Source organism: Pogona vitticeps, chromosome 6 (genome assembly GCF_051106095.1).
Source record: "Pogona vitticeps strain Pit_001003342236 chromosome 6, PviZW2.1, whole genome shotgun sequence".
Classification (NCBI taxonomy): Eukaryota; Metazoa; Chordata; class Lepidosauria; order Squamata; family Agamidae; genus Pogona; species Pogona vitticeps.
The window spans coordinates 33,614,563-33,902,920 of NC_135788.1; the positions used below are offsets into that span (position 1 = coordinate 33,614,563).

Genomic DNA, 288,358 nt, shown 5'->3' on the forward strand with positions numbered 1-288,358 from the left:
AATATTGGATAAAATTTGGTGGCAGCAACTGAAGAAGAAGAGTGAGCACTCCTGGAGGCCTGAGTTAATAGAGGCTTCAGCGTGCTCGCTACACACCAGCACTGGACAAAACAAAAGCTTGTTCAGTTCTTCAAACCAAAAGCTATAGTATCAATTTTCTTGCTAGCATTTAAACATAATCTAACTGCAATGAAAAAAGAATGTAATTGAACAGCTTTTGAATGTGTTTCCTAGTTTTTCATTGTGGTTGTATTAGCTGAAATGCAGGCTCTGTCCTTAGCTCTTTCTAAACTGAAAAGTTGTCATTGGTGTAGAAACCTGACAATGGAGGCCATGAAACCAGTCACTAATTGCAAAGTAGGGAGGATGATAAATCTTAAATGCAATTGAATATATTTGAGTTTCAGTGAAAAAGAACTTCTAACTTCTGTTTTAAAGTGTTACAAATTTTTTTCACTACAAAGAAGGTAAAGTGAAAGCACTTCATTTACAAATGTTACAGAAATGGAAATACTACACTTATTTTTTAATTTTTTTGTTGTGCCATGTATAAAGAGACACCAAGGGGGAAAAACTCTAGAACCTGACTCCTTTTATGATCAGTTAACCTCACCCAAACACAAAGCGACTGACAGGACTATTTTTTTCAACAAGTTATCTAGGTATCTGCTTGGAGCTACGAAGTAATCTAATTGCCTAGGAGAAACAGTAGTGACCACAAGAGTGTATCCCACAGACCCTAGGGTTCTTAACCTGTAGTCTGTGGAGCACTGGGGATAGGGCACAATGTCCGCAAAGGCTTGAAGAAATGTTATGATCTTTTGCAGTTAAAACTGGATGTACGAAAGCAAGAAAGAAACAGAAACAGAACAAAAAATCCTAATTTCCCTTGTTTGTTGACAACTTGGCTTTTCTAATCTAACACCTCTATTCCAAAAAAAAGTAAAAATTGGTGTGATGATTGCCCCACTTCACTCCTGTCAATCATATTCAGGATCTCATTTGCATGAGCCTATGAAAGGAGTGGAGGGGCAGAGTCACCAGATATAAGAAGGTTTGGCAGGAGAGAGGAGAGAGAGATATAGAAGTTGCAGAGAGAGAGATAGTGAGGGATATAGTGAGAACAGATACTAAGAGATAAACTGGTCGAGATTAATAGATAGAGCAGGTGGTGATTAGTTATGTGGCAAGATGTATGACATTTTAATGATCTGATTGTATGCCTTGAATAAAGAACATCTGTGATTCTGATTAAATTTAATACACTTTAGTAAATAAATTCTGTTGGCGGTAACTAGACAAGTGTATGACTAAAGTTCTTTATATATTGTGGATGAATGAAATCCACTGGTGGCAGTGAGGAAAAGAGAGGACATCATAATTGGTATCTGCTGGTGGGATGACATAGCATGAGCGCTTTGTTTGGGGAAACAAGCAGGGGCCATGTAGTAAACGTCACAATTGGTTATGAAAATAACAGTTTGATAGCAAATAACTAATATTTTTGCACATGGTGAGAACATGCCAAGTCAATGACGCTGACTGGATGAGAAACAGCACATGACATTTCTTGCTGTTGTGCAGACAGAAGCCATAGAAAGAGATTGTCAAAGTCAGTGTCAGTGTGTGTGATCGGGTTCGTTTGAAGTCTGGAGCAGTTCCTCACTTTTGGCGGGAAATAAAGACAGAGGTTTTATTTGAACATTAATACAGTGGTGCCCCGCATAGCGACGTTAATCCATTCCGGATTAATCGTCGCTATGAGGAAACATCACTAAACAGAACGGAAAAAGCCATAGGAACGCATTAAACTTTGTTTAATGCGTTCCTATGGGGCCCAAACTCACAGTTGAGCGAAGTTCCTCCATAGCGCCGCCATTTTTGCACCCTCGGTAAGCGAGGGCAGGGCACAAAACTGGTTGTGGTGGCCATTTTGGGCACTCGGCGGCCATTTTGGAACCGCCGATCAGCTGTTCAAAAAACATCGCAATGCGAAGATCGGTAAGCGAAACGCTTACTGATCATCGCAATGCGATGTTTTACCCATTAAAACATCACAATGTAATCGCATTAGCGATCTAAAAAAATAGATCGCTATGCGGATTCGTCGTTAACGGTGCGCTCGTTATGCGAGGCACCACTGTAACTTTATTTATACTAACATTTGGTGATTCCGCTGTCACCTTAATTGGATCAAAACAACTTAAATTAGGTAATTGTTCATAATGTGATGACGTGAACCCAGGATGAGTATGTGGGAAACTCACGGGGGGGGGCTGAACCAAACCGTTCCCGGTCCATAGGATTTCTCAATGGGGCACTCCACCGCACATATGGTTCCACACCATGGGTGCCGAGCCCAGTCCCCTCCTTCGGCGGTCAGTTGAAGGTCTGGTCTGATTACTTTCTTCCCGTTTCCTTGTCCTTGTGGATAAACTACTACTGTCCATTCTAGTGCTTCAGTAGTGGACCCTCTTTCTTTCTCTAATTCTGGGTTGGGTAACAATCCACCTACTTTCAAGTTTGGAAAGTCCTTTAACAGTCCACAGGTTTTCTCATATGTAGCCTCATCCTCATTCCTCTCTTTCATCTCCTCCTTCCCTCTTGTTATCTTTCCTCTCGACATACTGAAAACCCTCTTTTCCCCTTGATCTTTTATATCTTCTTCCCACACTGATACATTTAACTTATCCTTTTTTCTTTTGTCTCCCTCCTCCACTAGACAGACTTCCACATTTCCTTCTCTTTCTTTCAATTCTATTCCACTCCCTTTTCCTATCATCACTTCTTCCTGTTCAGTTATTTCACCCTCTCTTATGGCTAGAGACATATATCACCCTAATACTGAAAGAAGATATGGACTCTATGCATATAAAATTTTTAAACCAATATCATTATTGAATGTGGACTATAAAATCTGCAGTAATTATAGTGGAAGGATTGAAAAAAAAATAATGGAATTCATCCATTCAGACCAAAATGGATTTTTGCCAAAAAGACAACTAAAGTACAACCTAAGGATAATCTTAGACATATTAGAATATTATGAGGTGCATACAGAGAAACAAATGGCATTAATCTTTCTGGATGCCCAAAAAGCATTTCATAATATGAATTGGCAATTTATCATACAGCAAATCAAAGCTATGGACTTTGGAAAAAACTTCATAAATGTAATTGAGAAAATCTATAATGAACAAATAACTAAAGTAATTGTAAATGGTGAATTGACAGATAATATTAATATTAAAAAAGGCACCAGACAGGGATGTCCACTCTCTCCATTGCTATTCATATTGACTTTGGAAGTATTAAATAGGAATGTGAGGAATGATCCAGAAATCAAGTCACCAAAATAAAGGACGAGAGTTACAAATTACAAGCATTTGCAGATGACTTGGTGTTTATTTTGGAAGATCTGTTGGAAACAACATTAATACTACTGGAGAAAATTGATGAACTCAGAGAAGTAGCAGGATTGAAGATAAACAAAGAAAAAAAGTTATAGTGAAAAATTTAACAGACAAAGAAAAAAATCAACTCTCAGAGATGTCAGATCTACAAATAGTTAAAAAAGTTAAATACCTCAGAATATATCTAACTTCCAGATTCTAACTATAAAATTAGATAATTATATAAAACTACTTAACCAAATAAAAATGGACCTAGAAAAATGGAAAAATCTACAACTTCCACTACTAGGAAGAATTGCAACAATCAAAATGAGCATCTTGCCAAAACTACTATTTCTGTTTCAAACAGTGCCAGTGAAAATAGAGAAGAAATACTTTGATGATCTAAACAAGGCGATATTAAAATTTATTTGGCAAGGGATGAAAGCCAGAATCAAATTGAAAATGCTTCAAGAATCCAAGGAAAAAGTTACCAATCATCTGTCCTAATGTGGCTGAAAGAATGGATTTGTCTGAAAAACAAAAGACTTTTGTATTTAGAGGGGCATGATTTACAGTTAGGTTGGCATGCCTTTTTATGGTATCAGAAAGCTAAAACCCACAGATATTTCCAAAACCACTATATTAGAAACTCCTTGTATATAATATGGGAAAAAATAAAAATGAAAAAGTACACAAAAATACCAGGATGGGTTTCACCTATCGATGTATTTGTCCATCCCAATCTTCTGAACTTTAAATTTTTTTTGACTTATATAGATATCTTGGATAGAGACAGGAAATTAAAACCAAAACAAGACCTTATAGACCAGGGACTAGATGCATCGTGGTGGCCCATAATGCAAATGCAATCTAGATATGAAAGGGATTCAAAAATGTATGATTTTTATAAAGAACAGACAACATTTGGCCAAATAATGTTAACATCAGATGATAAACTAATTAGGAAAATATATAAATTTCTTTTACATTGGAAAATGGAGGATGAACAGGTCAAAGAAACAATGGTTAAATGGGCAAAAAAATTGGGTATAATATTGATTTTGAAAAATGGCAAAAACTGTGGTCTAGAAACTATAAAATGACAATGGCAACACCTTATAAAGAGAATTTATATAAAATATTTTATAGATGGCATTTACCATCCAATAGATTAGCTAAAATGTATTCTAAAAGGTCAAGTAAATGCTGGAAATGTCATTAAAAACTGGAACTTATATCATCTTTGGTGGACATGTGATAAAGCAAAAAAAAATTTTTGGAAAAAAATACATACTGTGTATGGCTTGTTAAAATTTTTAAAATGTAGATTTTAAGCCAGAACTCTATTAGGTATAATACCAGAAAGTGTTGATAAACAAAATGTATATTTAATACTGCATATTTTAACAGCTGCAAGGATTATATTTATGCAATACTGGAAAAATGAAGAAACACAGATCAAGAAATTATTTAAAAGATATTGGACTGCGCTGAAATGGATAGACTGACACTAAAAATCAAAGGAAAGGAAGATACAGAATATTATTAAACATGGAACTTGTTTTATCAGTGGTTAGAAGCATGTTGTATAGATTAAGAGCTTGATACAGTATATATTGTAGTTGTATTAACAAATAATTAAAAGCTGAACCCAGGTGACACGATGTTAAATAAGCACAGATGGATTTTATAAATAATAATAAAAAGAAAAGAAAAAATAAAAACTGACTGGTATTATATAACAGATATAAGTTTTAACTGAACACCTAAGTATCTGCTGTTCCTAATATTGGTGTTTTTTGTAGCTCTGATGTTTTTGTTTCTGAGATCTGCAACTGCTTATAATACTCTGAAACTTCTTGATATTGTTCCCAGAGCCCCAATGACATGGGGACCACTGAAGTATGTTTCATCCACAAGTAAGATATTTTGATTGTCAGATCTATGTATTCTGTCAGTTTTTCCAGTTCTTTATTTTCAACTCTGGCATCCCCTGGAATTGCAAAGTCAATGATCCCAGACTCTTTGTTCTGTTACTATGTCTGGTGTGTAATGTTCAAGGCATCTTTCAATTTCGACCTGGAAATCCCAAAAGATATTGACTTCATCATTTTCTGACACTTTTCTACCTGATGTTCTGTGAAGGAGCAGAGTGTATAAGTGAGCCGTCTGTAGTGATAGAGGCCATAGAAGGAGGAGAAGAACAGTGTGGATCAAAGGAATGAAGGGGTGACAGTTGCGACAAAGATGGGAGAAGTTGAATCTAAGGAAAAGGCGGGAAAGACAGAGGTTTGTCTAGCAGAGGAGGCGAAAGGGACGAAGTGGCCAGAGCAAGAAGTGACAGTTTGGGAAGAAGATATAAAAGAGGAAGGGACATGCTGGTTCAGGTCAGTAGTCACAGATTATGAGAGAAAGCATGATGGAAGGAGGTTGACAGAATAAGGACCCAAGGACTGATAAGAGACTTCCCAGACCTAAAAGTGGGAGGACTGCTGCCGGAGCCTACTCCAGGAGAGATGAGACCGATGCGATATCTAACAAAAGAATGGACAGTGATCATAGCGCCGTGTGAGGTGGAGCTGCAGAGGGTAGCTGAGATAACTCACAACCAGTTTTATGACAAGCCAGATGAAAGAGGGTGGATCAGGCACGCATGTTATGGGACGATCTGTGCCCTGAGAAGTTCTCCTACCCTTAAGACTGGACTTTAAGGAATGGCGTGGGGGGCATCCCCACTGAGTCCATGGGAGTATGGCAAAAGCTTTAGCTCTGTTAGTTGTGGCCTGTTGCCAATGTTAAGAGTTTTCGACCCAATGAGTAACATGCTGGAGGAGATAAGTATAAATAAAGAAGAAAGTTTAAAAGTTATAAAAACGTCTCTGTTGTTATTTCCTGCCAAAGATGAGGGGTTGTCCAAAGAAGGAGAAGACCCCAATCACATGTTCCCATGGTTTTGGATGCTGGCAAGTTATATTTTTGGCATAATGACAAGTACTCTAATTTTGCCACTTGATCATATTTAATTTTGTGGTCTGTGCAGTCTTTGGACATTCACAGATGGGGTGTGACACTGTTTCACCTTTTTCCTGGCAGAGTCAATATTTGCTGTTAGCATTAATTCATTGAATCTTAGCTTTCATCACATTCGTTTGGAGTGGTTATTCTTGTGCAGCAAAATTTAAGCCTTTGGTTTCTTTCTTAAGGGTCCCCAGTTTTAGCTATGCTGGTGTTGAATTATTGTCATGCTTTCCATCAATATTACTCAGGTGTTGTCCATGTAATGGTTTATTTTTCTAGCTGATGATCATTAAAATTTGCACGGAATCATTCCAGTATAGTGGACCCTCAACTTACGGAATTAATCATTTGCAAGCTTCTCGTTACTTTTCGGGAGAAAGTACTGAAGCAAACGAGTCACGTTGCACGTGTGAAGGGCTCCCCGCTGCTTGTGCGGGGCTGCTTGTGCAGGGAGGGGGGACGGTGTGAGAGGCCTGGAGGCAGCACTCCTGAGACGGTGCCCTCCTTCATAGTTTTCTGCCCAGCCTCAGCTAGTCCCACTGAACTCAGAGACTCGTTACCTCGACGGTGAGTTGTTGTTGTTGTTTTATTTTTACCCGCATGCTCGCCAGCCTGCAGGGCCAGGGACTCCTCCGTCTCCTCCACCCGCAGGAGCGTGTGGGACTCGCCTCCGAAGGCGTGGGCCGAAGGGGCGAATGGCGTGATTTGTTTTCCTCGAGAGGCGGCGGCGGGAGGCTTTAGCGCGTCCCCTGGGCAACGGGACGCTGCTGCCGCCGCCGCGCTTTCGTGGGTGGCACCTGACGGGAGTCGCCGGCCACCGAAGTTGTCGCCTTGGGTAAGCAACTTGGGGGCCGCCGGCGAGGCTGGGGGTCCCCGGGCGGGGAGGCGAGGCGGTCGGTCGGGTGCGCGGGCGGGCTCGAGGCAAAGAGTCAGGGAGGGGCGCCCAGAAGGGGACGTCAATTCTTTCTCTCGTCGTTAAAGGGGGGACCCCTCGGGCCGAGAGGAGAGGCTGCGGAGACAACCCGGGTCCCTGAGGAGCCCCCCGCGGCGGGGCCCTCGGCCGCTTCGCCTTGCGCCCCGCAGACGCAACTCTGGGAGGCTGGGAGATGGACGACGAGGACGACGACGAGACGGTGGAGGAGAAAAGTTTCGCCCAGGATGAGCGGGTCCAGTTTGTGGGCCGCCGCTTGGCGCCCTTGCTGAGGCTGAAAGCAGACCAGTGGGAGGCGTTCGTGGAAGACGAAGGCCCCCAGAAGCTCCTGGCGGACTTTCTGGAGGCCAGCCAGCCCTCTTTCCTGGCTTTCTTCCTCCCTCCGGCCGGAGGATTGGTAGCTGAGGTGAAGGTAAAGAGCTGGGGCGAACGGGGTGTGCCTGTTATATTTCAGTTACAGTAAATCACTTTCTGTAAGCATGCAATCTCCTACTGTACCTAGTTTGTTTTTTTCAGTCTCTGGGTTTATCAAAAGTATCAAGTGCACACACACATATCCATCCATCCATGTACAGAGGCAGAGAACTAATCCTGGTAGTGGCAGTGACTGGACTTGCAACATTGTAGACCTCTTTGGGCCAGATTGTTCCAAAACTCAGAGCTGGGGGAAGTTACTTTTTGTGGACCGCAGCCATATTCAAGAAAGAGTAACTTTTATAAGCTCTGCCAAAAAAATTACTCCATGGGTAAGAAACTGTGACAAATTTCATCTTCCCATAGGCTGGAAACATACCTGATGTTCACCTGTGATATCTGCTCATACGTACATGACAGCCGCTTATTTTTTTTTCATGTGGTCCTGCTGGTATGCAGAGCTGCTTGAAGAGACTTTGTTGTGAATTGCAGGATGTGGTTTCCCTGCAGTTTTCATAACTCTGATGGCTGTGTTGTACCCATCTGCCTTAGGAACAAAAACCTGTGGTTGCTTCCAGTGGGCTGTATCCATTTGCTGTCTGTTTATTCATGCACATGATGGATTAAATCAGTGGTTCTTAACCTTGGGTTAGTCAGGTGTTTTTGAACTGCAACTCCCAGAAACTCAAGTCAGCACAGCTGGTGGTGAAGGCTTCTGGGAGTTGCAGTCCAAAAACATCTGAGTAACTCAAGGTTAAGAACCACTGGATTAAATGAAGAAAGTCAGGGCCTGGTTCTTTTGTTAAGATTTCATTTCCTTATTGCAGCATGAACACAAAGCATGAGTTTGCTTTAGCACCAATTTCTATACAGTAGTTTGGATTTTTAAAAAACTTAAGGTTAATTTCTTGGTGCTCAATTCCCATCTCCCACGTCTTAGTTGAGATACATCCCATGTATACTTTGACTGTCTCAAATGGTGAAACACTTTCCCCATGAGATGTGTGAAAAGCTCAGCACCACATGTCTTTGGAAAGCATTACAAGGTTTTGGTTAAACAAATTCAGTCTGGCATATATGCTTATCTTGGTTTTGGATTACCATTTGATTGTGTTGTCTTGTCATACACCCCAAAGCCTGAGCACTGTTGTAGGCCACAACACCAAACAATTGTGGAAAAGTATGGCTGATATTTCTGTATCACAAATGGAAGGTAAGTGCATCTCCTATGTGCCACGTGTTTAATGTTTACTTACTTAAAGCATATTTGCTGTGCTTGTAAAAATGCAAATATGTTTTATGCTAATATTAAAATTATTTTGCTCTCAAACTAAATTTCAGAAAAATTTATAGTGCTGGCACTGGAGTGCAGTTGACTGCTGTCAAAAGCTTGTGTACTCAAGAAGTTGTAGTTTATTGCAAGCTGTTCACTTGATGGTATTGTGCCAAATCATCTTGGCTTTGTGTTTACATTCAGCTAGATTTCTAACTTAGATTGTAACATATTGACACCAGTTGATAAGGAAAAGTGTATCCTGTTTTTCTTGTACTTCCATCCTTGTGATGATAAAGTTTATGGTCAGACATTCTTCCTGGTCAGGTTAAAGTGAAGTGGCACGGAGAATTAGTATCCACGCAGCATCCTTTTCCTTGGTCTCCTTGCTTCAGTTTTAGCTCTAGCCTTATGAATAATGTATTCATTTTATAAATACAGATCATGAAGGTCTTCCCTGCCATGTCATGGTAGAGGCTGAGTTATATTTTATCAGTCTGTGTGATCATTGCAGCAACATTCTTTGGCTGTAAGAAGGGCATGTCTAGATTAGTGTCAGTCCTACAGTAATACATTAGAAGTAGAACTGAAATATTGGCCCAAACTCTCTTACCTAGTTATGCTGATAAAGCACAAAATGACATAATTTTGGACATAAATTGCCCCAAGTTAAGAAATCACCATAGACATTATTTGCCTCTGAAAGTTACACTATTTGCGTTGCTACTCTAGGATTTGAGCCATTAAATTTTGTGGGTTTCACTTTATAATAACATATCACAAAGTAGTTTAACAAGAATAACTTAATAGAGCAACTCCATCACTAAAATGATTTAGAACTGGTTTGATATCATTTTTCCTGAATATCATGTCAGTATTTATCAAACATAAATCAGTCCTGATGAAATAATCTTTGATTCAGATTAAAAACGAGGAGATATTTGAATTTTAAACTTAGTAATGTAATAATTTAATAACATTGAGTCCTTTGGTGGTGGAAACTGCCTCTGTATTGCTAGAAAGTGCAAGGAAAAATAAGCTTAAGTCTGTCAGCGAATCCTGTCCAAGATACAAATGGTGAGTAATAAAATCTAAAACTTAATGCCTGAGATCCTGTTGCCCAGTGACTCAAATGATGTCATGTTTGGAAATGAATTGACATAAATTAAAAAATCTTTGTATACATTATCCGTTTCATAATGAGCCATAGAAGTGATCATAGAACAGATAATGCCTACAGAGGTTTTGTGTATAAAAGTGAGACAGTCTGCATAGCTGTGTAATAGCATTTCAGCCGGTATTTAATTCAAAACGCCCTTTATTATGGAAGCTCCTGTCTGGAGCGCTTATAAGCAGGAGGATCTACAACCATGAATGCACTTACTAAGTCCTCCTCATTCTGTGTATGTTTGTTTCACACTTCTACTTGTATGTTTTCTTAGAAAATGGGCTCCGTGAATAGTGCTGTCTAAGGGATACTGTATTTGGTCTTGGGAAATAGTAGCTCTTAGAGCTGTTTCCATGGTAGGAAACATAGTTTCCACAGTAGATTGTTTGACAAACAAAAGAATTTACAATTGGAAGTTACTGGAGCAAACCTATATGGTTGGCAGTTTTGATCCATTTTTATATATATATTTAAAATATTTTGGCTAATTTACAGTCACAGCTTTTTCAAACATTACTTTCATGTTTCTTGTTTAGATACCTGGAAGTGTGAAACACAAAACAGTTTGCATTATGAAGACCACAGACCATATTCGGATTGAAAACTGCAAGGAAAATCTCAAATTTGCTGAATTATCTGGAACACCCATGGAACATGTAATTATCTTCTTAGAAGAGGTGCTTTTGTTTTATATATTTCTTTATTAAGTTTTGGAATTTAAAATGTGTTTTACATCAGTAAATAGTTTTTAATAAAATTTATTTCAAGAAATAGCAAAATTAAAATGCTAATGTATTATTAATGTTTCTAATGTCCCTCCCCCTTCACCCCAAGAACCCTCCTGATTCAGAATGAATAATTTGACAGAGAGGTTAGTTACATAGGTCTGTGAAATTGTCATGAGATTGAAAAGCTAGCAATGGGACCAAGGTACAAGGGATCCTGGGTGATATGTACAGTATTCTTATGTAAATATATGTAATTTGTCAGTTGGACCCCTTTCCCTAAATGGTTTAGCTTCCATTTAATAGCATGTAAGAAATAACAGCATCAAGAAATTAATCTCTTTCTGCCAGTCTATAATCCAATGTGTGCAAAAGTGCTAAATGAAAATGACATCATTTCACAGGGAATTATGCTTTCATTTGGATGGGGGGGGGGCAGAGAGTGGGGCAAGAAGCCTGCTTCTCCCAGCCTGTTTCTAGTCTCCTAAATCTGAATCTGACCTGGAGTCTGAATCAGACATTACAATCCAGAAGACACTACATTTTTCAGAAGTACAATTTACAAGGCTTGGTAGGTAAAGAGAGGATCACTATGAAGAGTGTTTCGAAACTATCTCTGAAGAGTATTTAGAAACCTTAGCTGGTCCAAAATCTTTGATATACAAATTATTGATATACTGAGTGTACGTACGTACGTACGTACAGTACATACATACATACATACGTACATACATACATACATACATATTTTACCACAGTCCTTAGAACAATTAAAAAAAAACAATTACAATTTTAACCTTTCCAACATAAAAACATAACAGAATTACCACTTAGTTTAAAATCCATTTAAAATCTTACAATTTAAGCCATTTAAAATCTCGTCGTCGTCGTCGTCGTTTAGTCGTTTAGTCGTGTCCGACTCTTCATGACCCCATGGACCAGAGCACGCCAGGCCCTACTATCTTCTACTGGTTCCTGGAGTTGTGTCAAATTCATGTTGGTTGCTTCGCAGACACTGTCCAGCCATCTCATCCTCGGTCGTCCCCTTCTCCTCTTGCCATCACGCTTTCCCAACATCAGGGTCTTTTCCAGGGAGTCTTTTCTTCTCATTAGATGGCCAAAGTACTGGAGCCTCAGCTTCAGGATCTGTCCTTCCAGTGAGCACTCAGGGTTGATTTCCTTTAGAATTGATAGGTTTGTTCTCCTTGCAGTCCAGGGAACTCTCAAGAGCCTCCTCCAGCACCACAATTCAAAGGCATCAATTCTTCGGCGATCTGCTTTCTTTATGGTCCAGCTCTCACTTCCATACATCATTACAGGAAAAACCATAGCTTTGACTATTTGGACTTTTGTTGGCAAGGTGATGTCTCTGCTTTTTAAGATGCAGTCAAGATTTGTCATCGCCTTCCTCCCAAGAAGCAGGCGTCTTTTAATTTCATGGCTGTTGTCTCCATCTGCAGTGATCATGGAGCCCAGGAAAATAAAATCTGTCACTGCCTCCATATCTTCCCCTTCTATTTCCCAGGAGGTGATGGGACCAGTGGCCATGATCTTAGTTTTTTTGATGTTGAGTTTCAGACCATTTTTTGCACTCTCCTCTTTCACCCTCATTACAAGGTTCTTTAATTCCTCCTCACTTTCTGCCATCAAAGTGGTGTCATATTCATATCGGAAGTTGTTGATATTTCTTCCGGCAATCTTAATTCCGGCTTGGGATTCCTCCAGTCCAGCCTTCCGCATGATGTATTCTGCATATAAATTGAATAAACTGGGGGACAATATACAGCCTTGCCGTACTCCTTTCCCAATTTTGAAAAAATCAGTTGTTCTATATCCAGTTCTAACTGTTGCTTCCTGTCCCACATATAGGTTTCTCAGTAGATAGATAAGGTGGTCAGGCACTCCCATTTCTTTAAGAACTTGCCATAGTTTGTTGTGGTCCACACAGTCAAAGGCTTTTGCATAGTCAATGAAGCAGAAGTAGATATTTTTCTGGAACTCTCTGGCTTTCTCCATAATCCAGCGCAAGTTAGCAATTTGGTCTTGAGTGCCTCTGCCTCTTTGGAATCCAGCTTGTACTTCTGGGAGTTCTCGGTCCACATACTGCTGAAGCCTACCTTGGAGGATTTTGAGCATAACCTTGCTAGCGTGTGAAATGAGTGCAATTGTGCGGTAGTTGGAGCATTCTTTGGCACTGCCTTTCTTTGGGATTGGGATGTAGACTGATCTTTTCCAATCCTCTGGCCACTGTTGGGTTTTCCAAACTTGCTGGCATATTGAATGTAGCACCTTAACAGCATCATCTTTCAATATTTTAAATAGTTCAACTGGAATGTCATCACCTCCACTGGCCTTGTTGTTAGCCAGGCTTTCTAAGGCCCACTTGACTTCACTCTCCAGGATGTATGGCTCAAGGTCAGCAACTACATTGTCTGGGTTGTCCGGGATATCCACATCTTTCTGATATAATTCCTCTGTGTATTCTTGCCACCTCTTCTTGATGTCTTCTGCTTATGTTAGGTCCCTCCCATTTTTGTCCTTTATCATGTCCATCTTTGGACAAAATGTTCCTCTAATATCTCCAATTTTCCTGAACAGATCTCTGGTTTTTCCTTTTCTGTTATTTTCCTCTATTTCTTTGCATTGTTCATTTAAGAAGGCCCTCTTGTCTCTCCTTGCTATTCTTTGGAAGTCTGCGTTCAACTTTCTGTAACTTTCCCTATCTCCCTTGCATTTTGCTTCGCTTCTCCTCTCTGCTATTTCTAAGGCCTCGTTGGACAGCCACTTTGCTTTCTTGCATTTCCTTTTCTTTGGGATGGTTTTTGTTGCTGCCTCCTGGACAATGTTACGAGCCTCTATCCAAAGTTCTTCAGGCACTCTGTCCACCAAATCTAGTTCCTTAAATCTGTTCTTTACTTCCACTGTGTACTCATAGGGGATTTGGTTTAGATTATACCTGAGTGGCCCAGTGGTTTTTCTTACTCTCTTCAGTCTAAGCTTGAATTTTGCTATGAGAAGCTGATGATCAGAGCCACAGTCAGCTCCAGGTCTTGTTTTTGCTGACTGTATAGAGCTTCTCCATCTTTGGCTGCAGAGAATATAATCAATCTGATTTCGATATTGCCCATCTGGTGATTTCCATGTATAGAGTCGCCTCTTGTGTTGTTGGAAAAGAGTGTTTGTCCTGCTTCGTTCTGAACTCCAAGGCCAAACTTCCCTGTTGTTCCTTTTATCTCTTGGCTCCCTACTTTAGCATTCCAGTCCCCTAGAATGAGAAGAACAATTTTCTTTGGTGTCAGTTGTAGAAGGTGTTGTAAATCTTCATAAAATTGTTCAATTTCAGTCTCCTCAGCAGTGGTGGTTGGTGCATAAACTTGGATTATTGTGATGTTGAAAGGTCTGCCTTGGATTCGTATTGACATCATTCTATCATTTTTGAGATTGTATCCCATTACAGCTTTTCCCACTCTTTTGTTGACTATGAGGGCCACTCCATTCCTTCTACGGGATTCTTGCCCACAATAGTAGATATGGTAATCATCTGAGCTGAATTCGCCCATTCCTGTCCATTTTAGTTCACTGATGCCCAGGATGTCGATGTTTATTCTTGCTATCTCCTGTTTGACCACCTCCAGCTTACCAAGGTTCATAGATCTTACATTCCAGGTTCCTATGCCAGTTCCTACTCCAGGTGGATTGCGTTTAGTCGGAACTCTCCAACATGTCCTGTCCGTCTTGGGTGTCCCTGCACGGCATAGCCCATAGCTTTTCTGAGTTACTCAAGCCCCTTCGCCACGACACAGCAGCAATCCATGAAGGGGATTTAAAATCTACACATCTAAAATTTACCTACACTTTGATTTCTGGAATCTAACTATTACCATGCCGAAACTTGCAATGTGATAGGTAATCTTAGGGTCTTTATCTGAGAGAAGAAAATGGAGTATACTTTCATCTGTACAACCTGGGATTTTTTCAATCAGTGGAAAAATAATCAGGTTACATGCAATCTCATAGTGGGGACAGGTAAAAAAACATGTGTTGCATAGTTTCTACCACCCCTAGTGAACAGGAGCAAAGCCTTTCTGCATGAGGCACGTTCCTAGATTTTCCTTTGAGGATGACAGGCAGAAGGGGAGAGCATCTTGCTAGTGTAAAAGCTCTTCTAAATCCTCTCATTTCTAAGAGTGATAGATAGTCTGCTGGTTCCATGGGGCTCTTAATGTAGGCCCTTAGCAGCAGATTCTGTACGTTAGCAAAATCAGTGTTGTGTTCTATATCCTTAATTCTTTGTCTAAGCAAAATCAGCTTGGTGTTCTATATCCTCAATTCTTTGCCTCGTTTATTTGGTATGACAGCAGCACTTGTGGATATAGACCAATTTTTCATCAAATGGCTCTGGACAGCCTTTACCTGGTTGGATTGCAAATTATTATAGTAATCCAAGGGCAGAAGGCCTTGGGAGTTTTTATGTCCCTTTAGTCATGTATATATAGACAGCATACAAACCCAGGGCTCAACTCTTAGGAGACCTGTAGCCAATCGTATGCTTGCATTTGAGACACATCTGGGAACCTGAAGGATGATTGTTAAAAATTTAGATTGTACACTTTCTTGGGGAACAAAATGTGAACTAGGTGGCCCCAAAAATGAATCATAGCAGTTGTGCAAGCGGCTTAGCCTTATAGAGTTTAAGAACTGCAGGAACAAAGAATCCACCCTGAGAGCAGTGAAATGTTGCTATACTAATTGCGGTCCTTTCTCCTTGATAAGCCGTATGCTTACTATGTTGATCCCTTGAGTCTGTGGCTTGTAGAATTAACCCAAAGTATTTGAACTTACTAACTTGCTCAATACGGTGACCCTTAATTGACCAAACCCTTGTCTTCGGTTTGCACCCAAAGGCAACTACCTTGGTTTTCTGATAGTTTATTGTTAGAAACTCAGTTTCACAGTATAAGGAGAGTTTCTGCAAAGCCTTCCTTAGACCAACAGGTGTTCTACAGAGGATCACTGTATCATCTGTGTACAGTAATGTTGATATAAATCTATTAGCAAGTCTGGGAGGGTGGCGGTCGGGGTTATTGAGCCCGCCTATAGTAAGTTATTTATATAAAAAATAAATAAAGCTGGGGCTAGTAAACAGCCTTGCCTGACTTCTCTATAAGTTTGGATGGGTTCTGTAAAATGTCCTTGTCTACTGCATCTAACTCTTAAGTATGTTTCTTTGAATAAGGGTCTTATAAGACACAGAAGTCTTCTATCTGTACAGGACTTCATCAGTTTAGCCCAGAGTCGCATTTTAGATATGGAGTCAAATGCCGATTTAAAATTAACGAGTGCTGCATAAAGGGAGGTTGTGCCCTTAGAGGAATATTTCTCAGTGAGATGTTGAATAACTAGGTGTTGATCTATTGTAGATCTCCCTGGCCTAAAACCTGCTTGTTCTGTTACTATGACATTTTCTTGTTCAAGCCAAACCAAAAATTTATCCAGAAGGTGCCTTGCATAGAGTTTGTTTATGATGTTTAGCAAACTAATTGGCTTGTAGTTGGACAAGTCCTCCATGTTGCCCTTCTTATACAATAGGTCTACAATGGCTGTTTTCCAGGATTTGGGTATATAGCCTGTAGTATCAATGTGCATAAAAAGTGGGGCCAGAAAAGCAGCAAACCACTCCTTATTTTCTTATAAGAATTCTAGTGGAATGCCATCTGGCCCAGGGGCTTTGGTATGTATAGACTTTTTTTACAATAGCACCACTGACTGTTGCTCCATTTCTCAGTACAATTCAAATTATGATTAAGACCTATCAAGACTACAAAGCCAAGGTTTAACCAGGTATTTGAAGGATTACATCTCTCCATACGAACCTCCTCTGGTTGTAAAATCTTCAGAAGAGGCCATCTTCTCATTCCCGCCACCGTCAGATTAACGTTGGGTTTTAGGAGAAGACTCTCCAATGGTTGCTCACAGGCTATGGAGCTCTCTTCTATGGGAGGCCAGAGCACGCCAGGCCCTCCTATCTTCCACTGCCTCCCATAGTTGTGTCAAATTCATGTTGGTTGCTTCGCAGACACTGTCCAGCCATCTCATCCTCTGTCGTCCCCTTCTCCTCTTGCTTTCACACTTTCCTAACATCAAGGTCTTTTTCAAGGAGTCTTCTCTTCTCATGAGATGGCCAAAGTACTGGAGCCTCAGCTTCAGGATCTGTCCTTCCAGTGAACACTCAGTGTTGATTTCCTTTAGAATTGATAGGTTTGTTCTCCTTGCAGTCCAGGGGACTCTCAAGAGCCTCCTCCAGCACCACAATTCAAAGGCATCAATTCTTCGGTGGTCTGCTTTCTTTATGGTCCAGCTCTCACTTCCATACATCACGATAGGAAAAACCATAGCTTTGACTATTCAGACTTTTGTTGGCAAGGTGATGTCTCTGCTTTTTAAGATGCTGTCAAGATTTGTCATTGCTCTCCTCCCGAGAAGCAGGCGTCTTTTAATTTCGTGGCTGCTGTCTCTTTTTGCAGTGATCATAGAACCCAAGAAAATAAAATCTGTCACTGCCTCCATATCTTCCCCTTCTATTTCCCAGGAGGTGATGGGACCAGTGGCCATGATCTTAGTTTTTTTGATGTTGAGTTTCAGGCCATTTTTTTTACTCTCCTCTTTCACCCTCATTACAAGGTACTTTAATTCCTCCTCACTTTCTACCATCAGAGTGGTATCATCTGCATATCGGAGGTTGTTGATATTTCTTCCGGCAATCTTAATTCCATCTTGGGATTCCTCCAGTTCTGCATGATGTATTCTGCATATAATTCACCCATTCCTGTCCATTTTAGTTCACTGATGCCCAGGATGTAAATGTTTTTTCTTGCCATCTCCTGTTTGACCACCTCCAGCTTACCAAGGTTCATAGATCTTACATTCCAGATTCCTATGCAGTATTTGTCTTTGTAGCATTGGACTTTCCTTTCATTTCCAGGCATGTCCACAGCTGAGCGTCCTTTCGGCTTTGGCACAACCACTTCATTAGCTCTGGAGCTACTAGTCCTTGTCCTCCGCTCTTCCTCAGTAGCATGTTGGACGCCTTTCAACCTGAGGGGCCCATTTTTCAGCGTCATATCTTTTAGCCTTTTGTTTCTGATCATGGGGTGTTCTTGGCAAAGATATTGGAGTGGCATTGCCATTTCCTACTCCAGGTGGATTGTGTTTAGTCGGAACTCTCCACTATGTCCTGTCCGTCTTGGGTGTCCCTGCACGGCATAGCCCATAGCTTCTCTGAGTTACTCAAGCCCCTTCCGCACGGCAAGGCAGCAATCTGTGAAGGGGTAGCAGGCACAGAGTCAGAGACTGGGAGTTTAATTTCCCACTGTGCCTCCTGTGATTAGAGCCAACCTGTGTGGCCTTGGGCAAACTGCTCTACCCCAGGGCACCCCAGAAGAAAGATATGGTAAACCACTTATAAGTATTATCTACCTGGAAAACCTTGAAAAGGGTCACCATAAATTGACTTGATGACACATTTTTAAAAAGTGTAGACTATTGCACAACTGCTGTTTGTGCTTTAAATAGTGCTGTGTTAAACTTGAATGGGACATTGTACATTTTCTACCTGGAACTTCCCCTGTGTCATTGTATACCTTCTTTCTCAACCCGAAACTAACCTTAGAGTCTGCTTCCTCTTGTAAGAACTAATGAGATTGTTTTAGCATTTCTTCTAAAAATACATTTGTATTTAACTAATATTATCACTAAGGGAGATATATAGCAACAAACAAGCTTCTGGAACATAGTGGTTACAAATCGTGTTCATAGTGCTACTGTGGCTATTTACTTGCCTAATGTATTGCACAGAGATGAACTGAACATTTCACAACAGCAGAAGTGCCTGGTCAAATATTTAATTTTAAGTTGCTACATTGGTAAACATGCCTATGACTAATCTGTATTAGAGAACAATCTAAAGCATTCAGGCTGCACTGAAAAACCATTTTAAAAAAACCTTTAAAACTTTTTAATAGATCTCAGAGTGAGTAGATAAGAAAAAGAAAAGCTAGCCATTTTGTAATCAATACTTTAAAGAATGCTTAGCAGCTGAAAAAAGAAATTGATGTTGCCCTATTATGTTCATGGAAAATACTTGTGCTTCTTAGATGTTGACATTTCCTAGAATATTCACTTGTAACTTTGTCCCTTCCACGGAAGAAAAATGTAAGACAATCAAAATAGCAAAATGAGATGTGAGGACTTGACTGAAGTCTAGACAGAAATTCACTCTCTTAAATTCCCCCCCCCCAATTCTTCCTGTATTTAATTTTTTCGTCATCTACTGAATAATGTTTCAATAGTTGTCTCTGAAATCAGACTCAGATTGTCAATGATTTGGGTCTTGAATTGCTCTTCCATAAACAGGACCTCTTATCCAACCTTGAGTCTAAAGGAGGAGATTTTGCTCTGTAAAAGTCCCCACTGATATAAACATGTTAGTCTTTTAAATGCTACAGTATTTTACATTCTCCCACTTCCCCCCTTTAATTTGCCCAACAGAAGCCACTGATGATGAAAACAAAATCAAAACAGAATGTTGGCATAACGTGTAAGGTCTCAGAGGTGAATTCCATTCGTGGGATAGGGAGTAAAGGAAGTGATTTTCCCTGTTTCCATCTTCACATTGCAACCACTGGTGCTGTCTCCTATGCTGCTCTAGTGGTTCGTACAATCCTCCTGAGCAGATTATTGGAGGTTACAGATCCGTAGGGGGAAACAGAACAGTCCCAAGTAAAATTCAGTTCTGGGAACGTATGCTCCAAAACAACACACTTATTTGCTTCTACTAATAGAGCAAAATGAAAAATCTAAGTTACTATCAATAGGTAAAGGTTCCCCTTGACATTTAGTCCAGTCATGTCCAGCTCTAGGGCATGGTGCTCATCCCTGTCTCCAAGCCATACAGCCAGCATTTGTCCGTAGACAGTTTCTGTGGTCACGTGGCCAGTGTGACTAGACACGGAACGCCATCACCTTCCCACCGTGGTGGTCCCTATTTATCTACTCACATTTACATGCTTTCGAACTGCTAGGTTGGCAGGAGCTGGGACAAGTGATGGAAGCTCACCCCGTCACATGGATTCGATCTTACGACTGCTGGTCTTCTGACTTTGCAGCACAGAGGCTTCTGCGGTTTAATCCTCAGTGCCACCACATCCCCTTCCTATCAATGCATGTGCAAAATGCATATGCAAAATGTGGCACAGCTACTACTTTAAAGGGTTTCTTTTAAGATCTCATTCTGGAAATGACTCTTTCTGGTGCAATCCTTCATGATCTTTATGTTATAATCTGATTGATCATCATTTGCAGAACAATTGCTTAGTTTGGAGAGTCCTAAATATGCTTCTGTGGTGTTTATTTGAATGGCACTTCCTTATTTCTAAGGGTTGCACTGGAAAAACTGATGTGTGTACAAAGTCTAGAGCATTCTGCCCTCCAGTTAAGAACATTAAACAAGGAAGCATTAATTTGTCTCACTGCAAACAGCAATACTGTCCAAGAAAGAGTTGGATAAGGCTTTAAGAAATTAGCTAGGGTATGATACTGAAACAGGAAGCACTACTAGGTCTTTCAGCTCCACTGTTATGTTGTCCTCTCATCCAACTGCCTTCCCTATTCTCTCAATTCTGTTTCCAGGTTGTGGTACCCATTCTTTCTAATAAAACAAATGATGGATCCTGGCCACAATTTATCTCTCAGGACATGGAACGGCATGTGGAATTAATGAAAAATAAGACCTACATTATGACTGGGGTTATGTCGGGCAGAACTCTTCTTCCCATTCCAGCAGTAGCTGGAATTGAATTGCATGAGATGTGTACTGAAAATAAGTAAGTGTGAGAGGAAAGGAGGAAAAAATTGCCAGAGGAGATATATGGGTCATATTTGTTGCATCAGAATGCACTGATTTAATGCATCCCTAAAAATGCGAATAAATCTGACCATTGCCAGTTGTATGGCAATGTGATCAATGCATAGCTACTTGAATGTTTGTATTGACAGAGCAGTCTAACCCTTGAGAACAGGATTATTCTGGAATGGAGCAGCTGCCTTATATATAGCCCTGCTAACTAAGCTATGGGATGACAGGAGAAAGACAGCTTAATAGTAGGGAAATAATTGCATCAGCCTTTCGGGCTGGGAAAGTTTCAGGCCAGTTTGAGAGATTTGTTAGGGCAAGTGGTGTATAGTGAATTTCTGGCTATATCCATTGATGGAAAAGGCTTCAGGTGTATAGTGAATTTCTGGCTATATCCACTGATGGAAAAGGCTTCAGGTGTATAGTGAATTTCTGGCTATATCCACTGATGGAAAAGGCTTCAGGAGTCAACCTCGAGGCAAAATCCGGAGCCAGAGTCCCGGAGGCAGTTCATGTCATTCTGGCAACTCCTGCGACATTGCTGGAACCAGTTGTATTGGCTCTTGGCTTTCCATTCAACTATTTCAGTGACGTGGAGAAGGGTGATTTGTTGCTTGGGTAACAGCCTATCCTCCATATTATTTTACCCAGGCTTTGTGTCCTGGAGAGGACGCTCCAGCTTCACGTACAGCGTCAAAACACTAGACGCAGTTCCAAGTCCTCCATACAGAGCACGTTACCATAGTCTCTCGAGACTGAAGGATGCCTATGATGATGATCCACCACACCCTCAGGATACCACCACAGTATTCATTCATCTGTATCAGTTGTGGATAACATGTTCCGTGGACAGCAGGTCCCCCATTACCCCGAGACATCTTAATACACCTAGAAAATATATTTTTAAAAATATTAGCTCAAAAAGCCACCCTTAAGCTTTCTAGGCAGTGCTTGACCCCATTTCTACCCACTATTTTTCCACTTCAAATTACTCTTTCCTTATAGTCCATTCTTTAGGCTTTTATAATGGTATATTGGGAGGTATTTTAGCTTGACCTTCCGATAGTAAAGTGTTTTCACTTGTAAAACATATGTAGTATCTGAGCTTCTCTCTTTCTGTATATGTTAATTATACCTATGTATGCAACAAGTAAGGCAGAAGTAATGTAATGTGCATTAGTATTCTGACTGATTAAGGTTTTAAATTCACATTATACAGAGAACTGAATCAAAAGCCAAGGGCAGGTGTATGTGTGAAAATATCCTTGGACTTACTTTCATTAGTCATCTAATGATAATATCATTCAAACACATCCTCTATACTTCCAGTTGATAAGGGACATTAGTAGTACTGTGTACAGTATTTTTGAAATAAAGCTAGGACATGTAAGGCTGATGATGACATTAGCCACAGCATTTTTGGGGAATAAAACATCCCTAATTTCTCCCCTGAAAGTCTTAAGGCTCCAGTGGAATTTATTGTTAGGAACCTTTTAGAGGCCATGAGGCAGGAGGGGGAAAATCTTAAAATATGAAAAATTACCACCTCCTGCATGATTTTGCCAGTATTGGCAATTTTTGGAAATTAAAGGCTGCCCTATCGCATAGTCTGCAGTGGCTTCCTCATAATGAAATGGATCCCAAGAGACCCTCCAGACTTTCAAGAAGGGAGGATTTTTAATTTCTGAAAAAGACCCATGGCTGATTATGTCATCAGCCTTACGCTGAGTTAAATTATGCTGCCAGATTTCAGCCATTGAGTGAAAAGGGGAATGTGTAGACCTCCAGATATTGTTGGAGTAGAACGTCCATGATCCCTCACCAGTGATTATGCTGGCTAGAGTTTGCAGAAATTACAGTACCACAACACCCAGAGAGTCACATGTTCCTTGCTCCTGATAGACAAAACTTGGTACAGAATATACGCATAATGGGACATACTATAATGTGAAGCAGTTAGTTCTCACAGTGCTGCCATATAGAGGAATAAAAACAGAACAGAATGTAGAGGAATTACATTCAGTGTAATTTTGCACTGTGTGTACATGAGTGAGAACTCTTCCATTTCCCCCCTGACCTACAGCCAGGATTCCTATACAAGATCAGTACTACATGCAATAGAATCCATGGTCATTAGGTGGTCACATCAAATACGAGACATTCTGGAAAAGAATTCACCTCAGATGCTTCTTCATGACTGTCAGCCAGTTCCTCAGAATGAACTCACATTTTGGATGGAAAGAAAAGATAACCTCCTGTCCATATATGACCAGGTAAGCATTTCTCAGCATGCTTGTGTACTTGTATTTCTGTGAGTTCAGGTTGAATGTTGAAATATTAACTCAGAAATTACCAAGTGAATTCTTGTTTTAGGGACATGACACGGGGCTCTTGTGTAAGTAAGTGTGCAGTGAGGGTGAAAGAGCATATTCACTCTCTGCAAATTTATATCCATAGTGCCATTTAGTCTTATGCTAAAAAAGCACACTTAAAATTTCCAGACAGTTTCTAATTTAGTTCTGTCACCTTTTAAATTTACCAATATCTTTGTTCTGGTTTGCTCTGTACTAACGAGAGATCACTATAATCTCCCCCTTCCTTAAATGCATTGGTTTGGTCACTGGCTACCAATATGGTTAGCTTGTAGTCTATAGCATTCATCAAAGGAAATCTTCCCTGCATGTCAGACTGAAATATTCTACAACCTGTTCCTTCTTAAGCACTTGGTGTCAGCACTATGTTTGGCAGAAACAGAGGAAGGGCCTACTGGTTGGGATGTTGGACTGGGACTTGAGAAGCTCACTAGATTGCTCTTGAGCCTTGGTCATTCTAGCTGAGCCAGATCTGCTTTGTAGGGTTATTGTGAGGATTAAGTGATACCAGCCTATGGAAGCTGAACATTACTTAGTGTTATTCTGACTCTGGTCTTTATATTAATTAGCAAAGTGGGCTGAAAAGGGTTTGGGTATGGCCTGACTCAACTGCTCCCTCCCTCTTTTGGCCCTTCTGCTGATAGATATCAGCCAGAACAGTAATTGTGCTGGCAGATTCAGTTGTGTTAGCAGATCAGGGCTCAACCAGCACAAGAGCTGTGGTGCTGACACTACCTGCACAAAAAGGTTCTGCCCATTCCAAACATACTATGGGTGGTACATCTTGGATGGAGAACTTGGAGTGAGAACTACAATGTAACACAAATAAGGTAAAGTCTGAGGACCTGGGAATGTCCTCCTTTGAAATGAATGCTTTTGTTTTGATGTATTGTTTGGCATGCTGTGTCAACCATGTGCCGACATAACAAGATGAAATGAAGAGAACTACGTTTGCTTCTAGAACTGCTTCATGCCCTCCTTTCACACTTTTTCACAAACAAAAAAAGTTTTGATCAAAAGGCTTTTTAAGTAATGGTGTAGATCCCAAAATAACTTAAGAAAAATTCATGGTAGGAAAGTTTCCCATTTGGTCTTTCTGTCTCCGGTGGATGCCTGAGGTCCCACTCCCTCAAGCTTCTCAGAAGGATCAAATGATGTTGAATGATGCCCCAGAAATGCAATTGTCTGTAGACAAGAGAAAGATGATTTCCTCCTACAAATTAACCTGGGTTAATCTTAAGCAGTGTGAGCAAACTGCTGTAAAGGCAAACGTGATTGCATAAGAAGAAGTTGCTTTAACAGGAGCAAGTTTGCTTCAAGTGACATTTCAATCCCTTAGGAAGTTGCTTCAATCTGGCCTCAGAAAGTAGAATCCCTACAGATGGACTAAAAAGGTCCAGCTTGGGCATGGATCAGGGTTAGGCTGGAGCACATTTCTGCACATTTCATGTAGTTGCTGGGAAACAGATTGCGCCAGACTACTCCATGAGTGGTCTTCCCCCCCCCCCCATATAATCACACCCTTAGCCACCTAAATAGATTAAAAACCTGGCCAACAGCAACTGCAAAAACAACATAAAGCAGTAACACAAAAGGTGATCAGCTCTGTGGAAAATTGATAACATGGGGGGAGCCCAGTAAGAGAACTGAAGAATAAAATTGGTTTCACTTGATGTTTAGAAGCTAATAAAGCAGATACAGAAGTTAGCATTCCATAGACAAAGGCACTGGGAATAAACCTCCATGGATGGCACCACAAACGTGGCATCTGGGCTCTAAAGCTGAGCTAGGTTCATATGAAAGGAGATAATCCTTCAGAGGTTCTTGATGAAAGTGACATAGGCCTTGAACTGTAGTTATCAACAAACTGGATATCAGTGACTAAAAAAACAACAATGGTGAGATACGTTCCACTTCGCCAATTCTATACAATACGTAGTACATATTCTGGGCCAACCACTTTTGTTCTGTTTTTCAAGGGTGGTTCCAGGCACAACAGAACACACTGCAGTAACCGATTCTGGTTCTTACCAAACTGTAGCCATCTCCATTAACTAGGAATTAATATGTAACATCTGTGATAACTGAGACTTAGTACAAGAAATTTTAAACTCTGATTCAACTTAGGACGTCTGGGAGTGGAGTGTTTCTGGCTGCCGTCTATCCTTCAAAGTGACCGACATGTTCAGCATGACTTGTTTTTGTTTTGACTTTATTTTTGAGTTTGTGTCCAACTACTTATGAAAGCAGATTACATGGCCCTTTCAAAATGCTTCTTTTATTCAAACACTGTCTGTTGTATTTTGTGGTTAAATGAGTTCTTAAAATATATTTGATCTTTACTGAAGATCAATTGTACTGTTATAATTCCAGCTTAAGAGGCCTGTTATTCAGAAAATGATTAGGATCTTAAAAGCCAAGATGAGCAGTTATTATCCTACTTTTCAAGACATTTACAAGGAAGTGGAAAATGGTAAGGATTTTTTAAATGAAATGTATAAATTCTGTCTACATTTATGTGTGCATGTTATAGAATAATCCATAATATGTTTGACATATCACTGTAATATGGCATTAATAAACTGTTTGGGCAGTTGGGACGTACCTTAAACCAAGTAATCTTGGTTGTTCTCATAACTATGTGTATAGAGTTTGTCTAGATATTTTTCCATCCATGGGGAAAAAAAAGGATACACGTGTAATTAAATTAACATATTGTCTATCTTGTAAACATTATTTTGAGATTATTGTATACAGTAAATTTTTTCTTCTAACATAAAAATGTTACCTGGATACCCATGTTTTACTGTTTTGTTTACATGTTTATGAGATGAAATATCAATGAAATGTAAGTATTGTGCTTGTTATTTTATAGGCACTTTATCCCAAATGCACAAAAGAATTCAGGAAATAATTAAACTTTATATGGTCCTTGCTCATAAGGTGAACAATATATCCAGTTTGATAGAAAGGCTTCCCACTTATAAGTTGCACAGAATACGAAAGTTACCTGTATCGGTTAAAACAAAAGTTCCAAAATCTGTATTAGTACAATATCTTACTAGGTCAAGCAGAAGATCTTACATTCATCTGGACTCATCTTCCTCTGGCTAGTTGCTAAGTAAAGCAAGTGTATGAGTCTGGTGAATGCTGGCTGACTCTGAAATAGTGGTTTCTGTGTTCACATACCACAGTCTTAAGGTGGAATGAGGAGGAAGGGAAGGTTCATAGACATTCAACTCTGGCTGTCCAGCAGGGGCTGGGATAGTGTCTTGTTGCATTTAAGACTGCCCCAAGGTATTTGGATGAGGAAACAATTTGAAAACATCAAAAACATTAACAAGGATATAAAAGCAGCAACTCTAGGGTACCTAATTTATGTTAATATCAGATATTAAAACCTTTTGGACATGAAATCCTTCCATATGAACCTACCCGGCAATTAAGATCTAGCCAGGGGGGCCTTTTGAAAGAGCCATCCCTCAAGGAGGTAAGAGGAATGGTTGTAGACAAAGGGCCTTTTTGGCAGCTGTCCCTGGACTATGGAACGCCATCCTGAGTCAGAGTCATCTGGCACCGACAATGACATTTAGGCACCAAGTCAAAACCTTCCTGTTCCAGAAGATTTTTAATTGAAATAATATCAACTGTGGGTCCTGATGGCAATTTTTAGAGCAATGAATTTGTAATTGTATTTTAATTGTTTTATCTTTTTATCTTTTTATTGTATTCAAATTGTTGTAAGCCGCCCAGAGACCTTTGGCATATAAGTTAAACCAATAAAATAAAATAAAATAATAAAATAATAAATAAAAAAATAGGAGAGGGGTGGCAGCCTAGCCTTATGTGAGATAATATTCCATCACCTGGGAGCAAGCACCAAAAAGGCTGGTCCCCCATCAAATGTATCTGTAAGGGTGACATTTGAGAAGAGGGTCTCCTTGGAAGATCTTAAGACCCTAGGATAATTATATGAAGAGATATGATCTGTCAGCTATCCTGGACCCAATCCATAATAAGGTTTTGTAAAACATAACTGGCATTTGAATTGGGCTTGGAAAAGACTATGGCTCCTTTTGAATCAGTTGGCGTTTTTAGTGGCCATAGAAATGGGGCTTGCATTTGTTTCTGTGCACTAACTCTCTCAAAGTCTGTCAGACTCACATCATCTAATAGATATGCCCCCCTCTCTTTTGCCTTCCTTCCTTCCTTCCTTTATAGCACTTGTTGAAGCCCAGGATATTGATCTGCACCTGAGAACTTTGCAAAGACATATTCAGTATCTTCAAGAAACAGAATTTCCAGATATACATATTTTAATCCCTCCTTTGTTCCACACCATCTGTCTGATCTGGAGTCACTCTAAATTTTACAACATGCCAGCACGAATCATAATTCTACTCCAGGAATTCTGTAATCTGTTCATCGACCAGGTAATACAAATGATAAATCAAAAGCTAGATTAGTATGCAAAGTACAATTCTGTGCACGTCTACTCAGAAACAAGTTATTTTGAATTCAGTAAGGCTTACTTTTCTGCTCTGTAAGTATGGCATTGTAGCTTTCATCAATAAAACACAGTCAATACAGAAGAATGTTAAAAGGCAAGAGAGTATAAATTTGTCTGGTGTTAATTAATTTTTAGCTTCCATTTTATAGAGTATGTATCATGAGTTCATCAACATCCTAGGGAATGCTTTCTACAATTAAAGCTATATAACAACAAAATAATTAGAGCAATAAATTCTGCTATTTTATGTGCATTATACTAAAAATACAATATGCAATCCATGTGAAGAAGAGGTGAAATTCTTTGAAGACCATACAGCCTATTATGGACTGTTTTTCATGTAGTCATGTAAATGCAGCATCTACTTTTAGTTGTTGAAATGATTACTTATCAGATAGCAAAACTGCGATAGCGATATTTCAAGACCATGGGTGATTTATTGGTCAACCAGTTGCTGACATCAATAAAACTGCCCTATTTGTAAAGAGGCAATCCCAATAATTTACTAGAACTCTTACCTCTGTCTGTAAAAAGACTCCCTTTACAGGATTTGTGATCAACAGAAAAATCTTTATAGGAAGGAAATGCATGCAGTTTTGTGTTAGAAAACTTAGTGACTTTTCACCTGTGCCACTGGTAAGAAGATTTTGCTCCCATATAGTTACCTATCCATAGCTCTAAGGCAGGTGTGGGCAAATTTGTTGGGCATAGGAGACATGTTTTTGCCCCCAGCAGCTGCCACCAACTGCAATAGGCCTGGAAATGATGAGAAATATCTGGGAAGTGGCAAGATTATAAACCAGAACCCCTGGGCTTGGGGAGAGGGTTTCTCTTCCTGACCTACCTTCAGCTGTCACTAAGAGTGGGAAAACACATTTTGCATCAAGATTTTTTAAAACCCAGAAAGACATGGGGGATCTGGAGTCCCTTTAAGATGCCTCTGATGGGTCATGTGTGGTCCACGGGATGCCCCTTTCTCATTTCTGCTATTGGAGATTAAATTAACAATTTTTTCTCAGAAATTATGTAAGAAAAGGGTGAGCAAGGTGTGGATTCCAAACTGCATGCAAGCCCCAGGACCATTTGTGCAGTCCTGAGGGTGTTTCAAAGAAATATTTCTCTTCCTATGTATATGTGTACACATTATAAAGCACATTTCTGGAACATCAATTTTTACATCACTCTGCAAAATGAAAACCAGTTATGTCCATCCTGGTATTTCCTGTTAATATTTCTTTAATAATTGTCACTTTGAGGTTCCCTGCTGGCCATGGAGAGGACTGGGGCCACAGATTGGGTGTCTGAACCCTCAGAGTTTATTCACCTTGATGTAGGAATTGGTGACAAAACATGTCATACCTAATTTAGGTATGTGAATCCTTGCTTGTCTCAGCCTTATAGGCAAGAACTGAGAATTGCCATTCTTTCTCTCATGGATTTTAAAAAATCTGGATGGGGGGGGAGAAAAAAGAAAAGGAGAGAAAGAAAGGCAAAATATTGTGGTACTTTAAAGTCAAACATATTTATTTCAATATGAGCTTTCAGGGACCACAATCTACTTCTTCAGATACAAGGAATGCAAATTCATGTTCTCTGTATTTATCCGTATCATGAAAATCATGATGAGTTGAGGATCACGTGAGGCTAGAGTTAATAGACAAAGTGACAATAGTTGATTAGAACTGGAATGGATTTATCAAAAATTTAATGATTTGAGACAGCAAATCATTGCCCCTGGCAAAAAATTCATGGGTTCCAGCCTGGTTTGATCATTCACAGCAGTTTTTACTAAAGGCATAGAGTCAGCCACCACTGCTCCTTCCCCTGCGTTCCTTGGGGTTTGAGCTTCCGGCACTAACCACTTGGTCATGGTCAGTCAGGCTGGGTCCCTAGTGGACTTCACTGTATGAGTCCCAATCTGGGGTGCAGTCTTTTTAGGGGACGTTGGTAAGGATGGTTGATTTGAACTAGGCTCTGAAATGCTGCCCTTCCTAGAGCCCTTAATAAATCTGCAGCCAATCCCACATCTCCTTTTTTAGGGTTGATAGCCAAACTTGCATTTGCATGCTTGAGTACAGATTTAATCTATTCCATTTTGTTAGCAGCCAAATAAGACCATATTCTTAAGCCATTTTATTTACAGTTTGGTCTTTTGGATTCATTAATTTCCCTCCATTCATTGTTAGTACGCTGTTACGTTAACTTATTTTTCTCCTTAGGCAATGTCATACCTTTCTCCAGAAGATATTATGAAAAGAGAAACCGAAGAAGCGTTGGAACAAGTGCAGAAGGCTCTTAATACGTTAAGGAGATTTAAGGACGCATTTTTTAGACAAAGAAAAAAAATGGCACCTTATTTCATCAATAGTCAGGATGTTAAACCGTGGGATTTTCAGCCGCAGCTGGTATTTTCCAGATTTGATCAGTTTTTAAATCGCTTGGAAAAAATAGAGGTATTTTTAAAAACCAGATTACCTGTTATTATGTCTACCAATGTTATGGTCAAAGGGAGTGTGACATGGCAGGCCACTCTGATGTCACTGCCAACTCAGGCCTCTCAGAATGCCCACCACACCACTTCACACTCACTGCCACCAATTGTAATGACTATTTAAGAAGGACAAAGGTTTCCTTCAAAACAAAACAGGTTTATTGATAACAAAATAAAATATGAAAATCACAAGTAGCTAATCACGATGTCAATCACTGTATCTTTTTTAATCAATCACAGACTTCCCTCACTGAACACTTAGGCACGCAGGCCTCTAAACAAGCTCTTTCTCTCTCACACTCCAGAACTCAACTCCCACACACCCTTCACACCCCTTTTTCTTCCAGCTCCTCCCTCTTTAGCCCCACCCTCCGTCACCCCATTGGCTGATGATTCACTCCCCAGCTGTGACGGACAGGTGAGGTCAGGGCTGCCTGTTACAGGGAGCATGACTTTTGAGCTTCTTATGGGTTCCTTCAGTCTCTCTTCCTGTTCACCCTCAACCCTCTGAGAGAACCTGCCTACACTGCTTCCTTAAGCATGCTTACAAAGCAATGCTATGTGCTGATTTATGGTGAAAGTTAAAAGTAGCATTATATTGAAAGAAGAGGTGTTGTCTCCTATATGTCTTTAGCCTAGGAGAATAGGGAAAAATACACAACGAAGAAAAGGCGGGAACACTAAATAAATAAAATAGTAGGCATGCCTCTGGTGTTCACCATTAGGATAACATTTGCAATGACAGGTCACACATACAGTGAGAAAATGCCTTTCACATACATTGTTTTCCACGGGATATATATTAAAAATGCAAGAACACTTGCTGTATATCCAGTCCACCAGGCTCAGTTGCATAGCCAAGAACATCCAGGCTACCGCCAACCCCCTGGAATGAATATACAGGCGTACCTCGGTTTACAAACGCCTTGGTTAATGTCATTTTTGGTTTCTGAAGGAAAATCCATTGATAATAGTGCCTTGGTTTACGTTTCTTTTTCGCAGTACGAAGCAAGTTTCCCCAGGATGCATTGTGCCTGGAGGTTTATAGCGCCACCCCCGTTCCTATGGTCGTCTTCATTTCGGATTACGAATTTTACGCATTATGTAACATCCCAGAGAACGTATTACATTTGTAAACTGAGATAGGCCTGTAAATGGAAAGCGTGGTGTGATCAGGATCAAGAAAGTTCAGCCCTCCAAATATTTTCAGTTTGCAACCCCAGTAGCCTTAGCTAGTTTAATCAATGTCAGGGAATATTGGTAGTTGCAGTCCCAGTCTTTAAAGTGCTTTATTTTGTCCATCATCATTATATCCAGTGTTAGTTCTAAGTAAAATAGAACTATTGAAATCACTGGGACCAACATCATGGGTGACTAACAAGTCCCATTCACTTTAACATACCCTAAACAAAATACTTCCCCCATTCCTAATTCAGTGATGCAAATGTATGGGTCAAAAGGAAGAAATATACTAGGATCTTAGAATCAGTGTTATTGTTCTTTGTTTTCGTTTATGGGTTTTATTTTTTATTTTGTGTGTGTGTTTGTGTGTGTGTGTTTCGGTACAGTAGTATTAGTTTTGTTGTTGTTGTTGTTGTTGTTGTTGTTGTTGTTGTTGTTGTTGATTTTCAGGGTTTAGCTTCTCTCCCCCTGGCTTTCCATAAGAATGATTGTGTATATGATTTAACTGGATGATTCAGGTTTCAATATTTATAATTTTTAAATTGTCTTTGTTTTTAAATTGTTTTTTAAGATGCCTTGCATTCCAGTTTCTGTGGTGAGAGAAATCAACCAACTGCTCAATCAATAATGAATATGTTCCTTATTTAACTGGTTAATTCATGTATATATGAATATACTTTTATTAAATGATATTGTAAGCCACCTAGCATCCCAGGTTCTGAGGCAGGATAAAAATCAATCAATCAATCAATCAATCAATCAATCAATCAATCAATCAATCAATCAATCAAAACAATCAGTCAGTCAATCAATCAAATACATAAATGTACTATGCAACCAGTTTTAAATTACCTAGTAGCATTCAAAATTGAGCATGATTTTAGAATAGTGTAAGGATATATTTTACTCATGGTAATTGTTTATGTCTTCAGGGAACAAAGTTAATGATTATTTTACTTTATTTAGGATATTTTTCTTACCATGCTTGACTTTGAAAAGCTGGAGAAACTGGAGTTTGGTGGTATCAAGGGGAAAACTTTGAATGACAAAATAAGCAAGTTGAATGAAGAATTTATTGAGTCTTCTACCATCTTTAAAGAAAAGACCTATGATCCCTTAGATTACAACAATCTGGTAATGGTTTTTGCTTATTTGTATTGATCTATTTGTAATCCTTAAACATGAAAGTAAACACAGTGACTGTGACTAGGAGGGAGGTGCAATACAGAAAACAATTTAATCCCTGATCCAAATACAGTTACAACAATTTGATGCTTTATGTATAGGTTAATTTTTTAAAAGAAAAAAAAAAGCTCACTGTTCCAGTTTCTCATTGAAAAGTAGGTTTCTTAGATAGCAGTTTCTCTTGATAATTGCAAATTGAGTTTATGGATAGAGAACCAGTGGCAAACTCTTTGTATCCTTATCCATATTTTATTTTCTGAATTTTCACTTTACCATTTATTAATTACATTTGAAGTACTGTTATCTGTATTTTACTTAATTGGGTATTATGAATCAATTTTATTTAATTAAAATGCTGTTAAAATTATAGTACCTCAGAAAACATGAACATGGATTAACATTTTATTTTGTTCAGTCATTCAAGACATGCCTTTAATACAGAAAATGTTCTGGTACATTTCAGAACTATAATTCAGTTCTTGTTTGAAGCCTGTTGACTTTTGAGCTTAATTGCAGCTTAAGAATATTATACTGCTAGCTTTCTTACTTTGCACTTAGCAGCCTTATGGATATATTTAGCTGAAGTATTGACTGATGAAATGAAACAATAAAATGAGAAACTAATTAGTTGTCCTTTATTTCATGTCATGAGAATAACCTTCAGGAGCTATTTGTCTTTGGATTTTGGAATGTTAACTAAAAGCTTTTCTAAGTAGTGGCTATTAAGGGAAAAGCTAATTATGTCAGAAATCTAATGATCAATGAGCTGGTTAATAGCAAAATAAGAGAACTTCATTATTATATTTACAATTCCTGCAAAAATATTTTTACATGTATCTGTGTAGCATCGTGCATTCAGGAATAAAAGTATAAAAATAATTTGTGATAGGAGTTGCAGACTAGTGGAATACAGTGTTCTGTGGACACAGTAACGTGTCTGCAGCCTGCACAAATGTTCAAAATACACAAATGGAGATCTTTTTTGCAAATGGCTATTGGATTTCTTCAAGGAAGCCTGGATACCTACTTGTGCAAATGCTTTGGAAGTCAGACTGTTTACCATCCTGTCCGTCTGTCTCTCTGTTTATTATGCAGTCTTATGGACATACATTCAGACGTACAACAATGTGATGTTATTACAAATACGCATGCATAGCATTCTGTCCCTACTCAAATAGCACACCGAACCACACTACTTATGTATTACTCTTCTGTTGGCTGATGAAACTGTGGTCCACGAATGCTTATACTATAATACAGTGAACCCTAGCTAGTGATATGTGTCACCAGTGCAGTGCAGCAGTATACAGAGTATTAATAACAGTGTTTTAATGGAAAAGTGCTAATGGAATGACTATTTTTGATCATGTTTGCTCCTAATAATAATGAATAACAATGACCTGCCATCAAGTCAATTCTGACACTTTCTGGGTTTTTCTAGGGGCATAGAGTTATCAAACATGTATTTATTCAATGTTAGCTAGCCCAAAACCACACAGATTGGCTTTTCTTCTACAGAAATGGCTTCGTTATTTCTGCTATGTTGATATCTATATTCTTTAATAGAGTGAAGCAACCCAAAATAGGAAAAATTGGGAATGTCAGCTTTAATGCATGGTTTTCTCTTTAGGGTCCCTCAATTTTTTGCTTCCAGTTTAGGTACAGGGAGAGGGATACAGAGTTTACTCTAAGTGAGCAAATGTAAGGCATCAAGTAAAAACATTCTACCTAAGAGACAAATGCCCATTCCGCAAATTAAGAAAAATTAGATGGTATAATCAGCTTTTTTGCACAAAAGCTGCTGAGATTGGTCTGTAGTCACACACTGTTTGTTGTTTCAATAATAAATTTTCAGAGAGCTCATTATTAGACTTGGACAGTTAGATTCTCAGTACACTCAGAATGCAAAATCAAGGTAACTGAACACAATTATTCAATAAAGTCAATTAATACGAGGCCAGAAACTAATTTTTTTCACTTTATTAGGTTATAATGCCAAAAAAGGTTCCCATCCCTGGCTTATCTCACAATGTATTTTAGATAATGCAACTTTATTCTTTGTTTTTATTCTAAGTTAAAGGGCCACCCTTCCTATTTAGTTTATTTTAAACAAAAGAGGGTGGTTAAGTGTGCCCCTTATGTCTAGTAACATGTCCTCTGACATTTTAAAAAATTGGCTGTTAGATTGATTCACAACAGTACCTCATCCTATTTTCATAGCTTTAGTGCCTTTCTCTTACCAAATATGTAATATCTCTCCAGCTCCCGCCCTCCCCTTGCAACGGCTGCTTCCTGTACCCAGTAGTTTTCTCCATTGCTCCAAACAGAGTACTGAATTAAATGAAATATGGTCTCCAGAGACACTGGCTTGCTTGGATTCATATCTGCTTATAAAGTTTAATTTACCTGGATGAAAGTTGAAACAAAATATTCTCCCTTTTATATTCAATAGATAAATAACAATAATTCTTCATCAAGAATTATTCTTTTATAACATTTATATATGCACAGAACATTAGAAGTTTTTTTAAAGTTACTGATTACTTGGTGAAGTCCATAAATGACGTAGCTCAGTTTAACAGTATCTTTACGTTCATTGCTTACTCTGTGGGCATAAAGGCAAGAATATTTGCACAGCATTCTCACGATACCAGACTGTAGGAGCAACAGCTAGGAGAGTTGTAAGGCTTGTTGAGACTTGTTGGAAAACTCACTTGATGTAGAAAAGGGCAGTGATGACCATTTCTCAGATGATGTTTATCTGTTTGGAGTGGACACTTAACAGTTGCAGTTAAGTGAGTAAGCCAAATGGGATAGCGCAATATTACAAAGTATTGGAAATGTCTGTGCTTTTGATGTACTTTCTTTAAGGTCCAGAAGGCACTTAACATGAAAATGTCCACTTTATCTTGCTTTTATCTGACATTCATTTCTCCAGACTGGGTGCACTTTTATGGCCTACTGTATTTAGTGGGATTAGTATTGGAATGGGTGTTTTATCGCCTATTCTAAGTACCTTGAGGTAGTGACATTAAATGAATTGTAAGTGTGATATAGTGGATACAATAACAGATTAGGACTCAGGAGACCTGGATCTGAATCCCTGCTTGGCCATGGAAACCTGCTGGGGGTGGGGATGGATGTAAAACCACTTATCTTGAAAACTCTGTTGGGATTTCTGTAAGTCAGTTCTAACTAGATGACACATAAAACAGACATGCACAAAATAAATATACTCTGTTTCAGCTTGCAGAGATGCCCATTTACAAAAAGCTTTATTTTCTATGTAATTTTAATATGATAAGATGTGTTTCTTAAAAAATATGCTAGCTGCAAATTTGTGTTCCACAGGAATTTGAAGAAGACTACATTGATTTTAAACACAAAGTTCTGGAGTTTGAAAGACGTCTTGGATCAATTTTCTGTGTAGCATTCCTTGATTGTTCGGGTTTGGAGTCAGCCTTTAAGGTCAGTTGCTAAGCGCATAGCTATGAAATAATGTAATTGGTTGTTCTAACTACAAAAGTCAATGCATTTACCTGTCTATTATAGAATTTAAATTAGAGAGCAGGAGAGCTGTTACAGTAAGTAAAAATAAATATGTGTTTTATTGGCTTTTACTCTCAAGTTGCACATTAAGTCCATGATAATATTTGTTGACTGGACACTTAGCTATCATTTTGGGGTGTGATCATGGAAGTTGAAAGACTTGGAAGTTACTTATTACAAAGGATGCTAAAAGTCAATGAAAAATGATCATTGGCAGAGGCAAAATGGTGGTGTAAACGCCAAACCTCCATGTGCATAGCTCTGCTGAATAGTAGCTGAGTCAAACAAGATGGCACCCTCCTCAGTACCTGGAAACAGAAAACTAGTTAAAGGTCACAGCTCAGGCCACTTGACACACACATCCCTCAGATGGGGAGATTTGTTTCTTCCTTACTCCCTCCAGCAGCTGCTTCATTTGGCCTAGTGGTAGGATCAGCCCTGAAAATCGCCCATTCTCTGTCCTGCTGAAATGAATGGAAATAGCTTAAGAACATTGTTCATAACAGTTCTCCCTATAGTGACAGCTTCCCAGGAATTTGCTATATTTTAAAGCCGTTCATTTAATAAAATTACAGTAGTATTTATTGTAGTAATACTAGTAATAGTACAGAGTCTAGGCTATGGTCCTGTTGGTCTCTAGGCTGTGGTCCTATTGGCCATCCAAGAGGTTACGGGATACTATGAACTCTGTAGCTGAATCTCTATGGAGATTCTTTTGTGTATAGCAGTAAGTTCTGACACCATGGCTAGTCTGGTGATGGTGGTGACTGTAGAGGGGAGGCATTCCAGAATGTATCAGGAATGGATTTAGAGGAGGCTTTGGATCTTTTGGAACTAAATCCTCTTTTCCCCCGGGGACCCCTCCACACACAGACAAAGGTACACAATGGGCAGAAGCAGACAAGAGAGCAGCTTCTCAGTTATAAGGTAATACAAATATGACAACCTTCAGGGGAAAAAATTATATTCTTAGCTTCTGTGATTGTATAATCAAATTAAAGATAAACCCCCAAGGCCTCCTGTTCTTTACTTCCCAGTGACCAAATAAAAACAAGCCAATTTGTGGAATGGTGAAACTGAAATGGAATATAATCAGAAGTCCTTTAATTCTTAAGGCAGTTTAGAGTATTTCTGCTCTACGTCATCCTGAAGATAGTGTGGAAAAGTAATTTTTTAAAAAAAGATAAAAGCTGGCACAAATCCAGCCAGGAGCAGGAAGTGGTGGTCCTTTTGCAATGGATTATTCCTCCCTGCATCCATATTATTACTCTCATTAGCATGTGAGGTTGTAGTATAGATTTACATTCATTAAATTGTGGTCGACTTTGTTCATAGATAGGGCCGTGGATGTGCTTAATTTCTGTTGTGATCCAGAGTTACTTTAAGTAAATATCCCAAATGATTTTTAAAATTTTGAAAAGCAGAAAAATATTTTTTTAAAAAAAATATTAAATTGTCCATGCTATCACAGTTATGACAATTGCAGGGGTTTGGAGACCCTCTATTTAAGAAACACAAATCCAAAGCTGCTCTGGCCCATTCACACTGTTCTCCACAGCAGTGCATCCATAATAATACATTGGAATCCCAAGAGTGGAAAGAAAACTCTGATCATTTAGGAGTTCCTGTTTGATATTTGGCACTTGCATAATTTGGTCATCATACACTGACAGCAACTTCATATTCTTCAAAATAAAAGTAACCTTTTCTGATATCGATTTGATATGTGAGAATTTTTAAAAGCAAGTACACACTATATTTAGCTTATTTAGTCCACTGCTGTGAGGAGAATGATATCTGCAAACATTTTCAGTGCTAGCTTTAAGCAAATCATTAGCTAAGGAACAGTCAGAATATAAATATGTTTCCTGTCCTTAAATTGAACATATGAAAGGAAAGTTTGATTCATTTTTCTTTTCTCCAATATATGTGTCTTATACTCCTAGAAGAATAATTGTGTACTTTTTTTCTTTGTAAATCTCCTGTTGCTTAGTGTAGTGAATCACATCAGAGTAGACCCATTAAATCAGTGGGAATTTGATGTATCAACTCTCCCCTAATAGGCCTATTTGAATCAATGGCCTTTGATTCAATGGGCCTGTTCTCGCTGCAACTTAATTTAGCATATTAAGAAGCCGTTAGAGTAGGTCCATTTGAATCAATGGAACTTCTGGAGGGGTTGACTCTAAATCCTCATTGGTTCAATGGGCATATTCTACTGCAATTTATTATGCTAAGTAACAGGATTTTGGTCATTATTTATTAAACATGTGTTGAGCTTTCATATCTTTCTATTTGTGTGTGCACGTGTTGTAGTCAGAATTTATCAGTTTTTCATCAGTGTTGACTTAAGAAAACCTATTATCCATTTGTTTTACTGTAGCTAGGACTAACAATTGGAGTTAAGCTTCAGTTTTAGCTGAAATAGGAAACTGTGGTTTAATTTCAGTTTAATAGTCAAGAATTATACTATAGTCAAAACAACATTAAATCACAGTTGCTTCAGAGTTTTATCACAGGAAACTGTGGTACAAGATTCAAGTGCCAAAGTTGGTGCAGAAAGGATGTGTAGAGGAGTGCACAGGTTCAAGGCCCATTCCTGGCTTAAGCTGGTCAAGGTCTGTCTAAACAATCCTATTCTGTCTAAACTATTCCACTTTTTCCTGTTTTATGTTTTGTGGTTTGTTTGGGCATTGGATTGGTGTTATTTATATATACCTTTTTTAAAAAAAAAACAGTCAAAGTTTTTCCAGGAAGATAAATGGAAATCTGCGATCTGTACCTATTAATCGGATTTTTCTGGAAGGTGAGTCATGGCAACTGGACTTTTCTCTTAATTAGGTTTAAACTTTTCACTACTCATCCAAGTAGCTTTTTCAGTCTTAGGAGAGTTCGTAGGAGACTCCTGATTTATCCCCCACCTTGGTTTCACTCCCCCCCATCTGAATAGGCTCATTAGATGGACAAAGGAGGGGGTGAACGAAAATCTCACCTCTGTAGGCCTTCTCCATCCAATGTCATGGGTTGTTAAAAGTCATTAACAGTGGTCTTTCTGGTGGTGTGGTCCTGTTCTTCCTGGGGATGGATGAAAGGGCAGCATGATAAATAGGAGACAGATTGTCTCTAAGACCTCCACCTCTCGAGTGAGGGATTTTCTACATGGACATGATTGGCCTCCCTTACCCCTCTTTCAAGCCACCTGTCTTCTCAGATATATCAGGGATTTCCTACCAACTCTCCTCAGACTGAAGAAGCTACTTGGATGAATAGTGAAATGTTTCAGCCTAATGAGAAAGAAGTCCAGTTGCCATGACTCATTTCCCAGATAACCTCACCTGGATGACTGAGAATCTTCACAGATTAATCAGATTTGTTTTTCTTGCATAATATTTGATTCTCATTGCCTAGAATATATACAGCCATTGTCTCTGAGAAGAAAGTAGTGAAAGAGGGAGTATAGTTTTGTTACTGTAACTATTTGATTTTGCTTCTTATGTATTTTACTAGAGAATTTTCATTCCAGCAATATATTGTCTTTCAAGTGATTGTTCTAACTCTTTGAAAAATAAAAATAAACCAAACCCCTACTGTGTTCTAAAATGGGCATTTTCTATTATCTCTGTGTTTAGTTTGGAAAAAAGAAATGGGCTCATAATGAACAGATATGCCATTATATTTTATTTTTATAGGTTTTAGCCATTCTTGGATTTTTTCTGGAGAAACCTACTATTGCAGACATCTTTAGCCCAAATTACAAGATTTTGCTACAGTTGTTTGATGATGAACTGAATAATTGTAAACACTTGTATGATGAGCACATTAAACAGGTATATTGCAAACTAAATGAAAGGTCCTATATATAAATATCATATCATATAAGTATCATTTTTCATTCCATGTAACTCATACATTCCTTAACTGTTGCAGCTTGAAAACGGAAATGAAATAATAAATAAAAATATGCCATTTACTTCAGGAAACCTTAAATGGTCCCAAGAAATTAAAGCCCGTATACAATCATTCTGGTCAAACTTCTCTTTTGTTTCCTATCCGTAAGTATGTCTCTTTAGGCTTCAGAATTATTCATCAAAATAGTGACTTTAGTTCATAGCTGTATGTTTTGTGTCCTTGAAAGGTGAAGAAGAGGGGATAAAGATATTTCTCCTGTGCTTTAGTGAAATGTATAACTGTTTGTGAATGTGGTTGCAAGATATTTCATTTTAAAAAAACATAAAATCAAAGATTCTGTAATGAAATCCTTTCCCTTTTTTGGGTGCATGTGTGTTATTCTTTTTTTTAAATCCAAGTAAAGCTGTAAAGGATCATAATGAGCTACTCTGTAAGTCCTATTGAGGTTAATGAAGCTTATTCTCAAATCCATTTGTATCAGATTGAAGTCTAAATCCACTGCTTTAAGAATTAGCCCTAGTGATCTTAATGGGACTTACTTCTCAGTAGACATATATAAGATTGTACTGCCAGTGAACTTTAAAAGGTGTTTATTCCCTATGTCTTAATGAATGTGACTTTGTGCTTTGCATTGCCAGGGTGAAATCCTGAATTTCCTTTTGAGCTGTGCCAAGTGTAAGCACAGATTCACAATGGCTGGAAACATGACACAAGGAGAAGGCTATAAAATATATATTTTATTGTCTCTCCTTGCTGCTGTTTAAAGTTTGCCCATGCTTGTTGATATCCATAATAAATATTTGCGGAAGATGTCAGCATTTTAACCATGTTAAGAGAAACTTAAATTTTATATCTGAGCTTGTTTCTAAGGGATTTTATATCCTCTGTAATACTGTTCCAGATGTCTACAGTTATAAATCTGTCACTCTTTTTATTTTTTACAATTTGCATCCCACACTGCCTCCAAAACCTTTGGCACAATACATAGTCCTCCCCTGCACCACCGCCCACTTTATGTTCTCAGGAACTCTGTGCGATTGATTTGGCTGAGAGACAGTTGCTGGCTCTAGTTCAACCAGTGAGTCTTGTGACGTAATGGGGATTCAAACCTAGGATTCCCTATCTAAGTCTAAAATGCTAGTCTCTGCATCTCACTGTAATTTTTCCCCCCCTGGGAGAAAACCCCCCTCTTGCAAAATGAAGGAACAGACTTTCCTGCAGCAAAATTAAGGGCAATTAATTTATCTGCTTCCTACACTCTTGTTTTGTATGACCAAAGTTTCCCAGTGCCACCAGCAGGTCAAATGGCTTATTACTGGTCAACCCCTCTTTTAAAATGTGGACCATCTAGAAAGGAAAGGGGTACAATTCTACAGAAAGGCTAAGGGAAAGAAAGATGAAAGAGATCCAGCTGAGTCACAGCCCATCTTCATGGTGATATTTCAACCTGTGTTTTAAGTGTTAGTAGCCAGATAGATGATATTTGTGAACTTGGTCACAAGGAAGAACCATAGCAAATTGGTATGACATTGAGTCCTGAAAATATTATGCAGTTAAGGCAGTATGGAAGAAGCAATAAAATGAAAAGGGAACAGAAAGTGTAAATAAAGCTGGGCTAGTAGATTGTTGAGAAAGTCAAGTAGAGACTGGAAGCCAAAGTGTAGAAGAATTAATTTTTCCAGCAGTTCCTAGAATGCTGCAGACACAATGGCCAACATCCATGTTGTCTGTGAGATTCTAGGTCTCTTCCTCCACCAAAAACTTTTCCAGTTAGGTTTTGGGAGAACGCCTAGTCCTGTGTAGGTGATATAGCCTGACCTGCATCCCCTAAAAGGGTGTGCTTGGAGAATACTATTCCATCACTGAGGTTGAAGACCTGCAACTACCTTCTAAAGGTTAGACAGGGTTCAAGAGATCATACCCGTAAAGTACAATTTCAAAATTGTGGGCTTATTTCTATTTGTATTTGCACCATTTGTATTTACATCTCACTGATGTAAAATTTCTTTCTTTTCAGAGTCTTTGAAAGTTCTGAAGCGGCTTTAATTTATCAAAAATATATAGAGATGTTGACCTTACTGGATCAATATGAAGATCAGATCTATTATACATGGAAATCTCAAGTGGACAATGTCTGTCAGTTTAATTTGGATCAACCCCTTATTAAGCGCAACAATAAGGATGGCCTTCTTAGTGTGAATTTTGATCCCAAGGTACAGTTCAGAACAGTAGTCTAGACTGGAATGGGTGATGTCAGCAGGTCCAAAAGCTATATTACAGATTTGCTGGCAGCCCCAGAGTCACACTCCCAAGGTACAAGGGGATGACCAATGAGGCTAATTTGGATATTTTTAAAAAAATATAGTAAGAAGATATTGAAAAGGTTGCTGCCATGAGTTTTGAATTGAAAAGGCCCCCTTGTGCCCTCTTGTGGCCAAATATATATTTATAAATGTTTATTGTGGCTGTGCCTGAAAACATGGCAGAATTGTTCCCTAGGGCCCACAGAAGGTACAAGAAGACTTCTGAGGCAAAAGAAAAATAAACACTTTTTGTCTGGATATGTCATTTTTAAAAAACATAATAAAGAAGGGGGAAATCTGAGGAAGGCTTTATGTGAATACAGTCAGATGACTATCTGCTCAGAATTAAATCCCATGGAATCCAAAGGCATGTGTTTCCATGTGAGTGCAACCATAGTTGTTGATGATAATGGCATTTTTAATGTTAAGAAAATGTCATAGATTTTGAGTATCTGTTTTAGCTTTGTGTCTTATTTTAATTAACTTGTGCTGTCACTAATATTTAAAACCACCTTAGTTTTCTTTACAGTAATATTGCCTATAAAAGAAGAGTAATTATTTTATTCTAGAAATAGGCAAGTGCTGTTGCTATTATTACTCACAACTGCAGGGGTGGCTGGCAGCCCCAGACAGTGAGATTATGATAAATCTCATACTGTCTCACTAAGATCTGTTTTACACCTTTCTACTACTAAAGCTCCTCTAATCATGCCAACCCCATTTCTACTCACTGAAACTTCTCTTTTCATGACAGCTAAAGAAAATTTCTGGGTTTTTTCTAGGAATTTCAGATACTAACTACAAATGAAAACTCTCACTTCAATGTCTGGTCTTATACAAATCTTTTTAAAGTTATTCCACTTTAAATTTTTAAAGTTATTCCACTTTATATTTCTTTCACCACTGTCAATGGTGGGAACACATGAAGAATGCAATTGGATAAGACTAATATATTTCAGTATTCTATTTTCCTTTCTTGCTTTGTTTCCCAGCAAGTGGTATTCAAACCAATATTGCTTTGGATTCTTAGAGCAACAAATAGTAATTGTGGCATGATGCCACTAGTATCCATAATCTGCCCTACTTGTCTGATCCGCTTATAAAGGTGGCAAAGTTGGTAGCCTTCATTTCTCATAGTAATGTATTCCATAGTTTAAGCAGCTGCTCTATGAAGAAAACCTTCTTTCAGTAGAATAAGCTATTATTAAAATTGGCATGATATGTACAGTAAAGTTTGCTTGTGAAAAATGGCATGCAATTTTGTTTTGTGCAGTTGGTGGCTGTTCTAAAAGATGTAAAATACCTCTTGCGTTTGGATCAACCTGATATCCCAAGTTTGGCACTTGAATTATATAAGAAGAGGGACATGCTTGATAAGGTAACCCTATTTATTTTGATCTGAGACTCTGATTGTGCTTATTCCCCTTAGACCAATTCACATTCTGTTTTCCTGATGGCTATTTGTAGCCTTAATTATTATGTTATGGTTCTTAATGATACAACATGTTTCAGTATTTGAAATATTGGATATTGTGGGTGTAGCTCTATGTGTCTTTAAATGCACTAGCCTCTTTTTTTTTTACTTGGGGCCCAGTGTTACCAATAAATTTAGTGAGAGGTGCAGTTGATCTTGAGAAATTATAGGCATATTGCCAAAGTGGAAATGGTACTTCCTCAACTTCCTTAATGCTTCCATTAAAAGTTTCCAGGCATCAGACTGTAATTTGTTAAGTTTTCTGACAGTGATCTCAGCCTTTTGTTGCTGTTCCTCTTCCTTATGTTAACAGTATATCGGAAATCTAGAACTTATTGTCCAGTGGTATAACAAGGTTAAACAGACTGTTTTGGAAGTGGAGTATCCTCTAATTGAAAAAGAGCTGAGTGCAGTTGATGCTGAGCTGATGGAAGCAGAAGAAACACTCACATGGCAGGAAGAGGACTGCTGGGAGTATATTGAGTTTCTAAAAGCTAAGGTTCATGACTTGGAGCAGAGACTTCAGAGATCAAAGGACAATATTAAGGCCATTCAGCAAATTATGAAGGATTGGATGGAACATACTCTCTTTTCTAGAAAAGACAACAAAAAAGAAGCTTTGTTGAACCTGGAGGATAAAGATGACCGACTTGCAAAAAAATATGCATCCTTTAAAGAAGATGGATACAAGATCCATAGTCTTGTAAAGGTAATGACCAGAATGAGTGGGCGTGATAATGATAAGAGAATTTGGTGTTTTTTTGTGAAACAAATTTATGTGCTCCATTCACTTCAAAATGTCATTTCATTACAAGTGGCAGTTTAATCATGGCAATTAGTATGGGAATTCTTATCAGTCAGATTCATTTATTTTGCCAGTACTATTTGTAGAAATGAAACTATCTGCAATTTCCCATGTGGAGATAGGGTGCCAGTACCCAGTTTACTTTTTTTAAAATGAAAGTTGTCATAACAGTAAAATTAATGCCCCTGTATGTGTGTTGTTTGTCTTTTTTTATATTTTTAAAGGAAAACTTCAACTTCTTCAAAGCAGACCCAGCTTCAGATTCTTGGAAGATTTACTTGGAATACATTGATGACCTCATAATTGATGGGTTTTTTAATGCCATAATGTATAATTTAAAGTTCTTCCTAGAAAATACGGAAACGGGCTCAAAGCCATCTCCCTTCTTTCAAGTTCAAATGCTCCTGAGTGCCCTAGAAATTGAATTCAGACCTTCATTGGACAAGGAAGCAGGAGATGGGTTTTATGATCTAATAGATGAACATTTGAGCAATATTTTCACAATATCTGCTCAGGTGGAAAGAGTGGCACCACATCTGGAAATACCACACTACCAGGTAATTTACTGCAAAAAACTGAAACAAGCCTAAATTAGAAGAAAAAATAATATGCATAGAGCAGCCTATTTTTTTTTAATGCTTGCAATATATATTTATACAATGAAAATAAGGAGCAACAGTATTACATTATAGAAATAATTGTTCTCACTTTATTTTATTTTGTTGTATTTAGAATGAGATGGATAGCATATCAGAACTATCTGAGACCAGGGAAAAGATTATGGAAAGAGTGGCAGATGTTATCACTAAAGCTGTGGACTTCAAAAACTCACTTGACTCTTACGCTTATCTGTGGATAGATGACAGATCAGAATTTATGAAACAATTTCTATTCTATGGTTCTGTGTCATCTTCTGAAGAAACAGAGATATATGCTGAGGTTGCTGCCACTGATCAACACCCAATGACTGAGCAATTTAAAGAGCAGGCAAGAAAGCAGTTGCTTTAGCTTGTATTATATTCAACTTCACTTTCTCTCCCATAAAATCAATTAGATTGTAACATATAGTTGTCTGTTGTAGATTGACACCTATGAAAATCTTTACATCAAAATGAGTAAATTTGACGACACCAGAATTTTTGAAGGCTGGTTTAAGGTGGACATGAAACCTTTCAAAATTAATTTGCTAAATGTTATTAAAAAATGGAGCTGGATGTTCAAAGAATATCTCCTGAAATTTGTCATTGACAGGTAAAATCATGTTTTTATGAAAGCATTGATGTGATTTTTCTTTTTCTAGGTTAGCTTTTTCTGATGTGTTCCTTTTTCTAAGTGGCATGTTGAGGACTGAGAAAATTCTCTGTGAGAGTAGGGTAAAAACAGGTTGAAAGCTCCAGGATTCTTCATAGAACCAACACCCCCTCCCAACAGTCCTTCACAGTGAAGGATGGGCAAAGCTTCTGAGGTTCAGAGACCAATCTTCCCCACTTAGGACAGACTTTAGGCTATGCCACCCCCAAAAATAAAACTGGAAGTAGGTGGAAATCCACTTCTGGTTTTGTTAAAACAGCTGTGAAACAGCCAAGGAATCTTGGATTATGTCTTGTTTTAATGGGGAATATGCACTTCTGAAGGCTTTCAGGAGTAGCAATTCTCATATTTTGTCATTTTGTTTCAGTCGAGATTGTGTGTCACAATGGATCCTTTTGGGATATGGAATTGGTACCAGAGAGCATATGTCAGTGCATAAATGAAAACAAACAAACAGTCATGTGATCTGTTTATAGAAACAGAACTACCTATATTGGAGTCATTGCTGAACCCAATGGACCTTTGTTTGTTTGTTTGTTTGTTTGTTTGTTTGTCTTAACCAAAACCAATGGGGTCTAAGTGCATCACCAGCACAACAGAGGGATCCTCATGCTGTTTAGATAGGCTTTGGTTTACAGGTGGGGAGTTGGTTTCCTAACTCAACTTCTTTTGGTTCTGGAACAGCAATCTACAGATTGCTATTCCCATAGTCTGCTTTCAAGTATAATCACTATTACATCTAACAAAATTTTGGGACTTCTTGCTTGTTTCCTACTCCTTGATTCTTTTCCTACTTGTAATATATGTATGTGATGAAAAATTTGAGAGGAATTAAAAGTTCACCTTCATGATAACTTTTCAGTGGCCCTATAAATGTATTACCCAGCCCAGATAATGAATGAAGGAAAAGATACTGAGAAATAGCTAAAAAGAAACAGAAGAGCAATGAGTTATTCTGTTTTATTCCTCCTCTCCTTTATCACATAAGTGTAGGATATCCATACTGTTAGCAAGCAAATTTAAAATGACAGTGTAAATAAGGCACAATGAAATCAAGTTCTCAAAGCATATTAAATGTTGACATATATCTAAAAAGATTCCAGCATTTAAACACACTCTCTCTCTCTCTCTCTCTCTCTCTCTCTCTCTCTCTCTCTCTCTCTCATACACAGCTTAGCTAACCTAGAAGAATTCATTAAAATGACTGATGCTGGGCTCCAAAAAGAGTTAAAGGAAGGAAATTATAATGGACTCATTGATGTTATGATTCACATTAGGGCTGTGAGAAACAGGCAAGCTTCTACTGATGAGCTTTTTGAGCCTCTGAAAGATACAATTGCACTCCTAGAAAACTATGGACAGAAGATACCAGATCATGTTTATGTTCAAGTTGAGGTACTGACATTAAGGAAAAACACTTGAAACCTCCACGTGTCCCTCAAGATCATTATTAACCAACCATCTATTATTATCAGAAAAGAAATAATGATGAAACTTGCTTTTCTCTGCTCAAACAAGTATTGATAAATCGTTTGTGTGTGTGTGTGTGTGTGTGGTTTAACTAGACATTTTTCATTGGTTGTATCATCATTAATTTGATGAGTATAAAAACATCACCGAAAGCATGAGATGCCAAGTAACAAGCATCTTAATTGCATGAGAAGAAACCCCCAACTCTATCTGTTTATTACAAGTAAAACTCAGTTGTAACTATTCTGTGCAGGGCCAGCTAAAATGACTTGGAGACATACAAGAGCTCTGCTCTGTTGGGCTTGGTTTGAAGACTTTCGTAGTAGATTGTCACATTTGCTCCTGTAGTTTTGTTGTTGTTGCATTGTGTTAATGAATTGTAGTTTTGAAAACTGGTGCAAAAGTGAAGCAAGGACTCCTGACATTCATTTAAGCTGTTGTGTGATCATGTGAACCTAGATGTATTCTTACAAGCTTTCATTTTCTTCGCATGTACATTTTGGTCCCACTGCTCCATAGTGAACTGGTGGCAAAAAAAAATTTAAAAAAAAATTGGAAAAAAAGGTAGGGGGGCAGGAAAATGTGACTCATTAAACAAATGGGAAGTAGAAAATTACTTCTATGTTTTTGTGTGTAGAGTATATAAAAAATAAAATACTGGTCAACACCCAGTGAACTACATAACTGGCTCTTTGTGACCATTGTTACTCTTGACCTTTCTCAAAGGCTATCTCTAGGAGTTTACATTGGCGATTAATAAGAGACCATGCAAGGGCAAAATAAAGCATTATAGATAGCCTGTAATTGGAGCTGTAAGTGTGTTATTGTTGGAGAGTTGGGATGGAGGATCAAATCTGATGTTAAGACAAATGTATATTTCCTCTTTTTACAATGTTAAAAGTATGCAGACGTTTCAGGGATACATGCCTAAGACATCAGAGATGCAAACATGTTGCCTCCTAGTTGACCACTGAAAAACAAATACAGCTAATCTTCTGAATGTATATAGATGCAAGTTAGTATTTAAGTAATCTTTTCCTCTCAGGCAATTCTGTTTCTAATGTCAAGTCAGGTGTGTTGGCAGTTTTGGTCCTCTGGCAGTTTTTTAACTTTAAGAAACTGGGCTTCAAAAAACTCCATGGCTGAAATACAACTGCTTAGTGTGGTAAGTCACAGCTAGAATAGGCCCATTGAATCAGTGGGGATTTGGTGAATCAACTCCTTTATAAGTTCCATTGATTCAACTCTAGTTGAGATTTATCACACTAAAGTTGCAACTAGACTAAGCCTGTTTGAATCAATGGAAATAACAGAGGAGTTAACTCATCAAATCTCCAAGGATTCATATTCTAGCGTGAATTGAATTGCTAATCCCATGAAGAGCAATTGCACCAAATCAACAATATTTACACAAGTGTTGAGTTACCAAGTTAGCATTGATTCTAATATTTTGTAGCTGGGACTAACAAATCAGTACAGTATTTTGATATTGTATCTGGGACTAACAACTGGATTTATACCTCTGCTTTTATCTCTTCTCACACATACAGAGAGGTGTCATTGTTTGTTTTTAAATGAGTTAGCAACCTAAGTGTTAATTGTAGTTGCCTTTGAGCCAGTCAGTTTTATATGCATTACATAAAGTATCCCACTACATGGGAAGGACTCAGGGACAAGCAACTCATATGCATTTGGCAGAGTGTAAAAGGGAGGCTGACTAAGCTGTGGTTCACAGGGGAGGATTAACAAACTTTTTGTATGCTATTTGTCTTTGCTCTACAGGAATTGCCAGAAAGATGGAATGCCACCAAAAAACTTGCTGTATCTGTAAAGCATGAAGTGACTCCTCTTCTGACATCTGAGGTCACCCTTCTCAGAAAAAAATGTTCAGCTTTTGATGTAAGCCAATGTGATTTTATTGCATTTTTTTTAAAAAAAAGCACACCCACACACATGCTTTTATGAGGACAAGATTGCTGACAAAAATTTATTGCCTACATTTCTTTCATCAGGGGAAGCAGATACGATTCAGAGAAAGATTTAGAATGGAGGCTCCCTTTCACTTTGATGCCAAAAACCCATATGCGCTTCTCGATAAGGTAATGGAGAAATCTCAGAGGTGCATGTTAGGCTGGTAATCTCTCAACACAAAAACAGAGATCTCTGTTTGTGTGTTGTACAATTTGTATTTAACATTAAACTGTTTGGTAGAGCTTGATATTTAAGTGGCATATTATGTGCCAGTGCAGTTTTAAAGGTGTGTGTTTTCTTTTAGACCATCTCATTGTTTCAGAGAAACAATACATTGACTTTTTTAAAAAAAAAATGCTCATGATTTTTGAAAAACAGAGTTTGAACATTTTGAACAGAACAAATGGCACGTTTGCACTCTTTACATATTATTCAGATGTTAGCTGCAGTCCCAATCTGTTAAGGCAAACATGATATTAAAGCAACCTTAAGGTAAGATTGTTGCACTGTTTTGAAGATTCCTATAAATCTGAGTGGACAAAGTGTAGCCCTGGAATTGCATGTGACCCTGGAAGTTCTAGCTTTGCATTTGCTGTCGATGCCGTTTTGGCAGTCTGGGTATCCCCTAGACCAGTGGTCCCCAACCTTGGGCCTCCAGATGTTCTTAAACTACAACCCCCAGAAGCCTTCACCACCACTTCTGCTGGCCAGGATTTCTGGGAGTTGAAATCCAAGAACATCTGGAAGCCCAAGGTTGGGGACCACTGCCCTAGACTTTCCCAGTCATCTGTGCCTGCCAGTGATGTCTGTCTCACAGGTCTTAGGGCCTGTCCAGAGAAGTGAATTTGGAGCTGTCTGGTTCAGGTTTAAAAGTCTCTTATCTTCAATGTAGTCTGTCTTATCTTGCACTTGAGCGATCCTTCTATTTGCACTGTGAAGGGTCCACACAGGTCTTTGGATTTTGAGTTTACTCATGGGTAACATTCACCTTGCCCCCTTGCATCTTTTCAAGGAGAAAAGGGGGGGATTTTTTTAAAATAAATGTAAATAAATTATAAATATCTGTTTTACTTGTGAATAAGTTTACCAGGTTAACTCACAAGTAAGAAGACAGCAGCAATAGCAGTAGAGGGCAATGGCAGCATGGCAAGCTAACCATGGTCATAATAGTGCAGGGGGAAATTTTGGGGGTGAAGGTTGGGGAGACAGAAGGAGGTAGTTCCTCACTTTCCCCCTGCTGTCTACTCTGCTGGGGCTGCAATGCCTTGTGGGCGCAGCACCCATGGAATCAATATAGCCTTCTTCCCCTCTTTTTCCCACAGCTATCATTCATGTGGTGCTTCCCTTTTCCTTTTTTTGTGAAATAAAGTAAGTTTCGTAGCAAAACAGCAATGTATCAACCTAGTGTGGTATACCAAGCACCTCCATTGTATTAGAATTGTGTTGTATCAGTTAGGGAAATATTTTTTTTAAAAAAGGAAAGAAGACAAAAATAGAGGAGGGAGTTTCTTCATCCTCTGTTTTAATATCACAGTCCACCAAATACGTCACAAGGTTGTCACCTTAGATAATGCCACTCACAGTTGGGTATATACTAACCATCCATACAGGCTAACCAATGGAAGCATGCTGAATTATGCCAAAAGAAAACCCCATAAACCATACCACTGTGCCATAAAAGAATGAAGTGGCTCTAAAAATGGGTGGGATGAAGTCCTGTAAGTCAAAACACATGTGGGCACCATAATTTGGTTTGAACTGGACAGCACCAAAACAATCAAAATAGCAATCTATATATCCACCTGGACAGGTTCTAAAATAGTGATTGGGTTGTGCTTACTGTCTTTGTTCTAAAAGAAAAAAAGAGTAGCAGCTAAAATCATGGTGCTATTTAGCGCTGGTAGATCATAGAGGCATTTGTTTAGCAAAGTGCAGGAGTCACTACTGGGTAGCATTTTTCCGCACTGGGATTGTAGCTCCATCTGAGGTAAATAGCAACAAGGTTCTAGTTTTAACATCAATTTGTATTTAAGTGGAAAACTTAATGGAAATGAACTGGGTATTTCCTGCCAGAATACAGGTACACTTTTTAATTGCATATAGCGTGAATCCCTAGAGTTCCTTTGCATCTGTATATGAAGATGCATATCTATAAATCTAAAGAGGCACAGGTTTAGCTGATGTAAATCAGAGCTACTGCACTGAATGTGATTTATGCTAGCAGAGGAATTGGCCTATAAATGAACCTTCTATGTCTTTTGGAACACCTGACAGGAACATGAAGCATGCACTGCTCCTATAGTAATTCCTGTAAAATATCTTTCCGTTAAGTAGTTTATCTGTCTTAGTATATGCTGATTGGGATTTTAACTAAACATGTTGGTTTGTTTTGCTTCTTCAAGGCAAATCAGGAGTTAGAGGCATTGGAAGAGGAAATGTTGCATATACAGGGATCAGCCAGTCTTTTTGAAGTGGTCATTCCAGATTACAAACAACTGAAACAGTGTCGCAAGGAAATAAAGTTGCTGAAGGGAATGTGGGACATAAATATTTATGCAACGGTAAGAGTTCTGTTTGTTTTTCAGAAGAACATTGTATAGCTGGCAAGTTGTGCTGTTTGTTAAGTCTTAGAAGACTGGGATTTTAGCAGCTCTTGAACTTTAATACAAAAAAGAAATTGCAAATATTTTTAAACAACTGAATTTTGTGTATCTATTTGTTTTAGACATTAATATACTGCATTCTGTTTCCAAAATCCCATTGAAGTTTATAGCATTGCAGCATCAAAATCAATGAAATATGTTAAATGAAGTAATAAAATCAGAAAGCAATAAAACATTTCTTTTAGATAACTAAATTCGCTAGCGGATTACTGATCAGGGAAATGACCGGATAAACAACTTTTTGGTTGGTAATAGCAAAACTATTCATTGAGAGCCTACTTGATCTCAGGGGGGAGATAGTTCCACATGGTAAGTGTGGCCAAAAAGAAGGGTTTTCTGTGCATCACATATCACCAGACTTCCCAACAGCCTGCAGTCTACCAAGTGTCATTACATTTCTCTTTGTTCCTCCTGTTCTAGAGCAACATCAATGATTGGATTAAAAGCCGTTGGAAAGAGATTAGCATGGAGCAGATGGATACAGAGCTCAGAAGATTTGTTAAGGCAAGTCCCCAAGCAGTTTCTACACAGTTTGGGACCACATTTAATTGTGCTATGAGTAGAACCATCACATTCAATAGGTTTATCTTGGCTATAGAATGCTGAATCTAGATCCAGCTCTCTGCTTCCTCTCTTTTGCTGCTTTGGTTTTCTTCCCCCAGCTCAATGTTTCTTCCACCTTTACTTTTTATTAATACTCATTTTTAGTTACAAATACAAACTCATGCTGCAGACATTTTTCCAGAATGGAATATAAAACAAAGTTAAAGCTAAATAGCTAATGGGCACATTGTTTCTGTTGCAGAATTTCTCCTCAGTCTGATGCCCTCCAGGTGTATTGACTACATCTTGCAGCACATGATATACTTCTGGTTACAAAAAAGTTGTTTTGATTATTTTTAAAGAGTAAAATAAAGTGTGTGGGACTCTGTGCTTTGGTTTGAAGAGGATCACACTTTCTGGAGTATCATTATTTTAACCAATTGTTTTCTGAGGAAAATCTAGGGTCCACCAAAATATGTGGGTGCTATATATGGCTCTTTGCGATCTCACATCTACCCTCTGATTTAGAACTTTAAAGATAGGTATTGTACTGGATGCAATTTATCAGGCAGTTGGGCTTGTATACTCCTGAGATCCTTTATGAGTCTCTATGTAATCTTTTTGAAATACACAGGACCATCTGCTTAGCAAGCACACATATAAACAACGCTGGCCCTAGCATCTCATGATTCCATTGCTGCCTTGCAATACTGAAAGCTAATGGCCTTATTCAGACATTCTACAGCCTGGTGTTATGAAGAGGCTTAGAGGGGAACCCTTCACTCCCCTCCGCCAGTCATTGCATACATCATGCTTTCAGCACCAGGTCTGAAAAGGAGAGATTCCTCCTCTTGGGTAAGCTCTACACATGAACAAGAACTCTGGAAAACACTGGATTCTTGCTCATATGTAGAACCTGCACACAAACTGGCACTGACACTAGGATGAACTCAGTAACCAAAGAGTGTGGGGTTAGTTCTCAGTGTCTAAATGAAGCTAATGGTGAGATTCCTGCCCTACACTTTAAAGAAGAATGAATGGCCTCAGAACAATTCCTGGTGTCCAGCAAGTGTTTGTTCTAGATAAAATAAACCAAAATAAATATGGGTTAATCAGTTGGTATGACAGAAGGGATATTTTATCCTTCTGTCTCAGAGAGCATTATTCATTTCTGCACACACTTCTTAGCTATTGTATTTGAATCATCTAGTATTTCCTGGAAAGGATAACCTGTTACGTTTTTCTGTAAAAATGCTAAGTTGCACAGAGATTATGATGATGATTACAATTTCTGTGCAATGTGGCACCTATCCAGTATGAGATTCCCATTGAGCTGTAAAAAAGTTGCATTTTCTTGCAGAAAAGAAGTGAAAATGAAAACAAATAAATAGGAATAACAAGATTCACCATTTTGTTCTTGCAGGAAGATAGGAAATCTTTCTGGTTTACCAAGGAGTCTTGCTATGGAAAGATTCAGGAAATCTCTGAAAACAAGAATGTTTTCATCTACTCACCACATCCTTGTTCTTATCTTTGTTGTGATGCTTTTCTTCAGGAGATGTGGGCACTGGATAAAGAGGTTCGCTCCTGGAATGTTTATACAAATCTGGAATTAGCAATAAAAAACTTGTTGACATCACTGAAGGTTGTTACTGAGTTGCAGAATCCAGCCATGAGAGAGAGGCACTGGTATCAGCTGATGGGTGCAATAGGTGTAAGTATCTTTGTGATGCATTTTGGATGGATGCAGGTTTAAACATTAAATTTGCCCTTCTTTGCTGCAACAGCTCCCTCTCACTCCCAGAAAAAAGCACAACGGGCGTAAAAGGTCTCCTCCTATGGCATGGTCCATAGTGTGGTATATGCACAAAAGGGGGGAGGCCGAAATTGGCAACTGGCATTTTCATTGGGTGGACTTCAGCTTGCAGAAATTGTTCTCCCCTCCTGGTGCCATAGGTAAAGGTTCCCCTTGACATTTAGTCCAGTCATGTCTGACTCTAGGGGGCCGTGCTCATCCCCCGTCTCCAAGCCATAGAGCCAGAGTTTTTCTGTAGACAGTTTCCGTGGTCATGTGGCCAGCACGAGTAGACATGGAACGCCGTTACCTTCCCACCGAGGTGGTACCTATTTATCTACTCACATTTACATACTTTCGAACTGCTAGGTTGGCGGGAGCTGGGACAAGCGACAGGAGCTCACGTTGTCGTGTGAATTCGATCTTATGACCTTGCAGCACAGAGGCTTCTGCAGTTTAACCCGCAGCGCCACCACATCCCTATTGGTGCCATAGCTTGCCCCATTTAACAAGAAATTTCCCATTTAACAGCCTAGTTGTAGGTGCATAAAATGTAATCCAATGCATTGTGAAGAACCTTCTTCACCTCTTTCATGATATACTGCAGCACTGATCTTTTTACCTCCTTTGCAACAAATGGAAAGAAGCCAGCCCATCATATTTTGATTCTTTATTAAAGTCAGTTACAGAAACTTTACAACTTATGCTCATGATTTTCAGAAACATTTCTGAAAAGCACAGTGCAGCTTTTGGGAATCTGCCCTCTTTATAAATGTTAGTGAATATATCCCAATGTGGAATGAAATCTATCAGTCTCTTTCCTTCATATGGTCTGTGGGATATATTCAGACATGAGCAAGAGCATGCCAAGGATAAAATGCCAATGATTTCCATACTTTAAATTTTTTTCTCCATGGAAATACTGCATGAGTGTTATTTCACATGCAGATACTTCAGACTATGTAGTTTTTGAGTCTGTTCAACACTGGTATGGATTGATAGAAAATACTTTGTAAATAATTCATTTTCATTCTGGAAAATATTAACCATGTCAACTGCAAAGCCAACTGGAGGAATGTCTTCCATAGGAAATAGAAAATGATACCAAGCCAATAATATTTTTGACCAAATGGGTATTTTGCCCATTTTGATAGATTATCCACAATGCAATCACAGGGGCCCCCTTCTTCCAATCAGTCATTAAAATACAGAAAGCCAAAGTTGCCTCTTTCTTGTTTTTACTGGAACATGCATGGATTTTGACCACTGATTGCTGTTGGCTTCAGAAATCCTTTAGGTATAATTTTTATTTGGCTTTTCTCATCACAATTTTAAGGTACAGAACTGCTTCTTCACAGTACTAATCAAAGGCAGCTTGAGTATCTATCCTTTTGTATAAAAGATCCTCTTCTAGTGCTACTTTCCATTACTGCCACTGCCCAGCAGCCACCTTTCAACAATTCCTCACCCTCATCACCACTTGAAGTATCAATTCTCTTCTTCTAATGTTTCCACTAATTCCTGAAAAGGATGGATGCATCTTAGTCAGTTTTGACCATTTCTCCCTGGGTGACCCGAATAGGAATCTAAGCCTGTAACAGAGTGTAGCCTCCTGATGGTATTACTCTCAACATCCAGACACACTCAGACCTCCTCACTACATTATGAGGTGCATCCAAGATGATCTGATGATCTGTCTGTCTGTCCATCCTGCATGTAGTACATATAATATGAAAATCTGGATTAGATTCAAATGGAGGAGTGAAAATTGGAGGAAAAATCAGGAATCTGAAGCCACCATGTTACAGGCAGAAAGCAGCTGTACATTAAGACAAAAATAATGACTGCAGAAAATTACATAACTTTAATGTTGACCATAATAAAATCAAAATGAAGTTTTTTTTTATCCCTTGGTTGAATTTTCTTTCAATTGAAAGAGAAAGTACAGCCAAGAACACAGAAGACAACTATGATTTGGAAGAATAGCTATGAAGGAGCTAGAAAAAGTTCTTAAGAGTAAGAATTTGTCACCGGAGACTAAAACCAATATCATCTATACTATTGTATTCCCAGTTACTATGTATGGATATGAAAGCTAGACAGGAAATATTGATTCATCTGAACTGTGGTGTTAGGAGAGAGCTTTGCTGATACCAAGGATTGTCAGAAAGACAGGTCAGACCAAGGCAAAATTCCTTCCAAATGTGATAATGACTAAATTGAAGCTCTCATGCTCTGGGCATATCATGAGAAGATAAGGCTCATTGGAAAGATAATGATACTAGAGAAGAAAGGAGGCAGTAGGGAAAAAGAAGATTGAACATAGATTTCATTGACCCAATAAAGGGAGCAATGGCCTTTAATTTGCAAATCCTGAGCAGGGCTGTCAAGGACAGGGCCTTTTTGAAGTCACTAGTTCGTGGAACAGACACAGATCAGAATCCACTAGATGGCATATAATAATATCATCATCATTGTTATTTATTTGTTGACAGATACATATTTATCCTGCCTTTTAAAGATGTTCATCTTTCTAATGCAGCTTACAAAGCTACATAGGAAATTACTTATCTAGATCATAAAGTATATAAAACATCAACATTGCAAGCAGCAACATCTAGCAGTTCTCTGTTTGCACTTAAGTTTTGAATACATGACGTATTCAAAGCCCTGTTAGGACCCTGCCTATGGAACAAAACTGAAGTAGAGTGCCATTCTTCCAATTTGGTATGTATCCATGTTTTAAAACTATGCATATGGGACTGGGTTTAGATTCCATCCCAAATAGGTTAGGGGTTTAAAGACTAATAGCTGTGCTTTAAATTTGATTCATTAAGAAACATAGAGGTGGGGAAATTGAAATACAGAAGCACAAATGTATTGTTTCTTTGGTATTGTTCCTTTGCAGATTCAGTTTTCAATAAGTGAAGATACAACACTAGCAGACCTGTTGGAACTGAAGCTGCACAAAATGGAAGATGATGTCAGGAGCATTGTTGACAAAGCCGTGAAAGAACTTGGAATTGAAAAGGTTAATCTTATCTTTTGTTGGAAATTATCTCAATCCAAATTTATTCCTGGATTGTATGATCCTTCCTAAAGTTTTTCAGCTTTCGTAGTGTATGATGCACTGGAATTCCATCTGTTCCTGCTTTTGTCGGATTTAATACACACCATGGAAAAATTATTTTGTCTTCTAGTTCTTTCTTTTGTGAGAGAGTGCAAGTATATATGAACTCTCAATTGTAGGTATTAGTAAAATAGTTCAAGAAAAACAACAATATGATTTTAGATATGATTGTGGGCAAGAGTCTTTTTGTACTAGCATGCATGCACACACCATTGAAACACCCATTCAGAAACAAACATATTGATGATTATGATCAAAAGTAGGTAAGACTCCTTTTTTGCAGTTTCGTACAAGTAGACATGTGCACGTAGGAACCTAGTCATGATGGTAAAGATGGCAATTGTAAGTGGAAGCAAAATGCTTATTCCTTAAATCCAGAATTTTATAAACACTTCTTATAAAGCTAAATCTAGAAGAAGTGGAATAAAGAGGAGAAGGAAAATCAAAGGCTTTTCTCTTTGGTCTGTATTTCAGAAGTCTGTAGATTTCTGTCAGGATTTCATGTCTGCTGTCCTTGGCCTAAGGATCACATGAAAATGGCTCCTTTTAAAATACATAATGACAACGAATCTTTCCAGGACATTCTATTGATTATAGAATCATAGAAAAAAAAATATTTGGACTGGGCTTATAAGGCCATGGAGTCCAACCACCTGCTTAGTGCAAGACTCTAACTCAAAGTAGATGTGATAGAGGGTTGTCCAATTTTCTCTTGAGTGACTCAAGAGCTGGAGCACTCGGCATCTGTGGAGGTAATTGGGTCCATTGCCATACTGCTCCAAAAGATGTTTTTCCTGATATTCAGCTGAAATGTAACTTCCTGTAACTTGAGCCGATTATTACATGTCCTTTACTCTGGGGTGATAGAGAACAGGTCCTGCCCCTCCTCTGTATGTAATGATATTTCAAGCATTTGAAAGGAATGATGTTGATCCAGAAGAAATATTTCTAACCAATATTCTGATGTGTTAACCAGATTCTCATAGAAATCAGCCAAACATGGGCTACCATGGAGTTTTGTTATGAAGAGCATTACAGGACCAGTGTTCCTTTGTTGAAAATGGATGAGCAGCTTTTTGAGACTTTAGACAACAACCAAGTAAGAAGTTGCTTCCTTACTTATATAGTAAATGTGCTCATTGCTTACTAATTGTTTTTATAATTGAACAAAACTTGTGACCCTGTTTCCAGAATTTGTATTTACAGTGGATCTTAACTGTCCCAGATGTTAGTCTGTAAATTATATGTGTTCTTGACTGTATATGTTTTAACAAAAAATTCTGTCTGTGTAGGAGTTAGCAAAATTACAGGTCCTTGGGCTCTCTCTTTTTTCTCCATAGATAGTATGGAATCATTTAATAACATGCTGTCCGTTTGCAAGGTTTGAAAATGTCTTTTGCTGTGATTTACTGTAATAATAGCCTGCAGAAGATTTTTTTTTTTTTGGTAGGACTTTTGTAGCTGTGACTGCTGTGATGGCACAAGTAATTTTATTTATCCTTTCATTTTATTTCCCTTTGTTTTTCAAGGTTCAGCTGCAAACCGTTCTGCAAAGTAAATACATTGAGTATTTCATTGAGCAAGTTTTAAACTTGCAAAAAAGGCTAAATGTTGCAGACTCTGTCATTTTTCTTTGGATGGAGGTTCAGCGAACATGGTCTCACCTTGAAAGCATTTTCATTGGCTCCAATGATATCAGAGACCAGCTTGCTGAAGATTCGAAGAGATTTGATGGCATTGATGCTGATTTTAAGGTTACAATTAAATCATTCTAATCACTAGACTATCCTGTCTCTTCTTCACTTCTTCCTTTTACTTAGAAAACAATATAATTAATAATAAGCATGTGTTGTCAGGTCAATTCCAACTTATGGTGACTAGAGATGGGCACATACTGCTGGTTTGGCAGTTCATGCCAGTTTGGTGCCTTGGGTGCACAGCTGTTCTGAGAGCACCCTGGCTTCCCAGCCCTGCCTCCTCTGGTGGGCGTCATTTCAAAGGCAGAACTGTGGCTTCTCAGCCCTGGCTCCTCCAGTGGGTGCCCCCTTATAGGCAGCAGCACCGGCAGAACAGCTGTGCACCTGAAGCACCAAACCAGCAGTTGATGCCAATCTCTAATAGCAACCTTTTCCAGGGTTTTCCAGCCACAGAGTACACAGAAGTAGTTTACAGTTTCCCTTTTCTGGGATTATCCTGGGACTATACAGCTTGCCCAAGGCTACATAGGCTAACACTTTTCCTGGGACACATCGCGTGGGATTGAATTTCAAACCTCCATAGTTAAATACATTGCTCAGTGAGTGATGCAGCCAGCTGGAATAAATACTGGACCTCCTGTTTTTATGACGCCGGCAAGTCCTCCTATTCAGTTCTTACTGTTCTATACCTAGAAAACCCTGGAAAGGGTGACTATCAGTCAGAACTGAATTGATGGATAATTATTAACTGACTGGATAGTTCAGTGAGTTAGCCATCTGACTGTGTAGCCAGAAGTTGGGAATTTAATTCCCTGCTATATGTCCCAGGAATAGAGCCAGCTTGTGTAGCCGTAGGCAAACTACACAATCCCAGTGTGCCTCCAGAAGAAGAGAATATTAAACTACTTCTAAGTACTCTGCACCTAGAAAACTCTGGAAAGAGTCATCATACTTCAGAATTGACTTGATGGCATGTTGTTGTTGTTGTTGTTGTTGTTAAAGCAGTAATACTCCACTCAGTACTCAGGATATGTTCCAAGAAAATGAAGCACTACCTGAATCAGGGCAGCTAAACATTACGCCTCTCCACCAACTGTTGTTCTGTTACCCTGTGAAATCCTCTGCCTTCATCATGATCAACACACAATTGAGTTTTTTGTATAGTAACCAATGAAGAGGACCAGGCTCAATTTCTGTTCTTGTTACAAAGAGTACCAAAGCAGTATAGAAATATTATTAAAACAATAAGGTATTATTAATTTTAAAAATAAGAACATTAATATACATCATCAAAATAAATAAGGAATAAAACAATCCTTTCCAACCTCTGCCATGAACGGACTAGATGATTACAGGCAAGCTACTGATCATGACTCCCTCTACCATTTGTGGTGTGAACTTAATACTATTCAGCTGCCATACAGAGCTGGATGTGATCCACTTGAGGGAATACAAGTCCTTGGCTTTCTCTCTCTGCCTAGCTGATCACTAGCAGAGATAAGTACTGTGAAGCACCACCAAATGGACATCTGAGCATCCATGCTATAGCAAATCAGTGCTGTACAACACAGTGTTATATGGGGTACTAGTGTATTGCATGAGACTTAGGATATGGTGAACTAGTTGAAAGATTATATCATAATATATTTATGACAGAAGCAAAACATAATGCTGTAGTACCTCTAAGATCTGCAGATTTATTTCAGTAGTATACACACTGAAGCAGACTAACATGGCTGCCTCTTTGACTGTAATAGTTGTCTTTAGGATGATATGAAACTGTGTTTTTGCTAGGATTATATATTAAATAACCCACATTGAATAAGCCATTAAAAATTAAAGAAAACTATATTTTACATAAAACAAGGGAAATGCTATCATTAAAACAAGTTTTGTCACTGTGTTTTTCCTTTTTAAACTATTATGCATTAGCATTTCAAAGCACATAAATCTGAAGAACTATACATTTATTTGGATAATGATACTTTGTAGCTCCAGATTTTTCTTCAAATTCTTTACAAATCATGAAGTTTTTACTTGCTGAGTTTTCAGTTGTATATTTGAGGACAACTACATGTGATGGTTTGTAAACTGATAGATGTGTATGTGCATAACCTATATACTTCAGATAATCAGTTGTCTGATAATACAGCTATCAGTTATCTACCAAACTGAAATTGTTTCCCCCTAATAGAGAAATATCTTGTTCCTATTCTTTATTTTTTTAAAAAAAGTTTGACAAGAAACATCTTTTGGGCATTGAATATGGAAGCTAATATTTCTTCTTCTGTATCCAGGAATTAATGAATGATTCGGCAGCTACAAAAAATGTTTTAGAAGCAACAACTAAACCCAAATTGTATGAAAAGCTTGAAGATTTGCAACACAGGTAACAGTGAGCTTTAATGTTTCATATAACACATCCCAGTAAACTGTAATTATCAGCAAAATGATTGCTAGTGTGGTGGGCTGTATATTTTGCTTTGAGATTTCTCACGGTTTATGTGCTTTCTTAGAATATTTTGCTGAATTTTTAAATAGACACCTACAGTTTTTGATAAGAGTGTTAAGCAATGCATCCTAAACAAAGTGCAGCAGTTATCTAGGCAATACTAGCATGCTCACTTGTACTTTTAAAAAATAGTCACCCATCGCTGCATCCATCAAGACAGAAAGAGGCAGTATGAGAAAGAGAGAGTGATAGCGCACCCACCTTCATATGTGAATTGCATGAATGGTAAACATGATGTGACTGGGAGCAGAGCCACACTGCAATTCAGCCTCTGGTGTCAGGCACATTTTCCCCATGAATCTGCACTGAAGTGTCCTCCCCACAAACAGCTGCTTTTGTACAGCCTTCTTCAGCAGACTTTTTGAGTGTATACATGAGCCTGGCTACTGTGTTATGAAAACATGTAGTTCTTTTCATAAAGCTAAGACTGCAAAGAGGTACCCAGTGTAGTGTAGTGGATAAAGTACCGGACTAGGACTCTGGAGATCTGGGTTTAAACACCCAGTCAGCCATGGAAACTCACTGGGGGAGCAGAACCGGTAAAAACACTCCTTAAATATCTCATTTACTTTGATAGCCCAATTAGGGTCACTGTAGGTTGGCTCCAATATGATGGCACATACTAACAAGATTGCAAATCATATTCAATATTACTTTTTTCCATTTTCCTTCCCCCATATAAAGTGCTATTTTAGTGATCAGTACAGTTGTCCATTATTTACTCAGTTATTGTGAGTGATCACAGAACAAAGGAAGGCTAATTGACTTAGAACAAAGGAGTTGACAGCATGGATGTCCGAACCAGCGGAGCCTACTGGCAACGCCCTGAGAGCTCTTTTATTTACTTAGCATGATTACATAGTATGTTGTTAGAATTCAGATAGGATACTAGTTACCTAATCGCAACTAGGATTGGCTGAAATAACCCTTTGATCTTATGGTCTACCTCTAAGCGAAAGAGCAGAATAAGGGGTTACCCCGTCTGCTGGCAGCTGCCACTTCCTGCCAGGAGTGTATGCACATCACTGGAATGCAGCTACAACCTTTAAGCAGAGGTTTCCCACAACTAATTATTCTAGCTTTTATCTTTATTTTAAGGGCAATTCCTTATGTATTCTTGAAGGCTTTCATGCCGGGATCCGATGGTTGTTGTAGCCTGGTTCCCAGCACTGAAAAATACAACCTGCAGAAGGTCAATGAACTCTACACAGCCACAAGGACCAGGGATTGCACACAAAAGACTATTTAATGACACCCATCAATCACAGTGACAGACCATCTCCCCCATTATCACAACAAGACACCCATAACAAAAAAACACCCTGATCACCATAATCACCCAATCTCCTGAAAAGGACAATAAGATGATCTCACAGTTACAAATACTCAACTATCTCACACACACACCAGAACACAGACAGAGTTCTAATTCCTGTCCTCTGAAGATGCCTGCCACAGAGACTGGCAAAACATTAGGAAGAAAACCCTTTGGAACATGGCCAAACAGCCTGAAAAACCTACAACAACCACAATTCCTTATGTCTTCTGAAATTTCTGAAGCAACATTGTAAAGAAAAGTGAACCAAATTTTCTCCACAATGATGTGAGAGACTGATGAAGCCATACAAAAAAGTCTGATGACTTCGAGTTATTGCTGCTAAATGTGGTAATACAAGCTGATCCATTTTGGCTTTATTTTTATAAAATAAATCATGACACAGTGAGATATGTTAATTGTTGTTGTTCATCTGAGGTTGTGTTTCACTAATATTCAGACCTGCTTAGGACCCAATGATTTTTTTATTATGTCCTGATTCGTAAAACCATAGAATTCAAAGAGGATGTACTTTCTTTTTCACATGCCTGTACATTCTTCTGCCTCTTATTAGTTTATTCATGAATTTCTGGTTAGGAACACTGAAAGCAAAGCCAATATGGTTCCTTTAATTAATGGAATATTGTTCTTGATTCTTCCAAACAAGTGAATTACGATAATCTAAACCAGCCATTCTCAACAGGGGCCATATGACCCCTGTAGGGCCCTGGCGCATTTGAAGGGGGCCACAGATGAGGAACAATTCTTCACATACTTGTTTTTATGGCCAACAATGGCTGATCTAAACTAGATTGAGAATGGCTGATCTAAACTGACCAGCTAGCAGATCAGCTCTAGATCTTTAATGGTGAAGTTTTAAATCAGGGCAAGATCTGCTATTGTGAGCCATGTGATGTAGTAGATAGAATGTTGGACTAGAACTCAGGGGACCTGGGTTCTAATCCTTCGGCCATCAAATTTGTTTCATGAATGGCCATGGTAAGCCACTCCTTGAATGTATCACATATCTCAAAAATCCTATTGGGAGCAGCATAATTTGGAAGTGATTTGATAGCTTGCATATAAGAAAAAATGCAATTAGACAGAGGGAGGCAGCTGCTTTAGGAAATTGCTCTTAGGTGCATGAAGGGGGTACAATGTTTAATTGTTTGATTTATTAGTGTTGCATTTATATTGACAGGTGTGCAGCAAGGATTTTTTTAATTAAAGATGCCAAAATAGAATTGGATTGTGTACTCTGACTTGGGAGGAAGGCGCTACTGGCTTCTCTGACTTAGGCACCAAAATCCCAATCACCCAAATTTAATGTTTGGAAAGTTTTTTGTTTGTTCTCTTTGTGCTTCCATATTATTTAAATTTTAGTCTGTAAACCTGTACGCATCTACCTGTGATTAATTCTTTTGTTAGTCATTCTTCCTTCAAGAAACAGTTGAATCCACAAGATTAACATTTATACAACTTTGCTAGAGAATTGAAGCTGTATTTTTATAAACTCTTACTTAGGTTAATGTTCCAAAGACTGAAGTGGAACTACCTCTGAGCAGACTGGTATAGGATTATGCTGTTAAGGAAGGAATTTGAAACATTACTGCAGTTTTAGAACAGGTAGCCATGTTCCACAAAAGGACACACCAAATTATAGCAGTTAGTCTTTAAGGTGCCACAACATTTTTCTCTTCTTTACTTTTTTTTTTAATTTGAAATATTACTGTATTTGATAGCTAACTACTAAATACTTAGCATGATGCAAAATGAGCTGTATCCACTTAAATGCAAATGCCCTAAATGTTCCTTCTTAATTTTCAGGCTTTCCCTTTGTGAAAAGGCTCTTGCTGAATACTTAGAAACGAAGCGCTTAGCTTTTCCCCGGTTTTATTTTGTTTCATCCGCTGATCTGCTTGACATTCTCTCAAAAGGATCACAGCCCAGACAGGTAAAATTTCTTGCAATCATTTTAAAAACATTAGCTGTAGAGAAACATGATAGTAGAAAGTGAAAAAAAGGATTAAAATCTAAAGTAAAGCTGCAGTGCCAGAGTTCCTTTATTGTATGCTGTTCTTTGAATGCAGGTGACTTGCCATCTTATTAAACTTTTTGACAACACTGCTGATCTCAGATTTCAAGATGACAAAGAGCTATCCAGGAATATCGTGTTAGGGATGTACAGCAAAGAAAAGGAATATGTCCCATTCAGTGCAGAATTTGAATGTCGTGGTCAGGTATGCTGGTTCTTTAATTTCCAAAATGAAAGTAGGCAGTTCTTTTACCTGCTGAAATTAGAAGAAAGTGAGTATATAAATTGGTGCAAGTTTAACAAGGCGTAAGTGTGCATGATGGAAAGTTGCCCACATGTATTATGCATAATCTTTTACTAATATATATTCTGAAAACAATATCACACAGCTTTAAAATGAGTACTTTAAAATACATCACTAAAAGAGCTTTTAAAAACATCATCCTTAGACCAAGCTGGATTTTTAGCAACCAAGCAAATCTCTAGCATAATTTGGACCACCCATAGAAATTTCAGAATTATCCTCTCAATCTCTTGTTGTAATTTTGTATTTTAACTCTTCTTTCTTAAAGTGTGCATGGAATGTTCATATAACCAAATAAATTTAATGATAGGGCAGATAAAATATATGCTGTATTTAAACAAAGAGGTATGTGTCTGAAGAGTCAGAGGCTGGGACTTGAATTCTCTTCTGTGCATCCCATAAGAATCAGTCTGTGTGGCCTCTGGCAAGCTGCATACCAAGATGCCCCCAAAGGTAGGAAATGGTAAACCACTTCCAAGTACTCTCTAGAAATCCCTGAAAAGAATTGGCTTGATGACACTCAATTATTAACATTTAAACAGTCTTGGGAATAGATAAGACTAATTGGGTTGCACTGGCTGACAAATTAAATACCACAATATGGACCATTAAAATAGGCATTTCATAAATTTTGCTTCCAGTGCTTTTCAGATAAAAGTGGTCATGGTAACTAGCAGAGTCATAGTGATAGCAATTTAAATTGCAAGAAGGTTGGAGGTGATAATAATGGTGATGAAGATGATGATAGAGTGGGGAGTATGTGACTTCCTGCAGAGGAGCAGAGGAAGTGTTTGTCGATATCCTAAAATGGCTCATTTAGCCGCTTCACAATACTGGAAGTAAGATCTCTTGAGGTCGGTATGCCATTTGGACTCAAATGCACCAAATGGCATATTGCTCCTCCCCCTGACTTCAAGTGACCCTATTTAGACCACACCAGTGTACACCAAAAAGGTTAGTGTTGTTGCACTGTTTGTTGCCTTTCAGCCTCAGTGAATCAACTCCAGTGAACTAACTCAGTCCAAATCCGAACACAATGTAATGTTTTACTATCTCCAAAGGTGGAAACCTGGTTGAAACTTCTAGAGGAAGTCATGCGTGAAACGGTGAGGCGCCACATTGCGGAAGCTATAGCGGCCTATGAGGAAAAACCCAGAGAACAGTGGCTCTTCGACTATCCTGCTCAAGTTGCTCTCACTGGCTCTCAAATTTGGTGGACTACAGATGTGGGAATAGCATTCAACAGACTGGAAGAAGGGTTTGAAACTGCCTTGAAGGATTATCATAAGAAACAGGTACTGGTGTTTTCTATATCTGTGTGCTCTGAAAACAAAGAGGCAGATAATTATTTCTGCTGACTGTATGCAATAACCCCGTTTTATATGTGATTGAAGTGTGGGTATGTGTGTATGTATGCATGGATGTACATATACACATTAACACAGACATACACATTAAATCAAACTACATGTAAAATAATCTAATATACACAACGAGCAGAGCCAACTATTATTATTATTATTTATTGTATTTATACCCCGCCTATCTAGTCATTTCGACCACTCTAGTTACTTATACATCTTCAGAATCAGTTCCAGCTACTAGTATGGGCTTATAAAGTCCTAAATAGGCTAAGGCATACTTCCTGAAGGTCATGCCTACAACTGAATGATCCTGTCCTATCATTAAGATAAGCTTTGGAGACTTTACTATCTTGACCATCAGTGAAAGCCATTGGGATGGCAGGTGCTAGAGATGGGCCCCACACCTTCTGGAGCTTCTTCCCTTGGGGATGCAACAGTCCTTATTGTCAAGATCTAATGTATGACACTCAAACAAAGTCCTCAAGAGCACTATAAGATATATAACATTTCTAGATAGTTTGAGTCTATGGGGGTTTGTCACAGCTGATGTTTTTCCTGATATAGAGTTAATTTCAGTGTGAAATCAAATAACCATGTCCATCATATCCAAGTTCATATGGGTTAATACCAGGTATAAACTATTTAAATCACCTCTCTTCAGAGGATGAGATAAGCCATTGTTTCACTCATGTCTCTAGACATTCATATCCATTACATCAGCTTTTCTAATTCACAAGCTTTATTCATTGAATTGCTTGTATGTTCCACATGCATGAATATGAGACCTACAGTTATTGAAAACATACAACTTGGAAGTTACAGGTATGGTGCGTCATCTTACAAATTAAGTCTCACAGGTAGGAAAATAAACCTGTAGGTACAAATGCTAAAAAATGAAAAAGTCATTAAGAATTATTACAAATAAGGAAATTTGCAAACAAAATATGTAATTTTGTGGTGTGGTGACGAAGCTTGTTGCTCAAAATTTTGAAATATATAAAATATCATACTTTGACATTATTACTGCAAGCTTGGATAAAAAGCTAAATTAATTTGGCATTTCTTTTTTTAAAAAAACATTTCAGCACCTAGTGATGTGAGCTTCAATTCTGTTTTCATGTGATTTGTAAATTACCTTTTAGAGGCAGTTCCTCTGAGACACTTTTAAAATGTCTTTATAATAAATACGTCAGTGTTAAAGTTTCATCTGAACTTTGCTTCTACAAGTTGCATGTGTGCAAAAATTCTCACAGCCACTTCCTGCACATGGAAAAATGATATGCCAAAGAAAGGCTAAAATCTTTGTTTTTGTCATGTTATTTTTCTATGTGAACAGACTTTTTCCTAAAGAAATATTTCTAAATTCATTTCCCATTGGCTGTGGCACTTGGTAGAAAATGCATTGGCACTAATTTTTTGCTAGTTATGTAAACTGATCTAACACAAAGCAAATATCTGTCAAAATCATTAGCTGGCACATTAGCTCAGCTGTACATATTAGCTATAGGGACGTAGTGGTGCTGCAGGTTAAACCACAGAAGCCTCTGTGCTGCAAGGTCATAAGATCAAATCCACACAATGGAGTGAGCTCCTGTTGCTTGTCCCAGCTCCTGCCAACCTAGCAGTTCGAAAGCATGTAAAAATGCAAGTAGATAAATAGGTACCACCTCGGTGGGAAGGTAATGACGTTCCATGTCTAGTTGCGCTGACCACATGGAAACTGTCTTCGGACAAACGCTGTCTCTATGGCTTAGAAATGGGGATGAGCACCGCGCCTTAGAGTCGGACACGACTGGACTAAATGTCAAGGGGAACCTTTACATATTGGCTGCTTGTTTTATAACAGAAGTGTTCCCATTTCATTTAGCTTTTCCTGGATGCAGTGTTTTTGCATTGATAAAATCCCAACCATAGATTTTTGCTAGAGCAGAAACAAGTATGAAAGAACTTACTCCAGAGCAGAAGTATTTCTTTGATTACAGTACCAAGTATTAACATTGTCTAGGCAGGCAGACAGACAAAATCTTTACTGCAAAATCAGCAGGTCATTGCAATATTAAAATAAGATTAATACAGCGGCTTAATATGTCAATAATGTTATACCATAACTATTCATCAATAAATATACCGCAAGGTAGAATAATACTGATATTATACATAAAATTAAACTACAAAATATGGTAATTATTTGATTATTTGAACCAGTCTAGGCAAGTACATGAACTACCTGTTTCACATAGAAGAGAAAAACTGAGAGCTAGTTGTCATACAATGAAACTGGGAGAGCAATTCATTCACTGAATGGTGTAGAACAAACTGTCAGTGGTTTATTGATGGTGTTTGGGGTATAAAATTACATTCCTTGTGCCTTTTTCCAGATTGCTCAGCTAAATGCTCTTATCTCTCTACTGCTGGGAGAGCTGACATCAAGTGACAGACAAAAGATCATGACTATTTGCACAATAGATGTTCATGCAAGAGATGTGGTGGCGAAGCTTGTTGCTCAAAAGGTAACCATAAAATACTACCTCAGCCTTCATACTGCCTCATGTTTATATGTTTATTTTATTCTTCAGAGTAAGTGCAGTTTTTGATATATCCTTGGAAGTAAACATCTCGGAAATAAGTTAGACTTTTATCTGAGTAAATGATACCAGGAACAAGTTACTACCTGTAATATGTGCAGTGTGATCTTAAGCATGTAGACTGAGATTAACCCCTCAACACGGTGGTTCTTCGCATGAGTTACCAGGCTTTTTCAGAGCTTGTGCAAGTTGATATTGATTACTTTTTTGTGCATGCAGAAGTCCTGTTACTTAAAACAGGGCAATCTTGGCTTGCTCTATAGCAAGTTGGAGGTCATGTGACAACATCATGGCTGATACATTACACTATGTGTGGTCCCAGGAGGATATTGGTCAGTGCTTTTGAAAAAACGTACATGCCTCTTTTGCACAAAATGTAGACCATAGTTAGTGCTATATGCCTAAGTACTATTGAGACTTGGGTTAGCCTGTTCCCCTGTTTCTCTGCAGTAAGGCTATAAGGAGATGATTGAAGGCATCCACTATATCTTATATACTAGAATTCCCTGTTATTTCTGAACTGAGCAAATAAACTTAAATGATGGTTTGTTAACAAGCTGAGATACTACAGCTTGATCCCAGCTTGATGTTGTGTGCAGATAATTAAAAAGACATAGTGCCAGGGATTTAAAAGATAAGAATCAATTTTCCAGATTATGTGCTGAGCTGGAATGGCTGCCCTGTCTTGAACCTTTACATATATAGGTGGAAAATACGTCTCATTAAGAAGTTCCCAGTTCAAGCAGGATCTTGTAAACTGTAGGGAATTATGGTCCCACCACTTAATAAACTGAGTAGAAATGATGTTTCTCTTCCCACCCACATCCCATGATGTACGAGTAGCCCTTAAGATAATGAACATTGAAGAACATGTAAACAGCCAGTGTATGTAAAGTTAGCCATAAATGATATAATGTCCTTCAACCAAAAAACAATTCTGCATTGTAACAGAAGGAAAATTTTAAGAATGGGGAATTCTAGTTTAGTGGCTTGTTGAATGGAGCGAGACTTGACTAGTGTAGCATCACTCTTTGCTCATGCATTTATTACATAAAGGGAGTAGAACTTTTGTAGGCAGGACTGATTCTACCATTAGATATTGTGAGATAGATGCCTCCAGCAGAAGCTACTAGGATGAGGGTAGTACTTTTAGCTTCCTCTCTGTTCCTCCTGAATTTCCTGGCTGATCTCTGCTCTTGGAGTTTAGGACTGCATGTATCATATGAGCTCCCTAAAACTAACCAGATGTTGTGAAAAATACAACTCCATTGCAAATGTTGAGATGAATTTGAACATCCAGGGCAAGTGGCTTCAGTGTGCGGTATAAGGAGGAGCAGGGCATCTTGTCCTTCTCCTCTAACATCAAAATATCTTGAGGCAACCTTGTTTGAAAGTCTAGTTATTCAGACAGGCCCTTTATGCTTTGCTTTTTTGATAAAGCTATGGTAGGTAGCTGTCGAGGTATAAAGAGGGAGAAAACCTTGAATAGGTGTTGTTGATGATAATTGAGGCTATTTCTCATCAGCTGAATATAGACAAGAAGCCTATACCACCAGCCCGTGATGTAAAAGGCATGGTTTCATTAGTATCAGAGATATTTTATAGGCAGTCCAAGCATTACATGATATTCAAATGACAGGAAAGAAACAAGTGAGACATCAAAGATTGTAATTGTTTTGTGGTGCTTAGGGATTCTTATTAAAAGAGAAATCAGATCTGAGGGAAAAAGTGAACAACGCTGGAAGGCAAACATAAAACTGAGTCATATCATATCTATGGAGTTTATTTCTTGTAAAGGAGAAAGAAAAATCTTGGCAGAAGAACTTGTAAAGTCTTTTGCAACAAAAGCCTCTATTTAAAAAAAGGAGATCTGACATTACATTTGCTCCTGTATAGAGCAGAGATGCCCAGGAGTGAATCTAATCCTTTATAATTGGCAGTGTGGGGCTTATTAATTGTGAAAGACTGGGAATGAGGTGTAAAAGGTTGTGATGACAGTTTGAAGCATTTTGGCATGTCTGGATGCTTTCATCTCTAACAGCATCTGCTGAAATAACAGTTGTGCAACTGTGGTGAGGTTTTGTTGTTTTTCAGGTCACCAGTTCGCAAGCTTTTGCTTGGCTGTCACAGCTACGCCACAGTTGGGATTGGGACCAGAAGCATTGTTTTGCCAACATATGTGATGCTCAGTTCCAGTACTTCTATGAATACTTGGGAAATACCCCTCGGCTAGTTATTACGCCTTTGACTGACAGGTAACATCTGTCCAATTAATCATGCTCTATCTCTGCTTGAACTGTCTTGAACAAAGTTAGTTAAATGTAACATCTCTGGGAGCAATTCTTAATATTCCAGATTAGACCATTTTCCTGAGAAGTAGTACTATCATGAGTAAAACAATTCCATTAGGATGTAAAATTTTCCTATATTATCTGGAGAGATGTGTAGTTTCTTGCCTGGTAGTATTGGCTAGTTGAGCTTGCCATAATATATTCCAGTTAAAACACAGGGTTTGCATAAAATTAATCGGCAATTGCAAGTTCTTTGTATTACAGTTTGGCTGAATAAATATTTAAGTACTGAAATAAAATGAAGATAGCTAAACATAAACATTCTAATCCGGCAAGAAAAACTTATGATGCAATCCTTAACAATTTACTCAAAAATACATGCCATTGTGTTCAAAGGAGCTTGCTTTCAGGAAACTGAATATGCATAAGCTTGAGAGTAATCCTATAAGAATGCAGTATGAATGATTTCTTAGTAAACATGCATATATATGTGTGCTAGATGGGTAGCCATATGGCTGTAGGTAGTATATAAATTTAATAAATGAAATGAAAGAAGAAGTGAATGAATACATTTCCAGGAAATGGTGAATCACCACCTATGCATGCTGGTACCATTCATCATAGTGTAGTATGCTCATTCTCTTCTTCTGTATCTTGCCTGCAGTGCATCAGTTTGCAGGACTTTATGATCATTAAATAGCAGAGTTGTGTTTTCTTTTTAAAGCGTAGCCACAGTGGATATTTGGTAGCAGACGAAGAGCATGTAAATATACTAAATAATAATGATATAATAAAAGTACATCTTAGTGCAAGTCTGAACTATAAAGCTGTGGTTTACTTTTGTGGTTTTGGAATGTCAACTAATAAAGAGCCATTGTGATTATGCAATAATAACTGTATTTTTTGTTGCTTAAAGGTGTTACATTACACTCACCCAGTCTCTTCACCTAATTATGAGTGGAGCTCCTGCAGGTCCAGCTGGGACAGGCAAAACAGAGACCACCAAGGATCTGGGCCATGCACTTGGGATGATGGTCTATGTTTTCAATTGTTCTGAGCAGATGGATTACAAGGTATTATACTTATATTTAACAAAGGCTGTCCATAGAGGGAAGACTCTATACAGTAAGAGCCACAAGTTCTTTTCTGTTATAAGCAGTTACACATTGGCTGAAATCCTGTTTGTAGCATAAGTAGTAACTTTTATTTCATTCTTCCCTAGTAAACAGAGTGCCCCTGCCACGATTCTCAGGGGAATGAAGCGTGTGCGCATACACTAGTGCATACATGTCCTGAGAATCATGGGAGAGACACTTGGTTTATTCAGGGGCAGATCTACTGTGAAAGTAACACATGTTAAGCTTCAGGGCCCTTAATCCCAGAGGGGTCCCAGAAGCAAATTTAGTCCACATTTTTTTTTAAAAAAAAATTGTGCTGATCTGCCATGGAACAACTCCACTGAAGAAGATAATGGTGGTTACCCAGATTCCGTTGCTGGTTGCGAAGGAGCCCCATAACAATTCAAGCTTCAGAGCCCAAAAAAGTAAGTCCTCCCCTCGGTTTATCAGGAAGGAATGGACAGAAAGTCCCAATTTGGCTTTTGCAGTCCTGCAAACAGGATTTCAGTTTGGTTTATGCTGCAAAAAGGATATCATTTTCCAGTCACTGTTCATGAAGGCTGGGACACCCAATAGCAGAACTGGAAGATTTTGTCCCCATTGCAGCGTTGTACCAAGATGTCCTGGCTTGCCTGTGCTGGGTACTTGTTGCCTCCTCACTCAAGTTCAAAGGCTGGATGCTCACTTTACGATTTGGAATGCCATTACTTGTCGGAGAGTCGTTTCCCAAAGTCATCCTCCCACAAAATCAGGTCCTTCCAGACTATGCTCCTCTGGCTGGCCGCTCTGAAAGAGTATGGAAAATCATCAACAAGAAGTTGGGTCTTCTCAGCAATGGCACTAACTCTCCAAGTCAAGCTGCACCTGGACTCTTCCTCCCCATTTCTAAGAGGCTGCTGAAGACTTTTGAGAGGCCTTTGAAGGCAGCCTCACTTTGATTTTGGCCTCCTGCTCTGCTGCCTTATTGGAAACACTGCATTGTCAGCGTTTATTTTTCATTTTATTTTGCTAGTTTGTTTATATCATGTGTATTGCTGTACTATTTTATTGGCTGCTATTCCTTGTTTGATTTTATATATAAACTACCCAGGATAGTGCTTTGCACTAATGGAATAGTTAGTTAGTTAGTTAGTTAGTTAGTTAGTTAGTTAGTTAGTTAGTTAGTAAGTAAGTAAGTAAGTAAGTAAGTAAGTAAGTAAGTAAGTAAGTAAGTAAGTAAGTAAGTAAGTAAGTAAGTAAGTAAGTAAGTAAGTAAGTAAGTAAGTAAAATGGAGCTTTTCTCCTTCAGAATGAAATCACTTATCAGAGTGGAGGTAAATGTATCCATTTTCCCTTTAATATGGTCTCTTCTTGCTTAGACGTCTATTTTATTAGAAAATAAAAATTAGCTTTTTAAAAACAATAAATAAGCCAACTGTTCATCTGTATACAAGAAAATAAACATAACAATGTGTGCCTTCTTGAATTCTACCCCAAATCACAACCTGGGATACTTTTTTACAGAATTCTGTAAAAAAACAAAGGACAAATGAAAATAGTGGCTCAGTGGCTTTGTTTGCACAGCTCCACATTTTCTTTCTGAATGCACTGAGTTCCAATACATGGTATAGATATATAGTCATATGGATTTTTGTGTCACCTGATATATATTTTCTGAGAACACAGTTTATAGTCTCTAAATTCTAATTTTATTTATTTCTTATAGTCCATAGGAAATATTTATAAAGGCTTGGTCCAGACAGGAGCCTGGGGGTGCTTTGATGAATTCAACCGAATTTCAGTAGAAGTTCTTTCAGTTGTGGCTGTACAAGTAAAAACAATCCATGATGCCATAAGAAATAAGAAAAAGCAGTGAGTATTGTTGGCTTATGACTAACATTCAAGGGACTAAATATAACTCAAACACCTGCTGGGGCTAGCTTTCAGGTCCTCTTTGAAAAAAGCATTTGCATTTGTGCAATGTGTGACTGTATTCCTCCAATTAGAGTCATTTGCTACTACTTTCATTTTAATCTGGATATACTGCTGGACCAGCCCTAGACATTATCCTTACCTGAGGCCAAAGGAGCTCTCACTCCCATTGAGGTTGGATTTCTTTTTAGAGTGTTCTTAAAATATATGGGCTAAAATCCTGTTGCTTAGCGTTGTGATTTGCAGCTAGATTAAACCCATTGAATCAGTAGGAATTTGTTGAGTCAACTCCACTATAAGTTCCAGCAGTTCAGCTGACCCACCATATTGTGAGCCACTCTCAGAGAACTTCAGTAAAGTCTCAGAAGGTCTTCATTTTATATAGTATGGATACCATATCATAGACATATTGTTTATCACTGTAAAATAACATATTCCACACTTCATATTTTTTTTCATTTTTTCTGAAAATAAATAAATAACAGTTTTGGGGAAAAAAACAGGAAAAAAATCAGCTTTTTTCCCATGGGCCAACCATTATGTTCTTTATTTCTTTTGATTTCCTTTTGGAAGGAAAACTGAAATATAAATAAACTAGAGTAGAACTACTTTCAGCAAGTTGTAAGAGTTGAATCTCTCCAGTATTATTTTAGATTTAATTTCCCACTTTGAACATCAGACTGTCTGTGACTTTGCCTTGAAGGCGGAAGAAGGGTTAGTAGACTGCTGTTTGGGAAATGCAAGCTCCCAGCTACCTCAGCTGTACAGAACTATCTTTGGGATTTATGGGGCCCCAGCTATGGGCCTGTATTCTTAATATTGCTTTTGAAAAGAACGTTTGAATCAAATACAATAAAGTATATTTATGTGCTAATTTGTTTTGATGTTGGGTTATTATTTTTTTGGTTTTGTCTCTGTGTGTGTTTGATTGTTTTATTTGTTTGTTGTGTTGCATCATTAATACAGGTTTATATTCCTTGGAGAAAACATTACATTGAAGGCGTCGGTTGGAATATTTATTACTATGAACCCAGGCTATGCGGGTCGAACGGAGTTACCTGAAAATCTTAAGGCTCTTTTCAGGCAAGTATGGAATCTGTGAGTACTCAGAACACTTATGCCACCTAATGTTAGTTATCTGGTTTGCAGCAGTTTGTGATTTCGATTCATAGATACAAATTCTTTGAGAGTGCTCACCATAGCTAACATTTTGATAACCATCGGAAAGACATGGGAGCTTAATGTTCTTCTTAAATACATGGAAGGGAGCTCAATATGTGTGAAAACCTGAACAAGACATGTTGCTCAAAGTCTCAAATTACTTATCTGCATTTTTAAAAAAGCAATGAATAGCGTTCCTCTATTCATTTCTGTAAACAAAATTAGACTTGAGCCAATCTGTCATGTTTTAAGGAAAATGAATGTTGGTGCAGTTAACTGCAGGAAAGTCATTAAAGAAAAGAAAATAATTGCTAAGAGGCATACTATTCTCATGCCTTGGAGAAATATTTTATGAGTTTACAGATACAAAAATCACGTCAAGTGATATAGTACTCTGTTTCTCACTGGAACTTAATTCTTCTTGTGTACCTATGTTACACTTACAGCTTTTTTGCTTATCTGGGTAAAGGTGAACCTGTTATATAAACTATAGAACATGGTCTATATTTCCTTGGCATTAATTATACTGTAGTCCACCTGTCCTTTTTTGGTCCATATATGCTTCTTAGCCAAGAATGATAAAGGATTTATGTTTAATTCCCATGCTATCTGTCAAATAAAGAGAGAGGGTGAGAGAGGGAAGATACAAAATTACTTGTGTACATAGTGAATAAAGAGATATCCAATGTGGTGTAGTAGATATAGTAACATACTAAGAGGAAGCTTGGGTTCCAATCCCCACCCAGCCATAGAAGCTCACTGGAAGTGACAAAACCTCACCTCACACATCTCACCTTGAAAGCCTTATTAGTGTTGCTATAAGTTGGTTCTGACTTGATAGCACATAACAGCATAGTTAATCTGCAATTTAAAAAGTGACATCGAGAGAAAACTGCAGATGCTCAATAATTTTAGGATGTTCAGAAACTGAAATCAGAATAATGATACAGTAGTCAGCTGGCCCAAGGGTGACGTATTGTTTCCAGGCCAAGAAAATTTGGTGAGCTTGATTTCAGAAGCATCCCCTGATTGTTGGAAATGTCAAATCCACAGTCACTTAGGCCTAACCACTTGTGGCCTATGCCAAGTACTCGTTAAGTGTCTTTACATTCAGGTAGACAAGTGGAGAAGAGCTTAACTTTGACGTAAGTGGGAACCGTAAGTGCACAGCCCAAATTTGCTAGCATGTGACATAGCATTAATACTACAAAATATTACGGGGATAGATTTTTTTTTTTTAGCAGATGGTGTTAACAATAAAACCTAGATGCCACACTGTCTTTATTTTAAAATTCTTCACACTGAATTCACATACTCATATTTAAAATTTTCTGATTTCTGTAATAAGGGACAATTTTCATGAGTGAATGAGTCATCACTGATATTGAAACATTGGTCATATCATTTCACCTCATGTGCATCTGTATTTGTAGGCTAATGGCTGGTAGATTTCTACCATTGTTCTCTTTTTCCTCTGTGTCCTTCTGCTTCACTGACTGTGCTTTCCTTCTAAAGTCATACTGTTTTGTTAGAGGGGCTGCAACACAATTTCTTCTCACTTTTTTTTTTACAGAGCCAACCCAGCAAGGAGCATTATTCAAAAGGATTAGTTACATTCATGCACTTTGGGGAAAAAAGACTGTGGGAATTGTATAATTTTCTCAGAATTTTATTTGGAAAGCAAACAAATTCAGAGTGTTGATTTGATTAGCCTTACATAAGGAGTCACCTGGAGGCCTGCCTGTTCAGTGATAGTCGCCTGTATTTATCAGCATGGCTTGTCTGTGAGGAAGCTGCGGAATCAGTCTTGAAAAGTTTGAACTCTTCAGCTGTTTTCTTTGAGATAACACTAGTAGGATATGTAATAATTGGCAATGATTAATTGAACATTTTTACTGTGAAAGAAATTCCTTGTTAGCACTGAGTGACACGTCTAATTGCGATTCTCTTGAGTCTGCAAAAATACTTGAAGTCATTGCTGTTTTGAATCTGTTGGGGGTTAAATATCTTTTTCTCATTATGCTTAGATTGTAACTTCTGTCTCTGTTTTTTGTCTCATTCTTTTTAGACCCTGTGCTATGGTTGTCCCTGACATTGAACTAATCTGTGAAATTATGCTGATTGCTGAGGGATTTGTGGATGCACGCTTGTTAGCCAGGAAGTTTATTACCTTGTATACTCTCTGTAGAGAACTTCTCTCTAAACAGGTTAGGGACTTCCTTTGGACCTTGGGGCTTCACAAGTGCTAATGAAATAGTGTTGCATGGCAATGTCAATTTGAGTAATAAAATTGAGAATGGTTTTTAGGGTGCCTTTGAAAATAAATAATTGCTCAAGCTTGTTCATGATATCTGGAAAAGCAGGTACTATTTGCAGTGTAACATATTTACAAGTGCTGGGGGCCCATAAATTTGCTAAGGTATGTCTGCCTAAAGACATGACCCAGCTGATTCCTTTCTATAAGGTTTTTGCCCCTTCTTCTAAAGCTCAATATGCTTTTCGAGCTGTCACTGATTTAGTGCTAATTTCAATATCAATAAGGGCATTAGCTTTGTGACAGAATTGCTTGACTTCCAGGGATCTGCATCCCCAGAATTTTGGAGGCCCTGACATCCCTCAATATATTGGCATCCACAGGGCAAAACCACACACTCCCAAATTGCACTGTTCCCCACCAGACTCTATCTAAGCCTAGTGGCCTTTTTTTTAATGGAAAGTGGTCAGCCATCTTATGATCTGAAGGTAGAAGTTTGGCTTTTAAATGTGCTCCTATATCCAGTTAGTTGATCATACTTAAGGTTGACAGATACATGGGTACCAAAAGGAGGACATAGAAAGACAAAAAAGAGGACAGAGGAGGATGTACCATAACTCCTGCTTTCCTCCACCCTCAGCCACAAACACACAACTCTCTCTGATGTTTTTCAAAACAAAACAAAACCCTCCACTGGCTGCAGCTGTACAAAGGCAGGAGCACTGCAATGCTTTCCAAGCTCCCTGGAAGAAACCTCAAGACAAGGAAGGAGAGTGCAGGGAAAAAGCAATGGGGGCATCCTGTGGAGGCGGTGGTTTTGTGGAGGGCTTAGCCACCCTAAGACGAACCAGCAGGGAAAGCGGGAGAGCTCAGGGAGCGGCCGGGCTTCCCTCCGAGCTGCCGCTGAGCCGGGTTTTTCAGCTGTGCTCCTCCCGCAGCACAAAGAGGAGAAGTTGAGCAAATAGGAAGCATGGAGGCTGCACACACAGCAGCAGCAGCTGCCACCGCCACCACTCTGATTCATTGGGCCTTGAAGCTGTCTCAAAGGGGCAGGAGAGGAGGAGGAGTTGCTGCTGCAACTGTGGGAAGGAAAGCGCCTTGGTGCGTGTCACCGAAAGTCTCTCACTTGCCAGCGAGAAGCGGCCCCAGTCGGTCAGAGAAGTGGCCCCAGGAGATGTGTGGCTTCTGGCTCTTGCTTGCCCACCCACCTGCCCGCACCATGTGATCTAAGACACGCCCCCACAAGCACAACACACCCCAAAGCCGGACATTTTAAAGGTTTTTAGCTTTGGCTGCCGGACAGAGGACATTAGGATGTCTGGCAACCCTAATCATACTAGCAAACATAAGTGATATCAACATCTGATTGAATACGGTTTTGAAGACTTGCATGGCTGAATGGTCTCCCCTTTAGGATCTCTTATTTCCCCATCCAGGGTCTTTAGTCATAACAAGATTCTTGTCTATGGTATGAAAATTAAATGAGAAATGAATTCAACTGTTTTCCAATTTATGAAAATGTAATAGCTTGCACAATTTTTCATGAGTGATTTTTAACATTTTTCTATATAACTGCATCACAGGATCATTATGATTGGGGCCTTCGTGCCGTGAAATCTGTCTTGGTAGTAGCAGGTTCCCTGAAACGAGGAGACAAGACCAGACCTGAGGATCAGGTACATCTTGAATAGGGACCTGTGATTTGTAAGAAAAACAGCTGGGAGCAGCATATCCCCAGTTTGATTTAAATAGGAAACAGATATCTTTTCAAATGAATTGATATTTTTGCTCTTTCTTAATAGAAATAAATGCTTCTACTCTGTTAGTAACAAAACAAAAATAATGCTCCTATCTTGTTCAATAGCCATTTACTGAAAGCTCTCGTAGGTACAATATGAGATGTTACTGTCCTTTTTCAGGTACTTATGCGAGCCTTAAGGGACTTCAACTTGCCTAAGATAGTGACAGATGATATTCCCATTTTCATGGGCCTGATCAGTGACCTGTTTCCAGCTCTGGATGTTCCAAGAAAGAGGGACTTGCAATTTGAACAGATGGTTAAACAATCTACCCTGGAGCTTCACTTGCAGCCTGAGGAGAGCTTTATTCTCAAAGTAAAATAATCCATTGCCTTTAATTATACCCCTTAAGAATTTCAATCAAAATAATTGCAGACAGGTTGTACTGGATGTGAAGGTTACCCTTACATGCATTTACAGTGTTCATATTGTATTCTGAAAGTGCAGGTAATTCACTAACACTGGCCTTCTATAAATGTGCTGGGCAAAGTTTGTAAGTAAAGATGTGTACTTTGATTAAAATGCACAAGAAACCTTGCTCTTATCTGGTCAAGGAGATGCTGCTTCCCTAAAGTATCCTTCAATAGCACATTCTTAATTGAATGCTTAAGGACAAATAGTTATTAACTACTTATATTAAATTTTCTCATAATACAGAATAAACAACAATGGGCCGACAACAGGCATAGTCTATTTGCTGTGTCGCCAGAACGGAATGAAAATATGGAATAACACTTGTGGTACAATCGTGGCTGCTGGTGGGGCATTTTTCCTGTTGGCATTCAGATTGTGCCTCCCAAGATTCAGTCACTGAAGTCATACTTGGTAGTAATGTCGATGCAAGAGCACTAATTTGAGACTTGGTGCAAAGTGCAGAATCATACTGACCATCAAAGCCCATCTGATATGGTTCTGTTTATCAGATCTGCAGAATAGCCAATAAAAGACCACACTGAGCTTTAGAAGTCAAACACTGCACCCGGTTTTTGATTTTCTGTGTGATTCAGATCTGCACATGGGAGGACAGGCTATGGTTAAATAGAAATTCATACTGTTCATTACGTCTTCAGATGTAATGAGTGATAAGCACCAACTTAATCAGCTTTAAAAGGTGTTCAGAAAGGTCAGTTGAAGTGTTTTGATAGTTAAGAATCATGATAGCTATGTATTTTTATTTATCAATATTTTTCTGGTTTTTTTCACTTTAATAATGCTTTGAATGCAGCAAACATCTCTTTCTTATAAAGTCTTTACAATAAGACATAAAAACAATTGAAAAACCCAGGTTGAAGAGATGGATCTTCAACTTTTTCCCAAAAGGAGTGGAGGTGAAATTGACAGTAGTTCTGAAAGGAGTGTATTCCACAGGAAAAAGCCTTTTCCTAAGTGTAACTATCAGTGGGCTGCCTCAAGGTACTAGCTCCAGAGGCAAACTGAGAGTACCAGATTCTGGGAAACACAAGGATGCTATGGTGTGCTATCTTCTTTGTGGGCTTCCCATAGGCATCTGGATGATATTGGTGAGGACAGAATACTGGACTAGATAACTTTTTATTTGGTCCAGCACAGAGCCCAACAGAACTGTTATCACCCTTACTTAAAGTAAAGCAGATTATGGTGCTACAGTTTTGGGGTTTTTTCTTTCCTGGGAGAACATGCTTGGTCCCATGCATCTGGGAGCTTCCGTGGCCACACATATCTTACAAAATACTTGGCAAGCTAATTCAGATATACAGTATCTATGAAATCCATCCCTGTTGAGCCTCACTGCCCCTTTCACAATAAAGGGACCTTTACTACTACCAGGTTCTCTTTGGTATCACATTTTGTGGACTATATAGCCCACTCTGTCAGTTACCCTTTTAGATTTTCTGTGGTAGGCTCCTGGAAAAGATTTTTATCTTTAGATGTTACTTTTTGAAAAGATTGAGATTTTTCACCTCCACGTGAACGTCATTTGATCAGCACTGATGTGAGTACTTAGTCTGTCTATGGGTGCTATTTTTCTATTATTAACAGAAGATTGTGGGGATATTTGTTTTTTGTTCCTTGAGGTGCATTCATTGAATCCAAGCCTGGGTCTAGGGGCTGTGACAGCCTCTGCACCTTCTTCAGGTTACTCAGTTTGGAGCTATTTGAGGAAAGCAGTTGTTTTAATTTCCTGACTAAAGTAAAGGGAGGTGAGAAGCTGCTTTGTTAGAAGTAATTAGTGGCTTAGTGGCAATGGGAGGACATGGAAACAAAACCACTAGCTGTATATTAATTATCTTTGGCAGGTTGTTCAGCTCGAGGAGCTTTTGGCGGTCCGTCACTCTGTCTTTATAGTGGGAAATGCAGGCACAGGGAAAAGCAAGGTATGACAACAACATGGATCCATGCTAGTCTTAATATTTCATGGCATATTTTGCCATGGAAAAAAATTATCTTCCATACAAAGTAGTGTAACACCATATGCTTCATTGCAACTAATCCATAACCTCTGGTATAAAGTGGAATGCTCAACTGTACCACATTTTTGTGACTAAATTAATTATGGAATAATATCTGATAACAATGTAATTGGAAAAGGAACCCTCCCAACTCATTTTGTCTGACTGCTCACATAAAAAGAACAGGAAATAAAATGCAAACATGACTTGTGGGGGAAATGTTAAGCATTTGGAATAGCTTCCTTTTTTAATTGGCAGTCTCAGACTGTCAGATTCTGAGAATAGCCTGGTATATTTTAATTACGGAGCCCTCAATGATTCTCTGTTATGAATAATACCCTGTGTAGATCTCACTACATATTATGTTAATCCAGAGCATAGAAAATTGGTATCAGACTAAAGCTTCCAAGTGTCCCTTAATCAGTGGTGTCCATGTTGACTGGGAGATACTGGGAGTTATAATAAAACAACAACAACCAGGCTTTCAAAGCTTTAATTTCATATAAAAATTTCTGAGCGAACCTGGTCTTGCAGGTTTTTGAAGCATTATAACACATTTGGCAATTAGGATTGTGAGATTACACATGGAAAGGAGCAAGCCTACAAAAATATGGATTTAGATATACTGTATGAGTGAGGTTGTAGACTTTTGAGGAAAAAGCACTTTGTTCCACAGAAAGCTTGCAGTAGTTAATGTTCTTTGGCACCCTCCAAAGCGGCACTCCATATCAAGACTCAATAAATACAACAGATGTACATAATTTTGGAAAATGGTGCGCACAGGTGTGTACAGCATTTAGCTAAAACAGTCACTATTTCCAAGAGCCTAAGGTAAAAGTATGACCCAAATAAGGGAGTCTTTTTTTTCCTTTCCCTCCCCCCCTCTCCCCCCCCCCCGGCTGTTCATCAGATTCTGAAAACACTGAATAGGACTTATATAAACATGAAGCAGAAACCTGTGTGGAATGACTTGAATCCCAAAGCTGTGACTACTGATGAGCTCTTTGGCTTTATACATCATGCTACTCGAGAATGGAAAGATGGCAAGTGGAGGATATATTTCTATTTATTAATGTAATGTTTTACACCATCTTCATCTTTCCCTGCAATATCTGAAATTATGCCTAAAGCAGATGCTTACTCTATTAGAATACATATGACCAATCTACATATGCAGAGAAACCACATGTGTAGACTTCTGGGGCTGCATTATTTCAGAAGGAAAGAGATCTTTATGCTCGAATAGTTGGCATGTAAGAAACCTAACAATACATTTAAATTTAGCATATTAAAGGGTTGTGCTTACTGTTTTTCATTGCATGAACATTTTCTTTGTCCAGGATTTTTGTCTTTACACGGAGAAGTATTCAGAAACTAATTGTTCTCTCATACAGTGGGGTCTCTACTTAAGAACTTAATCCGTATTGGAAGGTGGTTCTCAAGTGGAAAAGTTCTTATGTAGAATCTGCATTTCCCATAGGAATGCATTGAAAACCATTTAATCCGTATCTGCTCTTTTCCGTCCATAGAAACTAATGGGAAGCTGCTATTCTTCCTTCTACCACTAGAGGGGGAAATATTTTCCTTTTTTTCCCCCTTAGGTCAGGGAACAGTGTTAAAAGGACTTCTGACGAAGCTAATTTTGAAGCAATGGACTGAAAACCAATTAATCCGTTCTGGCTGTTTTTTTGTTATGTAGAGGTGTGTTTGTACATTGAAGCATTAGTTCCCATAGGAACTAATGCAAAGCTGGTTAATACGTACTCTACCACTAGGGGGAGAATTTTTTTAACCTAAGATGACCTAAGGTTAAAAAAAGAGCAAGAAAGGTTTTTTTCCTGTTCTTATCTTGGATCTTTGTTCTCAAGTAGAAGCAAAATTTAGCAAACGGAGCTGTTCTTAAGTGGAATTGTTCTTAAGTAGGGACGTTCTTAAGTAGAGACCCCACTGTACTTACAATTCAAAGTGGCACATCTATGGCAGTGTAGCCTGCCTGCCTGCCTGCCTGCGTTTGTTTGTTTGTTTGTTTGTTTGTTTGTTTGTTTGAAACAAATGTGGCCATCACATAGTCTCCAGTCTGCACTTGTCACTCCTAGGCTACTTCTATGTTCCCCCAGATTCCTCCATCACAGAAATATTCATAAAAAGAGTTAGAAACAAATAAGTTCTGTAGCCCTGTCTTGTGTGTTTACCAGTCTAAGCCTCCCTTGGTTGTGGGACATATAACAGGGCCTCTAATAAAGATTACAAGATATTGGCAGGCTCACACTAGAGGAAGTAACCTTATCTAGATAATGCAGCCATACTTTTACACATTCAGATCATTGTTAAAGTACCACGTTGCTCCCACCTATTGTCTGATTTCCAAATTGTCTCTTATGCACACAGTTTCCTCGCTGCCAGATCTTTCTTGATTGTATCTGCTTGGTAATATCATGCATGTTTGCTTTCAGTAAATGGGTGCACAATTCTAACTGGATTCTTTAGAAATCAGATATAGTTTTTTCCCAAGCTAGATCAGATTGCTGGAATGTAAAGAGATGCAATCTTAGGATCCTGTTCTCAAAGTTTACTTATAATAATAATAATAATATAATTTATTGTCATTGTAAGTAGATACACAGTATACCCATACAACGAAATTCACAGACACCCAGAGACCAGACACACGCACACACATAACATTCCCCAAACACTCCCCACCCACTAGAAGTCCCCCACTAAAAATACAAACATCTACACCTCAGGCCAAGTAACACAGTCCAACTAATTATTCACTACTGGTGGTCTTTAAGCTCATTATTAATTGCAATTATAGCTCTAGGATAAAAACTATTTAGAAAACGTGTGGTCCGAATCTTAATTGTTCTATATCTTCTGCCAGACGGTAACAGTTCAAAAAAGTTATAAGCAGGATGGGAAGAGTCTCTCAGGATGCTGTGTGACTTCCTCAGACAGCGGGATGTGAAGATGTCATCCAGGGTTGGTAGCTGGAGCCCGATGATATTCTGGGCAATTTTAATGGTTCTCTGTAGAGCTTTTTTGTCCGCTACAGAGCTACTTACTTCAGTTGGAGCAGGATGTTGTGGAAATGTTGGTGCATGCCTGAAAGGTGTTGTGGTGCACAATGGAGTATAATTTCTTTATATTCCAACTGGGAAATTATGTTCATCATTTTGAAATTCATTTCTTCAGTGCTTAATTTCATGCATTTTCCCCTCCTAGGGCTGTTCTCATCTCTTTTGAGAGAACAAGCTAATATTACTCACAGTTGGCCCAAATGGATTGTCTTAGATGGGGACATCGATCCTATGTGGATTGAATCACTCAACACTGTTATGGATGATAACAAGGTGCATAACAAAAAGAAAAAAAACATTTGACACCTTTTGATGTAACAAGTCAGTCTGTTTTTTATGTTCATATATACTTTTTTGTTTTCTAGAGTTATTTCTCTCTCTCTCTCTCTCTCTGATTAGTGGAATGTATATCTAGCCTAGTATCTATTGTCCACATACTAGCTTCAGAATGAAATTGAGTATGTATGATGTAACTTTTCCAATAGTTGCTAATGTAGGCTTTAATAGGGTATGGCAACTTTTATTATATAGTATTTAAGCTACATGTCAGTGAAAGATTGTCCAAATAAAGTATCTCAGTTGTGTTCACCCAAATTAGTCAAAAGGTTTTGTACCTTTCTGAAAGTTGAAGTAAGCAGGGGTAAATGAATTAATTGCCAGCAATTTTTAACTTATTATACATGTTAATTTATTATAGCAATGGCAGTAAGTTTGAAAATGTGGACAATTACAGACATGGGTACATAGAAAATATCAACTGCACACCCATATGTGTTAAATGTGAAGATATCTTCTAAAGCAATAGTTCCCAACATTGGGTCCCCAGATGTTCTTGGACTAAATCTCATAAAAGCCTTCACCACTACCTGTGCTGGCCAAAACTTCAGGGAGTTGTATTCAAAGAATAACTGGAGACCCAAGGTTAGGAAGCACTGTAGGCAGCAGTTTTCTGAATCATTATCGGAATATTTTAACTATATTTTGTCAGAATAATATGATTCTGTACTATTGATGCTTAGGTGCTGACTCTCGCCAGCAATGAACGGGTTTCTTTGACTCCATCAATGAGACTGGTTTTTGAGATACACCATTTAAAAACAGCCACTCCTGCTACAGTCTCTAGAGCAGGTATTTTGTATGTAAACCAACAGGACCTCGGCTGGAATCCGTAAGTACTTTCTCTTTTAAAAACCATAATAGGAAATAAAGTAGCAACTTTCTTCCATAAACTTTAACTTTCTTCCATAAACTTTAACTTTAATAAGTCTGCCTATTATTAATGTAGAAAATAATTGGAATGTTCAGTATTCAAGCTTGACTGTCATTGTAAGCATAGACGTATTATCTATTAACCTAGGCCCAGCCACTCCACCTTATGAGTGCTTTTGGATGGCATGATGCAGCCTTGCAGCTGATACTGATCTGCAGTTGCTTTCATCTTGTGCAGCATTGTAATTCCTGTGATGTGAATGATGCTTTATTGAAATGGAAACAAGCCTAGTGTCCATACAGGCTCAAGGAGTTAGCTTCCCTTCTCTTCCTCCAGCACAGCCAAGAAATGGCAAAATCTTTCACTTCATATTAACTCACCATTTGAGTCATAAAAATAGATAATTTTGTTGAGATAATAGCAAAATAACCCTAACCCTAACCCTGGTTATCAGTGGGAGGGGGACTTTTAAGAACCAAAGGAATTCTTCATCCCCGTTAACCTATTGGTAGAGTTCTTCTTCCCCCATCTTTGGCTTGCCCCTCCCTCCTTCTTGTTTGTTTGTTTGTTCGCTTCTCTTCTTTTGTTTGTTAATCTTTGTCTCCTTTCCTGACCTTTGAACATGCAGGAAGAATGGAATGGTCTCTCCCTTATACAGAGACTCATTTTTTCCTATTTTTCTGCTGGCTGTAACTATAGACAGCAACTGTAAGTAAAGATAGCCCTAGAATGCTTCCAGAGTTATTTTTAACCTATAGAGTGCTAGTCACTGTGCACAGGGGTTGGCTACTGAGACTTAAGCTGTTATCTCATGCTTTCTCTGTGCAGAAGTTTTTATACCCGATTCTCTGTTAACTATAAAATCCTCCAATAAATTTTACAGTGGCCAGTATCCTGTTCAATATTTACATATGCAGAGCTTCAACTCTGTATATGGCAATCCATTGAAGTCATATGATCAGGCACAGAGTTGTGCATGATTAGCACCTTGTCAGATTGCCATGACAACTTCTACATGTAAATATTGGTCAGGACACTGACAGGCATGTTGAAACAAACTGACTTTCTAAACCATGGTGTGAAGTTGACTTGTTTCAAACAATCTATAATTAATGTTAACCCAACTATAAGATTTTAGCAGCATCAGCATGCAACATTTACTTTAAAAAGCAATCTGCATTTCCCACCCCCACTGTCATCATAGAGGGTCTAGGAAGAGACTAAGTCAATTTTTGTGAAGATAAATTATGTTTTTTGTGATGTCCAAAACTAGTCTAGTTAGTCATATTTAGACTCCTGTGTGCTGTTGTTGTTTGCCCAAGCAAATCCAATTTGATAATTGTTTCCAACTAGCTTTCACTCATCTTTGTTCAACATGGATTGCCTGTTATAGTTGACCTCTGGTTTGACTGATAATAAAAGATGACCTTAATTATATATGTTTCTAGTCTATTCTGAAACCACTGGGTTTTTCCCCTTTTCTTTTTTAGATATGTTGCAAGCTGGATAGAACAGAGGAGTAACCAAGCTGAAAAAGCAAATCTGACTATTCTTTTTGAGAAATACGTTCCTCTGTGCTTGGACCAGCTGAGGACAAACTTTAAAATGATCACTCCCATCCCTGAGAACAGCATGGTGCAAGTATGACTTTAACTGTGCAGATGGCATTATTTTTTTGCTTATTTCATTTATAACATTTCTGCAATCTCTCGTATGCCAAGTGAGATACACAAAGCAATATTTTGTTACAAATAGTATCTACCTGTCTGCATGGTATTGCAAACTAAATAAGAATTTTGCTATTTAACTGAAATTATATAAACATGTTGTTAAGATCTAATCTATTCTAATGACAAAGGAAAGCTTGCACCAGAAAAACAGTAGTAGTAGTAGTAGTGGGGTGTTGATATGTTCAGCCACAGAAAGTTGTATGGGAAACAGATTATTCTAGTAATCCATCTTGTAAAGCTGCACCCATATGCTGTTGTACTTTTATTTCATGATGTCCAGAAAAACTCTTAGGATGGTGTATACTAGTATAAGAATCAGGCTGATTAATATAATTGGAGAGATGTGGCTATTCAGAGCTTTGCATGAAAAAGTTCCCAGGTAAGGCATGAAAAACATTCTGTGTAAAATTCTAGTTCTAATTCTAGTAATCAAACTGATGTGGAACACCAATGAAGATGTGGGAAAATGTTTTTCTATTGAGACTTCATTCCCTTAGTGTTGATCTGTGGAAGTCTATGCTGCTACACTTTTGGTGACAGAGCCAAAACTGGATGGAGCCATACCTTTTCTCTCTCTCTCTCTCTCACACACACACACACACACACACACACACTACTCTCTTCTATCTCTTTCTATGGGACTTTCCCCACCACCACCTTTCCCCTCTTTCTTTGCACTCAGTTGGTTCTGTGAAAGGGGCAAGTAATTCTTGTAATAAAGCTCTAAACTGATTGTTTGTAGAAGGCTTTATAAAATTAAGTTAGGTACTGGAACTGGCAAATTATATTTTGCTGCTTGAGGTGACACAAAAATGGTGTTAAAAAAACACAAAAACCAAAACAACATAAATATTGTGGAATGATTTATTGTGGAAAACATTTATTTCACTGAGAGCTTTCATGAATTGCAATCAACTTATCAGACGGAAATTCACAAAATCTCACACAGAAGTAGAAATTGTAGCTGACAAGAAGCAATAATACTTTTCTTTTTCTTTTCTTTTGCTTTTTGTATACATTCTGAAAAAGAAAGAGGCAATGGTTCTTTTCTTTTTCTTTCTCTGTTATGTACATGGTGAAAAAGACTAGTACAGCTATCTCTTTGAAAATTCAGATGGGTTAGACCACTGAGGCAGAACATTTCACAAGTACCTCACCTCTTTCCTAGCAATAAAGATAGAAAAATAGCAACAGTGTGATGTCCTTTCATTTACAGCTAAAGTTTGATGCCTGAGCCAGTTGTTTCACTGTGGGCGATGGAAAGGCCCTGACCAAGTACTACATGACCTATGACAAAACTGAGTTAGATGCAGTAGTGATTTATCCTGTGCAGAAAAGGGAAATAACTCCCTTTTTTTCCTGTGATCAGCAGAACAATCCACATATATTTCATCTTTGTTTTAAATGTTTTTCCCTTTCTCTGTAGACTCTGTGTTCTCTCCTCGACTGCTTACTCATCCCTGAAAACGTGCCTCCTGACGGTTCGAGAGAACTGTATGAGATATATTTTGCCTTTGCCTGTGTGTGGTCATTTGGGGGAGCCCTTTTCCAGGACCAGGTAGGCAGAAGGGAGTGATCTCTGGGTCCATTCAGAAGTTGTGATAGTGTATATGCCATGGTCTGTGCAGCAAAACAGTGGTAAAAAGAATCCTTTAAGTAGGTTCTGTGACAAGTACAGGGATAAAATGTTGTCTCCCAGACAATGAATTGTTACATAATAGAGAGCAGGATGTAATATTGGTAATACCCACATGGCTAAAGGTTTTTGAATTGCTGAAAGACAGATTAAATTCAGATATCTTACCTTATCTTGGCCAAAAGATAAAGAATAGAGAAGAAAGTTTCAGAGGCTCAGGCTTGTAAGTGGTATGAAGTTCATTTTAGGAGCTGAATTGATGGCAAATACACACCAAAAAGTTGGAGTTAAATTGTAGCATCCGAGAAGCAATTGGTTGGAATCACTGGCTTTCAGTCAGCATTCTATCCAGGTGTCTTGCTCTAAAGCAGTGGGTTCTCAACCTTGGATCCTCAGATGTTCTTGGTCTAAACTCCTATAAATCCTGGCCAGCCCAGCTAGTGGTGAAGACGTCTGGAAGTTCTAGGCCAAGAACATCCGAGGAGCCAAGATTGAGAATCACTAAAACTGTGATGGGTTTTTTGTTTGTTTGTATGTATGTTTTGCCACTGTTGTTCTGCTAAAAATCATCATGGGGAGGTGCAAACATTTCCTACAACCTCTGGAACATGCCCATCCTTGAGTTAGGAAAACGTGGAAACAAAGGCACAATTTTATTTGTGTTTACATAGGTTAAAGCTATATGTTGCTGCTGAAATACACTCCTTTCACATAAATCAGTTTGTAATAAATGTGAAATATTTATGCAAGCATTATAAAATAAGTAACATTGCTGTCTTATGCAGTCCTTTAAAAAAATCTGGAGAATATTTAGGAAATGGTATGTAAATGGAAGGTAAGAAAAGCAATCTGCAAACATTTATTAACTTTAATGTAGAATTTTCATTACCTGGTTTGCGTTTTTAAAGGAAAGAAATAGCTAAAGTTCTTTCTCCCCAGTGGCAACATTTATCTGCATTGGGACTGGGGAAATAATCTTAATTTTGTGCAGTTTAAATAACTCTGCAAGCCTATAAGTAGCTCTCTATCTTGTTACATAGGTTGCCATATCATAGGGCATATGTGGAGGTGTGTTTTTTTTTAAAAGAAGAAATCTCTGTGTCGTCTAGTAAAGAGATACTATACAATATATAGGCACAAACAACAACAAAACTGGAAACTCATTTAATATTTTGTAGCTTTCCAATTATCAAGCTGAATTTAGCCGCTGGTGGATGAAAGAGATGAAATCAGTGAAGTTTCCATCCCACGGTACAATTTTTGATTATTATCTTGACCCGAAAACAAAGAAATTCCTTCCCTGGAGTGATAAAATTACCACCTTTCACATGGATCCAGATACAGCCTTGCAGGTACACATTTTTGGTGTAATTGGAGATAGCTGTGCATGTTTTCATTCTTTTACCCTATTTCCCCAAAAATAAGACAGGGTCTTATATTTATTTTTCCTCCAAAAAACGCATTAGGGCTTATTTTCAGGGGATGTTTTATTTTTTCATGTATAACAATCTACATTTATTCAAATACAGTCATGTCATCTTCTGGTTGCTGCACAATGTTGGAGGGCGGGGTTTCATTTAACTAGGGCTTATTTTTGGGGTGGGGCTTATATTACAAGCATCCTGAAAAATCCTACTAGGGCTTATTTTCAGGTTAGGTCTTATTTTGGGGGAAACAGTGTATGAAGATATATCTTTTAATTTCTATGTTTGCATGCAGTGTTATATTAAAGTGTGCTGCTTTATCTGATAGTAAGAGAAGAGAATAAATGAGGACTAACAAAATGACCATGCTGGGAGTTATTTCACAACACTTGAGCTAGTGAACTATTTTTACCTAGATTATGTTTTATAAAGAAGGAATTTAAACTGCCATTCACACTTGGGGGAAGTATGAAGCATCTCAGAATAGTCATATTGAGCTGAAGTGCCGCCTCTCCAGCTTTGCAGGTTGTAGATTTGTGGTAGATTTGGGCAACGGTGAATTTGCAAATGTTATTCAGGCACTTTGTATGTAAATACCACTGCCAGGAATGCAAAGAAATATTTTATGAAAACTACCAGGTTCAAGTCAGAGAAGTTCTCAGAGAGATCTGGAGCTTTTTTACATAGATTACATTGCATGTTGCTTGCATGCACCTGTCATGATAAACTGCGATACGTGATTGTGATAATGGACCAAGGAAAGCCTTGGACTCCTACAGTCACAAGGGAAATGTTAAGAAATAAGTTTTCATTTTTAAAAACTAATTTAAAATTATTGTTATTTTTTTTCAACCTGGGTAAACTGTTTCTGGCTTACTGAAAGAAGCCAACTTCAAACCATAGTTTATGAACCTTGATTGCTTATTCCTATAAACTGCCATAATTTAGAGTTAAACCTTGATAAAATGGAAGCTCAGAGTCTGACCTCTTTCTTATGACTGTGCTGGAGAAGAAGTAGGAGACATTTACAAGCCCAAGGCGTATGCAGACTTACTCCTGTAATGATGACTGCCATGATAACTCTTGTTTTTCCATTAGATCTCAGTGCCGCCAACATAAAAGCTCTAAATGTTGGATGACTTTTGGAATGATGGAGAAAGGTTGTATATTGCCCAGATGGGCTGGGAAGGGAACATCACCTTCAGGCCTGCCTGAGAAGTTTCCTTTTATAGCTTGAGCAACCCATCTCTGATCAGCCAACTGAGGGGAAAGTGCTGCTGGGCAAGTTTCTAGGACTCTAGATATGCCAACCAGAGTAAAATGGTAGCCTTGCTGTTCTTGCTTGTTGTCATAGGAAATCCTTATTTGTCATTAGTTGCCAGTGACTGAAATCTTATTGTAGTGGCTGTAGCATAATCTTATACCTGCAGAAATTCACTGGGTATTATAACCAGGTAATCTATCTGTCCGATTGCACAACTCCTTTTACTACTCTTTACAAAAGTGGTTGCTCAGCTTGGCCTAGGAAACTGCTTTCTGGATGCAATTTTTGTCTTGATGCAAATTTTGCAATGGTTTGCTCAACTTCAAGTCATGCAGGTGAAATTACACAACATTCTGGCTACAATATGGTTCTTTAACACATCCTTCCACAATCTGTATCTTTAGGCACTGTATGGGTGAGGAATATTTGTGGCCCTCCAGAAGTCGATGTACTGGGTTTCAACCAGAGTTGAAGGGCTGTAGGTTCCTCAACTCAATTATGTAATGTATGGTTTCGTAAATGACTGATGTTTGAAAGAAGCAAAGTTAAGTCAGCAGTGAAATTCTACTGCCCACAGTTTTGAAAAATGTAATTCTTTCCAGTCTACTGGAAAGCTGCTGAAATATACTGTATGTCTGAGGATATGTGCATTATTTGTAAAGCATGTAAGATAAAGGTCTGCTTTAGACTGGTTTCCCAGTTGGTTTGTGTTTTTTTTTTTTTGTCATATTCCAGTGAAAATATCAACATAATGGAAGTGCTCATGTATTGGTTGATACTTTCCACAGGCTATTGTCATCTTTATGTTTCCAGATGACATAATTGTTCTGTTTCATAACTTTCTGTGTGTTGTCTGTGACTTCTGTGCAATGATTTCTGTGAGCCCTACACATTCTGTGTGATCCATGCACAATACCAGATAAGGCAGTTACTGAGACTTTCACTCTTAATATGCATAAAAATACCTGACCTGGCGTGTGTTCTGTAGAAGTAATAAGCCCTTTTAAATAACATGATTTCAGTGATGTACAGTATTAGCCCATATCATGTTAACATCAAATGCCTTCACTTGTTTTCTTTTGATGGCTTAGTCTGTCCTTGTTCACACCTCTGAGACCACATGCCTCAAATACTTTACGGATTTGCTCTTGGAGAAGGGCAAGCCTGTGATGCTGGTTGGAAATGCTGGAGTGGGGAAAACTGTATTTATTGGACAATGCCTTGCTGGACTTCCTGACAATTTCCTGGTGTCCAAAGTTCCCTTCAACTATTACACTACATCAGCAGCACTGCAGAGTAAGTTCTTTTTCACTGCAAGTTGGGATGGTATTTTCGGAGTCTCTGAAATACAGATATCTTTATTTTTCTATTTCGCTTGATGAAGGATTCCATCCACAGACTTATTTTTCTCCTTCCCTGAAAATCCTCTTTGAGAATGATTGAGAGACAGGAAGTTAAAAAATGCATTAAACTGAGTTAGGTATGGTACATCTTATGCCCTCACAAAGTCTTGTATACATTTAGAAAGCTTATAGAATGTTGTATTATCTCTGATATTATATCCAGCGAGCACAGCTAAAAAGCAGTGCCGCAAGCAATGCAAACTAGTTAATACTATTTTGTGAGAACTATAATTCAAGCCTTAAGATTGTAAAACCTGCCAGTAAGGTCAGTGAACTCACTTGATTTGCCTGTGAACTCTTGATTTGCCTGCTGTTTTAATAAGATTGTTACAGTACAATAAGTACACTATATATTAAAACATCATGTACCCAATTTTAGTATTAGGACAAGAGCTTATGAAACGTTCCTCACTATGGAAACCTCTTCCCTCACTCCAATCACAGATTCTTTCCTGTACTGAAGAAGACCAAATTATATTAATGTTTACCTCACCTTATAATTAGAAATGTTACCAGAGCAGTACGACAATAGAAGAGTTCTGATTAAGTGGGGTTGAGTCTGGCTCGTTCTGCCTCTGCTTCCAGAGGATGTCCACTAACCACTGATATGGTTTACGGGCAGTGCATATTGGTAATTCCTTGTTGGTCAATAAGGTTCACCATACAATGTGAAAAGGACTCTCCCTCCCTTCTCCCTACCCCCTTCCTGTACAGAAGGACAACAGCATGAGATTTTTAAGGCAGCTTCTCTTTTACTTCCAAATCTGAATCTTGATCAGACAAGTTTGTGCCTGTTTTAAATTGTTTGTACAATGGCTAAACTGTAACCTTTGCTAATATTTCCAAATGATGGATAGTAATTAGGAACTATACACCTATCTTAGGTATACTGGAAAAGCCCTTGGAGAAAAAGGCTGGCCGTAACTATGGGCCAGTGGGAAACAAGAAGTTAGTTTACTTTATTGATGATATGAACATGCCAGAAGTGGATGCTTATGGAACAGTTCAGCCTCATACATTAATTCGTCAACATATAGATTATGGACATTGGTAAGTGATTTCTCCCATTTTGTGGCTGTGTAAAATCTCCATTCATTATGACAAAATGTGTATTTAACAGATTAAATATTTAATTTGTTTAATGATTCTAATATAAATATTATGAATGTAAACTTTATTTCAGATGTTCAGTATATATAAAGAACTGTTTATTTGCCCTGTAGCATATCATTTATCATTTTTGCTTGCAGTTTAATTGAATCTGCATGTTAAATCTGTTCCATGGGAGGGACCAGTTATATCTCTAGTTTAGCTTTATGTCATTCTAACCTTCAGTTACAATAATCTCTTTAGTTATAAATAATTTTAAATATATTTTGTCTCCATAGGTATGATAGGCAGACCTTAAATTTAAAAGACATTCATAATTGTCAGTATATTGCATGTATGAATCCAACTGTTGGCAGCTTCTCCATCAACCCCCGACTTCAGGTATATCATATCATAGTAACCCAAGTACCTCCAATTTAAATTATATATAGAATACTTAGATTCTCTAAGCCAGTGGTTCTTAACCTTTGTTACTCCGATGTTTTTGAACTGCAACTCCCAGAAACCCCAGCCAGCACAGTTGGTGGTGAAGGCTTCTGGGAGCTGCAGTCCAAAACTCCTGAGTAACCCAAGGTTAAGAACCAGTGCTCTAAGCAACATTGCAGAAGACTTAGCCGATGTTGGAAAAGTGCCAGTTATATAAAATTCCAAGTAACATTTATAGGGATTTGGACTATTGTATTCCATAAATATTTTATTATGTACACACCACAGTATATGATGGCAGAAATACATACAAACCTTTCTTGGGCTGGATTATGTTTGAGGAAATCTTTCTAAACCCATTTTTTCTACAATATTGCCATCTTGCTCCCTGCCACATGGCATGAAGTAGTGCAAGGACCCAAGTATCAATCTCATGTTGTGATTGTAGCAGTTATCCAAGCAGGACAGTAAGTCCTGCAGAACAATAAAAATTTGGATTATAGATACATTTCCCAAGGTCTCTGTAATCATCTTTTGTCTACTCGAAATCTAGAGAGAAAATGCTATCATGGCTGCATCCCATAGTCTTGCCCTGTAGCATTTTTATGATGGGCACATGGATTTCTCCTGTGTGTAAAATGCAATGATGTTTGTACTCTTAATACATCTAGACAAGAAACTAGAATAACACTAGCCTATAAAAATTGATTGTGCCCCCAATCTATAAATGGAGTCATTGTGAAGATGGGCAACATATGATTTTTGTTCATTTGTTTAATACAAACAGTTTTTGCAAAAATAAATAGCTTGATATGTATCCCAAATGTGTAGTTATGCCTAATGTTAGCTGCACATCTTTATTCACATCCTCATGTATTCACAGATATAGTCACATTTAGTCATTGCTAAACTATAATTTGTTCATCTATGTTGAAAAAAACAGTTTTTGCTCAAGTGGAAGGAAAGACCAGCATTTTTTTCCATTAGCTGTGTTGCCAAATAACTGTGTCTTTGCATTAAAAACCTTGTATTTTGCTTTACAAATATATCATGTGCATAAAATGTATTTTGGGTACAAAATACAGGGATTTGATACAGAAAAAAACACCCTCACAAAATTTCATTAAAAAGTACCAAAACACAAATAGTGCACTGAAATTGATAATTTCATCCCCTGTGTCACTAGAGGAAACTTTCCAAAATGTTTCATTCTTGCCTGGCAGAATGCACTAAGCAAAGTTTTACATCCCTTCTAAATCATGTTTTTTCCTCATGTTTTAGCGACATTTTGCAGTGTTTGCAATGAACTTTCCATCCACTGATGCGCTGACTACCATCTACAGCAAGATCCTTGATTTTCATTTCAAGCGACATAGCTTCAGTTCATCAGTGTTAAAACATGGCCCTGCCATAATCCAAGCAGCAATATGGCTTCACCAGATCATGGTTCAGAACTTTCTTCCTACAGCTATTAAATTCCATTATATTTTCAACCTTCGAGACCTCTCCAATGTCTTCCAGGTCTGTAACATGCATAGATACTACATGCAAGGAAAATAAATATGCCAATGTGTAAGCTAAGAGTTAAGAAAATTGTGTGTAGCATTTCAATTTTGAATTAAACTATGCTTTTTTGCTTCTCAGAATTACAAGCTAAAATTAATTTAAATATATGTCAAAATGCCATAAATTTGCCTTGCACTGAGTTCATCTAGGAATGAAAAACTACACAAAATAGTGGCAGATCTGTTGTGTTTCAGAAGCAAACAACCTTGATTATATATTAAGAGAGTGATCACTATTGAAGAGAGCAATCCCTCCCTCCTTCTTTAGTGCAAGGAGAAGATAAGTAGGACGGAGGATCTCAACAGCATATCCTATCATTTCATCTATACGATAGAAGTGGTAATGGAGCAATCCAGGATCTATGGAATCATTGGGCAAGGTCATTAGCCTCCAACTTGTCCTAGTAACCCTGATGGATATTATGCTTTTTAACTGCTAGTAGCATCAGTACATTCTCTAGACTCACAAAGAGAGTATGGCTTAATAAGAAGTTGACGGCATATACCAAGATTCAAATCTATAGAGCCTGTGTCCCGAGTAAACTCCTGTATTGCAGTGAGCCCTTGACCCTTTGTGCACAGCAGGAGAGGAAGCTGAACACGTTCCATATGCATTGTCTCCGACACATTTTTGGTATCATCTGACAGGACAAAGTTCCAAATAGAGTAGTCCTAGAACAAGCTGGAATTTTTAGAATGTATACATTACTGAAACAACGATGTCTACGTTGGCTTGGGCATGTGAGAATGGCTGATGGTCAGATTCCAAAAGATCTCCTGTACAGAGAATTAGTGCAGGGAGATCGTCCCAGAGGGAGACCACAGCTGCAATACAAGGATATCTGCAAGCGGGATCTGAAGACCTTAGGAATGGACCTCAACAGATGGAAAACCTTGACATCTGAGTATTCAGCCTGGAGTCAGGTGGCACATCATGGCCTCTCCCATTTTGTAGAGACTTTTGTACAGCAGGCTGAGGCAGTCCTGAAACCAGCAAAATGAGGGAGCTGGAAAGGGGACAGATTGCATTTGTCTTCAGTGTGGAAGGGATTGTCACTCTCGAATTGGCCTTCTCAGCCATACTAGATGCTGTTCTAAATCCTCCATACAGAGCATGTTACCATAGTCTCTCAGGACTGAAGGATGCCTAATCTAGCATCAGTGCATAATGGGAAGTACAACATGCTTTGGGCTACTGAGGGAAGACTTTACTGCCTTTTCTAGTGACACCAGAATGGTACTCTTATAGCCCAACTCATTACAGTGTGAAAGCAAGAATGGCAACTGCATCTAGATTGCTGAGAGATAGAGATTGTTTATTACATTTATTCATAAAGGATCATTACAAAACTTTGCTTTCTGGATGTGTAAGAGGTGGAAAGTAAAATAAGCTGATGACTGTGTTAAACTAAGAGTTCCATATAAGTAGACATAGTAAGGCCAAGATCATCTGTACTGTGCTATTGCCAATTACCATGTACACATCTGAAAGCTGGACATTGAAGAAAGCTGACAGGAAAAAGATTGATTTATTCAAAACTTTGTGTTAAAAGACAGCTTTGTGGATATCATGGAAAGACAAATAAGTGGGTTCTAGATCAAATCAAACCTCAAGTGAGGTTATTGTACTTTGGGCATATCATGAGAAGGAAAAATGGAAGGGGATAGGAAAAATGGAAGACTTAACATGAGGTGGATTGATTCAGTACAACAATCCATGACCTTTAGTTTGCAAGACTTGAGCAGGGCTGTCAATGCTAACAACTTTTAGGGCCTTTAATTCATGAGGTCACCATAAGTTAGAAGCAACTTGACAGCACATAACATTACATATACAAGCTCTCAAGGTGCACAACCTTTTTAATTAGAAACAAGTACAATTCATTTCAAAAGTGTGCTTTGTTTTTCATTATGGGGAAAAATAATAGCAGAACTTAATTCTGCTGTTATTAGGAGAATCTAGATTCACTGAGTTTTGTCCTTGGAACGTATTTGGCAGTGTCCAGTCTCTATGGTACTATGGCAGGTACTACAAAAAACCATAAGCAAAATGACTGTCTTTCACCACCAAATAACCTTTCATAATGTGTCTGGGACTAAGAGAGCAATGGTTACAAGTCAGAGCAGAAGCAGACATTATAGATAGGTCATAATTAGAGGTTAAAGCTTGTTAATGGTGGGTAAGAGTGATTGAGACAATTTTGTGTGTTTGTGAAGCCAGGCTTCAAAGGAATCCTGTGCTTGTATTCTGAAGACCAATCTTCTAAGAAAGTGAGCCAATTTGCATACTCCTAGAGTTTAAGCTACTTTTGCTACAATACTCAGATACTTTCATTAGTTGGGTGAGGAAGACTTCCACTTCCTCCTCCCCATAGCAAGCTTCTGTAGCTCCTTGGAAATGTAGCAGATGATTGCAGGACACAGCTTGAATAGAGTGAGTTGTGCTGTGTGTGAATGTGTTTGAAGATCCATAAAAAACAAGTGGATGACTCTTCCGTGAGCCTATTTCTTTCACTTTAAGAGAGATCCACCACTCTGTGTCTTGTTGAATTTTAACAATTGAAAAAAACCACATTCTATTTAATTCATAGGGAATACTGTTTGCTAAACCAGAGTGTCTAAAAGATCCAGATGATCTTGTACGTCTGTGGCTTCATGAGTCTTCACGTGTTTACGGAGATAAATTGGTGGCAGCCAATGATTATAACATGTTTCATAAAAAGCTGATCGACACTGCACATAAATGTTTTGAGGTAAAGTTGCACACTGGCTTTATTCAGTTATCAGCACATCACCAAAAATGTGAAAACTGTTTAGCAGGACAACACATGCACACAAACACACACCTGCTGTGGCTTAACAATCGACTTTCCTTTCTGAAACAGAAACCATGTAAAGGGACACAAGAAAAAAATACATCCCGTTAATGGGGAGCATAGAAGAAAATGCACAACAGAGAGTGATTGAGACAGCTCAGATTCATACTTTAATAAGAAAACCCTCTAGTACTTCAAAAAGTTTTTAAATGTACAGCATTATTTATTTAGTTAACTATAAATAGTGTTGCAGTCTTTGCTAGATCCACAGCCCATCTTATTGTCCATATTAGCACATGCTTCCCTTTGTAGAAATAAAATATAAAGATATTTGTAAATAAAACTAGCTTTCCTTTTTCTTTAAAGCTGCAACAAGCCAGAGAAGCCTTAGAATATTAAATTAAATGGCAGGTAGCAAGTCAGAAAGGACATTAAACTGACTAGTGATATAGTGGTTTACATGATCTCATGTAAAAAAGAAAATGCATTGTCCTATAAGTACTAACTCTTTATCCCCTGAGCAACTCTACCATGCAAATCCCTCTGGCTAGTTTTAATTTTCCCCCATATGCTAGTCATAAAAAGTGAGCATGATTGGGGAACAGCATCCCTGTGGTCCAAAGGATGCTGGTTTCAGGAGATGGGTAAAACAGATCTTCCACCTCTCCACAGAATTTTTGTCTCCTGCAAGAGCTTCCCTACCCTGTATTCCTGTTATTGCAGCAAAGATTTTATTTGTCCTTTTAAACAATTTTATCCTCTTTTTCAGACAAAAAGAGTAACCTGTTCACAATCTACAAATTAAAAAGACCATACAGAAGGAAAATGGAAAGGGATGGGGAGCCAGAAAATGAGGGTGGGGAGAGAACAGTCTTCTTCTGCTGCAGCCTGCTGAAATGGCTGTGGATAATGACAAGGGTAGCAACAACATACAATAATAACTACATGGCATCAAGTCAGTTCAGACTTATGGTGACCCTTTTTAGGGGTTTCCACTCCTGAGTATTCTTAGAAGTTCCAGGGGCATCCTGGGACTGTGTAACATCCCTGTGGCCACAGCGGCTGTCTCTATTCTCTACTCATAGGAAGCACGGGGGGGGGGGGGTTGAAACCCCCAACCTCTGCAGCCAGATACCTAAAACCACTGGGCTATCCAGCCAGCAGTAACAACATATTTGTGTATTTTTATTTAAAATATTTTTCCTGCCTTTCTCTCTGAAAAGGACTTGAGGTGGCTTACAACATTGAAAGATAATATTTAAAGTTTAAAATGAGTAGACAACGGTGGTTAACACCATTAAAAGACAATATTTGAAGCTATAGGATTTGACAATGCATTCGCCAAGAAATTCTCTCATTCTACTCCAAGGGCAGAACACACTCATTAGAGCTAAAAGCATGATTGTCTCAGAGAGAAACCTTTCATTGTTTAAGAAATCAGACTTCAATGGGATCCTGTTTGTTTTAAGTCCTAAAGATCAACCACAAAACCATAGAAGCTAATTTACAAATTCAACAAAGTGAGGAAGCTACTGCTGTGATATTTGCACACAATCCTCTTAAGGATTTCTTTCATCTAATTAAGGTCCATCTGCAAGTCCATTCTATTCTAAGAACCTGCCTGTTTGGATCTCTCTTTTTTGAATTGTCTTTAAAGATGCATTTGTTCCACTGAAACTAATAATCCTAGATTTAGCCCACAGTGCACACTGATCTTGAACTAGACATGGGGGCAAATATAAAAACAATCATGGTATTCAACTAATATTGCTGAGTCATCAGATATTTGTTGCTTTCCATTCTTAAGGTCCGGAGACCCTAACAAATACAAAGCAATGAATATAACCCTTTTATATTTGTCCCTTTGTCTGTCCTCTTACTTATGCCCCCACAGATCAGCTGTTCCTTGAGAATTTAGGCAAAGATGGGTTTTCCCTTCAGGCAGCTTGCTAAAGTCTGCCTGAAAGGAGTCTCACCCCAGTATTTACAAAGATAGGGGGAGTATCACTTCACTCAGGCTTCCCCTATCTTTCTATGCCCCTGCAACATCATGTCAGAGTTCAGTAGGAGAGGCACTAGAACCCAGTCCAGGGTAAGACTACAAGAACAAGGTAGAGCCAACCCCACAGCCCAAACAGAGACCAGCCAGCTGGGATTTTGAGTACAAACAGTAGCCAGATAGAAGAATGATACAGATCATGGTCAGATAATCCAGGGGTCAAAGCCAAGAAAAACCATATCAAGGCAGCAGGGACTAGGGATGCAAGAGAGCTGAGGCAGGTAAAGCATCACTAGGCAAGGCAAGAGTATTAACACAACCAGAAACCTTCATTATTGAAACAAAGACCTACAGGGAAGGGCTGTTCTTATATTACCCATTCCTTAGCTTCCCCAGGTGGCATTCCTAAGGAGCTGGGCAACAGCTGCATGGAAAGGGCCCAGTCCTGCAATCCTTAGAGCAGTTCTCCCCAGAGAGATGGGGCTGATCCTGCCTGCACTTAGGTTGCCAGGTTCCAGCAAGGCCCCAGTCCTGACACATAGACAGGGGAAGCCTGACTGAAGGAATTCCTCCCACTAGCTTTGCAAAGACAGCAGGGAGGGTGATTGCTTTGGTCAGGCTTCCCCAGCATAGACCTAGACTGGGGAAACCTGACCAAAGTGATCATCCACCCTGTGGTCTCCACCGGGTTGGTCTTTCTATGCCCACATCAGGCCACTGGGGGGAAATTCGTGGTTGGATTTGTGTTGGCGCTTCGTCCCCATCTCTATCTTGGACATTTCTTTAGTGATTACCAAACATAAGGTAAAGGTAAAGGTTCCCCTTGACAATTTTTGTCCAGTCGTGTTCGACTCTAGGGGGCGGTGCTCATCCCCGTTTCCAAGCCATAGAGCCAGCGTTTGTCCGAAGACAATCTTCCGTGATCACATGGCCAGTGCGACTTAGACACGGAACGCTGTTACCTTCCCACCGAGGTGGTCCCTATTTATCTACTCACATTTGCATGCTTTCGAACCGCTAGGTTGGCGGGAGCTGGCACAAGCGATGGGAGCTCACTCCGTCGCATGGATTTGATCTTACGACTGCTTGGTCTCCTGACCCTGCAGCACAGGCTTCTGCGGTTTAGCCCATAGCGCCACCACGTCCCCTTTACCAAACATAACCAGGGTTTTAAAAACAACTGGCATTCTCTGTAGATTTAATGTGAGATAAGCTGGAGGGCATGTATGCTTTTCTTAAGTTTCTCCTTTTGATTCTATGTCGCCAACTCACTAGGATGTGGAGGATCACTTCATTCTCCAGCAGCCACTTATTTACTGTCATTTTGCAAATGGTGTGGCAGAACCTAACTACATGCCTGTCAAGGACTGGGGAGTACTCAGGAAGATACTCTCCGAGGCTTTAGAAAACTACAATGAACTGAATGCATCCATGAACTTAGTTTTATTTGAAGATGCAATACAACATATGTAAGTAAATGTTTGTTTGTGGTCCAGGTCAGAGATGGATGTAATATTTCACATCTTCAGATACTTTGACTCGGGATCATCTGATTTCTTTCTTTTTTTATTTTTATTTTTATTTATTTAAATTTTTTTTGTATAGACTAGGGAAAAACCTCTAGAATAGTGCTGTTCTGTCATGGAGGATTGTTAGTATACCATGTTGTTAACCTCATGGGACTGAAAATACCTGGTTCAAATCATTCCCTGGAGCATGAATACACTGAATAGTTTTAGGCAACCTACAGTCTCAGTGTTTTGGATAGTCTTGTGTTGAATCATAACTAAAATATTAAAATGTTTGGTTCTTAATGGCTGAATTCAGTTGTTCATTCCAGATAGAAATTACATAATTTTTGAGTTAATGAGCACCTGTTGATTCAGTGGGTCTATGGTAGTTGGGGCTAGCAGTTGGATTTAGTCAGCATTTTCATACTGTGCTCAAGCTAATGAACAATGCATTGCAAGCACTTCTGCTCACTGTTTTAGCCTAGATTAGCATGATCCAGTGAGTCAGAGGTGGGCAGCCATGACGTTTCAGATCTAAGTCCCTATGACCCTTCATTATGCTGGCTATGGCTGATAGGAGTTGTAGTTCAACAACATCTGGAGAGCCACAGTTACCCAGCCCTACAGTATGTTCTGATGCTGCAGATTAAAACCTCTCATAACCATAATTGGAGAAAGTAATATTACTTTTGTGAGTAGTTTTCTGCTTTGAGTTCCTCTGACTCTACTGTTTCTACTTTTTTATTCATATGATTTTATACTTCAAGATGGCAGGAATAGTGAAACATTTCATGTGTAACTTAAGTTTTGAATTAACAAGACAACATACAACACAGGACTGTCTGGTGTGGCATCTCAGTTTCAATATGTTCCACTTTATTTCTAGACATGTATTCTGCTGACGTGTCCAGTGATGTCTTATTTTGTGGGTGGACTCTAATCCTCTCTCTACTCCACTCACCACCCTAGATTCAGAAACAGTCTTCTATTTCATATTCTGGTCATGATTTTTGATCATTTTTAAAGGGCTTACAGTGAAAGGAACCACAGTCATTGTTTCTCCAGGCCTTTCTTTATATAGTGTAAAAGGGAACTTTCACTTTCCCCTGATATTTTTATGCACTGTGTTGAAATGCCTTGATGCCTTGCTTTGTGTCTTTGTATACCATCCAGTTGATTCACCACTTTACTCCCTGGAAGAAGCAGGCACCATTATTTAATATAAACAGAGTGAGATCATCTCTGTGTTCCAAACTAAGGCATCTACAAAACTTTGATTTCAATGTATTTTCCGCTTTTCTAATGCCACCTACTCCTGCATCAGACCTTTCCATCTCTGCACTCTTAGGTCTTGTGTGTGTTAATATGTGGATGCAATAATCTCATTTCTCAAAGCCCCATTCCATGATAAAGATGCAGAAGATCTGAAATCTTAGCAGGAAGAAAGATGAAATATACACATCAGCAGGTGGAATTCCACCACTGAGCAATAACACACAGAAAGTTTTTTTTAAACTTGGGCAATTATTTGCATCTCAAAGAAAGAAAGTTTTAAAACAGGAAGTTTGGAGGAAAGAGTGAAATATCTTCTATACAGGTGAACAGATAGATTTTTGCTGTTGTGTAATCAATCTCAATTTAAAAAAGAAAGAAAGTGGAAATAGCGCTTTAGCGACTTGGAACAGTTTGGCACTCCATGGAGCAGAAGAACAAAATCTGACATGTGATAACATAAAAATCTGCAGTAACATATTTCACTCTCACCGCCCCCCCCTCCACTGCAATAATCAGTGTGCATTGCTGATAGGAAATGATTGGCTTTCCAGTGGAAGGTACAGGAGATAAAAGAGGACAATAATGCTTGAAAAGTTGGCAGGGATGTAGACAGGAACATGCTACAGATGGTGATGTCAGAAATTTTTAAGAGAAAATACCATTATCTCCTTTCAGTATCTGTGTATACATATCAGTACTGTATGGCATAATGATATGAACAATCAGTAATGCAGTTGGAAAATGTAGGAATGTTTGGAAGTGAATGCAGAAACAACCATTGTTAACCATCATTACAAACCATAAAACAGTATACAAAGCCAGGAAAGAACTGTGGGAGCCTCTAAACTGTATTAGGTTCCTAAATTATTCTCCACACTGGGGTAAAAATGAATTGAATATATTTTCTGAGTATGCTGTTCAGTTGTACAATGATTGTTTCATGTGCTGTTCCTCTTTCAGCAATAGTGTTCAGGCTCTGAATCCCAGTGAGCTGTAATGGGTGATAGTAGTGGAATGGGATTTGGGAAACATGAGTTCAAACCCTGAGTGAACCATGAAACTTGTTATATAATTTTGAGACCGTCACTTTCTTCTCGGCTTGACCATAGGATTGTGAAGGGATTGTATGGGGTAGCTGTGAGCTTATTGGAAGACAAGTGGGATATATGTATATTAACACTTTCAATGAGTTTGAAATACTGTTTTGCAACCTTGTCTTATTTTTGTCATGATGAATTGTTAATTGCTGGTGACCACTGACATAAATCACAGCTATCGTGTTGTGCACAGCATTTGCAGTAGAGCAACCTCAGAGTTGCTGCCTTATTCTGAAGTCACAACATTTCTTTACCACTATCAGATGCCGTATCAGCCGAATCTTAGAATCCCCTCGTGGTTTTGCACTTCTCATTGGGGTGGGTGGCAGTGGAAAACAAAGCTTGTCAAGACTGGCTGCCTACATCAGCTCTCTTGAAGTGTTCCAGATTGTACTGAAGAAAGACTACACGATCCAAGACCTCAGGGTAAGCACAGCTATTGCGTAGTTGTGTGGGAAATTGCTGGATTCGATATTATCCTTTTGTGTGTCTGTCTGTGTATATGTACATCAAGAGGGAAGTTAAAAGCAGGACAGGAAATATTATGTCTCTCTTCTTTGATATGCTTCATCAAAACCTTCCCTCTTGTGTTTGGAGCAATTGTACTTGTGCACCATTGTGCCTGCCCCTTCAACATTCAAGCAAATTAGTGAAGAGATATATTAAGCAGGTTATCAAAATGCATGAAAGAACACCAGAACCACAAAGAGTGAGGAGAGCCTCAAATAAGTGGCACACAGCTTTGTTAATACTACTGCAAAAGCATTTCTCACGAGCTAGTGAAAGATATAATTTAGGATTTCTTTGCACCGTAGACTATCACTGGTCTAATCTTTAAAATCTTGGTCTGTTTGACATTCACTGTATTTGTAGTTGACCATCTGCTGTTCTGCTTCTTTGAGTTTTAGAGGAACTTCGGATATCAGGTTGTGGTATCTGCTTATCTTCAGAGAGGAATGCAAAAGAAATTATCGTAGGGATAAATATGCAGTTACATATCCTGTAATTCATGTAATACTAATGTATCTTTTAAAGATACTTTTTACTGTGTGGTGTATTACTTTATCCCTTATCCATGAAGTTGTGGATACCATGTAGAGAGAAAACTGCATCCAAATCTTTCAGCTACTGGTTCAGCTAATTAAACAATCAGCACCCCACCAGGTTAGGGTATACAGATTCTGTGGGAAAGACACATACAGTTAAATACATCCATGTAGCAGGGCAATTTACACATTTTCATAACTGCATGGGATATGTTTATATTCAGCAAAGTATTCCCATACAGCTCAGATAATGTTTAATGGACATTTGCACAGACATCCATCCCCAAGGATTTGTGCAGGAAGCCTGATTGGGTACCTAGACCAGCCCGAGTGCTGCATACTTGTGAATTTAATTTTAGCTTTGCCCCTCAAAATAAAACTAGTGTCTGAAATCCTGTTGTGCAGTTATGCAAATAATGTACCATTTTTGGTTAAGGTTAATAAATTTCTGTAGGCATTATTACCTCTGTAAGCATTATCACCAGTAATTCACCTCGAAAAGTGACGCCTTTTGCAAAGCTGCACAAGAAGATTTCGGCCAGTGTGTGGGAAAAGATACGGCCAGTATTGATTAAACAAAGGCATTATTGACAAGCAATAGTTTGGCATAGCATTCATATCCGTTTTCAGAATACTAGTATTCACTCTGCAATCATCCGGTAATTTTATCAGATCACCTGTTATCTTTGGGTGGGTAGGGGGAGCCTCCAATTTTTTTAAAGGTCCTCTGGAAAAAGCTAAATCATGTTGAGGGTTTGGAGATGAGAAAATAAAGTTCAGAGCAGCAGTGTGTTACTTTCCAGTTACATGCATTTCAACCCTGTTACCCCTTTGCCCCTTCATGTTTTGATATTTTACTGTAACATGAACGATTGCCTCTTTTTTTTAAAAAAAGGTAGATCTTGCCAATCTGTATATCAAGACAGGAGCCAAGAACATTCCCACTGTGTTTTTGCTGACAGATGCTCAGGTTCCAGATGAACGCTTTCTTGTGCTGATTAATGACTTGTTGGCATCAGGTGATTAGACCTACACATTTCTTGAAAGATCCTTCCAATGACAAATTATCTGCTGTTTCAATGAACTTTAAAAATTGGATTATTTGTCTTTGCAATGTTTTCTAATGTGGGTGGAGTGTCCTTTGGGGAAAGTGTGTATGAACTCTTCCTTAATTTTAGCACTGCACCTTGTTTAAAAGCAAACAGTGTTGCTTCCAAGAAGCTGCTATCAAAGGCGTGTATTACACAGGCATAATTGCTGTTCTTGGTGTTTCTTTAGTATTAGTTCACGTCATTTACAATGAAATGACTAACGTAACAGCTGGGGAAAGGAAAAAGTAGCTCCTATCAATACATTACATCAATCTATCTGTATAATACAGTATATCCATAATATATCTGTATCATAGTATGAGTGGTGATTTCAACAGATTTTCTCCTTTTATTTGGAAACTAAGTATATCCATATACTCTTTGCTAGATTGTCATAAAAGTAGAGAAATCTAGAGTAACATCAGTTTTTAAGAACATTATAGATAAACATGTTTTGCAAGCTATAATGGTGTCTACACTTGTAATTTCTGATTTAGGATTGTGTGAGACCCTTTAATTTCTAAAAGGAAATGGGACAGAGTGAATAATAGAGTTCCTTTTACTTTTGGAGGAAGTGGACAATTACTTAGCATATGAGATTTTGAAATATATTTCTATGCTGTCTTATTCTTAAAGATACAGAGAAAGGCTATCCATAAAACTAATAGAAAAGTTTATAAATATAGTGAATTGATATAATGTTTATGAGTTCACCCATAACTAGAGTTATTAGCTTAATTTTTGTCATTCAGAAATCAACTCAAATGTGAGTTTAAGCCAAAACAGAGACTGATTGAAGCTCGCGATTCATTTGTGTTTATTTTGTAATTACAGAGGTGCCCCAATCCTTCCCCTTTTAAATCTTTTTTTAATGCAGGAGAGGTTCCAGACCTATTCACTGATGAAGACATGGATGATATAATTGCAGGAATTAAGTCTGAAATACGAGGGCTTGGTCTTATTGATACCAGAGAAAACTGTTGGAGCTTCTTTATAGATAGAGTACGGCTACAGCTGAAAGTAAGCAGCAGTATTTTTGCAGTTACTAATTAATAAACCTATGTTCACCTAGTGATGAACAGTTGGTTTGTTTAAGATGTAAACCTCCAGAATTATTGAAGACCATATTTTTCTCTTCTGTCTTTGACAACCTATAGCTTGTGTTTAAGACATAAGTCTTTTTAATTTTAAAGTAACAATTTAACTTTAATGTAGAACTCTTTCAGCCTATCAGCTAGCAGTTGAATTGCGTTTGCCAAACTCATGCCAATTACATGAAATTTCATTGCATACTGTTGAATTATGCTGATAATCTTATGGACTTTTATGTAGACTTTATAAAAAATATTTCCAAAGCCTATAAAGTTTTGCACATGTAGTAAATATTCCCAGTGCATTTGGCACACCTTCATAAACTGTGCCTTCTAGATATACTATTCCCAGTCTTTTCACTTTGTCAATTTTTTTCTCAAATTCTATTGTCAAAAATAGGCATAATGTATTTCAGATTTAAAATATAGGTTGGTGTATTTCAGATTTAAGAGTGCTAGAAGACTAGTGTGGATTCATGTTTATTCAACTGCACATGAAAAGCTTGCTTATTTTTAAAATGGATATACTATCTTCCATATTGATTGGCTTTGTGCACAGGTTATGTAACACCTTCCTCCTTTCAAAGCTGGGCTATCACTTACATCCCTTGGTTCTCCTATTTCTTGCATTGTTATTTCAAGCAGAGTAGGCGATGTATAAGATTTTTCTTTCATGATATTTGGCTGTAAAGCATAAATCATGGCACACCCTAAATCTCAATTCTAAAATTATATTTTTCCTTCCATCTTCTTTTCTATTCTCTTAAATTTCACCCATGACTTTGTTATTTTATTTTTAAAGCTTTTAAAAAATGCTTTCAAATTTGTGTTGGTGCCTTGCCTTGCTGCTTCTTTACAGGTGTCCCACTGTGCAAAATTAGTATTTCCAGAGGCAGCAATGGGAAGCATCAATTCAGTTATTTAAGGGACTATGAAGCAGACAACACATGCTGTAGAAGATATTAGTGAACACATTGGAAAACATCTGCAAGATAACCAGGAGTGATGTCAGGAGACAAAGTCATATAAGGCTTCCGTTCTGAGCCCACTCACTCAGCAATACATTATTTTAAACATCTATTGGACTTGTTTCCAAGTAATGAAGCTCTGAGAAATGGTAGTCATAGTACTTATGTTGACAGCAAATCCATACCCAAAGAGGAACAAAAATATTATAATTTTCTTTATGTTGAAACTACATAGGATCAGACCAACGAAATGGTATTATATGCAACTGAGCTACTTTGATCTGAGTTTTGTTCAACGCTTGTATTGCTGGTTAATGCTTATGGGGTTTATTAACTGATACTCAACTGCATGGGGAAATGACCCACAATTGGGCAGAATTTGGTGAAGCACCAACTACAAAGCACAGTGCAGTGGACAAGAAGTCCCCTTTTCTGGATGTAAAATCCTAATTTGACTAAATTCTTAAACTGCAAGGTAGATTGCATTTTGGTTTGTGAACCTGATTGCAATGACTCACTGCTGGCACCGATGACTGCATTCTTTCCTTTGATCACAATGTAATGCTTCCCTTTCCCTTTCTCTTTCCTTTACTTTCTTCGTTTGCACAGATCATTCTGTGTTTCTCTCCTGTCGGTTCCACGCTGAGAGTTAGAGCTCGGAAGTTCCCAGCCATAGTTAACTGCACAGCTATTGACTGGTTTCACGAGTGGCCGCAGGAGGCCCTGCAGTCCGTCAGCAGGAGGTTCATTGAAGGGACGTCTGGGATTAAGGTACAGAGTTTCAAGCTCATCAGTCATATGCAAAACAGTATCGCTCTCTGGAAGATAAATAATGGAACAAGTTGGAGAGGGGGTTCCTTTTTGTTTCTTCAAATATTTGTCCTCATTTTCACTTTGCCAAGTTCACTGTGGTTACTGTATTCCTATAAAAACAGTGCAGCCAGTTCACCAGCCATCGTTTTAGAGAATTTGAAAAAAAGAAAAATCTGAAAAGTTTTTTGTTTTGAAAAGGCAACATGTACAAGGACCCTAATTTCTTTTCATGAACTATTAGAGCTCCATTTGAAACCAAGTAATTTCTCTTGAGGGGCTTCAGTTATGCTTTCCTATAAAATTAGATAATTACATCGGCATATCAAAAACCAGGGGTGTGACTTTGCAACACGGTTCTACAATCTGGATTTACTTACTTTTTCAGTCTTTAAAGTTTTGTAAAGGTAAAATACGGTGGACAAAGTTCAGCCACTAGGTAAAAATTTGAGTACTCAAATGGCCTTTTAAATAGCCTCTTGAATTCTGAACATTTTCTCTGTTTTCTTTCATATTTTTGTTCAGATGGATGTAGGGAAGATATACAGCTCAGTGGTTTAGGCATCTGACTGTGGAGACAGAGGTTGGGAGTTCAATTCCACACTGTGGCTTCTTGACAGGCTGGACTCAATAATCCATAGTAGAGATAGGGGTATTTGTATCTATATATGAATATGAATATCCTTCCCAAAGTGGAAATAACGAGGGTCCACTCACCATTCCGCTGCTGATGCGAGCTGGACAGAGCATTCCTATTGTGCCATTGTCCGCAATGGATTAGCCACTCTGTGACCTGGCAGAGGCTTGTCATCACACCTCCTGCCAGGAGTGGCTAACCCTCATTACTTCCACCTGTGGGGGGATATTCGTATTTGGGTATACAATTATGAATACACCCATCTCTAATCCATAGGGGCCCTTTTAGCTCTGCATTTTAGCTCTAAAATGATAACAGAGTTCTAAATATTCACATGCTAATTGCTGACATAGAATAACTAGTAAGTTTCATGAACTTGAAATTGTGTGCTGTCATGATGAAGGCGTAGAAAGCAGCTCAGCTTTGTGTTCCATAAAGTTTTCTCCGTACTGTTGCTCAGTTCCTATTTTAGCTCAGTCTTTTCCCAAAGGATGGACTATGACCCTCAAAACAAATGTGAACTGCAAATGGAGGGGATAGCACTGCAGCCAGAGACTGATAAATGAATAGTCAAGGAATGCCTTGCTACTTTGAATTAGTTCAGATATCCAGGGCCAGATGAACTACATCCAAGAATATTGAAGGAACTGGCTGAAGATCTCCCAGAACCACTGTCCATTATTTTATTGAAATAATGGGAAATGGGTGAGGTGCCAGATGCTTGGAGGAGGGCTAAAGTTGTCCCTTTCTTCAATAAGGGCAGAAGGGAGGAACCTGTGAACTACAGACCAATTGGCCTGACATCAATCCCAGGGAAAATTCTGGAACAGATTATAAAGCAGTCACTATGCAAACACCTAGAAAACAATGTAATAACTAGAAGCCAACACAGATTTGTCAAGAACAAATCCTTCTAGACTAAGGCCCTGGTCACATGAGGGAAATGTTTTCTACTTCTTCCAATACTCTCCATACCTCTGCTGTACTGAATCGTGGTCATGTGGTTTATATTCCAGGATGAACATCCCAAGAACTTTTAGCAATACCAATTTATTTCCTCCTATACAAATTGTTATGGCTGGCTACACCATGCTACCGATATATTTTCTCTCTTGCTTCAGGGGAACCCTTGATTTATATATATAAATGTAATATGATTTTTAATATAATATAATATAATATAATATAATATAATATAATATAATATAATATAATATAATATAATATAATATAATATAATATAATATAATATAATATAATATATAAACTGATATTTTTGATACATTGATTTATCAGAAACAAGACTCCCTCTAAGGTGCGTGACTACATGGGCGTGCTTGACTTTGTACCCCTCCCCAGACAGTTTTTCTCCTCCCCTGTTCCCTGTGCACCTACAGCAATTGTTTCCAGCCCCTTTCATTTTGGTCACAATGGAACCCCACATGGGAGTGGGGTGAACTCACACACAGGGTCTGTGTGGAAATTAGAGGGATTATTGATTGGGAAGGGATTTCGGTTTAGGAAAGTGCCCCTCTGTTGTACTGACTGCTCCTGCAGAAATGCACTGCACACAATGAAATTGAGATATTCACGTGGCAGTACTGGCAATCACACCCCTGTGACATTGGCATAGCAATGTTTCAATGTATCTTACCATAGAATTAAAAAAAATTACTTAGCAATAATCTAATGGCAGCCACCTTCCTGGCTTTGATTCTGAAAAGAAGCGGAGAAGGGCATGCACATTGGCAATCCCAGTAAAGAATACACCAGTACAACAAAGGTACAAAATAACATAATCCTCCTGGCGATGGGGGAAAATGTCTTGATTTTGGCTCTGTGTCGTGTGACCAGAAAAAAAAGCAACAGGCTAATTGAGGGATAAACAGAGAACATTCCCTTCATATGATCAGGGCCTAACGTAATCTCATTTCTTGATCGGGTAACCTCCCTTATAGACAGAAGGAAAGCTGTAGACATAGTATATCTTGACTTTGCAAAGCATGTGACAAAGTGCCCCATGATATTCTGATTAGCAAGCTAACTACTTGTGGGCTGGATATAACAACTGTCAGGTGGATACACGGTTGGCTATAGAATTGTATTCAGAGGATGATGATTAATGACTCCTTTACAAGTTGGGTGGAAGAAACAAGTGGGGTACCACAAGTCTCAATTTTGGGCCCAGTGCTCTTTAACATTTTATTAATGACTTGGATGAGGGGTCAGTGAATGTGGATGACATAAAATTAGTTGGAATAGCTAACATCCTAGAAGACAAGAACAAAATTCAAAATGATCTGGAAAGGCTCAAGCACTGAGCTGAAAACAACAGAATGAAATTTAACAGGGACAAGTGCAAAGTACTGCACCTAGGAAAGAGAAACCAAACACACAGTTACAAGATGGGAGATTCCCGACTCAGCAATACTACAAGTGAGAAGGATCTTGGAGTTGTTGTACATCACAAGCTGAATATGAGCCAGCAGTGTCATGTGGCTACAAAACAGGCAAAGGTTATTTTAGGCTGCACTCAGAAGTATAGTCTCCAGACCCTGCAAGGTAATCGTTCTCCTATATTTGGCTCTGGTTTGGCCTCATCTTGAGTACTGTGACCAGTTCTGGGCACTGTACTTCAAGAAGAATGCTGACAATTTGGAACAAGTTCCGAGGATGGTGTCAAGGATGATCAGGGGGCTGGAAACCAATCCCTATGAAGAAAAATGAAGGAACTGGGCATGTTTAGCCTTGAAAAAAGAAGACTGGGGGATATATGAGAGCACTTTTCAAATACTGTATTTTTTCATTTATACCACACACACCTGTTTATAAGACCTCCCCCCTCTTTACTAGCCCAAAAATTAAGAAAATCTAGCTTTGAAGATTCAGCGTCTGGGCTCAGAATATTAGACATTATGAGTTTGAGCCTACAGGCTCCACCTCCAAGGAGGTGTGTTCCAATTGGTTTGCTCAGATTCAGCTGACATCAGTTCCATAAGGCTCATGATTGGAAGAAGCGAATTCTCCTGACTGTAGGAAGCTAAGCCTCATAACTAAAGGAAGCCTGTTTACAGAGGCAAGGTATGTGCTCTTTTGTTCTCTCCTTGGCTATCTCAGCTTACTTCCGTGCAAAAGACGCCCTTCAATTTTTAGGGTAATGATTTTATGAAAAAGTAGTGTCTTATACATGGAAAAATACAGTACTTGAAAGCCTGTCATTCAGAGGAAGTGCAGATCATCCCAGAGTGCAGGACACATAACAATGAGCTCAAGTTACAGGAAGTCATATTTTGGTGGATATAATTTTATTTTATTTGTTATTTGATTTATACCCCGCCCCTCTAGACCGAGTCTACTCGGGGCGGCTTACAAGGGATTATAAAACATCGTTAAAAAGTCATTATAAACAATCACATAATTAATCAACAAATTAGAAGTTCAAGATGGGGAAAAGGAAAACTAAAGAGAAAAGAATCAAGTGTCATGAAAACTTCCTAACTGTTAGAGCTGTAAGGCGATGGAACCAATTACCTTAGAAGGTGGTGAGTGCTCCAACACTGAAGGCATTCAAGAGAAAATTAGACAACTAACTGTCAGGTACATTTTGAATTGATTCCTGTGTTGAGCAGGGGTGTGAACTTTATGGCCTTATATGCCCATTGCGGTTCAATTATTCTATGATTCTATGATGATTCCTAGCTCTGCTGGTCAAAAGGCAACCACCTGGCAGATATCCTTTGATTTGTATTCCTCTACATTGAGAAAGGGGTTGAACTCAATGGCCTTATAGGCCCCTTCCAACTTCATTAGTCTGTTATTCTATCAGACTGATAAAGAGCCAAGTGGAGAAATGTTAATAAAAGAAAGGCTTTTTACTATCCAAGGTGGTGTGTCTGTGTCTCTCATTTGACCATCCCCCTAGATCAGCTTTCACCAGAAAGGGGAAGTTCATGAAAGGTCAAGATTTACATCAGTGTGATTAACTAGTGAGGAAATAGAAATGTTAATGACTTAACATTGATAAGTGTATGATGACAAAGACCAAAGAGAACATGACAGTCTTGGGGTTGAAGGGCTTCATTTTACTATGTAGTTTAACAGCACTTTGGAAAAATTTGTATGATGGTAAACACAGCAGCACCGTTTCATAATGTTAGCTATAATTTTGTGTTAAGATCCTAATGTTTTGATCTGAAATGGCAGCCATGCCATCAAGTTATGTAAGGATTTCTGACAATGAGAAGCGTTAAATTTCAAGAATGCTGGATGGAGCAATGATGCCTTACTATCCACTGCTTTAAAAGAGAATTTCATGGCAGGCAATCCCTGTTGAAATATTGCAAATGCAGCCAATGGAAGTCAAGTCTTAACAGCTGTTTCAGTGCTTTAGATAAGTGTATAAACTGGCTTTACCTTATTAGGTAGATCTAAAAGGGCTCAGCTTCTAGAAATTGACATAGTTGAGGAGAGATTCACTAAGCATAGAATATTTTAAATTGCCTACTACATCTGTAAGGAGCCAATATGGATAGTCATTTTAAAGCAACCCCTTCTTGTAAGAGACATCAATACTTTTCAAAATATACATTTCCTTTAAAACTGGTGATACAGAATTATGCGAACAGAGTCATAGAGTGTTGGGTGGGGAAAACTTAGTGCTGCTGCTTCTAAAATGCAGCTTTCATTCCTTTAGTGCTTTTATTGCCACCACTGAGCAATTGAGTAGTTTTTGGGATAGTGCAGAGAGTGACCAATGACATCTACTGGCCACAGAGAGACTTGTCTTTATTTTTTATACCAGGCAAGGTACAGATTGTAGATTGTTACAGATTTGTAGGTAGTATTGTGACACAGGTATTTGCTGTTAACTATGTGGGTTTCCCTGTGATTTAATGTAATTATATTTTAATTACTTGTATTTATCTTGTTCTAGTACATGAAAGGAAGTATAAATATCAAGATGAGTGTTTGCATATTCCTTTGAGAAAAACTTCCTAGGACTGACATTTAATAGAGAAGAAGTTGCTATAATGTTTTCTGAAGTTCGCTATTAAGAAACAGACTAACTGGCTGCACTTAGTAAGAGGGAAAGTTGAAGAAAAAGTAACCCTCACCTGTGTCACATTACTAAGGCAAAAGTAATTCCTGTTCCTTTAAAAGTAAATGCTACTTTTTGCCATCCAATATACAGTGGTGCCCCGCTATACGCTTACCCCGCATGATGTTGAAATCGCTTAACAATGAAATTTTTGTGATCACTATTGCGATCGCAGAACGATGGTTCCTATGGGGGAAATCTGCATTATGTTGATTAGGAGCCTGCTTCGTGAACCGTTTTTTCGCTATACGATTATTTTTCCGGTTCCACAAAATGGCTTCCCTCCCTTCTCAAAATGTCTGCTTTCCGGAGGGAAGCTTTGCATTACAGCGATTTTGAACAGCTGATTGGCGGTTCTCTATGGGCAATCTTTGCTGGATGATGAGGTATTTCCCCCATTGGAACGCATTGACCGATTTTCAATGCATTCCAATGGGTTTTTTATTTTCGCTTGACAACGATATCGTTTAACAGTGATTTTCCTGGAACAGATTATCGTCGTCAAGTGGGGCACCACTGTATTAAGCAGATACATTATCTCAATATGTGCAGTGTACATATTATATGTGGTATACTGCACATCTCATTGTATTCCTTCATCAAGAGAGATGCTTAGGCATCTTTACTGTTTATACTTGTTATATGTTTTCATCAGAACACATTTTTCCTTTACTGTATTTAATACATTTTGGTGCCAAGTTGATTTTTCTTTCCGTTGAATATAAGAGATCATTATTAAAACATGAAAATAAAAATGATTAATAAATGCATACAGATAAAATTAGGGGACATTCTAGTAATGATACAACTGAAATTGCTGTACTAAAACCCACTTAAGTTTGGAATTTAATTTTGAATTGTACTGGCATTATTATATTTATGCAATAGAATCAACTGTAGCCATTGAAAAGTGAATTAATATTAATCTAGGATCCCGTCAGTTTTCACCAATCTGAGCACCCAGAGTCCCATCACGTTTTGCCAATCAGAGTGTTTAGGCTTTCTTTAAGATCAGCCCGGCCACCTGAACATTTTCCTATCTTTTGGCAGATCCTTCCCATCCAGTAAAAATCAAGTCAGTGTTCTCTACATCTAATCCTTCTGTTCGCTCTCCGTTTCTGTTCGCTCTCCGTTTCCTGCTCATTTGAATAACAATTATATGTGGTACTCAAACTCCTTTTGGGTGGGCAGGGGGGTTAGGGTTAGTTTTCAGTGGAGCTTTAGGTGGAACAAGTCCTTATTGCTGTGGTGGCCAACTTTGAGAGGTCTGGGACCAAAATGTTCATACGCATCACAAACCCCACTAGGCCCGGAAATGGCTGAAAAAAATATAGAAATCTCATAGCAAAAGTGTCCAGATTGACACTTCTGGTTTTAATGTTGGGGTTTATTTGAATTTGGAGGACTTTAGTACATCCCTTGACCTACATAAAGCAAAGAACACCAGTCCCAAAGGCCTTTAGGAGCAGAAAATCCTGTTGATTTTTATCGAAAAAATGGAGGGGCACAAGACTAGGAGGGACCTTTTAGATGATAGTATAATAGCTGTGAGCCACAAGTAGTCAGTGGGCTGCTCTCCCCTGCTAAATTGGATCCCCAAAAGTGGAATCTATGAAAATAAGGGAAAAAGTTTTTTGGTGAAAAATTAACATTTACTGTGTGTGAGGATATTGAACAGCCCAATGAATAGATACAAGACAACTTCTATGAAAGAGAAGCTGCCCTGTTCAGAGTTTTCTGTCAGCTAAGGAGTGATTGATGTGAACTGTTTGTGCGTGCGTGCGTGTGTGCGTGCGCGTCTTGTTTTGCAGGCTATCTGTGCAAGCTGAGCTTAGATTTCTGGAGGGAAACCTTTTATTTCCATTTGCTAAAGTGTAGCTGACCACATATAATGGTCATTAGTGTATGGGCACCATGTTATCTAAACTGGTGACAACAAATTAAAGATCTATAATTAAATTCATTAGTAGAGCCTACATTTAATTTCTTACTGGCCCTGCCCCAAGATTTACAAAAGCATTGTAATTGCATTTACTGAGACAGGAAAGAAGGCAGGCAGGCCAGCAGGCAGCCAGGCAGGCCTGCCTTGAGGTTTAGGTGAATGAAATGTCAGTGAAGCACTGCATCTTGCTTAAAGGTTTATTGCCCACAAGGAGGACAAGAAGAAATGGGCACCTAGAGCTCCCACGACAATGGGATTACCAGTGTATATCAGTGCTGGAAGAAGTGGTACCCTACATAGTGATTATATATGCATTAAACTTCTCCCGTGATGAAGTAAAAAAGGAGGCCTTTGGCTTCAGTGCAGAAATCCTTGCCACAAAAAGGCAAGAGGTGAGCGGGTGCATGCATTTGATTCTGTAGGATTCTCCAAGTTAATGTTTGTTGCTCAATGTTAGAGGTAGAGAATGTGGGTGGAAAACACTAGAATCCAGACCTCCATGTCAAATGAGTGATGAGCTGACAGCATCCAGTCTCTTTTTCGTAATGCGTTCAGGATGCAGAAGCATACTGCACACAGAGACACAGATGCTGGGCCCAAGTTGTGTTTTTTTTGGGTTGTTTCTTTGTCATCCACACCTCATCCTTTTGCATTGTTGGAAATACATTTTGAAGTTCAATCTCTATTTGGAGGTTCATTCCTAAAGATGGATTAGTGAGATGTGGACACACATGGACAGATTTTTTGAAATATCAGGGGAAGTATTGTCCAGTTTTTATTGGACATACTTTAAAAGTTCAATGAATATGATAGTATTGGCTATCAACTTGCTGTTATTCTTTACATTGAGGTTAAATAAAAATGGTGCCTTTCAGGAGGATTATATTCAAAGGGGTCAAATTAGCAGTAATCATATTGTTTGCCTTTCTGCTTGATGAAGCTGATATTGAAAAAAAAAGGTGTAGTATTGAACAAAACACCAGAAAAACCTTGGCAGAATAAATAATTTATGCTAATGAAATTACTGCAATTAGTAGTTCCACAATGACCCTTTTAGAAGCCACAGCTGTTAATGTCAGGAAGTGCTGTCACTGCTGACCTTATCATAAGAGAAAGTGACAAATTGAAAATGCAGGGAAGACCAATCATCAAAGAGGTCTGCTCTGAACGATTAGAGTTTTCTGAAAAACAGTATGAATTACAGCCAGCTGCTCTCTGGCTCAGCATGCCTCCCATGCTGTGCCATTTTGTTAAGCGTGATAACAATAGTTATTTTGCCCCATTGGGACAAGTTGTCTCAGGCCACTTCCAGCTCTACCGGAACCCTCTACTACCCTGGGTGATTTGCAAATGAAACTCTTTTTATCAAAGGCTTTCTGGGACTGCTGCCTAAAGATTTCTCATAAGGATCATGGCTGGGCAGAGGCCAGTCACCATGTAAGGAAGTTCCCTTCATGTGTCTGTATTTGTGTGTGTGTGCATGGGACAGAGAGCGAAAAAGAGAAGGAGAGAGGGAGCAAAAGAGAAAACTGTGAGTTTAAGGTCTCACATAGATTTTGGTCTCTGTCCAAAATTTGTTTGAATATGCATTGACTCCTTCCTTTAAGACAATAGTTTTGTAACTTTGCACCCAGTTACTGTGATTCTTCGGCATTTCTATATCAATCCCATTACTCAAACATAAGGGCAACTCTTGCTAATGAAGCCACACTCAAGAATAAGTTTTGTTTTAGAGATAAATTACAAGTTGTCTAAATGAACCTCTTTGTAACATTAATTATATTGGCTGGAAACGTTTAGCTGTATCCACAATCACTTTTGAGTAATTTTCCAGAAGATGTCTAAGCATTATTGACAGTGCTTTGGTAAATTACGTGTGACTTTTCTAAGAGTTGCTGGAGCTCATTTAATTCATATTAATTGATTTTTAAGTTTCCCCTGATTAATTGAACTGGGTACATCTTGCACTGAATGCAATAAATAATCATTAACATGAAGGAGATGTGATTTCACAAATTAGAAAGTTAAGTATGGTAGAAGTCACAGAGGACAAACTGAAAAATTCTTACACTCATAGTGCACGTACACATACACTGAAAGTGAAAGTTTTAGAAATAAATAGGTACTTTTGAAAGTTCTTATGTTCAAGTCCTTATCTTCATGTGTACTTACGTGCTTTATGCCAATTGTGCAGTCATCATTCTAAAAATATAAATGTTTATTTAAATCCAGAATTAAAATGGCACTCTAGATGCAAAAAGTAGAAGCAGTTAATAATTAAATAATTAAATAATTAAAGTTGCCAAGTAAAAACATAGCACAGTAAATAAAAACTTTATAGTATAACTTTGACTGGAATATATGTTGCATATGTTGTTGAATATAGTATCAGTACTGTATAGTATTGCATAAAGTGTTTTTAGACAGATGAAAGAAACACTTTCAACACTATTCCCTTAATTATTGTAGGCTAAAGACTGTAGTAGAATCCATTCCAGTGATACTTCATAGTCCATTTCCCTTTCCCTGCTGTTTCCTGAACCAAGTAGATTAAATAAAATCACACAGTTACTAGATTAATTTGCCTCAGAATTCATCAGAGGTAGCATAACAACCTGATTTTTTGATAGTTCTTTCTGCTTTTGGTTGCTACTAGAGATGGGGACGAATAAAAAAATGGCAATTCATTTTGATCCATTATTCATCAAGGTTAATGTATCAACAAATATCAATATATGAATATTCTTTGACGAATTGATGAATCAATGTCTGGACTTTGAATGGCTATAACACTGGTCCCCAATGACCTAGAGACACCAAATTTGCAGGGAAGCTTCCTCAGACACATTTTTACAACTCCTGATGGTTTGGTGAACATTGGTTCATGGACCCCTGAGTTATATAGTCACAAACAGGACCTCCAGGAAATCTCTCCCCAGGTACTTAGAGACTCCAGAATCACTACGGCACTTCCTATGTCATTTCCCAACACGCCTGCCAACTTTGGAGAAGATTGGATATCGGAACTCCAAGTTATTTACCCACAAATTGGGTCCCCCCAGGAGAGTTTACCACACGGCACAGGGTGGGGCAGAGCCTTGCCCTCTTGGCATGGGGAAGCCCAGACAGGCTTGGGGGGGCGGGGGCAGAGGAAAACGAAGAGGCACAGGCAAGAGGAAGGAAGCAGAAGGAAAGAAGACTCTTGTCCTCTTCAGCACAAAAGTAGTTGAGTTTGCCCCCAAGAAGAAACTGAGGTTGCACAACTGCAGCAACAACAGCAGATGAATAGGGTGTTAAATATTATGTAATGGTGGTTATGTACCAATGTAATGGCAGTTAATCCATGGGGCCGCTGGGCTTCTCGTGCAGAACAGGGTGAGCTGAGCTCCCGTAGTTTGTTCCAGGTTCTGCCTACCTGAGGCAGTAGGAAGCTGGAATGAACAGTCAGGAATTAGGAATGAAGCCCGAGTGGACTTTGGAGCACTAATAAGCAGGCAGGCAGGCAGGCAGGAAAGAAAGAACTTGGCCCGATGAGCCAACTTCACCCAGAAGTCAAGATCTGGAAGGCCCTTGGCCCGATTCTTGGCACAGGATAAGCAGCAGGCAAGCCCAGGGCAGAATCAGCAGCAGACAAGCCCAAGGCAGCTGGAGAGGGATGCAGGATTTGGGGCCAACATGACCCAAGGAGGCTGGAATTGGTGCCCGGTGAGATGGGGGGTACGCCCGCACAGGTTGCACATAGCAGCAACATAGACTGTGGCACGGCGGGTTAAACTGCTGAGCCACTGGGCTTGTCCATCAGATCAGCACTGCAGTTTGAATCCGTGTGACAGGGTGAACTATGTCCCATTGCTTCTCTCCCAGCTTCTGCCAGCCTTCTGGGGCAGTAGAGAAGGCGAGGAGGCCAGAATGAACAGGCATGAATAATTGGAATAAAGCCCAAGGAGGCTGGAATCATGAAATACTTATATACATTGCCAAAATTTTTCAGAATAAATGAATCAGTGGATACTGATTCTGGAGATAGGGAGGGACATGTCACACACATGACATCTCAGGAGGAGGGAGCACATTGGTCAGGTTTAGGCGGGGCTGAACCTGGCCCTCTTGGCACGGGGACACCTGAGGAGGGTAGGACGCTGAAGTCAGCAAGCAGCATTTGAAAATCAAGGCTGAGGAAGTTGGAATGAGCATGCAGGCCTTTTGGAAGTGGAAGGAGCTGCAGGACTTGGAAAGTTGTCATGTAGCCAGCAACATAGACTTTTGGACCCATCGGGCACTGAGGAAGTTGGCAGCAAGGTAGACAGTGGCACTATGGGTTAAACTGCAGTGCTGCTGAGCTTGTTATAGGTGCTGTTGTTGTTGTTCATCTTGGTATGGAGGACACCTGGACAGGCTTGTGGGGGGGGCAGAGCCTGGCTCTTGGGGAATCAGTAGCACCAACAGGAGAAAAGGGTCCAAGCCAGGTGCTACTAACAGCAGTTAATACATTGGGCCATGGGGCTGTCGGAAACAGATGCTCTGAAACCTGAAGCCATGCAATGGGGCAGTGCCCGGACAGGCTTTGGGTGGGTCTGAGACAGGCCTAGGAAACTCACCTGCTGCTCACCACCACCGTCTAACTAGACTTGCTGACAACCTTCAAACAAACAAAGATGCTTGTTTAGAACTAGAAATCTGGGGGAGGGGTGTTTGCAACTTGGCTGCTGAGACCACCTGGAAATGATAAAGATAGCCCTTGGAGGTTTTGGGCGGCTGAGACAGGCTTACCCTCTTGGCACATTCAAGATTCCAGGACCGGGTTTAGGTGTGGCAACTGCCAAGAGGCCTGGCTGGCCCTCTTACCACATTTGGGGATGAGGACAGGCTTTTGTGTGTGCCAAAAGAGGGTTGGCTGGCGCTCTCGGCACGTCCCGGGGGTGCTGGGACAGGCTCTGGGTGTGCCAAGAGAGGGTTTAAGCTTGGATGCAAAGAGGGCCAGCCTCGGTCTGCCCCACCCAAAGGCTGTCTGCACATCACCCCATCACCATAACGCCTGGCTTCAGATTGCAGAACTGATGTAGTTTAACCTATGCCAGTCAGAAGTTCTCTCCTCTTTAGTAATTACAGTTTAGTAATTCTTTTACTAAAGTGTGACCTGCCTGCCTAAACAAAGACCCCCCCTCAGTATAATGTAATTAGGAAAATTCGCCCCCTGACCCACTGTGGCAGAGAAGCCAAAAAAGAAAAGCCCTGCGAGCTAAGTTACACTCCAGCCACCCACCAAATTCCCTGAGAGACAGAAGCCTCTCTAAAATGAACTTTTGAAAACTGAATATAAAGGAAAAGAGATCCCACAGTCACACAACAACAGTCCCCCCCCCCCCGACAATAAACACACACAAGCCTCCAGGAAAAATAAGTTTTGATTGATTTGAAGTTGAAATGAAACTAAGCCCTTCAGAAGATGTAGCCTAAGCTACCTGAAATCCCTCCCCAAATTACCAGTAAAGTTGGTGATGATTGATGGATGATGATGAAAAAGAAAAATATAAGTCTTTGCTTTGCTGCCACAAAAGTGAAACCGCAAGTGCACCAGCAAGCCAGTGAGCAGCAACTATTCTCACTCCAGAGAGCATGAACAGAAGTGGGGAACGGCCGGACGGGAAAAGCATATATGAAGTGTCTGTAAAAGTAGATACACCTTTCAGCAGCCCTAATGGCTGCCAGACATGCCAATCCAGGATCTCTGTCCTAATTGGCCTGAGCTTCAAATTGGTGCCAGCAAGCTCAGAGAGGACCCCAAAAGGGGTAACGAGTATAGATGAATGTGAATGGATAAACGAATAGAACCGAGGAAATATTCATCAATCCATATTCATCCTGATTTAAAATTTTACAAATATGAATCGACAAATATATGACAAATCAGCTATATTCGTCAGAAAAACTGATCCGTTTTTAGATTTGTCCCCATCCCTAGTTGCTACTCATTCAAAGGAATTTCACTAGTACTACTGGGATTAAGCAGATCCTTTCCTTCTTCCAGTCACTGCCTTGGGGTTTTGACACTTTTCAAGTATCTGCATTTTATCTTTTCTTCCCTACTACCACCTTTCTTGTACCATCAAAAATCCTGTTAGTTACATCCCCTGGTGTAGCAAATTTGCTGCAAGTTAAGAAGTCAGTGTAGGCATTTGATGGTGTATATTGAGTTGTGTGACTTGATGCACAACAGCAAATTCTCACACTCACTACTTCACTTGTGGCAGTTTGCAATCAAAATGTATGCCAGCTGCATAAAAATGCAATAGGATTTGACCATTGTTTGTTAATGTTGGTTTGCCCACCTCAACACAATTGTAATTGTGCTCATAATCCCTTGTTAATCAAGGGTTTATATTACAGTATGTGACTAGAAATGTGTTGTATAGGATCCCTTGATTCTGAAATTTGAGTAGAGAATCAGTGGTGCCTTTAGCACCCTTTATTCAGATGAATTTTTAACTTTTAGCATTTAAACTACTTTATGTTTGTTTTATTATTTCCAGCCACAATTTTATGAGTCCATCTGTCATTTCATGGCCTACGCCCACACCAGTGTGAATGAGATGAGTGCTAAGTTTCAGCAGAATGAGAAGAGGTATAACTATACTACTCCCAAAAGCTTTCTGGAGCAAATCATGCTTTATAAGAACCTTCTAGAAAAGAAAATCCAGAAGATGTCCCAGCACAAGGAGCACCTTGTAAATGGCATTCAGAAACTGAAAACAACTGCTTCTCAGGTGAAAATAATTAATATTTGTATTCAGGGATGGAGAACATGTGACCCTCCAGATACTGCACTACAACACCATTGAGTATGCTGGTTAGGAATGTTAAGAGATGTAGTTTGATGACATGTGAAGAGCCATATATTCTGCAACTGATGTCATGAAAGTCCCAGAATTTGATTTATATTTCTGCTATTTCTTAATATAGTACACAATTATCTACGGTCTTACTGTCCTAGTTTTGAGTAAGAGAAACATAACCAAGTGTCATGTAGCAGAACAGAAGATGAACAGAAATTGGTAGTCTTTAAGATGCTGCAGATCCTTTAAATATTTTTGCTGAAAAATGTTAATAAGATTATGACTCTAGACCCTAAAAAGAAGGTATGGTCAAAAGTTGCCTCCCATTCTCCTCATCCTGTTACCATACTTACTTGGTATTCTATACTTCAAAAATTATGTAATATAGTTCATTTCTTTGTGACGTAATACCATTTTCTGTGTGGGGTTTTTGTTTTGTTTTGTTTTGTTTCATTTTAATGTGTACCCTATCTTGTTATCTCGTCATGTACTACACTGATCCCCAGTTTTAGGATAAAGTGTGGATAGGTGGATGAATAAATAAATAATATAATGGCTGAAATCCTTTCATGGAACTCCACATACATGACAGGAATTACATTAATAACACTGACAAGTTGGTTAAAAGCTTCCTTGGTGATTTCAGGGAATATGCAACTCGGTTGCATTCTGTATAAGTTTGCATGCATCTCACAGCTGCCAAAGGAAGCCTTGAATCAGTGGCAGTTTGCTGCTGTCGCCACCACTGCTGCTGTCCTTCCTGTTGTGCATTCTTAGCTGCACAACAGGTTTTCAGCCACAGGCTGAGTTTCTGTTCTGTGACTGTAGAAGGGTGATGATGTCAAAGGCAGAGCCAATTTTCAGTAATTAAAGACTTCTTATATCTACATTTCTACATTTCTTATTTCCCCATCTACAGAAAAAGACCAGTGATTTAAATACTGGTTATCTTCTCTGTCTCTGTCTCTCTCTCTGTCTCTCTCTCTCTGTGTGTGTGTGTGTGTGTGTGTGTGTGTGTGTGTGTGTGTGTGTGTAAATACACAGAGGGAGAGAGAGAAATGGTAAGTCAAGATTTACATAAACAATCAGGGTCTTGTTATGATTAGTAAGTGTGTATGTATACATAAACAATTTATATGGTTAGCAACCCTCCCTTATCAGTGGCATAATACTGCTGATTAAAGGCAAATTGCCACTGATCAAAGACAATTTAGGAGACCATGAGATTCACATAAAATGCAATGATTACATACATCCCAAAACCACTAAAGTCTTTAATCAGCAGACATCACCACTATTACTCATGCAGAGCTGCACAACAGGATTTCAGCCAGTATATGTGATTATTAATATATATGCCCATGCACACCATTACTAATATCCAAACTACCAAATTAATGCCTTTGTGGTCTTGCTTTAGGTGGAGGACTTAAAATCTAAACTTGCCTTTCAAGAGGCAGAACTGAAACTGAGAAATCAGGATGCTGAAGCTTTGATTACTAAGATAGGGCTTCAGACTGAGAAAGTGAGCAAGGAAAAGGCCATTGCTGATGCAGAGGAGCAAAAGGTCAGTGTTGTTGAGCTATATTTAGTACAGAAGAAACCTTTGTAGGTGTACAATTTTGAACACCTACATCTCCAGGAAGCATAAAATCTAAAGAATTATTATACTTACACATGTTTCAGCATTTCACACCATGATTACCACTTGACCTTTCTTTACATTATGCATTTTTCCAACCTTTTAGCTCTCTTAATGATATGAAAGAACAATAAGTACAAAGCTCATTCAAGCATGTAATGGATGGGCAACTTGAGAATCAGGCCTGTATGTAATACAGTAAAGGTCAGGGAGTCATCTCTGAGCACTTCAGGTTTTTAAAGGCTTCTGATTCTTTAGTTCAATTGAACAACTCAATTGTTCTTGAAGTCCGTTCCTCTGACTTATGCCCTCATCCATTGCGCTGATATTTACAATTCCTGACTTGTATCTACCAGCTTTGTGGCACAGTGGTTAAAGTGCTGTACCGCAGCCAAAACTGTGCACATGAACCCAGGTTCAATCCCAGGTAGTCAGCTCAAGGTTGACTCAGCCTTCAGTCCTTCTGAGGTCAGTAAAATGAGTACCCAGCTCACCGGTGGGGGGAATATGTAGCCTGCATAATGAACTTATAAACCACCCAGATAGTTCTTTAAGTGCTATGGAGCAGTATATAAGCAGCACATGTTGTTTTGCTTTGCTTTACAATTCTGGCTTATAAGGCAACTGTATAACTAGGAATCCTGTTTCAGACAATGTGCTGAAGTAGGGGTGGGAATCACACAGACCATCAATCACATGTAGCCACTTCAAGCTATTTTTGGACCTGCCATACTGAAGCTGAAAAGCTTATAGTTATTGTAGGCTGAGGCAGAGCTTGGGCCATCAAGAGCAGTGGCAGAAGGCCCATTCTCTCCAGATGTGCAAGACACCGGTATCCCCAAGCCTCATAGACAGGCCCCATTTAAAGAGGCAGGGCAGAATTCCCCTCCCTAGAAGGATGAAGTTGCAATAGATGACTGCCCATGAGTGAAACTGACTTGATCTAATGCTACTGTGCTGTAGATAGAACATGGCAGCATCTGTCTAAGGACACTGGCAACAATACCTGAAGCTACTGTAGCCAGACCATCAATTTTAAAGGAATCAAATGTATCAGGAATTTTCCTGTATTCAGGGAGTACCTGAAACATTTGGCTTACATGGTGTTTGACTTTGGATTGATTAAGGACTTCCCCACACTTGACTCACTGCATAACACAAACTGGCCTGTTTTTCTTTCTTTCTTTATTCTTATCACAGCATTGCACAATTTAAAATTGTGGATGGATATGAAATATGGGTAAAATTAAAAACAAATTAAAATGCTAAAATAATTACACAGTTTTTACTTCAGTAGCATTATCTTGCCATTTGCTAGTTTAGTACAGTGGTGCCTCGCAAGATGATGTTAATTCATTCCACGAAAAAGTCATCTTGTGAAAACATCGTCTTGCAAAACGCGGTTCCCCATTGGAATGCATTTAAATCTATTTAATGTGTTCCAATGGGGGAAAAAATCATCTTGCGAAAATCATTTATAGAAAACATCGTCTTGCTAAACGCAGTTGCCCATTGGAATGCATCGAAATCTATTTAATGCCTTCCAGTGGGGAAAAATTGTCGTCTTAAGAAAATCATCCATAGAAAACATTGCCTTGCGAAGTGCCACAGTGATCACAAAAGCCAATCGTCTTGCGGATTAATCGTCCCGTGAGGCAATTGTCTTGCAAGGCACCACTGTACTTCTTAACCTTGGGTAACACAGGTGTTTTGGGACTGTGATTCCCAGAAGCCTTGACTACCAGCTGTGCTGGCCTGGATTTCTGGGAGTTGTTAGAATAGGAGGGTGTACCCTCCACAGACCCAGGGACTATTTTTTCCATCCCAGAATCTTCTGGGGGCTGTACAAACTGGCAAAAATGCCAAAGAAGTAAACCTTAAGTGATCCAGTTTCAGTTCTGAAAAATCAGCATGGTGTTATTAGCTCTCTTTTATTGAAAAGGTGAATTATCATTCCTAGAGACTTCCAGAGCACTAGTTCCCCCATCTTTTCTTACTGGAAATGTGCCAGTGGGAGTTAGGGATAGGTTGGGAGTAGGCAGGGCCACAAAAACAACTTGAGAGGTTACAACCCATCCTAGAAGCAAATCTCACAAATTTCACTGTCTTACACAGTTTCATATGAAAACAAAGTCCAGTCTGTGAACATTCTCTGTGTTCAAATAGGTTGTTGCTATCCAATCAGAAGTGTCTCAGAAACAAAAAGAGTGTGAAGATGACCTGGTGAAAGCTGAACCTGCCCTGGTGGCTGCTACTGCAGCTCTAAATACACTTAATAAGGTAAGAACTAGACTGCAGTATGGTAGCTGTATTGCTGGTTGTTTGTTGGCAAACGGACTCTTCGTTTTTTAAATTTGGAATTCTGGGATATCAGATACCATGAAACTGATCTAAGGCCGCTGCCCAGTTGCTTTGTTTTATGTAATCAGATGTGGAGTTATATTCATGTGGTCCTTAAGTCTGCAAAAAGCTGAAAATTAGAGATGGGCGCAACTTAAGCTATGCCGCGTTGTACGACTCATGCTGTGTCATGCTACAGCTGCCGTGCATTCCCTCCAACCACCTGGACAACTCACAAGTCTCCACATGCAATCAGGCCATCCTCCATCACCTACTGCCCAGTCTGTGGAGTTGTTCCTGCTGCCCTTCCCCGCTTCCTCCAGCAGCCGACCACTCAACAGCTATAAATGGGGACTCCCCATCTTGCTTCCTTGCTTGAATGGTCAGCTGCTGAAGGAGACAGAGAAGGGCAGCCCAAGCTCCTTCCTGGACTGGGCAGTCAGGGACAGAGGAGGACCCAAGTGGCGCTCGGAGGCTTGTGAGTGGGGCAGCCGGCCAGGATGGTGGTCCAAGAGAATGCGCAGCAGCTGTGGTGCCACACAGCACGAGTCATGCGATGCAGCACGACTTAGGTTGTGCCCATCTCCACTGAAAATGTGATGATTGCATCACACTAAAATTTGTTTTAGCTGTGGCACAAAATGGGAAAGAGATGTATAAAAGAGAAAACTCTCATACAGTGGTGCCCCGCTTAACGGGCGCTCCGTTTAGCGATGAAATCACTTAGCGATGACTTTTTCGGAGCGTTTTTGTGTTTCGTTTAGTGATGGTCCCTATGGGCGATTTTTGCTTGGCGATGATTGGGACCATGCTTCACATAGCAATTACATTTTGGGTCCCCTGTTTCGTTTAACGATGGTTTAAACAGCCTCATGTTTGCTGTTTTTTAAATATTTTCTGTTATTTATAAAGTTAAAGTTTATTGCACTTAATAAACACTTTGTTAACCAAATTTGACTTTATTCTGACTCTTTTTTAATTTGTTGTTGTATTTTTCCCCCCATTGAGATGCATTGAATAGGTTTCAATGCATTTCAATTGGGGAACCGCGTTTCGCTTAACAATGTTTCCTATGGCGATTTTTGCTTAAGGACGGCAGTTCGTTCCTATTGGAACGGATTATCCGGTTTTCAATGCATTTCAATGGGAAACCGTGTTTCGCTTAGCGATGAAATCGTTTAGCAGCAATTTTTTCAGAACGAATTAACATCGCTAAGCGAGGCACCACTGTATAGAACATTTGAAGTAATTAATATTCTTCCTCCTAGAACCTGAAGTGCACTTTTAATGTTGTGTAACTTTGGAAGCAAAAATATTCCAGGTATTGTTATAGAGTGCTAGACACCAAAACTGCACTTTCATTGCATTCTCACAGCTTTCCCTCACTACCTACCAATGCCTGTTTTTTTTTTAAGAAAGGAAGAGAATGAGAGCATCTTTCCAAGATGGCATTAACGCATCTTGTTCTTCTACTGTTGGATTTGGTTAATAACAGTGCAATTTTTGTGTGTATCATTGTTCTTCAGGTGAATCTTTCTGAACTGAAAGCATTTCCTAATCCACCAATTGCAGTGATCAATGTTGTGGCTGCAGTAATGGTGCTATTGGCAAAGAAAGGGAAAGTACCGAAAGATCGAAGCTGGAAAGCTGCTAAACTCTTTATGGGAAAGGTAATTATAACACTAGCCATCATACTGCAGAATAAAGGAACTGGAACTGTGAAAGTTCTGGAGTATTTTCTCTCTCCAGTGATGATTCCAATTTTTCATCCCAGCCATTTTTGTTCATTTTTTTTGTTGATTTGGAAAATATGTACATATGAAACAGATGAAATTTGAGAACATTATTTACAGTTATGTACAGTAGGTTGCAATTTTGTACAATGACCTATATAAAAATACCAAGTGTTCTGTGACCATAAGTAATTTTCCATTATGTCTTTGATGAGCATTAATTACTTGCAAAGATTTAAAGAAATATAGATGGAAGGTGTCCTAACTTCTATGGGACAAGCTAAAGAAAAAATTGTGGAGTCAAGGGCAAATAGTCTGGGACAAAAAGGACAGTTATGTGCCAATGTATTTTTATTTTATTTTATTTATATACTGTCCCATTAGTGTTGGTGCTATTCTAGGTGGTTAACAAATAATGTAATCAAAGAAACAACTGAGACATAGGAAACAACAATAAAATCATAGAATAATGAAAAATATATAACAAAACTGTAGTTTTGTTTAAGCAGGACTTCCAAAGAACTGCTTTTTATATTTAAATATATTATTAGGACCTGTTTCATGTCCTATAGTTAGCCAGTCACTGACTCATAAAGAAAACCTGTATTTTTCCTGGGACTTCTGCACCCCTCTTTCAGAAGTGTTAAAGGGGAAAGTGCCAGAATCCCTTGCTTCTTCCATTGTGCAACCCCACTCTTAGTTTCCAGATAGAAAATGGATAAGATCTGTTTCCTATTTTAGGTCTATACTTCATATGTGATTTGCTGTTTTTAAAGTGAAAGATATTTTGTTGGTGTTTTTACTTCCTAAGCTGTGAAAGCAATTTGACAACTTGAAATGTTATTCTTCAATAATGAGTTAGGGACGTTAATTACTTTCTTCCAGGTTGATGATTTTTTGCAAGCTTTAATTAATTACGATAAAGAGCACATACCAGAGAACTGTCTGAAAGTGGTCAAGGAACATTACTTGAAAGACTCAGAGTTCAACCCAAACCTGGTTCGCACCAAGTCATTTGCAGCAGCTGGTCTCTGTGCCTGGGTTATCAACATATTAAAATTCTATGAGGTACTGATTGTGCAGCTGGAGCAATAAACAGTACAGTATTTACTTTGTATTACTTAAGTATTGGGTAGTTACTGATTATAGAAGCACTATTTCTGACAGGGATCATATAGAAAGCAATATGTAATGTGGTGAAAGTGGAGGTGGACAGAAACTGTCTACATAGTTCTTAAAACATAACAAATGGATATTCTTTTAAATATATGAACGTATGCTCGTGCTATCTGCACCAACCTAATCATTTCTGGTGTTTTGGGCTGTAAGTCCCATTAGCCCCAGCCAGATTGACTAGTAGTCAAGGATAACTTAAAGTTTTGAACCAAAACATTGGATATGTAAATGAGAAAGCCTTCAGTTAATGCTTCCTCTTAAACATAAATACAGGCAGCACAGCCTCACCTGCCACCTGCAATAGGAATCTACCACTGGTTGTTGAGGGTTTTTCGGGCTCTTTGGCCATGTTCTGAAGGTTGTGCTTCCTGACGTTTCGCCAGTCTCTGTGGCCAGCATCTTCAGAGGACTGGAGTAGGAACTCTGTCCATGGACAGAGTGGCATGGACAGAGTTCCTACGCCAGTCCTCTGAAGATGTCAGCCACAGAGACTGGTGAAACATCAGGAAGCACAACCTTCAGAACACGGCCAAAGAGCCCAAAAACCCCACAACAACCATTATATCCCAGCCGTGAAAGCCTTCGCGAATACATCAAAATATCACTCTTCATTGCAGAGTCACTGCCCCCTCATGCCACCCACATTTAATGACTTCTTTTTTTACAGACTACTTTCTCCTGCAGCAAATGCTACCAGAAAAGATAAAAGTGGAAGCAGCTGTTCTTTGGAGTCAAAATCGGCCTGAACAGTGCCAGGTCCTGTTTCTGAATGCTGTTTCTGAGAGGGATTCTTGGAACCAAGATGTAATGGAAAGGGTGGTCTGTGCAGTAGCAAGTGCCCAAACATATGCCTCCCATTATGCTTTTCTTCTCAGAATCAGCATTCAAGAAAAGCAGCCAATGCTGCAGAGGGCCTGATTTGATTCTCAGAGCGTGTCTATCATTGCTTATTTCTGTTGTCATGAGAGACATTGTCATGAGAGGGGTTTTTATACTCCCTTTAAGGTAATAAATATAAAGAGTTAGGCAATAGTGATGACAATGGCAGAGGAGCAATGAGCTGAATGAGGGCAAACAAATCTTAATCCAGACAAGGCAGAGGTCTTCCTGGTCAGTCAGAAGGCGGAGGAGGGGATAGGAATGCAAATTGTGCTTAATGGGGTTACACTCCCCCTGAAAATTCAGGTTTGCAGCTTGAGTGTACTCCTGGGTTCATCCCTGAGCTTGGACACCCAGGTCTCAGCTGTGGCCTGGAATGCAGTTGCACAGTTTAAGCTGGTGTGCCAATTGCAGCCATTCCTTGAGATGTCTGATTTGGCTACAGTGATGCATGCCTTCGTCCCATCTTGTTTGAATTAATGTAATGCACTCTCTCTACATGGGGCTGCCTTTGAAGACAGTTCGGAAACTTCAGCCAGTTCAAAGTTCAGCAGCCAGACTACTGACTGGGGTCAGTTATAGAGAGCTGTGCTACAACAACTGCACCAGCTACAGTCCATTTCCTGGTCCAGTTCAAGGTGCTGGTCATTACTTATTTAAAGCACTATACAGTTTAGGTCCAGACTACCTGAAGGACCATATTTCCCCATATGAGCCTTCTCGGTGCTTAAGATCATCAGAGAAGGCCCTCCTCTCAGTCTCATTGCCAGGACATGCTCAGTTGATGGGGACATGAAAGAGGGCCTTCTCTGTGGCTTCTTCTAGGTCATGGAGCGCTCTTCCTCAGGAGGTCAAGTTGGCCTCTTCCTTTTAATCCTTCCACTGACAGCTGAAGACCCATCTTTTCAGGCAGGCTTTTAATAATTGAGTCCCTGAATCCCATTTTTACTTAATATACTTTTTAACATTCTGTATGTTGTAAATTATTCAATGTATTTTAATCAGTTCTATAGTTTAATTGTTTCTAATGTATAATTTATTGTTTTGTTTTGTTTTAAATAATGTGAGCCACCTTAAGTCCCCTTATTGGGAGAATATATATTTGGTGGCGTACATACTTATCGTTAGTTTATCTCTTATATATTATAGTATACAGTAGTTTATCCCTCTTTCTTCTTGTCCAGTCAGCACAGTCGCTGTCATGCACACTATCAAGAGGTGTTTAAAAAACATTTGCAGGGTCACAAAGCAGGTGGCATTGTGTTGTTGGTAAAGAGACTTTACAGAAAAGGAAAGGAGCCATACACTTCTCCAGATCAGAGTCAATGAATTATAATGATACTTACACAAATAACAAGTACAACTTGAAGGAAAATGATTGCTTGAAATACAAGTATTAGATTATCTATCATCTGCCAGGATGTTACTTTAATTAAATGTGTATCTACTGCATTCATTTATCTATTCCATGATGTTTCTTCCGTGACTTTTCAAGTGCAACTTGAAAAGAAGGGAGGATGTAATCAATTCCAGTTGAAGTATTGCCTAATAAACTACTATGAAAACAGAAGAGGACAGGTTTTCTTAAAGAGAGAAACGTGTTGATGTTTTATAATTTTTGTTGAAGTTTTTCCTTTGACTTTTTTCCTTTGTTTTCATTTATAACTGTGCAATACCTGAATTCCCAGGTATACTGTGATGTTGAACCAAAACGTCAAGCATTGGCCCAAGCAAATGCTGAACTTGCAGCAGCTACTGAGAAGCTGGAAGCTATCAGGAAAAAACTTGCTGTATGTATAACACTAGTCCAGTACTTATCGTCTTCCATTCCCAAAGAAATGTTACAGAATTATCTAGTTCTTTGTGACAGCGCTCAGAGGCTCTCTGTAAAGTTGTGGAATTTTATTGGTTTCTAGCTCTGGTATGAAGGGATTGTGTGAGCTCCAATCAGCCAGGACAATATTTTTAAAATTCAATATTTCCCTCTTCTGTTCCAAGACTACTGCAAGTCCTAAGTTATCCCTTTCATTGTCTGGAACTTTTTGGGGGCCAATGCAAGGGAGGAATAAGGCTTTAATTACTGAAAATAGCCACCATTGGTAAAGACATCAGCCTTGCACTGCAGAATTGACACAAACAAGATTTCAGCCATTGTTTTACAGCTCAAAAAAGGATTTGTGTGCATTCAGCATTATTACATATTTTCTTATAAACTAAGAGACGATCATATGAATTTGCATATTTGGTACACCAAATCTTTATTTCGAAATGTTAGAATTTCCCCCTAAGCCACTGAGTATCATATGGCTGGAATCCTGTTGTGCAATTAGGCAGAGACACAACTTTTGAAAGTGAATTTCCATAGGTTAAGAGATTGCCATAGACATTATTTGTTGCATACTGATTGACACAACCTGGTGTACAGCCCAGGTCTGTGAAGATTTCTTAAGGTCTTAATTTACAGCACTTCACCTGTAAAAGTTACACCATTCATGTAACTACACAACAGCATTTTTGTTTCTCTCTGTGTGTGTTTAAAATATACCTAAACACGCAGCTGTACACATCCACAAAACAAACACACACACATACCTCAGGTATAATTCTTGCTTATCTTTAGCACACAGACACAAAGCAAATCCAGTTCTCTGCTGGACTAGATCAAAGGTAAATTCTATCCATGCAAAAGATGACCCAATTCAGTTGCAAGGTAAATGCTTAATTAGTTTGTCTGCATAGATTAGTCTGTCATTCCAGTTGTAATTAAATATCTTGTCTTCTTTATTTTAAAATAGTTATGACTGTTTATAATGAAACCAGATGCCATGCCATGTGCTGTTATTTGTTTGTACCATACTTTGATTCATTTGCTCATAGGTCAACTCCTAATGCATCCCCTACAGCAGTGGTGTCGAACTGTGGCCCTCCAGATGTTCTTGGACTTCAACTCCCAGAAGCCATCACCACCACCTCTGCTGGCCAGGATTTCTGGGAGTTGAGGGCCAAGAACATCTGGAGGGCCACAGTTCGACACCACTGCCCTACAGCTATTCCCATTTAGCACTTACTAGCTTGCTTTATAGTCTCTCACTAACATTCTGTGCCCTTACACCTTTGAAAAATACTTTCCTGGATAGGCCGTGTCCCTATCTCATGGATTTCCGATGGAATCCAGTCCTATAAACTAGTACTTTTCTATAAGAAAAGTGTTGTTGCACTAATTTTTCATACAGAAGGCTCTTTATTCTGGCTGGTAATTTTCTATAATGATTAATAAATGTTACAACTATTACCTAGTAATCAATAATACATCATCAGTTTGGATGGTGCTTTGCTAACAACCCTTCATTTTTTAATGCTTGCTAAAATATATTTCAAAATGACAAATTCTTGTCAACTGTATGCAATAGGAGAGTGAACATACATCTTTAATTTTTTTTAAAAAAAAAATCCTACATGTAAAGATTTACCATGTTTGAAAATTGGTAAAAATATTATGCCTTTAATTTAAAGTTTACAATATACTCCAGCTGTAGAACACCTTTTCCAGAGATTTTAATAGTCCCAAATTATGTTCCTTTAGGTGGTTCACAACAATTGCATTATTGTTTTGAACTTGTACAGATTTAATGTTGCTCTCATTTCAGAAATTTCACTTTTCTTTGCATTGTGTGCATTTCATCAGATTAGTTTCACTTTGGAATTTTCAGTTTCTCTTTTTGTTTTTTGTTTTTACTGGCTGAAATTCTGTGCTACATTTCCATATTCCATGCCAGCAGAATCACAGCTTTCATCCCTTCCTGTTACCATTGAAGCCCTCCGTGATACCACAAATCCTCCCCAGACAAATCATCTGGAGCAAGTTTTTTAGGATTTACAGGGAAGGGGCTGCAAGAGGGAAATTATTGCTGGTTCAAGGAGAAGATTGATTGATTGATTGATAATTTTGCCGCACTTTTCTCCTTAAAAAGGACCAAAGGTGACTTACATAATTAAAAACATAATAATAAAAGCTAAAAACAGTAAATCATTGAAATACGGATGGAATATCTAAAATATTATATAAAAGTAGAAGCAACAAAATATAAACCATCCTGATTATTGTCTCCTAGAGTCTAGGACCAGTCAAATCCAGCACAAATACAGTGGTGCCTCGCATAACATTTGCTTCGTTTAACTTTTTTTTCGCTTAACGTTTATTTTTTCAGAGTCAGATTGTGCTTCGTATAACGTTTTTCCCTATGGGCGATTTTCACATAGCGATTTTGGGACCATGCTTCGCTTAACGTTTTTGGTTTTAGGTCCCCTGCTTCACTTAACGATGTTCATTTTTTCAATTACAAAAGTGTCTTAACATGTTGAAAAACGGTTTTAAATGCTTGGAATCGTTAGTGCACCTTCTAAAATGTGTGCATACTTAATTTGGTGTTGATCTGACTTTTCGTTAATTTTTTGTGAATTTTTTTCTCCCCCATAGGAAACAATGGAGCTGTCAGATTTTGACAGCTGTCAAAAGTTGGGGGGAAAAATTCACCATAAATTAACGAAAAGTCAGATCAAAGCCAAATTAACTTTTGCATCCGTTTTAGAGGGTGCAGAAGCTAATCCAAGCATTTAAAACCATTTTTGACCCTTTTATGACACACTTAAATTTGCAAAAATTGACTTCGCAAAGCTATTGAAATGTATTGAGTCGGCTTCAATACATTCCAATGGAGGAAACATTGTATCGTTTAACAATGTTTCCTATGGGTTTTTTCGCTTAAGGACTCCAATCCGTGCCTATTGGAACGGATTAACCGGTTTCCAATGCATTCCTATGGGAAATGGTGTTTTGCATAAAGTTTTTTTCGCATAAGGTGTTTTTTTTTTAACCAATTAAAAACGTTATGCGAGGCACCACTGTATAGGATTTTGATCACAGCCATATTAAATTGCCTTCAGCATTCTTTCAACGACAGGAGATTCAAAAGTATATTTAATAAACTTGCACATTTCCCTGTAATATTCCAACTTTGCTTTAGTTTATATAGTCTACAAGCATTTAAGCTGTAACATGTGCAGGGACATAAGCTACATCTCCTCAGCATTGGCTGAGGACAACATGTGATGCATTTACCAGCCATCACTGCTGGGAGTGGGTTGGGTCAGAAGAACTGAGTAAAAATATCACGTGTGTGTAATATTCTGTTGTTGACCCTTTCCAAACCCATCAAGAATTATGCCATGAGACCTCTAGAGATTCCATCCATTCCCATCTCCCATACTGTTTCTTTACTTGCACATCAAGTGGCGAATTCAGGAAGCACATCTTCATATTCACACACTCCTTTTGACACAGCTTTTAGATGATTCCAGGAAAGCAAAGCCTCAACAGTGTTAAAGCATCTATGCATGCAAAAGATAATCTCTTTCAACTCTTTAACTGCTAAAATACACTCTGGTATACCCAGTTACAGAGCCAGCATGTGGATATACCTATCTCATCATCACCTAGCTCAATGATTGAGTGGTCAAAAGCTGTTGTAAGACTAAACAACCTAGGACTTATTCCAGCATTTTGTTATGTCCTGTTTAGAACATGGCAATCCCATCTGCCTCTGAAATTGCAGACAAACATTTTAAAAGGCAGAGAGATGTATCAAGGCCTTGTCTGGTTACTGATTGCAACTAGTGTTCTGCATTTGGCATGGTGATTCACAGGAGAAGGAGAAAAGGGAAGACTTCCTTGTTCAATATGATTTTTAGACAAATATAAACCCCTTCTTTAGAGAACTGCCTGTTTCTCAGGAAAAAGAACTCAATGGCCATTTACAGAGATCCTGTCAATATAGCCTTCAGTCAGGAGAGAAGAGAGGGAAGTGATTCTGTGTTAGCCTTTTTACTAGTCACCACATTTAGGACTTGTTCATAGTCCATTAAACATGATAGGATCACAGTTAATGTTCCACATTGCTCAAGCCTCCATTTAAAATCTCTCTGAGGAGCTGGTGGCATTTTGCCATGAGAATGGCTCATCCTTAAAATCATTAGCATCAATGCCTCCATAAACAGAATTGGATCAGCTACCTCGGTACCCGAAGGATTCCAGTCACACTTGTGTATCAGGTTAACCAGGCATTCCAGCTGTTTCACTTCTATCCTGCTTTATAAAACTGTCACTAAAATTTTTCTGTCCTTTCCTAAATTATCTTTTGGGAGTGTCTCTGTCTACGTGACTATAAGATATATTGTAAAGGCTCTAAGATGCACTTCAATTTGTACCAAGCCATGTCTAGTTATATATTTATAAAATAATAAAAATATAGCATATATTTGAGGTTGTACTCATTCACAAATTTAAGGTAATAGAAGACTGTTGTTTTTGCTGCCACAGACAAACATGGCTATCCATTCTAGTTACTACACCAGCCATATTTCACTTGAAAGGTCTTAATGAGAGGCCTTAGTTTAACCTACGTCAGCAAAAATAAAGAATCTTGTGGTATTATAAAGACTAACAAATTTATTGCAAGCTTTCATGGACTATGGTCCAATTTGTGAGAGACATAGAATGTTGCCTGGAATATCAGATACCTCTACAGTACATATTGTTATTTGTAATCTGTTAGACAATGAGGTCTGACGGAAATTACAGTAGGACCCCTGTGTCAGCGGGTTTGATACCTGTGATTTCACTTATCTATAGTTTGCTGCAGCCCTATATACAATGTACAAGGGTGCCCCCCATGTCCTTTTGTCTTTTCCCCTTGTATGTTGTATATAGGGCTCCCTTGTATCCGCTACCATTCACATTTGTTGGAAAACAATTGCTTTGTGTTTGGATGAGGTGATTAACTGGTGAAAAAGTAGCCAGCTTCTGTAATTTCCCCTTGCTTAGTATCACTTTGTGCATGGTAGTGAGCAGACGAGGGTAGCCTATAGATCATCTTGACTGCTGTCATTGCTGTTGTCAGCATTCAGGCTGTCCTTTGCTATGTAAAGTTTGAATCTCTATATTTATAGCAATGTTGCATCATTTCACAATGTTGATTGAGATTTTTGGGGAGATCCCACAATTTCTGTCTGAAATAAATAAATCAATAGCACATATAGCAAAAATAGAACACTCCTCTGATTCTGGATCTCTGGTAATTGTTGAATCTTTTCTCATTTCCCTCCCAACATGCTTACTACACGTATAACTTTTCTATATGTAAACATGCGATCATCTGCTACGTACAATTGTATACATTAAAACAAAATCAATCCAAACAGAATAGAGGCTTTGGGAGTCTTGTAGCGTCCTAAACTGGCGAGCCTTTAAGTTGCTACTGTTGTGGAAGGATGAAGCAATACACAATAAAAACTCCTCTCTTTTTCTACAGGAACTGGATGCCAATCTGCACAAACTCACAACATCATTTGAAAAAGCAACAGCGGAAAAAGTTAGATGTCAAGAAGATGTTGGCAGAACCAGTAAAACTATTGAGCTGGCTAACAGGCTTGTTAAAGGACTTGAGGCAAGTAGCTTTTTTCATTGATACAGTTTTCCTGAGTTTCAGTGAAGGTAATGAGCTAATATTATAAAGAGCAGAGGTTAAATTAAATATTTCTGCAATGAGGGGGCATTCTTTTGTTTTATTTTTTCTATACAGCTAAAATGAAAACAGGTTTAAAATTAAATAAAGGTGAATGGAACAGTGACCAACATGACAATGTTAACAGGTACATACAATTTGTGATCTAAATGTTCCTGGTTCCCTCTGTGACTTGAATGATGTGGATTTATGTGTGTGTATGTGTGAATGCATAACTATGCACATGTATGTATGAAGTCCTTAGAGTCAGGGCTTAACCCTGGTGCCTAAGGTCAGTATCAAAGCTGAGTTCTGAACCATAGGCTCAGCTAGAACTACTGTAGATTAGGTAGAGTTTGGCAGTTTGATTCCCCATAGGGGCTGAACTCAATGGTCCATAGGGTCCCTTTCAGCTCCTCAGTTTAAAGATGAGGAGGAGGAGGAGGAGGAGGTGAAGAAGAAGAAGAAGAAGAAGAAGAAGAAGAAGAAGAAGAAGAAGAAGAAGAAGAAAAAGAAGAAGAAGAAGAAGAAGAAGAAGAAGAAGAAGAAGAAGAAGAAGCATCATCATCATCATCATCATCTGTACCATGCAATGATGCTGCAGGCTTGGTGCAGGTACTGGACAGGATGCACTCTTGGGTGCTCCATTTCCTTGTTTTCTCTCCAGCCTTGCTCTTTCCAATTTTTATCCCAGACCTCATGGAAGTTGTTATATATCTGGATTAAACAAGATCACAAAATGCTTGCAAGTAAAATGCAAATACTATTGATGTGTTTGGTGCTACTGCTAACTTTTAAAAGTTGTTTTATACTTATTGTTTTATACTTTTAATATTAGTTGGTCTAATTTCACACATACTAGGGCTTATTTTCAGGTTAGGTCTTATTTTCAGTGAAACAAGAAGTTACAATTTTTTTAAAAAGAGTCGTAGTTTAGTTACTCAAAATGCATGGTGCTTTACTTTGATGGAAGTAGCTTGTATTCTTGCAGGGCCTGGAAACAATTAGATGGGGGATTGATTTAGCTTTTCATTTCATCCATCATGTGTAAAATTTCATATTCTACCAGTAGGGATACTTAAAACAATCGATTTTCATATGTCCCAAAGAATGTTCTTTCAGATTTCTCCCATCAAACAAATTATAATTTCTAGCTGATAAAATTGTTCTTCTTCTGCACCATGTAAATGACAATAAAGTAGATAAGTACATCATTATTTCTGCAAGGAGCACAACAGGTACATACTCTGCAAACTAAGAAACTTTGAAACAATAACCTTGGACAGGGAAATCAGTACTGTAGAGATATCTCCCTACTGCTTATTTAACGTAATTGGTAATCAAGCCCTAGACATTAAGCTGTTGTTTTTGCTTCATATGCTATACATTTGTTCATGGGTTGGATATCCCTAGAGAAAAGTCTCTTTAAGTAAGTCACTAGATCTGCACGTAGCAATGAATACTTTCTGACAGCATGGGCAGCCTCTAGTTAATGAGCACTGAGACTGAATAATTCTTAGGTCAAGACTGAATCATTTTGTACCCACCCACAATGCACTTAACCTTTGCATAAGTGGGCTACAGGAGTTGCATTGTTTCTGCCTTGTGTTCATAAAAACCATTAATCTTCTAATAAGGACCAAATGCACATTTAATTTTTTAAAACTCCATACACAGTTCAGTGTTCTAATTATTTTTGCTTGTTCAAGAGCATCTTCAAAACAAAACTGGTGATTACTTAATGGTCAATTGCCACATAATTATTTTAAGCAAACTATTAATATGCAGCAATTCTAACTGCACTGAACAGGCCATATGAACGTACAAATTACACTGAGTAAATACTTGCTGCTGGAATCAGCTGAATTCAGTAAGTCCATGTGTGCATGGTATGTAGCTGTGTGCACTCACTTATACCAAATACAGTAGCTTGTAATGGATTTCAAAAGTGGTTTGTCGTTCTGTATGGTGGTAAATGTACTGCTTTGGACTATGGCCATTAAATATCATTTATTACATATTGATTCTCAGTGAATGAATAATAATGTTACATGCAATAATACAATACTAGTGAAAGATGGATGTGTAATCTTTACGTCTAACCGAATATTTAATGTATTTTCAATTGACATTTAAAACATCATATTTCATTTAGCTTTCATAAAGCTAAGAAAGTTGCTTGGAACAGTAACTGCATTTTTCCACTTAGAAGTCTTGCTTATAACTTAATGCTTAGAAATCAAACTGCAAAATTCTTACTGCCTTAGAAATCAGAGGAACTAGCTTTAAAAATAGCAGTAGTTAGAAATGGATCCACTAAATATGGCATAGTGGATACGATGACAAACTAGGACTCAGAAGACCTCGCTCAACCACGAAAACACACTGAGGCAGGGTGGAACTGATAAAACCACTCCTTAAATATCTTTCTTACCTTGAAAGCTCTATTAGGGAAGCTGTAAGTCAGTTCCAACTTGATGGCACATAATACACAAACACAGTAGTTAGACATAGTAGTGTGATGAGGTGCTATGGTTCTTTCAGAATATATGTTACAGAGGGGATGCACTGAAGAAAGGAATATTTTATTATATAATGATGACCAGGTTATCTGGGTATGAAAGGTTTCAGCCTGATAAACATGAACAGATTTTATGCCCTTTAATATCTTGCTTATTAAGTGTGCTTCTATTTTAATTTTAAAAGTCCGAGTGTTGGTATTTCCTTTATCTACTGTAATACAGAAACTATTCAAAAGTGTGACCTCCTCATACCTTATACTGTTGTATAAGCAAAGAACAGGAAAAACACAACATTTAATTGAGAGCATCAACCCTTTTCCTCAGATTATAAATTCTTTTTGACTAGAACAGGAGACAGTTAACTTCTGAAAAGCACCAAGACTGATGATTTTGTCTATATAGCATTGACCTGGAAGCGCAGCCATTCAGACTAATAAATCAGGCAATTTATATTTAATCATTAACTAACTCCCGAGCTGAACAGCTGTTCAAAATTAGAAATGGGTCACCACGGCCAGGATGATATTACAGGCAATCTATAATGCATTAGAATAAAATTATAGTGATTTTTAACTGTCTGAAAATTTATTACACTGCATGTTCCAACTCTTAAACCCTTGTTAGCCAATGTCACTTGTGATTTATGATGCTGGAATCGTACAGTAAAATTACTGAAGATTTAAATAGACAATCGTTCTGTGTTTAGTAAATCTTCAAATTTCAAAGCTAGTTTGGAGAATGAGCTGGGTGCACATTTTTGTTTATGACTTACCAGCCAGTTCAAATAAGGCAAGAAGTGGATAAATCAAAACTTGTTCATTGAGATAAATGAGTATGTGTTTGCTTTACTTGGTTTTGCTGATTATATAAGAAAGAAACTTTTTCAAAAATCTGGATACCAAAGATGATTTTGAATGAAAAAATAATGAATTACAAACATTTATCACTAGAGGTTGGGACAAAGCTAAAAACGAACCAGAAGATTCATCTAAAATTGCTAATTCGGTGCTTCGGATCGGGTTGGGTTTGTCCAAACTGGAGAACCCGAACATTCCTGAAGCAATGAATTTTGGAATCATTTATAAACCTCCTGGTTTGTTATCCCCCCAAGGCCTCTCATTGCCCCATCATGCCCCTACCTTCTGCTTGTGCTTATCTGCTGCTACCTGCCACTGCCGCTTCCACTGCTGCCCACCACCGCCTGCTGCCTAGCTTGCCCTGTGCACCTGTGGCTTGCCAATCAGCTGATTGGTGGGCTATAGGCACACAGGCTGCCATAAGGGAAGCCACTGCTGTTGTCTTTGCAAACAGCAACCCAGTTTCCCTTCTGGCAGCCTGTGTGCCAATGGCCCACTGACTGGGTGATTGGCTGGCCAGAGGCACACAGGCTACCAGACAGAAAGCCACCACCGCTGTTTACAAACACAGTGGTGATAGTTTCCATTATGGCAATCTAGCTCACCCTGTGTGTCTATGGCCAGCAGATCAGCTGATTGGCGGGCCCCTAGGCACACAGATTTCTGTAAGAGAAGTTGCCGCCACTATTTTCACAAACACAGGGTAAACTAGGTGGTAGTGGCACAAGTGGAGGTGGCAGAAGTAAAGGTGGCCACAACTGTGGAGACAGATGACAATGTAGGGAGGTGATGAGGCAGTGGTGAGGGGCGAAGACTGCAGGATTGAGGGGGCTCGGCCATGGTTTGTCTTTTTAAAAAAGCCCTGATGAACTGACACATTGGTTTTTGTTTTAATTGGTCAAACACGGGGAAATTTATGGTTGGCAATTTATCCCCGTTCCCATTTTGGCAGTTCGTCCCCGTGTCTAATTATCACTAGTATTTCTAAACAAACTAAGAAAAAAGGGCACCTTTTGCAGTGCATCCTTCTGCTTATGAAAGTAGAGTTTCATTTAATAATTACACTTTGATTAATTAATAATTAATTAATAATTATTTCCGATAGAATAAGTAATCATTCTCTCGTAAAGCCAGCACATACCTACATATTTGTCATACTTGAAGAACATACCTACTGCTTGGTTCCATTCCCCACTTTTGAAGCTCATTAGGTGACCTTGAGCCAATTTATGTCCCTCATGTCCATCTGTCAGCCATATTAAAAAAAATAGTAAAAATTTGTGATCACAACTTTATTGGGTTTTTTTGTGTGTATGTCTTTCTTCCAAGGAGTTCAAGGTGGTCTACATTATACTACCTCTCCCCATGTATATGTCTTCTCTGTTATCGCCCTTGAGGTAGATTAGGCTGAAAGAAAATCACTGGCCCAAGGTCACCAGTGAACTTCATGGAGATGTAGGAAGTTGAAGAGGTGTCTTTCCAGTCTTAGTTCAACAGGATTAAATGTTTTAAAGCAATTTGTTTCGGTTTTATACTAACTGATGCCAAGTTTACTGAGTGATACCTTGTTATGAGAGCAATGGTTATGTAATGCTACATCAGCCTTTTCTGTATTTTATCTCCTGGTAAAATAATGGCAACCTACATTATTACTGAAAAGAATGAAGCTGCCTGCTATCCAGCTGTTGCTGTGGAGAAGCTAAGTTAGCCCATACGAAAAGTACATAAAAGATTAGTTGCTTAGGGAATGAAGAAATTTGTTTGCTTCCAAAAGTGTGGTGTTGGGGCTGCATGTGGTCACCAAGGCATTTTTGTGACCCTTGGTGCCATCATACTCCTCTGAAGCCCTTGCAAGAAAGGAAAGAAAAAGAAGGAAAGAGTAGAAAATAAGAACTGCCACTCCTGGAAATTTGCAGGAATGACCATTCTTGTTTCAAAGCAGGTGCAGCCACCACAGAAGAATCAATTTTTCAAAACTAGAAGGGGAATACTGGCCATTTATGGTGTTTTACTAGTGGGATGCATTTCTGGAGATTTTGTGTAATCCCTGTAGGATCCTAGCGAGAGAAAAGTGACCCCCATTCCTCACATTGACAACCCTTGTTATGAGAGCTGGAGCCAACGCTGGGGTTCTATACGTGGCTTTAAAGTCTTAGAGAAGAAAAGGGGGCAACATTACACACTACTGTATCAAATTAGTACTTTTAGGAGTCAGCTCCATGAATCCCTGAGAGCTTAGTAGTCCTGACATGATAAGGGATAGCTGCAACTCCTGGAAGTCTGCAGGGTCAATCTCCTATTTGGAACAGGAGTTCTTGTCAGTGGTAGCAAACATCTCTTTGTCATAGCACAAGCTTTCCTCATCCTCTGTCCCTTGAAAATTACCTTCTTTAGTTTTGTTCCTTTGAATTAAAAGCCAGATGTGTACTTAATTTGCAAGTCTGAAGCAAATTTTGCTATCAGATTCTAAATGCGAGTTGACTAGCTCATGTAGCTTGACCTGTACACATTCAGATATGTGATGTTTCTCTTTAGTTATCTGTGCCCTTCATGCTCTGGCTAGAAAACTATACCCTTATGATAACTGCCATGCTATTTTATGTTTGTCTTTCAGTCTGAAAATGTTCGCTGGACACAGTCTGTAAAGTCCTTTGAAGAACAAGAAGTAACTGTGTGCGGTGATGTTTTGTTAACAGCAGCTTTTGTTTCTTATGCTGGATCCTTTACCAAACCGTATCGCCAAGAACTGGTGGAATGTATATGGCTTCCGTTCTTGAAATCACAGCAAGTAAGCATTTATAATTTTTTGTGCAAAAACAGTACTTGGTGTGAAATCCTTATGTTTCTGGCTTCTGTTTTGGCAGAATATTTTGCAGCTCTCCTCAGAAGAATGGTTAACTATTTGCTTTTGAAATCGTATTTAAATGTAACATCACCAGCTGTTTCATTGCTGCCCGTACACACAATTTCATCTCGTTAGGTCTCTTGCTAACTTTAGAGCAAATATTTACAGCAAATAAATCTCTGTTTTCCTCAAAGAATCCCATTCCAACCAGTGAAGACTTGGATTTGGTTGCCTTGTTGACTGATGATGCCATGATTGCAGCATGGAATAATGAAGGCCTGCCAAGTGATAGAATGTCAATAGAAAATGCTGCTATACTAACAAATTGTGAACGATGGCCACTTCTCATAGATCCCCAACTGCAAGGAATAAAATGGATAAAAAATAAATATGGAACTGACCTTAAAATCATACATCTAGGAAAGAAGGGGTATGTGTACATTGAAAAAAAGCATGTTTATGCCTTGTATGCCAAAATAGAAACATGATACATTTCCTGTCTACCCAAAGTGGTTTTTCAGCTAGATAATCCTAAAAGGATATTGTTGGTTCAGAAGTGATATCTTGTTTTTTAACTCTGTGCTTATCAAATCTGCCACTATAGAAGTCTCCCAATTCTTTTCATGTTCATTAGATGCTTTATTGTATTTAGATATCATACTTTAAACAGCCCCTCCAGAGAACACTTTTTATTTCCTGTTGTCAAGTGCTAGAGTTCATGGGATCTCTGATTTTGACATAGAACTCATGAAGGCTGGCATACAACTATTCTTGTGCCTTCTGCATGCAGGCCAAAACAAAGGCAAATCTCTTTAAATGTTGTCTTTGGGTATCAGAAAACCAAAACAAGAAACAAACAAAACAAAAACGCTCAGCAGATCAGGATCATATGGATTTGCTAGCATGTGTGGCAGCTCTGGAAAGATGAGGTCCTAGGATATAAATTTCTAGGAAGCTGTCTCGTTGAGCCTTGCTTTGATAGTCAACATGTTGAATAAAGGTAAAGGTTCCCTTTGACATTTAGTCTAGTTGTGTCTGACTCTAGGGCACAATGCTCGTCCCCATCTCCAAGCCATAGAGCCAATGTTTGTCTGTAGACAGTTTCTGTGGTCATGTGGCCAGCACGACTAGACACAGAATGCCATTACCTTCCCACTGTGGTGGTACCTATTTATCAAATCACATTTACATGCTTTCGAACTGCTAGGTTGGCAGGAGCTGGGAAAAGTGACGGGAGCTCATTCCGTCGCTTGGATTCGATCTTATGACTGCTGGTCTTCTGACCTTGCAGCACAGAGGCTTCTGCAGTTTGACCCACAGCACCACCACATCCCTAACATGTTGAGTAGGTGGGTTATATTTATTGAGTAGGGACTTGCTTTGTAGTTTTATATACTAAAGATATCTGTTGGAAAGGGGACTGGAGACTCTTAGGTTTCAGTGACAACTATCTATCTATGTTAGTGAAGAAAATATAGAAAACATTATTGCTATGGAACCTGTGCTCATTCTTAGGGATGTTTATTTGCACTGTCATTCCCAAGATTACATCAAGCTTCCAGCATTCCAAGATTTCGTTACTTCATTCAGACAGCTATTATCCTTCCCTAGTATATTTTTCTAACTCCTGTTTCATGGTGGGGTTTTTTTATATATTAAGGTTCTTGCAAACTATTGAAAGAGCTTTGGCTTGTGGAGAAACTGTTCTGATTGAAAACTTGGAAGAAAGGATAGACCCCATACTTGATCCCCTGCTTGGAAGAAACACTGTTAAAAAGGGAAAGTAAGTACTTTGTAGATGAGATAAAGAGTATATAAATAGTATTTGTCTGTGATTTCCTTTTTTAAAATAATAATGTTTAATAATCATTTTGTCAGTCATTGTCATTTTTCTCATTATTTTGTTTTGCTCTTTATTTTCAAAAGTATACTTTTAAAACATTTTTAATTATAAGTTTTTGATATTGGAAATTTGGATGTTCGTATTGCAACTACATCAGAATTCTGACAGGGATAACACATGTGTACTGATAGATTATATCCATATAATCCTATGGATTCCAAGCTCACAAGAAACTATCTTATTCTGTGTCAAAAGAGTAGCCTAGCTCAGTGTTTATCTGACTGACAGATGCTCCCTAGAATTTCAGAAAAAGGTCTTCGCTAGCTCTACCTGGAAATGCAACAGATTGAACCTGGAATTGTTAGTGTACAAGGCATGTCCTTTGTTACTGCCTCTATGGTTCCTTCCTTCTTCTAGCTCATCCACGCACAAATTCACCCATTAACAGGAACCATATAAAGTATTGTAAGACCACTATATTACAACATTGCTGTGCATTATAGCACACAAATTAGAAAATATCATAGTTAATGCTAGTACAGAGAATTCCAGGTCCATAGTTCCTCTTTTGATAGCCTGCATTGCACAGCTACCTTAAAACATTGTTTTAATGCTGCCAGGCAGCACTAGCTAGGACTTATAAAAACTACTACTTGCGTTGTACTGTTATTTTATTTATTCACTATATCTTTATGTGACAACCCCAGACCTACTGGAGTATGTCACCATGTAGTTATGCTGCCACCAACCATTCCCTGTAAGGAGTCACACAGACCAGGAATGGATTTTACTAAATAAAAGAACAAGGTTTATTGAAATAACAAACAGGATAAATAAAAGAATCAGGTAAATAGGATAATGTAACGTGGCATAACCCCAAACATACACATATAACAGATTGGTTCCCACAGAACCCTTTAAAGTAAAGCACAGACCCTGAACCTATCAGTTCTGGCTACCTATATAGAAACCTGAACCTATCAGGTAGGTACTAACTGACACACAGTTGTACCCAGTCTGACACACAGACTCTAACTCCTCACTCTCCACACAAGCTCCACATATATATACAGTACAGCACCTCCCCCCTGATGTCCCGCCTTCCACTCCCCATAGGATGGAACTTTCCCTCCAAACCCATGACAGACAGGTACCATCAGTGCTGTATGTGACACCTCCCCTCTTTATAAGTTGTTTTGCAGGGGAAAAGCTAAAGTGCTTTTCTCCAAAAAACAACCAGGATCAAAACATATAACAGTATACATTATAACACAATACCATACTTACACTCTAGGTTAACCATATCACTTAGGCACTTAAACATTAACATTTACAATACATTAAGTTACCTTTATTAATACAAACCAAGCCTGTTCAACAAACAGGTACATCTAACAGTTGGTCACCAAAATATATACATAGTCCATGGTTTCTTCACCGTCTTCACTCTTCGGGTCTTCTTGACAATGCGTCAGCAACACAGTTCACTGACCCTCTGACCACCTTCACTTCAAAGTCATAATCTTGCAGGTTTAAAGCCCACCTCATAAGTTTACTATTATGGGTTTTCATTGTCTTTAACCACTGCAGTGGTGAGTGGTCAGTGCACAGAACAAAATGTCTTCCCCAGATGTAAGGTTTGGCCTTCTGAATCGCGTATACTATGGCCAGGCACTCCTTTTCCACGGTTGCCAAATGTCTCTCACCTTTCTGGAGTTTCCTACTCAGGTAGGACACTGGATGCTGGTCACCATTTTCATCCTCCTGGCAAAGAACTGCTCCTACCCCACTGTTAGACGCATCGGTGTAGATGATGAACTCCCGGTCGAAGTCGGGAGCACGCAGCACTGGATAATGGAGGAGCGCCTCCTTCAACCTCCGGAACGCCTCCTCACAGTCGCTGGTCCACGGGATGCGGTCATCAGTCTTCTTCCGCGTCAGATCGGTCAGCGGAGTCGCCATCTCGCTAAACCTCGGGATGAACTTTCTGTAGTAGCCCACCAACCCAAGAAATGATTTGACTTTTTTCTTGGTGTTGGGTCTGGGCCAATCACGAACGGCTTCTATCTTGGCCTCTAGGGGTTTGATCACTCCTCCCCCTACTATGTGACCCAAGTATTTTATTTCTGGGCTACCCAGCTGCAGTTTGTTCTCTTTGCAGGGCCTAGGCCAAAGCACTTCCTCCCCTGGGTTAAAGTGTCTCTCCCTGGCTTTCTGGTCATACCAGGTTTTCTGTCTGACCTTCTGAGCTTGCAGGTTCTCTGCTGCTAGCTCTAGGTTTCTCTTTAGGTCATTCATTAAAGAGTCTATATATGTCACAACGTCTTGTGGGTCATCCTGGGTGATCTGCTCCCAATTTTGTTTGATTAAATCAAGTGGACCTTTCACCCTTCTCCCAAACAAAAGTTCAAACGGACTGAACCCGGTACTGGCTTGAGGCACTGATCGATAAGCAAACAAAAGGGATTGCAGCTTCTGGTCCCAATTGTTGGGATTCTCTGCCAAGTAAGCCCTAATCATGCGCATCAGAGTCCCATTGAACTTCTCCGTTAACCCATTACTTTCGGGGTGATAGGCAGTGGTTTCCTTGTGTTTAATTCCACAGATTTGCCATAACCGTTTCATGAGCTTTGATGTAAACGATGTGCCCAAATCTGTGATTATTTCTGAGGCAAATCCCATCCTGGACATATACCCCACCAAGGCATCTGCCACTGTGTTAGTTTCAATGTTAGTCAAGGGAATGGCTTCAGGGTACCTCGTGGCATGGTCCACAATGGTGAGAATGAACCGGTTCCCCCTCTTTGTGGCCTTGGGCAAAGGTCCCACAATATCCACTCCTATACATTTGAACGGGGTGTCAATCACAGGCAAAGGGCACAACTTCGCTTTGGTCCTGTCACGGTTATTCCCTTGCCTCTGACACACATCACATTGTTTACAGAACTCCTTGATCTGCTTCCCTATTTCGGGCCAGTAAAAATTTTGTGTGATTCTCTGCTGTGTTTTGTTCACCCCTAAGTGCGCAGCAAACATGTCAGAGTGCCCCCTTTGTAAGATCATGGGGCGATACTTTTCAGGTACCACTAGCTGACTTCTGATCCCATCTCCCCCTTTTGAGATATTCATCAGGGTCTCTCTATATAAAATTCCCTTTTTCTCACGAAATCTCGCTGTGGTTTCAGGTGTTAGCTGGGTGTCTGTCACCTGTTCAAAACACTTTCGGAGAGTGGCGTCTGCCTTTTGCTCTTGGCCAAATTTGCTGTCCGTGGTTAAGGTTTCTACCACAGCTTCGGGACTACCCTCATCTGCTTCAGCCTCGGGCTCTCCAGTACCCCCCTGAACTGTCCCCGTGGTAGCTTGTGAGCGTGTAATCACTAGCACCCGTTTCACATGTTCAGCCAGGTCATTTCCCACGAGCACGGCTGCTGGCAGAGTCGATGAAATCGCTAGCCGCCAAACTCCCCTCCAGCCTTGAAAACTCACAGGTACCTCAGCTACTGGCAGTGAGATCACCTGTCCCTCAATCCCTTCCACCTTCAAGCTCTCATTTGGGATTATATACTCCCTAGGAATAATGTCTGGATGGCACAGGGTCACCTGGGAACAAGTATCCCTTAGCCCCCTATACTGATGGTCAAGTATTCCTACGTCCACCCCTGCGGTCTCAAACAATTGTGAATCTGTCCTCACTAGTAAGCAGCGCTTGACCTCCACAAGAGGACCATTTTCCCTAGCCTGATCAGCAGATGTAACTGGTTCAGAGTGAGTAGCCATGGTAACAGGCTCCCTCAATGGCAAGGAGCTTTGCTCTGTCTGGACACAGAACACAGCTTTTGGCTTGGTCCCACTCAAATTATGAGGCAAATTTCCCTTTAGCTGCTTTAATTTCTCACACTCTGAGATTAGATGGCCCTTTCCTTGACAGAAATAACATTTTCTGCTGTACTTGGAGTCTTTCTCATCTGGTTTTGGCTTTCCCTCCAAAATCTGAGGTCTTGGTGGTTTCATGTCTGAGGGCTTCCCTTCAACATGGGCCCCTCCCCCTTGCTGGTTTTTCCCTGGTCCCTGAGAGTACTTGCTGTAGGTTTCTTTGGGTTTACCTACAGATTTCCCCTCAGCACCGAAGGGCTTTCTTATTTGGTAAATAAAATCTGCGATCTCTGCCGCTTCTGTCACTGATTTCGGTTTCCTCTCCCTCACCTGGAACTTCAGTTCCCCATGCAGGACTGAATAAAACTGTTCCAGCGCTATCAGGTCTTTGAGCTGCTGGAAGGTCTCTGTCCCCTCCTGAGACAGCCATTTCTCTAGCAGCCTCACCAGTTGGGCCCCCACTTGGGTAAAAGTCTGCTCTGGTTTTTTCGTGAGTGACCTGAATCTTTGCCTCAGCTGTTCGGCATTTATCCCATGTCGGGCAAACACCAGTTTTTTAAACTCAGCGAAGTCTTTCAGCAGTTCCACTGGCATCTCTGCATAGACTTCTGCCAGGCTGCCACTGATTAAAGATCACATAATGGTCATCTTCTCAGTTTCCCTTACTGAGAAGTCCACAAACGCTCTTTCCACGAGGGAAAAGAACACCTCAGGGCAATCTCCCTTGTTGTACACAGGGAATTTCTTCAAGTCAGTTTTAGACAATTGGCCCACCTCAGAATCTCTATTGTTATTATTATTCTGGTTCATCATTTCCAATTTTCTTAACTCAAATGCCATCCTTTCTTTTTCCAGAGCAATTTTCTCTCTCTCCCTCTCCATTTCAAATTGTCTTTGTTTCTCTTCCCTGTCCATTTCAAATTGTCTCTGTTTCTCCCTTTCCTTTTCCTCCATTTCCCTCACCCTCAATTCATGCTGTTGGGCTAGGAGCATTTTTCTGAGTTCTGGGTTCTGTTCTCCCGTGCTCTCCTCCTGCACTGAGCCAAATTTCTCCTCAGACCCTTGGTCTACCTGTGGTTCTCTCACTTCACCCATTTCTGCCATTTAGCTTCGAGTCAAGGGCATAATCTCCCCAGAACAGGCTGCCTTCAAAAGTCAAGCCTCAGAATAAAACGACGACTTTTTTCCTTTTGCCTCAGAAACAGCCTTCTATAGATTGCTGCTGTTCCTTCAGCACCAACTTGCAACTGTTGCCAGGCAGAATTCACCCCCTCTGCTAGGCCTCACAGCAGACAGGCTAGATCACTGTTACTTCACACAGTTTTGCCTCAGCCCTTTCCCGCCAAAACAGGTTGCCTCAGAGCTCCCTAATCTAGTCCCCCCCAATCCGAGTAGGCTTACCCGTGAGGTAAGCCTAGAAGATTACCTACGCGCCCTTAGATTTTCCCTGACTAGACCCCCCTTGCTCTGGGCACACTTGCCAAGGTTTTGCTGGACCACTGGACAACTGGACCAGTCATATCCCACACGCTGGATACCAATCAATGTGACAACCCCAGACCTACTGGAGTATGTCACCATGTAGTTATGCTGCCACCAACCATTCCCTGTAAGGAGTCACACAGACCAGGAATGGATTTTACTAAATAAAAGAACAAGGTTTATTGAAATAACAAACAGGATAAATAAAAGAATCAGGTAAATAGGATAATGTAATGTGGCATAACCCCAAACACACACATATAACAGATTGGTTCCCACAGAACCCTTTAAAGTAAAGCACAGACCCTGAACCTATCAGTTCTGGCTACCTATATAGAAACCTGAACCTATCAGGTAGGTACTAACTGACACACAGTTGTACCCAGTCTGACACACAGACTCTAACTCCTCACTCTCCACACAAGCTCCACATATATATACAGTACAGCACCTCCCCCCTGATGTCCCGCCTTCCACTCCCCATAGGATGGAACTTTCCCTCCAAACCCATGACAGACAGGTACCATCAGTGCTGTATGTGACACTTTAGCTCACTCTTCTTACATGGCTTTCATAGTGTCAAATGTGACCATAACACTTCCTCAGTGTTATCCTCACAACAACCCTTGGAAGGTAGGTGAGTCTAACTCACTGGTTCTTAACTTGGGTTACTCAGGAGTTTTGGACTGCAACTCCCAGAAGCCTTCACCACCAACTGTGCTGGCTGGGGTTTCTGGGAGTTGCAGTTCAAAAACATCTGAGTAACAAAGGTTAAGAACCACTGGTCTAACTGATAGTGATTAGACTGAAGTCATCTAAGACTAATAAGCAAACAAGAATTCAAATACAGACTTCCTGTGTCCATATTTTCTCATTCTGGCCATGTACCACATGAGCACATTATAATTAGAAAGTGATGGTATTCTGACACTAGTTAGACATCATATAACCTCCCTGGTAGGTAGTAATAATGCTGTAGATGTAATATATCTTGACTTCAGCCCACCTTTGACAAAGTGCCCCATAATATTCTGATTAGCAAGCTAACTAGGTGTGGACTGAATAGAACAACTATCAAGTGCATACACAGATGGTTACAGAACGATACTCAGAGAGTGCTTATCAATGATTCCTTCTCTAACTGGGATGAGGTAATAAGTTGGATACCACCTGGGCCCGGTGCTCTTTTTTAAAATGTTGATTAATCATTTGGATGAGGGGTTTTAGGGAATGCTTATGAAATTTGTAAAATTATGTAAAATAGCCAATCTCCTGGAAGACAGAAACAGGATTCAAAAAGATCTTCAGAGGCTCAAGCACTGGGCTGAAAACAACAGAATGAAATTTAACAGAGATAAGTGCAAAGTTCTACACCTAGGAAAAAGAAACCAAATGCACATTTACAAGATAGGGTATATTTGATTTACTAATACTAAATGCAAGAAAGATTTTGGAAATGTTGTAGATCACAAGCGAAATATGAATAACAGTGTAATGCAGCTGCAAAATGCTATTTTAGACAACATTAATAGGAATATAATCTCCCAATCATGTGATATACTAGTTCCTCTCTGTTTGGCATGGGTCAAGCCTTGTATAGAGTACTGTGTCCAGTTCTGGACATTACACTTTAAGAAGGGTACAGAAAACTGGAACAAGTACAGAGGAGAACAAGGATGATCAGGGGACTGGAAACCAGGTCCAATGAAGAAAGACAGAAAGAACTGTTTAGCTTTTAGAAAAAAATGAGGGGCGATATGACAATACTCTTCAAATATGTGAAGGTTGTCATTCAAAAGAAGGGCAAGATCTCTTCTCCATCAGTCCAGAGTGCAGGACATGAAATACAGTAGTGGGCTGTAATTACAGGAAGTCTGATTTCAGTTGAATATCAGGAAAAAAAATCCTGTTAGAGCAATATAACAAAGGAACTAGTTACCTGCACAGGTGATGAGTGCTCCTATGCTAGAGTCATTCAAGAGAAAGTTAGACAGTCATCTTTCAGATACATTTTGATTTGGATTCTTGCATGACCACAGGGCTGGATGTGATGGCCTTGTAGTTCTTTTTCAGTTCCGTTATTCTGTGATGCTGTGATTAATTGTTAGAGATTGATATTGACATAAAGCTGACTAAATCCATAATCTAGTGCTCCCCATCCTTATTTGTAGCCATTCAACTACTTTCCTATTAAGTGGCAGAAAAGCTGTCATAAGGACAGCATATGTTCCAGGTTCTAACAATATATTATCCTCTCAAGTCAGTTCACAATATGGTAAAGAGATATATACAGTGACAATGAGTTTTCTTGACTAGAGCACATTTCTTCCCAAATTGCCCTCTACCCCATCATACATGTATGTTTGTATGCATCTTTGGGAAGAGCATCTGCCAAAGGAGAACATGCCCTGTGCAACTGTTAATGTGGGCTCTGATCCATAAAAGCTTACACCACAATAAATTTGTTCATCTTGGACCTGTGTTTTGGGGTTTTTTGTTCTTTTTTTGTTATTGTTGCAACTGACAAAGATGGCCCTCCCTGTTGGAACTGAAGCAACAGCAGTCAATTTAATTGGCCTGCAAATAAGACAAAGACAGTTTTTCCATGTGTTGTAATCATTGACTAGTTGATTGGATGTTGTGCTGGCTTTAAGCTCTGTGGCCATGTAGCTGGGGGAAAGTGTAACCCATCTTAACAAAATCTCAGGCATTTGTCTTTTTAAAAAAACCAACTTTTTTTTTCTAATGGTGCCAGTATTTTTATTTCCCCTCTCCTAACAGAGAAAGACACGAAAGATGCTCATGATAAATATGGTGCAGACTAACAGTTGAAGTTCATTAATAATTGGAATGTTGCAGAGTATGAAGTAATGAATACTAATTACTCCTTTCATGTCTGACAGCACCCTATGGACCAATGCATCAGTTCAGACTTTAATTTGGTTCTAGTAATGGTTTTATCAATAGTACATTAATTCTGTGTTTGAAAAGATATACAGTTGAACCTGACCCACAGAGTAGCTTTTGCTGTCATAAAATGACCACATACTGACAACAACTGGGTAATTACAAATAATTAGATCTACTGAGCTTCAGACAATCCTAATTTTAAGTAAAATATATCTTACAAAATCAATTGACAGAAACTATTGCTCAGAAGATTTATCAACCTCCTTCTAAAGCAAATTTACTAGCTCCTTTCTTGTATTGTTTCACATCCTGCACTCTGAAGTTTCAGAAAACAAATTTGCTCTGTTTTCAGGAACTATAAACCAACTCCAGTCGATTGTCTAAATCCATCTTGTAGTGCAAAGTAAGGTAGAGTCATTGGTTGAAACCCTGTTGTTGAGCATAGTAAGTCACAACTTGAGTAGGCCGTTGAATCAACAGGACTTATGAAGGCTTTGACTCACCAGATCCCCACTGATTCAATGGGCCTAATCTAGTTACTACAACAGGATTTTAGCCACATGAATCTTTGGAGTTTACAGAAGGGTGATTCCCTTTCAGTAACTGATTTAATATGTGTACTTTAGTTGCAACTGACTAATGGATTTAGATCATTTAAACGTCCAGATAAAGAACTCTCATGCACAACAAACTCTTGCAGCACTTAGAAAAAAATAACTTTTTTGAACTACAATTCTAGAAACCTCCGTCAGTATGGCCAGTGACCATGCAGATGGGGTTCGGGGGGGGGGGTGTCAATTCTGTGAAGTAAAATAAACCATTGCATGCCACTAATTTGAAAAAAAAAATCAGCAAAATGGATTTGTGCATGGATAGCCAAAACCAGCTTTGATGAAATATTAATTGCACTTCAAGGTGCAAGATACAATGTTTGTCTGGTTAATACTATCTGTTTAATATTAAATAGAGTGTTCAGCTCCCCAAAATGAGATAGTTTTTTGTGGCTTCAGGTAAGTTGCCACAAGCAATGGTGTTCTTTGCCATGAAAATCATTTTGGCTATACAACTTTCATTCAGTCCTCCCCTCCCTCTTCCCAACAACTTTGACTAACTTGTACCGTGTGCCTACTGTCATTGCCAATTAACAATTTCTCTCTGCATCTGATATTCAGATGTTCTGTCTGCATTAGCAGCTGGAGTGCACAAGTTGGAAGTGGAAGATTTTTAAATGGAAGAATTTCAAACAGCAGGCCTTGATACAGGACTTTGATTTGTGCTCTGAAAGGGACTCCCCACCACACCTTAAAGTAGAAAGATATTGTTCACATTTGTTTTCTTGCCCAGAAGTCTGCCTGCCACCTTTCCTTACCTTAACTGTATTGCTCTCAAATGCTTTGATTTTCTTTCTTTCTTTCTTTCTTTCTTTCTTTCTTTCTTTCTTTCTTTCTTTCTTTCTTTCTTTCTTTCTTTCTTTTTCTTTCTTTCTTTCTTTCTTTCTTTCTTTTTCTTTCTTTCTTTTTCTTTCTTTCTTTCTTTCTTTCTTTCTTTCTTTCTTTCTTTCTTTCTTTCTTTCTTTCTTTCTTTCATCTTTGTCAGCCAGATTTTATTCAGTGAATATAAACTGTTATAGCACATGTAAACTAACAATTATCCCAATTATCTGTGCACCAGAAGCACAATCTCTTTGTGAGAAAAATGTGAGGAGGCCAAACCACATATATTGGGCAGAGAAAGCATGTTTGTTGGGCACATCAACATATTTTCTATATCTAAAGGATATACAACAAATAAAAAGTGGACAATGCATTGTAAAAGATGGGGGCCATCAAAGGCATCACAATGTGAAAAGTGAATATTTTGGGGAATAAAATTGTGGAAGAGAGGTGAGAAGATATGTATGTGATAAAGAACTGTGTAAAGAACAAATTTGCACTACTGAATTCAGTTAGCCATTGCCCAGAATAACTATGGCTTGAAATAAAATATCATATCAGAGAAGAAAGTAAGAATACCTTTCCTATAGTTAAAAGAAAAGAAAATCTATGATAGATGACAGAGGAAACATTTAAACTTAATAACAGAGCAGAAAGAAAAGAAATATGTGATAGAAATGGGTTCAGAATCCTAAATGGAACATTTTAGTAACTTACACAAAGGGGCAAGTAGAACTATTGTAATAATAACTGCAAAGAAATAGGAGAAGACAAAGATTTTCTTTAAGATCCACAAAACCAAAGATAAATTTAATCCCATGTTAGGAATATTGGGTGATGAACAGAGAAATATGTCATCTAATCAAGTTAAAATAAGGAGAAGATGGAAACAATATATTGACGAAACATGTAGAAGATGTACAAAGAATAATCCTTTGACAAAATACTGGCAATCTGAAAACAGAAAATAAAACCTTCTCTGAAAGCAATTGGAAGAAATCAGTCATGAGGGCTAGATGAGATATAGTACTTGTATAGCGATACTTTAAACAATGGAAACTGGATCTGACAAAATCCTAACAAAATGTGTTACCAAATATTGAAGGCGAGCCAATCACCTCAAACTGGAAATGTTCAGTAAACGTCATTCCAGTTCCAAAGAAAAGAGGTGTCAAAGAGTGCAACAACTATTGGAGCTATCCAATGTGCTGAACCTATTTTGGGTGTACAGTCCAGCAATTTGGGTAAGTTCTGTAAAGTCTGGACTGAAACAAGGAGAAGATTCACCATTCCACTAACATGGTTCACCTGCTTCCCCTGAAGATTATGCTCTTCATGGTTATACAGTGGTGCCTCACTTAACGAGCGCACCGTATAACGATGAAATCACATAGCGATGCGGTTTCTGCGATCACCAATGCGATCGCTTACCGATGGCCCCAATGGGCGAAACTCACATAGCGAAGGTCGGTAAGCATTTCGCTTACCAACCTTCGCTTTGCGACCCGCGGATCAGCTGTTCGGCGGGTCCAAAATGGCTGCCGGAACAGCTGAAATGGCCGCGTGCAGCATTTTCGCGCCCTCAGTAAGCGAGGGGAGGGCGCGAAAATGGCTGCCGGCTATGGGAAGACTTTGCTAAACGGTGAGTTTCAGCCGATTTGGCTTTTTACTTTCCGTTTAACAAAGTTTTCACATAGCGAAGGTTAATCCGGAACGGATTAACCTCGCTATCCGGGGCACCGCTGTACATTTTTGTGGTAATCAATCTGAAGGTGGCCACATGGTGAACTAGAGGTGCAAATAAGAGGGCAGAGGTGAAAAAGCCAAAATGTTCACACTATAATCCATAGTTGGAAGAAGTTCTTGATATTTATATCCTAATATTTATTGATACTCTCCAAAAAATAAATAATCATCCAAGGAAGCAAGGTACCCTTGATACTTATCAATACTAATAACTGTTTACCATCTCTTATCTATGTTCCATTTTTACATGCAGTGTAAGCATGATAGAAAAGTAGTTTGTTCAATTATTCTTGTCTTAAACTTCCCTCTTGGTTTCAGATAATGTCTCTGTACCTAATGAATTGATATAAGGCCACTCAAAAAAAAATCTAATTCTGTATGTGACTTTTTATTTTGCTATGAAGATCCCTTAATTAGCTGAGCTATACTTTATGTTTCCCTTTACATGAAGGTGAAATATCTCCTTGGGATTATTTATCTGAGGATTCCACACATCACTAGTGCAGAATTCTGGAAATTAAGCCCATGGTTACTACAGCTTTAACTCCAGTATTAACCTCTGCATAAATGTCTTTTGTTGAATCTAATGGATTGATACAGTTTTCTTCTCTCCACCCCACCCTTTTGGCTAATATCACAGTGAAATCATAAGAGAGCAATAGCACAAACGTTTATTTTTCCCTCATCTGTGGTTAACGCAAAAGCCAGCATAACTGCAGTGATAAAATGCACTGAATCATTGTGCAACGTGTGCCTTTCATAGTTGATAACCACAAAAATTGGTGATAATTTATTACTATTGTTCGCTGAGCACCTATAAAATAGCATTTCTGTGCAAGACTCCAAAACTTGTTTTAAAATGAGGCATTTAGAATCGCAATAGTGCAGTCTTGTTCCCCGGGTATGTTTCCTTTTGTAAACAGATGAAAACAGTAAGTTACAAAATTGCCCTCTTCGTTCTGTTACTAATTTCAGAGATCAGTCTTTCATTTTCCTTCGCAGCATGGAACTACAGTCAACTCAGAGCAGAAAATCAGTGTATATTCTGTATAGTACTGTTAACCTGTACATTAAATGGCAGTACAATCCAACAGTTCTTTAAAAAAATTATTTTGAAGAAATCTGACCCTAGCAAAAAGACAGATACCTGGATAGATATATTAGCAACGACGTTTTGAAACAGTTTCAGTACATTGTTTTCTCTGACGTACACGTCTAGAAGAAACTGAAACACACCCAAAAAAATAAGGATTGGCAAAAGCTTTCTTTTTTCTCAAGCAGGATGAATTTGGCTCCTTCCCATTTGTGCTACAAATAAAAGACCAGTTTTTAGTTTTAATGCTGATTTAGTTTTCATACTGATCTAGTTTTCTGTGTTGCCTGTTTCCCATGCTTCAGATACACAGTTTATATTTCAGAATTGATTATGCCACTTCTGGTAAGCTTTCTGCATGTAAACATTTATTCTGCAGCTTGTTTCATTTTCTTTCATTTTTTAAAGTGCCCAGATATTTTTAAAAGTTGAACTTTATTCCAGGGAGAGAAAGAGAGATTGTTGACATCATAGGAACCAGCTAAAGTGTACCTCTACAGAATGCTGGTGCAAGAATTGCTTAAGGGAACACATGTTGAATCCAAGGGTTGTGAGTACTTCACAGCAGTCCCATTTCTATTTTTAGGTCTATCTGTACATAGACAGTGTCATCCACATAGATGATACATGAGCTCCCATCAAAATACTGTAGCTGATTTCACTGCTTTCGAGTTATAGGCGTGTCTCTAGCCTGGACTGCTCCTATGTTAGTCCACACAGTCAACAGAGATTTGTCTGGACATTCAGATCCATGCAGCTGACTCCTTACAGAGAAGCCTTTGGGAAGAGAGAAACAGTTTTTCTGCAGACCGTTTATGTACAGTAACTTCTGTACTTCATTACATAGTTGGCGCAGCATTATGCTCACATCTGTACATGCCAATGTTTAAAAAATATTACTTGTTTTTTTAAAAAAATGGAAATTAAAAGCAATACAGGTTAGAAAATAGGGTATAGAAGAACATATTTTTAAAGTAAAATAAAAGCATAGAAAAATACAGTGGTGCCCCGTATAGCGAGGTTAATCCGTTCCGGATTAACCTTCGCTATACGAAAACATCACTGTGCGGGTAAGCAAAGCCTATTGGAACGCATTAAACTTAGTTTAATGCGTTCCAATAAGCGTGGAAACTTACACCTCCAGCGATGTTTTCGCTCCGGCGGCCATTTTGGAGCCGCCGATCAGCTGTTCGGCGGCTCCAAAATGGCCGCCGGAGGCCCCAATCGTCGCAAAGTGAGTGCGGCGATTGGGGCTGATCCGTATAGCGATCCCCAAAAAGGGATCGCTATACGGATTCGTCATTAAACGGTGCGCTCGTTAAGCGAGGCACCACTGTATTGTAGTTTAATCGCTAAGCTCCAACTTTAGATTACAGAAAGATAAGGGAAGTGATATACTAGATCAGACATTCTCAATCTTTTTTTGGCCAACGTCAAAAACAATATGGGAAAAAAGAGACTGAATCAGGATTATATAAGTCACATAATGAACCTTATAAGGTGGTTTGTGATGAATTGTTTCAAATCTGTGACCTCCATCAGATGTGCCAGGCCCCCCAGGGGGGCGTATGGTCCCCTCTGAGAATGACTGTACTTGACTGAAATCTTGTTGCCAAAAATTGCACCATATAGGACTGATTATGTCATCAGCTGCTGTATGTTTGTTTGTTAATTAAACATTTCTCATTCCCTCCCCAAAGATCCCAAGGCTCCTTTGGGACCCTTTAATTGTGGGGAAGCCATGGGCTTTAATTTCTAAAATCACTTCAGTGGGAGTAGGGGGGTGCATAAATTTTGGGATACTCCTGTCTAGGCTTTTGAAACTGTTCAGTAAGTGTTTCTTGCAACTGGTTGTTCTGTCTGTATGCTATTTCTTTTCTAGAAATGTAAATTTCTGTTAATCTTTTAAATATTATGAGTTCTTTCTAACTTTCTGGAAAATTGTACAGTAAAGGTGGAAATTAAGAAGCAACCATTTCAGAATATGTGTGTGTGTTTCATTCATATCAAGAAATAAGGCCATATAATTGTTCAGCCAGTCTCGTGGATTAGAAAAAAGAGAAATGCAGTATTAGCAAATGAAACCATTGATACTGATGAAAAAGTTGTACAGTAATGGGCCTCTTCTTTCATTCTGTGAACATCAAAGTGATTTCTGGTTGAGCAACCTCAGCTACTCATGCCATACCAGGCACTAATATAAATGAAGAGTACGATTGCTGTTTTAAATCTATTTTGGTATATGCAATGCTCTGTGTTGCATCTCTTTTATTTTTATTTTACACTGCATCATGGTGCCCACATATATTATAAGATGCTGGTAAACTGCATTGCTATTCACAACTTTACACTGCAATCATTTTTATGTAATTTATTTTAGGTGTATCAAGATTGAGGACAAGGAATGCGAATTCAACAAGAATTTCCGGCTCATGCTTCACACAAAGCTGGCTAATCCACACTACAAGCCAGAAGTGCAAGCTCAGGCCACTCTCATTGATTTTACAGTCACAAAAGATGGTTTGGAAGACCAGCTTTTGGCTGAGGCTGTTGGCATTGAGCGACCTGATCTGGAGAATGTTAAGGTAAATAAACATGTAGAATGGCCTGTTGTTCAGCATTCACTATATGTGCTCTACCATAACAGCATCTCCCAATCTTTTGGGTTAGTAACTAGTGCTGTGCAGAATTTTCCAGGTATTCAGTTTGAAGTAATCTCTGTTTCCATTACATCTGCCAGTCTCTTCTAACAAAGCAACAGAATGATTTCAAGATTCAGCTGAAGCTTCTGGAGGATGATCTGCTGTTCCGCCTTTCTGCTGCCGAGGGCAGTTTTCTAGGGGACACCGAACTTGTGGAAAAACTTGAGACGACAAAGTCAATGGCTGCAGAGATAGAGCGCAAGGCACGTGGAAGAGTTCTTTTATTTTTGTTAGTAGCTAGTAACATGCAGTCCCTAACCACAAATGGCAAACCCAAGGTGGGCGGTGATGGTAAATGTACTATCATCCCATGCTACGTAAGATTGATCTTCATTCAAATAACAAACTGATTCTGATAAGGGTTTTCCCCCCACAACTAAAGTACTTGTATAAGTACATTTCATTACAACTGCAATGTGATAAACACACAAACACACACACACACACCAGTATCCCACTGCCTAAATGCAGAGCAGAAGGGCAATCAAACAGGTGACACCCCTGCTTCTTGCTCCATCAGGTTTGCTGTTCTGCTGTGGGGACACTCCATTTTTTAGGCAATAGAAACTGGTCATAGTGTGCAATGAGTGTAGACATATAGATGCAATCTCGGAGGGCTGAAATGTCTTCTCTTTCTCTCCAGGTTCACACTCCTAAGCCGAAGTACAACATTCCTAACTCTACACTACACTGTATGCATCACGTATATTGTAAAATATTAGGATAAAACAACCAGTGTTTGTATTTTCACATCCAGCCATTATTCTCAGGTTGAAATCTTAAGGGAAAGAGACCATTGAGGAATGTCAAGATTTTGGTTGCTTCACAAGACTTCTCATAGTACTGTGTACTGCTAGGTCAGGGTTTCTGGTCTAATTATTCTGATTATCCACCTTTGCAATATTCCTTTTCATGACATGAACTGGAAATAAAGTTCCTTGCATTACAGTGACCTGTAACAAAGTAATTCCTTCCCTTCTTCCTCAAAGCAATTCATCCCCCTTAACTACTACTATTGTGAAAAGTTATGTTTTGAGGATAAAGATTGTGGTGGTAAAGATTTGACCATTCAAATTACATGCTAGATTAATAAACAGATGTTACACCAATAGTAATATCCTATACAAGTGTATTCAAGAGTTGATCCCATTTTTCAGTGCCCCCCCCAAAAAAAAGAAAACGTGGAAGTAGCTTCTATTAGGGCCCCAAAGTTTTACAAAAGTGATGTGACTTTTCAAGTTGTCCAGAACACTTTTCAGGAACATTAGTAAAAATATCAGGAGAGTTTGTATCTTGCAGCTACACAGAGGGAGACACACACCATATTTCTTTTACTTATTTGCTTACAATATTTTTACTCCACCATTCTCCTTAAAAGGACCCAAGGTGGCTTACATAATTAAAAGACAATATTAAAGCTAACAATTGTGAGGATAAGAAATACAAAAAAGGATCAAGCAAATGCCATACTAAAAAACATACTCAGCACCAAAACACATTCAAAGCAGTAAGGTACAACAATCCATGCATCCAGTCACTCGGGGAAAGCTTGCCTGAAGAGAAGGGTCTTCACCTGATTGCAAACAGACAGTAAAGATAGGGCCTGTCTTGATTCCTGTGAGAGGGAGTTCCAAAGTCTGGGAGAAGCAACAGAGAAGGCCCTCTGTTGGGTCCCACCAAACACACCTCTAAAGGTGGGAGGACCAAGAGAAAGGCCTCTCCTGATGGTCTTATCACTCAAGCAGACTCATAAAAGGGGAGGGAATCATTGAAATGGCCAACAAATGAAGTCAGATTTTTCCAATTTTTTGTCTCCTCTCTACCCCACTAATTTTTGTACCACCATCACTAATGAAAACCTCTGGACAAGTCAAAAGCTTACGGCACCTTTGCATTACTTTTGCAACATTTTGTTGGTCCTAATAAGAGATATGCCTAATTCAGAGTTATGTGTGGTACTGCAGCCTAAAAGATGCTCCTTTGCTGAGAATGCCAATGGGCCCCTTTGAAGGCTGAACTGTTAGTAACTACTCATATAATCATGACGATCTCCTTGTGTTATTTTCAAACATGTTCTACAGGTTGCAGAAGCCAAAGAAAATGAAGTTAATATTAATGAATCAAGAGAACATTACAGGCCAGCAGCTGCAAGAGCATCCCTTCTTTATTTTGTCATACATGATCTGAGCAAAATTAATCCCATCTACCAATTTTCATTGAAGGTTCATTCTTTTTCTTGTATAAATTTATTCTCATAATAAAACCTTGATTTTTTAAATTATTATTGTAGTTTAATTGCTTATTAATCTGTAATTTATTGTGTTTTTAGTATTGCTTGTTTTAGCATTGTGCCTTGAGTACCCTCACCAGCAGAAAGGTAGCCTGCACAGGATACAAATTTAATTAATTAAATGACACAACAGGCTTTTGACCATTGTGTTGTCGTTCCTATAGTTCAGTACATACTCAGTTTGCAGAAGATAAACTGGCACAACAGCTGGCTTGTTTCTTTGGAGATCGTATGTGTTTTGTTCTTGATCTGAAAGCAGTCACATAGCTTGTCTAAAGGAAATTCTGATTAAGCCAGAAATTCTGTGTTCTTGTAGGCTTTCAACACTGTCTTTCATAAAGCAATTGAGCGAGCAGAACCATCAGATATTATCCAAGAACGCATTGCCAATCTGATTGAAGCTATTACATATTCCACCTTCCTTTATATCAGCCAGGGACTTTTTGAAAAGGACAAGCTAATTTTCCTTGGTCAGACAACGTTTCAGGTGAGAAAGAGCCAATCATTCTTTGGTTATTACTTGTGACAGTTCAAATGTGTGACACATGTTTTGTACATCATAGGTACACAGCAAATGACATGGCAAGAATCAGGGACATGACATAGCGGCACTTGTTAAGCTGGGCACAGACTTGGTTATGGGCTATATACAGACCTCAAGATTTTTGTTGTAGCAATAATTTTGGGAGGGGAGATAGATGCAAAACAATGGTTGGAATCCTACTGGTGTTTGTGCAGGTTTTGTGCAACTTGACATGGCTAATTAATGAAGCACCAGGGTACTTCTTGGTTGCACAGTAAGACACATGATCATGCATGAGATTCACACACACCCTAACACCATGTCAATTAACTACAGTCAGCTGGAGTAAGTTACACAAACTTACAAAACCATTAGAATTTTGACCAATGAGTAGTATAAGGAAACCATAAATTCTTAATAACAGGTGGGATTAGATTTATTGATAATTGAGTATAGGAAATGTGCAAGGGATTAGCCAAGAAATCTGAAGGGAACATGACATGCAGATACAGATATTTTTCTACATGAGAAGACATGCGCAAGGATAGAATGAAAGATGCACAGCATGGAAGATCCACCAGTCTCTGTGGGTTCTTGGAGAAGCTGTCAGAAACAGTAACGTTTCCAAGCTTTGCAGGGGAATATATGAGCCTGCTACTCCCTTCTCATCACAAATATAGCCACAAATGTATGATCAGATAGTCAAGAGTAAGAAATATTAATTTCTTTCTTATAGCTGACATATATTATAGACTTATACTGAATTAAGTTTATTTTCAGTGACACTGGATTAAATTTCATGGCCTGTGGTAATCATTCACAATTTTCTTCATTTTCTAGATTTTGTTGAGAAATAAAGAAATAGAATTTAGTGAACTTAATTTTCTGCTACGATTTACAATTGAACACACTTATAAAAGTCCTGTTGACTTCTTAAGTACTCAGTTATGGAGTGCTATTAAAGTAAGTCCAGAAATTCTCCCCATATCTTTAGATTTTATCCTGTTTCCAGTTCATGAAAAAGTAGTATATTTGAACAGTTTTTAAATCAGCAATAAGTTGTTGTTTTTTAAAAAATGCATTTAGCCCCCTCCATTTGAGTGCACAGAATGCTCTGTTTCTCATTGGAATATGAGAGATGACTATGGGGAAAATCTGATCTGAGAAATTCAGGTGGAAGATTACCTATTTAAATACCATATTTGCCGGCGACTGCGTGTATAAGGCGACTGCGTGTATAAGACGGCCCCCCAACATTCCCACTCAGAATGTAGAGTTTGTTATATACTTGCTGTATAAGACTACCCCCTCTTCCACATGCATGATTCTGCTTTGGCTGCATCATGGGGAGAGTTCCTTTTGCCCCTTTTGGTTCCTTTTCGGAGGCCGCAGCCATTTTGGAGAGGCGGCAGCCATTTTGGAGAGGCAGCAGCCATGTGGTCGCATCTCAAAATGGCTGCCGCCTCTCTGCTGTTCCGACAGTCAGCTGTTTGGCGCTAGAGTCAGGCTGTTCCCAGGCTAGGAGTGGGGCTCTACTGGGTCTTACTACCAGGTACGTGACTACGCTGGGAGAGAGGGAGGGTTTGCTAGACATGCACCCGGTGTACAAGACGACCCTCCCACTTGGAGGCATGTTTTTCAGGGCCAAAAAGTCATCTTGTACGCTGGCAAATACAGTAAGCATGTGATCAAGCAGTTCTCTTATGTATCTCATATATCTTTGCGAAAAACATAATTCACATTGGGAGAATTATTGTTTGTCACAGGGAGGGATATCTTGTGGTCCTCTACATATATCTAGAACACTGCTCCAGCCACCCCTCACTATGAGCTGTGTCCAAGTGGACTGACTGGAATGTCAGTCCAGCCTCATCAGAAGGGCCACATTCCTACAATGAAGTGCATTTACTGCTGTAGCTCAGTGATACCTGACATCGTAGATGGCTGAAGGCTTAGTGGTTCAGTATCTGAGCTGAGAAAATATAGTAGTTTGTTCCTTTTGTTAGCAATCCTTGAGAAGTGTGTGTGCTTTTATTTATTTCTGTGGTGTTAATTTCTACAGTAGATCCCTGGTATGCAGAAACGCATATGTCACTATTGCTAGTGTTGCCAATCACAAACTGTTGGTTTGGTGGTTTGTGTCAGTTCAAAGAAGTGTTCAGCACTTCAAAGACCTGCCTCCTCTGGCTTCCCTGCCAGGCACTGTCTCTGCATGGGCACCTGCCAGACGAGGCAGGACTTTGAAGCACCAAACACCTATTCAACTGAAAAAAAAAAAGAACTGGCATGAACCTCTGAACACTTTGTGCCCATTCTAGCTGCCTACTAATTGCTCGTATGCCTTGAAATGGCTGAAGTTTGGCAGTTTGTTACACTGCCTGCAGGTAAATGATTTGGGGCAGAAAAGAATTCAACATCTTCTCAGTTATGGTCACTTTTTTGTCTTCTACCAAAGATGTAAGAATGTACCAGTAATTCACTAGTTCTATCAATGAATTACAGACCATTGCTTTAATGGATGAATTTCGAGGACTAGATAGAGACATTGAGGGTTCTCCCAAGAGATGGAAAAAATGGGTTGATTCAGAATGCCCAGAAAAAGAGACACTTCCTCAGGAGTGGAAAAGCAAAACTTCTTTCCAGAAGCTTATCATATTGAGAGGATTGCGCCCAGATCGGATGACATATGCTCTGAGGTACAATGTTTGACTTTTTGGGGCAGTATTTTATGCTTCTAAATTAATTTGTTGTAGATGCAAACCAAACTGTGTGCCAAATGGCTCCTCCAAACAAATATAGCATCATCAAGCACATTTGGGGTGAGCCTGTCAAAGTACTGCCACAGATGAGCACACGTCCATACAATGTCTGCTTGAAAATCATGTGTATGTCATATGGCGATCCATTCACATTTAGCTGCTTACCTGTAAGTTTGCCAGTTCCATCACAATGCATCACATGGCATTTTCTCTCTCTTTTTTTCATGTTTTTCACATTGTGAATAGTTCACATAGTAAAATGTAAGATTCACATGACAAACACACCACACGACAAATGAGGCAATCGTTTCATATGAGCAATTTTCAAAGATGTAGCCATGCTAGTCTGTTTCAGCATGTGGAAAAAAATAAAAATCTGTGGCATCTTTAGAAATAACATTTATTTCAGTGTAATCATTAAAAGCTCACACTGAAAAAAATATGCTGGTCTTTAAGACAAGCCTTTTTAAAATTTCTTTTATGATACATACATTCAATCAGTTTTCATGGGGCATGTATTTAAATTGCCAGTTCAGACTTTTTAATGTGAATGGGCTTGTCTTAACAGCTTTGTTAGAGATCCAGATTAGCTCAAGGAGATATTCAACCTTGTGATCATAGAGCAGAATTAGCTCCGTTTCTCAGCTTTCTCTTATATGGTTCATATAAGATATATATATATATAAAGGTTTTGAAGAATGCAAAAAATGTCTCTTGGGGTCTTAAAAAAGAGGTAAGATGGACAGACTGCAAAATCTTTCACCAACTTTATCTCTAACTCAAATCTGCAGCTTCCTTTCTAATCACATAAGGAGTACTTTACGCACTTAAGTCTGTTTTGCTTTACGTACAGACATTATCATATTATGATGCTACATAGGTAATGTCAGATTTGAGTGCTTTCTCTTCTCTACCTTATATTTCAATATGCATCAGAGGAGAAACTGGAAGCATCATCTTCAGGGTTTAAACTAACTGTGGCTATTATGTCTCATAACAGGAGTGGACAATGTGTAGTCCTTCAGATGTTGCTGGATTGCAACTCCCATTAACTCTAGGCAGCATAGCTAATGGCGAAGATTGCTGGATCCAGTTGCAGATGTCTAACAACATCTGGACAACACACTTTGCCATTACAAACTTGGCATGTGGCTTCTTGACAAGAGCAAGAGTAGTGGCTTCTCACCCTAGCTTGTTCCAGTAAACCATACTTTAAACTAACAACAGTTTGAGCTTTAGCCATAACCACCAATTGTGAATAGTTTAAATCAGAAAGCAGATGCTTCCAGTCCTGTGCTCTGGCATACAGCGGTGGAGAGAGAGGCAGAGGGTTCAAGCTCAAGGTACCAATACACACGTGGACTGAGTGCACATGCTGGCAATCCGTTTGTTTCCTTTTGAAGTGGCCTCACTTCCATTACTTTTATGATAATATCAGTCGGTGAAACATCTTTAATTCAGAAATACTTCATACTGACACCTGAAGACTAGCAGGTAGACTGCTACTGCTCTCTAAATACTAACACTGATGAAGTGAACTTAGTGTATAAAGGCTTACACCATAATACGTCAATCTTTAAAGGCTACTCCTTTTCTTGTTTGTTTGTTTCTTTCAGTAGTCATCATATTTGTATTTATTCCCATAGAAACTTTGTAGAGGAAAAACTAGGTTCAAAGTATGTTGATGGCACAAGAACAGATTTGACTAAATGCTATGAAGAAAGCAGTCCGGCTACTCCAGTGTTTTTCATTCTTTCTCCTGGAGTCGATCCTCTTAAAGATGTGGAGACACTTGGTAAGTCTCTTTCTTTAAGTGGGTATTGTTGGGCTGGCATGAGTGTCAACCACAGGCACAACTGTCAACACCTAAAGTCCTGCAGAAAGCAATATGTTAACAGAATACCAATGAGATAATTGTGTGCACATCATCTCCTTGTATCTTTTTGTAGGTTTTGTTGTTGCGGTTGTTTTTAGATGCACCGAGTTGTATGAACATATAAAGTGGAGATATTGGTCTTAGGGAGAGTTGGAAAAGGGAGTGCATACTTGATGGAAAGAAAGGGTCTTGAACATTTTGTATTCACAGGCATTTTTAGTAGGAATTCTAACAGGGCTGTGGAAACAGAAAATTTCTCCAACAGTTTTTAATGTTGCTGATTTTCAGAGCCCATAGACCTTTTCTTAATGCATACATTATGATTGGTAACAATGGGGGTTTCTGCTTTGACTAAGACAGAGCAGGGGTTGGTCTTTAATTAGTACATGTTAAGCTTGCACAAAAAAAACCCCACAAATAGTCATTATCAAGGAATAAAGCAGATTTAAATTTGGAATTGTTTTCCTCAACAAGAGTTAAGTTTTTAAATTTTTTCCTCTTCTCGGCCCTAACCCTCCATTCACTATGGAAGGGTGGATAAAAAGTGCGAAGCTATTAACGCTGCATTGTGAAGAAATTTTTAGATTGAACATTCCTCGGCTTGGCATAATGCAAGCTCTTTTGTGCCGTTTCATACCTTTTGACTAGATGAGGGCCAGAGGGCAATTTTCTCCATGCTCGTGTAATCTTGTGCCCCCTGTGACTAAATAATGGTCATTATACAAACTATATTCAATTGTGTAAGAAGCTGTCGCTTTGTACTTTGGATTACTGTTCCCCACTGACTCTGCTGAGAATACCAGGTTAATACAGCTGTGACCTGACTGTGCTCAATTTAAACCCAGGCCTCACAAGGTGAGGGACTTGCACATTTACCCACTGAACCAATCAGTTAAAAAACTGATGTGATAGCTACCACATGTTGCTTCCTTTTTTTATAAGAGAAATGGCTTGCACCCCCTGTAAGAGTTTATAAAGCTCGGTAACAATAACTAACATCTATCAAAATGTCAAAAGGTTCATTATCTTAAAACCAAGGGAGCAGATTTCTGCAGGTTCTTTCCCTCTAATACCAGCCATAAAGCTGCTGTGGAGAGCTCACAATTTGCTTCTTGAAATGATGTTGAGTGAAGTGGTTCAGAAGAACTGGTGTGTATTGTCCCAATGATAGTGAAATTGATGTAGCATTATCTTCTCTCTCTCTCTCTCTCTCTCTTTCCCCTCCCCGCCATCTCCACTCTCTCTTCTCCATTTGTGTTTACCTCACCACCCCCACTGCTCCACTTGCAGGCAAAAAGCTTGGCTTCACAATTGACTCTGGGAAATTTCACAACATCTCTTTAGGACAAGGGCAAGAGGCTGTTGCAGAGGAAGTACTGGACAAAGCTGCCAAGCATGGGCACTGGGTTATTCTCCAAGTAAGTGTAAAGTGACATGATGGGTGTTCTTTATGTGGTCCATGGAGGGGCTCACTTTGTGTGTGTTGGGCCTACGAAGTGGTTGTCAGGAAGGGAAGCAGTGAACCAGAAACAAACTTTGGAGGAATTCAGAGGGGGAAAAGGTTCAACTGGCATTAAAAATTCTTTTTTCCCTCCTGTAACGATATCAGGAGGACAACATAGAATGTATCTTGGCATTTATAATTTGCTTTTCATCTCAAATAAACATCACCTTCATCTTTAATTTACAACTACTCGGTCCTTTGGACTGCAACAAGAATTGGAAATCATGTTTCATCCAAATGGTGGTGGGGAATGAATATCTGAAAGGATTTGTGCCAGATGAAGTATTTTTCTCCTTTCCTTTTAGTGACCATTATGCAATATGAAATGGCAAAAGGAAAAAAAAACAATGGGAGACAGTCTATGCTTTTGTTTTTGCATACCCACACAATTTTAGGAAGTGTTCTAGTGGGAAATGTCTGAGCATTTCCCTCTAGTTTTGTTCTGGCCCTTTCTCATGTAGGGTGACCAGACATAGCTATGTACTTACAAGTCTATATCAGCAAAGACCAGTATCTGAATTTTGTTTCCTCTTGCTGAACCCTAGGCTCTGTTTTAACAATGTTAAGCTTTTTGACAATTTTCAGCATCAGTTTCAGTTTCAGAGTGGAAGCAGGAATACAGTTGCAGTTTTAGCCCTCATTGCTGGTACGTACAACTGTGCATACAGTATGATGTTATTGTGTCACGCTGTGGAGCTACATTTTGCCAAAGGAACAGAGATGTATGTTATAGTACCATGCATTCTGTGGGAAGGTCCCATTTATACAACAAGGTCAGATATTGTATTATAAATAAGGAAACACCCATGGCTTGCAGCCTACAGTGTTAAGAAACCTTAATACTTAAAACCTTGGTATATATTCCTTGGTGCTCAGGCCTGGCCAGCTAGGCTGCACAGATTAGTATTGAAATATGCATGTCCAAGTGATCTGGGACTGCCTAGGAGAGGCTACCGCTGGCCTAGAACCAAAAACACTTCACACCTTAATGAGATGGCTTGATGAGAAAAGCCAATATGATTGCATACCTTGATGGTGAGAATGCTAGCTCACCATGGAACCAGGACTGAAGGTTGCCCTTTCTGGGATTCCAAGCTCAGCTGTATCAATCTTAGTGGTGGGACTTGAGCTTAGTGTCTCTCCAGTCTAAACCACTGATATTTCATTCTCCGTGTCCATGTCCAAATAACTGCTGGATTTTCTAACTCCTGATACATCGACCTTCTTAATTTGTACAGTGCTCTGAAAATATACTGAATGTTCTCTAAGCTTTGGAAGGAGCCAGCAGACTTGTGTGGGTGGTTGAATGTAGAAGGCGTGCTTTACATACTTAACCGTTTTGCTAAAGCATGGCCTAAGCTCCTGGAGATAATGAAGTCTTTGCTAATGTAACTGATATTAAAAGGCTTTGCACTATTTTTCACTCTTCTCTTAAAAGATAGTTAGGAGTATTATCTTTCTCTTCTCTCCCCACCCCTGCTATGTAACTGCCTAATCGTGTAAGGTCTTGATGATATAATTAGATGTTGCACTTTTAAAATAATAAACTTTCTTTTATAATGAAAGTGTTTTATTCTCTGAAACAGAATATTCATCTTGTAGTAAAATGGCTGGGAACCTTAGAAAAACTACTGGAGGAATACAGCAAGGGAAGTCACTCTGATTACCGTGTCTTTATTAGTGCTGAACCAGCTCCGACTCCTGAAGAACACATAATACCTCAAGGAATATTAGAGAACTCTATTAAAATTATTAATGAGCCTCCTACTGGTTTGCTGGCAAACCTTCATGGTGCTCTCTACAATTTTGACCAGGTAATAGTAAGATTTACACCAACGATTTTGCTTTGCTTTCTCAACACTCTTGATTTCTAGGAAAAGCTTATCCTGCCAGGAGCGTGGAGAGGCAATTTTCGGAAGTCACAAGCTTCATAAGTTTCAAAAGGCATTCTCAAAAATCACAGAACAGAAGGGGTAAATTGGTCTGTAATGTATTTTCCCAAATTCAAATGGAAGAGTGCACTGGGATTTTATGTACATGGCGCATGCCTTGTGCACATATCCTCAGACTGTTCCAACACAATACTTTTCTGCTAGGGGCTACCAGAACCAGCGCCATGAAACCTTGCATCTTATTATAAGCTGCAAATAGTACTGTAGTTTGTAGACTTTTCCCATTTGCAAAGTTTGGCATCCACCCAATTGAAATGTACTTTTTGTTTGGTCTGGGACACTGCCATGTCTGTCTTCTTCTGTCAGGTCTTCTGACCCTTTGGGCTTCCCTCTAAATACCTGTCTTTCATCGTGATATTAGTCTAGTAAAATCTCTTCAGACAAACTTTTAACAATAATGTTTGAATCCTGAATGCCTTCTTAAGTGTAAAGATAGTTTTTAATGTTTACTTGCTTTTAATTGTTCAATTGTATTTTAATTAGCATATAGTTTAATTGTTTTTTAATCTTTAACATATGTTTTTAATTCTATTCCTTTTAATATTGTGAGCTGCCTTGAGTCCCCTTATCAGGAGAAAGGCAGCATATAAATAAAACAAATAAATGATAAATAAATAGTAAAAGCCAGTGGGACAATTATGTAGCAAGAGGCTTTAATTTTGGCTGTATTGTCCAGTCAACTTATATGCACCTTGGTACCTAATATTTGAAAAATAATCACACCTGTGGTGCACTTTATGTAAAACAATATACATTAGGCCTAGAATTTATTATACTGCTTGTCAGAAGCAGATCAACAATCTTATATTGCAACCTACCTGCTGTTTGTCAGTCACCTTGTTCTTTCAGACACGGGAAAGCAGCAAAAACTGGTTCATCAAACATACAGAAGACCTGCATTAAGCAGGGGGGTTATTAATTGTGAAGACTGGGTATACATGCATTTTCTTACCTATATTCTTATGCTTCTTTAGAATGACTTCTTGTATATTGTCAGTAAAATTTAATGCAAGTTTGCAAATATGTATCCAGGAGTAAATGTTTAGTGCCATATGCCATTATGCTTAGGGTTTTAATTTGCTATGGTAACAATTCAATTTGTTTTCATTCACACATTGCTCCAAGTAGAATATGCTAATAGATTTGTATATTGTGCTTTATCTGTCATTGTGCAACAAATGTAATTGGCCCTCATTACATGTAAAATGTATTAGTGATTTGATTGTAAAGAATGTCTGCTTTTTGTTATTTGTTTATCAGGATACACTTGAATTGTGTACCAGAGAGCAAGAGTTCAAGAGTATCTTCTTTTCTCTCTGCTTCTTTCACACCTGTGTTTCTGGGAGACTCAAGTTTGGACCTCAAGGATGGAATCGAACATATCCATTTAATGTAGGGGATCTCACAATCTGTGTCAACATCCTCTACAACTATCTAGAGGCAAATACTAAGGTAAGAACTAGAACAAGGACTGCAGATAGCACACCTGCTTCCCGCTGCTTCCTGTTGCTCAAATTCATGTTTAAGAAACCCACCTTTTTTCCTAATAAAACCAAGAATCCTACAACTGTGACCTGTTGCTCCCAGAGCTGTCATTGTCTGTTAGAACCAGGTGCACTCGTATAATGCAAAAATGCAGACAGTTATTATTTTTCCTATTCCTTTTTCTTTCTCCTTATCTCCTTTCTTTTTAACCCAGGATGACATGAAGCTATCTGCTCTTTCTTCTTCCAGCTTCCCAAGTGACTTTAAGTTGTCATTGTTTTTCCCCTCATTTTTAAAAGTGAGCAGGAGAGTACATTTTCTTTATTGTGTTAATGAAATGTACACTTGCTGTTGAGCATACCAACCAGACAGATCAAAGGTTTATCACAGAGGATGTTTAAATTTCATAACATAGGATGAACCAGTTCCACACTGATGACTTAGCTAAAATAAATAAATAAATAAATAAAAATGTCCTTCATTATGTTAACAAAAACACTGGTTTACATGTGCATATATGCCAAATTCATTAGGCAGGTAATGAAGCATTTGCGCAACTGTAATTACATACAGCAGACCTGACAGTTCATAACATGGCATTAATAATCACTACAATTAATTCTGATGATGGAAGCAATTTACAGCATGTCACATGTATAAATAATGGTGCGTTTCCTTCGTGTGCCATTATTATGTATTAAGGAGGCCACCTTGCTGTGACTTTCTCGGGGAATGTTTCCCCTGAGTTCAAGTTTGAAACTAGATGAGTAATTTTACTTGATCTTCAGATTAGTTGCCAACTGGAGGATTTAAAACTGTTCAGGTGATTCCATGTGTTAATCCAGTTGCACACAGAGTAAGCAACCTGATAAGCTATCTGGAGTTCTTGCAATGAATTCTATACAACCTGGAAACATGCTGACTTCACCAGTGCAATTGGTCTCATGAAAGGACTAACTGTTTATAATTTCCTAGTAATTAATGAGATGTTCAGATGAAGTACTTTTCTGGGTTAAGAGCAGGTGACAGTGATGATTGAAACCCAGTAGCAGAATTTATGCTGCATAAGGTGGACATTCATCAGCTAGAGCAGTTTTCCATAAATTAAAATCTCCCAATTCATCCCCTTACCCTTCTTCCCAAGGTTTTTTCAGGATCCCTTTCATCACTGGTGGGTGTGGAATGGTGTGGCAGGGGTGGGTGGGGAGTCTTTCCAAAAATCACTGCCCCCAGTAAAATCATCCTGGATGTGGAAATTTTCAGAAATTAAAGACTCCCCATCCTGCAGCCCTCAATGGCTTCCTGTGATTAAAGGGATCCCAAGGGAGCCCGGAGACCTTTGACAGGGGGAGGAGACAAAAATTGTAATTTACAAAAAATGTTGCAGCTGATGATACCATCAGCCTTATAAGATCTGCTGCTGGGTTTGAGTCAATATGTAAAATACAGTATTGCCAGAGGCAGGAGTCAAGTTCTCTTAGAAGGGGGAAGGTGAAAAACATCTTTCAGATGAGCTCCAAAGGTTTGGAATAGTAAACAGCAGTAATGTAGTAAATGAATGGAAGAGGCAGATTAACCCTTGCAAATCTGTTCACTTCTGAGTTATTTTAACATTCTGAGTAAGGGAAATGAATGGCTGCAGTTTATAAATAAAATATCTCTGTCAAAGTAATCTAATTGATTTGTTATGCCTTTAAAGAGTAGCATTTTAAATAAGCAAGAAGTGGGTTTGGGGTCCATGTAAGCCCCCAAATCAAGCTTTTGAACTAATTTATTTAAGATATATCTGCAGTAATAGATGGATTTGTTTTTCACCAGACCACCTTTTCTAAATCCAGTATTCAAATAATTTTGAAATTGTCTAATTAGCACTTAAATTTAATTAATTATTCTTGTGACAGAACCTATATCTGTCTACTCTTCCTTTTAGGTATTGAGCACTGATGTTTTGATCCTGTTGTCATTTGATTGTAGATTGCTTATAATCTGTTTGTTACAAAAAGCTTTTTATCCAACACATGAAAGGTAGCTTTACTAAATCATATTGCATTAGTATTAATTGCAGGCATCCCACTAAATGAACAAAATGCCTACAGCTAAGGTTTTCATTGAAACTTGATTTATAGCATTTATAAGCGAGAAACCAATTTCTTGTGTTAGTCTTGGAATTTAATATATAACAGAAAAATTCCTCTGCTTGGGTATCAAATACAAAGTATTTTGAATGCAAAGTGATCTCTCTGATAATGTCTTTCTGTTGCTGCTATGTTTCTAAGAAGAATTAAGGTTAAATATTCCTTTCCTAAAATGAAAATGAACGTGCATCAACCACACAACAAAATCTGCTATTACTTCACTTGCTTTGCAATGGCTACAACTTATTTTACTTGTTCTGCTCTGTCTCATCATGTAATATACAAAGCCTATAATTAAGCTTTTATTTGAACTGTTGGGAGGCAAATATGGTCCCCTGAGGGCAGAAAGGTTCAGGTCTAAGAAGATTGCCTCATGAATACCATGGTTAAGAAGGAAAATATGCTTACTGTAGTTAAAAAAATAAAGCAGTAAGTTTGTACAGAAAATACTAAGGGTTCCTTCCAACACTCTGATCATAATACAGTTGCACTAATTCATGACTGATACGATCACAGAGTCCCTGCTGTAATTAGCATATGTTTCAAGTGAGTATCTGTTGACAGAATATTTTTTCCATTCTTTCTGAAGATTGTCAGTGTGTATCATATCAAATTTTGTCACTCTGTATTGGTTATTATTTCTCTGTAAAGAAGACTCCCATGAGTTATTCCTCAACTAATATGAATTTATATTTAATGGAGGACCAAATAATATTTTTCTTATCTCACATTGTTTTAAAAAGATTCTGTTGCTGCTGGAAACCCTTTAATTAACAACAAAGTATTTTTTAGTACTTTACATACTAACACATTTTGGGGAGTGTAAACATTTGTGGACTAGAATCCATTTCATCAGATACATGGAGAGTTAACCTCAATTTGCTGCTCATACACTACCCTGAGCAAATGGGAGTGGGGATATAACCAGTCGGACCTAATGACTCTGCAATTAAAGCAACAAATGTCTGGACAATTTTGTGTAAAATATGAGGTGAGCACATTCAAAGCAGCAGTTACTGAGTTGTCATAACCTGCACTGTTACTTAACACATGAGATATGAAACTGTTGTTTCTGTCCAGACCTAAGAAAATGGAATCAAATCTCTTAAAGTTCTAATTCTATTTGCATTTCACACCCAGTTAATCCCTATTTTTGCATACCTGCTCCTGTTGCATGAGTACTGTAATGTTTTATATACACTCACATGCATACCCCACATCTGCCAAAAGAGCGTGACAACTGAACATGACAATCTAACCCCTGAGATGACAGTGCTGTGGCAGGTTGGGTCAGCATTCTCATTATGATTCTCTTGTTGTAAAAGACACACATACAGATGTAACACCATAATTACAGAAATCCCTAGGGACCATATGTTGATTTTTCTTTTTGTGCTGATGAAGTCAGGGAGTTGTTATGCCACTTCTATTACAAGTGACTTTGGTTTGTCCTTTCAGGAAGCTAGCTGGTTCTTTATTTAATTATGCATTCCATTATGATCTGTAGGTTCCATGGGAAGATTTGCGTTATCTCTTTGGTGAGATTATGTATGGTGGACACATCACTGATGACTGGGACCGCAGACTCTGCCGCACATACTTAGAAGAATTGATGAGTCCTTCTCTGGTAATAATTTATGGACACAAGGAAAATCATATGTGAAAATGCTTATGAAAAGATTTAGTACCAAACCATATTCAGTGACAGCTTCCTGATTTTGGGGTGTGGGGGAATAAATCTATACAAATCTGTCTTCTTCCTTTATCCTAGTTATACAATTATTTGTTGCTATATATTTCACAGTATTTTTTAAACAAAATAACAATAGGTTTTACAATTTTGAAAAATAAAAAGGCTTCACTCTTTTGGCAACAATGGATTTGTACAAGCAAAGGCATAACTTCTCTCATCAAGAGATGCGCAACAGAATTTTGCATTAGCTTCATCTTCAGATTCCTCAGAGAAGCATCACAGAAAGGTTGTAATAGGTTACAAATACAACTATAGCTATGGTGTCCATCTTGTCATCAGGAAAGGGTTATGGCAGGGAATATGAGATGTGACAGCCGAAAACAACTGTTGTTCCATGGTACCATCCAAAAGTGTGCTGGTATGGTCCTCAGTATTTCACCAGGGAGCCATTTGGCATGTTTTTTGGCCTGGCTGATACTACTTCCCAAACAAAATGCTCAGCCACTGCTTAAAATAGAGATAAGACATGTGTGGCCTTCCAGATATTGTGGGACTGCAGCTTTCAGCATCTCTCTCCATTGTCTTTGGTGGTTAGAGCTGAAGGGAGCTACAGTGCAGAATCACCAGCCACACACTCCACATCTCTGATTTAGGCCAAAAGGACCGAATAGCAGCAGAATAATCTGCGTGGGGATGAAAACTGACTCATCAGGTGGCAGCCCTTGTGTTAGATCAGTGGTCCCCAACCTTGGGCCTCCAGATGTTCTTGGACTACAATTCCCAGAAGCCTTCACCACCACCTCTGCTGGCCAGGATTTCTGGGAGTTGAAGTCCAAGAACATCTGGAGGCCCAGACCACTGTGTTAGATGACTGCATTTTCCTCTGTGTATGTGTGCGTGTTTTATAGAAAAGGAAGCATCAGAGAGGTTCAAACCTATTTCTATGTAACTTTATTTATTGTGTCTTGAAACTTCCAAGCCATCATCAGGGAATACTTGCTAATACAGTACATGTAAGCCTAGTCATGTTTTATCTGAAATGTTAAAATTGTTGAATTGATTGCAGTATTATAACAATACTTAATGATATATGAGTAGTGCAATATTAAGTAATTTACAATTAGCTTATGCTAGTCTTCAACCTCCTTGACTATAAATATTTGAGTCTGGTTTTCTGCTTCTGTTATCTGTATTTTCCTTTAAATGTTAAATTGGCCAGCATATTCATTCCATTTGAAAATGACTGACTCTCTTTTCTATTAACAATACTGCTATAATACTGCAATATACTTGAACAAACAGACCATACAGACAGCCCATGGTTAGAGTTGAAAATATATTTCTGTTGGAGAGACATGATTCAGGTAAACTTCTTTATTCAAGAAATCAGACTTCAAAGGAATCTGGTGCTCAAGTCCTGAAGGCCAATTAAATTTAAATTTTAAAAAAAAAGCAAGTAAATGTGTAAATTAGGGGAAAAAACTGTTGTTTACTCTGGTGCTTTCACTAGTTAAGAATTTTCCTCTTCTAAAGATTTATTATCTGTACTGTTTGTTTCTGCACCTAGGAATATTATTTAAATCCATCAGGCCAGGTTATAAATAGACACCCATAGGATTGCACTCCAACTTTCATTAGCGCTACTGAAAGCGGTTGTCCTACTGCAGACAACACAGTATAGTCACAAATCATGGCAAGAGGTAAAAAATAGTGCCAGTGGAATTTTCTCCTTACTAAGTGCTTGGAATTTCAGCACACATTTGTAGTCTAAGAATAATTCCTGCCTAGACTCCTGCAAAATCAAAAGGCATAAGAATGCCAAATGAAACTAGAGTGCTAGCAAAAGTTGGGGGTGGATTAAGTACCACATGAAGAGGTCATTTATGCGGTGAAACATAGATAGACTTCAGGCTATTCCATCTTCTCTCACTCATGCTGTAGCTGGAAGTGTGTTGTGTGGTTTGATGTGAAACGAGTTTGCTTGCATGTATTCACTTCTTAATGAGTAGGTTTTCATATGTCACAAAGCTGCATTCAGTGCAACACAATTGGAAGTCAATTGGAAGGCCCAGGCATGAGTTACCATGGCGATGGAAAGGATAACCACTACTGTACTTCTGACCTCCACGGAAGCTGATTTCTCCAAATGACAGCTGAGGTCATGGGGGCAGTGTGGGAAGCTTATTCCATTGGTACCTCCTTTACATCCAGCCCACAGATAAGAATTACTGTTTCTAAGCTAGGCACTCCATTAACCTTCGCAAGCCTTAACTTTCATTTAAATGTACGTCAAATATAGGTACGAAATCTGAAAGAGAGGGCTGGAATTAAATGCTGTTTGTTCACCAATCCTGAGGGCAGGCTTAGTTAAGTGTTCAGAAACAAAACAATGTATTTTGTTGTTAATTGGACAGTGGTTTTCTTCCTATGTAAACCAAAAGAAACAACTTCCTTCAGTGACTGATGGATGTGTAAACATTAACTGGGGTCAGCAGGTACATTGCCGCTGTCTCATTTTTATGTCCAAGTAGGATATTGCTTGTCTTGTTGGTATTTGCATTGGTCTATCAGGTTAAAGTTGCATTTAGATGTTAAGGCGATCAATAACACATAAATATAGTGCATAGCATGGATGCTTTTAGCATAGAAATTGTAGTATATGGAATATTAGGTGTGTATTTGGCTAAGGAAGATACCTGCTTTCATGCTAAACTGCTTGAAGGAAAATGTTGTGTAAAAATATTCTGTTAAGTTATAAGCCATAATCAGCAGACATGAGGAAAACTCCTTTCTGTTAAGAAATAAAAGATAGTTTAAATACTGAAGAGATTCCTTATAAAGGTTTTTTCTAAAAGTTAGGTATGCTTTTTTGTCGTTTATCAGTTTTATAACAACCCCCTACCCCAATCCATTGGGAGTGAGTAAATCACTGTATTCCATTTAGGAATCAGGAGTAAAGTAACAAGACAAGGACCGTACTTCTGCAAAGTCATTCCGTAAAGGCAGCTCTTTGCATTGTTACTGCTATAGGAAACATAGAAGTTGCACAGCAAACACAATCATTGAACAGCAGAACTAGAAAGGACTCTATGGATCATCGAGTCCAGCCCTTGTTAAGGAGGCACACTTGGGAACTGAACTGCCAATAGTTTTTAAAAATATGGAGGCCTTAGCGTTTCTTACTACCATCTTCGCTGTACACAGGAACTTAGGAAGCGCCTTTCTATCGAGTCAGACTGTTAGTCCATCCAGCTCAATAATGTCAGCACTGGCTGACTCTGGCTCTTCCAGATTTCAGGCAGGGGTTCTTCCAGCCTTACCTGAAGAAGGTACAGATTGAATTGAGGACCTTATGTTTGCAAAGCTTGTGTTCTATCAATGAACGGTGACGCTTCTCATTGGAAACCTGACTGACAATGACACTGCCCTTTTGTTACTAAATCAAAACCATTTATTTAGCAGCAAAGGATGGGTACTCTCAGTGCCATGATTCAATGCATTTGGGACCTCATGAGATGATAACACTACAGGTTTTATTATGGTTCAATTGACTAAGCTATTAAAATTACTACAGTGGTTTTAGATTACTTTTCATGTGAGCTTATTAATATCCTCACCTATCTACAACAAGTAGAAATATCTTACTTACATCTTGCAGATGTAGTCACATATTTCACTTACGAAATTATTGCATTAGGACTCTTTGCAAGCTACAGCAATCCTGAACACCCCAATGTGTGGGAGATGATCCCTCCTTACCTGTACCAAAAGACAAACAAACCCACACACAACTGCTGCAATATATTGAAGTTTTAAATACACTTGGCCTGAAAGCTTTAAAAGTACTGAAGATAAATATTTTTCCCCAACTATAGCTCGAAGGTGACTTCGCTTTGGCTCCAGGTTTCCTATCTCCTCCAAATTTGGACTATATTGGATACCACAAGTACATTGATGAAATGCTGCCTGTTGAAAGTCCTATACTATACGGTCTCCACCCTAATGCTGAGATAGATTTTTTGAGAGCTCTCTCTGATAACCTTTTCAAAACACTCTTGGAACTGCAGCCCAGAAACCTGCTTACTGGGGAGGTAGCAGGACAGTCAGCAGAAGAAAAGGTGAGATACAGTGTTCTGCACAATCCTTTGGTAAATAGTTTGCCATAATAAGAACATTAAACGGATCGCCACCAAATGCTATTTGTGATCACAAGGGGGAGAGCTTTTTACACAGTCCGCACAGGTTTTAACTCAAGTCCTGCTCAGCCATTAGGATTTAGAGCAACAACAAAACAGATAATTGAACTGTGACACGGTTCTAGCTGTTCATTTACAGTGGTACCTCGCTAGACGATGACCCTGCTGAACGACAAATCCACAGAATGATGACTTTTTGTGATCGCCATTGCGCTTCGTAAAAGTCATTCCTATGGGCGATTTCTGCTTGACAATGATTTGGTCTGTGCTTCGGGAACCGTTTGTTCGCAAGGTGACGATTTTTTCCGATGATCGTCGGCTCCACAAAATGGCTGCCCTGTGTTTTCCAGACTCATGCTTCGCAGGGCAGCCATTTTAACAGCTGATCGGTGATCGCAAAATGGCTTCCCTATGGGCAATCTTTGCTGGACAACAAGGTATTTTCCCCATTGGAACACATTAAATGGGTTTCAGTACATTCCAGTGGGGAAACTGTTTTCACATGACGACAATTTCACTTAACAGCGATTTCAGTGGAACGAATTATCATCGTCATGCGGGGCACCACTGTATAGGGAACTTGTTAGGAGAAACTTGTCTGCTAGAAGAGCTGCCTGTTTGTTCTGCTATTGGTATGGCCTGATCCCTTTGGCAAGAAAAGAAGAAACAACTGAAGTGACCATCTTCAAGCTGAGAGGGGCAAGATTCCAGTTCATAGACTCAACAGGCCTTAGGGAAGAGAATGATTCCTCCCCCTTTCTTAATATAGGTAATAGTCTATGTGACCGTTGTGTAGCCCTGTTAAGTGTTCGGTTGTGTGGAGCTGAGTATGGTAGGGCACCTGTGCTTTAACATAGCCCTGGAAGGACAGGGCCTAGTTTATACTTCTGCTTGAATATCCACTTATTTAAGCATTTTAAACTACATTTCTAGATCAAGGGAGCAAACTATACAATGTACCCAAGGTGGTAAATAATATAACAATAAAAAAAGTGCATAAAGTACGGGACATTAGTCTAACCAACCAGATGCAAACAATACAAAAATGGTATTTCTACTTTATCTCTGTTACTGTATTGTGAAGTAAAGATTTAATGTACTACTTACTCTCAAAGATCTATACTGTATATTTATGGTATACTTTATTGGGCATTCTTGTGAAAGTTAGGTGACTTTAGACATCACAAGGTTTTTAATGCTGTGTATTATCGTGATTGTAATATGATATTTTATGGCAATAGATTTGTGAGGGGTATTTGATTAAATGCTCTCTTTGTAGTTCTCATTCATCTGTGTTATTATATCCCTTTCAGATGTTGTTTTTAAATCTATAAAAATAGAGTATCTTCTCTTGAAGCTTAGTTTATAGTTTTCTGTTTGGCAGTGAGTTTCTAGTAAATACAGAATATTATTTTTAATGTAATTGTAAAATGATACATACCCATTTGTAGATATTACTTTGCTTGTTAAGCAGACTTATCAGCTTCTTTTTAAAAAAACATTTTATTAGTTTTTCACTCTATCTACATTTGCTTTGTGCTTGTCAAACATTGTGTTACATGATTTGCTTACAATTATTTGATTTTTACACCTCAGTGTCTTCCCAGTTGTCCCCCCCAAAATTCCAGACATCTTTCAAACATTCAAACCATTCATGTACGTATTTCAGTATATAATATGGCTACTATCATAATATTACTTTCATAGTGTACAATATTCTCAAAATTTTCTAATAACATTCTTAATAAAAGTAGTTCCAGATCCATGCCGCAACCTTATTTCTAATTTAATTTACCTAAAATGAAAACCCACCATATTACATCTTTACCCTGGTTAGAGCTCCCTTATTTCAGTTTAATTCTCCTTTTTAATATAAAGGATATGCTCCTTTACAATTCCCCAAGTTAAATATATACATGTTTTTCAACATTAAGGGCCCCCTTCCTATTTTTCCCTTTTTCATCTTTCTAAGTAATTCCCTCTCATTTCTTTTTTCACTTTTTGTTTCTGTCTCTCTAAGCATTCTGCCATCTTTCATGCCCTCTGAAACCATTTTGTGCATCTGATTTATCTCCACTAGATCTTTATGGGTTTTTTAAAAATTAATTTTGCTGATTTCCTCCCCTTGTCTTCCCTTAATACTCTCCTTGGATCCAAGATTGAAGTTGTTTCTCTTAGGTTTTCCCCATTAATTTCCTCCAGCTCCTCTTTTGATTGGCATACATCATCCGGCACACTCTCATTCCCTTCTTTGTTATTCCCTGTCTCTTGTTGACTATAATTCTTCAGATGTTCATTGAATAATTTTGCCTCTTGGTAGTGGGATCTCACTATTTCTAGTATTGTTTGAAGGGTAGATTTTGTTTCATCCCAAAATTGTCCTTGTTGTGCCATTCTGTTCCAGCTGCCCAAGAGCTTAAGCCAAGATTCAAAGCCCCCAAGTCTCACAGTCCAGTTCGATGATTGTATGTGTCCTAATTGATCCCTGGCAAATTGATGCCAGCTAAACAGATATTCCAAGTCTCCAGAGTCAGTTCAAAGAGCCCGCTTTGGCTAAATAGGCCAAAATTTAAACCCCCAAAGTACCAAGGTACAATGCAATGATTGTATCTGCGGCCTGATGGCCTAATTCCCACAGGCTTACACCAGCTAGTCAAAACACAAACACTTCCAGCTCCCGGGGAAGTTTCAGAGGATCTACTTTGGCCAATTAGGCCTGAACCAAGGTTCAAAACCCCAAATATCACAGTCCAATTCAGTGTTTGTATCCATGTCCTGGTAGCCTAGTTCCCATATTTGTGCATCGGCCAAAACGGAAATTACAAGTCCCTGGAGGTGGTTCCAAAAAGTTCACTTTGGCCCAATGTACTAATTCCCAAAGCACAGTTTAAAAAGATCCACTTTAGGGTTAATTTGTCTATGTTCCAGCCAGGCATGAAAAAACCAAAAAGAAATAAAAAAACAGGTTTCCAAGCTTTAAACAACAGTAGAGTACTCAAGGTCACTGTTGTGGGCATTATGCCAAAAAACCTCAAGTAGTCAAAACATAAGTCCAGACTTAACTAGTAATAACTTACAAGAAAATTTCTTAAGATTTATAACGCCAAATTATAATATTCTTAAAGTATATTTTAGATGTATTTTAATGAGTAGTTAATGTCCCATAAATCTTTAAATTATTTCTTTGCATCAACTATCCCTCTCTCCAGATTTTCTGCCGCTCTGTGATTGATAAGATTGATAGGTTCTTTTTTCTGTATATAGGAATTGTCTTCTCCAGGGGTAATCATAAACAATTAATTGTAAAAATATATCTAACCCAATAGTAACACTGATGTTGAATAGCTGATTGTTATTTCTCTTACTGCTGGCTGCTGACGACTTGCAAGCAAAAAACTGCTTGCTTCTGCCCGTTGGCTGATTAGGGAGTTTCCTGGATCAAATGGGGATGACTGCTGTCTCCCCCGTGATCAACAGGCTTTCCCTCCCCCAGTTCACCACCTCTTCGGGGTGGTTTCGACACCCTGGGGTGTCCCAAACAGGTCAGAATTCAGCCCAGGGAACAGAGCTCTGTCCTCCTCCTGCTGTTTCATCACGGCGTCAAGCCGGTCTTGACTTACCAGCTTCTAATACCTCATCAGTACCGCCTTCCAGAAAGATTTGTAGCATGAAGCCCATACATAAGAGAATGTTTTATAAGCCTTTACATAACATTATAGAACAGTCTAATACTCTTCCTTAGGTTTTGTGGGTTTTAAAACTAACCATTTATACTTTTGCTTTGTGTTTATGTCTTAAGGTAAAGAATGTCCTGGATGAAGTTTTAGAGAAGTTACCGGAGGAGTTTAACATGGCTGAAATAATGCAGAAATCTGCCTCACGAAGTCCCTATGTTCTTGTTTGTTTTCAAGAATGTGAGAGGATGAACATTCTCATTCGAGAGATACGGAGGTCACTTAAGCAATTAGACCTTGGTCTGAAAGTAAGAGGAATAATGTTTTCTTTTGGTTTTTTTTTTCTTGAAATAGTATCAAGAGAAAGTTTATACTTTTCCCCCCTTCAAACATCTAGGGTGAACTGACATTTTCTCCTACAATGGAAGCTTTACAGTCATCACTGTTTTATGATCTGGTGCCAGATGCATGGATGAGATTGGCTTACCCCTCCACGTACAGTCTTGCACAATGGTAAATACATATCTTACCTTTGAAAACCTGAGGCAGTTGAGCTATTGTACATAAATCCATATTCAGTCATAGCTAGAACAGCCCTGCTGAAATAAATCTTATTAATTTCAATAAATCTACTTAAAATATGATTAAATAAGATTTAATCATATTTTAATACAAGTACTTTATAGTTTTTAAACATGAACATTTTTAACTGTAGCATCTTCTTCTGATCTAGGTGTTTATATATGACATTACATTTTTTATCGCCCAGTGCCATTGATACTGTCTCAAGATTTAAGAGATTGACAGGCTTTGAAAAGTTTCGATGCATCTAAAGCAAAATGCAACAGAATGATTGTTTTCACTGTATATTGAATGACTATTTTGATCACAACAAATTACACAGCATCCTTCTGTCTTGCAGTGCAAATGCGACTAATAAATACAGAATTTCAGAAATTACAGTTGTGTTCAAAATTATTCAACCCCCAATGCTGTAAAGGGGTTTAGGGACTATAGTGTACATTTGGAATTGTATTCAGAATGAAATCCTACAAGGACGTTTTAAAGAACCAAATGCAACTAAAATAACATCAATTGTTTATGTAATACAGTAGTAAATGTTTCTTTTGTGGTTTCTTCATTGCCACAATTATTCAACCCCTTAAAGACTACCACTCTGAAGAAGAGAGGTTCATTCAGGTGTTTTCAATCAGGTATTGAAAACACCTGTGGATGTCACCGAGCACCAATCAAGCATAATAAGCACCAATTAGGCAGCTTTAAAATGACTGTGATACTCAGCTCCTTCTAGACATTTACTGGTGTGGTTACAAACATGGTGAAGTCAAGAGAATGGTCCAGGAAGACAAGAGAAGAGGTGATTTGTCTTCACAGGAAGGGCAATGGCTATAAGAAGATTGCAAAGAAGTTAAACATACCAAGAGACACCATAGGAAGGATCATTCGCAAATTCAAGGCAAAGGGCACTGTTGAAATGCTACCTGGTCGTGGAAGAAAGAAGATGCTGACTTCGACTGCTGTGCGCTACCTAAAGCGTAGAGTGGTGAAAAGTCCCCGTGTGACTGCTGAGGAACTGAAAAAAGATTTGTCAGATGTGGGTATAGAAGTTTCAGCTCAGACAATAAGGCGCACACTGCGTAATGAAGGTCTCCATGCCAGAACCCCCAGGCGCACCCCCTTGCTGTCTCCCAAGAAGAGTCGACTGCAGTATGCCAAAAGGCATGTGGGCAAACCACAAAAGTTGTGGGATAGTGTTCTGTGGACTGATGAAACAAAATTAGAACTGTTTGGGCCCATGGATCAACGCTATGTTTGGAGGAGGAAGAACAAGGCATATGATGAAAAGAACACCTTGCCTACTGTGAAGCATGGCGGAGGGTCAATAATGCTTTGGGGCTGTTTTGCTTCTGCAGGTACAGGGAAGCTTCAGTGTGTACAAGGTACCATGAATTCTCTTCAGTACCAGGAGATATTGGATGAAAATGTGATGCAGTCCGTCACACACCTGAGGCTTGGGAGACGTTGGACTTTTCAACAGGACAGTGATCCCAAGCATACCTCCAAGTCCACTAGAGCATGGTTGCAGAGGAAAGGCTGGAACATTTTGGAGTGGCCATCGCAGTCACCAGACTTAAATCCGATTGAGAACCTCTGGTGGGACTTAAAGAAAGCAGTTTCAGTGCGCAAGCCTAAGAATTTGACTGAACTGGAGGCTTTTGCCCATGAAGAATGGGCGAAGATACCCGTAGATCGCTGCAAGACACTTGTGTCAAGCTATGCTTCACGTTTAAAAGCTGTTATAACTGTAAAAGGATGTTGTACTAAGTACTAAGATTGAATGTCACTTGGGGGTTGAATAAAAACTAATAATGATGCGAGCACAGAAAAGACATTTGTGGTTATTTCATTATAAACTTAAGGTTATATTTCTCTGACCTACAAGTGCCTCTTTCATGTAAATGTAAGCAAGATGACTGAATGATCAAAATCAATGTCAAAATGGCCAAAACATTCAATTTCAGTGGGGGTTGAATAATTTTGAACACAACTGTATGTTGTTGCTACTTCCTTGTGCAATTCTGGGAAAGCCTATTGCTGCAATCCTAGCTGGCCAAAGTGCCCAAGGGCAAAATGAAGCTATCCTGCATCCAGCCCCCTCCCAGCATACAGTAGGGCTGTCAAAAAATTACTCTCACAGTGCCAACACAGGTTCGTCCAACGCAAAGGTTGGACCCATTTCCTTGGGCTGAAAGACGGTGGAATGTAGAGTGACTTCCTTCCTCACTCCATCCCTAGTTCAATTCTGCCTGCAGATCTCATCCGTAAGAGCAATTATTGTAGATTTGTCTGTCAGAACTCTTAGTTCATCTGGCAAAAACGGTTTGCACATAATTATTAACTTCCCACAGCCAGTGCATGTTAGAGAGAGGATTCCACAGCCCATGTACCTATGTAGTAAGTGTAGCTTGTATTGAAAGTGGCAACCCAATATAATTTCCTAAGTACCTATAAAAGGAACAGGAACCCTGCTTGTTCACCCTCTGCCTACCTGCTATCCTCTACCCACAACAAATACTACAAAGATTAAACTGATAACAAATTATTTTAATATTGATCTACTACCCATAGTGGTATCAATTCCTCTGCTGCTTTTTCCTCAGGTTTAATGACCTTCTTAAACGATGCAGAGAACTTGATACCTGGACACAAGATCTTGTACTTCCTGCAGTGGTGTGGCTTTCTGGCTTCTTTAATCCTCAGTCTTTTTTGACTGGTAAGTAATATTGGTTCATCATAGATAAAGGTCAAGGAAATTAAACCCCACGGTTGGGCTAGTTTTTATAGATTTCCTGAATGTCGAGTTTGTCGTTATACTTATGAGCTACTTGCCTTAGAAATCCCAGAAAATGTTTGTATCTTACTGATGACAACACTGCCATTAAAAAAAAACGCCAAGGCTAAATGGCTATTAGTGTAAGTACTAATTAATAAATGACATATTAAACGAGTAGTGCTTTAAGTAATAAAAAGGAGCCAAAACACTGAAAGCTACAGTTGAACATAAGTTGACATGTACCAGTAGCACCAAGCCATCTATGCAGGCTGCTTTTCAGAGCTGTGACACAAGTGTAACCACAGGCCAGGCTCCTTGTAGTAATTTATGTTTGCATAAGGGAAACTGTGTAAGTCTTGGTGGCAAGTTGTTGGTAATTAATGAAGGTCTGGTTGCATTCATTGGTGTGTGTTCAAGACTTACTTAGATTACTTTTTCTTGGCAATAGGATTCTGGCCAATGTTTTAAAATCATCCCAGTACAGATCTTTGCCCCATCTAAGAGCAAGGCAATTACTACTACTGTAGTAGTAGTAAAAAAAAAAAAAAAAAAAAAAGCCTCGTGGCGCAGTGGTTAAAACGCTGTACTGCAGCTAAAACTGTGCTCACAACCTGAGGTTCAAATCCCAGGTAGCTGGCTCAAGGTTGACTCAGCCTTCCATCCTTCCGAGGTCGGTAAAATGAGTACCCAGCTTGCTGGGGGCCAATGTGTAGCCTGTATAATTAAAAAGTTGTAAACCGCCCGGAGAGTGCTTGTAGCGCTATGGGGCGGCATATAAGTCCAATAAATAAATAAAATAAATAGTATTTGAGAAACAGATAGCAGATTATAACATTGCATGTCTAGGACCATATTGTTATTCCCTACCTGGGAATAAGCTGCTTTTACTATGTTTGAATGTATTTGTGATTTGTGAAAAAAAATAGTTCTACATTGTTAAAGAAGTTTGAATTTCTACTTGTAGTAGAAAATAAACTAGATAAAATGTTTAAATTTTTTATACTTAATTGTTATTTGAAATGTTGGCGCTACTCCACTTACAATGTAACTTCAGGTCACAAAAGTAACTATTAATTCACTCACAAACCCTTTCTTCTTGAAAGCCATTATGCAAAGCATGGCACGGAAGAACAACTGGCCTCTGGATAAGATGTGTCTGATTACAGATGTTACCAAAAAAAGTAGAGAAGATTATGGCCATCCACCAAGAGAAGGAGCATATATTTTTGGACTTTTTATGGAAGGTAAGTTTACTAAATTTAAATAGCAGCATTAGCTCAATAGTAAAATACATATTCAGAGGTTCACCTGTAGAAACACAAATCTGTATCAGAAAATGGGCAAGTTTTTAAGTTGGTCTACACATTTTGCCAGTTTTCCTAGTGCCGCCAACAGCTTTGGGTTGCCTTATCCCTTAGCCAAAATATTATGCAGTCCAATGAAACAAAAGATAATGAGAATTGTTTTTCTGATGTTGCAGTTTTGAAATGTGTATATGTAGAAGGAGCAAATGACTATAGCCTTAAACAATAGCTTGATCAATATTGGCTCGACAGTATTTCTAAGAACCCTGTTTAATTTTATACAGGCCATTACTCTCAACATAAAAAGGAAACTGAAACTCAAGCTCTATGCGTGTTTTATTGTTATGGTGCCTGTTGTACAATATAATCACAAAGTATCTACTCAGAAGTATGTCCCACTTAATTCAATGGCTATAATTCTACTGGGGATTTAAACTGTCTTACTGCTGCTAATTAACAAATTGCCACTTGCATTTGTGGTTGTGCATAACCAGGAATGCAAGAACAAACACATAAATTAGCAGCAATTTGCTACCATGATGTACACAATTGCACTTACACTGGCATATATCCCCACTAGGTTTTTAACCAATGGGAACTATTTCCGAGTGAGGTACAGAATTACAGTCACAGTGAGAATGTCACAAAGTATTTAATCAACAGTATTCCTTTATTTGCAAAAAAACTGATGCTAACTCAAAAGCTGTGTGTTGTTCTGGTTACAGGAGCAAGATGGGACATCCAAGCAGGCATCATAGCTGAAGCTCGACTGAAGGAGCTGACTCCTGCTATGCCCGTCATCTTCGTAAAAGCAATTCCAGCAGACAGGCAAGAAACCAAGCACATTTATAACTGCCCTGTTTATAAAACTAAAATTAGAGGGCCCACTTATGTCTGGACATTCAACCTAAAAAGCAAAGATAAACCATCCAAGTGGGTGCTTGCAGGAGTAGCCTTGCTGCTGGCAGTTTAAGGAAGAATCATCAAGTTGTCGTAGCAGCATATCACCAACCTTTCTTACATAAGCCAAAGTAAAATGCTTAATCATCTCATGCAGTATACGGCTTGAATTCACCACAAGCACACATACACACCCCGATAATGCTTGTTTGAAATTTCCATTTGTTCAGTACTTGAAGCTACACAAGCTCTAATATTCCATACATAAAATAACAGTACATATGCACCTACTATCAATGTTCCAAAGCACATGTGTAAGTTTACTTGCGTGAACATTTCTTACAGTCTAAGGCTAAAAAAAATACTTATTTTTCCTGTTTTAAAAAATAATCATCTTTCAAGAAATGTGCTGGTTTTGCTCATTTTAATATCGGTATAAAAATGTTAAAATAAACAATTTAAATACTCCAGTGTATAAAGCAGTCATCTTATTGCCCCCTATGATTTTGCTGTTTCCATGCGCTTTTGCAGTGGATGGACCCCAGCATGACTATTGTGCCACAAGGTCTCCTTGGCATTCACCCAGATTTTGGACTACTTCAAATACTTGCCAATACAGATGATAAGTGTTCTTATAGGTAAAGGTAAAGGTTCCCCTTGACATTTAGTCCAGTTGTGTCCGACTCTAGGGTGCGGTGCTCATCCCTGTCCGAAGACAGTTTCCATGGTCACATGGCCAGCACAACTAGACACGGGACACCATTACCTTCCCACCAAGGTAATCTACTCACATTTGCATGCTTTCGAACTGCTAGGTTGACAGGAGCTGGGACAGTGTTAATAACTTCTGACTATTTAGATGCATGCCAATGTTAATGCTCATTGCACCTCTAAGGCACGCACAACTGGTAGACAGCTTACTTTTGTTTTGGCAAGGGGTCTTAAAATGGCCGAATGATCCAAAATTAGCCATGGAAGGAGCCATTGTTGACAGGTTTCAGCAGTACACAATCTGCAGCAGTTATTTGTACTTTGATTATGACAACCATCCCTCTTTATAATGCCTAACTCTCAAAGAGAAAATCTGTGGTAGTGCTTAATTTTTGATGAAGCACTTAGTTGCTCACTCTGTTCAGATAGAGCACTACAAACGTACATGTTGTAAACTGAGAAAAACCACAATGGTATTGTTTTCCATTGTGAAAAGCATAGCCAGAAACTTTGATGGTGGATTTAACCCTGCTGAACTAAAAGCCAAATAATATAAAGTGCTCAAATGATTACTGGGTTGTGTCTTTCTAATTAAAATTTGCCAATCTTCATTTTCCTGGGGTTTCCGGGCACAATCCTAGGAGGGCTCAGACACCATGTTTGATTTCCCTTTCCTATGTCAATGGCCAGAATCCTATTAGTTACACCCACTGGCATAACTTCAGTGGGAAATTGTTGCAAGTTAATAAGTTGGTGTAGGCATTTTGTAGCACATACAATTTACATGACATAATGTGCACTAGGAAACATCAGTTCTTGACTTCTTAACTTGGGGCACTTTGCTGTCAATTGTTCTCAGTGCTGGCTCTATCTTGGTAGAAATATAGAACAGGATTCCAGCCAGAATCTGATTAGTGATTAATTCAATTACAGAAGCCAAATCACATCCATGAAATGTTATGCAGACGTTAAGGAATTGTATGCTCTGCTGTAGGAGATTATGAGTAGTGGGGTCAAGGAGGGACAACCTCTTAACCACCAGCAGTTCAGAATATTTTAATACAGTTCTGACCAAATCCAAAGGTCGTAAGTAAATGGTAAGGCCCAAATAAAAGTGGTAGCCCCAGCTAGAGCAGACTCATGAAATTAGTGGCTTAATGGTAAGTCAGCACTTACATATGTCCCATCAAATGAATAGGCCTATTTTGAGAGGACTAACTGCTTTAGGCCAATGTATGCTATTCTGTGATGAGTTTATTGTAGCTCAGATAGCAAAATGATATTTGCTGGGCTTAAAAACACTACAAACAGTAGGATGTTGAGAATATGAAAACTCTTTCACTGGCAATAAAATACTGCTTCAGGTTCGCACTTCTTAAAATCTATGAGTTACACTCAATCACATTAAGAAAGTTCCACTCTCTGATAGGATTTATTGAACATCAACTACTGACAGCTGGAGTCTATTCCTAAGCAGCACAGCCACAGACATTTCTCTTATGGAAAACCCAGTGAAACAAATGGAAGCAGATTTAATCTCAGTCATATTCAATTAAGATTTTAAAGAAGAAATTCCCACTGTATTGAACCAAATAACATATACAGCTGTTTTCCTGAGATCTTTTTGAAATACAAACAACTTCTGATATAAAAGTATAAAAGTGATAAAAATTTAAACCTCCCGCTCTGATTTAGGTTTTTGAAAAGTCACCAAGATTATAGGTTTGTACAGTTTTAAACTTTTTTTTCAATCCTCTTCAGCAAGTTGTTTTTGCAAGCTGGAAAACAAAAAGCAGCATTCAATTTTGAGAGGTAAAAAGAAAGCAACTGTAATCAGCTATTTCAAATGGTCAAAATGCTACTAAATACATTGTACAATTCAAGGATGAGCACATCTGGCTCTCCAGATGTTACTGGACTACCACTGCCACAATCCCCAGCTAGCATCAGTCAGTGCTGAGGGACGCTGGGAGTTTCAATCCAACATAATCTGAAGTCACATGAACCATCCTTCACATTATTCATGCTGAAGAATGCATTATTAGCCTTTATGATTCAATGGGGGGAAAACCCTTCTGAATACTTAAAAGCATGTTACTTCTCAAATCTCATAGTGTTTTTTGGGGGGGATTAAATAATACGGAAATATCAGACAAAACACAAGTAGTTGGAGATTCATATAAATGTTCAAGACTCTTAGATTTTTTCGTATGGGCTGTATAAGTCTGGGAAACATAAATTACTCTTATTCCATACTTCTAATTCAAGAGTCACATGCCATGTCTCTTTCCGTACGCTAATTATTCATGCCTTGCCATTTATTAGATCACATATAAGAATACATTAGTCGTGCTCGAAATACGACAAAAAGTACGAGAACAGGAGATGCATGCCATTCCCCCAGATTCTGCAACAATTGTAATTATTCTGTAACAGTAACATCATAAACAGTTGCAAACAAACACAAAGCTGTCTGTCTGCTCCAGGGTATAGGATTTTCACCATATTCTCTGGACATACAAAATTCAACGGTCATCTCCTAAAAAGACAGCAGTAAAATATTCCTCATGCAAATGTGTGTTCTGTTATACTTTTTCACATCTTATATCATATGTACAAGAGAGAATGGCCTGAAACAGACATTTCCTTAGTGGATACATTCCAGAACATTTTTTTCCCTTAGCACTACCATTTTTTTCCCCTTACCACTTCCCACACACAGGCCCCAGAGAGTTTCCCTGACTTTTGGGACCAGTTTTAGGGGTGCAAAGGGGACTGAAGGGGGATCCTCCTTTTCAGTCCTGTCACTAAAAGCCATTCCCTCAGACACATCCCATTCATAAATAACCCTAAAACTCCACCTACCTTTCAAGATACTCTTTTACGTTGTCATAGCCATAGAACTTTGCCAAGTGGATAAGCATTCCTGTGGCACAACGACCGTCACGTTTGCGACAGTAGCTACAGTTACAGATGCCACGGCAAGGAGGACAGAACCAATCCTTAAAGAAAAGAGTGAGGTGTTAATTATCTGAACCTCACAACTAGCGACAGTAGCCCTGTCCTGGTATCCAATAAAAGAGTTAATCTTAGTCTGTGAACACCCAGAGCAGACCAGCCTTGCTCTTCCTCCCCCAGCCTCACCTCATATAGGTGGGCAGCCAGATTTGAAGATAAAAGAAATCCCTGTGCATAGAATATTTCTACATGATTGGGAACCCTAATTTTTCAGGTTTTCTGGTAATGTGGAGAGCCCCCACTGCTAGACAATGCTGTCCTCTTCTGATTTAGCTCTGCATGTACTAGGATGGAAGGGAGCAAGGCTAATGTGCTCCTTCTGCTCACTACCTCACTATTTTACAGAGCCCCTGAACAGTTAACATTGTCATTGCTTAAGACAGCAGCCAACAAATATTTACAGACACAATGTGTTTTGAACACAACTAGGTACCTACTGGGTCTAGAAGTGCTGATTTCACATCTTCTCCATAGCGATTACGGAGGCATGGCCCACAGAACTGTCCTCTCACACCCCCACAGCCTTCATTACGACAGATTGTTTTTGTATCAATGGTCTTCTGCCGACATTGGTGGCATGTGCTTCCCTACCATGAGTATATTCAGAAAGGAAGACAGAAGTGCACAAGGAGTAAGACACTTTCAAAAACTTTTAAAATACCATTCTGTAACAATACATTTTTAGATACATGGCAAACTCACTCAGCCAATTCACAGGATATTTTCTCAGTACTTAAGAAGTAACTCTTTATTCTCTAAGTGCAACGCATTTTGTGCTGTGAGAAAAACGTTCTTTTCACTGCTGTCTATATGAAAGGTATGATGTAAACTTTGCTGTAACTGTCCTGAGAAAGCCATTCATGTGAATGTGCCGCATCTGTACTACCATAACTTTTACAAAGGTATTCCCAAATATAGAGATTTCGATATACACAGATCCAGATTTAGGAAGAAGCAACTGGGCTACCAGAAACAGTTCTCTCAAATCTTGCAAAAGACACACTGGGTTTGGAGTCCTAGCTGAATGAGGTGAACTTTAACACAAGCGGGATCCTTGACAACTGGGCAGACATTATCTCCTATCGCAAGAAGACAACCCATAATCAATGGGAATCATGTTGTCCTTCTATACTGGACATTGTTTTAATCTTGTAAAACTTAAACCATCCCTTAGGAAAGCAAATAAAACATAGCCCAATATTTAGATCTAATAGCAATTTCTAACTAGAGGTGGGCACAAACCAGTTTGGCGGATCAGGCCCACCGGTATTGTGTGGGCGCTCCACCTCCTCCTGCGGGTGCCCACCCAGAGAAGGAGGCAGGGCAGGGAAGCCCAGGGTGCTGCCTCTGAGAGTATTCATGGGAGGAGGGGGGGCCAAGAATCTGCAGCACACATGCAACATCAGTGGGCCCGCAGTTCATGCCGATCTCTACTTCTAACCCCATACTGTACTGCATTTAGATGGATTGTTTTAGAGAACTTGTTGACTCTCAGATACAACCTGCCTGACAAAAAAAAAAACATGAACACTCACAGTCAATGTACCCTCTAATTTTCATTCCCGCCGGGCAAGGTTGCGTTGCGACCGGAACCTAATGGACTGCATGGAGGAAAGCTGTGCGAAGGAATGAAGAGTCACACACGCACACAGCGACACACCTTAGAGGGATCCTTGCTCATGGTATTTATTTACTGCTCATGCTGGCTTATCGGCTAATGTGTACCTCCCTGTAGACTGACTGAATTTATATTTCAGAAAATGGGCAATCTCAGTTAAGATCACTGAGATCAGATAGAGGGAATTCCCTCTGCACACCAAAGCATTTCTCTCCACATGAATACAAGGCATTAAAATGAATATTCAGCATTGTTATGCAGTCATTTTTGTCAACTTGCAATAATCCTGACTGTTCCTACAGTCAAATCTAGGCAAATAGTGTTTTAGGGAAACCACCATTTATCTTTAGTGGTTTCTGCCGCTATAGCAACAGTCTGACATTTTCTCCATAAATTTATCTAGGAGTATTGTGTAGACTGGCAAATGGTTCCATCAGATTTTATACCACAAAATCAGCAAAATGGTACGATACAAAGAATTATATCCGCTTGACATGGTTTAGCCACACCCGTGCAAAAGAAAACATATACCTACCAGAACCTTATCGTAGACCTTATCTTTTACTGTAATTGCAACATTTTCTAAATCTTCATCAGTTATCTCTTCAACTGGTCGGAATGAACCATATTTTGATGATCTTCTCCTTTTGGACACCACCAACTTGCTCTGGGGAGGAAACTCACTTCACCATCTCAAAACCAAAGATGTTCACTACATTTGGCATAAATGCTTCACATAATTCTTCTTTCCCCAACACATGCCCAAACACTCTGCATATGCCCTAGAGCCGTGAAGACCTAGAGGCAAAAACAGAAAGATTCGTGGGGAAAGACTTTTCCTGTTTTCTTCCCTCTAAGGGCAAAAATGAAAATGTGAGGGATACACTCCAAAAAAATAAAATTATTTTGTAGATTTTTTTTTCAATGTGTGAAGTACTTTTTTAAGAGAAGGATTTAATGCCTAGTGTGGAGACTTTTACTAAACATTGTAAGTCAAAACATCTAGACTTCCTCACCATGAACAGTAAGGCTGCAGCCATGGAGTAGGTGGCACAAAATAAAAACACACAGGATTCTCTTATGTGAGCTTCCTTGTGAGGTTTTACACTAAAACGTGGCTTAGAAATATTTAAATACATTTTTGTATAAACTTTAGAAACATGCCGAAAAACACTGCTTAGCACACTAAGTTACAGTGGACCCTCGACTTACAGACGGCTCGACTTAACAGACTTTTCGAGTTACAGACTTCTCTGGCTGCAAAATTTAGATTCGACTTGCAGCCAGAGAATCGACTTACAGACCAGAAAAAAACCAAAATGGAATAAAAATAGAATAAAAACCACTGGTTATGGGATTAATGGGTTTTCAGTGCATTGTAGGTCAATGGAGATTCGACTTACAGACTTTTCGACTTGCAACCACCATTCCAATACGGATTAATTCCTTAAGTAGAGGGTCCACTGTATAGATTATGCATTTTATATGGTTAAAGCAGTCAAAAAAAGTGTAGGCTGATAAAACTGTAGGCGTTACTTATCTCAGCTTTACTGCCCCCCCCCAGGGCTTCACAATTACTGGAATTTTTATGTCTCAAATCTTTCTCCAGCAGACAATGCACTAATTATACCTGTGTTGTGATCACACAAACATTAAGTTGGAGTAGAAGAGAAAACACTACTGCAGATGTGGCAGGAACAGAGACCAACACAAGGTGCAAACTGCATGGACTTCAATGCTGCTTCCATATTCATATTACAGCCAAAGGTTCCCCTCCCCCCCCGAACTCCTAATTTGCCCTCCAAATTCGTTCCCCCTTCACTTTGGATACTACTTTCAATTTTGATAGCATCCAAGCATATACTGTATTCAACATGTGGGGCAATTCACTGAGAATACCTTGATATTTACCAGGTTACTTGCCCAGCACTCTTCACCAACATTCATGCCTGTCAAGAACTTTGATTCATTTAGCCTTTGCCAAAACCAAAACTAAACACAGAACAAGTTAGATTATCCATCTACCCCTTTTAGCCTTTTCTTCAGGAGGTTCTGTTGCCTGTAATTGTGAAGTTGTTCTGCAAACCGAAGGGCGGAAGCTGCAAAATTTTCCACAGCAAATTTCTCGGGGGGACGAGCATTTCTGGTGGGGTTTGTACGACGCTCGATCTGGCCTTCTGAAAATGTTTTCCTTGGTGTTTTTTTCTGTTTCTAAAAAGAGACAAAGCTTGCATGAGTTTCCTTTAACTGTAATGTAAGAGGAGATTAACATCATCTACATATTAATTAACTTATTTGGGCCAAAGCTGTTATGAAGACAGAAATGCATCTTTGTGTTTAAATTTCTAAAAATAATGGGTTCACAGCCACTGTAATCTGGGGCTGGAGGAAGGAAGTGGGTTAACACACACACCAACTGAATATTTTGAAGACAATATTTGTCCAAACAAGAAAACACAACACATACAGCAATACTCATATCTGAAGGAAAGAGTGTTTCTGGGAGTGGAGAGATTTTAAAAACAAACAGTATTAACCGTACTCATCTATGGTTGAATTTTTATAACTGGGACTCAGAAACACTTGCAGATCTGTAGGCCAATTTTGCTCGGCAGGAGCTAACTGCAGGCTGCACCTTCTTTGAAAATGTTTAAAAATGTTTACAAAACCCCATGAAAATTTATTTCCAGCACTATTAGAAGTGTTTCCCAAAGAAGCATTCCTAAGGCATACCCTATCATTGCCAATGCAGAGCATATAACAAAACATAAGGGAGGAAATGGCATTCTCAACAGAGGTAGGATATTTTTCACTGTTACTTACCGGAGTTGAGACGGGAGTTTTCACTGGGAATAGGTCAGGTATAGAATTCAGTTCTGCTAATAGCTGGGCAAGCTGAAATGAATGACATTTTCCTCATAAAATAGGCATTATCTTAAGACAAAAAAAATCAGTACTTTCTAATAACATTTTTATCATTTGTTTCATTTTTTTAAAAACAGAAATTTTCAATCTTTATCTTTACAGTGGGAGATAAACGCCTATGCTACACCTCTGCTTTTCAAATCATATTAGTATGAGTCATGTATGTGGCAAAATAATATCAAAAATAGGATATCAATACAAATTTCTAACTAGTCAGACTTCTGTAAGTTTTCCAGATTGGTAAAGCTTAATGTAATAGTGCCACACAGACATCCACAGTAAACAAGCTCTGAGAAAAGGATAACCAATATTAAATAATGTGGTGCTTTCCAGGGAAAGGGGTTTATGCATATACAGTTTATAAGCACCGCAACACCAGCGACTGTGATTACCAAATATGACAATGGGGTATTCCCAGATTTCATACTATCTAGAATCCTGTTTTGTCAGGTATATACACTCATCAAAATAACATGAACACAAGACGGTTCCTTAAATATTTGGAAGGTATATCTGTTAAATAAGGACAAATAAGATTAAAAGAAAAAAACTGGCCTGGAATTGTGATGCATTCTGCAAATTTCAACCCTTCTTGGTTTCTTTCTTTTTTAATGTAAAACCAGAATGCTAACATATACTTTTACAGTTATTCCAATTCTTACCATGGCTTTATTTTCTTTGATATTCATGGCTCTTTTAAGCAGGGCAGTTGAGTTTTCCTCCAGTACCTCTTTAGGATCTTCTCTAGACCCTGGAGATGCTACTTCAGGGTCAACCATTTCCCAAGTTTTATCATTTTTTGTTTGGGTAAAAGAGGAAAAGTTTTTATTGTCCATTAAGCAGCGCTTGGATGAAGTCTTCTCAGCAGATTTCTTAGTAGGAAACTGCAAGGCTACACGAAGGCCAAAGCTTCTCCTCTTGGGAAAGGCCTTTTCTTGATCATCATCTTCTTCCTCTTCCTCCATCAAAGGTAAAGGGTCATTCTCTGGATCTGAATCCCCTTCCTAAATACAATGGAGGAGGGGAACCTAAATTTAACTTCGATATAGATAATGCATTTTAACAAAAAAAATCTGATTTTTAATAGAAATTGATAAATGTCTTATCTGCTATTCAAGACAGCCTCGGTCATAGGGACAATCTGATCTTTGCTGTAAAGGCAGACACCACCCACATAACATGAACATTTTAATAATCTTTTCAATCCCTGACACAATAGAACTTTCATGAACTAATTCCAGTTTGAAGTGCACAGGTCAGTAAAACAGCACATGTTTTGCAGTTAGAAGGTTCCAGAATCAATCCCTGGTATCTCTAGCTGAAAGGGAACCATGTGGAAGACTTCTGCCAGACCAAAGTTGGTCTGCAAGCAAAAAGATGTCTGTATATGACAGGCAAACATACAGGAAGACTATGGAAATGTGGCCCGCACCTCCAAGTTCCTCTTGCGGTTGACTGGAGTTTCCTTTGAAGAAAATCCTTCAAAAGCTTCAATTTCAGTATCTGAGTCATCTCTGAAAACCTCTCTCAGTTCCTTGGTCAGGTATTTGGACTGAAAATGAACATCCTGCAACAGCAAGCATGAACTCACAAAAAATGTTCCCAGTATGAAGAAGATTGAGAGACACCTGAAGATCCTTCACAATCAAAATACAAGCAGACTGTTTGTGTTCCCGAAGGCTTTCACAGTCGGGATATGGAATCACAGCCCGAAAACCCCCAACAACTATGTTTAACTCATTACTGTGCCAATGTACTGAGAAGATACAAAATCCTGTCGAACAGTTAAGAAGTACAAACTAACCAAAGAAAGTTCATGTCAGGATGTCAACGGTATGCTGATGATACTGTTAACATTTCTTCTTTCCCTGAAATCACAGTAAGGTGGTACACTCCAATTGCCACTTATATTCATTATTAGGCTGAATGGAAGCAAATAGACCAAAAGTTACTTTGGCTGAGACTATAATTCTTTATGTGCTTTACATGCACACAAGAAGTACTGAATGTAAATGAACTTAATTCTCAGCAGACATGCTGAAGATTGCACAGCTGACAGTGGGCAACCCTACTGACCTTGGATTAATTTAATCTAGGCAGGACAATCTGATCCATGAAGGGTCACATTCAAACCTCTGAACATTTCTGGATGTTGCCTGAATCTCATCAGGTACCTGGGAGAAGTGCCTTTTTCTAATGTCATGAAGTATGGTAGTGCATCTTGTATGGTAGATAAACTTGCTTCTGGTCACTAGGTTAGACTACTGTAACATGCTGAGTTAGTCCTTTAGGAATTCCCCAGGAAATCTAAGTTCTACTTCTGCAACATTCACTATTTTTCATCAGATTTACCTCTCAGTTATTTGGGTAGGCAAGTGCTAAGAACATGTGTAAGGTCTTCCACTAAGATCAAAGAGGTTTTACAATACTAAACTTTCACTGGATTGCTTATTCAGAAGAGTTATGAGTTACGAATAACAACTACTCCATGATCTCTATAAAATGCAAAGGGCAAGATGCACGCATTCTGAAAGGGCATTGCATTTATGGAAAGCAGTTTCTAGAAGGGGGAAGAAATCAATTGGATTTCAGGCCCTTCAGGTTCACATTTTTATTTACAGGACAGAAACGATGCACAATTTGTTACAAGATTTCAGTACCTGTTTTCTTGGCGGCAGTGACTCGAAACCCTCACAGCTGTCCTCCAGTGACACTGTTTCCATGGGAACGTCGGATCTAAACCCAAGAAAGTCTTCATCATCACTTGAGGCATTAAAGATGTCAGCCAATTTGAGCATCTGTGTCCCATTCATAAGAAAAAGGAAGATAAAATCAGCCATAGCATAATTATTTTATAGAATCTCACATGAGAATACTAGCATGTTAACAATTTATGATTCAGTTCCATTACATATACTAACATCTCCAAAGCAAAGAAAGCAGAGACAGTCATGTATCACAGCCTGTATTTTTATGGTTTTTGCAAAATCTCCAGAAAATGTGCACCAAAATATGCACATTAGGGAAAGGTGTACATAAGCTGTCTATTTTAGGGAACTGTGCACAAATCTGCATCACAGCTATGCTTCTGATCTCAAAGTCATTGTAAAGAAGGTGTCCAAAAAGCCATATACTGTATTGATAAAAAGGTGAACAAAAGCCATATGAATTTCCATAAAGATTTCTTCTTTATTAAAAACAAACAAACAAGCTTATGCTGAAATGGGATGAGGTTTATCAACCATAGAATAAATGGGGATCTCGATGAGTATGAGAACCTCACCTTGCAGCTACAGGGAAAGGCAAGTTGACACACCTCTGCCCTCCAACTCCAGGTAAAAAGACAGGGAGAGACTAAAAGAGGCAGAAGCAAAGAATATGCACATTAGGGAAGAGCCCACACAAACTGCCTATGTACAGTATGTACCCAAGAAGCAGCTTCAAATACCCAGTGGGGAGAACCAGAACAATCCACCAACTTCCTTCACCTCTAAGCTGTAAAGGACAAGGTTTGTTTTAATCCCTTTCTAAGCAGCATGCTTGAAACAGAAGCACATTTCTCCCTGACCTCACGCTGCATCAGGGACACAGCAGGATGTTCAAGACAACACCCTGTGGGAGACAGTTTCACATGGAGTCTTCAAATTGCAAATAATTTATTCTCTGATACTTCACCACCTGGAAATAAGAGTCATTTTCAAATCCTCAAATTTTAGAAATATAAACTAAGGAGGAGGGGCCTTTAGTGCAGATTTCATTAGTTATCATGATAAAGACAATATCTTTATTGTTGCAGCAAAAAAAAAAACTAAGAATCTGGAAAAAATATCTGATGCACATTGCCACTGCAGGTCAATGTCATTTAAATATTCCCCAGACTGTACACGACTTAGGAGAACTTACCCGGGTTATGAGTACAGCATAAACATGCAAACAGGACCTCTTGGAAAAATGCACTTTTGACACTTTGTCAAAGCAAAAGATTAGGAATAAATGCTAATACATGCCAGGGAATAGCATAGATGTCCAGAAAGAGATAAGTGAGCACATAATATGCATTTTCATTTGGGAATACAAGGCTAGCTTGTGTAACTGGTACAAACTAAAACCACACCGACAACTCATATGTCATCCAATAGCATAAGCAGAGCCTAAAATAAGATGACTGTGGTATGCCACCACATTTATGGTAAATATCCTATAAAGTGTGTTTGCTGTTGTAAAGACCCTTGAAAACAAGTTTACAACAATTGCTAATCCTTAAATTGTTTTGCTGGACTATCTGTCCAGATCATTTTGTCTATTCACCTAGAAATATGCAATGTGACAAACAGAAAAAGTTTTTGAAGCATCAAACAGATCATTGAAGAAGTCTGTTCTGAGACACAGAAGAATGCAGTTAATTATTCAATTTAGAAAAGTGAATAACAAAAGAGGAAAAAAACGAAACATTATGGCATTGGTTATTACCACCATATTATTTCAGTTCCTCCATTTTGTTAAGTCATTCTATGAGAACTAGAAGGAGGAATTTTTGTTATTAATGCCTGTCTTCATGCAACTGAAATGGCACCATCTGTATGCAAAAGGAAGCCCTCAATAGGCTTAAAAGGACACTCTGGTTTGCAGAAGTACCAAAGCAAAAACAAAAACCTCAAGGAAAGAAAATCCAAAAGACCAATGAGAAAAAAATATTGACTTTTCATGACTTTCCTCAAATATACAGAAAGACCAAACTAAGGAATATAGCAAATACCTTTGAAAGTGGCTGAAAGTGTAGTAAGATGTACTAGAGTACAGTGCTGCCTCACATTACGATGTTAATTTGTTCCAGTGAAATCGCTGTAGAACGAAAACATCATAATGCGAAAATAAAAAGCCAACTGAAACGCACTGAAACCCCTTCAATGCGTTCCAATGGGCTGGAAACTCAACGTCCAGCGAAGATCCTCCATAGGGCGGCCATTTTCAGTGGCTGTCTTGTGAGGAATCCATCCCAGAAAACAGCGGGGGGCCATTTTATTTACCCGGCGGCCATTCCGAAACCACCGATCAGATGTAGAAAAATCGTCGTTTTGCGAAGAATCGGTTCCCGAAGCAGGGAACCGATCATCGCAAAGTGGAACAAGCCCATTTAGATCATCGTTTTGCGATTGCAAAAATGTTGTCGTAATGCGGTTTTGTTGTAATGAGAGGCACCAGTGTAGGTCCACTGAATCACTGGGGAAAAGTTGAGTCAATTCTTCTGTAAATTCCATTGATTCAAATACTCTGCAATGCACTATGCTGAGCAACAGAATTTTAGCCAACATGTATTCACAAAGGCTTTCACGGCCAGAATCTAATGGTTGTTGTGGGTTTTTTGGGACCTTTGGCCATGTTCTGAAGGTGTTCAGGAAGAACAACCTTCAGAACACGGCCAAAGATCCCAAAAAAACCCACAATAACCAGTATCTTAACACATTGCAGAATTGGATTCAAAACAAAAATGTAACAGTTAGAAATGTAAAGTTCTGCATTTAGGCAGAAAAAGTCAGATGTACTTTGGAGGGATGATATCTAGCTTGGTAGATATGGGAAATGGTGCTTCAACTTACAAAAATTTCAAGTTGCGGCCACCATTTAAATATGGATTAATTTTGTAAATCGAGGCACCACTGTATTTGTAAGGCCTCATTGGACAGCCACTTTGCTTTCTTGCCTTTCCTTTTCTTTGGGATGGTTTTTGTTGCTGCCTCTTGTACAATGTTACGAGCCTCTATCCAGAGTTCTTCAGGCACTCTGTCCACCAAATCTAATTCCCTAAATCTGTTCTTCACTTCCACTGTGTATTCATAAGGGATTTGGTTTAGATTACACCTGACTAGCCCAGTGGTTTTTCCTACTTTCTTCAGTTTAAGCTTGAGTTTTGCTATAAGAAGCTGATGATCAGAGCCACAATCAGCTCCAGGTCTTGTCTTTGCTGACTGCATAAAGCTTCTCTATCTTTGGCTGCAGAGAACATAATCAATCTGATTTCGGCATTGCCCATCTGGTGATGTCCATGTGTAGAGTCGCCTCTTGTCTTGTTGGAAAAGAGTGTTTGTGATGACCAGTTGTTCTCCTGACAAAACTCTATTAGCCTTTGCCCTGCTTCGTTTTGAACTCCAAGGCCAAACTTCCCTGTTGTTCCTTTTATCTCTTGACTCCTTACTTTAACATTCCAGTCCCCTAGAATGAGAAGAACATCTTGTAATTCTTCATAGAATTGGTCAATTTCAGCTCTTCAGCATTGGTGGTTGGTGCATAAACATGGATTACTGTGATGTTGAAAGGTTTGCCTTGGATTCGTACTGAAATCATTCTATCATTTTTGAGATTGTATCCCAGTACAGCTTTTCTCACTCTTTTGTTGACTATGAGGGCTACTCTATTTCTTCTATGGGATTCTTGCGCACAATAGTAGACAGGATAATCGTCTGAATTGAATTTGCCCATTCCTGTCGATTTTAGTTCACTGATGCCCATGATGTCAATGTTTATTCTTAGCATCTCCTGTTTGACCACACCCACCTTACCAAGATTCGTAGATCTTACATTCCAGGTTCCTATGCAGTATTTTTCTTTGGAGGAGCAGACTTTCCTCGCATACCGAGCGCACCGTATAACGACGAATTCGCATAGCGATCCCTTTTCCGGGATCGCTAATGCGGAGGCATAGCGTCCGTCCATATGGAGAAAACTCGCTTACCGAAGGGTCCCAGGAAGGAGCCGCCGCCGCCGCCGCCGCCGCGAGAGTGATGCGGGGCCGCACTGGCCGGGAAGAGGAAGGCAGGCTGCAAGGCAGGCAGGCGAAGGGAGGGAAGCCGCGCGTTCGGGCGTCCTCCCCCCCACACTTTCCCTCTTCCTCCTCGTCCTTCTCCTGCCGCCCCCAGGGACGAAGGCAGGCTGCGAGGCAGGCAGGCGAAGGGAGGGAAGCCGCACGTTCGCGCGTCCTCCCCCCCACTTTCCCTCTTCTCCTCCTCTTGCTGCCGACCCCCCAAACCTCCCACAGAGTCGGGCGATCAGCTGTTTGGCGGTTCTAAAATGGCCGCCTGACGCCCGAAATGTCCACATGCAGCGTTTTCGCGCCCTCCCCTCGCTTACCGGGCGCGAAAATGGCTGCCGCTATGGAGGAAACTTCGCTGAACGGTAAGTTTAGGGCCAATTGGAACGCATTAAACGATGTTTAATGCATTCCAATGGGCTTTTACATTCCGTTTAGCGACGATTTCACATAGCGAGGGTTAATCCGGAATGGATTAACCTCGCTATGCGGGGCACCACTGTACTTCCAGGGGCGTCCGCAGCTGAGTGTCCTTTCAGCTTTGGTCCAATCACTTCCTTAGCTCTGGAGCTACTTGTACTTGTCCTCCGCTTTTCCTCAGTAGCATGTTGGATATCTTCTGACCTGAGGGGCTCATCTTTCAGCATCATATCTTTTAGCCTTTTGTTTCTGTCCATGGAGTTTTCTTGACAAAGATACTGGAGTGGCTTGCCAGTTCCTGCTCCAGATGGATCGCATTTAGTCAGAACTCCTCACTATGACCTGTTCATCTTCGGTGTCCCTGTACGGCATAGCCCATAGCTTCTCTGAATTACTCAAGGCCCTTCACCACGACAAGGCAGCAATCCATGAAGGGGGATCTACAAGAATCTACATTTATTCAAATACAGTCATGTCATCTTCTGGTTGCTGCACAATGGTATAAGGTGGGGTTTCACTTAACTGGGGCTTATTTTTGGAGTAGGGCTTATATTACGAGTGTCCTAAAATCATACTAGGGCTTATTTTCAGATAAGGTCTAATTTTCGGGGAAACAGGGTAAACACGAGTCAACACTGTGATGCAACAGAAGAAAAAGTGCATCCAGATCAAATTCATGATCAACATTGTAGGTGGCAATGATACAACCATTCCTTGAGTATCTCCCATCCCTTGAAAACCTTATTAGTGTTACCATTAAGCCAGATGCAACTTAACTATGCATAACAATATTTGTCGTTGTCATTTAGTTGTTTAGTCATGTCCGACTCTTCGTGACCTCATGGACCAGAGCACGCCAGGCCCTCATATCTTCCACTGCCTCCCAGAGTTGTGTCAAATTCATTCTGGTAGCTTCAATGACACTGTCCAACCATCTCATCCTCTGTCCATCTCAACAATATTAGGCTGCATCAACCAAAGTATATTTTCAAAGGAAGTAATAGTACTATTCTGTTTTTTGCTGAGATTTCACCTAGGGGACTGTATTCAGTTATGGGTACCAGAATTTAAGAAGGGTAGAACCTGCCCAGAGGAAGACAACCATGATGGTAGTCTACAAATCAAAACCTTTGAGGAAGAGAAGCAAGTTATGTTTGGCCTGGAGAAAGAAAGACCAAGAAGTGATGTAATAGCTATAAGAGAATTTTTAGAGGGAGGTCAGACACAGGATAGAGCTAACTTGCTATGTGGTGCTCCAGAGGTAAGGACTTAAACAATGGATTCCAATTATAAGAATGAAGATTCTGATTAAACACCAATAAGGATTTTCTTATGATAACAGTTGTTCAACAGTATAATGGACAGACTCTGAAGATGGTGGACTCTCTTTCACTGGAGTTTTGTTCTTAGATTGGCATTAAAGATGGACCCAAATCAGAAAAATTGTGATTTGCTTTGATTTGTGATCCATCAATGTCAAGAAATAACAAATTATGAATTTATAATTTTTCCCTGACAAATCAATTGATTCATCAATTCTTCTTCTTCATCATCATCATCATCATCATCATCATCATCATCATCATCATCATCATCATCATTATTATAAAATCCTATAAAATGTCTACCCAAACATTTAGAGACACCAAATTTGCAGGAAGGCTTCCCCTGATTCTCCTGTACAAGCCCTGCATGTTTAGTTAAGATTGGGTTTCAGATGTCCGGGTTATATACTCACAAGAAGCCCCTCCTGAAAGTTTCCCCCAGGCACCTAGAGACACCAACATGACAGAGAAGCTTTTCCTGATTCTCCCCTACAATCCCTTCAAGTTTTATGAAGACTGGGTTTCAGACATGCTAGTTATACACCCACAAAATGGGTACACCCAGGAAAGTGTTCTTTAGCAGCTGACTTGGGGAAACCCAATCTTGTAGAGGAGAGTCAGTAGAAGCTTCTCTGTGATTTTGGTGTCTCTAGGTGCCCAGGGACCATTTCATATCCAAATGAACTGTCAAATTAAAAATCACTAAAAATTAATTGATCTGTGTTTCTCAGGGACACTGATTTGTACAAATACAAATTTGTACAAGTACAAATCAATTCATTATTTTTTTAAATGAATGTGGTGATTTGTTTTTTAACTCGTGTTCATCTCTAATCGGCATCTGTTAGGGATATTTAAGAATCACAGTGGACTGACTGCCTCAACCATGAGTTGGACAAGATAACCCTTGAGATCCCTTCCAGTTCTAAAATTTTATGACTGTCACAGGACAATGAAAAGCAGTGGAAAGAATCACTGACTGGAACCACGGACAGGGAGCAATTCACCATGCAACTTTGCAGCAGATTCTCCTTCTACACCTATATTGAACATCTTCTCTGCCTAGCTGTCTCTAGGCAGTCCACAGGCAACCAAATAAGCAGCTGCTTACACACTTGCACTTTCTTCCCTCTATTAAATACTTGCACACTGCTGTAGTACTAGACTAGACTGGGAAACGCTGCTTCAGACAATGACTTCCTCATTTCCCTGATGGTTCTGCAAAAACACTGCGTAGAAAAGATATTGGCAAGAAATTGCCTAATACTGAATCAGGTCTTTGGGCCACCTAGAATCCAGCCATTCTTGACTTTTTTTTGGTCATGGCTATAAACATAATATGAAAGAAATATAGGTCTAATCAGGATTCTATAAGTCACATAATGAACCTCACAAGGTGGTTGCGCGAAGAATTGTTTCCAGTCAAATGTGCCAGGGCTCCCTGGGGGCCATATGGCTTCTGTTGAGAATGGCTGAACTAGATCAGCTCGGTCTGTATAGGAATGAGCAAAATATGGCCTTTGGCCCCACCAGCCTCCATGTGCCAAAACGAAACAAGAGCTGGAAAAGGGGGGGAACTGCCAGCAAAAAGTCAATTCTCACTTCTGGAAGCCTTGCACAGCACTGATTAAAATAGGTCACAGGGGTTCTTCACAGTGTTTAACATTTTAAAAAATACCTATTAAATGGACTTTCCGCCACTTCCAATTTTGCCCCCACCTTCCCTTGTGGTCCATGCACAAGAGGTAGAAACGAAGTTCTTGGACCCACCTAGTTCCCCACCTCTGTGCTATACAAATGGTCATAAGGAGCTGCCTTTGTACACTGTGTCAGACTCTTCATCCATTTAGCGCAGTACTGTCAACTCTTGAGCAGCAGCACTCTATACTTTTAGGCAGGACTCTATCCTAGACCTGACAGGAGATCCCCAGTATTCCTCAGTGATCTCCCACTCCAATACTAACTAGTTCCATAAATGCTGTTGGACTACAAAGCCCAGAACCCCTGGCCACTGATCCATGTTGGGATCAGCTGTCTACAAAATTATCTCACTATGGTTTCAGACTGAGGACTTTCTTGGCTCTTCTTAGCGATGCCAATAACCAAAACAGGACCTGTTGCATACAAAGCACCTGCTTCACCACTAAGCTGTGACTGTATCCGGCTCCTCATATGTAAATCAGCACTATTCTATAAAAGTCCTCAAGCACACTCCAATAGTGGGGAAAGATCTTATGCTTCTTTCTACCAGATGAGTTAAAAACAAAGCACTATATACTTTCAACTCATAATGGAAAATACACATGAAGAGCTTTGAAATCTAGCTGCTTATGAATCACTAGCTCCTGGAAGCCAAGTGCATTAGCTCCTGCACTGAGACAGCAACTGCTGCGATTACCATACACCTAACTAATTTCTCCTTCTGCAACTACACCAGAAAAGTCGTCATGGGGGTGCAATTACTGATTATTAATGAGAAGAGAAGAAACCTTTTTTCCAGTAGAGTAGCTTTTAAAAAATCATATAAGGATAATGAAGTACTTTGAAAAAAAGTAATATTGTAGAAGCTTCAAAAGACTTTTCATTCTGTGCTGCCCCCTTCTCCAGTATTAATTTTCAAAAGTCTTATTAAAACATTCTGGGGTTTGTACAGTACAGCTAATAGCCTTAATTTAAATCAGATCAGCACAACATACATAATTTACTTAAGGTGGACACAGTCATGTGAGTTTTTCATTGAACCTACAGCACTCTTATTTTTACACCTACCTAAGAAAGAATCTGTTCTGCACAGTGGTAATTTAGCAGAGAACCCTTGACACAAGGGCTAACAGATTTGTTTCATAAAAACTCTACCTCCAACACTTTAAAAACAAAACATCAGGGTTAATTAAAAGAAGTATGTTATTCTGTATTTTTAGATCCCAACCCCCAGAATTCTCCAAGCCAAATATTGAAAGATGCCACCCAAAAAATTAACTCTGCAGACCACCATCCCCATAATTTTCTTCCATCACTTCAGCCTGCTTCTACTTTTAAAAACAAGGAAGGAGCCAAAGCGTCATCTGGTAATTGTAGGTCTTGCTGGAAGTCATACTTCTTTGCAAAGTACACTCTATAGAGCCTAATGGGCAACGGGACTATGACTACAGCTTCCATGATTCAAATTTGACACCAGCACCTTTTGTGCATACCCCCACTCATCAGTCACATGACTGGAGAGATTGCTGACTGGTCAAGAGAGGATGGGCCCCATTCCTTAGGCATGGAAGTCGTGGTCTTGCTGCACACCAGTCTCTACAGAGGGCACATCTGAAAGACCTACAGCTCCCAGGAAATTCTACAATTCCTAAGTAGCACAGCAGCAGCTTTCTTGTGTTTAGAAGATAGAGGATGAAGCAGGCAACAATTGAGGCAAATAACAGGGAAGGTGGTCTTATGTTTCTGGGCTGTACCTCCTAGAATTCTGAGTAATTCCTGGAGAATTCTGGAGACGACAGTCCAAAACAAATTGAAAATTAGCACTTGACTATAATACAGGTCGTCAACCAGTGGCTGTGGCCCATGCTTGGAAATGTTATTTTCCAGGTTACAGTTCCCAGAAGCAGTAATTATTGTGATTTGGGGGATCCTGGAGCTGCATTTCAAAGAAATTATGTCTTCCATGCCCTGATCTAGGCTTTGGGTTGAATCAGCAGTGCCATTATCAAAGGTCTACAATCCAACTCACCACCTCTGCCATAGTCTTCCAGTGAAGATAAGTTGAGCACTAACCTTGATTTCCATGTCAGAGCTGGAGCTAAGCTGACCTTTAGGAAAAACATCAGCTACCCACTGTCAAAAAGCATGCAAGCTTTCCAAGATCACTGGTCTTGAGAGATCACACACATTTGGGGGCTGGTTTTGGTGCACTTGATAAAGGCATAACTCCACTATGAATGCTGGACAAAACTAGAGATGGGCACAAACTGCTGTTCTGGCGATCTGTGTATGGGCTGTGTTTGGTTCTTCAGAGCCCTGCCTCCTCCAGCAGGCACCCACTGAGGCAGCACCTGGAGGAGGCGGTGCATATATCTAGACAAGACTGTGGATTAGAAGCAGATCAGGCCTCCAGAGAGCTTCTCCGAGTCCACCTGGGCAGCCTTATACTAATTCAAAGATAAAGTCTTGCCCTGCTTACTCTGCCGTTCCAACTTCAGGCATGTACGGAAGGCCACGGCTATGGGGAGAAACGGCCTTGGCAGCCAGAAATATTGCTTTTGCCAAAAAAAAATGTGTGGGTCCACCTTCACCACCACCCCTATTTCCAAAGAGTCCTTCCAGTAGGGTGCCTGCGTGGGCCTTCTGCCTCTGCTGCAGCAGCAACCAAGCGCACCAGATGCAGCTGGCTGGGGCCCACAAAGACCTGTATTAAACAAAACGTGTAAGTCTTCAGAGCGCCACAAGATTCCTGGTCGTCCCTTCAAGGCAGAGAAACGGAAAGACAAGGAGTGTCAGATGCAGAGGAGACCCGGCTTCTCCCCCCCCCCTTTTTAGCCTATGAGTGAAAAGGGGGGAGGGGAGGAGGCTCATGGCGACGAGGACCCCCTACCCAGAGTCCCCTCTTTTGGGAAACCACAGTGAAGCTTCCACACAAACACACGTGTCCCCCTGTGGGGCAGGAAGTTCCCTAAAACGCGCAAACCAGGCTTCCGCCCGGGAAGGTCCCTCCGCGCCGCTCTTCTCCCTCCTGGTTCACCTTACAGGGAAGATGGGGCGCCCAAACCCTGAGCGGGCGGGCGGCCTCCATGCTTTCCGAGAAAGGGCGCGGGCGGGCGGGAGGAGGGAGAGGAGCCCGCGCGTTTACTGAAGAAGCGGCCGAGCGGGTGGGACGTCGGTTCTCTTCGTGGAAATAAAAACCCTGCAGCCGCCCGGAGAACCGGGCTCGGTTCTCCGGACGCAGGTTAGGGCGCAACGGCGGGTAAAGTCTTGAGGAGCAAATTCGCCCCGGCAGACGGGTTTTTAAAAAGGAACACCCGCCGCGTCCCGTCCCGTCCCGTCCCGCCGGGAGAGCGTGCGAAGACCAACGCCGGCCGCCTCCCGCCCCAGCCCTGCACACGGAATTCAAACCCGTTTCTACTTACCGCCGAAGAAAGCCCGCTGCTGGGCGGCAAAGCGTGGCCGAAGGAAGGGGGCGGCCCGCGTGGAGGCAAAGGCGGAGGCGCAGGAGGGAGTCGGGCGGGACGAGCCAATGCGGGTTCGCCGAGCGGAGGGGGAGCCCCCGCGCACACGTGACGGCTCCCGGGGGCAGACGCTGGCTGGCGAGCTGGTTAGTGGGCGGGGCCCGCATCGTCAGGGCTCGCCTCGCGAGCGGGAAATAGTTTCCCCCGGAGGGCAAGGGAGCGGTTGAGTCTCCGGATTGCCTTCAGCCGGCTGAGGGTGGCGAGCGTGGGGGGAGAGGGGGTTGAGGTGGGGCGGGGAGTCCTTGGGGAGTCGAGAGGAGGAAAAAGTCCCAAAGGGGGAGAGCGCCGCGTAGGAGGCCCCTTGGACGAAATGAAAAAGTGCAGCTGGTGCCTTCGTTAGGCCACGAAAGCGTTAAAAACTGGCAAGCTTTCCGAGCCCTGCAGGGCTCTTCTTCAGGCTAGCCGTTGCAGAGTTTACGCGAAGGGGGCGGGGGACCGAAAAGGCCTAAAATAATGGTTGGAAAAAAAAATATATCCTGCGTGGGTCCTGAAGCTGCAGCATCAGGGCACTGCAGCTTTTTGACTTTTTTTGTTTCTTCCCGCTGAGTAAATTCTGCAGTGCTCAGCCTGAAACATGATAATGTCTGATGAAGTGGACTTGCCCTGGAAAGCGCACATTTAAAAAGTAACTTAGTCTTTAGGTGACACGACGTTTTTGTCTCCCGCTCTTTTTTTTTCTTTTACTTACCTTGCACAGACTAGCATGGCTGCTTCTTCTACAACTACAGTCTGAAAGAAGACTCCCTTCAGGACTCAGAAGTTCACCTTGGGTATTTTAGCAATTAAATAAAGATACTCATTCTCTACTTCTTTTTCTTGGTTTGAAGCAGGCTCACAGGCAAACATGAGGGTCTCACCAGCGAGAAGTTAATGCCTGGATTTGTTAACTTCCTTTTAAAAAAATTAGTTTAAATTCTAATTGTTTTATCCCAACACATTCAGTTTTCTCTTGGTTTCTCTTGAAATTATGGCTGTCCATCACAGATCTTAATAGCAAAATAAAACTTAGTCATTATGTAGAAAATTAAGACCCACATTTTTTCAAGAATTCACTGATGATGGAATTTGCATTGCAACAACTGGTGGGCTACATGTTGCCTATTCTGGTGATTTAAAAAATGAGTGATAAAGCACTACTATATTTTCCAAATTAAATCAGTAGATAATTTTATGAGATGGTTAGTGATCATCATATCAAGAGGAACCAAGAGCTTCTCAAGAACTGTATGTTGGAATAAAACAATTCGAATTGAAAAGATAATACATCTAAACAGTACTATTTTGGAAATCCCTTGGTTCTTACTGCTTTGGAAATCTCACAGTCCTTTTTATCTTAATTGAGGAAAAACTGTTTGTACTACTACATGGATGGTTTGGTTCATCCCAGTGATTATATTGTGTGATTACCCCAAAAAAGAGCAAGCCAAACCCTACCTGCAGCTGATCGAACAATGGGAAAAATACCCATTTGATCAAGCCCCTAGTCTATGTGAGAGAGAATGTGGCAACCTCTAATCAACTATAGCTATACACCAGCTAGAACCACCATACAAACAGGAAATGAGAGGTGCTGAAATGTAAAATCAATACTGAGGCCTTGATTTCTGTTGTTTTGCCCCCCCCCCAAGGCTGCTATGTTAGTACCTCCAGTCACTCATGGAACGATTCAGATTCTGATTTTCATGCCTTATAGTAACTGAATTAAGATTAGATTAATTAGAACAACTTGTAAGAGCTAGAAGAACAAGAAAAAAGGAAAGATAAAACTGATCTTTTTCAGTGCTTTCTAATTTTTTACAAAAGTGAGAGGTGCAAACATCAAAACAAATTTATGCTATCTTAACTGGTAGCACCAACTTAAAATCTCACAAATACACAAGACTTGCAAAACGTAGTACAATTCTAGATACACCAGTAAAGATCCTATATACAGTGGTGCTTCGCATAGCGATCGCTCCGTATAGCGATGAAATCGTTTTGCGATGGACTTTTTGCCATCGCAAAAGCGATTGCTTTGTGATGGTCCCTATGGGGAAATTTCACTGCGATGATCGCAGGGAAGCGATCATCGCAAAGTCTTCATTTTCGGCCAGCTGATTGGTGGTTTCCAAATGGCCGCTGGGTAAACAAAATGGTTGCCCGCTCTGTTTCCTCGCTTAAGAGGCACCGAAAATGGCTGCCCCTATGGAGGATCTTTGCTTAAAGGTGAGTTTTTAGCCCATAGGAACGCATTAATCACGTTTTAATGTTTCTATGGGCTTTTTATTTTCGCTTAGCGATGTTATCGCTTAGCAGTGATTTTTTCTGCATGGATTAACATCGCTAAGTGAAGCACCACTGTACTTATTTTGGATCTCCCAGAGTTGAATCATGAGAATACCAGGGTTCAGAAGGGATGAATTCCAGCTTTAATAAAATATTCATGGTTGTTGTTGTTTAGTTGTTAAGTTGTGTCTGACTCTTCATGACCCCATGGACCAGAGCACGCCAGGCCCTCCTGTCTTCCATTGCCTCCCAGAGTTGGGTCAAATTCATGTTGGTAGCTTCAATGACATTGTCCAACCGTCTCGTCCTCTGTCGTCCCCTTCTCCTCTTGCCTTCATACTTTCCCAACATCAGGATCTTTTCCAGGGAGTCTTCTCTTCTCATGAGATGGCCAAAGTATTGGAGCCTCAGCTTCAGGATCTGTCCTTCCAGTCAGCATTCAGGGTTGATTTCCTTCAAAACAGATATGTTTGTTCTCTTTGCAGTCCAGGGGACTCTCAAGAGTCTCCTCCAGCACCACAATTCAAAAGCATCAATTCTTCAGCGGTCAGCCTTCTTTGTGGTCCAGCTCTCACTTCCATACATCACTACTGGAAAAACCACAGCTTTGACTATGCAGACATTTGTCGGCAAGGTGATGTCTCTGCTTTTTAAGATGCTGTCTAGGTTTGTCATCGCTTTCCTACCAAGAAGCAGGTGTCTTTTAATTTAGTGGCTGCTGTCACTATCTGCAGTGATCATGGAGCCCAAGAAAGTAAAACCTATCACTGCCTCCATATCTTTCCCTTCTATTTACCAGGAGGTGATGGGACCAGAGGCCATGATCATAGTTTTTTGATGTTGAGCTTCAGACCATTTTTGTGCTCTCTTTCACCCTCATTAAGAGGACCTTTAATTCCTCCTCACTTTCTGCCATCAGAGTGGTTAGTCAGAACATTCCACTATGACCTGTCCGTCTTGGGTGTCCCTGCACAGAACAGCCCATAGCTTCTCTGAATTATTCAAGCCCCTTCGCCATGACAAGGCAGCAATCCCTGAAGGTACGGATTCAAAAATGTCTATAAGTGCTAAACATTATTGCTGATACATTTTAGCAGTTGGGCAGTTCAGGATCTTAGATATTTATCAGACACTGCTGACAACAATACCATCCAATTGCAAACTTCCATGGCTGCAGTAAAACCATGTTAGAACTATTGGTGATGGCCCAAAGAATTGCCCACATGCCCTTTAAATAATGATTTGGTTTTTGGCACCAAAGGAGTACAATGTATGGTTACAATTTATAGCTATGAATGAAGAAACTTGGTTTGAAAAATCAGGAAAAGAAACAGTGAGAATATGAGCTCATTTGAAAGTTTCGTGTGAAATAAGAGGCCTCCATGTTCTCAAGATACTCCTCTGGATGTCTCTTCTTGCTTGGCCTGCCATTCAGCATTAAGATGAAGCAATTCTATTTAGTTAGAAAGCTGTCCGCCCTGACCATGAACTGAACTGAATTACTCTAGTAGAATGCCTGTGATAAATTGCATTGAATTAAATTGGGTTGCATTATAATACAAATGTGCAGCTACCTTAAGAAATATCCTGTCAAATATACTGTAAGAAATGCATAATATCAAGGGCTACTTTACCCAGTATGCTGTTTTCCCGTCACCTTTCTTTTATTTAGATGTTATAATTTAATACAGTCATTCTTTTTATATGCAGTCATCCCCTTCCCCAGTATTTCTTTTTTTAAAATGTTTCATGCTTAGAATGACCTTTTCCCCTGCTTTTACCTAACAATGGAGCTCCCCTTTCATTTAGAATTAATGTGACTGTAAGCTCTCCACTATATCTAAAATACTTTCCAGTTTACTGCTGTAGATATCCCATGTATTGCTGAACCACTGCCACTTTTAAGAAAAAACTCATTTTACATTACTTCAAAGTTTTCTTCTCTTAGCCTTATTGTCTTTGTATCATTACCTTCTCTAAAGACTCTCATCAGCTTCTCAGAGACAATGTTATAGCTATACGCCTAGGTGCTCTTCAGCTGAAACTCATTACATCACATTGGGTGTATTTTATAACTATTGGGTCTGGACTAGCCTTTGACTTTGCTCATCATCCTCTAAGAGTATTTCTGATTATTGCTCAGCCCAGCCTTTTGAATGTAAACCATGCAGTGAAATTCATAACCATAATTCTGCTTGAGGCTTATGATACACCCTATAATTGGGCTTAAGCACTTTTGAACTATGGCTTTCTGAGCAGCATAAATGCCTACATGAAGACATTATTAGCTGCTATGAAAACATATCAAATCTGTCCACTTATTCAGGTCCCCTCCTTGTCGTTGTATAGTGACATAAAAATATAATTGTACAAAAGAGCATCATCTATGTAATGCCCTTGCAAATGGAGGGTAAGGGTATTTTAATTAAATAATTACTGTATCATAATGCTTTTTTGTTAATTCTAAAACTACATCAGAAATATTAAACTAAAACCCAATTCATACGCTTTATTTTTGTTGCTGTTTTTAATAGTTTATTTATCTGGGCTCCACTGTAATAATAAAATTTTTGATCTAAACTTACTGCCACCAAATTTTTCCTGGACCTGCCAAGAAGATAGCATTTCCCCACATTTCTCAATGAATACTGACATAACTACCTTAAAGAGATTACTTGCGGCCAGGAGAAACTGTGATCTTCTCTTCCCTGCTCTCAAAATCCTCTGGATGTGTGTGGTGTGTGTGCATACATAACCACATTTTTTAAAAAAATATGTTAAGATGTATTTATGGTCATACTTGTTTTTTAACTGCATCTATTTATATTAATATGACACTTTTTTAACAACAGTTTTATTTGCAATCACAATTATAATGTTCTTTGTATAGATTGCTCTATTCCTTAAATAATATTTACCAGCAGCCTTTTAAGTTGGTACTAATTTTCCTAAAAGTACAATGGTTGTTCCCTGAATGCACTGACAGTTTTGTTTTAAACAGAGAACCCTAAGCCTGCAGAAAGACAGTCTTACTTCGTGTGCTGTGATATCACACATTTTACCCCATATACACAAGTGGTATCAGTAACTTCTTTGCAACTTTACAGAATGTTATGGGCACAAAACCTTACCCCAGGCAAGCAATCATTAGACCTCTAGACTTCTGTGTTTTTCTGATTCAAACAGGATTTGCAAAGCTGTTTCAGCAGAATTCTCTAGCATCACATGCACAATAGGTTTTCTAGCTTAGGTTTTATCCCTACGCTTATAAATGTTCTGGATGCCACTGTGGCACAGTGCTTGAACTGCAGTACTGCAATGAAGACTCTACTCATGACCTGAGTTCTATCATGGCCTCAGGTCGCTGGCTCGAGGTTGACTCAGCCTTCCATTCTTCCAAGGTCAATAAATTTAATACCCAGCTCACCAGGATGGGAGAGCAACACGTAACTGAACTGTAAACTGCCCAGAGAGTGCTTTCAGTGCTATGGGAAGTATATAAGCAGCACACTTTGCTTTATAAACATGCTTATAACATGGCTAATCTGCAAAAACAAACAAAATAAATCTTTTACAGCATGCTACCTATGAATAACGGGAATTGTACACGCACAGTGGTAAGGCTAAAGTAGGGTCATGATTGTTTCCAAGGAACCTCCCATTATTCCTATATTGCCTGTCTTTGAAATTCTTGCAGTCTGATTTTCAAATGTTCCATCCTTATCTTCTCTTTAATTGGGCCATTCATAGTAGAGTCCAGCTATCGCATTCCTTTTATTTTTCACTCCAGTTACTATGATCCAGATGCTTTTGATGGGACAAGCAAGCTCATCCTCCTGTGTTTCTCCCCAGGAGTATGTCTTTTTGACATATACTGCATCTCCACCTCTCATTCTATTCTTGTTCTTTTTGAATAGCTTATATCCTCCAATTGCTATATTGCCGTCATGCACCAAATTTCAGTTATCCCTATCAAGTTGTATTTACCCTCCTGAATTAAGATTGCTTGTTTCTCATACTCCTGGCATTTGTATATAGGCACCAGATATCGTGTGATTCATGACCTGCTTTTCTTTCTACATTTTATGAAAACTATTATTGGGCCCCATTAGAGCTGCTTGCTCTGCTCCTCTTACTGTGCACAAGCCTTAATCTGTACTCTTCATCTTCTTGTATACCCTTAAAGATCACCACCCATTACTCCAGTTCTGTCATTTTCTCTCCCAACAGTGCAACCAGTTTGCACTTGATACATGTGTACACCATATTATTCTCAGACATGAAGACAGATATTGCACACACTTTGCAGGTCACCCCCATAGAAGTTTCTCTTCCTTCCATGATCCTTGCTATTTATTTATTTTTTTACTTTCTTCGGTTTGTCTACGAGTGCCCCGTGCTTTGTCTTCTCTACCTTGAAAGGTGCTCAGAAAGTCCACTAATATATATGTCTCTTTAGTCTTCCCTTTTTTGTGGGTCTTCCTCGACTAGCCCCTTTCCTTACTACTGTGCAAGCAACATTCTTCTGAAATACAAATCCATTAGTTTTAAAAGTCTTTATGGACTAACAGATTTATTATGCTAGACGTTTTTAATAGACCACAGCCTGCTTTTCTCAGACGCTTGAAATATTATCCTCTGTATTCACATTATTTATATACATTTAAGCACACATGATTATAGCAAGAACACTGCAAACAGTGAGACAGGAACAAAAATGCTATATCCAGGTTTATATAGAATGCATTTACAGAGACTTAGAGCATGGTTACAAGAAAAAAAAAAGTGGGGTATCTTACCATGTGGCAAGAAAGTGGTTTAATTTAACTCTTGTGAAATCTATCATTTCGACATATGAGAATGTTTCATGATTTAGCAAAGCACGAGGGAGGCATATGGAAAAGCCTGAGGTGCAGGGCTGAAGGGAAGAGGTGGGTGAGATGTGTAGCCTAAGCGGGTGGCTCTTCATTGTGCACATGCCCATCGGCAGGAACATTGCACCAATCAGGCACATCGTCTCGCCAGCACTTCCCTGCCTCTCTCCTCAGCCAATCACTTAGCAGCTGAGTGAGGTGACGTCTTCCTGCCTCCTCGCCGGAACGGTCGGCTGAGGGGAGAGGCAGGAGAGCACCGGCAAGACATGCACAGTTGCTGCAATGTCACTACTGATGGATGCACGCGCTGCAAGGAACCCGATGAGTGGATTGGGCTGGTTCTGGGAGGCACGAGTGGGCTAGCCTGGCACCTGTGGTACCAAGCTTCATATTCGTCTCACCTGGGATACAAATACAAAGCTCCCATGTCTACTTGGAACTCACCCTCCCTTTTCTCTGGGGGAAAAAAGCTTGTTAATAGGGACCTGAAGACTTGGTACTTGGATGCAAAGTCTTGCCAACATCCCTGGTGGTCATATTGGCTTTACATGGCACCTTTAAAAGATTTGGCAAGAACTCTAGTTTCTTGAAATAGCACATATTCCCAGAATGGTACAACTAAGAATGGTCAATGTCATTACAACTTAACTCACACTGGGTAAAGAAATGAGTTAATCAGAGTATCCTTGGTTTTTTTTCTTCTGACAATAGAAGCAATGTGAAAAGCTATTCTTCTGATTCCTTGGAGTACTTACCCTGTTTGTAAATTGTCAATATTATCATCCTTAATTATGTAAACTGAACATGAATGCCTAAAAATGAAAGCAGTTTAAGTAGCAGATACTTATATTTTCACAGTATCATTCTCACTGCATTTTGATTATTTAAATTTGCAGCTGTTCTCTTATTGCTAAGATTCCTTCTCCACGCACTGGATTCAAATACTTCTCATTGATTATAGATTATGCTCCCCTCCCTCTTTTTTGTGGGAAGGGTAATTTTAAAAGTAACAGAATTTGCTTTTATTATTGGAGTTTTATCCCTGACAAAACTAAGCAGCAGCCAAAACAACAGCTTTTCCCAGATTTCTGAGTAGGATTTAGAACAAAGAGAAACATACCCTGTTTCCCCAAAAATAAGACCTAACCTGAAAATAAGCCCTAGTATGATTTTTCAGGATGCTCGTAATACGAGTAGAAGCCCTACCCCCAAAATAAACCCTAGTTAAGTGAGGCCCCTCCCTCCACCACTGTGCAGCAGCCAGAAGATGACATGACTGTACTTGAATAAATGTAGATTGTTGTACATGAAAAAAAAATCCCCTGAAAATAAGCCCTAATGCATTTTTGGAGCAAAAATTAATATAAGACCCTGTCTTATTTTCAGAGAAACACAGTACAAGGAACAAAATGGAATCAGAAAGATATACACTGACTGTTGAAACATAGTATTTGAAAACGTAACACAGTTATTATACCTATTTTGTAGAAGATATCATTTCTGAGTAGCAAATTTCTCTAATTCTGTTGATAGCAGCAAGATACACTCACTACCAGCAGATCCTTACATTTGATGCATATGAAAATTTTGAAATATTAGAGCCCATACAAAGTCAGTGGGGTGGAGAAGGAAAGGAAAATAACCTTTCATGAAATTTAATTGTTAGAATCTAAGAGTCAAGTATTTGTCTGGATGCTCTCGGCTAAGATCATCATGGTAAATTTGGCCTCAGTTTTGTAAGGGAGCAATTTTTCCTAAAGCTTTCATGGAAATTAAGTGCAGCTCTAGTGGGCATCTGAATTGGACTGTAAAAGCTACAAAAGCTATTTACAAGAAAAGCCCTAAAAATATCCATTGGTGTTGATATATTGCCCTAAACCCACTTTTTTCTTACTGGTCTTTAATGTTAGTGGTACAAATTGCACTCTGCCTTTCTTACTAAATAACTTCATCTTTAAAGTTTAGAAGAACACTCTGGTTTGATCATTGTTTCCATCAAGCAGAAGTCAGCTCATCTCTTCTTCCCAGAAAGAAGCACTTGTATAAAAGAAACTGAGAAACTAGTAAAACTGCGCCAGAAACACAGTATTAATTGGGAGGGGAAAGGGGGAGTTTGGGGAGAATTTATTTGAATCCTCAGTAGTAAAATCTAGCTAACAAAGCAATGAATCATCAGGGTAATCTTTGATATTCTGCTCTGATTTCAAGGATAAGACCATCCCCTTCCAAATTAGACAACACTCATTTTTTAAATGATTAGCCACAAAACATTTCAATATCCTATAGGGAAAGTATCATTCCTTCACTTTGTAATCAAAACAGGTTTCCAGAGGATGGGAAAAGTGACAGGGATACAACCTGCTATTTGTTCTATTCCTTACAAATGACTCCCATTTTTCTCATTCTCCTTCTTTATCATTAAACAAACAGTTTAAAGTAACATTCATCTTCTTCTGTACTACTGTATCCTGTAAATATTCTGTACAATATTCTATTGTACAATATATTGCTCTTCTCATTTGTCTAACATAATTATCCACATGTATTGTGCAGTGTTTCTTTGTTAATTAACATTGTAGGAAAAAACAGCACAAGTGACATTTTAAAATGCCCTTTTTTTCTCACATTATATCATTGTTTACTCTTTCTCTGTATTTAGTTATATTGTAACAGATTGTGTACATGTGATATTATTGCTACCTTATGCTACTTTTCATTGTATTATGTGTTATAGTTATATTGGATATACCCGCGGTCAGTAACCATGATAAATATCATCATCATCATTATCACTCTTTCTTGTGAGAACTGAAATGAGTTACTTCTGCCTTGTTATCTTATCAGAAGCTTTGTTCCAAAACAAACTACAGTGGTGCCTCGCATGGCGACGTTAATCGGTGCAGCAAAAATCGCTGCAAAGCGATTTCGTCGCTATGCAATTTTAAAAAGCCCATAGGAATGCATTGAAACCCCTTCAATGCATTCCTATGGGCTTCAGACTCACCTTAAAGCGAAAATCCTCCATACGGCAACCATTTTCGCTGCCCGGCAAGCGAGGAATCCGTCCCAGAAAACAGCGGGCGGCCATTTTTTTATCCGGCGGCCATTTTGGAACTGCCGATCAGCTGTTAAAAATCATCGCTTTGCAATGATTGGTAAGCGAAACGGTACCGATCATCGCAAAGTGATTTTTCCCCATTTAAAACATCGCAATGCGATCGCAAAATCTTCATCACTATACGATTTCGTCGTTGAACAGGGCGCCTGTTAAGCGAGGCACCACTGTAAATGTTTTGGCTCTGTAATGTAAACTGTCTTTTGTGCAGCACTTTTCAATTGTACTTTTGCTTTCTCAGCAACCTTTGAGGCTTCTTTTTAAAATACAGTTTTCATTTTTAGGGCAATACCTTTGCACCCCATTAAGTTTTCTGAATTATTGACAACTAAAATACAAAGCTCCTGTTTTCATTTCAACATATTTGCTACTGTTTTCCCTTCTTTCTTCTAGCTTTGTTTTAAAGGGGAAAGGTATTAAAACAACTTTTCTTACAATGCAGCTTTTTTTTATGAGGCAGGCTGGAAAGGAATTTTAAACATATGAGCTTTTGAGAAGCTAGTCTTATTATCACTCCAGTGCTTTCTTACTTTCTTCTTTCCCTCCCACTTTTTTTAATTCAGTTTTTTTCAATTCCGGAACCCTTCTCACTGAGCCCAGTACCGTCACCCACTCATCTAGGTCAAAGATGCTGGAGTCTCATCCTCACTCTGGTTCCCCCATATCCTTTCTTTCCCTCATATTCTTTCTTTCATACTAGTCTTTCTCATCTTCACTCCCCTCACCCTGATATTCCATTCAGATTGTACCAACTTATCAGAAGAGTCCAGTACACATCAGGTGTTAATAAATGCTAATTAATCAATGGGCTCCACTGGGGCTTTGGGGGGAACCAGTTTCAAGATATCATGAACTCATTCGAAATTAGAAAACCTGTCGTATCAATTCAACATTCTATTTCTAGCCCTTAGAGATCTTTCAGAATGGACAGACTTAGAGGTTGACTATGTGGGCACTTACTCTGCTTTTTGGTCCACTGCAGGGATGAGCTGCTTTGCTCCTAGAGATCACAATCAGGTAATGTGTAGCAAACCAGTCCACACCCAGAGTGGTCCTACTCACACCTTTCTGGATCCTGTCAGAGGCTTCTACTTTCTTGGTTCAAATAGGATTGCTCTGGTTTGGTCCATTTCCAGTGCATGTGATGGATGAAAATGAACCAAATTCCTCTAATTTGCCAATATTGAGAAATGGCTTAAGTAGAGAGCCATTTCAGGATATTGGCAAATTAAACATTCCCTTGGCTCCATGAGGGGGGCTAAGGAAATGGTTTTTTTAAAGTGTGTTAAGACAGCACATAATTCACTGCATCACTTTTTTTAAGCCAAATGCAAAATTTCTTCCCAGAAGTGGAAAGAGATAGGAGGGGACAATAAGGGAAATGTTGTGTTTGTTTGTTTGTTTTTCTGTTACAGTTAAGAGACAGTTGAGAAAAGCAAAACAAAAAATCTGCTTCCAGGAGGAAATTTTCTGTTTAGCCTTTTTTTAAAGGTGACACAACATATATGCGCTGCCAAAAATACTTTTTTAAAAAAAATCCATTTCCTTGGCTCATCCTTGGGGCTGGACAAGTTTTTCATTTTGTCAATAGCCTGAATTGGTTCTCTTCTTAAGCCACCATGATATTGGCAAATTGAAAGAAAGCTCACTCACTTGTGGTCCGTATGTCATTTGGATGTGAGGATTGCACCAAATGGCATACCAGATCTTCTAGCAATTCTATTTAGCCAGATCCAGCCAAAACAGGCATATAAACAAGCCCCAAAAGGCCTCTGGAAGAACCGATTTTGAAATGTAACCAAGGCAGTTATTTAAATTAGAAAATCAGTAATATATTTACACTGAGTGCTCACTAGAAGGAGAGATCCTGAAGCTGAGGCTCCAATACTTTGGCCATCTCATGAGAAGACTCCCTGGAGAAGACCCTGATGTTGGGAAAGTGTGAAGAAGGCAAGAGGAGAAGGGGACGACAGAGGCCGAGATGGTTGGACAGTGTCATTGAAGCTACCAACATGAATTTGACCCAACTCCGGGAGGCAATGGAAGCCAGGAGGGCCTGGCGTGCTCTGGTCCCTGGGGTCACGAAGAAGAACTTAACGACTAAACAACAAAAATATATTTTCAAAATCTTGAGTCTTCAGCTTCAGAGGTTTTCCAGGACGATCAGTTAATAGGGAATTAACATAATTGGTTTTCAAATATAAAGTTCTTAATTATTTAAACTGGGAGTTCAGTGGTATCCAAATGTTGTGTTTCTTGCTTTTAGTTTCAGAGACCTTCTAAGACTTAACAGAAATCCTTTCTCATCTACTGCAAACTACCCAAAGATACTGTGATAGACTCATGTCTCTTTTTCACATATCTCTATTGTTGGCAGGCTGAAGCATTTTTTATGGTCTACATCCCCTGAATCCTTAGTTCCTTGAGTTTTTTATGGCACCAAATGGCAGACCAAGAGACTACTCTGGCCTTTCCAAGTGAGCAAGACATTAAAAGACAACATTGTACTCTGTTTTATGGTGCATCTGTCTGATCAAGCGATGATCTTTTTGGCATAAGTATCACCGTTTTCATATATCACGTTTTTTTAAAAAGCTGTTGCATATGTATTTTTGTAGCAATAGTGCCATCTGCTGGCAGGAAATCAATCTGCAATGTTGCCTTGGCAACTCATATAGTGAAAATACAAATTCTTCCCAACTTGTATGTTGAGGTGTGAACACTAAAAATATTTGAAAGCCTTTTCAGCCTCGGAAAGTGAAGCACGTTTAAGTACTGTGTCTGCTTTGTTCATTTCTGAAATACTTCAAGAATGTTCACCTACAGCATCCCTTGTGCTACGCATGACCCACATCCAATGATATGTCTGTACAGGCCCACAGAGTTGCTTATGAGAACCTCAGCTGGGTGCAATGAAGTTGCTGATCCAGGACCTGCAAAGTCCTCAAAGTGACCTACTGAATCAATTCATTGGGAGGGCTTTGCCCCTATATCTGCCCCTGAACATGAAACTTAGAAAATTCAAAATCTCAGGTGGACTGGAAGAAAAAAGTGACTTCTAATCACATGGCACTTCCACACCATCATACCATCTGCACAGTAGAGATGAAGGAATCATAATACATAGTACAACCGCTGGATACCTCAGTGGCTTAGGTAGGTTGGGAGTTCAATTCCTCACTTTGCCTCCTTGTTAGGGGCTGGACTCAATGATCTGTAGGGTCCCTTCCAGAAATGCAGTTCTAACATGAAGATGAAAAGACAGGCTCCATTTAGGGAAATAATCTGAATTCATCATAGGCCTTTTAAAAAAGATATTCTGAAAGGGGAAATATATAGTGTAGGCATTCAGGAAGATGAGAAGGGTCGCCAAATTCTACCCACCTATACCTGTTTATGTGTAGAAATGGGAATGAACCACTAGTTCAGCAGTTTAATATAATCATTTCCCAGCCGAATAGCTGATCCGTGGTTCAGTACCCTGCCCACTCCAGCAGGTGCCTACTTAGCGGCATCACCCCACCCTGCTTCCTCCAGGTGCTGCTACTGAGTGGGCACCCACTGAAAGGGGTGGGCGCCAAATCACAAATCATCTGTTCATTTGGGAAACAAACCACCCCAAACTACTGAACCAGTAGCTCATGCCCGTCTCTATTTGTGTGTAACAGGTCAAAACTAGAGCAGGCCCATTAAATCAATGGAATCTATGGAGGATTTGGCTCACCAAATCCACACTGATTTGATAGGTGTGCTATACTTGTCATTTACTACGCCAAACAACAGGATCATAACCAAGCTGAGGTTAGAAAACTTTGTATATTACTGTATATTTTTTAAAAAAACATGCCTTTCATTGCTTTTAATGGGAAATCAGATGCTTTCACTCTTTTCTCCAGTTGTGTTTTAAACATAGTGAGCAATCTTACGCATGTCTACTCAGAAGCAAGTCAAACTGAATTCATTGGGATTTACTTTCAACTAAGACAATCATAAAAAACAAACCACAGGAACATGTGTGGCTTCTGACGTCTGGATCACAAATAACAGCACAACAGGCTTTGAATTATATATACAGTATTGTTATAATAAGCTTCTTACTAGATCCAAGGACTGTTGACCATCGTGTGCCAGAATCTGAACTTGGAAAGGTTGCTTTTTTTGGATTGTGCTGTGCTGAAGCAATGTGGTGTTACAGGAGAATTTACAATCCCAAGAGCTACACTTTACTTTTGTGTAAAACAGCACTGAAGGAACTGTTGGCTGGTCTATAAGACTAGGTACAGTATGCCACTAACAGTGATTCAAAAAAAGGTGACAGGTGGTTTACAGCCAACTTTATGTGCTTGGTTATGTCCTGTATCATTTGGAGAATGGGGTACCTCATTATCCCTACAGTAGGAAAAGGCAGATAATGAAGACAAACAAGAGCTACAGGCTGGATGCAGGCAATGAAGAAGAGGAGGAGAAGCTGGAAGGCATGGGTGTAGATCTGAGTCATCTTTCTTGCCTCAAAGAAGAGCAGTGCAGATTATGAAATAAGGAATGGACTCAACTATGAAGAAAAGATTGGCTAGAAAGTTCTAGTCTTAAGACACTATTTTCCACATGTTCCCAAGGTCGTTTCTCTAAGGTGTATCGTACTGGATTCACGTCTTACAGAAATAATTCCAATGTCTGCATGTGTATGACACCATCCAACATATTGTTGTTTTCGTTTTTTCTGACTCTTACGATTTTTATAATGTGGGTCTGCTGGGCAAAAATGTTTCTAGCTTGAATATGAACAACTGTGTATTCAACATACTATGTGAAATACTTTAGAAGCACAGCTTGGCTGAAGGAGACAGAAGTTGTGCTTCGGACTTCTCAAAGTTGGTCCTAGTGAATCCCCATTCCTCCCAAATGTTGGTAGGACTTCAGCCATCATGGTCAAAATTAGGATTGCCAACTAACAAACATGGCCATAGGTTTCTGTTCACCACCCCCATTGCTCTTATGGGTTTTCTTGTATAATCCAGCATACTCCAGAAGCATTTAGTTCTTTTGATGATCTTTAACACTATTGCTATTCTCAGAACTGGGCTTAACATTGTCATAGCAAAGCTTTGGCAATTTCAGTTGTGATACTGAAAGGAGGACATTAAATAGTAATCTTTCTGTGGTTGATGGTGGACCTAATTGCTCTTAAGAAAACCTCAGTGCAAGTGAAAACTCTATCTCATCCTGGTTTGCTTCCTCCATCTCTGAAAACTTTTATAGGTTTTTTAAATATTTATTTTATTTATTTTATTTATTTTATTTGTACCCCGCCTATCTAGTCTTGCGACCACTCTAGGCGGCTTCCAATGCAACATAAAACAACTAATAAAAATAACACAAGAATTTACAAGACAGGAAAATAGAGTGAAGAATAAATAAAGAAAATAAAAATAAAAGGTTCAAGTATTGACTGGAGGGAAGGCCTGAATAAACATCCATGTTTTTAATTGATTTTTAAAGATACCCAGTGTGGGGCTGCGCAAATCTCTGGAGGGAGATTGTTGCAGAGGTGAGGAGCTACCGCCAAGAAGGCCCAATTTTGAGTTTTCTCCTTCCGGGCCTCTCTCGGCGCCAGGCTCCTCAGCCTCACCTCCTGACTCGCTCGGGTGATCCGGGTAGACCTTGGTGGGAGTAGGCGTTCCGCCAAATATCTCAGATGGCAGCATTCTCCTAAAAGTTAGACAACATGCCACAATAATTGGAAAGACCACCTGATGCCACCATGCCCCAAAATTTCAGTGGTATGAAATAATACATTTCTGTTACTTCCATTCTTTGGAATTCTCTAGTGTAAGAATGAAGTCATTTGTAGCCTTTCTAATAAGAGGGATTTCCTTGGTACTCTTTCAGGGACTTGAGTCAGTCACCCCCTTAGAGCTCTCTATGCTCAGGATACTTATTATTGTGATCAGATTAAAGATGTTTGTTTGTTTCCCTCTTTTCTCTCCCAAAGGACCCAAGATATGATGGAACATTCTGTCCTGATATGCCTATACAGTATTAACTGTGGGCTGTTAGCGTAGGTCAATAAGTTGGAGCATCTGGCTGCAGTTCAAATCTCCACTATGCCTCCCTGGTTCATAGCCAGATGAGATCACCCAGTGTGCATATGGTTGATGGGATTACACACCCTGCCCTGTGATCAAGCTGCCCAGTCTTTGGGTGTCCAGAGTGGGGACTGGCAAATAATTTCTGAGTACTTTACTCTCTCTCTCTCTCTCCCCTCTGTTTAAAATACTAATTAAACTAATAGGAGAAAGTGACTTCTGAATTAAAGTTTCTGGCATTATGATTATACAGTGGTGCCTTGCTAGATGATTGCCTCATGGGACGAAAAACCGGCAAGACGATTTGTTTTTGCGATCACTATGGTGCCTCACAAGACTTTTTTTCTATGACCGTGCTTCGCAAGATTTTTTTTTGAGACCGATGCTTTGCAAGACTTTTTTTGAGACCGATGCTTTGCAAGACTTTTTTTTTTTAGACCGATACATAGGGAACCTCGCAAGATGATTTTTTCACAAGACAACAATTTTCGTGGAATGAATTAAAATCGTCTTGTGAGGCACCACTGTAAATTATTCTTTGGGCATAGAAATGTGGGAAAGTTAGTGATGTACAGTCTGGTTACTTTTAAAATATTTATTCACATATCTGCTTTTCACACACTGAAGTGTCTGAGTAGAGTTTCCATTTTTGCACAACAGTTATGTTTCTCCTATTAAATCCTCTTTTTCTCTCCTCTGTACTATTGGATTAACTAAATGTTGTGGAGACACATGTCTAGCTTGGTAAATTTGAACGCTTAGCAATACGAAGACCAGATGCCTGTTAAATAGAATGCCAAATAAATGCGCTGGCGTCTTCTATGTTTTGGAAAGAAGATTAGATGATGATGATGATTCCATGGCAACCTGCTCTGTAGGAACTTGGAAAGTACTCCATAGTCACCGAATGTTCCAAACCACATCCCCCTACAACGAATTCTAAGAAAAGTGCATATTCCTAAATCAGCATCATCTCTCCGCACAACTACTTCAAGTAATAACACTATCCTAGACTGCAAGGTTCCTTGTTCCCAACTAACTCTAAAACAAAAACACCCTGACCACCCCCTCGGTTCCTGTTTCTCTGGCCAGATGTACAGACATAGGCACACAAGCAATCTGTAAAGCTATTTTTTTCCCATTCCACTTGCTACACTGATTTTAGCCTGCCAACTTGGCAGGAGGATCTGATTTGCTTTTCAGGATTTAGAAACATTAGCTGATTATCAGCACCCGTTGAACAGACACCATTAACTGTCAAATGATATGAATGCTTGGAAATGATTGCTTCTTAACTTTGCACAATGAAACAACCTGGCTAAACAATACACATGAGTTACGTGCTTCCTGTTTTTCATTACAGATTATGCTCGAACTTGGAAGTGCTGCCTTTTGGAATTAGAATTTTTGGTAGCCAAGCTGGCTAGGGGATTCTGATAGTCCAGGAAGTAAAATGTCCATGCTCTAGAAAACAGAACTAGCCATTTTACTTGCTGTAACAGCTTTTCTATACATTATAGTACATGCCTATATATTTATTTAGAGAAAAATTCTATATGACTCAATGAGACTTCTGTGTAAAAGGAATAGAGATGTTATGAAGAGTCGGGATTGGAGCTAGATTTAGATGTAATCAACTGGTCTAGCTGAAGCAGACTTCCCATTTAATGTGACTTTAATTGGCCTTTAAATTTGAGGGCCTGTCACAGGAGGCCAGGAAGGCTACATTGCCTACAGTAGAACTCAAGAGAGTTAGTCAAATTTAAAATACACTCCAATTTCCGTAATCCTGATTTACTATAGCAAGAGCCTTTTAAAAAATCTAATAGCCCAGACTTCTCAGAGGCCCTGCTAACATGTTTCCTCCTTATTTTCCTTTTTTGTTGTTGTTACATGCCATTGAGGCACTACTGGCTTAGCATAGGCATCCTTCAGTTTCGAGAGACTATGGTAACATGCTCTGAATCGAGGAGTGTCCTCTCCAGAGCATGAAGCCCGGGTAAGGTAATATGGAGGATAGGCTGTTACCCAAGCAGCAGATCCCCCCTCTCCACATTGCTGAAATGGTCCAATGGAAAGGCAAGAGCCAATGCAACTGGTTCCAGCAATGTCGCAGGAGTTGGCAGAACGACACATGCTGCCTTCGGGACTCCAGCTCCGGATTTTGCCTCGAGGTTAACTCCTGAAGCCTTTTCCATGAGTGGATATAGCCACAAGGCAGTGGTTTGAAATTGGAGTTTTCCTTCTCCTAGATGGGCTGCCTTCCATGGCTGACGAGCCCCACCTACCCTGCACTGGCTTATGGCGACCCTTAATGAATGAGCGATCTCCAAAAGGGCTGTCACCAAAAGTCCTGCTAAGTTCTTATAAATTCAAGGCTGTGGCTTCCTTGATGGAATCAATTCATTTCATATCTTGCTTCCCAATTTTCCTACTGCCTTCAACCTTTCCCAATGTCCAAAGTAGGGCAACCTCAGCTTTAACATTTTTGTCTCCAAAGATAGTTCAAGGTTGGTTTGATCTAGGAACCACTTTTTAAAAAATCTTTCTGGCAGTTTAAAGTATCTGCAGAGTTCTCCTCCAGCACCACATTTCAAATGAATCATTTTCTTACTGGCAGCTTTCTTTATTATCCAGTTTTCACACCAGTACATAGTAATATGTACAGTACATTTCAGCACCAGGTTAAAACCTTCCTGTTCCTTAGTAACCCATGTTACTAAGCATAGTTTGGAGTTGGCAATGACCAAACACAAATGGGATATTGGGGTTTTGGTATGAAAATATTGATCCAGTGTATGTCCACTGTGAAAAAGGTGACGGTTTTAGAAGTGGTAGCTGTGTTAGTCTGTGCAAGCATTTCAACAACAAGACAAAACATAAGCAAAAAAGAGAAGACACTGTAGCTAACTGCTATATTCATCCTTTTTGAAGTGCAGTGTCCAGAACTGAACACAGTACTCAAGATGAGGCCTCGTCGTTTAGTTGTGTCTGACTCTTCGTATCCCACTTGTTACCCCCTCCCAGTTTGAAAAGGAGCCAGTAATCATCATCCTCTGAGTACAATTCTGTAGCCAACTGTATGTCCACCTGAAGGTTGCCCTATCCAGCCCATACCTAGTTAGCTTGCTAATCAAAATATCATGGGGTAGTTTATCAAAAACCTTGCTGAAATCAAGATATACTATGTCTACAGCATTCCCCCATCTATCAGAGAGGTTACGTAATCAAAAAAATGAGATCAGATTAGTCTGGCAGGATTTGTTCTTCACAAATCTGTGTTGACTTCTAGTTATTACTGAATTGTTTTCTCAGTGCTTCCAATTCTGTTCCAGAATTTTTCCTGGGATTGATGTCAAGCAGACCAGTCTGTAGTACTCAGGTTCCTCCTTTTTGCCCTTTCTGAAGATAGGGACAACATTAGCCCTCATCTAAGCATCTGGCACCTAATAGTTTCTCATAATTTCAAGAAAATAATGGACAGTGGTTCTGGGAGAGCTTCATCCAGTTCCTTCAATACTCTTGGATGCAGTTCATCTGGCCCTGGAAACCTGAACTCATTCAAAGTAATAAGGTATTCCTTGACTATTTGTTTATCAATCTCCAGCTGTAGTCCTGTCCCCTCTGCTTGCACTTCACATTTGTCTGGATGGTCATAGTCCTTTGAGAAAAGACTGAGCAAAAATAGGAATTGAGCACTTCTGTCTTTTCTTTGTCTTCTTTTTCCATCTCCATTAAGTAGCTGAACCACTATTTATTTTCTTTGCCTTTTGCTGGGCTCCATGATCACTGCAGATGGTGACAGCAGCCACAAAATTAAAAGATGCCTGCTTCTTGGGAGGAAAGCAATGACAAACCTAGACAACATCTTAAAACGCAGAGACATCACCTTGCTGACAAAGGTCTGCATAGTCAACGCTATGGTTTTTCCGGTAGTGATGTATGGAAGTGAGAGCTGGACCACAAAGTAGGCTGACCACTGAAGAATGGATGCTTTTGAATTGTGGTGCTGGAGGAGACTTGAGAGTCCCCTGGACTGCAATGAGAACAAACCTATCAATTCTGAAGGAAATCAACTCTGAGTGATCACTGGAAGGACAGATCCTGAAGCTGAGGCTCCAATACTTTGGCCATCTCATGAGAAGAGAAATCTCCCTAGAAAAGACCCTAATGTTGGGAAAGTGTGAAGGCAAGAGGAGGAGACGACAAAGGATGAGATGGTTGGACAGTGTCATTGAAGCTACCAACATGACTTTGACCAAACTCTGGGAGGCAGTGGAAGACAGGAGGGCCTGGCGTGCTCTGGTCCATGGGGTCACGAAGAGTCGGACATGACTTAACGACTAAACAACAACATGCACATACCTGAAGAATGCTTTTTGTTGCTTTTAATGTTTCTAGCTAACCTCAGCTCATTCTCAGTTTTTGCCCTCCTAATGCCATCCCTGCAATTCCTTGCTACTTGTATGTACTCTTCATTTGTGGCCTGACCTTCTTTCTACTTCCTGTCCTTTTTTGTTTTCAGATCCTGTCTGAGCTTTTTGTGAAGCCAACCTGGCCTTTTTTGCTATCTCCACCTTTGTTATTGTTGTGAGTTACAGTGGTGCCTCGCTTAATGATTTTAATTGGTTCAAAAAAAAATATCACTATGGGAAAACATCGCTAAGCGAAACGTGTTTTCCCATAGAGATGCATTGAAAAACGGATGATCCGTTCCAATAGGAACGGATTATCCAGTTTTCTCCCCCACCATCGGGCACAGTGCTTTGGGAGAAGTCTCCTGGTGGGGGAAAAAGATCGGATCGGCTCCTGCCTTCTCCCCCACCACCCGGCTTATCCCAAAGGGCTGTCCCGATGGTGCTTGCATCAGCGGAGGAGGTGCCCGGTGGAGGAGAAGGCAGGAGCCAATCTGGCCTTTCTCCTCCATCGAGCACCTCCTCCGCTGCTGTAAGCACCATCGGGGCAGCCCTTTGGGAGGAGCCGGGCTGTGGGGAAGGAAGGCTGAAGCTGATCCGATCTTTCCCCCCTACTATCGGGCGCAGCGCTTTCGGAGAAGCCTCCCAGTGGGGGGGGGGATATCGGATCGGCTTCAGCCTTCCTTCCTCGCAGCCCGGCTGCTCCCAACATCGCTAAGAGAAAATCGCCCATAGGAAACATTGTTAAACGGAGCGCAAGATCGCTCCGAAAAAGCCATCGCTAAGCGAATTCTTCGTTAAACGAAGCAATCGTTAAGCGAGGCACCACTTTATTTGTAGTTGTTCCTTTAGAATTTCTTTTTTTAGAAGTGCCCACCCTTCTTAGACTCCTTTTCTTTTTAGGCTCTCCTTCCATGGGACCTTATTTATCATCGTTCTGAATTTATTAAAATTGGATTTTTAAGCATCCAGGATATATGTGTGGCTATACTCTTCTTTGGTATTTGAAATCAAGAATTCTAGTAAAAATGGTCACTCTCTGCCACTTCCTCCACCAAGTCATTTCTATTGGTTAGAACCAAGTCAATGATAGCTAGTTTCTTTTTTCACTTTTTGTAGGAGAAAATTATCAGCCACACAAGCCAGGAATTTCTTGGAAGGGCCATACTTGGCAAAATTTGCCTTCCAACAGATAACAGGAGAATTGAAATCTCCCATCACTACTGTCTCTTTGAAATCCTTGAAAGTTGTTTTTCCATATAATGTAATGTCTTTATACAAATTGCACTGGGGAAGATTGCATGGGTCTTTCCCAAGATATCAGCAACCTGTGGGAAAAGAGATTATTATTTTGCTGAGAAACACATATGTGATGGAGTTATTGAAACCCATGTATCTGCAGCATAGGGTGGCACTTTGTTGAAGCGGCTCCCATCCTAGATTGTGTGTACATGTGCTTAAAAGAAACTGAGTGGGATTCCACGGTATTAAGGCCTTATAGGGTGAAAAAAGGACTACACTCTTCTTTCATTAAGTTACAGGGGGATTAAATTACATTCTTCTCTTCAATTGAATGCATGTTAATGTTTATTTCTATATATGCAGGACTCCTTAATTTAGCATAATTATTGAGATGAACTTCAGCTAACACTACAAGAAAATTGCAACTTGTCATAAAACAAGAGGCCCATATTGTAGCTGAGCTGTTAACACACAGAGATACCCTGTTAGAATATCTTAATAATGCTAATAAGTCCTCCTCGCTCCCCACCATGATACTGCTTTGGTGACTTGATTAATTATTATGAAGCCAAATGGCTAACAAAAGAGGGTATAAATAAAAATATCTTCTCATGTCCAATAAAAGAGTGTAAATTTTAACTACAGCATATGACAGCAAGTGTAAGCAAGAATTATACACAATGCAACTCACTGAATGAGTTAATATGCTCAGGGCCTTTGTTGCTAGAAATAGTTTGCTCTGTATTATAATCATCCATTGTAGCTGCACTCAGCTGCAATTTTGGTTTCTCCTTTCAATGTGTTCAATGACATTTCTAGCGCAGCGGGGCCTTCCAGCATTAGTTGTGCCTGACACAAAGAGATAGTGCCGACACAGGTGCACCAGGCCTCCTCAGTCCTTCCATTTCCAGACTTTATGGTCTTGATTGAAAGGTTTTCTCAGCAACAGGAATCAGAATGAGGAGTATACCCTTTGGGAAAGATGCCACAGGGTTCAAGTAGCTAAAGATTTCCCACAAGACGCAAGATAAGAAAGGAACCTAAAGTTGCTACTGCACCGTTCAATTCAGTTTTGAAGTTCAGCTCACAGTTCAGTGTTCCCCTTAAATAGTGCCATGGCAGTGCAGTTCATATAAAAATAGGGCTGTTAAGCTACATACTGGGATTGTGTGGTAGGATCAAATTGCTCCAACTCTAAAACAAGTCTGTTTCCAGGCCAGTTTGGGAGGAGTGAAGTTACTTATCTTTTAAACACTATGTGGTTTGGGAATCTTCATCCAAGTACTGTAGATAAAAAGACCTGCATGCAGCGAGTTCTGGACTCTTTTCTGGCCTCATGGACATTCCAGTGTATTTAGGGTTAGCAATAACGTTTAGGATAGAAGGGTCAACATTTAAATGTCTTTCAACATGAAACCACTAATAATGGAAAAGTTCCTCATGAACAAAGCCAACCTACCGACAATCAGAATATGATACTTCTATGTCTTGTCCTCCTGCTTCAGCAGAAAATGACATGGGACTTTTTGTGCCCTCATACTCTACACTAGTTGAGACAAACAACAATACTGAGAAAAAAGAGCAGAAAGCAATCTATTTGTTGAGGCAATTTTTTATCTTATTTGTCTCTCTCCCAACCAACTGTAAGTCTGTGACATGCACTTAGTAAAGCAATTTGCCTAGCATCCATTTTTTCCTATTCGTAACAATCATCTCTCAGGTCTTATGGCTTCCTTAGATTTTGTTCTCACCTTTTGCTCATCTCTACTTGAGTCCTCTACAGTGCTGGCTTCTTAATTGCATGAATGTAAACCTGAACAACAAAAAAAACCATATTCATATCCCTACCTACTTTGGTTTGTAAGACTGTGCGTTGTGCGGCACTCCCATTCTCTATGAGCATGTCATTTGCAGCTCCTCAGCCACACCTCATGGTTACAACCAATGCCTCTCCCAGGGTTGGGTTGGTCAATATCACAGCCATCAAATTCAGGGTCCTCGAACCTGTGCAGATGGACAACTGCATATCAGAGGGATGCTTAATGTGAAGAAATTATTGGAAAAAAGGGGAAGAGATGGATGATATTATTCAAAGAAAAGGGATAAAAAGTGTAATATATAAGATGTTAGTGGAAAATGAATATAAAACAATAGCTTAGAAATAGATATAACAAGGAGATTTAAATAAAGAAATCAGTGAAGAAGTATGGAAGAGGATCTGGGGAAAAATATTGAAAAATATGTCAGTTAGGGTAAAGGAAAAATGTTATAAAGTAATATGGATATGGTATTTAATTAAATTGAATACATTGAATAAAGAGCTATCACCTGTATGTTGGATATGTAAAAAAAAGAAAGGGGAACATATATGTGGTGGGCATGTGAAGAGAGACAGAAGGAATAAATGATTATATTTAATGAAAAATTCTTGGGACAGATATACAAAGATGTCCAATGTTAGCATTGTTAAATATATTTAGAAACTGTCAATTAGATGAGTGGAATGGAACTAATTGTTATTGTGTTAACAGCAGCTAGATTAATATTTGCAAGGAATTGGAAAAATAATAATCAATTGATGTTGGAAGAATGGTATAATGAGATGTGGAATCTAGTTATTAACAATAAATTAGCTTGTGAATTGAAAGTTAGAAAAAGATTATTGAAGGAAAATAGTTTTAATGGGATTTGGAACCCTTATATAGAATACATATTTACAAGACATAAACTCCAACACAAAAATCATTATAATTTTGGAAAGGGATGGGGCACATGATATAAATTAAAACGAAACATATCAATGAGATATCAATAAAAATGTATATTCTTGATGGTGATGAGTTATACTGTATATTTGAGTTGTGCTTCTATTTGTCATTTATGTTTTTGTTATATTAATTTAAAAAAAGAAAAGAAAAGCTTTGTTCCAAAGTCTCACAGACTTTTTGCAAGATGGGTTGTCCATGAGATGTCTCAGTCTTATCCATTAGTGAAGATGCTTCTGCTTATTGACCTTCTCACTACATTTGAGCGACAGCATTCTTGCATGGAGTCTCTTTACCTGAAATCTGCAGAGTCGCTACATGGGCCCAGCCATTAGCCTTCATTATGTGTTATTGACTAGATGCCAAAGCTTGAGCAGATTCTACTTTTGGGAGAATGGTTTTTACCTTTGCCTTGATTTGATATGCCTCCCACTTGCCTCTTAAGATGTTTACTATTCATCATCCATATCTGTGATGCATAGAGACCACAATGAGGAAAAAAAGATTGCTTATCTGTAACTCTTGTTGTTCAAGTGCTCATCTGTGTGTTCACATTGTCCACCTTTCCTCCACTGACTAGTACTTTCCTTTTTCTTGTTTGGGAAGGGAGCAGACTACAGTCCAGACTCTACCCCTCATATGTGTGAATAATGATGATAACACAAGCAGCAATCGTTACAGGGAAGCAATCTGTCTTTTTCTCCTGTTTTATTGCTTGCAATTATGATTTTATTTGCTATTTTTAAAATTTATATATCAACATGGAAATATTTATATTGAAAATACAAATAGGTTGGTAAACAAAGGGACAAATAAATAAATATAATATATAATTTCCATTATAAAGGCATGCTCCCATAGCCATAAATCACATACATCCTTCTAAATAAACTTGTCTGTCATGGAAATCATTTAATTTTATATTTTAATATCACAACAAATACACACACACATACACCACATGACAGCTGAAAAAATGTGCCAGTACAACAGAGGGAGGAAAAGAATCAGTGTAACTGGGGTTATTTTCTCATATGTGATTGAGCCCTAATAAAGTTGTTATTGAATCTATAATTATTCATATGGTTATAAGGGAGAAGCTAGCCCCACCCACCCCTCTCATCATGTTGCTCATGTGAGCAGCAAAATGTCTGAAGGATCTAAATGTAAGAATTCCGGTTTTCCAGGGCTTTTGCCAATGTATAAAAACTACACATAGTCAGGAATTTCTCTTCAGAGTCAGTGCTGCTCACATGAGCAAAGCAACGAGGAAGGGAAGCAGGACTTTTTCCTCTCCTTTAACAGTTGATGATTCTGGATTACAGAGTGGCAGAACAGAGCTAATGTGTGAACCAGATAATTACAGATAAAGGTGTAAGCTACCCAAAGTGGCTTTTTAAAAAAAAGTTAATAAGCTATTCCATCCAGGACACAAATAACAGACAATTAGCAAAATCTTGTTGGCATATCTTTGCATGGTGGAACCCAATTGGACACTGGAAGCATTTTATTTAAAGTAATTAAAATCTCCCACCTTTACATTCAAAGTCTCCCCAGGGCTCCCTTTTGCCCTGGAGAAGCATTTGGGAGCCTCGGAATGTCAGGGAGAAGCCTTGATCACCACTGGCAGCAATGACCTGGCACATTTTTTTACTGTTAAAGGCTCCTGCCCAACTACCCAAAGATTCCCAAAGGTTTCACCAGGGCAAAGGGAATCCCTGGAGAGCCTTGGAACCTTAAAGGAGGTGGACAGGAAGCTTTTAATTGCTTTAAATGCTTCAATCCAGGTGACACTGGTGCCAAGTTATGAAATAGGATTTTGACCCGTGTATACTTATTGTTGTCAGAAAATGGGCCAGGCAAAGTTCTAGCCTAAGTAATATGATGCTCTGTAGTAAGCACAATCATCTTCTGAAACGAGTGTGATGGATACAATCAAAGGAATAAACCAGAAATTTAGAAAGTATCCAGAAGAGACAATCTCCAAGACTTGCAGTAACAGACAACATCTCACAGCAGAAGTAACAAATGCCATAGTTACTTGTAACTAGTTACTTTTTGGAATAACATGTGTAACAGTGATATTAGAAAAGTTACATGAAGAAGCAAGTTGCCTTCTTGGAGTAATGAATAATGTTTTTCAATTGCTTTCACAAGCTCCTTTTTAAAAAGCATTTTAAGGCATTTTCAGAAGCATTTTAACTGGAACTTCTCAAGATGCGCACCATTTTCTTACCAATCCTAAAACACACAGCCATCCAAAAAAGGCCATGGAAAATAATGAAAATAAACTAGGAGCACAACAAGTAACACGTTAACTTTTCTATAATGCAATGACTGGCAGTAATAGCTACTTTTCAGATTCCGTAGCTAGTAATGGGAACAAATTATTTCTCAACAAAGTCACTTTCCATGTTCTGTGTCAGACCTTGGAAAGTGACTTTGTTAAGAAATAATTAATTGTGTTGTCCCAATCCTCTTCACAGGATATGGTTGCTGCATTCCCATGAAACAGCTGCCTTTGCTGCATAACCTGTGGCAGGTTTTCTGTGAAAAAATCCACACTGCTGAGAATGTTGGCAGCTGTTAAGGAGGCCTCTGATGAGCAACTTAAATCAACATAGCTGTGCTTAAAGGATAAGGGTTTTTAAAATGTTATAACCACTTAGTCAACTATTTCCTATGAAGCCCACTCTCCAACCCGGATGGCTCACTGTGACATAAACCTACAGTGGGGGGACCTAACACGGGAGAAAATAAAATGCCCCCCCCCCAGTTTTCACAGACAATTTGCTCTGTGGGGAAGCCTCTACCTCACCACTAGCATGCTTTCACTGAGACAATTTTATTTCTCTTTGCCACAGCAGGGGCAAGACATTTTCTCTCGTTTCTACACCAAAGCAAACTTACCCATACAAATGAGAGGAGACTCTGGCTGAGGAGAGATGTCAGGAGACTTGACTTCTAAATGGACATGCTGCTGTTTAAAAATGTGTATATGTTTTTCCCCTCTTTATATTGTTTAAATTTTGAATGCGGCAAAGCACAAACGAATAAGGACTGTTATGGAGGGGGGGGCAGAGCAGGGAGGGGATAAAGTAATCAATTCAGAGATTTTAAGAGGTTGCTTCCATTCATTCAGCCCAGTAGGTTTTTGCACTCAGCAGGTGGGTCCAATTTGTTTCACTGTCACATCAAAATTTTACAAGTCAATACATTCTGAAGTATAGCTGAAAACCAGAAATTAGCATGATGCATAAGCAGCTTTTTATCTGTGCCAATTTTAGTTATTTAGCACTTGCATCACTAGACTGTGATAAAAATACATTTCTGATGTTCACCTAGTCATTGCTTGGAAAGTAGGGGAGGGGTCTGAATTTCATTTCCTCCACCAACCACTCCTTGCCATTCAGCTGATCACTGTGATTTCTGCTCATCTGAAAGGGGTATGTACAGTATATGGGTGGTCAGAGTGAGGCCAAATGCAGAGTGGAGGAGCCAGGCAACATGTGTTAGAACAGACACTTCTGTGCTTTTGACATACAAGGGCATATATATATATGTGGCATGCCTGCAGTTCATTCAAAGAAATAGTATTCGTGTCTCAATTCATCTATCTAAAATAAAGTCCCTCACATGTGAAATATTGTCATTGTAGGAAGTACACAATAGGACTTAAAAAAAACATGTACAAGTTCTAATCAGAAGTGTACTGTGAACAGTTAAACCCTAACACTTCCACATCTTTTTCTAATCATTAATTTTGTAAATAACTGGAATGACTGATTTCTTCATATAACTCACATGTGTAAATCTACACCACTAAGGGAATAATTTCCCAGAGGAATATTTTGCTGATAAAGCTAAATTACCTCTCAATTTGTAGAGAGGCTTTGGGCCATTTCCCAGCCCCGTTGGATATAGTGTGTATGCATCAGAAACTTTGCTTCCATTCTGGGATGGCGTTCTGCTTCCCTCTTCTATTCACAATTAATCTGAAAACCCTTTATATAATTTCCTTCCCCTTGCCATATTCTTCAGACACCCTTAACTCTGTAACAATTCTCGGAGTAAACCATTGTTCATCTCTACACTTACTCGTACTAGTTGGGGGGGGGATTGGAAACATGTTGGTAGGGAAATTGCATGAATCACAGTTAGAACAGAACTATTGTAATCAATGGGACTTATGCCAGTGTTCACTATGGCAATGGTCCAGCACTTCTAGTATCTCACATAGGAAGCAGGGCATAGGAATGGATGCAGCAGCAAGAGTCTGCTGTACTCTGCCAGAGATGGTGATGCACAGACTCTTGGCCATAGGAGAATGTAGTGGTGGCAGTTGAAGACATCTCTGTACTCTCCCCTACTTTAGGGTGAAAGGGGGAAGAGGATACCGTATTTCTAGTAGCAGCACCAGCAGCTCATACCATCCTAGACAGAAAATCCTACGTAACCTTCACACTCTCAATGACTCAGGCTTGATTTGTAACTAGGAACCTCACCCCTTTTTTCTGTTTTTAATAGGGACTTGGACTTGGGACTTGCTACCAAAGACTCAGACTTGGGACTCGAACTGAAAGACTAGCCAACATCCCTGTATCTTAGTGTGTTTTGTACTTGAAAAGTTGTATTACATTGATTTCAGTCATACAAAATTCTAAAGCATGCATACTGGTAATGCTGCCCAAATGCTCAAGCCTGGCTGTTCATGCAAGCAGGAGCAACTAAACTAACCAGACATGTCCAAAGATGAAAAAGCTTATTATTATACTGCAACAACCGAGACCCTGATTTCTCTCTCCTCTAACAAGTTTGAGCCGGATGTCAGCTTAAAACCATGATTTCACATTTTTCACATTACAGCAGCAACAAACCAGAAGTCCCAGTTTGGATATAATGCTAAGATTTATTTTATTTTGTTTTATTTTTAATGTTTTGTTTTACCCGCTAAATTCCAGCTTAGTTTAGGCACTCCTAATTGAAAAACAAGTCAAGGATCAGCACCTTGATCATGAATAAACAATGATGGCTCTGGAATCTGGCCTTCATGGAAAAGCTGTCACAGCAGACATAAATGCTGATGAATTTTAGTTATGATGCACTCTTTTAAAAAAATTCTGTCCTAGTGCCCTGTGTGACTGCTGTCATTGCATTAACACTCTCCCCTTGCATTATTAGCTACCATTTCCAGGGAACAAACAAATATAATTATGGACCATCCCTTTTTAAAATCCTGGTTCCTCATACCAGGAACATAAGGATTGATAGTATCCGTGCACTTCCCTGCATCTGGACCTCCAAGAATACTATAATTTTAAATAAAATTAACATTCAAAATTGATACAACAGACCAAGCTGCAACTCTAATAGCAATCATTTTGTTTGCCTGGAGCCTTATCAGACTGGCTGACTGGAATTTTTATTTTGTTACATCAAAAAGGCAAAAGAAAAGCCTAGGACAAGGAAGCAAAAACAGCACAAGTACAAAGTAATGTGTGTATACACACACACACACACACACACACACACACACACACACACACACACACACACACACACACACACACACACACACACACACACACACACACACACAGAGAGAGAGAGAGAGAGAGAGAGAGAGAGAGAGAGAGAGAGAGAGAGAGAGAGAGGAATATTATATAAAATATACTGAGGGACCACACACACACACTTAGGAATATTATATAAAATATACTGAGGGACTAGGAATCTTTTTAACCCCAGGGCCATAAAATATCCTTCATAAACTGTTGATAGTTAATGCTTAATGACATAGCTGCTGAAAGCTGACCAGTGTATTGGAATTTGGAAGTGAATACAGAGGAGAAAATATAGTTATATACAAAATTGACACAACAGGGCAGCATATCTGTTAGGCAAACGAAAACAGGGTGTAGCCAAACTTTTTTTTCTTTTTGGACCTGCTGGTAGGAACAGACAGGGAGCAAAAGGAAGCCATAAACATAAAAAAGAGAAGCCATGATGGATGTCCTGCAGATGACATTTTTTATTTTAAAATCTAAGTTTCTACACTCATTTATCTGCCCTTTGGGTGTTCCTTTTTTATTATTTTAAAAGAAAAGTTTCTACACCCCATGGCTGAGGACATACAGTATTGTGGAAAAGATACAGGTATATTAGTAGAGTTTTTGTGCTTATATCCTGTTGGTAGCTGGATAACTCAATCACTCCACCCATTTTTATCATTACAATTGCTTGGTAATTTAAGCACACACATACACACACACAACCTCCAAATATCAAGTAACTTCTAATGTTTGATTATTATATGAGTTAATTACCTCCAGAATATCCTGGCATTAACAGGTCTGATCAGGTCTTCTTAAACTAGCAACACTGTATTCCTTTGTCTTTTCCAGTAGGTTTTGCTCAGGCCTTGCAAACTAACAGCTGTGGATTCTTTTATTATGTAAACCCACCTCATATTAGGTCTACCACTTTTCCTACTACCCCCTCAATATCCCCTGCAATATTGTCTTTTCCAGTATGTTCTGTCTTCTTGCTATACGTGCAAGGTACAATGGCTTCAGTTTACTCATTTTTGCTCCAGTAAGAGTTCAAGCTTGACTTGATTGAGCATCACATCCGTGTTTTTATTGATCTATGGTATCTATAAGGTTCTCTTCCAATACCATATTTCAAATGAGCTGGTTTTCCCCTGTCTTTCTTCACTGCGTATCTTTTACATAGTATGGATGATTTTGAACCTTGGTTTCAAGTAACAATCTTTGCTAACTCCTAGTTCCCCTTGGTTTAATTTCAAAAGGCAAGTTTATAGACCCTGTCACTGGCAACATCTTTTGGAAAACATGGAGACTATATGTCTGTAAGATCTTTTTGGCCTATATAGCTTTGTTTCCTCAGGTTGCCTATCCCAAATACGGGTGTAGACGGATACTGTAGATCTGGAGGACAGCTATCTAGTCTGCATTCTGTGGAGCAAGCACAGCAACATTAGTTTACCTGAGAGGTTAAAGGGTGTGTATGTTTCTTCCTTGTATGTGTTGCACTAACTCACACCTTTGTATCACCATTTCATTAAGTCTAAAAACAGCCCTTCAGAGCATTTTGACAGAGGAACTGCAGCCACATCCTAGCTGTTCTTGGTTCTCCCTTCTCCCAGTAACCACAATACATATCATGTGATCGTCCTCTGGGCAATATTTCGCCATTTCCTGGCATTTTGAATCATGGATGCAGAAGCACAATATCCCACATTTATAAACTGGATGGCCTTTTAAGAATTTAATTTTTGGAAAGATGTAAGGAGAAGTTTGCTGATTCAAACCAAAGGTTCACTTCATCCAACATCCTATTTTCCACATTGGTCAACCAGATACTTCTGCCATTCCTCAACGTGGTGGTGGTGGTGGTTTGGCATCCATTGGCATATGTGTCTCTGATTCAAGAAGCTCCAGCTCAGTGTTAATGGCAAATTTATGTTCTTCACAGATTTGTAAATCTACCTTTAAAACTATCTCTGGGGGCAACTGCACTGGCCATTTACCCCTACAATTGGCATTGAACAAAACTGAATTAAAAACCAGCTATTGGCAGAAATGAAATTGAATTAAAAAACAGAACTACACAACACAAAACTGAGCATGGGAAAGTCTGGTGGTCAATTGTTTCTTGACGATGAGGAACTGTCTTTTTGTTGTTGTTGTGGATAGGCATGGCTTACATTTTCTCCAACTGATTGGCATCACTTTTCTCCACTTTCTTATGTGTGTGATTGTCTGATACAGAGGCAAAGGGCACTCATGTTTCCTTTTTTTTCTGTCTTTCTTTCAGCATGGACATTTCAGAAAAAGGAATCTAAAACTAGAGGTGGATGTTGCCAATTAGCACCTCATCAGATCAAAAGCTGCTTCTGCTGTTGGTCAGCTACAGCAATTTCACCTGCAGAAACCATCAGGGAACTGATTTGAAAAACTGCAGATCACAGCAATTCAGCTGTTTTGTAGTCGCACAGTTCCTGATCATCTCTGCCACTTACAAGGCTAGTTCTGCAGAAGCTATTTTACCTGGAAAAAAACTTTTCTAATCATTGACCCCCAATTGCAGTGGCATTAAAATCTTCTCAAAATGTTCCTTTTCCAACCAGAGAATTCACTTTGAAGTCTCTTCCTAACTTTTAAGTACACCTTAAAGATTCTAGACAAGCAAGATAGCATCAACATGTACCAGCTAAATCTATGGCGCTCACTTGTTAACTATAGTGTACGACACTATTCCAAAACACCATATTTTCCTGAATCGTCTGTCATGGATGCAGTTCCTAACAGATCATTTTCCTGAGAGAGCACTTCAACTATAATAAAGGAAGCTTTAAGTGTATTCGCGAAGGCTTTCATGGCCGGGATCTAAAGGTTGTTGTGGGTTTTCTGGCTCTTTGGCCGTGTTCTGAAGGTTGTTCTTCCTAATGTTTCACCAGTCTCTGTGGCCGGCATCGTCAGAGGATGGGAGAGCACGGCCAAAGAGCCGGAAAACCCACAACAACCAGAAGCTTTAAGTGACTTGCCCATTACTGTACAAGGAAACAAACGACAGGGTCTACAAAACAGAACAGGTTTCCAAGCCATAGAGCAACACTTTAAGCATATGTCACTTCTTACAGTTATACACATGAAATCTTTTTCCTAAGTTCCAGTATTAAGTTGTATTTTATTTGGGAAGTGGAACAGACAAACTTTCTGTACAAGGGTATCTCCAACCTGTGTGTGCTGTTTGACTAAAGGAATCTGCAAGCTTTAAATCAAGCTTGCCACCGGTTTGAGAAGCAGGTTTTGCATGGGGCTGCATGAATCAAAATGAATTATGAATCTCAAAATTGCCAATTACGTTGCATCACACAGCTCAGAGCACAATGATAAACCACAATCCAGATTTTTCAGCTTAAATGGCTTTACATTCATGCAAGCAAATTAACCATAAAATAGTGGGGTTGGGGGGGAGAAAAACAAAATATCGCAAGAAAGAATTAACTGCAGATAATAAGCACCAATCTGGCGTTGAATGCTGCCCAAGACACCAATTGTTTTAAGTCACGACAAAGACAGCTGAATGCTCATCTTGTGGATATAGAGCATGGATGATTGCTTGCCATGAGTATCTTCTCTCACAAATAACAGTTTTTTCGCTCTTAATTTTCTGCTAAATTGGAAGCTAACTGCTTCCCACATTGTCATTGGAACACCTGCAGCTGTGCTGGATTTCTGTGCACCATTTCTTTTAGGTAAAACAGCACTCCGCTTTCCTTCAGCTCCTCATTATGCTTATGTCTTCCTTTCATTGCACTATGGCACTAATGATTCAGGCAGGCTGGTCAGTCATTAAGTGACAAGCAAATGATACCGTATGCAACGTGTGACTAATCGGTCTGAACAAATGAAATCACAGACTTGCTATTCCCATCATTCATTTCCCAAACAGTAGCAATGTGGCGCACAGCAGGTAGTTCAGTTAAAACCAGCCTTGTAAAACAAATTTCCTGCAGCCGTTTTAAGTGCGTTTGCTGTGATGGGTTTGAGATGCTGTACTTTGGAGACTGTCCCCAAGGGAATGAAGAAAGGTCTAGGGTGGATGGAAAATGGAGAGGCGGGAGGGAGGGAGGAGGAATCCTCAGAACATACATTACTGTAATTAAGGGTTTAGTATCTTATTGATGTGGTTTCTGTTTGGATGCCTCTGAGAAATGACTGTTGCATTAGCAGACCCCAAACATACAGCACTTAGCATGGCACTGGAAAAGGAAGAAGTCAGCAATACTTCTTTTGAACAAATTTTTGAAGATGCATACTTAGTATTATCTAGATTTGACATTTCAAACGTATTCCCTAGAGCTCACAGAATGTCTCACACACAGAGAGAGAGAGAGAGTTAAGTGTTGGAACCAACCTATAGCAACCATAACCACAAGTGGGATATTTAAGCAGTTTTACCAGTTCCACACACCCCGTCGACTTCAATGCCTGAGTGGGGATTTGAACCCTGGCCTCCTGAGTCCTGCTCATCACTCTATCCCTGACGCCACATTCACTGTCTGTCTATCTGTCTATGGAGAAATAGGCAAGTGCAAAATCTAAGCATTTTATGTGTACCTATATGTGCCTCAGATATACAGTGGTGCCTCGCTTAGCGATTGCCTCATTTAACGATGTAGTCACTTAGTGATGAGGTTTTAGGAGCGATCTTATGCTCCTTTTAGCAATGTTTCCAATGGGGAAATTTCGCATAGCGATGTTCGGGACCATGCCTCGCATAGCGATGACAGTTTGGGTCCCCCTGTTTCGCTTAGCGATGTCTGTTTTCGCTATTTTTAAAGTGTCTTAAAATGTTCAAAAACCGTTTAAAATGCTGTTTAAATTCCCCCCCATTGGAATCCATTGACAGCTGTCAAACCTACAGCTCAATGCATTTCAAAAAAAATTCACCAAAAATTAACAAAGACTCAGAACAAAGCCAAATTAAGTTTGCAAAGGTTTTACAAGGTGCACTAACGATTCCAAGCATTTTAAACAGTTTTTGAACATTTTAAGATACTTTAAAAATAGCGAAAACGGACCTGTCAAAACCATTGAAATGCATTGAAACCTATTCAATGCATTCCAATGGGGGAACCGCGTTTCGCTTAGCAATGTTTCCTATGGCAATTTTCGCTTAAGGACGGTAATCTGTTCCCATTGGAATGGATTATCCGGTTTTCAATGCATTCCTATGGGAAATGGTGTTTCGCTTAGCGATGTTTTCCCATAGCGATTTTTTTGAACCAATTGACATTGCTAAGCGAGGCACCACTGTATAGCTCTCCTTTATGTTTTTGGCGAATTTAACATTTTTGTCTCATACACAAAAGTGATTATATGACAATACACCAGCCATTACTAAAATCAGAATAATGTTAAGGAAACCAATGGCCTAGTGCTCTATACCTCTTAAGTGACACTTAGGGCCGTGTAGCCTATTGCCTTTTTCATCATACACCTTCACGTTGTGCCCTCTGCTTGCCACTTGCCACCTCCATTTATCTCTGCCATTGGGGACACATTATAGTAATGATATGGTGGCTGCTTTAATTCTCTCCATAAGGTTTCAGTTATCACATGGAGAACAGTCTGCATCTGATGCTTCACCATGTTGCTTTCCTTCCAAGACTACGGCTCCTTAAGAAAAAGAAACAACATTTATTGCCATATGGGGGGAAATGACCATGTTTGTTTGGATCCTTGTTTACTGAATAAACAAAAGGAAGCAGGGGTACAAATTTGTAGTCAGTTTTGACGTTGTGGCTCACATCTGGGCTAAGTCCCAAGCCTTATAACCCAGAAAGTCCACATGAGTACCAGGAGACTAGCAGGTGATGGGGCAGCAGCGAAGAGGCTCCGCTGCGAATGGATATTGTGGGGAAAACTGAAGCTAACACTGCCTGGTGTTCTTATTAAACCTTAAAAGGTTTTATAATTAGGGGTTACTTGGCTGGCCAGACACCTAACTAGAAACCTTCATTTTATTATTTTTACTTTGATAATAAAGTGGTTAGCATGTTCAGCTGAATCTTCGCAGATATCATTTAAGTCTCCATCAAACTAGGAGACTCACCAGATGACTCTGGCCTTGTTACTTTCTCTCTCCACCTGATCTGTCTCAAAATATCTTTTATCTATTTGTTTTATTGCACTGTTTATAGTTAAGAGACTGCAGGAGAGGCTACTATAAATGTAACTTGAAATAAGTACTCAACTATCTCTTGTAAATCACAATGAACAAAGTATAATGTTTTATGCAAGTGACTACTCTCCATTCTCTGATTGCACCTATCACCACAGCTCTGTGTAACTAAAAATCAAACATTACATAATGAGGTTTTCTGTCCTCCACAGGTGACTTCCTGCTCACATGTCTATTTGTTTTTGTTTGTTTGTTTGTATCTTCACTGGGACATGGTATGTTTATTTGATCTGCGCTTACTAAACAAAATGTCCAAGTGTCTCAAAACCCCAAAAATATTTGAAAAAAATATACACTCTAGGAAAAAATAAAATTTGCTTCATGAGGTTTGGACATTATTTCCTACCAAATTCAGAACTTTATAATGATTAAATAACATTTTAGTCAAATAAATCTTTCATAACATTTACTTCCTTTTACATTGTCTGTTTAAACTTAAAGCGAAAAAGCACTGAACACTATTGACACACTAATTTTAACACATTCACTGAATTGTGCACATTATGCTGCGATTGTCCACCGCTCTACTTTCGAAAGGATTTAACTCTTTTCCACTGAGATCACTGGAACAGCTCCAGTTTTGTTCTCATTGTGTGTCCAATCTCTTGTGTAATTTAGATTGAAACAGATTGGCATCCTTTCATTGTTACTTGTGATTTTTAAAAAAAAAACAATAATTACTGCATACATAGAATTTTTCACTGCATAAATAACTATTTTGGAAAAAAATTGATTGGAAATTTTCCACTCCAAATCACTGAGAAAACATTAGTTTCACTTCCTCCATCATCACTTTCCTTGTGTGGAGCAAGACAATCATTCTGTAGAGGATAGCTTCAGGTATACATGGACACTTTCCACACGATCTTATGCCCGGCACCTGGATAATGGTGACAGTGAAGGGTGGGGTTAACACATAAACCATATATATTATGAATGCCTCAGTAAGGGCTAAAGCCCCCTTCGTCCCACAGGGTTTGATTCTGAAGCATACAAAGAATAGATAATTCTGCTCAACAGGTTTACAGAGTGCATTTTCCTCATAACTAAGTACCCATACTTCAGGATTTGGGGAGAAGAATCTGATTTCTCCATGTGCCTCCCTTCATGCAGTGCTAGTGTCTTTTTGGTTGTATAAGGGGTGTTTTTTTGCCTCTTTTATTTCAAATGTCATGATGTCTAACTAGGCCAAGGCAAAGCCTGGACAATGGTACAATGGTACAACTGAAAGCAGTCATCATACAGCAGTCAATGGCATATGACCATGTTGCTTTGCTGATTTTTAGCCTTGACTCAAAAGAACCAATGGAAGGCAGGGTTGTAAAGTGTTCGCAGCAGCAAGGAATGAGAGAATACTCTGGAGGTATGTTGAATTGTCTGGTGGTCTAGAGTTTTATGTTTGAATTACACAGTTTGCACCTGAGTTATTCTAGCTTAAGTCTTTGGTAATGTTTACCTCACCACAACTATTTACTTTGTCTGACTAGCAGCAGCTTGCCAAGGACTCAAGAATGGTCTTTCCCTGACATTTTACTTGAGATTTTCCAGAAACTAGATGCGGCGACCATTGTACTGGACCAACCGCATCCACATCCTAAGATCTACCACTGAATTGAAGCAAAAATGATGCTGATTTTTATACTGAACATTCTAACTTTATTCAAAAAGTTTTGGCAGCTGGACAAAATTTCTGTCCTTCTGCATGGAAAATTCTGGCAACTGGCCTAGAGGTAAAATGCCCACCTGTGTCCATTTATTCTGGTCTCTTGACAACCCCATATACCACTTACTTGGTGATTCCAGCCAACTTTACAGGGGTAGTGCCTTTGGAAAATGCCATCAGCAGTACTGCTAATTTGCAGTTAAGTTCCAGTTTGCAGGACACTTTATAATAAGGCCATCTGGGAATGCTGGCATCCATTTCTCTCTTGAAGCCATATGCTTTTATTTCTGTTTAATGCATGATAAAATTGAGGCATTTTAAAAAAAGAAATATTAGCAAGTTCACCCATCTCATTTCTGTAAGAAGAGATTTAAGACACGTTAGCTATTTCAATGCCATTGTGGATGAACATATTTGAAGCACAGCTGCCAAATATCAAAACACACAACATACATTTTTAAAAATGAGTGAAAACTCGTTCTCTCCCAACACATTGGTTCTCACTGTAAAGTTAAGACTGTGGGATCAAGTAGACACTAAGGAGAATGCCTATTCCATATAATTAACCCGTTTCTTATCCCTCAAATATTAACTCACTTTCCCTCCATAGAGATTTCATGTGTTCAAATTAAACAGATATTTATCTTCCAATGACCAATTTAAAAAGCACATGAAGCATAAGATATAGAAATAGGGAAAATGATGTCCTGTAACAAACAGAAGACAGGCTCCTGCTAAAGAAGCATAGAGCATAATGATCCATGGGCATCAGGTTCCACATAATCTCTAGCTTGCACCTATAAAAGTTGGAGACCTATTGAAAGTAACAGGGCTTCCTAGTGCACAAGGACAACAGCGAATATGCCCTTGCATAAATGCTGAGAACAGACAACTGCATGTACAACAGACCCTTGCACACGCAGTAGTGACAAAGAGGATTCTGTTCAAAAGTCCTTTATCAAGGCAGTAACAACAGCATGAGACCAACACCACAACAAAAGAAACCTGTTGTGGATTTTCTCGCCCACTGTAGACCATGGCCCAAATGGAAAATCAGAACAACAGATGAAAATAATTTTTTTTACAAATTTATTCAAACAAATACACAGACAGAAGGGGCCAACAAATTAACAAAAATAAACAGAAAATCTACTATATATACTAGTTTGACCCTCAGTTTCATTGCCTGAAAACTGGAGACATATTAGCATTACATGACACACTAAATTCAAGCCATTCAGATGACCAATATAGGGTACAAGTGGCAACAAACCATGGACGTATGGGCTGGTTTTGGTAATAGACTTTTACAATTGTAGAGCTGGAAGACACCCCAAGAGTGCAAATTGGATTGGCAGTATACAAAACTACATTATAACAATAACAACCTTTGAATAACCTTTGAAAGGCAGAGATAGAAGGGATCCTATGGATCATCGAGTCCAGACTCTCACAAGAAAGCACAGTGGGGAATTGAGCTCCCAACTTCTGACTCCGCAGCCAGAAACCTAAGCCACTCAGCTATCCTTCACACACACTCACACACACACTCACACACTCACACACACACACACACACACACACACACACACACACACACACACACACGTATTCACACAATTTAGCCTCACATAAGTAGGCTGATTGCCTTCACGTTGCTTCTGGTGTGAGACAAAACAGCAAGTGAATGGAGCATGCCACTGATTTTCACATAAATGTCATTCCTGCCATTCAATTAACTATTTGACATGTTATTGTAAACACAGGGCCCAGTTTAAATCCATGACCATATATATTACCCATTTCATGCTTAGACAATATAATATCAGTTTTTTGAATTATGTATTATTATTTTCCCTTTATTGTCAAGTCTTTATTCAAGTTGGAAATTAACCCCAGCAATTTCAGTCCTTTGATTTATCAAGAAATAAAACAGGGAACATTTAAATATTTTAAAAGACTCACTATAGTTTATGTATAAGCCTGAATAATGTGGCATAAAAAGATATTCAGAAACATTTATTCGCTTGTTTTATACCTTTTATAGCTAATTGCATAGTGCTGTAAAAGGCAAAGTGAAAACTAAGGCTTTTTGTGTGTTGAATATTATGAGCAAAATTGAAAAGACAATGTTAGCTGAATATGCTGCACTTCTCACAAAATCATGAAAAGCTTTCTTTAGGTAAATATGTCTTCAAAACAGTGGGGAAAGGCACTGTGCAAGTTCAGTATTTATTGACATTAAACAATTGAATGAATGAATGGATAAATAAATAAATAAATAAATAGGATTAGCTGAATATCTGCTGTAACTACAAAACTAGTTTATAAATAACAATGACATGCTCTGTAAATAAAATGAATGATTGATTGATTGATTGATTGATTGATTGATTGATTGATTGATTGATTTACATTTATAGCCCGCAGATCTAGTCATATAGACTACTCTGGGCGGGTAACAACATAACATATAACAATTTACAGTTTAAAATGATAATTTTAAAATAATGTAATGTTTACATAAAATATGTAAAATAAAATCAAAAATTGACAGAAGTCATCCTTTCCGTATTTTCTTCTGTACCGAATATGTGTCCTCTCATACCTTCCCCACTTCTGATTGTTCTTGAATTTGACACTGTTTAATTAGCAGGTTTTTTGAGAAATTTGGCAGTGTGTACTGTAGGTTGCTTGCGTAACTGGATTCCTACCCCTGCAGAGCTATTAGGCACCCTGCAGAGCACAAACAAAAAAGGCCCTGAGAACCAAACTCAACTATTTTCCTATGAATAGAACACCCTTTTCTTTATCAGGAAAAAAGAGACATGTACATTTGTCTAGGCTGAATATGCGGAGAAAGGAAATGAGGAATTGCAGTGCATAGAGAAAGAATGAGCATACACCTGTTTGAAGTAATATATCTAATATACTAAAATGTGTTTGAGAAAAAGGAATTGGCATCAGCAATATTTGGAGTCTGTTTGCCTTTAGCAGCTACAGAGCTCAAAAAGTTACTTCTAGAATTAAATTATTTACAGTTATAGTTCCAAGTTGCTATGTTCCCACTTCCCAGAGCTGCTCATCATTTATGATTACAGTGTGTTTTTTTCAAAGTAAATGCATTTTTCTATTTATTGGAAGTAATGAAAACAGATGCTTTTTATATCAGGCAAAATCCAAAGAAACAAAACAAGACAAAAACATGTGGCACCTAAAAGAGTAACCATTATATTTTAATGTAAGCTTTCATGGACAAATCCACTTTGTCATTCTGAGTCAGAGTCAGAATGAAATGAGATGAAATGTAAATGGAATGTCAGTTTCACATTCTAAATGTTCATTGGTTACATGCAGTAATTAGGCCGATGTTTGTTTTAAAGTCCTGTTGTAAAAAAATACTTCAAGAAGACAGGAAACAGACACCAGGTTTGAGCAGAGATAGATAGATAGATAGACAGAGAGAGAGAGAGAGAGAGAGAGAGAGAGAGAGGAGGGGGGTTTGAGGGAGGTTGAAGATGCAGTTATATTTTCTCCTCATGAGAAGAGAAGACTCCTTGGAAAAGACCCTGATGTTGGGAAAGTGTGAAGGCAAGAGGAGAAGGGGACGACAGAGGATGAGACGGTTGGGTTGGACAGTGTCATCAAAGCAACCAACATGAATTTCACAGAACTCCGGGAGGCAGTGGAAGATAGGAGGGCCTGGCATGCTCTGGTCCATGGGGGTCACAAAGAGTTGGACACGACTAAACGACTAAATGACGACGATGAAGATGCAGTTAACCTCAAGAGGGGAAAGAAAGAATGAAAGAAGTTAACAGAGGAATTACATGTGTTAATGTAGGGAATATGGAATTTTTACTTTGGAGCCTAAACTTCATGAAAATGCTGTTATGTATCAAAATATATATCTGAATGTCAAGCCACTAGCCTCTAGTACAAAATCCACTTTTTTCATGTCCACCATAACATCACCTCAGCACTCATCCAAGTGCCAAGCAACAGCACAAGGCATAACACAAACCAGCACTTGAACCAGCTGATGGTCTTCCTCTATCACTTAATGAGACCCACTTCTCCATAACAATAAAACGTTTAATAAATACAGTTACACTGCAAGAAGTGTGACATTATAATTGTTTAAATTATATCTCAGCTACTTGGGAAAGGGAACTACTTACAACTAACTTGTTATTTGTGAGTAACTAGTTACTTCTCAGCTCTGACCACTCATCACAGAATGTATATAACCTAAAAAGCAACTCTCAGCACATTCACTCCTTTATGACTCCCTTTGTTGAGAATACTTGGCCAAAAAATTAGTAAGTAGTTCAGTTGAAATTAAAGAGATCAAGTAATGTTCAGTGTTATTTCTCGCTAAAAATCAATGTATCCTTATTTCTGCTAATATACTTTTTAAAATCCTGTTGTTCCTCTTCTACAAGTACTCAGAAGCCATTTTTGGATGTTCCATGAATGTTTGAGGAGTAAAGGTAGGTGGTATTGCACACAGATTCATAGTAAAAATGAAAAAGAGCCTGATACCAACACTTTCTACTCCAGCATTACTCACAGCTGGAGGATCAACTAACTCCACATGCTGAATGTGATGTTCACTGGTTGCACAATAGCCTGTCTTTGCAACTTTAAAAGCTGAAGTATAATTTTCATTTAGTTAAACTAGTATTATTAAAAAGGCACTAGACATAATTGTTCTAGGATGTGCTATTTGTAGCTTGGAACACATCTCAGCAACTGCAGGGTGTGAAGTCAGGGCAGTATTTGTGCGCACTAGCATGTGCAAACAAAATTAATCATCCTGGACGTCTATGTTTGAGATCCTGAGAAAGGGGCTGATAAACCTGAGACAGGACTGGCCAAAGACATGTTGCTGATGAGGCCAAGATTGCAACCTATCTATCACCTGCCGTTCAAGAGACAACTCTGCCATAACTGGCCATGTAATGTGCTCATCAGGATAACGCACCTGAGGACAGCAGGATCCCTCAAGATAGGGCAGGACACATGGCAGACACAGCTCTATGTACCATAACCATTGCTGTTCCTCTTCCCCAATGATTGGCCAAGGCCCTACCTTTGCTGGTCCTAAGAATAACCGAAGTCATTATTCCATTCCAAAACTGCTTTTCCTCTTCCTGTATCATCTCATACCTTCTTCACCCAACTGTAGGTGGACTCTGCAAGAAAATACTCTCCAGTGGGGAGTTAGTTTAATTTCAAAACTACACAAGAACTGACAGATCTCTAAGGACATACAAGTGTTTGCCGAGCAAAAACGAAAGGCGTCAGTTGTCATTCCTAAAAAAACTGGATCTGCATTTTTCAACTCTTCTCATTTCTAATTTGAAACTTTCCTGGATATCCACAAGGTACACTCAAACCTTAGAGAAATAGCAGTCAAAAGGGACTAAACTTGAATCTTTGAAAATAGGAGTCCCTCCAGATGACAGCACAGTCAGAAGCAGTGCTACTGTAGACTTCACTGGGAATAGACTCAAGCTCCTGATCGGCTGGCAGCTGAGCCATACAAAGCACTTCTCTGCTGTCTAAGTAACCAGAATAAGGAAGAATAATTAAAAACTGCCACTTTAGCCTTCATTGAAAAGTGAAAGATTAAATGCTGCTTTAGCAGCCAGCAATGGCTGCTGAAAGATACAGCTGGGCCAGGTGGGTGTTTGGCATGAGCATCTTGGCCAAGCGAGCGTATCAGCGGGAGATGCTGTGGGTGGGGTGCAAGACAAAAGAAAAAATTGGAAAGAAAAGAGGATCAGTGAAACATTTCTTCTCTGATACATCTTAGATAAAATGGTCAGCCAGGCCAGAAATGTATGCTGCACTAGCAGTGCCTTCTGATGCAGAGCGTGGAAGCTTCTAAAGTAGTTGAGCCTGATCTATCTGGTTCATTTGTCTGTATGTTTGTTCAAATATTTGTAAGAGACAGGAGGGGGCAAGGAGGGCATATGTTATTGTTTGCTTGCCTATTTTTCTTAAGGAAGAGGGACCAAGGCGTGTATACCACGTGGATGCAAGAATAGCACCAAATGGCATAGTGGACCTCTACAGCTTGCTGACTGGGGCTGGTTATAGGGGTGACATAAACCCCCTGTTACGACAGCTCCACTGGCTGCCGATCTATTTCCAGGCTGAATTCAAGGTGTTGGTTCTAACCTGTACAGCCCTAAATGATTTGGGCCCAAACTATCTCAAGGACCACATCTCCCTTTATGAGTCTGCTCGAGTGTTAAGATCATCAAGAGCGGCAGGGTAAAAATATTTTAAATAAATAAAATAAAATAAACACTCCACTTTAAGTGACCCTATTTAGTTCAGTCCAGCCTGCTCCAACTGAGTAAAGCCCACAGAGAGGTCTCTCTGAATAATAACCAGCCGAACCTCAAACCACATGGTCTCTTGCTCTAAAATCATTCCTATATTTTTTTTCTCCATCACTTATATGACACCCCTCTGCACATAGAGTTTCTTTCAGAATTTTTTTTAAAAATTGATATGTCTGCATTTACGCAAAGGAGATGCTTCTCCAAGGGCTCAAAATGGCATTGTGGAAATGAATTGGTATTCCTTTCCAGATTTAGAGGCATAACTAAAGACACTGCTTTCAGTTTACTTCTGGCCACCATACAGAGAGGTGATACAGTGGGGTCTCGACTTACGAACGGCACGACATACGAACGTTTCAACTTATGAACCGCTCTCATAGGAATATATGGACTCGACTTACGAACTTAGATTCAAGTTACGAACTCTTTTTTTCCTTTTTTTTAAAGCTAAGTCATCTTAGGTTAAAAGGAAAAAAGAAAAAATATCCCCCTCTAGTGGCAGAAGGCGGAATAGCAGCTTCCCATTAGTTTCTATGGACGAAAAGAGCAGATACTGTACGGATTAAATGGTTTTCAATGCATTCCTATGGGAAATGCAGATTCGACTTAAGAACTTTTCGACCTGAGAACTGCCTTCCAATACGGATTAAGTTCGTAAGTCGAGACCCCAATGTATATTTCAGCATTGTTAATAATGCATACCTTGTCCTGGAAGAACATCATAACATTCTCCCCCCGCCCCATGCTATGGACAAAGTGAGATCCATAGTTAGAGATGAACTTGGGTTATTTCTGAGCCTTTTTGACATCCTTCACTATCCCTCTTGCAGTTGGTATTTGATGGGTATGTCCCTTTGTTCTGTTGCAATCAGATTTTCCCTTTGCATTTACATTTATATTTTTAGTTCAAAGGAGAGCATGGGGGAATGCTGTTCCTTTTGGAAAGGAAATGTGAGAAGGCACAACAGGAAATGACACAATTAGGAAAGGACCCGGAACAGACTACAGTATGACAGAGAAAGCTATCTAGATTCCCTCACTATCAGAGGCCAAGCATTTGGGGAACATGGAGGGGGGGGCAACTGGTGGAGCAATGGTGAGAAAGTGAATCCCTCTGCTTATGATAAAACCATCCAGAGGCAGGCTAAGGGAGGATTCCCTTGGTCAGCATCATGCGTGTAATTGATCATGCAAAATGTGTAATTGCTGGCTGACTAACTACTGTCCGTCTCCATTAAAATCTTCAGTGTGTGGTTTACAATTCGCATACTTGCACAGTTTTGTGTCTCATGTTTCCACGATAGCTTCCCAATGATTTCTTCCAAGGACAGAAATGCCATGTTTGACCACCTTTGGCATTCCTACTATCAAATTCTCTGGTGACCACACTATCTAGAAAAGATAATGCTATACTTTGCATATGTTCAAGTGATTGTCTCACTGCCTGTATCCTTTTGCAGCAATAGAGGAGAACTTTGTTTGGCCCACATTTTTAAAGTGAATGGATCTTTTAGGCACTTCCCAGATTATCATAAAGACAGAATGATAGGATATTTTGGATTCTGCTCTACTCCGAATGTTGTAATGTTACTACTCGGCTGGAAACCGCATGTAGAAATGCACTAGGGAAAGGGATGAACAACAATGCACAAATTCATAGGTATCATTCAGTCTCAAGAGACTATGGTAACGTGCTCTGTATGGAGGACTTGGAACAGCGTCTAGTGTTTTGATGTTGTACGCAAAGCTGGAGTGTCCTCTCCAGAGCACGAAGCCTGGGTAAAATAATATGGAGGATAGGCTGTTACCCAAGCAACAAATCCCCCCTCTCCACATCACTGAAATTGTCCAATGGAAAGGCAAGAGCCAATACAACTGGTTTCAGCGACGTCACAGGAGTTGACAGAATGACACGAACTGCCTCCGGGACTCTGGCTCCGGATTTTGCCTTGAGGTTAACTCCTGAAGCTTTTTCCATCATTGGATATAGCCACAAGGCAGTGGGGGTTTGAAGTCGGAGTTTTCCTTCTCCTAAATGGGCTGCCTTCCCAGGCTAACGAGTCCCACCTAGCCGGCCTGCTCGCTCATGGCACGGAAGCCGATGGTGACGCCTCAGTGGGGGTTTGAAGTCGGAGTTTTCCTTTCCTAAGCACAAGCCACTGACAAAGTGCTGGATGAAGCTGCCTTTCATCTTCCATTTCTGATTATAGTGTCATGCCTCCAATTTCATATCTTCTTCAGAGTCGTTGTAATTTGTGGTCATTGGCGATCCTTCCCCGCTGCCTATTTCAGTCCCCAAACTGTTAGAATACTTCACCTGATGTTTTGTTGGAGGAAAGCTCTTCTGCTTCTTGCACTTTTTGGTTTTCAGAAGTTACGGCTTCATTGGAGAAGTTTTTGGTACTTCTGCAATGAAATCAGGCTGTTACAGCAGCCCTTTAGGATCCAAAAAACAAAGGTACATTTTAGGATGCCCAATAGGATGTTTCGGGAAACCTACAAGCAGATTTTTTAAAAGGAGTACCTGGAAGAAAACTTTCCTCACCCACCTCTATGTCAGAAGCATCCTGCTCAGTCCAGTGAAATAAATTTGACTTCTTCACCCCAGTTGTTTTGTTGGAGGAAAGGTCTTCTGTCTTTTCCACTTTTTGGTTTTCAGGAGTTGTTGCCAAGCTGCTTTCCTCTGTTGAGGACATGATGACTCTACCTAAAGTCTGTGCTGGAGACTTTATAAAGTTGACAAAAAGTGACATCACAAAGTGTGGTCAAGGTATTGTCACCCGGTGTGGGGGTGCCATTCCCAAGGTTGCTAAGCCACATGGGTTTTGTAGAGTACCTGCGCAAACATCAGTCCCATTCATGGGAGGCAATAGGGCTGCCGCTTTAATGAGAAATTGGGGAACAAACCTTTTCAAGGGACCCATTGGCGTAACTGGGCATCTGATCTTCCATATGTTGCCTAGTGCTGGTAATATTGCATAAGGCTCTATGGCACAGATAAGAAACCTGAGGCCTCTTTCATGTTTGAGGCTACAGCTAGAACAGGCCTGAGGCAGTTTGGGGAAACTATGGGAGTCTTAATGCAAATCTCTGTAGAGCACTATGTTGGCAACTAGGCCAGCTGGAATTCTGGAAGCTTTAGTCAAAAAATCTAAACGGAGTTTAGTACATCTGCTCCTCAATAAGCTGACACAGTCTGCAGCAATAGACATTAATAATTAGGTAACCCCCACAATTGGAACTTTTTAAGCTCCATCTGAACCTGTAAAACATCTTGAGATAGTAGCTTGCCTAAGGCTAAACAGCCTAACTCTTCCACAAGACATAGTAGGACTCCTGGCTCCTCAGGGAGTTGTCACTAATTTCTTTGGTTCGTGCTATTAAAGGGTAGTATTCTCTTTATAGAGAATTTGTAGCTGAATTATAATAGAAATAGAAAAGAGTGATCTATTCTGATACCTTTCCTGTTATCTTACTGGTTGGCAGTTGCCACGTGGATTCATTCTGATTTAATTGTAGTCTCTGTCAGAGACACAATCCTTCAAAGCTGCTGTGTTGGACTGTCCAGTTGCCAATGATTATACAGAAACCTGCCGTCTGGTTTCTTATCATGATGCTGCAACAGAAGCTCCTGCTGTTTCTGAGGACGTCCCTGAAAACCATTGAGGATGACAGGTGGAGCCAAAATCTGGTCATAGAACTGGAAGATCAGTTGCCCAGTTACTCTCCCACAGCCACAGTGATATATTTCATTCTCTTCAAATATATATCCTTCCTCCCATCTTTCATTGGGAGTGATCATCAAATCATTAGCTCCTGCGTCTTACTCTGTCCTATGTTACAGACACTGTAACATAGGACAGAGTAAGACGCAGGAGTTAATGATTTCCCGTTTGTCATATGGACGTTGTTGAGGTCTACGTTAAGAAGTTAGCAAGTAGCACAACAGAAACCACAAACAACAGGGCACCCATATTATCTTTTCTACCTTGTATCACAAGAAAAAAAGGCAAGGTCTGTGACTACTTGTTCATATGTAAATTAATACAGTGGTGCCTCGCTTAGCGATGTTAAGCCACAAAAATCACCACTAACCGAAAACATCACTAAGCGATTTTTAAAAGCCAATAGGAATGCATTGAAACCCCTTCAATGTGTTCCTATGGGCAAAAACTTACCTTTAAGCAAAAATCCTCCATACGGCGGCCATTTTCGCTGCCCGGTATGCGAGGAATCCATCCCAAAACACAGCAGGCGGCCATGTTTTTTACCTGGTGGCCATTTTGGAACCGCCGATCAGCTGTTGGGGAAACATCGCTATGTGAAAATCGTCAAGCAAAACAGCTTACCCATCATCGCGAAGCAATATTTTTCCATCTAAATCATCGCAATGCAATCGCTTTTGCGATTGCAAAAAACAAATCGCTATGCAATTTCGTCGTTAACCGGAGCACTCGTTAAGCGAGACATCACTGTATTTCAATATTTTTACATTAGATGTTTCTTTGGGAATATTTTTATACATCTTGTCCTAAAAAATAAGGTCCCCCCCTGGCTTTCACTAATGTTGAGGGCTAGAGCCACTTATAGCACTGTGGATTAGGCTTTTTTCTCAACAAAGGTTTTCCTTTTGTAATCTGAGAGGAAATATGGGTCCAGATGCAGCTTCACAGGCTTGGTGGAGAGGCCATCCACCTGGATCACACAGGGCAGAAGACGTGGTCCCTGTCACAGGCCTTAGACAGCATTCTTTGATTGGAGCTTTGGGCAATTCCTCTTACCTTACACCACTTCTCCCTCCTGCTAAAATGTTAAAGAGCATTGGGCCCAGGATTGAGACTTGTGGTGCCCCACTTGTTTCTTCCACCCAATTTGAAAAGGAGTCATTAATCATCACCCTCTGAATACAATTCTGTAGCCAACTGTGTATCCACCTGACAGTTGTTATATCCAGCCCACACCTAGTTAGCTTGCTAATCAGAATATCATGGGGCACTTTGTCACATGCTTTGCAAAGTCAAGATATACTATGTCTACAGCTTTCCTTCTGTCTATCAGGGAGGTTACCCGATCAAGAAATGAGATCACGTTAGGCCCTGATCATATGAAGGGAATGTTCTCTAGTTATCCCCCAGTTAGCCTGGTGCTCTTTTTTCTGGATGCAGAGCCAAAATCAAGACATTTTCCTATTCAGCGGTATAACATTTCCCCATCGCCAGGAGGATTGTGTTATTTTGTACCTTTGTGGTACTGGTGTATTCTTTACTGGGATTGCCAATGTGCACGCCCTTCCCCGCTTCTTTTCAGAATCAAAGCCAGGAAGGTGGCTGCCATTAGATTATTGCTAAGTAATTTTTTTAATTCTATGGGAAGATACATTGAAACATTGCTATGCCAATGTCACAGGGGTGTGATTGCCAGTACTGTCACGTGAATATCTCAATTTCATTGTGTGCAGTGCATTTCTGCAGGAGCAGTCAGTACAACAGAGGGACACTTTCCTAAACAGAAATCCCTTCCCAATCAATGATCCCTCTAATTTTGACACAAACCCTGTGTGTGAGTTCACCCACTTACATGTGGGGTTCCATTGTGACCAGAATGAAAGGGGCTGGGAACAATTGCTGTAGGTGCACAGGGAACAGGGGAGGAGAAAAACTGTCTGGGGAGGGGTGCAAAGTCAAGCATGCTCATGTAGTCACACACCTTAGGGGGAGACTTGTTTCTGATAAATCAATGTATCAAAAATATCAGTTTATATATATTATATATTATAAGTTATATAAAATCATATTACATTTATATATATAAATCAAGGGTTCCCCTGAAGCAAGAGAGAAAATATATCGGTAGCATGGTGTAGCCAGCCGTAATAATTTATATAGGAGGAAATAAATTGGTACTGCTAAAATTTCTTGGGATGTTCATCTTGGAATATAAACCACATGACCATGATTCAATACAACAGAGGTATGGAGAGTATTGGAAGAAGTAGAAAACATTTCCCTCATGTGACCAGGACCTTAGTCTAGAAGGATTTGTTCTTGACAAATCTGTGTTGGCTTCTAGTTATTACTACATTGTTTTCTAGGTGTCTGCATAGTGACTGCTTTATAATCTGTTTCAGAATTTTCCCTGGGATTGATCTCAGGCCAATTGGTCTGTAGTTCACAGGTTCCTCCCTTCTGCCCTTATTGAAGAAAGGGACAACATTAGCCCTCCTCGAAGCATCTGGCACCTCACCCATTTCCCATTACAGTGGTGCCTCACATAGCGATCGCTCCGTTTAGCGACGAAATCGCTTTGCGATGGACTTTTTGCGATCGCTTTGCGATGTTCTCTATGGCATATTTTCACTTTGCAATGATAGCAGGGAAGCGATCATCGCAAAGCCCCCATTTTTGCACAGCTGATCGGTGGTTTCAAAATGGCTGCCAGGAAAAAATCATGGCCGCCTGCTGTTTTCTGGGACGGATTCCTCGCTTTAAAGGCACCGAAAATGGCAGTGCTATGGAGGATCTTTGCTCAACGGTGAGTTTTAAGCCCATAGGAACGCATTAATTGCATTTTAATGCGTTTCTATGGGCTTTTTTATTTTGCTTTGTGATGAAATCGCTTAGCAGCGATTTTTTTCTGAATGAACTAACATCGCTAAGCAAGGCACCACTGTATTTCAATAAAATAATGGACAGTGGTTCTGGAAGATCTTCAGCCAGTTCCTTCAATATTCTAGGATGCAGTCCATCTGCTCCTGGAAATCTGAACTCATTCAAAGTAGCAAGGCATTCCTTGATTATTCGTTTGTCTCTGGTTGCAGTGCTGTCCCCTCCATTTGCAGTTCACATTTGTTTTGAGGGTGATAGTCCGTCCTTTGGGAAAAGACTGAGCTAAAATAGGAACTGAGCAACAGTATGGAGAAAACTTTACGGAACACAAGGCTGAGCTGCTTTCTAAGCCTTCATCATGACCTACAAAAATTAATGTGAATTTTCCTATGTGGTTTTTTTAAATCATAGAATGGATTTTTTTTTAATTAGAGAAATTTCATGCACCTGAGTTACAACTGGATACGTCCAATGTGGCAGTGACCACATACAGACATCTTTCTACAGCTGTTCAGTCATGACCATCTGGGAACAGAAAGATGAGGAAGCCCCTTACCCTGCTGATGTGCCTTCCCCTCTTCCCACAGACACCACCCGTTCCCCCATAGAAACAAATAGGGACATATTGGGATGGAAATCACCCGACAGACCAGGAAGAGAATAGCAGTGGAAAGGGGAAGACATTAAGGTGAGGAAAGAGATACTAAGAGGGGGGACATTAGTGTAATACAAGTGGAAGGTGGAGGAAGGAAAGAGGTGGAAGGAATTGACGCCCACACTGAGGAGGAGGTAGATATTCAGACTGAAGGAGGAGGAAAGGGAGATAAAGATGAAGACCCCAAGTTACCAAAGGACTGGAGGGGGTCGTTAAAGATGGTCCATGGACTGGAGAATGGGTGTGTTTGAAGGTGCCTAAAAAGAGGTAGAGATGCCACTAACTAGCCCCCATGTAAGCCCTCCTATTAGAGGGAAAGGGAGAAGAGGGAGAGAAGACAATTAGAGAGAGAGAGCAAGGGAGACAGGAGACCAAGAGAACCTGATGAGGAGAATGTCCACCCCTCTCAGAGACAAAGACGCAGGTGCCGAGGGGCCATGGGGGAACAGGGCAAAGCAGAAGGAAGGAGAACAAAGTCGGGGGGGATGGGACCTGGCATCAATGCTGTGGCAACCAGTGTTCAGCCCCTCACCAAGTTCCTCACCAGGATGTGGGGGGGGTGAGGGGAAGAGGAGGCTGGGGGAGACTATCAGCAGTAGATGGCAAGTCTTAGTTCAAACGGAAGGACTGATTCATCCCCAGAATTATGGAGATGACGAAGTACCTGTTGAAGTGGTTGTCCAAACGTTTCCTGTTATGTTGTTTAAAGCAGAAGAATTTTGAACTGGGGGTGGGGGTGGGTGGGAAGGTGGAATCCAGTCACACCATCTTTATGAGCTTGCTCTTTCATCCACACACTAAGCGCAGCCAGCAGGAATGGACGGAAAAAGAATAACCTCCAGTCCTACAAGATGGACTGATTTCCCAAAATAAGCCAGAAACGTTAAGTTTACAAGAGCGGAGCAGGGCTGCCGAGGCCGCGACATTTTGGAGATCCCTCATTCAAAGGGTCACCACTGTAAATTGGAAGCGACGTGACAGCACATAACAACAGCAACAAATTTATTCTGGCCATTATTAAAGTGTGCCATCTTGTCACCTTTATCACGTACCCATGATAACACAAACACCCTCATTTCCCAAACATCAGCAAAGGAAGCTAGCTATTTTTCCAAGGCTGTAAGGAACATCTCACAAAAACTTTAAATATCTGGTCTCTGGCATGTTTGAAGTTTCAGTTGCTTGGCATTTTGCAGGTTCTCTTTAGCCTCGCTTCCCCCTTATCTTGCAGCTGTGTCGCTCTTGACCACAGTCAAAGGAAGCAACACTTCCCCTGTTATAGTGACACCTGCTGAGATTGTCTGGTACATGAGCTGCATCGTAACAACAGCTCCTCCACCCCACCCCTTTTTTTTTCTCTGCAAGGCTGCAGAATGTTTGCTACTTGCTTCCAATATGTTACACCAGCACAGCTGGCCTGTTCACAACAAGGAAAAATCCTACACATTGTCATTATAAACTCAACCTTCGGCACCACATTAAGGCATCCAGAAGACAAAGAACTACTGAGTGGAATGTAAAGGAAGCTGATGAAGGGTAGAGAGACACAACTAAGTTTCTGAACAGCTGCTATTTTTAGCAATAGTTGATATGCAGGCATTTCGGAGAGAAGGAAATCCAGATCTAAAGCAACAGCAATTTCTCCCCCTTGAGGGCTGCTGTTAGTATTTTTTTTTTATAGACAGGCATTGTAAGTTTTCTAAGTAAAAGGATGGCCAGGTGCTTTTATTTGTGTTGCATATAGTTACTGCCACTTGACTGCAAAGGTTTTTCTGAATGCCTTTTTTAAAAACTCATGTCAAATTAATCTCACCTAGATTAAGAATAGGAAGGGCATCAATGAAGGAATTAGGAAAGATCACCAAGTATAAGGATTTGTGATTGAAGATCATAACCAAGATCAACCACAATCTTGTAGCTCCAGTCACCATGTACGAGTGTGAAAGTTGGACAGGAAAGAAAGCTGACGTGAAAGAAGCCTGATTCATTCGAAATCTTGTGCTGGAGGAGAGCTTTACAGATACCCTGGACTGCCAGAAAGATGAACAAGTGGTGTCCTAGATCAAATTAATCCAGAACTAGTTCAAAGCAAAAATGATGAAACTAAGGCTGTTCTCCTTTGGACACATCATGAGAAGGTAGCTTATTCTGGAAAAGATCAAAACGATAGGAAAGGTTGAAGGCAGCAGGAAAAGAGGAAGACCAAATGTGAGATGGATTGAGTCCCTAAAGGAACCACAGGCCCGAGTTTACAAGAGCTGAACAAGGTAGTTGAAGACAGGACATTTTGGAGATCATTCCTAGGGTCATCATAAGCTGGGGATGACATGATGGCACAAAGCAATAAGAAGAACAAGAGCAGTAGAATGTGCAATTTAAAAACCTCGGCAGCCACTCCAAAAAACAAGGCTGTCCTACCTTCTATGTAACTGGTCTCCCCAACACCACTCTACTCTCTCGTATTCCATGTTTATGCTATCCTTGTATGGAAAACCGAAATATGGAAATAATGGACATACTTTATATGGAAAAGTGATTTATTATAAGGAAAGAATAACCCAGGAAAGAGATTTTCTTTACCACTGTAGTTGGTCTAAGGGCCACACAGATTGCTGAAATTATAATATTTTTAAGTATGTGCCTTTTTTTTGTTCCTCCTGCAGCTGGCTATGAAGTCATAGGCCACCCAATGCATTCATCTGCCATTAATAAGAAATTTGACTGATGGCCATAAAAATAGGAATGCAGTATTTAAGTTATTGATGAGTTGATTCTTTGGAGTTCAGTATTAGTTGTTTAAGTATTTTCAAACAATTCAACTACCTCTAGTGTATTGAGTTGCAGATATTTAACGTCTACATTCATAAGGTGCTTATGAAATTCTGCTGATGGCAAACGCTATAGTAAAACAAGAGTTAATCTCCTACACGAGAGAAACAGCACCTGAAAGTACTTTTGAAATACTGCTTACATACATCATAAAAAAAGAGGAACTATGCTTCCACACTTTAAAACTTTGTAATTTGCATATGTAACTTTAATTGATCATCTGAAACTCACATGATTTACTAAGGTTTTGGCAATCTAATGGCATCATTCCCTGAAAGGCATTAACTGGCTATCTAATTAGAATTCATTTGGACATTCTTAGAACATCTGTGCTCTCATGCAATAGTAACAAATTTTAAAACCACTAGATGGTGGTAGAGGATTCCTTTTAAAGCTGTTGTTGTTGTTTAGTCCTTAAGTGGTGTCTGACTCTTCATGACCCCATGGACCAGAGCACGCCAGGCCCTCCTGTCTTCCACTGCCTCCCGGGGCGGGTCAAATTCATGTTGGTAGCTTCGATGACACTCTCCAACCATCTCGTCCTCTGTCATCCCCTTCTCCTCTTGCTCTCACACTTTCCCAACATCAGGGTCTTTTCCAGGGAGTCTTCTCTTCTCATATGATGAGCCTCAGCTTCAGGATCTGTCCTTCCAGTGAGCACTCAGGCTTGATTTACTTGAAAATGGATAGGTTTGTTCTCCTTGCAGTCCAGGGGACTCTCAAGAGTCTCCTCAAGCACCACAATTCAAAAGCATCAATTCTTCGGTGGTCAGCTTTCTTTATGGTTCATTTCTCACTTCCATACATCACTACAGGAAAACCAAAGCTTTGACTATGTGGACCTTTGTCGGCAAGGTGATGTCTCTGCTTTTTAAGATGCTGTCAATGTTTGTCATTGCTTTCCTCCCAAGAAGCAGGCGTCTTTTAATTTCGTGGCTGCTGTCACCATCTACAGTGATCATGGAGCCCAAGAAAGTAAAATCTGTCACTGCCTCCATATCTTTCCCTTCTATTTGTCAGGAGGTGATGGGACCAGTGGCCATGATCTTAGATTTTTTGATGTTGAGCTTCAGACCGTTTTTTGCACTCTCCTCTTTCACCCTCATTAAGAGGTTCTTTAATTCCACTTCACTTTCTGACATCAGAGTGGTATCATCTGCATATGGGAGGTTGTTGATATTTCTTCTGGCAATCTTAATTCCGGTTTGGGATTCCTCCAGTCCTGCCTTTTGCATGATGTATTTTGCATATAAGTTAAATAAGCAGGGGAACAATCTACAGCTTTGTCGTACCCCTTTCCCAGTTTTGAACCTATCAGTTGTTCCATATCCAGGTCTTGTTTCTGCTGACTGTATAGAGCTTCTCCATCTTTGGCTGCAGAGAATATAAGCAATCTGATTACGGTATTGCCCATCTGGTGATGTCCATGTGTAGAGTCGCCTCTTGTGTTGTTGGAAAAGAATGTTTATAATGACCAGCTTGCTCTCTCTTTGCCTTGCTTCATTTTGAACTCCAAGGCCAAACTCACCTGTTGTTCCTTTTATCTCTTGACTCCCTATTTTAGCATTCCAGTCCCCTATAATGATAAATTCCCATCACAGAGCCACTGTTCAGTTAACCCAATTTTTCCAGTTTAATGACTGTATAGCGAAAGAGAAACTGGCATGAAACTATGGAAAAATCCAGGAAATTATCAAGTAAAAGATGAAATTTTCTGGATCCCTTCATAAGATTTCGCAATGAGGCACAAGGACTGCACAGCAGAAGTTTCATTTGGAAGAATCCAGTGTCAGAAATCCACTGTGAGAGTTCAGCTCCCCACTGTGCCTCCTTGACAGGGGTTGGACTTCATGATCCATAGGATCCCCTTCCAGCTCTGCAGTTCTAATGACTGAATTGTCAAAAGTGCTTTTAAAATAATAAAAAGGTGATTATCATATAATAAGTATAGTAAATCAAAAACAACAGCAGCAACTGGTTTTTACTGAAATTTTAAATAACAGGGCTGGGTGGGATGAGGGGACAGTATTCCAAGTGGGAGGGAAATTTCTAGACCTCAGAATAGGACATTTCTGGCTCATGGAGAAGCATAAGGAGTTGTTTGTTGCTGAAGTTCCATGGAGTCTCCAGAACCTGGCAGCTGGAAAACAGCTGGTTTTGCAGAGACATGCCCAAAGAAATGAGACTGGTAGAAGGGAGGAAGCACAGCATGTGGAGACACCCAGACTGGGAGGAAATAAGAGGTGAAGGCACAGGCGGGAGGGACAAAGAAGCAGGGAGGGCAGTGGCAGCAGTGCAATACTCCTGCCTCAGGTCAGAGTTTGGGCTGAGATGCAAACAGAGACCATGCTTGTTTGAAAGACCTTGTTATCTATTAGGAATAGTCCGCCATGCTGAGGAAAGAACCCTGTGGCCATAACGAGTGAGTTGCAACTTTATTCCATTTAGGTAAAGGTAAAGGTTACCTTTGACATTTAGTCCAGTTGTGTCCAACTCTAGGGGGTGGTGCTCATCTTCGTTTCCAAGCTGTAGAGCCAGCCTTTGTCCAAAGACAGTTTCTGTGGTCACGTGGCCAGCGCGGCTAGACATGGAACACTGTTACCTTACCACTGAGGTGGTGCCTATTTATCTATTTCCATTTTTACATGTTTTCGAACTGCTAGATTGGCAGGAGCTGGGACAAGCGACGGGAGCTCACTCCGTCGCATGGATTCGATCTTATGACTGCTGGTCTTCTGACCTTGCAGAACAGAGGCTTCTGCGGTTTAACCCGCAGCGCCACCATGTCCCTTTTTCCATTTATATTGCCTTTAATGTAGCATCGTTCAAGAGCTGTGATGCATCAGGGGCACTGGGGTCATAATTACTGGCCCTCCCATTAGGCAGAATGAGGTACTGTATTTTTCTGTGTACAGGACCCCCAATGTATAAAACGACCCCCTAATTTTGACCCTTGATGGAGGCTGAGGAGCAGTTAATGGGCAACTGCTCCTCCACCTCCATCTCCTGCTGCTGCTGTCTCTGCTGCCCGCCTGATCACCTTCTCCAGTGCAACTGGAGGCTCACCTCCAGCTCACATCACTGCCTTGTCCCTTGCCCTAAGGAGACGATCACTGGAGGAGGTGATCTGGTGGCGGCACCAGGAAGAGGCGCCTGAGCGCGCGCAAGTGCTTATTTGCCTCCGCCTCCACCACCAGAGGGGACAAGGTGCCAACATGAGCTGAGCCCATCAGTCCCACTGCAGATGGTGATCGGGTGGGCAGGGGAGGCAGCAGCAAGAGGCACCCAAGCACGTGTGAATGTTCCTTCACCTCTGCCTCCTGCTGCATCCGCCACTGGAGGGGGCAAGAGGGCCACGTGAGCTGAGTCTCCATCTCCGCCTCCTCCTCCTCCTGCTGCTGCTGCTGCCTTGGGGCCACCGGAGGGGACAAGCCGTGAGCTCTAGAAGAGGCAATTGGGCAGCTGCGGCGGCAGCAAGGGGCGCCCGAGCACGCACATGACTGCTTCCTTCCATGTATAAAACAACGCTCAATTTTTCCTCTATTTATTTTAGGGGAAAGTGTCATTTTATACATGGAAAAATACGGCAACGACCTGAAGTAGAGGTTGGGGGGCAGCAATAACAGGCCAGGCCCTATTTACTGCTAGGTCCAACTATCAGTCTAGCAGGTTTTGTATATGTGAAATAGAGATGCCAGGTTCTCCCTTGGCCACAGGCATTGAAGTGTCTTGCAACAGACCTGGTTAGAGAGATCTGAACAGTGTCACTGCTGCTGGCAAGAATAACTTCTCCGTGTCACTCCAGCTCAGCGCTCCTTTTGGCACCACTGCTGAGGGCAAAACCTTTCCTTCTAGTGATGACAAGATTTTTTCCCCTTGAAAAACAAGGATGGTAACTGAACATACAAGAAAAGTAGCATCTTCTTGGTCCTCACAACCTTAGTTAATTCCTGCTTTTTGCTGGCTGCACAATTTTCTCTTGACTTTTGATCCTGTGCTAATTTTTTTTTCTCAGCCACCTTTACCTTTCGATTCCCTTACAGAATCTGTGCTTCTATCACATTGGCTGGAAATGGTGCTCGACATTATAACAGCTCCAGCTAATATAAAGAAAAATAAAGGGATTTAAAAGAACAGTCATCAACTCTTTTCAGCTTAGGCCTAGTAAAATATCCCCACATTACCTAAACTGCATACTTCACACTAAGCATCTTTTTGGGACCATTATACCAATACATAGAATTGAAGGAGATGTCCGATGCATTGTCTAGTCTGGTTAAACTGGCTCAGCTTCGGTTGGTACAGCCTGAGGATGTGGCCAAGGCAGTTGCATACTGCAAAGCCACTTCCTCATCTCTAGATCCTTGCCCATCGTGGCTTTTAAAACCAGCAAAGGAGTTAACCAGGGAATGAGCTATTCACATAATTATTGCATTCTGTGGGAGGCTCATTTAAAGGAGACCATTATAAGGCCTATTCCAAATTTAACAACAATTGCTTTTAATAACTAATTACTATTATGACTAATATATTATTCTTGGGCAAGTTGATTGAGAGCGTGGTGGCCAACCAGCTGCAGGTGTTCTTGGAGGAATATGAGCCAACAGTGCAATAGGGCTGCTGCAAAATTAAATGTTATTTTAGGCTGTATTAACAGTTGTGTAGTCTCCAAATGGGGGGACGTGGTGGCACTGCGGGCTAAACCACAGAAGCCTGTGCTGCAGGGTCAGAAGACCAAGCAGTCATAAGATCGAATCCACGCAACGGAGTGAGCTCCCGTCGCTTGTCCCAGCTCCCGCCAACCTAGCGGTTCAAAAGCATGCAAATGCAAGTAGATAAATAGGGACCACCTCGGTAGGAAGGTAACAGCGTTCCGTGTCTAAGTCGCACTGGCCATGTGACCACGGAAGATTGTCTTCGGACAAAATGCTGGCTCTATGGCTTGGAAACGGGGATGAGCACCGCCCCCTAGAGTTGAATACGACTGGACAAAAATTGTCAAGGGGAACCTTTACCTTTTACCTTTAGTCTCCAAATCCTGTGAAGTACTAGTTCCTCTGTATTTGGCACTAGTTAAGCCTCGTCTTGAATATTATGTCCAGTTCTGGACACTGCGCTTGAAGGGCTCATCTACACTACTGATTAGCCCCACAATATGCACAGTTTTTTGCTGCGATTTGAAAGTCATGTGACAGTCATTTGGTATATGAGCCACTGTCTGCATCTCCTTGAGATAGGGGTTAAGGTGTTGCATTTTTACACTGCTCCTCTTGGAAAACTTTTAATATGTTTTAAGCTGTGTTGTAGGGGGCTACACATGGCTACAAATTGTTTCATTTGATGCTTGACCACTCTGCCTTCACACTAGCTACTTGCCCGAACTACTATGGTGAGGAGATGTGTGTGAGAGAGAGAGAGAAAGAGAGAGGGGTGTGTGTGGCCAAGGTGCTTGTCATTTTAGAAAGCCTGTCTGCTTCTGCCTCTTCAAGAGTACTCCAGATGTTCCCATTTGTATCCACAGAATACAACTGAGAATTGAGGGATGTCCGCCTTTACAGTAGTGCAAGAAGACCAATCCAAGAGTGCATCTTCATGATTTTAAAATGGGATCTACCCCCAAAACTGTACATTGAGATTGTTTTGGAGATGATCACACACAAAAATCATGTGGATCCATGAGGATCTGTGCCTCTGATTCATTTTTCTACCCAAAGACTGCTCTTTGCTCCTCCAGCTTTGCACTGGGCTGGCCACATCCTCCCCTTCCTCTCAGGCTCCCTCCACCTGCTCCTCCCTCTTTCCTTCCCCACTGCCCGTGGTTCTTGTTGCTGCTGCCGTCTCCCACACACACACACACACACACAGACACACACAGAGACAGAGACAGACAAAGACACACACACACACATTTAGGAGTGTGCAGGTCTGGGTTCGGGCTTTATAAGGATTAGCTTGTAGAGAACTGAGGCATGCATTATCATATATGATCCAGGGCCATCCAGGAAATTCAAGGTATGTCTTTGGGCTAGTCCGTCCCCTCTATCAGTCTAACTTATCCTGTGGGACTGTTGTGAGAAGAAATGGTGTGAACATGATGTTCAGGGCTCTGAGCTCCTTCAAGGAAGTGTGGGAGGAAACTGGTAGGTAGGTAGGTAGGTAGGTAGGTAGGTAGGTAGGTAGGTAGGTAGGTAGGTAGGTAGGTAGGTAGGTAGGTAGGTAGGTAGGTAGGTAGGTAGGTAGGTAGGTAGGTAGGTAGGTAGGTAGGTAGGTACGTACGTACGTACGTACGTACATACATACATAAAAAAGCAAATAAATTATGTTTCTACTGAAACTAGAATCAGAGTCAACCGGGAAATAGACCCCAAGCTGCCACATAAGCATAGACATTTTCCAAGAGCAACAATGCCTTGGAGATATTCAAGAGACATTATCTTCCTGAAGAGACAGGTTTCAGGAGAGTTCCTCTTTTTTTGTAGAGCAAAGATGAACAGCCTCTCCAGGTTAATCAACCAGCAAACATTTTCTGCTGTGATCTCTCATAGATAAGAGGCTATTTAAAGCAAAGGATAAGAGCTAATAATGGTTCTGAAATTTACTTGTTCACAAAAGACAGCACACAAGCCCCTTGGCAGCCAAGACGTACAGACCACTACTGTTTATGACTGCTAACAGCAATCATAGGCCAATGAGAGGGAAAGGGTGGGGGTGGGGCTACATGGAGCAATTTATACAAAAATGCCGCTCTCCAGCAGAAAAGGGTGAAGGAGAAAGGAAACTCAGGTGGGAGAACAGTGATGCGGAATTCTTAGTGAGGGGGATTTTGTTAGCCTGGAACCATGGGGCTGGCCAGAGATTGCAAAGGTAAAGATAAAGGTTCACCTTGACATTTAGTCCAGTCATGTCCGACTCTAGGGAGCGGTGCTCATCCCCGTTTCCAAGCCGTAGAGCCAGCATTTGTCTGAAGACAGTTTCTGTGGTCACGTGGCCAGCGCAACTAGACACGGAACGCTGTTGCCTTCCTACCAATGTGGTACCTGTTTATCTACTCACATTTGCATGCTTTTGAACTGCTAAGTTGGCAGGAGCTGGGACAAGCGATGGGAGCTCCGTTGCGTGGATTCGCTCTTACGACTGCTGGTCTTCTGACCTTGCAGCACTTCTGCGGTTTAACCCGCAGCGCCACCACATCCCTTGGCCAGAGATACTGCTAACCAAGTTTGTAATGCTAATGTAGGGCACAGTTAACAACAGGTGGCATCTACCTGCTCCATGGGTGTCACAGGAATTTCTATGTGCATTATTTTATGTGTGCCCAGCAGGGAGAGCTTTAAATTATCTCTCCTCTAGTGCCACCACTAGGGCTGAGATATTGCTATTTGTGTTGTAAGCAGAGACTTTTTGTTTGTTTAGTTAAAAGCACAGGCCTCGATGAAGGCTGTAAGTGAACACCAGCTTACTTCTCATACCTTCTGCCCATACTGAGCTACATGAAAAATAGAGACTGTGTGTATGAGATAGAGGCACATACACAGAGAGGTGTTTTTACCAAACACTTCTGATTTTTGAAGAACAATTTCCATAGCAGGCCACTGACCAGTGCAGTGTTGCGTTGGAAATTTTTAAAATTCTAGGTTTCTGAACAGATTGCATTTTGACCACTGTAATGGGGAAAACAACGAAATCATAATGGACAGGATACTGATTGAACATTCAGTTCCGCCAGCAAGAGCTATGACACAGGGCAAGGAAAGCAAAAATAGCTATCAATAGAGGACAATTGTAGTCCTGAGGGGAAAGATTAAAGCAAGCCAACCAAAGCTAGCTCTTCTGAGAAAGTGCAGGCAATGCCAGGCAAGCAGGTCTTTGTCCTGCAGGGGAAAAAGGAGCTATTGTCTAAAAATACAGAGGCCAAGCAGTACCATGCAGTTGGGGAGAAGCATCAACTGGCTGCATTATGTTTAACTTGCCCTTTTTCCTTGCTTATTTTGTCAGAGGGTGTAACTGGATGGGGGAGGTCAGAAAACTGGAATACTTCAGCAATGTAGAACAAAAAAATATGGATTATTGTTATTGCTTTCATTACATGCCATCAGGTTGCTTCCAATATTACAGTGACTTTATGGATGGTGACCTCCAGAATGCCCTACGGCAGTGGTCCCCAGCCTTGGGCCTCCAGATGTTCTTGGACTTCAACTCCCAGAAATCCTGGCCAGCAGAGGTAGTGGTGAAGGCTTCTGGGAATTGTAGTCCAAGAACATCTGGAGGCCCAAGGTTGGGGACCACTGCCCCACGGTATTGTGAACAGCCCCACTTAGCTGTTGCAAACTTAAGTGCATGGCTTCCTTTATTGAGTCACTTTGTCTCATATTTGGTCTTTTTACTTCCCCTGTTGTCCCCAGCTTTTCCTAATACAATATTTTCCAGCAATTCTTGTCTTCCCATGACGTTCCCATGACGTTTTGTCATTTTTGCTTCTAGAGGAGGAGAGATAATTGATGGGACAAAAACAATATTTTAAGATATGCAGGGGACACCATTTTGCAGTCAGGCAGAAGCAGTGCTTTGAAATAATTCCTGAGGGAGATGGAAGGCGAAAATGCAAAACTAGGTCTGATGTTGAATATTAAGAAGACAGATTGTGGGACTTCTGGCTTGACGCTGCGACAAGACAGCAGCAGGAGGATGGGGTTCCATCTCCTAGGCTGAAGTCCAACCTGTCTGAGACCCCCCTAGGGGTTAAAATCACCCCGAAGAGGTGGTGAAATGGGAGAGAAGCCTGTTGATCACAGGGGAATGGTGGTTACCCACGTTTGATCCAGGAAACTCCCTGTGGCAACCCCAGACCTACTGGAGTATCCCACCCTGTAGTTATGCTGCCACCAACCATTCCCTGTAAGGAGTCACACAGACCAGGAATGGATTTTAATAAACAAAAGAACAAGGTTTATTGAAACAACAAACAGGGTAAATAAAAGAATCAGGTAAATAGGAAACTGGAACGTGGCATAGTCCTAATCATATACATACAACAGATTGGTTCCCACTGAACACTTTAAGGTAACGCACAGACCCTGAACCTATCAGTTCTGGCTACCTAGATAGAAACCTGAACCTATCAGGTATGTACTAACTGACAAACAGTTGTACCCAGTCTGACACACAGACTCCAACTCCCCCTCTCCACACAAGCTCCAAATATATATACAGTACAGCTCCTCCCCCCTGATGTCCCGCCTTCCACTCCCCATAGGATGGAACTTTCCCTCCAAACCCATGACAGACAGGTACCATCAGTGCTGTATGTGACACCTCCCCCCTTTATAAGTTGTTTTGCGGGGGAAAAGCTAAAGTGCTTTTCTCCAAAAAAACAACCAGGATCAAAACACATAAACAGTTATACATTATAATACAATCCCATAACCCATACTTACTCACTCTAGGTCAAACATATCACTTATGCATTTAAACATTAATATTTGCAATACATCAAGTTACCTTTATTAATACAAACCAAGCCTGTTCAATAAACAGGTACATTTAACTTTTGGTCACCAAAATATACATAGTCCATGGTTTCTTCGCCGTCTTCACTCGTCGGGTCTTCTTGACAAGGCGTCAGCAACACAGTTCATTGACCCTCTGACCACCTTCACTTCAAAGTCAAAATCTTGCAGGTTTAAAGCCCACCTCATAAGTTTACTATTATGGGTTTTCATTGTCTTTAACCACTGCAGTGGTGAGTGGTCAGTGCACAGAACAAAATGTCTTCCCCAGATGTAATGTTTGGCCTTCTGAATCGCGTATACTATGGCCAGGCACTCCTTTTCCACGGTTGCCAAATGTCTCTCACCTTTCTGGAGCTTCCTACTCAGGTAGGACACTGGATGCTGGTCACCATTTTCATCCTCCTGGCAAAGAACTGCTCCTACCCCGCTGTTAGACGCATCGGTGTAGATGATGAACTCCCGGCCGAAGTCGGGAGCACGCAGCACTGGATAATGGATGAGCGCCTGCTTCAACCTCTGGAACGCCTCCTCACAGTCGCTGGTCCACGGTATGCGGTCATCAGTCTTCTTCCGCGTCAGATCGGTCAGCGGAGTCGCCATCTCGCTAAACCTCGGGATGAACTTTCTGTAGTAGCCCACCAACCCAAGAAATGATTTGACTTTTTTCTTGGTGTTGGGTCTGGGCCAATCACGAACGGCTTCTATCTTGGCCTCTAGGGGTTTGATCACTCCTCCCCCTACTATGTGACCCAAGTATTTTATTTCTGGGCTACCCAGCTGACGCTTGCCTTTACTGTTAGCCCTGCTGCACTTAACCTCTGCAGCACTATCTCCAGGTGTTTCAGGTGATCTTCCCAGGTATTGCTGAAGATCCCTATATCGTCAATATAGGCCACAGTAAAGTCACTGAGCCCTGCTAAGGTCTGGTCCATCAGCCTTTGGAATGTGGCTGGTGCATTTCTGAGACCAAAACTAAGGACTCTAAACTCATATAGACCGAAAGGGCTGCAAAATGCGGTCTTTTCCTGATCTATAAGGTAGTTCAGATCCGACATCTTGGAAATGACCCTGTATGGTCCTGCCCATTTGAGCTGCAGTTTGTTCTCTTTGCAGGGCCTAAGCCAAAGCACTTCCTCCCCTGGGTTAAAGTGCCTCTCCCTGGCTTTCTGGTCATACCAGGTTTTCTGTCTGACCTTCTGAGCTTGCAGGTTTTCTGCTGCTAGCTCTAGGTTTCTCTTCAGGTCATTCATTAAAGTGTCTACATACGTCACAACATCTTGTGGGTCACCCTGGGTGATCTGCTCCCAGTTTTGTTTGATTAAATCAAGTGGACCTTTTACTTTTCTCCCAAACAAAAGTTCAAACGGACTGAACCCGGTACTGGCTTGGGGCACTGATCGATAAGCAAACAAAAGGGATTGCAGCTTCTGGTCCCAATGGTTTGGATTCTCTGCCAAGTAAGCCCTAATCATGCGCATCAGAGTCCCATTGAACTTCTCCGTTACCCCATTACTTTCGGGGTGATAGGCAGTGGTTTCCTTGTGTTTAATTCCACAGATTTGCCATAACCGTTTCATGAGCTTTGATGTAAACGATGTGCCCAAATCTGTGATTATTTCTGAGGCAAATCCCATCCTGGACATATACCCCACCAAGGCATCTGCCACTGTGTTAGTTTTGATGTTAGTCAAGGGAATGGCTTCGGGGTACCTCGTGGCATGGTCCACAATGGTGGTGAGAATGAACCGGTTCCCCCTCTTTGTGGCCTTGGGCAAAGGTCCCACAATATCCACTCCTATACATTTGAACGGGGTGTCAATCACAGGCAAAGGGCACAACTTCGCTTTGGTCCTGTCACGGTTATTCGCCTGCCTCTGACACACATCACATTGTTTACAGAACTCCTTGATCTGCTTCCCTATTTCAGGCCAGTAAAAATTTTGTGTGATTCTCTGCTGTGTTTTGTTCACCCCTAAGTGCGCAGCAAACATGTCAGAGTGCCCCCTTTGTAAGATCATGGGGCGATACTTTTCAGGTACCACTAGCTGACTTCCGATCCCATCTCCCCCTTTTGAGATATTCATCAGGGTCTCTCTATATAAAATTCCCTTTTTCTCGCAAAATCTCGCTGGGGTTTCAGGTGTTAGCTGGGTGGCTGTCACCTTTTCAAAACACTTTCGGAGAGTGGCGTCTGCCTTTTGCTCTTGGCCAAATTTGCTGTCCGTGGTTAAGGTTTCTGCCACAGCTTCGGGACTACCCTCACCTGCTTCAGCCTTGGGCTCTTCAGTACCCCCCTGAACTGTCCCCGTGGTAGCTTGTGAGCGTGTAATCACTAGCACCCGTTTCACATGTTCAGCCAGGTCATTTCCCACGAGCACGGCTGCTGGCAGAGTCGATGAAATCGCTAGCCGCCAAACTCCCCTCCAGCCTTGAAAGCTCACAGGTACCTCAGCTACTGGCAGTGAGATCACCTGCCCCTCAATCCCTGCCACCTTCAGGCTCTCATTTGGGATTATATACTTCCTAGGAATAATGTCTGGATGGCACAGGGTCACCTGGGAACAAGTATCCCTTAGCCCCCTATACTGATGGTCAAGTATTCCTACATCCACCCCTGCGGTCTCAAACAATTGCGAATCTGTCCTCACTAGTAAGCAGCACTTGACCTCCACAAGAGGACCATTTTCCCCAGCCTGATCAGCAGATGTAACTGGTCCAGAGTGAGTAGCCATGGTAACAGGCTCCCTCAATGGCAAGGAGCTTTGCTCTGTCTGGACACAGAACACAGCTTTTGGCTTGGTTCCACTCAAATCATGAGGCAAATTTCCCTTTAGCTGCTTTAATTTCTCACACTCTGAGATTAGATGGCCCTTTCCTTGACAGAAATAACATTTTCTGCTGTACCTGGAGTCTTTCTCATCTGGTTTTGGTTTTCCCTCCAAAATCTGAGGTCTTGGTGGTTTCATGTCTGAGGGCTTCCCTTCAACATGGGCCCCTCCCCCTTGCTGGTTTTTCCCTGGTCCCTGAGAGTACCTGCTGTAGGTTTCTTTGGGCTTACCCACAGTTTTCCCCTCAGCACCTAAGGGCTTCCTTATTTGGGAAATAAAATCTGCGATCTCTGCCGCTTCTGTCACCGATTTAGGTTTCCTCTCCCTCACATGGAACTTTAGTTCCCCATGCAGGACTGAATAAAATTGTTCCAGCGCTATCAGGTCTTTGAGCTGCTGGAAGGTCTCTGTCCCCTCCTGAGACAGCCATTTCTCTAGCAACCTCACCAGTTGGGCCCCCACTTGGGTAAAAGTCTGCTCTGGTTTTTTTGTGAGTGACCTGAATCTTTGCCTCAGCTGTTCAGCATTTATCCCATGCCGGGCAAACACCAGTTTTTTAAACTCAGCGAAGTCCTTCAGCAGTTCCACTGGCATCTCTGCATAGACTTCTGCCAGGCTGCCACTGATTAAAGATCGCATAATGGTCATCTTCTCAGTTTCCCTTACTGAGAAGTCCACAAACGCTCTTTCCACGAGGGAAAAGAACACCTCAGGGCAATCTCCCTTGTGGTACACAGGGAATTTCTTCAGGTCAGTTTTAGACAGGCTGCCTTCCCCATTCCCTGGGTTCCCCTCATTATTATTGTTATTCCTATTTCTACTCATTATTTCCATCTTCTTCAGCTCAAACGCCATTTTTTCTAACTCCAACTGTCTCTGTTTCTCTTCCCTTTCCATTTCAAATTGTCTTTGTTTCTCTTACCTTTCCATTTCAAATTGTCTCTGTTTCTCTCTTTCCCTTTCCTCCATCTCCCTCACCCTCAGTTCATGCTGTTGGGCTAGGAGCATTTTTCTGAGTTCTGAGGTCAGTTCTCCCGTGCTCTCTTCCTGCACTGAGCCAAATTCCTCCTCAGAACCTTGGTCTCCCTGTGGTTCTCTCACTTCCCCCATTTCTGCCATTTGGCTTCGAGTCAAGGGCATAATCCCCCCCCAAAACAGGCTGCCTTCAAAAGTCACGCCTCAAAATAAAACGACGACTTTTTTCCTTTTGCCTCAGAAACAGCCTTCTATAGACTGCTGCTGTCCCTCCAGCACCAACTTGCAACTGTTGCCAGACAGAATTCACCCCCTCTGCTAGGCCTCTCAGCAGACAGGCTAGATCACTGTTACTTCACGCAGCTTTGCCTCAGCCCTTTCCCGCCAAAACGGGTTGCCTCAGAGCTCCCTAATCTAGTCCCCCCAATCTGAGTTTGCACGTTCTTCCACTAGCCTACCTCCCCGTGAGGTAAGCCTAGAAGATTACCTACGCGCCCTCAGATTTTCCCTGACTAGACCCCCCTTGCTCTGGGCACACTTGCCAAGGCTTTGCTGGACCACTGGACAACTGGACCAGTCGTATCCCACACGCTGGACACCAATCAATGTGGCAACCCCAGACCTACTGGAGTATCCCACCCTGTAGTTATGCTGCCACCAACCATTCCCTGTAAGGAGTCACACAGACCAGGAATGGATTTTAATAAACAAAAGAACAAGGTTTATTGAAACAACAAACAGGGTAAATAAAAGAATCAGGTAAATAGGAAACTGGAACGTGGCATAGTCCTAATCATATACATACAACAGATTGGTTCCCACTGAACACTTTAAGGTAACGCACAGACCCTGAACCTATCAGTTCTGGCTACCTAGATAGAAACCTGAACCTATCAGGTATGTACTAACTGACAAACAGTTGTACCCAGTCTGACACACAGACCCCAACTCCCCTTCTCCACACAAGCTCCAAATATATATACAGTACAGCTCCTCCCCCCTGATGTCCCGCCTTCCACTCCCCATAGGATGGAACTTTCCCTCCAAACCCATGACAGACAGGTACCATCAGTGCTGTATGTGACACTCCCCAATCGACCAGTGGGCGGAAACAAGCTGCTGAACTAGCTTGCTTGCAAATCGTCAGCAGCCAGGTATGAAGAAGCGATAAAGCAGCCTAATTAGCATCATGCTACAAACGGGTGAGAAACATCTTTACAAATTGTTTCTAGTATTTACTATCCCTGGACAAGACAACTTCTACAGCAGAAATAGCGTCTCACATCTCTCCATCATCATTGATTGAGCTGCAGAGAAGCTGGGGAGAGGAAGAGACGGAGGGAGACACAAGGAAAATAAATTGGGCATTAATTAGACACTAAATTATACTTAAAGGAAAGAAGTTCAGCATTAAAACTTAAGATTTTTTTCCCTGAAAACACTACTGATAACAAATTTGGAAAACAAAATCTGTTTATGCTATGTGTAACAGTTGTCTAAGGCACTGGCAAAATCCCTAGAATCAATGGCCTTGAATGTTCTATGACTGTTTGCAACTCCCTTTCTCTTTGAGGGTGGAACTGAACTACAGACAAATTAAACCTAGAAAGCCTAACTTACATACTGTATCCTGGATGTTGAACTGGATGGGACTTTGAGCCTTTAGGCGGGGAAAATTATCTATGTTGGAGACTGGATTCAACCTTAATGGAATTGGACTGATTACTTTAAGCATATGGACAACTTTAACTTGGAATACAATTTTTTGACAAATTGGAACATAATGACACAAAAAGGACAATTTTGGGAGGAAACAAAATTTACCCTTCAAGCAATCTTAGAAATAGTGAGATCCCACAACGAACAGGCAAAATTATTCACGTCGCAGTTGAAGAAGAATTATAGTCAACAGGAGACAGGAAACAATGAACGAGGGAATGAGAGGGCGGTGGATGGTGTATGCCAGCCTAAAGAAGAGCTGGAGGAAATTAATGGGGAAAACTTAGTGGAGTTGAGGAGAGTCTTAAGGGAAGATAAGAGGAGAAAATCAGCAGAATCAATAAAAAATAGCCTGGAAGATCTATTGGAGATAGACCACGTGTATAAAGACCTATTGGAGGTAAATCAAATGCATAAAATGGCCTCAGAGGACACAAATGTTCAGGAAGAATGTTTAGAAAGACAGAAACAAAAAACTGAAAAAAGATTAAGAGAAGGAATTACAGAGAAAGATGAAAAAAAGAAAAACAGGAAGGTGGCCCTCAGGAAAGCATGTTGTAACAGGCCACTCTCAAGCCTCTACCAATCCAGGCCTATAAGAGTGCTCACTACCTCTCACTAAAAAACGTGCTGCCACCAACCTATCCTTATAATCAAAAGGACAAGGGTTTCTTTCAAACAAATAAAAGGTTTATTGATTACAAGAAATAAAAAGAGTAAATCACAGGTATAAATCAGTTATTCAATCACTGTTTCTCAGACACTAGCTCACAGACTTTTTCCCTCACTGACAGGCTCTCTCACTCTCAATCACTCTCTTTAATCACTCATCTCTCAAACTCTGATCTCAAAAAACTCCACACACACGCCTTATATAACTCAGCTCCTCCCACTTCTGCACCACCCTCCGTCCTCTCATTGGCTGAGGTTCCCCTGCCCAGCTGTGACGGACAGGTGAGAGCAGAGCTGAATGCCACACATGTATATACCTAACTTCTGGAATTGCAAGGGGCATGTCTTATATATTAAAAAAGAGAATTAAATTAAAATAAAGGAGCACTAATCAGGGTAAAGACATCATATGGTGTTGTTATTTTTTTACGGTAAATTGAAGCTAGGTATAAGGTTGGGGTAAACAAACAGTACATAATGAACATGCATTAGATATGATATTGTTATAGATAGGATAGAAAACGTGAAGATAGAAATGGCTAAACAAATTTACAAAGAAAATCTGTATAAGATGCTCTAGATAATATATATTACATGTTAAGAACTTATTCAGTTATCATTGGTGTAAATTACAGTTTGTCGGTTAAATTTCCTCAAATTATATAGATCTGGAACTGGAATGACTTTTATTAAGTATGTTATTAAAGGATTTTAAAAACATTGTATACTATGAGAGTAATTTTATAATAACAGCCAATATTGTATACTAAAATACATACATGAACAGTTTGAATGATCGGAAGATGTGTGGAATTTGGGGGGACAATTGGGAAGACACCAAGATGCAAAAAACAAATAATTGTAAGCAACCCATGTAACACGATGTTTGATAAGCATTAATGAAAAGTAGATAGATTGAAAAACCAATAAAATGTACAGTGGTGCCCCGCATAGCGAGGTTAATCCGTTCCGGATTAACCGTCGCTATGGGGAAACATCGCTATACAGAACGGAAAAACCCATTAGAACGCATTAAACGAAGTTTAATGCGTTCTAATGGGGCCCAAAACTCACCGTTCTGCGATGTTTCCCCATCCAGCTGCCATTTTCGCGCCTTCGGTAAGCGAGGGCAGGGCGCAAAAATGCTGCGTGCGGCCATTTAGGGCGTCCTGCGGCCATTTTGGAACTGCCAATCAGCTGTTTTTAAAAAATTGCTATGTGAAATTCGCAAAGCGATTTTCGGCCATAGAAAGCATCGGTATGCGATGACATTAGTGATCCCAAAAAAAGGATCGCTATGCGAATTCATCGTTAAACAGTGCGCTCATTATGCGAGGCACCACTGTATTTTAAAAAAGAAAAGAATACAGATTGTTACAGCTGATCAGTCACGGTAAAAGAAAGGGGGGAAAAAAGAAATGTAGGATGGAGAAGAATGTCCTGGATAAAACTCTTGGAGACTGGTGTGGAAGCAACACAACATTCTTTTTTGCAGCTGCTGCATCCAAAGTAAGAAAGTGCTCATGATGTCTAACTTCCAGTTGGGTTAAGAACAAGAAGTGCTAGAACAAAAGAAATTGAGAATTTAGTTTTTACTTAGGTGTCACCATAGCAAAGCTCCATGCATTTGGGGATAAGTGCTGTAAATGTGCAATGTGTGAAAGCATAGATGGCTCACGAGTGGATGCTGAAATGTTGGGCGAGGTGCCTCCTTCACCATCTGCAAGCTGCTTCTGACAGTAAGTAACAAGTTCCCAGTTTACACTTGATGTTTCAAGTCATGCCAGACATGTGGAAAGGACCTGAAAAGATTGAATAGAACAATCCCATCCCCATAGCCATCTAAGATGAATCACAGCATTTAAGAGTTGCACATGTTGACCGGCAATATGCTTCCTGAAATGGACATGGTTCTGGGAGTTCTTGTTACTATTACTGTGCCATAGGCCTTCTTTGTATGATGACAATCCCATTGCCTTCAAATCCCCGGTGGAAGAATTAAAATCTCATGCATCAGGATGAGAATTTTTGGTCCCCCAGAATTTTCATTTGTTGCAGCAGTTGCACAGAGCTAAACCTACAGCTTAGGCATTCTGCAGCATTGTCATCTAAATAGTTACAAATAATATCCCCAAGTTTCAACCACTGCCATGTACAGAATGTGTGTGTTTAAAACATACACAAAACAGGCAAGGGGAACCCTCCCCCAAAAATTCCATAGTTGGGAGTAGCTTGCTGTGTGCCATCCCACTGAATATGTTACAGTATATCCATAAGATTGACCAAAGACGTACAGTGGTGCCTCGCATTACGACATTAATTCGTTCCAGCGAAATCGCTGTAAAACG

General features: G+C 39.7%; 2 protein-coding genes across 7 annotated transcripts; one reads left to right on the forward strand and one right to left on the reverse strand.

The window, feature by feature from the left end:
- Positions 1-7,110: 7,110 nt before the first annotated feature.
- DNAH11 (dynein axonemal heavy chain 11) lies at positions 7,111-194,094 on the forward strand. Of its 3 annotated transcripts, XM_020781900.3 has the most exons (83): positions 7,111-7,248; positions 7,395-7,756; positions 10,736-10,876; positions 20,612-20,805; positions 22,918-23,107; positions 25,580-25,679; positions 27,428-27,639; positions 29,936-30,169; positions 32,356-32,523; positions 35,926-36,042; positions 39,813-39,950; positions 40,051-40,175; positions 42,050-42,245; positions 43,609-43,713; positions 44,123-44,518; positions 44,839-45,171; positions 45,347-45,601; positions 45,696-45,865; positions 47,098-47,320; positions 49,178-49,294; positions 49,408-49,494; positions 51,769-51,927; positions 52,450-52,533; positions 54,128-54,286; positions 57,276-57,398; positions 58,474-58,596; positions 59,027-59,251; positions 61,492-61,583; positions 64,849-64,975; positions 65,112-65,261; positions 66,422-66,655; positions 69,103-69,234; positions 71,404-71,564; positions 72,517-72,673; positions 74,424-74,569; positions 75,596-75,712; positions 77,859-77,997; positions 79,628-79,720; positions 79,964-80,158; positions 82,120-82,197; positions 83,183-83,315; positions 85,498-85,625; positions 86,372-86,520; positions 88,053-88,203; positions 89,719-89,850; positions 91,107-91,280; positions 93,708-93,912; positions 94,904-95,069; positions 95,408-95,510; positions 96,837-97,076; positions 99,712-99,873; positions 103,211-103,404; positions 106,082-106,244; positions 107,760-107,883; positions 108,833-108,975; positions 110,624-110,785; positions 125,032-125,265; positions 126,755-126,901; positions 129,143-129,256; positions 130,843-130,986; positions 131,935-132,117; positions 134,793-134,894; positions 140,472-140,606; positions 146,657-146,830; positions 147,082-147,317; positions 148,548-148,670; positions 163,648-163,852; positions 164,008-164,172; positions 166,051-166,191; positions 166,576-166,746; positions 167,623-167,745; positions 169,285-169,478; positions 171,188-171,336; positions 172,708-172,835; positions 174,508-174,735; positions 176,134-176,325; positions 180,001-180,120; positions 184,062-184,304; positions 188,182-188,364; positions 188,454-188,569; positions 191,239-191,351; positions 192,515-192,655; positions 193,441-194,094. In XM_020781900.3, the coding sequence occupies exons 2-83, from the start codon at positions 7,520-7,522 to the stop codon at positions 193,686-193,688; spliced, it is 13,413 nt and encodes a 4,470-aa protein (XP_020637559.3). In that variant the 5' UTR covers positions 7,111-7,248; positions 7,395-7,519; the 3' UTR covers positions 193,689-194,094. The 3 variants fall into 3 exon arrangements, with proteins under 3 accessions (XP_020637559.3, XP_072859391.2, XP_078233314.1); XM_073003290.2 differs by lacking the exons at positions 7,111-7,248; positions 7,395-7,756; positions 10,736-10,876; ... (36 more) ...; positions 82,120-82,197; positions 83,183-83,315 and having other exon boundaries at positions 85,615-85,673; XM_078377188.1 differs by lacking the exons at positions 7,111-7,248; positions 7,395-7,756; positions 10,736-10,876; ... (37 more) ...; positions 83,183-83,315; positions 85,498-85,625 and having other exon boundaries at positions 107,764-107,883.
- On the reverse strand, positions 193,034-215,717 carry CDCA7L (cell division cycle associated 7 like). 4 transcript variants are annotated; one of them, XM_020781246.3, is made up of 11 exons: positions 215,561-215,612; positions 205,171-205,241; positions 204,548-204,685; positions 203,320-203,454; positions 202,550-202,891; positions 201,786-201,857; positions 200,988-201,173; positions 199,498-199,629; positions 197,782-197,931; positions 197,192-197,328; positions 193,034-196,104 (listed from the first exon to the last, which is right to left on the reverse strand). In XM_020781246.3, exons 3-11 carry the CDS (start codon positions 204,683-204,685, stop codon positions 196,074-196,076), a joined length of 1,323 nt encoding a protein of 440 aa, XP_020636905.3. In that variant the 5' UTR covers positions 205,171-205,241; positions 215,561-215,612; the 3' UTR covers positions 193,034-196,073. The 4 variants fall into 4 exon arrangements, with proteins under 4 accessions (XP_020636905.3, XP_020636890.3, XP_078233315.1 ...); XM_020781231.3 differs by lacking the exon at positions 205,171-205,241 and having other exon boundaries at positions 215,561-215,717; XM_078377189.1 differs by lacking the exon at positions 203,320-203,454 and having other exon boundaries at positions 215,561-215,610.
- Positions 215,718-288,358: the final 72,641 nt, after the last annotated feature.

Coding starts and splice junctions, on each gene's coding strand:
- DNAH11 (XM_020781900.3), top strand. CDS start 7,520: ATGGACGACGAGGACGACGACGAGACGGTGGAGGAGAAAAGTTTCGCC. Junction 97,077..99,711: donor ACCTCTCCAATGTCTTCCAG/GTCTGTAACATG, acceptor TTTAATTCATAG/GGAATACTGTTTGCTAAACC. Junction 148,671..163,647: donor AACACTGTTAAAAAGGGAAA/GTAAGTACTTTG, acceptor AATTTATTTTAG/GTGTATCAAGATTGAGGACA.
- CDCA7L (XM_020781231.3), bottom strand. CDS start 204,685: ATGCTCAAATTGGCTGACATCTTTAATGCCTCAAGTGATGATGAAGAC. Junction 197,329..197,781: donor AATCAGCACTTCTAGACCCA/GTAGGTACCTAG, acceptor CTTTTCTTTAAG/GATTGGTTCTGTCCTCCTTG. Junction 196,105..197,191: donor GTAAAAGAGTATCTTGAAAG/GTAGGTGGAGTT, acceptor TTTGTTTTCCAG/CTTGCAAAAACAACTTGCTG.